Genomic DNA, 288,358 nt, shown 5'->3' on the forward strand with positions numbered 1-288,358 from the left:
AAAAAGAAAAATTCGATCAGGGTGAGAAAAATCAAGGTTGCTAGGCAGGGGATGGGAGTTAAAATTTTTAATAGGAAGATCAGGGTAGTTACAATGAAGCTGACAATTGAACAAAGGTATGGAAAGGTGATGAATTTGCCCAGAACTATTAGCAATAAGATCACTCCAGACAAAGGAATTGGCTATCTTGAAGGCCATAAGGTTGGATCATGCCTGGCATATCTGAGGAATAGCAAGGAGGCCACTGTGAGTGACTGAAGAGTAGCAGGGAAAGAGGTCACAGAGGTTAAATGAGTCGCTAGATCATGTAAAAGCTTAGAAGTCATTGTAAAACTCTGGCTTTTATATTTGGAAACTTACTGTGTGATAGCATTTCTGCTAATAACTGAGAGTTCAAATGTCCATAAAATTTCAAGGATTCTTATTCTAGTAAGACAGAATAAAGAAAAAGAGTTCATATTTTCACATGGTGTAACAAATGCTCGGAGATCCAAGTGTAGGAAGCTATGGGAGCACAGAAGAAGGCACTAAAATCACACCAATATATTTGATGACTGTGACTATATATAAATTTGTATTTTCTAGATTTTTTATAGTCATGGAATCACACAGTATATACTATTCTTTGCCTGGCTTTTCTTTGAGAAAAGCATCATTACTTTGAGAATCTCCAATTGTAAATAGTTCATTTTGATGTTGAATAGTAATCTCTTTAATGAATAGATCATAATTTGTCTTTGCTCAATTGATGGATATTGATGAACATTTCCACTGTTTTCAATTCTTAAAGCTGCTATGAAATTCATATACAAGTCCTTGTATGAACATAGGGTTTGTTTCTCTTGGTTAAATGCCTAGAAGTAAAATGGCTATTTGTGTAACTGCAACATATTTTGCATTTAAAAAATTTTTCAAACTATTTTCCAAAGTGGTGGTATCATGATATATGCCAACAACAGTTTAGATTTTTTGTTGCTTCTCAATCTAGCTCAGACGAAGTACAATTAGCCTTTATAATTTTAGCCATTCTAATAGATATGTAAGCATGTCTCATTATGATTTTAGTTTGTATTTCTTTAATGTCTAAATGTTGAGAAATTTGTCATGTGCTTATAAGACATCCATATCCTTTTGGTGACATGTCTCTTCAATAATTTTCTTCAAAATTGGATACTCTGTTTGGTTATTAGTAAGGTTTTTTATTTTTTTCATTTTTTAATAATCAGAGTAGATGTCCATTATCAGATAAATAATTTGCAAATCCCTTCTTCATCTTTACGGTTTCTCAATGGAGCTTTGATAGCTGTGTCTTTCAAGAAAGTGCTACTTCTTTCCTGGTACACCAATGTATGACTAGAACATTATCAATGTTGACCTTTGCAAAGGAAATCATGGCTTAAGATATATGTAGTATGCAGTTGTTTGGAGTGTTCTGTAATATCAAGCATATCTAGTTAGTTGATAATTTTGTTCAAGTCTTACATATCTTACCAATTTGATGACCATTTGTCTATATAATCTTAAAATAAGGGTGTTGAAATTTTTTTCCATTTCTCTTCTAAAGTAGAAGTTATGATTTTTTTCTTAGTTTTTCCCAATATATCCCCAAATCTGTTATTAAATATTCAAAGTCAAGAATTATTATACTCCCTGATGAATTCATCCTTTTACTCTTCTGTAATTTTGACTTGATCTTTATGTCTGATAATGAAATTTGCTTTAAAATCACTTTTCATTATCTTGATATAACCACCAAAGTTATAGTGTTATTAGTGTTAATATAGCATACTTTTTCTTTTACTTTTTAAAGCAATTTTATATTTATTCCTGACAAAGAAACAAAACAGATTTTTAACTCTGGAAGCATCTTTCTAAATTATCTTTTTTTTTTTAAATAAAGCAGTAGCAATTTTTGTTAAGGGACCTAAAGTGAAAGTAGGATTAGAAATTTATTTATTTATTTAGTAAAAGATTTTATTTTGTTTATTGACAGCAAGAGAAAGAGAGAGATAGAGAAGAAGAAGATCACAAGCATGGGGATTCACGTGCAAAGGGAGAGGAAGAAGCAAGCTCCTTGTGGTGCAAGGAGTCCCATGCAGGGCTAGATCCCTGTACACTGGAATCATGACCTCAGCCAAAGGCAAACATCTGCTTAAACAACTGAGTCATCCAGGCACCCCTAGAAAATTAAAAAAAAAAAGACCTTTTAAAAACATTTTGTTTCTTTCTTGTATTTTTTTAAATATTTTATTTCTTTGACAGACAGAGAGATAGGAAGAGGAACTATAAGCAGGGCAGAGGGAAAAGGAGAAGCAGGTTTCCCACTGAGCAGAGAGCCTGATGTGGGGCTCCATCCCAGGACCCTGGGATCATGACCTGAAAAGAAGGGACACTTATGGATGAAGCCACCCAGACACCTCTTTTCTTTGTTTTTAATATATGGCAACTGATGCTTCCCAGCCACGAGGAGCATATTACCTATTGATTAAATCTTTGATAACAACCTATTTAAAAAGGTGTGTAAATATATACTTACTCAGATTTATACACTTTGTGTTTTCTTCATAATTTGGGGCTGGACCCCATGGTGACAACACTGCTTTCAGCCTTTGCCTTCCCATCTTTTGATACCAGGTATTTGGTCAGCAAAGCAAATTAGTATCAAAATTAATAAGCCCTTGGCACCATATCTCTGGAGCAGGGGTTGCTCTTAGCCAAGGCCCAGAGCAGTTGACCTCCCCTCGCTAGTGCTATAGCCCCAAGGACTAGGTCCCTGCCACCAGAACTCAGTCTTACATGTTATGCTAAGCAGACAAAACCAAAACAGGAAAGCTCCGACACCTTTCACTGGCATGTCTCATCTCCAACTCCCTCGACGTCCAGGCAGTACCAGATGCCAGGGAGGGGTCTTGGTCCAACATATGGGCGGGAAGGAAGTAGCCACGAGCAAGTACCTGCCTCTCTGTGCCTTTCTTTCATGAGCAGGTTGTAAGGAGGAGGAAGAGGAAGGGGAAGAGAGGTGAACTTCAGGGGGTGAAGGCCTCAGGTAGGCAGCTGGCTCCTGCCAGTAGGAAAGGGACAAAGGAGAAGGCAGTGAGTCTTGCAGGGAGGGTGGGGGGTAAGGGTTACAGCTTATGACGGAATCTGGACAGGAGTAATAGGGATACTAGTCATTTGAGTCCACCATTGGCAAGCTGGGCTGGGTGTCAGGGCAGATAGGCCTCCCTGGGCAACGGCACATGAGAGAAGGTGCTCTTCTCTGAGGAGCAGGTGGAGCTTCGGGTGTTGGGAAAGCATAGACAGTATTGTTCCAGGGCCAAGGACAGGTCCAGGTACTCCTGGTTGGAGGTCAAGGCCACAGTATGATCCAGGTCTTCTACCAGCAGCATGGAGGTACCACATGCCAGCCACCCCTCATTATTGTGTACATCTCTCTGTTGCACTTATTGGCTTATCCATCAAATGACTCCTTCAGCGGCTTGAAAAACACCTCCACAGGCACTCCAGGATATGGGAGGCTTCCAGAGTGAAAATTTTGCACAGGATCACCCCAAAAGACCAGAAGTCACTCTGGTGGATGTAGATCTGGTCAAACATGGCCTTAGGGACCATCCACTTCACAGGAAGTCCACTGTTGGTTGTCTTTTTATAGTAACTGATGTGGTGATAGCTCTGGCAAGGCTGAAGTCTGAGATCTTCATCATGTTGTCCTTTGTCACCAGCACTTCCCTGGTGGCCAGGTCTTGGTGTATGCACTTCTTGGAGGTAAGGTACTCCATGCTTCAGGCTACCTGGTAGGCACAGGATACCAGGTCCTTGGAGGAGAGTTGCTCTGCTGCATTGTGGCTGATATTGTAACAGTACTCCAGGTCAGGAGGCCTCTGGGCCTGCAGGTACTCCTGTATGTTGTCTTTGGAGGCCTATTCCATGAGAGTGTACGAAGGACCATCCTGTGAGCAGGACCCAGCAGGTTGATGGTGTCCTTGTGCTGTCCAATCATCTTCATCATCTCCATTTCTGAGATTAGGTTAACAGGTCTTTCTCTGTTGCATCTGACTTCAACATCTTCACAGACACTTTAGTCAAATGGTTGGATTTGTCTTTGTCCAGCCCAATGGCCTCCTCCATCACCACCTGCCCAAAATAGGCCTGTCTTAGGGGTCTGCCTAAACTGCCTACAACCAGCCTGCCTCAAGGCAGTTATGAACTCTAGATTATCCTCAAAAACTTTAAACCACAAGCTAAAAATTCTCTTCACTAGGTCTCTGTCGCAGGTCTAATTTTCTTATCTTTCATTATTTATCTTTTTCCTAATTCTTATTTTCAGTATAGTTTATTTTGCTTCCAGGTGTTTCCCCTGGTTTCTGTATGCTGTTTCATAGGGAAGAATTATCCTGTCATAAAATTATTTCTTGAGCATTCATTACATCTCTCAGTTAAAATGGGTTCTTTTATGGTATTGATTCATTTGAGTTTTCTCAAAATGGGAAGAATTTTCAAAATGGTGTTTTCCTCAAAGGTTCAGTGTATGTGTTAGCCTCATCTTTACTCTTTTTGAAATTCACTTTTCAAATTCTTGTCCCTCTTTTTATCTTTTTAAATTAAAATGTTTTATTTTTACTATTTTTTTATTTGAGTATAGTTGATATTCAGTGTTACATTGGTTTCAGGTTTTCAATATCTCCATACATTATTCTATGATCACTACAATATAGCCACCATCTTTCACCATATAACACTATTATAATATCATTGACTATATTCTCTACACTGGCCCATATCTCTTTTTAAAATCTCTGATTTTTATGTTTTCTGTTATTCCAATTTTCGACCATCATTTTACTTGGTTACTTTAATAAAATATGCCTGATTACACACTCTTTGCTGAACACCATAGCATTTGATTTATAGTAGTCTTCTTCTTCTTCTTCTTTTTTTAAATTAACATATAATGTATTATTTGCCCCAGGGGTACAGGTCTGTGAATCGCCAGGTTTACACATTTCACAGCACTCACCACAGCACATACCCTCCCCAATGTTCATAACCCCACCACCCTCTCCGTACCCTCCCCACCCCCCCCCCCGGCAACTCTCAGTTTGTTTTGTGAGATGAAGAGTCTCTTATGGTTTGTCTCCCTCCTGATCCCATCTTGTTTCTTGTACTCTTTTCCTGTCCCCCAAACCCCCCACATTGCACCATCATTTCCTCATATCAGGGAGATCATATGATAGTGTCTTTCTCTGGTTGACTTATTTTGCTAAGCATAATACCCTCTAGTTCCATCCATGGCAACGCAAATGGCAAGATTTCATTTCTTTTGATGGCTGCAGAGTATTCCATCATATATATATATATATATATATATATATATATATATATATATATATATATGCCATTCATTTGTTGATGGACATCTAGGTTCTTTCCATAGTTTGGCTATTGTGGATATTACTGCAATAAACATTTGGTGCACGTACCCCTTTGGATCATATAGCAGTCTTCTTTACCTGTATCCGAACCCCAAGAAGCTTTATTTATTTATTTACTCACATAAACAGATGATCCAACACAACGTTTTTTAATGTTCAAATGTATTATAATGTCTTACCGCTTAACACTATGCTTACTGCTCTCTTTCACTGTCTGACTAAATCCTCATCATCACTATGCCATTTAATGACAAAGAACATTTGAACTCAGAGTTCTCTCCATATCAGGGAATGAAGACTCCACCCTTCTCTTTGTGCAGGTAAAATAAATGTTGATATTGTCTGTCCTGCACATACCCCATCCTGTTCACCAGAATATTCACCATCAAAATATATACAAAATGAAAACCATACCTCACCACTTCTATTACCAACCAGCATGCTAAAAACACCATCATATGTTCCTGAATTATTGACTTGATTGATAGCCCCACTTCCACACATACTGCACTCCTTTCTCCCTGCAAATTTATTTTGGTACAGCAACTTAACCTAAAAATCAAGTCAGATGATTTTATTCTGCTGTTGAAAGTCTTTTGGTATCTTCCCCTTTCATATTAAATAAAAACTGAAGGCGTTTCAATGTACTAGAAGGTCATACATCAATACGTTCTTCCTGTCTCCACCACTATGAACTCCTCATTGGCCTCCTTGCTTTTCCTCAAAAGTAACAGACAAGCTGTTCACACAAAGTCTATATACTTACTTGCTCTGCCTAGAGCAATCTTTTCCTTTAATATTTGTATAACACTCTCCTTCACTTCCTGTGTCTTTGTGCAAATAACATCTCCTAAATGAGATATAACTACCCAACACAAAATAAAATTAACTTTCATCCCAGCATTCTCCAATGGCTTTTACCTTTCTTGTATTTCTTTGTAACACTTATCGCCATCAACCATCAATCATTATTCTATTACTGGTTTATTTCCTTATTTGAGACAGAGAGAGAGAGAGAATTGGGAGGGTGCGCAGAGGAAGAAGAAAACACCCCACTGCCTAGAAAGCCTCCTGGGGAGTTACATCCCAGGACTCTGAGATCATGACCCAAGCCAAAGGCAGTCACTCAATGGACTGAGCCACCGAAGCGCCCCTCTATTATTGGTTTATTTCACTATTATATTTCAAAAGAATGTAAGCTCTTTCTGGTCAGCTATTTTATATGTTTTATTAATTGAAGTATTCTCAGAAAGGTAGCTGGCAGATTGTAAGGGCTCACTAAACTGTATTTTGTTGTTATTATTGGGCTCCTTTATGGGCTTTACCTCTTACGCTAGAAGTCTCTCCTTCAGATGTAAGCAATAAGAATAGAGCCCTGCTGCCTGTTCAAATGTGTAAAAAGCATGTATTAAGTCGATATTTTAAAAGCTAAATGAATGGCTTAATAATTGTATATAGGGGGGAAGGGAACATATTTTCCACAGTTTAGAAGTGGAGTTCTTTTATACAGTTCTTGTACAAGCCTACACTCTTGAACGATAATGGGCAGTTGTACATTACAATTATACAAACACTTTGGTAATTTATATCCTTTTTTTGTAATTCATGACTGGATCATTTAATTCCTTAGGAGCATTTTAGCATTTCAACTTGTCATGTTTAATAAACTTATTGGGGTTGCTACCTTTTTTATTCAAATGGAGAAATAGTAATGATTTAATCTAAATAAAGTGTTACTGATTGTGTTGTTTTCTAGGAATGAGTTGCACATGCTAGTTTAAAAGTTTTGTTAAATTCCCAAGTCTGTCACTGATAAAAGCCTTTTGTAGATTAGTAACTTGATCAAAACGGAAAAGTTATGTAACACCAATTGTTACACTATCTTTGTTTCCATCTTGCATTGTAATAACACCCATCTTAACTCTATTTAAGACAAAACATTGCCAGATGGATTTCTGGCATTGATGGCATGATATGAAATCTAGTATAACTAGATTTGATTTTAGTAGCATATAAATCAATTTAGAAAAATATATGTATTTGAATATAAGATAAAGTTTTAAATTATTTGGCAATAGTAAACTAAACTTTTTTTTTGTAAATTTTTATTTCCTAAAAGTTCATTGAGCTCTTTTGCAATAAGAAACAAGTTACAAAAAATTAAGGTTTATTTACCCCAATTCAAAATTATTAGGAATATAATCATAGAGGTTGAAGTATATAAAATATTGAACCCAAAATATTTTATTAGGTAAATTCATGAATGCTGAGCATTCACTGTTAAAATATACTAATACTATTGATAGATTGGTAGAAGCCTAAAATCAAATATTTATTAAATATTCATATCCATATCTTTTCATGGCTTGGTAATTCATTTCTCTAGCATTAAATAATATTCCATTGTTTGCATGTACTACACTTTATTTGACCTTTCACCTATGGAAGGATATCTTGGTTGCTTCCAAGCCTTTGTCAGTTATGAATAAAACTACTATAGACATCTTTGTGGGTATAGATTTCATCTTCTTTGGATGAATACCAAGAACTGCTACTGCTGAATCATTTGGCAAGAATATGTTTAGTTTTGTAAGAAATTGCCAAGTTGTTTTCCATACTTTATTCTCAATAGACATGGAAGAACATTCCTGTTGCTCCACATCCTCACCAACATTTCGCGTTCTGTTGTCAGTGCTCTGGATTCTGGGTATGTACTGGTGTCTCTTTTTTGTTTTAATTTGCATTTTCCTGATGACTTATGATGTGAAGCATCTTTTTATATGCTCATTTGCCATCTGTAATATTTTCTCCTGCTGCACAACTCTGCTTATATCCCAAATAACCATGTGAACTACTTTTAATATCTGCTTCTCTTATTAATTTTTGAATAAAAATTCTTGACACAAGTATTTTATAATTGTGTGATAATCATGCATTTAATTTCTTGGAGAACAAAACACACTTTAGCGTAACTAGGTTTGTTCACAGAACCAGCCTTGATAACACACTTCTATATGTTAGAAATGATGTAATAAATGTAGAATATTGGGCACTTGTTTGGTATTCTTTGCCATGTTTTGCACTATCTAAAAAGAGATCAGTGAATTTGGACTGGAGTTAGTAGACATGGAAGAAAATGAAATATTACAGAGAAGAATACTCTGTGGTCCACAACCTAAACGGGCTGGGATTCCCATCATTTGGATCCCTGTAGCTTTACAAAAGTCAATTAAATTTTTGTATCTCCAATTAAAGTTGATCCCCCAGTACTTTTCCAAACATCTCTTGTAAAGTATTTTTTCCCAGAAAAAAAGGGATTTTGCACATGTATCTGCCTTTGTCTCTGGTCATGATCTCAGTCAGGATCCTGGGATCGAGCCCCATATCGGGCTTCCTGCTCATTAGGGAGTATACTTCTCAGTCTCTCTCTGCCGCTACATCCCCCTGCCCCACTCATGCTCTCTCTCTCTCTCAAATAAATAAATACAATCTTTAATTTTTAATTAAAAATAAGATAAATAAAATAAAATAAAATAAAAAGTCTGGTCTTACTGCCCCATTTAGCTCCTTTTTTCTTTTTGAGTTTTATTTATAGCAGCATGAGAGAACATGAGGCTCTCAAACTTAAAAATAAGAGGAAAAAATTGAGTTTTGTTAGGATTTAAGATCTTGTCTGCTAGACAAAAATGTTGGCTTTGTTAACATGTAAAAATTAACAAAAGAGAATAAGATAGAATTTTAATAATTTTTGTAGAAATTAAAAATTTCCTCCAACCCAATTACATACAAACCCATTAAGTAAATTCATTCCAATGTCCCAAACCAACCTTTTCTAATAGTAATGCATCTGTGTAAACAGGGTCAACCCAAGGAATAAATAAATATTATTATTTTTTTCCTGTCTCTTCCACAGTCACATCTGGGTATATTGGTAGCAAGCCAATTATCTATCTTATAAGACATGATATCATAAGGAAGGGTATTCTGTCCATTTGGAACAACTGAAAATCATTGTAATTTTATCTTGGTGCAGTAACTTGAGATCGCACAGTGTGGGTTATGAATATATTTTATTTTTTTTTTTTACTGGGAAGAAGAGATTATAGAGATATTGGTTATCCAAGAGAGACTGACAGGTGTTGATAGTTGCCAGGTCAATATCCATTTACTTTTTCCTTGAATCTCAGAAAGCACTGAGGGATTGACAACAAGGAAACTTAAAACAACATCAAATATTTTATTGTCTCTTTTCTAGTTACATTGTAACCATATGACAACGTATCAGTCGTACAAGATATCATTCTCTTTTACCTCTATCTTTCTGCCAGAAATGTGGGCTCAAAAGTGAGAACTCCAACAGCAATTTTTGCAACTGTGAATAAAAAGCCATGAAAACCTCTAAGATACTTCACTTGACTTTCTTAAGACTCTGAACCAACACCAGAAAACACTCTCTGTAGTCTTCTTGTTAAATGAAAAAATATGGTTAAACCACTTTTGACAGTCTACTACCTACAGCAAAATGTAAATCTTAATTGAAATATGTCCTCTCAGCTGTGCTTAAGCAACTGAGTCCTGAGCTTTTCAGGTTTTCAGTCTGAAAGAGTACACCTCTGGTGCTCTGAAAGGGAAGAGAAAGGACACCCTGTTCTCCATATAAATTAAAGAAGAGAAATCTGTGCATTTAAGTGGGCCATATAAAATTTATCAAGCAATTATCTCCTAACTCCTTCCTATCCAAATTACCTGATATGCTCTCCCTACTCCTTTATTCCATGTTACTGCCTTTTCCAGGATTCTGTATCACTTCACAACATGTCTTCTGTTATTTCCTTCTTGCAAGCTAGTTTTGTTTTCTCCATCTAAAAAAATCAACAATCATTGTGTATTTCAATTCCCATTTTCCTCAAATGCATTGATTCTTCTTATCTATTACTCTTTTCTCATACTCAGTGTCTTTGTCTTTATGGGATTTGTACTTTGCTTTTCCCCATCCTTTACTGCCATTATATAATCAAATCTAATAACTTCTTAGAGAAAGTTAAAAATTCCTGCATAGCCACACATGAACACAAAGTCACTGATTTTTAGCAAACCTATAAGATAGACATCCATTCAATTTGTTTTTTTTTAAAGATTTTATTTATTTATTTATTTGACAGAGAGAGATGACAAGCAGGCATAGAGGCAGGCAGAGAGAGAGGAGGAAGCAGGCTCCCTGCTGAGCAGAGAGCCTGATTTGGGGCTCGGTCCCAGGACCCTGGGATCATGACCTGAGCCGAAGACAGTGGCTTAACCCACTGAGCCACCCAGGCGTCCCTCCATTCAATTTCTTAACTGAGTCTCAAATGCATCCTGAGTTCTAACCTAAACCTAAGTTCTACTTCTTACACGTTGTTCTATGACCAAATCCTTTCAATTCAGTATTTTGTAACATTTAAATATTAATCAATTGATGCTTTGTTTGTGTATTTCTATGAAAATAATTTGAATACTGTAGATTTATTGTTATATTTATAGATTTATAATCAAAGTTTCATCAGTTGAAGTTTTTGGAAATTTCAGATATAATGATTAACCTAAAATGATACTGCCTCAAATCTCTCTGATATCAAGGCCCAACACCTGATTATAGCCAAACCTGTGGTGGATAGTTCCATGGGAAATTGCAGTTACTTAACACTGATAGCATCTCATGTTCTCTCTCTCATTTTAGAATGTCTCCAACACAACCCAAAAGTGTAGGAGAGTTAATGTCCTCTGAGGACAGCACTCAGTGAAGTGGAAATAAGAACCATAGGTAAAATTGTCAGTTTTCAGGTCTTCATGAGGACAACTTAAAGAAGTTTCTCAGGACCTTTCAGTAAAAGCAAGCCTTCATTTTCTACCCACAACAATTATATCAACAATGTACCTCTTTGACAAAGTTGCTTCTTCACTGTATCACTTTCCCATTCTTTTCTACCTTGGGTAATCTCCCAGATAAACTAACAGTACTCAAATCCTTTGTCCTACTCTTTGCTCTCAGGATGAATGGAGCCTAAAGACTTAGATTAATATCAAGTTCTGAATGGGATCTTAGAGCTATTTCTGTCCAGACTTTCATAAACATAGGGACCTTTGAATTATCAGGCTATAAATAAGTTCTAAATGGAGGGGGCAAAAGCAAAAAGTAGAAATTTTTATGTTTGAGTTTTAATCATGATTAATTGACTTTATTGATTATTAAAAATACTAACATTATAAAAGTGTGGATCTTTGTAAAACAATGTCATAATGTAAGAAATAAGTTGCATAGTCCTTTGGAGAATATTAAACCAAGTGTTCAGGTGCCATCTAATTTCTTGTTTAATCCAGAACTTTGGTGTGCATTATCTTGAGGAATAGGATTTTGAAGTCCAGACAGACTAACAGAAAACTGATCCAAATGTGTGTGTTTATATTTCTGCTTTTGTTGTAAAAATCAAAGTGTGATTGCTGGTTTAAAATGGTAAAACTAATAATGTTCATGGACTCTATTATAAATTTTCTAATTGTATGGGAAGAATCCAATAAACATAGAATTAATTGATTTGCAAATCCTCAAAGAGCTACAGGATCAGGTAGTAGTATGTTCTGATTCAACAGCATCATAATGCAGCATTTTATGTGTGTGGCTAATGGATATTTTCATGAATGTTTGCTAGCTAGTCAGCCAATACAGAGAAATAATAGGTAGGGTAATTACTCACAGTTGTGTTTAATAAAATGAGAGAAAATTATCAAATGACACTAATAATAATAATCCTATAGCAGGCTAAATAATTCAATGATAATTACAAGTATAAATCCAGCTTTCTTCCCTGATTATGACTCTTCTCTCCTTTATCCTAATGGGAGTAGCAGATTGTCTGCAATGAATTGTGAAAACCCAGCAGTGACTTTGGTAGTGCAGGCCTCCCATCAATTTTGATAGGTTAAAATAATTCTGGTTGGTCTTGAGCAAATGTGTCAATTTTTTTTCTGTGTGTGTCATAAAAGAAAGAAGCAATAGTATATTCTTGCTGTTATTCCATGGAGCCGATAAAATCATACTGCCAAGAAGAGGCTGTTGACACCATAAGTGTAGCTAATTGTCTTGAAATACTAGGCCTGGAAATAAAATTCCAATATTTCACATAACCTCTTTTTTTTTTTTAAAGAAAAAAACAAAACAAAACAAAACATCTATACTGCTTACATATAGGGCCCTGCTGTTGTGTAACTCTATTTGAACATGTCTACTGTAAGTGTATATATATATTTTTTTTCTGTGCAATAAATTCATTTAGAGATAAATTTGGATTGAAAATTATTTTGGGGGAGGCATGGTATTTGTGGCTAGTCTTACAAGTAAAAAGGACTAAAGGAAAGAAGAAAAACATTGTTTATTACAGCATATTTACATCTGTCCAAAGACTTATTTACTATAATACTGACTAATGTATAATACTGTACACTAAGAAAGAAGTTAAATGAGTTATAATTCAGTCGAAGTATAGCTGGCCATTTTAAAACTTACCACTGAATCTTTCTGGTATGAAATGTGATATCTGGCAATCTGGTCCAGTTCATTACATCAGGTCATTTGTATGTTCTTATTACCATTTTGATAGCATAGCACATTTTATAACCCAGACATTTTACAATGGAACTATGATGCATGTATTTTCAAAAGTATAGACATACATGAAGCTATGAGGTCAAAAAAGATGAATGTCCATAGTACCATATAGACTCAACAAATAAAAGTGTCCAAGGCTCTGAGTGAGATTTATGAATATTGTATAAGATTAGGCCAACATGTGGTTTTGATATAAATCATCTGTTCTTAAATTAGAATTACAATCGTTGAATACAGTGTTGAAAATGGCAGATATATTTTAGCTATCTTTGCTCAGTAGGGAAAATGGAAAAATGTTTAGTTTGGTCAGATTTTCACTTAACTTCTGAAAAATCTTACATTTGAGAGAACCCTTCTGAAATAAGAATCCTTAAAGACATAACCCCTTTGGCACAAGTTTTCAAGAAACTTGTTGGATGTTTTAGACAATTATATGGCACACATACTGTTATAGATGTTTCATGCCAATAATATGTAAGCCATACCAAGGCTACATATACATATAGAGATGTTCCTCAGCTTACAGGGGGCTATGTACAGAGACACACATAAAAAAATTGAAAATGCATTTAATACCCCTAAACTATCAAATATCATAGCTTACCTTAAGCTTATTTCAACATACTCAGAGCACTTACATTTGCCTGCATTTGGGCAAAATCATCTTAAGCAAAGCCTATTTTATAACAAAGTATCAAATATCACATGCAATTTATTAAATATTACACTAAAAAAAGAAGAATGGTTATATATAGAATGCTTGTAAGAATATCAGGTGTTCACCCCTGTAATCTTCTAGCTTACTGGGAGCTGTGGCTCACTGCCGCTGCCCAGCATCACAAGATGGCACCATACCACATGTCACTGGCCCTTTTTATAAAGACCCAAATTCAAAATTCAAAGTACAGTTTCTACTGAATCACTTTCACTTTCACATCCTTGCCAAATATATCGTAAGTTGAATCATTGTAAATCAGGAGCCATCTTATTTGAAAGTTAAATCACAGTCACTCATATACACACAAAAAAAGGCCTTCATGTAGGGCCATCTATGGATCTCTAAACAACATAGCATGACCTATCAACAGCAAAAAATGGATGTGAAGGGGACAATTGCTTTGTGTCAGTACTCTGAGCAGTAACATACATGGCCTTACTCACCTAGCAGAACTCCAGAGCTAGCTGATGGCAAGGAATTTTACAAATGTTTGCTGAACAGATTAAGCACTATTCTTTTTAAATTAGTGTGCATATCTGTTTTCTAAAGATATGTTAATTTATTTTATTGACTTATTACAAAACCAAATAATTTCCTCTTATTTAAGTGGCAGGTAAATAGAATTCTTTTTAATTTAAATCAAATGGCTTTTTAGGGAAAATATACTAAAAATTCTTAAACTTGTATTGCTTATGAATCTTTTATTGGAATCCTTATCAAGTTGTATTTTTCAAGTTTTTCCTAAATAATCTTCAATGAATTGCAAAATATTTTTTGGATATTATTCAAGGCTATTAACACACAATTTTACTTTGTTAAATAGAGTGCTAACCTTTCAACCAAAACGTTGTGTCTTTTTTTTTTTCCACTACCACATCCTCCATCTACTGACTGGATTCTCTCCCCAACTAGCACATATATACCATTGTCTATCTTTAGGATAAGTAAGGGTCATCTTTTGTCTTTATTCTATTCCTCGAATGCTTCTGAACTTGTTGAATTTTAATATAGTCACACCATAAGCATCACATATTGGATTCCCCTTTCAATAGTAAACAGGGCACAACCAGAGCATACCTTCAAAGCTATCAATATACTTTCTCTGATATATTACTTTTGTATTTCTGTAAATTAAAATAATTAAATTATAGAACAAGAGTTTCAGGTGGTAGGTGTTGTAAGTTTTACCCAAACTGACTTTTGTCAAACTCGATTTTGTCATCATATATGTCAAGTAGTTTTCTCGGGTTTATTTTTAGAATATCCTTGTATAATGAATATTTACACTGATATCTAGTATAAAAGTCTTGCAATTTATTTTATAAACATTAAGATATTGAAAATCAATCTATTTCTTTAATTCATTGAAGGCATTTTTGGCTTGTTTCCAGTACTTTCTTACTGGTTAAAAAATGAATTTGAAGTAGTCTGAATTTCATTATTATATGGCACTTTCCCTTTTTTTTTTTTTAGATTTTATTTATTTATTTGACAGACAGAGATCGTAAGTAGACAGAGAGGCAGGCAGAGAGAGAGAGGAGGAAGCAGGCTCCCTGCTGAGCAGAGAGCCCGATGTGGGGCTCGATCCCAGGGTCCTGGGATCATGACCTGAGCCGAAGGCAGCGGCTTAACCACTGAGCCACACAGGCGCCCCAGCACTTTCCCTTTGATGAATACAAAGACGATATTCTATATTAGCTATCTGAGAAGAATTTATTTTTTTTAATTTTATTTATTTGTAAGAGAGAGAGTGAGAGAGAGCACAAGCAGGGTGAGCAGCAGGGTGAGGGAGAAGCAAACTCCTGGCTAAGCAGGGAATCTGTTGCAGAACTGAGTCCCAGGACCCTAAGATCATGACCTGAGCTAAAGGCTCAGGCGTTCAAATGACTGAGCCACCCAGGTGTCCCAATCTGAGAAGAGTTCTGTATGTTATTCCTATTAATATGCAGTTTAAAGTCTAGGTGATTAACTTAATATTTTAGTGGCTATTACATAGATAGCACTATGTTCCAGGCAGAGAGTAAGAAAGAAATATTAAATCAACCATATTCTATGCATTCTAAATGAAAATAATTAATCAATCATAAATAATCCTTCTATTTATGGAATATCAACTTATAAGCTTTCCTCCAAATGAACAATGCCAAATACCAGAATAAAGGGTCATCTAATACAAATAAAGGATAGAATTAAAGAATTCCGGTAAGCCATTTAATTTTGAAAAATGGTGTTCTATTGTTGCTGAGTTGGGGTTTTCAGTTACATAATATCTGATAAGTGTAGAAGTAACATGAGTGTTACGTGAGGTGAGAAATGGTTTATAATTAAGATATTTTTAAAAGTACAGGTAAATACAAATTTGTAAACATAGCATTATGGAGGAATAAAAATAAAATACACACTCTAAAGTGAATAAATCTTGGAAAGCTAATAGAGAAGTAAAACAAGGACAGTGCAAAAAGTGTGGTACATTTTTATGAAGTTCAAACAAATTCTGTGAATCCATAGATGGACTTAAAGATACTATTATGTATCAAATATTGTAAAAATTAATCAAGGAAATAGCAAACATAAAATAACCAAAGCATACAAACTTGGGTAGATACAATAGGTGTGATCATGTTCTACTTCATAAAGAGATGAGTTAATAGATAAATAGAAGTAACTAGACTTTTTAGAAGTTAATAAAACTTTGCCTGGTATTTCTTAGTAATATAAAATATGTGGTTTTCTAACAAAAACGTTTATCTTAAAAATATTTAAAAATAAATTTCAGGCTACTCATAAGGTTATATTTACTTTTCCACTGAAGGAAAAGCTGGTTGTTGTAGTTGTAGTTGTTTGTTTGTTTTAGTCTCCTCCTAGTTTTTATTATAATGATGTGGAATGAGGAATGTTTGATTGAAAAGTGAATTATTTTATAGACAAAAATCATTACTTGATTCACCTCCTGGTACAGCAGATGGAACTCCTGAAAATATGCCCTTTTGCCTTATGGAAGAGTAACAGTTATGCTTACTTCTGAAACATACTTGGTGGTGGCCCTAAATAGTGACACCATAGTAAACATTTTGAATATTTGCAATTAATTTTTATAGTCATAGGGCTCCAAAAGGCACTGCTGGTATCTTAGCAGGTATTTCAATAAAGCTAAAAGTTGCCTGACTGTTTAAAAATATTAACAAGGCACAAAACATGGCAGAAGTATTGTCCTCAGATATTATTTTTTTCCATATGCTCCTGATTCCAGACATGACAAGTTATTTTTAAAAAAATTTTTTATAAAAGATTTTATTTATTTATTTGACAGAGACCACAAGTAGGCAGAGTCAGGCAGAGAGAGAGAGGAGGAAGCAGGTTCCCTGCTGAGCTGAGAGCCCGATGTGGGACTCAATCCAAGGTTCCTGGGATCATGACCTGAGCTGAAGGCAGAGGCTTTAACCCACTGAGCCACCCAGGCGCCCCCATGACGAGTTATTTTTGGTAGATATATATATACAATGTATTTTCCAGTTATAAGAAAAATGGTTCTGCTATTTTTAACCTTTTTTTTAAATTACATATTTTTTTAATTAAAATTTTATTTTTTAATGTTTTACTTTTCTTTTTTAAAGATTTTATTTATTTATTTGACAGACAGAGATCACAAGTAGGCAGAGAGGCAGGCAGAGAGAGAGAGGGAAGCAGGCTCCCTGCAGAGCAGAGAGCCCAATGCGGGGCTCAATCCCAGGACCCTGAGATCATGACCCGAGCCGAAGGCAACAGCCCAACCCACTGAGCCACCCAGGTGCCCCAATGTTTTACTTTTCAATATACTACTTAGAATATAAAACCTATTCCATTTTGTAAGAAGTTTAACCATTTAAAAAATGGTAATTTTCTCATTGTGTCTTCCCCTCACATTGCTTTATTTGGAATAAAAATTTCACAATAAACATAACTGATGGTTTCCTTCTGATGGTCCCTTCGTTGGTCATATTGTATATGAGCCATGACAATTAGTTTCACAAAATTTATTGATGTTTGTTAATATGTTTTATCATATCTAATTTTCCCTCCCTTATCTAGATTCCCCAGCTTTCAGACAGGTGGACACTTCAATAAACCATACCCAAGGGATGTATCAAGTACTTCTTAGACATTCTCTTAGATCCTTGAGGTCTCATTTTGCCTAGGGATTTACAATAGGTTCTGCCAGAGGCACCACTGTGACAACTGATGTCCATGGTCTCTCTCCTGCTAAGCTCAAGAGGTCACTGGTTTCCAAGTTTATCTATACAATTAATGCATTCCAGCAAGTGTTTTTTTTTTAATATTAACAAACTTATTTTAAAGTTTATATGGAGAGGCAAAGACTCACCATAGTCAACATAGTGTTGAAGGAGAACAAAGACTGAGGACTGACTTCAAAGTTTACCATAATGATGGGGCGGCTGGGTGGCTCAGTGGGTTAAGCCTCTGCCTTCGGCTCAGGTCATGATCCCAGGGGCCTGGGATCGAGTCCTGCATTGGGCTCTCTGCTCAGCAGGGAGCCTGATTCTCCTCATCTCTCTCTCTGTCTGTGTCTCTGCCTATTTGTGATCTCTCTCTCTGTCAAATAAATAAATAAAATCTTTTAAAAAAGTTTACCGTAACGACAATTGTAAGCAAGATATTGTAATACCACAGAAAGACTAGATTATAGGAACAGAATATATATTATCAATTATATTTTATATTTAATATAAAAGCAAAAGCAATACAAGAGAGCAAAATACAATCTTTTAAACAAATGGTTCTGGAGTAATGGTGAAGCTAAATGTAAAAATATAAAATAAAAATAAAATAAAATAATAAAATAAAATAAATCCAGGCAGATATCATACACTCTTCACAAAAATTAACTCAGATTGGATTATAAACCTGAACATGAAACATGTAGAAGGTAATATAGAAGAAAATTTAAATGACCTTGGTTTTGGCGATAACTTTAGCTACAAAAGCACAAGCACTGAATTTTAAAATGTCTATTCTGTGAAACACAATGCCAAGAGAATGAAAAGGCAAAGCACAGGCTATGAGAAAAAATTTGCAAAATACACATCTGGCAAAGGACTGTTAATCAAAAATACACAGAGACCCCTTAAAACTCAACAATGGGGGAAAAACCTGATTAAAAATGAGCCAAAGACCTTAGCAGATACCTCACAAAAGAAAATATTACAGATGGCAAATGAGCATATAAAAAGATGCTTCACATCATAAGTCATCAGGAAAATGCAAATTAAAACAAAAAAGAGACACCAGTACATTCCCAGAATCCAGAGCACTGACAACAGAACGCGAAATGTTGGTGAGGATGTGGAGCAACAGGAATGTTCTTCCATGTCTATTGAGAATAAAGTATGGAAAACAACTTGGCAATTTCTTACAAAACTAAACATATTCTTGCCAAATTATTCAGCAGTAGCAGTTCTTGGTATTCATCCAAAGAAGATGAAATCTATACCCACAAAGATGTCTATAGTAGTTTTATTCATAACTGACAAAGGCTTGGAAGCAACCAAGATATCCTTCCATAGGTGAAAGGTCAAATAAAGTGTAGTACATGCAAACAACGGAATATTATTTAATGCTAGAGAAATGAATTACCAAGCCATGAAAAGATATGGATATGAATATTTAATAAATATTTGATTTTAGGCTTCTACCAATCTATCAATAGTATTAGTATATTTTAACAGTGAATGCTCAGCATTCATGAATTTACCTAATAAAATATTTTGGGTTCAATATTTTAAATACTGCAACCTCTATGATTATATTCCTAATAATTTTGAATTGGGGTAAATAAACCTTAATTTTGGGGCGCCTGGGTGGCTCAGTGGTTAAGCCGCTGCCTTAGGCTCAGGTCATGATCTCAGGGTCCTGGGATCGAGTCCCGCATCGGGCTCTCTGCTCGGCAGGGAGATTGCTTCCTCCTCTCTCTCTCTGCCTGCCTCTCTACCTACTTGTGATTTCTCTCTGTCAAATAAATAAATAAAATCTTTAAAAAAAAATAAATAAATAAACCTTAATTTTTTGTAACCTGTTTCTTATTGCAAAAGAGCTCAATGAACTTTTAGGAAATAAAAATTTACAAAAAAAAAGTTTAGTTTACTATTGCCAAATAATTTAAAACTTTATCTTATATTCAAATACATATATTTTTCTAAATTGATTTATATGCTACTAAAACCAAAAACTTTTAGTTATACTAGATTTCATATCATGCCATCAATGCCAGAAATCCATCTGGCAATGATTTGTCTAAATAGAGTTAAGATGGGTGTTATTACAATGCAAGATGGAAACAAAGATAGTATAACAATTGGTGTTACATAACTTTTCCGTTTTGATCAAGTTACTAATCTACAAAAGGCTTTTATCAGTGACAGACTTGGGAATTTAACAAAACTTTTAAACTAGCATGTGCAACTCATTCCTAGAAAACAACACAATCAGTAACACTTTATTTAGATTAAATCATGACTATTTCTCCATTTGAATAAAAAAGGTAGCAACCCCAATAAGTTTATTGAACATGACAAGTTGAAATGCTATAATGCTCCTAAGGAATTAAATGATCCAGTCATGAATTACAAAAAAAGGATATAAATTACCAAAGTGTTTGTATAATTGTAATGTACAACTGCCCATTATCGTTCAAGAGTGTAGGCTTGTACAAGAACTGTATAAAAGAACTCCACTTCTAAACTGTGGAAAATATGTTCCCTTCCCCCCTATATACAATTATTAAGCCATTCATTTAGCTTTTAAAATATTGACTTAATACATGCTTTTTACACATTTGAACAGGCAGCAGGGCTCTATTCTTATTGCTTACATCTGAAGGATAGACTTCTAGCGTAAGAGGTAAAGCCCATAAAGGAGCCCAATAATAACAACAAAATACAGTTTAGTGAGCCCTTACAATCTGCCAGCTACCTTTCTGAGAATACTTCAATTAATAAAACATATAAAATAGCTGACCAGAAAGAGCTTACATTCTTTTGAAATATAATAGTGAAATAAACCAATAATAGAGGGGCGCTTCAGTGGCTCAGTCCATTGAGTGACTGCCTTTGGCTTGGGTCATGATCTCAGAGTCCTGGGATGTAACTCCCCAGGAGGCTTTCTAGGCAGTGGGGTGTTTTCTTCTTCCTCTGCGCACCCTCCCAATTCTCTCTCTCTCTCTGTCTCAAATAAGGAAATAAACCAGTAATAGAATAATGATTGATGGTTGATGGCGATAAGTGTTACAAAGAAATACAAGAAAGGTAAAAGCCATTGGAGAATGCTGGGATGAAAGTTAATTTTATTTTGTGTTGGGTAGTTATATCTCATTTAGGAGATGTTATTTGCACAAAGACCCAGGAAGTGAAGGAGAGTGTTATACAAATATTAAAGGAAAAGATTGCTCTAGGCAGAGCAAGTAAGTATATAGACTTTGTGTGAACAGCTTGTCTGTTACTTTTGAGGAAAAGCAAGGAGGCCAATGAGGAGTTCATAGTGGTGGAGACAGGAAGAACGTATTGATGTATGACCTTCTAGTACATTGAAACGCCTTCAATTTTTATTTAATATGAAAGGGGAAGATACCAAAAGACTTTCAACAGCAGAATAAAATCATCTGACTTGATTTTTAGGTTAAGTTGCTGTACCAAAATAAATTGGCAGGGAGAAAGGAGTGCAGTATGTGTGGAAGTGGGGCTATCAATCAAGTCAATAATTCAGGAACATATGATGGTGTTTTTAGCATGCTGGGTGGTAATAGAAGTGGTGAGGTATGGTTTTCATTTTGTATATATTTTGATGGTGAATATTCTGGTGAACAGGATGGGATATGTGCAGGACAGACAATATCAACATTTATTTTACCTGCACAAAGAGAAGGGTGGAGTCTTCATTCCCTGATATGGAGAGAACTCTGAGTTCAAATGTTCTTTCTCATTAAATGGCATAGTGATGATGAGGATTTAGTCAGACAGTGAAAGAGAGCATCATATATATATGATGGAATACTCTGCAGCCATCAAAAGAAATGAAATCTTGCCATTTGCGTTGCCATGGATGGAACTAGAGGGTATTATGCTTAGCAAAATAAGTCAACCAGAGAAAGACACTATCATATGATCTCCCTGATATGAGGAAATGAAGGTGCAATGTGGGGGGTTTTGGGGACAGGAAAAGAGTACAAGAAACAAGATGGGATCAGGAGGGAGACAAACCATAAGAGACTCTTCATCTCACAAAACAAACTGAGAATTGCCGGGGGGGGGAGGTTAGGGAGAGGGTGGTGGGGAGGGTATGTGCTGTGGTGAGTGCTGTGAAATGTGTAAACCTGGCGATTCACAGACCTGTACCCCTGGGGCAAATAATACATTATATGTTAATTTAAAAAAAGAAGAAGAAGAAGAAGACTACTATAAATCAAATGCTATGGTGTTCAGCAAAGAGTGTGTAATCAGGCATATTTTATTAAAGTAACCAAGTAAAATGATGGTCGAAAATTGGAATAACAGAAAACATAAAAATCAGAGATTTTAAAAAGAGATATGGGCCAGTGTAGAGAATATAGTCAATGATATTATAATAGTGTTATATGGTGAAAGATGGTGGCTATATTGTAGTGATCATAGAATAATGTATGGAGATATTGAAAACCTGAAACCAATGTAACACTGAATATCAACTATACTCAAATAAAAAAATAGTAAAAATAAAACATTTTAATTTAAAAAGATATAAAGAGGGTCAAGAATTTGAAAAGTGAATTTCAAAAAGAGTAAAGATGAGGCTAACACATACACTGAACCTTTGAGGAAAACACCATTTTGAAAATTCTTCCCATTTTGAGAAAAATCAAATGAATCAATACGATAAAAGAACCCATTTTAACTGAGAGATGTAATGAATGCTCAAGAAATAATTTTATGACAGGATAATTCTTCCCTATGAAACAGCATACAGAAACCAGGGGAAACACCTGGAAGCAAAATAAACTATACTGAAAATAAGAATTAGGAAAAAGATAAATGATGAAGGATAAGAAAATTAGACCTGCGACAGAGACCTAGTGAAGAGAATTTTTAGCTTGTGGTTTAATGTTTTTGAGGATAATCTAGAGTTCATAACTGCCTTGAGGCAGGCTGGATGTAGGCAGTTTAGGCAGACCCCTAAGACAGGCCTATTTTGGGCAGGTGGTGATGGAGGAGGCCATTGGGCTGGACAAAGACAAATCCAACCATTTGACTAAAGTTTCTGTGAAGATGTTGAAGTCAGATGCAACAGAGAAAGACCTGTTAACCTAATCTCAGATATGGAGATGATGAAGATGATTGGACAGCACAAGGACACCATCAACCTGCTGGGTCCTGCTCACAGGATGGTCCTTCGTACACTCTCATGGAATAGGCCTCCAAAGACAACATACAGGAGTACCTGCAGGCCCAGAGGCCTCCTGACCTGGAGTACTGTTACAATATCAGCCACAATGCAGCAGAGCAACTCTCCTCCAAGGACCTGGTATCCTGTGCCTACCAGGTAGCCTGAAGCATGGAGTACCTTACCTCCAAGAAGTGCATACACCAAGACCTGGCCACCAGGGAAGTGCTGGTGACAAAGGACAACATGATGAAGATCTCAGACTTCAGACTTGCCAGAGATATCACCACATCAGTTACTATAAAAAGACAACCAACAGTGGACTGCCTGTGAAGTGGATGGTCCCTAAGGCCATGTTTGACCAGATCTACATCCACCAGAGTGACTTCTGGTCTTTTGGGGTGATCCTGTGCAAAATTTTCTCTCTGGAAGCCTCCCATATCCTGGAGTGCCTGTGGAGGTGTTTTTCAAGCCGCTGAAGGAGTCATTTGATGGATAAGCCAATAAGTGCAACAGAGATATGTACACAATAATGAGGGGTGGCTGGCATGTGGTTCCTTCAAGCTGCTGGTAGAAGACCTGGATCATACTGTGGCCTTGACCTCCAACCAGGAGTACCTGGACCTGTCCTTGGACCTGGAACAATTCTGTCTATGCTTTCCCAACACCCGAAGCTCCACCTGCTCCTCAGAGAAGAGCACCTTCTCTCATGTGCCATTGCCCAGGGAGGCCTATTTGCCCTGACACCCAGCCCAGCTTGCCAATGGTGGACTCAAATGACTAGTATCCCTATTACTCCTGTCCAGATTCCGTCATAAGCTGTAACCCTTACCCCCCACCTTCCCTGCAAGACTCACTGCCTTCTCCTTTGTCCCTTTCCTACTGGCAGGAGCCAGATGCCTACCTGAGGCCTTCACCCCCTGAAGTTCACCTCTCTTCCCCTTCCTCTTCCTCCTCCTTACAACCTGCTCATGAAAGAAAGGCACAGAGAGGCAGGTACTTGCTCGTGGCTACTTCCTTCCCGCCCATATGTTGGACCAAGACCCCTCCCTGGCATCTGGTACTGCCTGGACGTCGAGGGAGTTGGAGATGAGACATGCCAGTGAAAGGTGTCGGAGCTTTCCTGTTTTGGTTTTGTCTGCTTAGCATAACATGTAAGACTGAGTTCTGGTGGCAGGGACCTAGTCCTTGGGGCTATAGCACTAGCGAGGGGAGGTCAACTGCTCTGGGCCTTGGCTAAGAGCAACCCCTGCTCCAGAGATATGGTGCCAAGGGCTTATTAATTTTGATACTAATTTGCTTTGCTGACCAAATACCTGGTATCAAAAGATGGGAAGGCAAAGGCTGAAAGCAGTGTTGTCACCATGGGGTCCAGCCCCAAACTATGAAGAAAACACAAAGTGTATAAATCTGAGTAAGTATATATTTACACACCTTTTTAAATAGATTGTTATCAAAGATTTAATCAATGGGTAATATGCTCCTCGTGGCTGGGAAGCATCAGTTGCCATATATTAAAAACAAAGAAAAGAGGTGTCTGGGTGGCTTCCTCCATAAGTGTCCCTTCTTTTCAGGTCATGATCCCAGGGTCCTGGGATGGAGCCCCACATCAGGCTCTCTGCTCAGTGGGAAACCTGCTTCTCCTTTTCCCTCTGCCCTGCTTATAGTTCCTCTTCCTATCTCTCTGTCTGTCAAAGAAATAAAATATTTAAAAAAATACAAGAAAGAAACAAAATGTTTTTAAAAGGTCTTTTTTTTTTAATTTTCTAGGGGTGCCTGGATGACTCAGTTGTTTAAGCAGATGTTTGCCTTTGGCTGAGGTCATGATTCCAGTGTACAGGGATCTAGCCCTGCATGGGACTACTTGCACCACAAGGAGCTTGCTTCTTCCTCTCCCTTTGCACGTGATTCCCCATGCTTGGGAGCTTCTTCTTCTCTATCTCTCTCTCTCTCTCTTGCTGTCAATAAACAAAATAAAATCTTTTACGAAATAAATAAATAAATTTCTAATCCTACTTTCACTTTAGGTCCCTTAACAAAAATTGCTACTGCTTTATTTAAAAAAAAAAAAAGATAATTTAGAAAGATGCTTCCAGAGTTAAAAATCTGTTTTGTTTCTTTGTCAGGATTAAATATAGAAGTGCTTAAAAAGTAAAAGAAAAAGTATGCTATATTAACACTAATCACACTATAACTTTGGTGGTTATATCAAGATAATGAAAAGTGATTTTAAAGCAAATTTTATTATCAGACATAAAGATCAAGTCAAAATTACAGAAGAGTAAAAGGATGAATTCATCAGGGAGTATAATAATTCTTGACTTTGAATATTTAATAAAAGATTTGGGGATATATTGGGAAAAACTAAGAAAAAATCATAACTTCTACTTTAGAAGAGAAATGGAAAAAAATTTCAACACCCTTATTTTAAGATTATATAGACAAATGGTCATCAAATTGGTAAGATATGTAAGACTTGAACAAAATTATCAACTAACTAGATATGCTTGATATTACAGAACACTCCAAACAACCGCATACTACATATATCTTAAGCCATGATTTTCTTTGCAAAGGTCAACATTGATAATGTTCTAGTCATACATTGGTGTACCAGGAAAGAAGTAGCACTTTCTTGAAAGGCACAGCTATCAAAGCTCCATTCAGAAACCGTAAAGATGGAGAAGGGATTTGCAAATTATATATCTGATAATGGACATCTACTCTGATTATTAAAAAATGAAAAAAATAAAAAACCTTACTAATAACCAAACAGAGTATCCAATTTTGAAGAAAATTATTGAAGAGACATGTCACCAAAAGGATATGGATGTCTTATAAGCACATGACAAATTTCTCAACATTTAGACATTAAAGAAATACAAACTAAAATCATAATGAGACATGCTTACATATCTTTTAGAATGGCTAAAATTATAAAGGCTAATTGTACTTCGTCTGAGCTAGATTGAGAAGCAACAAAAAATCTAAACTGTTGTTGGCATATATCATGATACCACCACTTTGGAAAATAGTTTGAAAAATTTTTTAAATGCAAAATATGTTGCAGTTACACAAATAGCCATTTTACTTCTAGGCATTTAACCAAGAGAAACAAACCCTATGTTCATACAAGGACTTGTATATGAATTTCATAGCAGCTTTAAGAATTGAAAACAGTGGAAATGTTCATCAATATCCATCAATTGAGCAAAGACAAATTATGATCTATTCATTAAAGAGATTACTATTCAACATCAAAATGAACTATTTACAATTGGAGATTCTCAAAGTAATGATGCTTTTCTCAAAGAAAAGCCAGGCAAAGAATAGTATATACTGTGTGATTCCATGACTATAAAAAATCTAGAAAATACAAATTTATATATAGTCACAGTCATCAAATATATTGGTGTGATTTTAGTGCCTTCTTCTGTGCTCCCATAGCTTCCTACACTTGGATCTCCGAGCATTTGTTACACCATGTGAAAATATAAACTCTTTTTCTTTATTCTGTCTTACTAGAATAAGAATCCTTGAAATTTTATGGACATTTGAACTCTCAGTTATTAGCAGAAATGCTATCACACAGTAAGTTTCCAAATATAAAAGCCAGAGTTTTACAATGACTTCTAAGCTTTTACATGATCTAGCGACTCATTTAACCTCTGTGACCTCTTTCCCTGCTACTCTTCAGTCACTCACAGTGGCCTCCTTGCTATTCCTCAGATATGCCAGGCATGATCCAACCTTATGGCCTTCAAGATAGCCAATTCCTTTGTCTGGAGTGATCTTATTGCTAATAGTTCTGGGCAAATTCATCACCTTTCCATACCTTTGTTCAATAGTCAGCTTCATTGTAACTACCCTGATCTTCCTATTAAAAATTTTAACTCCCATCCCCTGCCTAGCAACCTTGATTTTTCTCACCCTGATCGAATATTTCTTTTTCCCCATTTTACTCATCATTTTTGAATGCACTATGCAATTTTTATTAAGGTTTATAGCTTTTAATTGTCTCACCCATGAAAATAAAAGTTCTACAAAGCCAAGTATTTCATTTACCAGTGTAGTCTGAAGTAATATCTGCCATATAATAGGTTCAGTAGACAACTGGTAAATTTCAAAATAAATTAATGTTGAGAGTATACTGAATTTCATAAGTCATTTCAATATTTTTTCCAAAAAATAAACTATGTAAATCATACTTTAAATTTACTTTCAAAATATTTTATAGCATATAATGGACAATATACATAAGCCTTAAAGAAACAATCATATAAATAACCATTTCATACCTGCTTAAAAATTGCATAATATCACACTCCTAGATCCTCTCTGAACGCTCTAAATTAACCCTTCAAAGGAAATACATTTTTAAAAATAACGGATTTTTTGGCAAATAATTTAATAAAATAAAAGTTTCATTCATCTATGTAGATCATAATAAATGTTTTTAATAAGCATGAAATTATAACTCTGAAGTGTGCTAAAATGAAACCACCTGCAAAGGGTGAGAGAACAAAAATAAACATCATTTTTCCAAATAAGAGGAATTTATTACCTTTGAATCCAAGCATGTGGATTTGTCCAAACTGGCAATAAAGGAATATGGAAACACAAACCATAGAAAGTCATATTTTAGATTTCTAAAAGACTTCGAAGTGAAGAGTATACATTTTTTAAATGCTACATAATGCTACATAATGACAAGATGACAGGTTGTGACAAATAGCATTTTAAAAGCTCTACTCATAATGGAACGGAAGGTGTCATTTCCCTATAATTTTATATATGTCATTAATTTACTATATCTGGATACAACATATTACCAAGCAGATGTTCATCAAAGACTAAATCATTTTTAATGGAACATAATAATTAGAACCTACATCTATTTATCATTTTTTTGATCTAACATTTATAGTCTCGCTAAACATTTTATCAATTGTCGACAAAATTCAAAAAAAATAGGATGAAAAGTCGTGTTTGGAAAAGTAGATTTTTTTTCAAATTTGCATTTAAATGAAAATATTTGATGATATTTTTAAAACTTTAAAAGTAATTTTATATATATCTGACCAATCAGATGATATAAAATTTTTGTATAAAATATGACATATTTTTTGATCTTGGTTGAAGGTATTAATAAAGAGCAACTGTTTGTATTATTTGTATTGTGATATCTTCGTTAATAAACATGAATAACTGGTATAAAATATGTTTTTTTAAAAATTTTATTTATTTACTTGACAGAGATCACAGGAAGGCAGAGAGGCAGCCAGAGAGAGAGAGGAATGGAAGCAGGCTCCCTGCTGAGAAGAGAGCCCACTGTGGGACTCAATCCCAGGAACCTGGAATCATGACCTGACCCGAAGGCAGAGATTTTAACCCACTGAGCCACCCAGGCGCCCTAAAATATGTTTTTTTTAATATATATAGAATTATAGTTCTTGCCAAAATATGGAACTAGCTGGAACTGAATGCATCCTTCAAAGTCAGCTCTGGAGAAATTATGCAAGTGTAATATGGAACTATTTCAGATATTAACCAAAAACAAAGAAATGATGATAAATTCCTTAAAAGACTCAAAGTTGCTCTTGACTGGTATGTTTCAAGCTCTATTCCTGGTTTGAAGACAGGTTTTAACAGGCCTGTCACTGTAGAAATCAGCTGGATGTTTAGAGGCTATCAGAACTGTACAAAAACCTTGAAGGGGTAAAGACTTGAAAATTCTTTAGAGAGATTAGCTCCCTAAGGCATTATTCCTCCACACATTTTCCTCCAATCAATTAAGACTGATGGATGAGGGGCACCTGAGTGGCTCTCTCATCACGTGGGTGGTGGGTTAAGCCTCTGCCTTCATCTCAAGTCATGGTCTCTGGGTCCTGGGAACCAGCCCCACATCGGGCTCTGCTCAAAAGGAAGCCTGCTTCTTTCCCTGCTTGCCTGCCTCTCTGCTTACTTGTGATCTCTCTCTCTCTCTCTCTTTCTCTCTCTCTGTGTCCAAGAAATAAATAAAATCTTAAAAAAAAGGCTGATGGATGATAAATTATGAAAACTGCTCCCTCCAAATGATGCTTCTTCATAAGGATTTAAGAATTTAAAATTGTAAGAATTTAAAATTGAAACTTGATCGTAGGATTTATCTTACATCAAGTGAAGGCAGTTATTATTAGTTCTGAATTATTTGTGATTCTGAATTCTTGGCCTCATTAGTAAATTTATTTTTAAATTCTCCCATGGAGTGGTGATTGGCCTTCAGTCTTTCATTGATATACATCATTGGGTCAAATGAGATGTGTGTGCCCAGAACTATACATAATCTTCTTTGTATTTCACTGGAGATGGCATTTCTGAGTTTTGTTCAATTGCATTTGGACAGATGTTTTAATAGTCACTTCTAGAGTTGGCCCTGGAGAATATCTTCCTTTTTTTATCTTCCCGATTCTCTGAAAAAACCCTGACTAATTCACATTATCACAGTGATATCACAATTCAAGTTTTTCCAAACACTATAGCTGCAAAATAGAAGGAAGCTACTCAGAATGTAATACTATTGTGAATGATTGAAAAAGAAAACATTATTATAATTAAGCTACCAGGTTTCAATGTATTTTATTGTTGCTTAGAAAATCCAAGCATACCCAGACTTTATAGAGATTTGATGATCCTAAGAGGAGCTGAACTCATGGACCAAAATAACTATGCACATAAAAAGTACAATTACTTACCTAAAAAAGATGATGTGGTTAACTTTATATGGCAATCCAAGTGTTATTGGAACAGGAATTAAAAAAATAGCTTAGGGGCGCCTAGGTGGCGCAGTGGATTAAGCCACTGCCTTCAGCTCAGGTCATGATCTCAGGTTCCTGGGTTCAAGTCCTGTATCAGGTTCTCTGCTCAGCAGGGAGTCAGCTTCCCTCTCTCTCTCTTTCTCTCTCTCTCTCTGCCTGCCCTCCGTCTACTTGTGATCTCTCTCTGTCAAATAAATAAAAAAAGAAAATCTTAAAAAAAAAAAAAAGAATGACAGTACTTTAAAAAAATAGCTTAAAAGGGGCGCCTGGGTGGCTCAGTGGGTTAAGCCGCTGCCTTCGGTTCAGGTTATGATCTCAGGGTCCTGGGATCAAGCCCCACATCGGGCTTTCTGCTCAGCAGGTAGCCTGCTTCCCTTCCTCTCTCACTGCCCGCCTCTCTGCCAATTTGTGATCTCTCACGGTCAAATAAATAAATAAAATATTTTTTAAAATAGCTGAGGCTTAAGTGGGTCGGAGAAGAATAAATGAAACAAGATGGGATTGGGAGGGAGACAAACCATAAGTGACTCTTAATCTCACAAAACAAACTGAGGGTTGCTGGGGGGAGGGGGTTTGGGAGAAGGGGGTGGGATTATGGACATTGGGGAGGGTATGTGCTTTGGTGAGTGCTGTGAAGTGTGTAAACCTGGTGATTCACAGACCTGTAACCCTGGGGATAAAAATATATGTTTATAAAAAATAAAAAATTTTAAAAATAGCTTAAAAGTGTATGATAAATAATGATATACATATACAAAGAAAAGATACTATACTGTGAATATAAATTAAGTGAAAATTGTTGAAATAAAGAATACAATAATTGGAGACTAAGATGAATATAGCTGTAAAATGAATAAATGAGTTGGGAAAAACAAACAAACAAACAAATTAATGACTTTTGCCCAAATGCAGCAGAAGAGAAAAAAAAATAAAGAAAATATTTAAATAAGTACTGAGATAAATTTTGGAGAATTAAAGAAAGATAAAAGATACTAGACTTAAAATGATGCCAAACATGAGAAATCAGAAACAAAACAAAACAAAAACCACACACACACAAAACCACTCATATACTTTATGGTGAGTTTTAAGAATATCAAAAACAGAGAAGAGCATAAATGATGCCCAAGAGAAGAACAGATCACCTAAAATGTACAAGAATAATACTGACAGCAGAATTCTCAATAGTAATAGCATATAAAGGAGACAGCTGGGTGTTTGTATAGATGGAAAAGATATTTGAAACTAGATATTATACATCAAGCCAAATTATTGATTAAATTTGAGAGCACAGTAAAAATACAATGAAGCATGTTAGGTCTTAGAACATTTATCACACAGAGATACACATTTTAGAAAACTTCCTTGGAGGACAGCTCAATTTAGATAGAGAAAACAGAATTATGTACTCAAAAGCACATTTTGAAGGAAGGATTGAATATAGTCTGCACTGCAAATATTCCTTAATCGTATGTTCTGAATTTCCTAAATTTAAGAAGTATTTGTTCAAATATTTATCTTTAAATAAACCCTAGGAGACTTTTTCTTGGATTCTGGAAAATCAGTCCATTTGGATACAAATCTTCTTGTCACTGATGGAAATTTTGATAGCCCTCAACAGTGGAATGCCTAATGTATTGTTACAGCAACTGTAATTTGCCAATACATGGGTGATGTGTGTGTGTTGTGTGTGTTTATTTTTATTTTTGATGGTTTTACTCTCTATGAGATTTTTAAGTAGACATAATTTTAATAAATTATGATTTGTTGAAATTTATCTGAGGTTATATATAATAAAATGAAATTTGTGTGAACTAAAGAAGTGCGTCTCCATTTTTTTGTTTTAAGAGTAGACTGGTCTTTAAAAATTGTCCAAAGAAGTACATTATATTCATTATTAAATTTGATAATATACAATAAAGGTATTTATGGGCATATGGAACCATATCAAATTCTACTATTAATTCATATTAATAATTACCATAAGAGGAAAAAGGGATATTTTTCAAAATGAAAATTAGCGTATTTTTCAGAATATGATATAGTGTTATTCACTGAACAGAGGGAACAAATGTCAAAGTTTAACACAGTTTACAGAATGTTTTAACATAAATTGAAATTTAAATCTGACCAAATTTCACAGTTTTAAGTAAAATGGTAGCACTTTATATCCTTGAAAAGTGGTAAGTGACCCAAAACATTGCTTAGAAAAACAAATTTAACACTTCACTAGTCTGAGATGGTTAAGTTATGGTACAACTTGCCATTGTGTATCATCAAATGGTATATTTTTTCTTTTGGTCTTGTCATTATATTTAGTTTTAGCCATTCTGGTAAGTGGGTAGTGATATCTCAGTGTCATTTTAATTGCATTTCCTTGATGTCTAATTATGTCAAAATATATTATTTTGATGTTTAATGTTCTGAGATTTCTCAGTTCAAGACCATGAAGCCACTTAGGAAAAATACAGTTGCAGATGCACTCATAGACCAACTCTTATTTAGAAATAAGAAGAAACATTACTACCCATTCCAATAAAAATAGACTTGTTATGCAGTAAGGGATTTTATAAATTACCTGACAAAACTTATATAGTAAGATGAAATGGGACAGGCGGCTTCTTGCAGCTATATACAACATCATTTTAATTTCAATTTTCAGTATAATTTTTCCAAGGTACACACAGAATATATATTTAATGTAAATTGTGAACATTTTAAACTCTGTATATGGAAATTAATCAGTTTTAAGTTTATAACAATCAAAATTAACGGAAGTTTATTTTAATTTAGTTAGCTTTCTCTGCATTGCAAGACAGAATAATCAAGAATTGGTAAGAAAAAAATAATCTCTGAAAAATTACCGGGGGTGCATTATAAAGTGTTCGGTAACCGATCAAACTCACAATTTGGATTGAATGGCAAGTGATTTTTAAAATCTGGAACTCATTGTCAATTTTTTTTTCTTCATTGTGTCTTAATAAATTACTGTGTTCATTTGCATGGAAGTGAAGAAAAATGCATGACATTTCATCTCAACACTAACACTTTTAACTGGCAACTCTGAATGTACTTTACAGCAGTGTCACAAAGTAAAGATCAATGATGTTTCATGAAATATTTGTTATAATTCTCAAGGAGATAGGGAGTTTGTGCAAAAATGCAAATCACTTTGCGACTAAACACATTGTTTATTTCAGCTAATTTTAAGAAAATATGCTAAGACTCTCTCAAAAAAGGAAGCAATGATTTAGGTTTTCCTTCAAACTCCTTATCTAATCCTGAACCAACAGCACATAGTTCAAAGAGCAACTAATTTGAGCAGCTCCAATTTACACGTTTCCTAACAATGCTTCATTTAGTGGAATTTCTGTCCAATTATGTTAATTTGATGTAGTGAAAGACAAACATTCAAAAAGATCATCCTTAATTTATATAGATTGCCAAACTCTGCATTTTCTGAATGACGCCCAGGAACGTATTTTCAAAAACAGACAAACAATGGCAGAACCACTATTAGGTCATCTCTAGGCAGAAAGTGACTCAGAGCCTACATTACTCTCTCCCTGAAAGTATACTGTAGGCACTGAAACTACTACCCTGAGTCTGTGCTATCAAATCCCTTAAGTTAGAAAGTTTTAAAACACGTCTGTGTGGGAGTATTTCATTTACAGATAGAGATTTGGTTGTTTATACATTTTCATACTTGATTTTTAGGGTGTAAAAACTATGTCTTAAAATTCATGGTGGTTTTGAATACTGTTGGATAATTGTGCTAAAATGGTATATCCATTCCTTCTAGGAAACAGAAGTTATAGAAAGGTAGTGCTTTTCAGATCTGACATCTTTGAGTCATTGCAGTTTCAGTATAAATGCAATAGGAAAAGTGACATTCATGTTTATGAAATTTTCTATAAATAAATTATAATGTACTGGAGGCCTGATATAAAGTGGGATGCCTAAACTTCAGTAAGATCTTGTTTTCAATTCAAAATAAATTTTATTTTTTATTTTTTTTATAATGTCCCTCAATTTCAGATAAGCACCCCCGTAAGGTCCACTCCATTTTTTTTAAGATTTTATTTATTTTAATTGACAGATAGAGATCACAAGTAGGCAGAGAGGCAGGCAGAGAGAGAGGGAAGAGGAAGCAGGCTCCCTGCTAGGCAGAGAGCCCGATGCGGGGCTCGATCCCAGGACCCTGGGATCATGACCTGAGCCAAAGGCAGAGGCTTTAACCCACTGAGCCACCCAGGCGCCCCCAAAATAAATTTTAAATTGAATTATGCACCTCTAAGTTCAGAGACAATAAACATCAACCAACACAATTAATAAGTTCTATTTCTTGAAATTTCGGGAACATTGATAGTCTCATCTCCTAGAAGAACAACAGCTAAAATTTTTGGTCATGGATTCTTGCTAAAATATCACTTTCCCAAAGAAAATTAATGTTATGAATTTTCATTGATTGTTATTGATCATGAAGAATATAACAACCACGATAAAAAGAGTAGGAAAAACATGATATCTCATCTGTAAGGGCATGTGGAAAGTAGGAAATGCTAATAAAAATAACTACCATTATTTCCTAAGTTAACATAATATAACAGAACACAAATATTTCATAACAATATTTTCTAGGCTCATTCTGATAACTCTTTTCTACATTCAAATTTAAAGGTTGAGGCATGTGATATATATTACACAAAAAACATCCCAAGCAATTTGTTAAAAAACAAAAAACTCTTAATAAAGGACAAATCCAAAGGAATTTTTTTCTAATTTAATTAACAAATTATGAATCGACTTACCTATTTCATCACAGTGTATCAGGCACCAATAATATTTTTTAATCGTCATACCTGATGCAATAGTTACCATCTTTCAGACATACTGATCACGAACAAGCAAATAAACAAGAGCACCGTAGCTTAAGATCTACCTGCATAAATATAGGACTACTTCAGACAATCTCTTCACCACAACATAGCAATGAATAGAAATCATACATGCTCTGTAATGGACATACAGATGAGATAGAAGGGGATGGGTGTTAATATATGCAAAATCTTTATTAATTACATTGTAAAACATAATATGGAAAAACAGAATACAATTTTAGAAATACCCAGGTCACCATCATTGTTTTATTTTTATATGTGTAGATAAGGAGTTTAATAAACAATCCATGACTATTCAACTTCTTATATTTTGAAAATTTTAGCAAAAGTAACAAACCTAGCAACTAGAAAATTGAATCTATCTGCAAAATACAGCTTTGCCAGCATCGTAGAGGAAAAGCAAAACAAAATAAGTAAGAAAAGTTTAACATTTCACAAGAGTTTTACTTTTATTTTTTTATTTATTATTTTTTATTTTTCATTTATTATTTACTTCTATTTTCTACTTTATTTTAATGAAAATGTCATGACCATAACATAAGAGCAGAATTAAACCAACATGAGAAATTATTTTTTCATAAGTTATAATAAACTAGCTTGGTGATTAATTCAAAAATTATATTACAAACTTCAGTGTTCTTGCAGTAAGTATCACTGCATAAACAAATGAGTCAGGAGTCATAAACTAATGATGATTCTAAATGTTATTTAGAGAGACATTCTGTTCTTAATATATTTCAAATATTCTACACAAGGCAAAGTGGATCCAAGTAATCTGTAGGCAAAATAAGATTTTAGAGAAGTATATATTTCCAACAGTATTTATAAAATATTACCTTTATATAAGGCATCATCCTGGACTTTGTGGAAAACACACAAAGGAGTAAGAAGTGGCCCTTCAAGAAACATATCCAATATCAAGGTTTAACATGAAGCAGCATGTCTTCTCTTAGTAAAAAAAACATTGTACCAACTGACTTTACTGAAACTTTATATTTATTGCTCTCGTTTTAGGTCATAGTGTTCTTCTGCATGCAGGCTGCTATAACGGACATGATATAGACTGAATAGCTTATAAAGAACAGGAATTTATTTCTCACAGTTCTAGAACTGAAAAGTTCAAGATTAAGGAATGGGCAGATCCAGGGAGAGCCCACTTCCTCATAGATGGCTATCTTCTCACTGTAAACGTACATGATGAATGAATCAAGAGAACGCTCTGGGGTCTCCTTTAAAAGGACTGTAATCCCACTTATGACATAATCACCTCCCAAAGGCCCCTATGTTTTAATACTATCACTTCCAGAGTTAGATTTCATAATATGATTTTGGGAGACATAAACATTCACACCATAGTATATATAAATAAAAAAAAAGACACAAAAACAACAAACAACAAAAATTATTTTAACTACCTATTATTTTCAACTACATAAAATTTTAATTTGTTTCTATATAATATTAAATAACTCATTTGAGTGATTCACTTATATCCAATGCATCTGAGTGCAATTAAATTTGCTTACCCAACATATCCAGCAGCACATTTCTTCAGACTATCCCATTTCCCACTTTACAAGATTTACCACAATTAGAAGACAGGGGATAGAGGATAGATAGATAGATGTATACATAAACACACTTGTACATACACATATGCATATTTTTTCCTGTTAATGACACTCATGCAAATAAAATTTAAGCTCAAGGAAACCTGTCTTGTGTGTTACTTAATATCCAGTTTTTAGTCAACATCCAAAAACAAATAATCCAATAAAAACATGGATAGAAGACATGAACAAGTGTTTCCCCAAAGAACACATTCAAATGTTCAGTAGATACATGAAAAGATGTCCATCATCATGTATCATCAGGAAATTGCAAAGCAAAACTAGAAAGAGATACCACCGCACACCTGTCAGAATGGCTAAAATCAACACTACAAGAAACAAAAGGTGTTGGAGAGGATGTGAAAAAGTAACACTTGTGGGGGCTGCCTGGGTGGCTCAGTGGGTTAAGCCTCTGCCTTCAGCTCAGGTCATGATCTCAGGGTCCTGGGATCAAGTCCCACATTGGGCTCTCTGCCAGGCATGGAGCCTGCTCCCTCCTCTCTCTCTCTACTTGTGATCTCTCTCTGTCAAATGAATAAAATCTTAAAAAAAAGAAAAAGTAACAATTGTGAACTGTTAGTGGTGATGCAAACTGATACAGCCATATTTGAAAACAGTATGGAATTTCCATAAAATTTAAAAATAGAAGTCCTTTGTGATCCAACAATCCTGTTGGTGTGTATTTACCCAATGAATATAAGAAAACTTATTCAAAGGGATGCTAGCACCCCTATGTTTATAGTAGCATTATTTGTAAAGCTAAGATATGGAAAGAGCCCAAGTATCCATCAATTGATGAATAAATAAAGAATAAGTGGTATGTATATACAATGGAATATTATTCTGCCATAAAAAAGACTGAAATCTTGCCATTTGCAATAACATGGCTGGAACTAGACAGTATAATGCTAAAAGTGAAATAAGTCAGTCAGAGAAAGACAAATACCTTTACTCATATATGGAATAAAAGAAACAAAACAAACAAGCAAAGGGGGAAATAATAAGACATAGAAAGAGAAAGAAAGCAAGAAACAGACATTTCATTACGGAGAATAAACCGATGGTTACTTGAGAGGATCTGAAAGGAGTGATGGATTAAATAAGTGATGGGGGTTAATTAGAGCACTTGTCATGATGAGCACCGAGTGCTAGATGTTATATTGTACACATGAAACTAATACAACCATATATGTTAACTAACTGGATTTCAAATGAAAACTTTTTTAAAATCCCAGTTTTTAGCTCACATTCTGGCTTACAAAAGGGATTTAGTCAGGAATTTGGAGATTAGTTAATGATCAAATAAGGGGTGAACAGGCAGTTGTTAGATAAAATTACTATCCTTTCTGGCATGATCTTATACCTTTTATCTAGAATTACATTTAGCACTTTAGACACTTCCTATTTTATTTTGAGTCATTAAACAAAAATTTCCTCAAAGGACCTTTACTCCATCCAATTTGAGCAACAGTGTGAGAAAGGAAATGGTGTCCAGGAGGAAAAAAAAAAAGATAAAACTACTTTTGTTTACTAGTGAATGCATAGTTCTTCCACAGAAGAAGCTCTAAATGGTCATGGCTCCAGCTTTATATGTGTTCAGTCATATGTTCAGTAGTAGGTAACACTATCAAAAAATATAAAGCATCTGAGATTATTTTCCCTTAATTGAAAGCTGGTGTATGAGTCTGCCGTGGTTTCTTGGGTGTTGATAGAAGACGCAGACTCATGGCTCAGAAATAATATAGTTTATTATTCACAGCAATAGAGGTAGCCAGAATATTAACAGTATTTGTGTGTGTGTTTGTGTGTTTGTGTGTGTGCGTGTGTGTGTGTGTGTGTAGGGGTTGGAGTTATATATCAGTTCTGAGCATCAGTTTCCACAAGAAGAATCAAAACAGAGGCAGATAATATTTGCAAACACAACAGGTTAAGTTAAAAAAAAAAGATACTATTTCTGTCTTCCAAGTCTATTCAATACAACCATCTTCAAAGGATGGTCTTGGGCGCCTGGGTGGCTCATTTGGTTAAGCAACTGCTTTTGGCTCAGGTCACGGTCCTGGAGTCCCAGGATCGGGTCCCGCATCGGGCTCCCAGCTCCATGGGGAGTCTGCTTCTCCCTCTGACCTTCTCGCCTCTCATGCTCTCTCTCACTGTCTCTCTCTCAAATAAATAAATAAAATCTTTAAAAAAAAAAGGATGGTCTAGAACAAATAATAAATGCAGAAATGTAAGCAACCAATTGAAAAGTGTCTCCCAAGAAACACACTTTGAGAGTCTTCATTTGACAAAAATACTATAGGATATTACATGGATCAGGTGCATTGAATACTGGAAGGTTAAAATTACAAGGGACCAAATATTTTTAAGCAGTTCTGGCATCCAGTAGAGTTCAAATAGGTTTTATAAGATTGAGGAAAGAAGCCATCTAAACCTGGGCCCAGGGACGCCTGGGTAGCTCAGTGGGTTAAGCCTCTGCCTTCGGCTCAGGCCATGATCTCAGGGTCCTGCGATCGAGCTCTGCATCAAGCTCTCTGTTCAGTAGGGAGCCTGCTTCCCCCTCTCTCTCTGCCTCTCTGCCTACTTGTGGTCTCTGTCTGTCAAATAAATAAATAAAATCTTAAAACAAAACAAAGCAAAACAAAAAACCTAGGCCCAATTTTCCCAAAAGCATGATTCTGATTCTAGTCTCTATGATGTTATCCCTTGAAGACAATGTCTCTAATTGAGTTGAATTAGTTTACTAAAGAGCATACCCCCATTTGTTGTAGGAGATGAACAATATGCAAGAGGCAAAATGCCACATGGAAGCCACCTGGTCTTCAGTGGAATATAGAATCTGTTCCTTTGGGATGAATTTGTTCCACATTTGAATTCCCACTTAAGGGAAAATAAGAGTGCCTTCTAATAGATTTTAAATAGGAAATGACAACGGAAGCTTATACAAGATTATAAAATGGGAAATTTCATTTAGATAAGCAATAATTTCAAAGTCATCTTCTTAATATTACAGACTCTTCACATAATCATAATTTTATTTTGGTATTATATGGTAATTTCAAGTATAGTAAATATAAAGAATTTACCTCTGTAATTATAGCGAGTCTGGTCGTAGTTTAATGGCAACAAAGCTTCAAGTTAGAAGTATGGTCTACCAATTATGAATACATTTGGAAATGGTGTGTCATCTTCACTCCACTTGTCTCACTATAACAGTGAGCCAAAAATGTAGGTCCAAGCTGTTTACTATGGTCAAAATGGGTTGCTTTTGCACTTGATAAAGAAGCAGTCATATTTTGGAAGAAGAAACTGAGGCTATTAATATTTTCAACTTATTTTCAGAAAAGGAAAGAAAGGATAATCTAAGCTAAAGCCAAAATCTTACACAAGGTGGCAGGAGAATAATCTTTTCCCAGATAAAGGGTTTTTCAACTTAGCCATGTTAGGAGGAAGAAGAGATGAGACATTGTGGACTTGACTAACGTTTGTACACTGTTCAAAATGTTTTCAAAATAATGTGTATTATTTTTCTTCTTTTAGTTGAGACAAAAAAACAAACAAACAAACAAAAAACCACTAATGAGCTTACTTTTAAAAGGAGGTAAACAAGAAACTAGCAAAGATTGAGTGTTAGGTATTGTTCCCCTCCTTTTTTTTTTTAAATTATGTTATGTTAGTTACTATACAATACATCATTAGTTTTTGAAGTAGTGTTCCATGATTCATTGTTTGTGTAAAACACCCAGTGCCCCATGCAATATGTGCCCTCCTTAATACCCATCACCAGGCTCACCCATCCCCACATCCTTCTCATCTTTAAAACCCTCAGTTTGTTTCTTGGAGTCCATAGTTTTTCATGTTTCATTTCCCCCTCCAATCCCCCCACTTCATTTTTCCTTTCCTTCTCCTAATGTCCTCCATGCTATTCCTTAGCTTCCACAAATAAGTGAAACCATATGATGATTGACTTTCTCTGCTTGACTTATTTCACTTAACATAATCTCCTCCAGTCCCATCCATGTTGATGCAAAAGTTGGGTATTCATCCTTTCTGATGGCTGAGTGATATTCCATTGTATCCATAGATCACATCTTCTTTATCCGTTTGTCTGTTGAAGGGGATCTTGGCTCTTTCAACAGAATGGCTATTGTGGACATTGCTGCTATGAACACTGGAGTGCATATGGCCCTTCTTTCCAGTAAAATAGAGCTAGCCTATGACCCAGCGATTGCACTACTGAGTATTGACCTCAAAGATACAGATGTAGTGAAAAGAATTAGGTATTGTTAAAGCACAAATGCAGGGGATAGAAGTTATGGTACAGAAGAGGGAAGGGCAACCATATGGCAGAGTAGAATAAAGTAGCTCAGGAAGAAATTAGTCATATCCAGATATTGTAAGGCATGTGGGGTTGGCAGGGAGAGCATGAGAAATCATGAGAGAAGAGAGAGAAAATGGACCAGGCAGGAGAGGTTTATAACATTTTAACATCTAAGGTAAGCATATGCAAAGCAGAATAGGGAAAGAAATAAAAGTTTTTATAAGACTCAATACGTAAGGAATAACGTGGAGGACACTGGGAGATGGAGAGAAGTGTGCTGGGGGAAATCGGAGGGAGAGACAAACCATGAGAGACTGTGGACTCTGAGAAACAAACTGAGGGTTTTGAAGAGGACGGTGGCAGGTGGTTGGGTGAGCCCAGTGGTGGGTATTAAGGAGGGAATTTATTACATGAAGCACTGGGTGTGGTGCATAAACAATGAATTTTAGATCACTGAAAATAAATTAAAAGAAAAAAAAAGACTGACTACAGACATGGACCTCAGTGTAACACAGATATGGCACTCACTGGAATACCAGCCACATCCCACCGACACACACAGACTATGATAATAATAAATAATAATAAATAATAATGCAATTAAGAAAATTGCCTGCCGGGCGCCTGGGTGGCTCAGTGGGATAAGCCGCTGCCTTTGGCTCAGGTCATGATCTCAGAGTTCTGGGATCGAGTCCCGCTGAGCAGAGAGCCTGCTTCCCTCCCTGTCTCTCTCTGGCTGCCTCTCCATCTACTTGTGATTTCTCTCTGTTAAATTAATAAATTAAATCTTTAAAAAAAAAGAATATTGCCTGCCAAATAATTTTTCCTCTTTTTTATTTTTATGATTATTATTTTTATTTTATTTTTAAAGTATTTATTTAAATTCCAGTTAGTTAAAATAAGGTTAATATTAGTTTCAGGTGTACAATATAGTGATCAACACTGCCATACAATGGCTTACATAAAAAAATGAAAAAAAATTTTAAAAGATTTTATTTTTAAAAACCTCTACACCCAAGGTGGTTTTCATACGTACAATTCCAAGATCAAGAGTTACATATTTTACTGACTGATCCAGCCAGGCACCCCAACAAATAAAAATTTTATAAAATTGTTGAGTTTGTGGGAGTCTCATTTGCTCAGTCAGTTAAGTGTCTGCCTTTGGCTCAGATCATGATCTCAAGAGTCCTGGGATCGAGCCCCATATTGCTCATGCTCTCGCTCTCTCTCTCTCCCTCTCTCTCTCTCTGGCTTTTCCTCTTAAATAAATAAATAAAATATTTTTAAAAAAATTGTCGAGTTTGTTTAACTAGTTTTAAACTAGTAGACAGAGATGAAGATAAAGTATGATGTCATGGCAGGGAAAAATACAACTTACACGTTTTAAAAATAAAATGCGCAATGCAAGTTACATCACTTCTTTGATCACCACACTGGGACTTCCCCTACTGAGTTGTTGTAATGTAAGGACCTATTTTATATTTTTATATTTTAGCAAGAGGCTTTCATTGAGGTTAACCCTGAAACTGTCCTTGCTCCCCTTCCCCCAGGGAATTCACTTAAAAACAAGACCTGGGAATCAGCTCCAGGTAACAAAGCCCATATACAAGGGTGGGTCAGGCCAGGTGGAGACATCAATCAGCGGGAGGGGGGGGTGGTGTTTGCATATTGTCTCCCTAGATACTAAGGAGTATGCCCCACTCCTCTGCCCTTTGGGAACCATTTTGGCACCAATCCTAATCAAGGTGTAATAGGCTGGGTCAAATGTCTATACTAGGGTAAATTGAACCTCAATTGGTCACCTAGCCTCACTGTGGAGTTTCCTGTGTGTGTTAAAATATCATTGGTCACCTGTGCGTGGCCAGGCCTGACTTCATGGCCTTTGCCCTTAAAAGCTAGACTGTGAAACAGTGAAGGGTTGCCTTCTCTCATAAGAGGTGTGGCTCTGAACGTTCGGTTAGATTCTTGATGCTTGGCATGAAATAAGGCTTTGCTTGACCTTCGCTTTACATCAGTCTCGCTCCTTTAATCATAGACCCATTATTGAGGCATAACAGTATTAATCTTATAGTTATAAGTCCACAATGCACCCATCATCCATTCTACCCCTTAACATTCCCCTTTGGACAGACCCATGATCTAGAACAAGCCTTATTTTATAGTGCCTTGTAGGAGATTTTTGCTGCTGCCTAAATTGCCTACTTTCCTCTCACCATTACCACGGAAATTGGGTCCACTGAAACAAAGGGGTAGTGTAAGAAATTAACAACTTCCATAAATCTCTTTAAATCATAAAGTATAAGATAGTGATACCTTTTTTTCTGCCACATAACCAATTTTTGCAAGAATAAGGTCATATAAGAGAATTTACAACACATGCTAGCATTATCCTACTGGACCCAGATCATTTGTATGTTTCGCTGTCTCTGAGAAATGTAGTTATTTACATGACTGAAACCTACAAACTGTTTGATATGACTACTAATATCACCTACATTATTTTAAAGCCTGTTTAAGGCTTCTGAAATACATAGGTTTTGTAAACACTTATTAAGCATCTTGTATATATCAAACACTTTAAAAATCTCTGCTTTAAAAACAGAACAAAAAAACTCTACCTCAATGGAACTTTGAGTCTGAAAAAGATACAGGCAATATACAAGGCAACAGATAGAATAATTACATATTTGATTATATACTCCGAGGATGTCACATTAAATTGATATGAAAATGATGAGAAGGGTCTGGATTTCTTGTCAAAATTTTTTGCCTTTAAAAGAAATTGATATTTAGGGAATTTGTTACTGAAAGAGGTCCCGTGTCAACCAAAAATGTTAAACCATGATCTGACTAAATTTTCCAGTTGTGATCATTGCTTTGTTTAGCTGTCTTATATTAAGACTGAATTTAGTAATTCAGTCTCAGATTTCAGTAAGTCTTTTTTTTAATGATTTTATTTATTTATTAGAAAGAGAGAGGGAGGGGCAGAGGGAGAGGAAGAACCAGACTCCTTGCTGAGCAGGCAGCTGATGCAGGACTGGATCCTAGTACCCTGGCATCATGGCCTAAGCTGAAGGAAGACACTTAACCAACTGAGCCACCCAGGCACTCTAGACTGTAAACTTCTTAAAGGTAAAAGAGTTTTTTCTTCTAGTAGTTCCACAGACATTTCTAACATCCATAAGAAAGCATGTACTGATATAAAATGCCAGCAAATGAAATTATTTAGAAAAGAAAGAAAGAAAGAAAAGATATATCTGGATAAAAACAGAAAATCTAATAATACATTGAATTATTAGAGCAAAGAGTGGAGGAAGAGAAAATAAATATGAAATAGAGATTTCCACTAAAAGAAAAAAATTGAATAAGGCAGGAGATTTAGAAAATTATTATGACAGACTTGAGAAAAAAATAAAATAGGAATTTTTAGAAAATAGCAATGAATGAAAAGGTAAATTGTTCCTACCTCTATAATATTAGCTGTTTGTTGTTGTTGTTGTTGCTAATTTACCTATTTAAGCTAATAAACAAAGAAAGGTTTCATTTAGGGATAAGGTTTATATATATATATATATATATATATATATATATATATATATATTTCCATTTAGGGATAAGGTATGTATATATATATATATACATATATATACCTTATATATAAATTTTCATTGTTAGAAAATGTGTCACAGAAAGTGTTTAAACTTTAAGATACAGATGCAACATGTAACGAACTACATTGTTTGAACGTCTAATTTGTAAATGCTGTTAGAGGAAACTTGGTGGAAATGTCCTTATGTGGTTGTGTTTCTGGAACTAAGTATATTTATTAATAAGGAATAGTTTAAAATTATGAAATGACCAGGAGTGGACAATTTTCCTAATCCTATCAGCTCTTTGCAGCTCTTTTATTAGCCCCCTTCAGGAATATCAGCTTTATTTATCTAATTAAATTTTATATTAATGTGCTTTTGACTTTTGGCCTTTCTCTTCCTTCTGTTCTTTTTTTTCCCCTAAATTACATGTTTCTGTTTAACAGCTACTATCAATTCTTTGATATGAATTCTCAGCATCAATTGACTAACTCCAGAGATGAAGCAGCATCAATGTTTAGAAGCGAAGAATACAAAGCCTTGGGCATCTGGATGGCTCAGTCAGTTAAGCATCTGCCTTCGACTCAGGTGGTGATCCCAAGGTCGTGGGATGGAACCCCAGTTTGAACTTTCTGCTCAGCTGGGAGCCTACTTCTCCCTCTCCCTCTGCCTGCAGCTCCCTTTGCTTGCGTTCTCCCTCTCTTTGTCAACTAAATAAAGTAAAATAAAATAATGTAAATAATACATTTATTTATTTATTAAAATGCAATTATTACACAATACATAATGTATTGCATAATTATAATAATGATTAAATAAATTATTAAATATTTATATTAAATATATCGATTTAATTAAATAACTATTTTTTAGAATTTAAAATATTTCAAATTTAGGTTTTTAAATATTAAATCATTAATTTAATAAATAAATATCTAAACATAATTAAATAAAATAATTTATTTATTAAAATGAATAAAATAATGTTGTCATTATCTGAGCATGTATTTTTAAATAGTCTAAAAGAACCATCTAATACAGTCTAAATACCTTGAGTTCAGATATTTATACTAGTTAACCCAGACACTCAACCCACAGACAGTTTCAGAACATTTGTTTTTATCTACTACTCAAAATACGATTGTAATGTATTTATTTATAACTTTGACGTAGCAAGGAAACTTGGAGGAAAAGGAGACATTTGCTTTTAATATTTGAAAATTATTTTGTTGATTTAAAAAAAAAATAAAAACCTTAACACATGAGCATTTCTTCTTAAATAACACTGTGAAGTTTCTGAGTCGCATTCTATTAAAAGTGCTGATAAAATGGCCTCAGTTACTCTTTTAAATTATCAGCTGAATGTGTAACAAATGAAGTAGAGAGCTTTTTAATTATTTATAAATGTATTGCTTGTGGATGGAGTGCCACATAGAGTTACCTCTCTTTTTGGCTTTGTTTTGTGAGCAGCAGTGGAATCTATGAATGAGATTAAACATAAGGACATTCACAGAAATTCTTAATGAACTTCTGGGGAAGGGAAATAAGTGCAAGGAAAACCTGCAGCAAGACGAATTACAAATTTCAAGTGGTCATCGCTTAATTATAGAAGCTTTTAAGTTCAAGTAATATATCTTTTTTATGAGCCTATCATGTTGTATTAATTACCACAAACTGCACTCTTGAACACTTATCTTTTCACATATTTCTTATTCTTAGTACTTAAAATTACCCTTATGATTGATAAGTAAATGGATTTTACTGACAATACATTTATTTACATAAATAAATAATGCTGTTTATATATATAAAAACAATTGAATATGTGTATGTGTTCAATGAAATTTTTTTTTCAAATTAACGTCTTAATTCTACCACATTGGTTACAAATAGATATAGACTTTATAGATTCATCAAATATTTTATTCTCAAATTTATATCTCCTTTGTGAAGTAAATGAAACTGTATATATTAAATATAATCCTATCACATGTAACAGTTACTAGTGCATCCCAGGACATATATAGGTCAGGTCCTACTCAAGGCATCACGGATAACTGGATTTAACTTTCTATCCTAGGAGTCTTCTGAATATTTCTGTGGCTTTTATACTACAATCAGGAGGAAGAATTCTTTTGCTAAAAGCTTCCAAATCACTATGTGAGGAGATTATTTGTAGACTAGTGATATAATATTATAGTTTAATATGTAAAGCATGATAAAATAAAATGCTATTGCCATATTTAATTTGTTCAGTAAAGCATTCATTTAGTTATCAAGCATTCATTTGCTTTTTTTTAAGATTTTATTTATTTATTTGACAGACAGAGAGCACAAGTAGACAGAGAGGCAGGCAGAGAGAAAGGAAAGGAAGCAGGGTCCCTGCTGAGCAGAGAGCCTGATGTGGGGCTCTATCCCAGGACTCTGGGATCATGACCTGAGCAGAAGGCAGAGGCTTTAACACACTGAGGCACCCAAGAGCCCCAAGCATTCATTTTCTTTATACAGAAGAGATAGAACAATATTATATAGTAGAAAATACAGTAAATAATCTAGAAACCTTGATCATTTTGTTTTGGCAATTTTAGAACATAAAATTAGCTAAAGCTCAAGTGCAAGTTATATTTGTATCCTAGGAGGAAAAGTTAATTAAAAGTTTGTTTATTACCATAGTTTAACACTTCAACAAAATGATAACGAGTCAAAAATTAATGAATATATGAAGTATACAATAAAAACAATAATCTTGAGTGTATGTGACTCACTGTAGGTATTGATAGGCTAGAAATCAAAGGGAAAGTATCTATAGGGTTTGTTCAGTTCCATGCTCATCAGATTAATAGGCTTTCTCATATTGCTTCCTTCACCACATTAATTTGTATAATAAAGTTTTCAAGAGTTAAAGACAGTGATAGGTTCATGGCTGGAGAGAAGGTACAGAATCTAAGATAGTTCAGCAGTGCTTATTATTTAAGAGAAAGACAGCATGGGAGGTGAGGGGTGGAAGGAAAGGGATAAGAAGAGAGAATCTTAAGCAACCTCCTTGCCCAGCACAGAGCCTATAGGGGCTTCATCTCATCGCCCTGAGATAACAACCTGAGCTGAAATCAGATGCTTATCTAATTGAGTCACCCAAGTGCCCCATTTTTTTCCCTGTATCTTTATTTTCATCTCTTTCTGTAACTGAGTTTCCCTTCAAAATCAGGACTTGCATACACAACCTAAATAATTATTTTGGGATTTGATCACATGGAAGAGGAGAGCATGAGAAGAGCTAAGTGGTCCAGGAGAAACATATATGAGTTCAGACTGAGTGGATTATGATTGTGGACAACTGAGCATCAATCCTAATGCACAGAATACATCTCAGAATTATTTTCCTGAAACAAGAAAGAATCTGTTTAACCCACTGGCTTCTGCATCCTATCCACAGTGGTTAAAATTCATCCCAGAAGTAATTAATGTCCCTGACTTTTCTATTACTGGGCATGAGAGAGGAGCTGAGTGGGCTTGGTCAGTGTCCCACCTAATGAAAGGCAGATCAGATTCAGGCAAAAAAAACTATTAGTTCTTTCCAAATTAGATTTAATGGAATTCTATTTTTCATTCATGAATTCATTTTACATTTTATATTTTATCGATTTTTCTAAGCTTTGGCCAATATTCACTGCATTTTTGAATAGCTTTTATCTATTATTGTAAATCATTTTTCTGCTACATTTGTTTAGTCATGGTTATCCATTTCTTCTTCCAAGTTTTTCAGATATGTGATATCAATTTCCAAATAAATTATTTAAAATGTTTATTTTTTATACTAAACTTCTCTGAAAAACATTGATATATGTATTATGGCATATTGTTCCCCTTTCAACTTATTTTTTAAAATGTGAATGTGCCTTGGCAAATATATATTGTTTCTTTTTATGTTTATGTAGATTCTTCATAATTTTCCCAAGTTCATTGGCTTATGGTTTATATATATATTTTTTTAAAGATTTTATTTATTTGACAGAGATCACAGGTAGGCAGAGAGGCAGGCAGAGAGAGAGGAGGAAGCAGGCTCCCCACTGAGCAGAGAGCCCGATGTGGGGCTCGATCCCAGGACCTGAGATCATGACACGAGCCGAAGGCAGAGGCTTAACCCACTGAGCCACCCAGGCGCCCCTGGTTTATATTTTTTTAATAATTTTCCTACTGCCAATTAATAGATTTTTTTCCATTACCTTGTCTAAGTTGCTATTGCCATTATAAGTAAAAAGCATCTGGAAATCTATATCCCTGTCCAGTTTCCTCAAATCACTCATTATTTTCAGGATCTAGTTGGATTTTCTTACAGGTTCCAGGTGGACAAGCTTTTGAACTGGTGCTAATTATTATTTGTTTGTTTCTGGCTTCCTGCATTTACCAGCTTAGGAATCATTTTTAACAACTATGATGAAATGAGGCATCATATTCTTATTCTCAACTTCATTAATAATGATCTTAGTGTAACATGTCCTACAAGATTATAATAGATACATGTAAAATAATTTCATTGACCAAAAAAGTGGTGGAAAATGTAAATAAAACACAGTGGCAACCAACTAGTCATTTCAAGTTGAGCTATTTTTTTCCCCCTTTATCTCCCTGTCTCTTTAATTTCCTGTAGCACATTCCAACAAAGTATATTAAGGTATTTTATATGCACATACATAGAGATCATCATGGAGTCTAAATCTAATAATTCCTTGTCAGTTTTAAATATTTTAAGTATTGTTCATTCCTATGTAAGTTGTCTATTAACTTTTCCTCCACACTGCACTTAATTGCAAGGAAATATTTAATTTTAATATAAATTAATTAATCACTTTAATAAATATTTTTACCTTATGGATTAATCTTTGATGCTTATTTCTTAATTTTTTTAACTTTTAAAATTTTATTTATTGAGAGAGAGAGTGAGAGAGCGAAAGAACAAGTGCAAGCAGGGGAAGCTGCAGAGGGAGAGGGAAAAGAAGAAGCAGGTTCCCCACCAAGCAGGGAGTCAAGCTCAGTCTCAGGGCCTTGGGATCATGATCTGAGGTGAAGGCAGAGGCTTAGCTGCCTGAGCCACTGAGTCTAATTGTTATCTTTGATATTTAAGGAAATACTTTATCATCTCTAATTGCTCCCCTATGTCACAAATACAGTTTTCTCTATGGTGCTATTAATTTTATTGTCTTCAAATGAGACTCTTTTTCTAGAAGCATTTTTAATTAGTCTCTTAGGTCTATAATTTAGTTTTTATACATTTCATTTAGTATTTTATTTTATCTTCATCATCTCTGAGTATTCCTGACCAGTACTCATTGGTCAAATCTTTCTTATTAATCTATTCCAAAAATTTGTTTGTTTCCATAATATTTTGTTATTACTGCTGTTGTTCTTAGGTTTTGCCTTTATATTCTTTTTGTTTTGTTTTGTTGTTTTATGCTTTGGTGTTTTGTTGTATTGTTTTGTTTTTCTTTTGAGTTAATACAATTAAACCTTTAGATTTCCTTCATACCTTTAATTATTGTCACTTATTTTCACAAATGATATTACCATAGTACAGTAATTCTAAATATTTCTGAATTAGCTGTATTATTTCTTTTTAGGTATAAAGTTAACTTCCAGTTACATGGACTTAATATTTTGGTAATTCTATTCTAGTTTTATTGCCTTATCATTGGAAAATATAGCCTGATACTTAACTCTAGGGAATGATGTGGGAGAGCTAGGTTCTTGTCTCTTGGAGTCAAAGAAGGAATCTTGTGGGCAATGGAGAGTGAAGAAGTGACAGAAGTTTATCAAGTGAATATATAGAAAAAGTTCTCACAACTAAGAGGGGTCCCCACTCAGTTAACAATGAGTGCCTTCAGGGTTTATTTTTTATAAAAAGGTAACCAGGCAACTTTAATCCTTTTAACATCTCTATCAATAACTGCTGCAATGGCTTACCTCCTTTTGAGGGTCTGATTATTCTTTTTTGGTTACAGGTGTTTATCATAGAGACACCCACCCCACATGACCCACCCCATACACCTAGGGCAGGGTGGTCCTCCATCCCACATGCCTAGATCAGGGTGCTCTTCCCGGGGTAGGGTGGTCCAATTTATCTCTTCACCACACCACATTTTGGGGATTTCTGAGAGCCTGTTCACAAAGTTCCCTATGGATCTCTTCCTCCCTAGCCCCACCAGTCCGTTACTCATTTTGAGAGTTGATATTACCAAAGTACTGTAATTCTAAAAATTTCTGAATTAGCTGTATTATTTCTTTTTAGGTATGAAGTTAACTTCCAATTATATGAATTTAATATTTTGGTCATTGTTTTCTAATTTTATTGCCTTATTCTTGGAAAATATAGCCTGATATTTAACTCTAGGAATTTATTGGCATATACTTCTGGCCTAAATAATGGCCTGTTTGTGTAAATGTTCAACTTATGCTTATATACTTACTGAAGACTATTGTTTTGGGGTCAGGATGGCTACATTTATTAATAGATCAGGACTATTAGATTCTCTAAATTTTGATGTCTCTTCATTTAATCTAATTAAATTATCAGTTAATGAAAGAAGTTAAATTTTTTATGTACTACTGCATCTACACTTATCAAAGTCTTTTGCTATAATTAGACAAGTATGTCATCCTGTTTTTATACCAAGTCTTACATTAAAAAAATCATACTATCTGTAATATTATTTATTATTATTATTATTATTATTTGTAAAGATTGTATTCATTGGGGGTACGTGAGTGGCTCAGGCAGTTAAGTGTCTACCTATAGCTCAGGTCATAATACCCGGGTCCTGAGATAGAGCCCCGCAGGGGGTTCCCTGCTCAGTGGGGTGCTTCTCCCTCTCCTTCTGTTATTCCCCCTGCTGTGTGCATGTTTTTCTTTTCTCACTCTCTCTCAAATAAATAAGTAAAATTTAAAGATTATCTCTCTCAAATAAATAAGTCAAATTTTTTTCTCAATGGGAGGGAGAAGCAGACTCTCCACTGAGCAGGGAGCCTGATGCAGGGCTCAATACCAGAACCCTGGGATCATCACCTGAGCTGAAGGCAGACACTTGAACCGACTAAGTCACCCAGGCACTCCAGTTGTTTATTTATTTATTTTTATTATGCATATGTTTTATCTCTCTTTTCTTCAAGTCTTTTTTTCGATCTTTTTACTTTTTTCATAAAACTGAATTATTTCAAGATGACTTGGTCATCCTCTTTTCCCCTACCCCATAGGTCATAGATACATTTTAACTGTTAAAATAATATTAGTATTTAAGTGCTGCCTACACAAATTAAGGCAAATTAACTGTGGTCTGTATTCCTGAAAATTTTTTTTATTATGCCTTCCTATTCCAATGACATTTTATAAGAATCTAAATGTTTACATTTGTGATTATTTTTTTCAAGATAATAAAGCTATTACTTCATTCTTTTTTATATCTGATGTTATTTAAAAAATTTCTGTCAGTCTGATACTTGTCTCTTTATTAATGAATTATTTTTTTTCTCTCTAACACTTATGATTTTTTTTTTGTCTTTGGTATGTATGCCCAAAGACAAAGTTTGGGATTCATAGAGTCAACTATAGTTATGAATATTTTCTTTCTTTTCTTGTATGTAAGTTTTAATCCAGTGTCTTGACTATTTTATGCTTGAGAAACAGATGTACATTAATATTCAAATATTTCTTTCCTTTTTCTTCTTTCATTTAAAAAAAAGTCATTTATTTTATTTTATTTAAAAATTATTTATTTATTTATTTGGAGTAGAGAGAGAGGGTCATGAAGAGTGGCTGATTATATACTTTCAATTTGGGAGGAGGTTAGGGATAGCACAGGCCTCCAAGGTATTTTATAAACAAGGTTTCCAGGACCTTGAGGGGGCTAGCTATTGTTAGGGAAAGGTCATTTATTACTATTTAGTAAAAACTAGGGAAGAGACTCTTCTGATGTGTATCAATGGGTATATGCTTGGGAGATGATTGCCAATGTATATCTTGAGGGTAGGGGTGGGGAGTAGAGATAAAGAAGTTTCCAAAGTAATTTTTACATGTGAAAGTAGATTTTCAGTATCCTGGGGGGGGGGGGTGGACTAAGAATGCTTTTTGCCCTGAGTGGATGTGTCCACATGGAAGCAGGTGAGTCCCCAGAGGAACTTCAAGGACTTGTCAACAGGCTATGAGTAGTAAGGAAATCTAATTTTTTCTCTAGCTTTTGTTCCACACACATCACCTACATCTTACACCTCTTTTATATTGATAATTTTAATGCTTTGCTGGTATCCAGATGACTATATCCTTAAGTGACTTCTTATCTCTATTGAATCCATTATGTATTCTATCCATTGTATTCTTAATTCAACTAGATTACATATATTTAATCTATTAGTACCACTAGGTTCTTATTCTTGTTTTCATTTCAAAATCTTTCCTTATTTCCTTACATTATTTATTGGGTATATTTTAAATCCCTGATATACTCACTTATTATATATAAGCTGTCAACCTTATTCTTATTTTGAGGTAGCTATATCTTTTTGGGTTTTAGGACATCATACCAACAATGCCAAATAATTTTCAGACAACAGCAGGATCTCCAAGAATTCAACTAAATTCTGACACTATCTACCTGAACATAGTGTAAGAATTCATCAGTTAAGGGATCAGTCCTCCAAGACTATCTCCAACCCCATCTCAGATGCCAGTCTCACTGTAGGCCCCAGGTTATTACCTGTGCTTGTGACTGAGCAACTACAGGTTGGAGGTCCCAGTGGCCTACTTCTTTCATTCTTTTAATTTGCTACAGGGACTCACAAAACTCAGAAAAATACTTACTTTGTGTTTGCCAGCTTATTAAAAGATATAATAGAAGATTTAAATCAATAGATAGATAAAGAAGTGCACAGGGCAAGGTATGGAGAATGGGCACAGAGCTTCTATTACCTTCTGTAAGACTGCCACTCTTCCTGCCTTTTCATACATTTAACAAACTAAAAGCTTTCTGAACCCAGTCCTTTCAGGTTTTCTGTGGAGGCTTCATGAGATAGTCATGACTGACTAAATCATTGTCATTTGCTGATCTAATCTCCAGCTCCTCTTCCCTCCCCAGATAATCCTGAATTGGGAGGAAGGGGAGGCATGTTGGGCAAAAAGTTATGAAGGCTTTCACCAAGTGGTTGGTCCTTCAGGCAAAGAGCCCTTGCCTTGAGTGAGGTCTGAATGTCACTTCATTAACATAACAAAACACACCTCTCTCACCCTTATCACAGGAAATTCCAAGAGTTTTAGGAGCTGTGAGTCAGTAGCCATGGTTGAAAACCAAATATTCAGATGACCAAAATATATTTCTTGTAAACCACTATATTACACTACATGCTTAAGTATTTAATTATGTGATCTTTTAAACTAATATTTTTCTAAGAGTCTAAACTGTTCTGTCAGTAATCTGGATTGGGGAGTGATGTATTGCCAAATTTCTGTCGTTTCAGTCCAGGAAGTCAAAGAGAAACAACAGGAGAGCCCCTTAGGGCAGGAAGTACAAAGTAACAATGTTGACTACTACTCCCTTTGCTTGATTTTTTTTAAACAAGCAAATCATCTCTTCAGAGTTGCAGTTTAAAGCCAAGAACATGCGGAATTGGGAGAAAAAAATAATTAAATTTGGAGACTTGCAGAGGTAGAATCAGAGTAGTGAAAGCCGTTACAGTAACGGAACTAACTGAGGTCAGTCTTTGGTGAATCACAGAAACAGGTGGAGTTGTCAAACAAAGGAATCTTTGTTTACAACATACAAGGAGATCACAGGGAATAAGTTCCAAAGCCTGTTTGAACAGGAGAGAGATTTTTATTTAGTATTTAAGATGAATACTCAGAAGGGAGAGTTTTATTATCCCGTGTATGGTTGGTCATAAGGTTGTGGATGCATGCACATCCACATATGTATTTGTGCAATATGTATTGCATGTTCACCTGAATGAAGCTTGTATTCCACCGAGGGCAGAAACTTCAACGTTAGAATAAAGCAGAGGTAACTGTTGGACAAGGGAAAGGGACTCTGCAGGCTTCAAGAGCAAATATAAACTAGATGGGGTCTTGGGCTCATTTTCTGGAACAAGGAATGCAAGGCCTTGATTACTTTTGAAATAGCACTAGGAGTTTTACCACTGATTTATTGTCTCAATAGCTTAGGCTATTTCCTGGTCTGGTAGTGACTGTTAGTTTTCCCATTGCCTTGTTCCCTCAAAATCCTTAACTAGTGAGGTTTTTGCATTTCTTTGTAAGAACCTCCCAGAAAGTTTTGGAAGAAGTGTGCTTGGGCAAGTACACAGGTGGGGTATAGATTATTGAAAATAGCTGGGGACAAAAAATGTCTTTTCTCATGTCAGGAAAACTATATCTCATCTTTAATTTTCTGGGAACCTCTAACTCTTTCTGCTGATGTTACCAAAAGGCATCTGAGATATTACTGATTGTTCTCTTGAACCTAAGGAAAAGGAAATGTAGAAAGCAAAAGACAAAACTTTAAAATCTATCCTGCAACTCATCAATTCACTGCAGCCACCTCTCTGTCATTCCCTTTCTCTTTTTCTCTCTTTCTCTTTCTCTCTCACTTTCTCTCTCACATATGCACAACACACGCAAATCAACTTAAAACAATTTTTAATTTTCCCTATTCCATTTTAATATACTTGAGGCATGATCATTTTCTTAGTAAATACAAGAAAAAAACATCTAGGATTCCATCATTCTGTGTGATTATAATATTGAGGAATTTACTTCCAATAGCACTTATAAAAACATATTTATTTAAGTAATATTATATAATCAGGTGCCTGCATTTTTCTTATTCTCCAACTAGTGTTATTTGGCAATTAATATTTTGTCAATCAATATTCCCCTATATCTGAATGTGTGGGCAGTGAGAGATGAGTGAGAGGCAAGGATGGTGAACACTCCCAACAACTGCAGACTACATATATCTTAAGCCATGATTTTCTTTGCAAATGTTCTAGTCATACCTCCGTGTACCAGGAAATAAGTAGCATATTTCTTGAAAGACACAGCTATCAAAGCTCCATTGAGAAACCGTAAAGATGGAGAAGGGATTTGCAAATTATATATCTGATAATGGACATCTACTCTGATTATTAAAAAATGAATAAAAATAAAAAACCTTACTAATAACCAGAGTATCCAATTTTACATGTGAAGGAAATAATGGAAGAGACATGTCACCAAAAGTATATGGATGGCTTATAAGCACATGACAAATTTCTCAACATTTAGACATTAAAGAAATACAAATTAAAATCATAATGAGACATGCTTACATATCTATTAGAATGGCTAAAATTATAAAGGCTAATTGTACTTCGTCTGAGCTAGATTGAGAAGCAACTAAAAATCAAAACTGTTGTTGGCATATATCATGATACCACCACTTTGGAAAATAGTTTGAAAATTTTTTTAAATGCAAAATATGTTGCAGTTACACAAATAGCCATTTTACTTCTAGGCATTTAACCAAGAGAAACAAACCCTATGTTCATACAAGGACTTGTATATGAATTTCATAGCAGCTTTATTTGTAAGAATTGAAACAGTGGAAATGTTCATCAATGTCCATCAATAGAGCAAAGACAAATTATGATCTATTCATTAAAGAGATTACTATTCAACATCAAAATGAACTATTTACAATTGGAGATTCTCAAAGTAATGATGCTTTTCTCAAAGAAAAGCCAGGCAATGAATAGTATATACTGTGTGATTCCATGACTATAAAAAATCTAGAAAATACAAATTTATATATAGTCACAGTCATCAAATATATTGGTGTGATTTTAGTGCCTTCTTCTGTGCTCCCATAGCTTCCTACACTTGGATCTCCGAGCATTTGTTACACCATGTGAAAATATGAACTCTTTTTCTTTATTCTGTCTTACTAGAATAAGAATCCTTGAAATTTTATGGACATTTGAACTCTCAGTTATTAGCAGAAATGCTATCACACAGTAAGTTTCCAAATATAAAAGCCAGAGTTTTACAATGACTTCTAAGCTTTTACATGATCTAGCAACTCATTTAACCTCTGTGACCTCTTTCCCTGCTACTCTTCAGTCACTCACAGTGGCCTCCTTGCTATTCCTCAGATATGCCAGGCATGATCCAACCTTATGGCCTTCAAGATAGCCAATTCCTTTGTCTGGAGTGATCTTATTGCTAATAGTTCTGGGCAAATTCATCACCTTTCCATACCTTTGTTCAATTGTCAGCTTCATTGTAACTACCCTGATCTTCCTATTAAAAATTTTAACTCCCATCCCCTGCCTAGCAACCTTGATTTTTCTCACCCTGACCGAATTTTTCATTTTCCCCATTTTACTCATCATTTTTGAATGCACTATGCAATTTTTATTAAGGTTTATAGCTTTTAATTGTCTCACCCATGAAAATAAAAGTTCTACAAAGCCAAGTATTTCATTTACCAGTGTAGTCTGAAGTAATATCTGCCATATAATAGGTTCAATAGACAATTGGTAAATTTCAGAATAAATTAATGTTGAGAGTATACTGAATTTCATAAGTCATTTCAATAATTTTTTCCAAAAAATAAACTATGTAAAACATACCTTAAATTTACTTTCAAAATATTTTATAGCATATAATGGACAATATGTATAAGCCTTAAAGAAACAATCATAGAAATAACCATTTCATACCTACTTAAAAATTGCATAATACCACACTCCTAGATCCTCTCTGAACGCTCTAAAATGACCCTTCAAAAGAATTACATTTTTAAAATAACAGATTTTTTTGTCAAATAATTTAATAAAACAAAAGTTTCTTTCATCTATGTAGATCATATTAAATGTTTTTAATAAGCATGAAATTATAACTCTGAAGTGTGCTAAAATGAAACCACCTGCGAAGGGTGAGAGAACAAAAATAAACATCATTTTTCCAAATAAGAGGAATTTATTACCTTTGAATCAAAGCATGTGGATTTGTTCAAACTGGCAATAAAGGAATATGGAGACACAAACCATAGAAAGTCATATTTTAGATTTCTAAAAGACTTCGAAGTGAAGAGTATACATTCACTTCTCACTTATTGCTCCTACATATTCATGAATTTGAGCGAAAAAATAGGCCCTGTGTATCTTAGCAACTAATGGGATATATTTTGATATTTACATGCTTACACATATTATGTGTTATAGTCTTCTCTTTTACATGCAGTAAAAAGGTTAACCCCTTTTTAATAATCATGAAATTATAACTCTGAAGTGTGCTAAAATGAAACCACCTGCGAAGGGCGAGAGAACAAAAATAAACATCATTTTTCCAAATAAGAGGAATTTATTACTTTTGAATCAAAGCATGTGGATTTGTTCAAACTGGCAATAAAGGAATATGGAGACACAAACCATAGAAAGTCATATTTTAGATTTCTAAAAGACTTCGAAGTGAAGAGTATACATTCACTTCTCACTTATTGCTCCTACATATTCATGAATTTGAGCGAAAAAATAGGCCCTGTGTGTCTTAGCAACTAATGGGATATATTTTGATATTTACATGCTTACACATATTATGTGTTATAGTCTTCTCTTTTACATGCAGTAAAAAGGTTAACCCCTTTTCTGCAGAGATCTGAAAATGTGAAACAGTGCCTGAGTAGCTGAATTCATCAAATTCGAATTTCTTGCAGGTCTAAGACCTATTGTTTTTCACTTGACTGCCTCCTTTTTCATCTGTCAATTGGTTACAAATTCTGGTACTGAAGAGAATACATTGGGGCTGGTGGCTCAGTGGGTTAAAGCCTCTGCCTTCAGTTCAGGTTATGATGTCAAGATCCTGGGATTGAGCTCCACATCGGGACATAATGTAACGACAGATAGTTTATATGGGAGCCCTTTGGGTACTCTGGTGGATGAATGTTTTTAAATTAGTTTTCATGGACATGAAACCAGAAGGGAGGTGGGGGAAATTGGAAGGGGAGCTGAACCATGAGAGACTATGGACTCTGAAAAACAATCTGAGGGTTTAGAAGGGGCGGGGGGTTGGGAGGTTGGGGTACCAGGTGTTGGGTATTATAGAGGGCACTGCTTGCATGGAGCACTGGGTGTGGAGCTGAAAATAAATAATATATAAATTTTAAAAATATTAGTTTTTCGTAAACTACAAAAAAAAGAAAAGCGCTCCCATTTATAGCATACACTTTATGGTTCACAAAGAACGTGCCAACAATAAAAATAATGATGGGAAGGGAAATTTTTTTACTGTTACAATTCATAGAAAAGGAGGTACAGGGAAATTGAATGAAAGGGAATAACAAAGTAGGTTCATAAGTCAATCTTCCTTATAAAAAAATTAACCTTAAAGTGCGTTTCTGCCACCTCTCTACTGTGTGATATGATAAATAATGACCACGATACATGAATTATTGTTCGGGGTTTTGAAAAGCATAATAGCTTTATACCAACACTTGAGCGTGCCGCCCATGCTCTCCCGTGTGAGGCCCTGCTGTCCCGCTCCTGCTGCCTGCTGCCCCTTCCCGCCCCAAGGCTACTCCTGACCACCCTGGAGATGAGGAGACTGCTCAGACAGATCCTGGGCAGGCATCTCAGCTCAGGCCTGTGCTGGAGCAGCTGGTTCCTGGCTTTGGGCGCAATCTGGAAGCCAGCAAACTGACCCAAGTGTGCAGCCGGCATTTAGGACTGATGACCTTTTCACAGCCAGGCCAAGCGCAGACACCTGCTCAGGGAGCCAGGCTAGAAGGCTGCCCAGCACTGGCGCTGGCAACACTTGCAACACTTGCAGCCCGCCAAGGCTTCGCCCCCCACCCCAGGCCGGCCCGGGCCTCAGGAGGGAGGGGGGCAGGGGCGGCGCAGAGAAGGGGCATTGCTAATTTCCAAAGCGGGAAGTGAGCTTGCTGAGGACTCAGGAGGGAGGGTCGGGGCCGGGCGGGAGCAGCCCTGAGAAGGGGCTTTGCTAATTGCCAAGGCAGGATGTGAGCTCTGGGAGGACGCAGTGGAGAGTCTGGGAGGAGGTGGAGGGGCTGGTGGAGGAGGGGCGCTCAGCGCCAGGGTGCTGTGCTGCAGCCCAGTCCGGACTGCAGGACCCACCATACCGCCGCCCTCGCCGCCCGTGCGCTCCCTGCTCCAGCCTAGCCCCCGAGGCCCCGCTGTCCCGTTCCGCCGCCTGCTGCCCCTCCAGGCCCCATGGCTTCTCCGGAAGACCCTCTGCTCACAGGTAAAGTGACACCGCGCCGCGCCCTCACCTGGAGCAGAAAACGGGGGCCACGAGCTGGGGGGGGGCGGGGCCCAGCCTCCAGCAAACCCCATGGCACTGGGACCACCTTGGACGCGGCGCCGCACCCCGACCCCCAGGGGTCGGGCCAGGCACAGCGCTGCACGAGGTATTCCCGCCCCGAAAAGGGGCGGGCTAGCCCCCATCATTTGGCACCCCCACGCGCGTGTCAGAGCCTCCTGCCATTCCAGGCCACCCAGAACCCAGAGAGTGAGGCCTTGGGTGCTTTCTTGTGACAGATTCAAGGCAATTCTTCGACTTTGGGACTTCAGAGTTAACATAGTTTTCATTTGTGATTATTATTTTTGTGTGGGGGCCATAGCTTTTCTTTTGACCTATGGTTGTTTTCACTCCCGGTTCTGAAGAAGCCCCTAAATCCTAACCCTGTTGAGGACTCTGAAAACTCTCAGAGCAGCAGTGCTGGGCGACAGTGTGGACACATGGTTTGGTTTCTCCTCTGGCCTGATTCTGTGGCAGCCCCGCTCTGTCCTCCTCAGACTTCAGAGCAATATCTGAACAAGTGGAGAAGGGACCAGGGGGTCAGGAAGGTGGCTACCGAAGAGTGACTTCTCTGGAGGGTGACTGAGCTAGCAAGTGAGCATGTTAGTCCAGCTCTGCCTGCAGTCGGGATGGAGCTGAACAGGGCCCAGGGAAGGGGAGGAGGAGCAGAGAGCTGGGACAAAGGGAACAAAGAGGAGATCCAGATGAAGGGAAGTAATGGGGAGGAAAGAGAAGAAACTCTAGAAGTCAGGCATGTAGAAAGGAAAAGGGATGAAGTGGGCATTGGGAAAGGGCACCACCAGGGAAGGAGAGAGGGGAAGGGAAGAGGGAGGAAGAGAGGAAAGGGGAAAGGGAGAAGGGAGGAGTCAGCATGCCAGGGTTCCCTCTGCATCTGAAGAAGAGGTGGCTGGTCCAGCTTGTCAAACAGGGTGCTCACTCTTTGGCCCCAGTTTCTGCTCCCAGTGCTACTGGGCTTTTCAAGGAAGGCAGGCTGTCCCCTGGGACCTACTGGAGCCCACTGGAGCCCACAGGAGGGTGAGAGAGGTAAGATGCCACTGGGTCCTGTCCTGAGCTGCTCCCAGCCACCAGCCTCACCACATGGTGCAAGAGGGACCCCAGAACAAAGGAAGGACACAGGCCCGCATGTCTGCCCCTAGCCCTGGGCACTTAGCTCATTGCAGTGAACCAAACCGCCTCCTCAACCCAGGCTTTCAAAGCCTCCTTCTTCGTTCCTGGCTTTCATGTCTGTAAGAACATGAGCCAGATCTAACTCATCTCCAACAGACAATTCTGACTCACCCCGTGTCAGATTTTTATGAGTGGCTGTGATAGAGTAAGATAGCAATGCTCCAACAAACGGACTGTTTTCTCCCACTTGACCTCAACAGTCTTATACATTTTCTTAGCGAAAACATCTTGTCTCCTTCCATTAAGCTCATAACGTGGTCTAATAGTATACATGTGCCTTCGTTAGATGCAAAGCGATACAGAGGTCCTTTTTTTTTTTTTTTAAATTTTACAAGGTAAAGTCAGTGAACACATCCAACTTGACGAATACGTCTCTAAAATGTCAATCCAGGCAAAGCTTTTTCTGCCTACAGTTTGGAGCCTACGTGGTGACCTTTTTAAAATGCTTTCAGTCCCTCAGTGAGGCTCTTAGAAGCTAGCCAGGGCTTACTACGTGCCAGGCACTGTGTCAGGTGTTGGAGCTAAAGGGAAGGAGAGCTTGGAGGCTGGCTGGGGAGGGACATCCATGACACAACCACAGCTAGAAACAGAGGCCAGTGCTAGAAAAGAGAGAGCAGGCTGCATGGAGAGTGTGTACCATGGGGCTAGTTAGCTCACGAATAAGTGGGAGTAACTGGAGTGGGGAGATGGGGGAGAGGAAGAGGGTCTTCCCATCAATGGGAATCACCTGTGCTTGGAGGCAGGCACCATGAGGGGTCTCCACAGGAAGAGGGAGGCAGTGTGGTTGAAGGGCAGAGAGATGGGGCAGAACAGGCATCAGTCAGTTGGAGGGGTATGAAGAGACTGATGGGAGGATTATGGGTGCCTTTGGAGGACTGGGAATTTGTTAGAAGATCAGTGCAGATTTCTATGGAGACAAATGCCAGGAACTGATAGGTCTTTGAAAGGTCACTCTGGCTGCCTTTTGGCAAAGGGGTTGGTAAAAGGCACTTGCAGGTGTGAACACACCAGGTGGGAGGTGAGTGCAGGAAATCAGGTGAGGGAGCATGGGAACTTTGTCAGGGGGTATATAATGGAGAATAGCCTTTAAGGAGTTCCACAAATTGGCACCAGCTGTGGCTTCATTACAGAGCTGGAAGGGGGAGGTGGGTGTGTCCTGGAGGTTACAGAAATTACATGAGAAAGGGACGTCATTTTAGATCTTTTTTTCAACTAGAGGAACTCTCACCTTATTGATAGAATTCCAGAGTGGGAACCGATGGATAAGAGGACATCTTTGAAATGTCTGAATATGTTCTTCGACATCTTTGCAAGTGACGAGGAGACCTTGACCTTAGGAGGCCTCGGCCCTCTTTGTAGCCAAAAAGATTTCACCTACAGATTTGGGTTCTCCCTTTTAAAGTCAAGGAGACAGTCCTTCCAAAGGACACCTCCTATCATTTTACCCTCTCATCATACCTCACGTGCTGGGATCTCCAAGACCCTCTGTTCCAGGTTGTGAGTATCCACTTTGGCTGGGCTGGTCTTGCCACCACAGGAAATCTAGAGCCTGTAGTGCTATTAATAACATCATCTAAGACTGTATTTGCTGCCCTCATGGCCTCTTCTCACCATGACTCACTGAAGCTTTTTACACATTGTATCCATTAAGCTATAGTTCCCAAAGCTCATCTTCTCTAGTGCCATTAATTTTTAGGGGACCAGGCAAACCTTAAACTTGTCCCCCTTAATTGGATCCCTGTGCCCCCACAATCTCTTTGAATGCCTTTCACCATGATCCTTGAATGAGATCTGAGACCACTGCTGGTACCTAACACTTCTTGGCACCTTGTCTGTTAGGTTCTTGGAAGAGGAGGTGGCTATGGAGGTGAGTGGGGATGGGAGTGGGAGGATTTCTCCCTTCACTTCCCTTTTTGTTTTTTCAAATCATGGGTTTTGAGGGGGAGGGAAAGGTTAACCAGACCATTTATTTTCAATCTCCCATCCATAAAATGTTTACCACTCCCCACTGGAAGAATTTAGATCTTTCGTTTGAATCTCCAGGAAAATCTCCCAAACCCAGACCACCACCATGTGGATTCAGCCATCTTCTGATTCACCTCCAGATTGTCTCCTCCTAACTGCTCAAGCCCCAGGTTAAGGGCGAAATGTTCAATGCCCAAGCAATTAAGTGGGGAACACGTTTAAGCAATTGCATGCAGCTCTGTATCTGCATACAGGGGGTCTCGCCCAAGCCTTTCCAACCTCAGCAAAACAAGACAAAGCCCCAGCGATCTGGGGTATATATCATTCATTCATTCCTGGGTTCAACACTCATGGCGGATCCCCACCAAGACAGTGGGAGAGCAAGGACTGGAGAAATCCTGGAAGCTGAAGTCTGAGGAGGATTTCAAATTCAAGTCAGAGATGAAAGAAACATCTGGACTCGGTCCTCAGATACATGCAGTATTCTGAACTGAGGCTAGAACCAGAGACCATTCTAATGAAAGGCCTCTACAGGTGGGCTCTCACAGGTGGGCTCCGACTCAGTTTCCTGGATATTCATTCATAAAATAGCTCTTCGGGTCAACATGCAGACGAAAACCATTTAATAAAACTGACAATGAGGAGAGGAAAGGGAAGCCGGAAGGCTTTTGAATGGGGAGAGAGGAAGAGCCAGGGCAGAAAACCAAGAATCCCTCCCTGCCCTCCTTGCTGCCAGGGAGGTCTGAGGGACTAGTTTCCACCTGGGATCCCAAGTCCAGAACAAAAGCAGCGGGGCCACGGCGGGGGAGGGAAGGGGGTCCTCAGCACACGCTGTGGGGGTTCCGAATAATGGGGGCTAGCGCGCCCGCTGGCGGGGGGCACCTCGCAAGGCGCTGTCCCCAGCCCGACCCCATGCGGACCCGGATTCTGCCCAGCGTCCGGGGTGGTCCCGGTGCCCTGGTGTTCCCGGGAGGCTGGGTTACAACAACCCCCCTCCCCGCCCCCAGGTCGCGTCCCCCGCTTTCTGCTCCAGGTGAGGGTGAGGCGCGGTGTCACTTTACCTGTGCACAGAGGGTGGTCAGGAGAAGCCTTGGGGCGGGAAGGGGCAGCAGGCAGCAGGAGCGGGACAGCAGGACCTCACACGGGAGCGCATGGGCGGCAAGTCCGGTGGGTCCTGCAGTCCCAACTGGGCCGCAGCACAGCACCGCGGCGCTGCGCGCCCCTCCTCCTCCAGCCGCTCCACCTCCTCCCAGACTCTCCGCCACATCCTCCTTGAGCTCACTTCCCACTTCAGCAATTAGCAAAGTCCCTTCTCCTGGCCGCCCTCGACCCGCCCCCGCCCCCATCCCTCCTGAGTCCTCAGCGAGCTCACTTCCCGTTTTGGCAATTAGCAAAGCCCCTTCTCTGCGCCGCCCCGCCCCCCTCCCTCCTGAGGCCAGGCCGGTGCTGGGGCGCGGGGCGAAGCCCCAGGGGGCTTGTAAGCATTGCCAGCTCAGGCGCTGGGCAGCCTCCTAGCCTGGCTCCCTGAGCGGGTGTCCGCGCATGGCCTGGCTGCTAAAAGATCATCAGTCCTGTTCACCGTGGCTGCACTCTCCGGTCAGTTTGCTGGCTTCCTGATTGCGCCCAAAGCCAGCTCCAGCTTCCCCAGCACAGGCCTGGGCTGAGATGCTTGCCCAGGATCTGTTGAGCAGTCTACTCATCTCCAGTCAGGGATGGCACTTCGACCTGGATGTTTGGGTTTTTTGTTTGTTTTTTGGTCATTGGTTATTACATGACCTCCAGGGTAGGTGCTCCACAAAGGGAGTGAAAACAGGACACCTGATATATAGGCATATGGCCATTCTTCCTTCTATTTATGGAATATCAATTTATAAGCTTTCCTCCATATGAAAAATGCCAAATACCAGAATAAAGGGTCATCTAATACAAATAAAGGATAGAATTAAAGAATTCTGGTAAGCCATTTAATTTTGAAAAATGGTGCTATATTGTTGCTGAGTTGTGGTTTTCAGTTACATAATATCTGATAAGTGTAGAAGTAACATGAGTGTTACGTGAGATGAGAAATGGTTTATAATTAAGATAATTTTAAAAGTACAGATAAATACAAATTTGTAAACATAGCATTATCGAGGAATAAAAATAAATGATAGCTACACACTCTAAAGTGAATAAATCTTGGAAAGTTAATAGAGAAGTAAAACAAGGGCAGTGCAAAAAGTATGGTACATTTTTATGAAGTTCAAACAAATTCTGTGAAACCATAGATGGACTTAAAGATACTATTATGTATCAAATATTGTAAAAATTAATCAAGGAAATAGCAAACATAAAATAACCAAAGCATACAAACTTGGGTAGATACAATAGGTGTGATCATGTTCTACTTCAAAAAGAGATGAGTTAATAGATAAACAGAAGTAACTAGACTCTATAGAAGTTAATAAAACTTTGCCTGTTATTTCTTAGTAATATAAAATATATGGTTTTCTAACAAAAACGTTTATCTTAAAAATATTTAAAAATAAATTTCAGGCTACTCATAAGGTTATATTTACTTTTCCACTGAAGGAAAAGCTGGTTGTTGTAGTTGTAGTTGTTTGTTTGTTTTAGTCTCCTCCTAGTTTTTATTATTATAATGTGGAATAAGGAATGTTAGATTGAAAAGTGAATTATTTTATAGACAAAATCATTACTTGATTCACCTCCTAGTACAGCAGATGGAACTCCTGAAAATATGCCCTTTTGCCTTACAGAATAGTAACAGTTATGCTTACTTCTGAAACATACTTGGTGGTGGCCCTAAATAGTGACACCATAGTAAACATTTTGAATATTTGCAATTAATTTTTATAGTCATAGGGCTCCAAAAGGCACTGCTGGTATCTTAGCAGGTATTTCAATAAAGCTAAAAGTTGCCTGACTGTTTAAAAATATTAACAAGGCACAAAACATGGCAGAAGTATTGTCCTCAGATATTATTTTTTTCCATATGCTCCTGATTCCAGACATGACAAGTTATTTTTTTAAAATTTTTTTATAAAAGATTTTATTAATTTATTTGACAGAGATCACAAGTAGGCAGAGTCAGGCAGAGAGAGAGGAAGAAGCAGTTACCCAGCTGAGCTGAGAGCTCAATGTGGGACTGGATCCAAGGATCCTGGGATCATGACCTGAGCTGAAGGCAGAGGCTTTAACCCACTGGGCCACCCAGGCGCCCCCATGACAAGTTATTTTTGATAGATATATACACAATGTATTTTCCAGTTATAAGAAAAATGGTTCTGCTATTTTTAGCCTTTTTTAAAAATTGCATAATTTTTAAAATTAAAAATTTATTTTTTAATGTTTTAATTTTCTTTTCTTTTTTTTTAAAAGATTTTATTTATTTATTTGAAAGACGGAGATCACAAGTAGGCAGAGAGGCAGGCAGAGAGAGAGAGAGAGGGAAGCAGGCTTCCTGCGGAGCAGGGAGCCCGATGCGGGGCTCGATCCCAGGACCCTGAGATCATGACCCGAGCCAAAGGCAGCAGCCCAAACCACTGAGCCACCCAGGCGCCCCAATGTTTTACTGTTAATATACTACTTAGAATATAAAACCAATTCCATTTGGTAAGATATTTACCATTTAAAAAATGGTAATTTTCTCATAGTGTGTTCCCCTCACATTGCTTTATTTTGAATTAAAAAATTTCACAATAAACATAACTGATGCTTTCCTTTTGATTGTCCCTCTGTTGGTCATACTGTATATGAGGCATGACAATTAGTTTTACAAAATTTATTCATGTTTGTTGATATGTTTTATCATCACTAATTTTCCCTCCCTTATCTAGATTTCCAAGCTTTCAGACAGGTGGACACTTCAATAAACCATACCCAAGGGATGTATCAAGTACTTCTTAGACATCTCTCAGATCCTTGAGGTCTCATTTTACCTAGGGATTTGTAAAAGGCTCTGCCAGAGGCACCACTGTGACAACTGATGACCATGGTCTATCTCCTGCTAAGCTCAAGAGGTCACTGGTTTCCAAGTTTATCTATACAATTAATGCATTCCAGCAAGTTCTTTGTTTTTTAATATTAACAAACTTACTTTAAAGTTTATATGAAGAGGCAAAGACTCACAATAGTCAACATAGTGTTGAAGGAGAACAAAGACTGAGGACTGACTTCAAAGTTTACCATAACGATGGGGCGCCTGGGTGGCTCAGTGTGTTAAGCCTCTACCTTCGGCTCAGGTCATGATCCCAGGGTCCTGCATTGGGCTCTCTGCTCAGCAGGGAGCCTGCTTCTCCTCATCTCTCTCTCTGTCTGTCTCTCTGCCTATTTGTGTTCCCTCTCTGTCAAAAAAATAAATAAAATCTTTTAAAAAAAGTTGACCATAACGATAATTGTAAGCAAGATATTGTAATACCACAGAAAGACTAGATTAAAGGAACAGAATATATATTATCAATTATATTTTATATTTAATATAAAAGCAAAAGCAATACAAGAGAGCAAAATACAATCTTTTAAACAAATGGTTCTGGAGTAATGGGGAAGCTAAATGTAAAAATATAAAATAAAAATAAAATAAAATAATAAAATAAAATAAATCCAGGCAGATATCATACACTCTTCACAAAAATTAACTCAGATTGGATTATAAACCTAAACATGAAACATGTAGAAGGTAATATAGAAGAAAATTTAAATGACCTTGGTTTTGGCAATAACTTTAGCTACAAAAGCACAAGCACTGAATTTAAAAATGTCTACTCTGTGAAACACAATGCCAAGAGAATTAAAAGGCAAAGCACAGACTATGAGAAAAAATTTGCAAAATACACATCTGGCAAAGGACTGTTAATCAAAAATACACAAAGACCCCTTAAAACTCAACAATGGGGAAAAAACCTGATTAAAAATGAGCCAAAGACCTTAGCAGATACCTCACAAAAGAAAATATTACAGATGGCAAATAAGCATATAAAAAGATGCTTCACATCATAGGTCATCAGGAAAATGCAAATTAAAACAAAAAAGAGACACCTGTACATACCCAGAATTCAGAACACTGACAACAGAACATGAAATGTTGGTGAGGATGTGGAGCAACAGGAATGTTCTTCCATGTCTATTGAGAATAAAGAATGGAAAACAACTTGGCAGTTTCTTACAAAACTAAACATATTCTTGCCAAATGATTCAGCAGTAGCAGTTCTTGGTATTTATCCAAAAAAGATGAAATCTATACTCACAAAGATGTCTATAGTAGTTTTATTCATAACTGACAAAAGCTTGGAAGCAACCAGGATATCATTCGAAGGGGAAAGGTCAAATAAAGTGTAGTACATGCAAACAATGGAATATTATTTAATGCTAGAGAAATGAATTACCAAGCCATGAAAAGATATGGACATAAATATTTAATAAATATTTGATTTTAGGCTTCTACCAGTCTATCAATAGTATTAGTATATTTTCACAGTGAATGCTCAGCATTCATGAATTTACCTAATAAAATATTTTGGGTTCAATATTTTAAATACTTCAACCTCTATGATTATATTCCTAATAATTTTGAATTGGGGTAAATAAACCTTAATTTTTTGTAACTTGTTTCTTATTGCAAAAGAGCTCAATGAAATTTTAGAAAATAAAAATTTACAAAAAAAAGTTTAGTTTACTATTGCCAAATAATTTAAAACTTTATCTTATATTCAAATACATATATTTTTCTAAATTGATTTATATGCTACTAAAACCAAAAACTTTTAGTTATACTAGATTTCATATTGATGTATGACCTTCTAGTACATTGAAACGCCTTCAGTTTTTATTTAATATGAAAGGGGAAGATACCAAAAGACTTTCAACAGCAGAATAAAATCATCTGACTTGATTTTTAGGTTAAGTTGCTGCACCAAAATAAATTGGCAGGGAGAAAGGAGTGCAGTATGTGTGGAAGTGGGGCTATCAATCAAGTCAATAATTCAGGAACATATGATGGTGTTTTTAGCATGCTGGGTGGTAATAGAAGTGGTGAGGTATGGTTTTTATTTTGTATATATTTTGATGGTGAATATTCCGGTGAACAGGATGGGGTATGTGCAGGACAGACAATATCAACATTTATTTTACCTGCACAAACAGAAGGGTGGAGTCTTCATTCCCTGATATGGAGAAAACTCTAAGTTCAATTGTTCTTTGTCATTAAGTGGCATAGTGATGATGAGGATTTAGTCAGACAGTGAAAGAGAACAGTAAGCATAGTGTTAAGCGGTAAGACATTATAATACATTTGAACAACAAAAAACGTTGTGTTGGATCATGTGTTTATGTGAGTAAATAAATAAATAAAGCTTCCTGGGGTTCTGATAGAGGTAAAGAAGACTAGTATATGATCCAAAGGGGCATGTGCACCAAATGTTTATAGCAGCAATATCCACAATAGCCAAACTATGGAAAGAACCTAGATGTCCATCAACAAATGAATGGTATATATATATATAAGATGGAATACTATGCAGCCATCAAAAGAAATGAAATCTTGCCATTTGTGATGACATGGATGGAACTAGAGGGTATTATGCTTAGCAAATTAAGTCAACCAGAGGAAGTCACTATCATATGATCTCTCTGATATGAGGAAATGGAGGTGCAATGTGGGTGCTTGGGGGACAGGAAAAGAGTAAATGAAACAAGATGGGATCAGGAGGGAGACAAACCATAGGAGACTCTTAATCTCACAAAACAAACTGAGAGTTGCCGGGGGGTGTGGAGGGTAGGGAGAGGGTTGTGGGGTTATGAACATTGGGGAGGGTATGTGCTGTGGTGAGTGCTGTGAAGTGTGTAAACCTGGCGATTCACAGACCTGTACCCCTGGGGCTAATAATGCATTATATGTTAATTTAAAAAAAAAAGAGGAAGAAGAAGACTACTATAAATCAAATGCTATAGTTTTCAGCAAAGTGTGTGTAATCAGGCATATTTTATTAAAGTAACCATGTAAAATGATGGTTGAATATTGGAATAACAGAAAACATAAAAAATAGAGATTTTAAAAAGAGATCTGGGACAGTGTAGAGAATATAATCAATGATATTATAATAGTGTTATATGGTGACAGATGGTGGCTATATTTATAGTGATCATAGAATAATGTATGGAGATATTGAAAACCTGAAACCAATGTAACACTGAATATCACTATACTCAAATAAAAAAATAGTAAAAATAAAACATTTTATTTTAAAAAGATAAAAAGAGGGACAAGAATTTGTAAAGTGGGGGCGCCTGGGTGGCTCAGTGGGTTAACCCACTGCCTTCGGCTCAGGTCATGATCTCAGGATCCTGGGATCGAGTCCCGCATCGGGCTCTCTGCTCAGCAGGGAGCCTGCTTCCTCCTCTCTCTCTCTCTCTGCCTGCCTCTCTGCCTACTTGTGATCTCTCTGTCAAATAAATAAATTTAAAAAAATATTAAAAAAAAAGAATTTGTAAAGTGAATTTCAAAAAGCTTAAAGATGAGGCGAAGAAATACTCTGAACCTTGAGGAAAACACCATTTTGAAAATTCTTCCCATTTTGAGAAAACTCAAATGAATCAATACCATAAAAGAACCCATTTTAACTGAGAGATATAGTGAATGCTCAAGAAATAATTTTATGACAGGATAATTCTTCCCTATGAAACAGCATACAGAAACCAGGGGAAACACCTGGAAGCAAAATAAACTATACTGAAAATAAGAATTAGGAAAAAGATAAATAATGAAAGATAAGAAAATTAGACCTGCGACAGAGACCTAGTGAAGAGAATTTTTAGCTTGTGGTAATGTTTTTGAGGATAATCTAGAGTTCATAACTGCCTTGAGGCAGGCTGGTTGTAGGCAGTTTAGGCAGACCCCTAAGACAGGCCTATTTTGGGCAGGTGGTGTTGGAGGAGGCCATTGGGCTGGACAAAGACAAATCCAACCATTTGACTAAAGTTTCTGTGAAGATGTTAAAGTCAGATGCAACAGAGAAAGACCTGTTAAACCTAATCTCAGAAATGGAGATGATGAAGATGATTGGACAGCACAAAGACACCATCAACCTGCTGGGTTCTGCACACAGGATGGTCCTTCGTACACTCTCATGGAATATGCCTCCAAAGACAACATACAGGAGTACCTGCAGGCCCAGAGGCCTCCTGACCTGGAGTACTGTTACAATATCAGCCACAATGCAGCAGAGCAACTCTCCTCCAAGGACCTGGTATCCTGTGCCTATCAGGTAGCCTGAGGCATGGAGTACCTTCCCTCCAAGAAGTGCATACACCAAGACCTGGCACCAGGGAAGTGCTGGTGACAAAGGACAACATGATGAAGATCTCAGACTTCAGCCTTGCCAGAGATGTCACCACATCAGTTACTATAAAAAGACAACCAACAGTGGACTGCCTGTGAAGTGGATGGTCCCTAAGGCCATGTTTGACCAGAGCTACATCCACCAGAGTGACTTCTGGTCTTTTGGGGTGATCCTGTGCAAAATCTTCAATCTGGAAGCCTCCCATATCCTGGAGTGCCTGTGGAGGTGGTTTTCAAGCTGCTGAAGGAGTCATTTGATGGATAAGCCAATAAGTGCACCAGAGAGTTATACACAATAATGAGGGGTGGCTGGCATGTGGTTCCTTCAAGCTGCTGGTAGAAGACCTGGATCATACTGTGGCCTTGACTTCTAACCAGGAGTACCTGGACCTGTCCTTGGACCTGGAACAATACTGTCTATGCTTTCCCAACACCTGAAGCTCAACCTGCTCCTCAGAGAAGAATTCCACCTTCTCTCATGTGCCATTGCCCAGGGAAGCCTATCTGCCCTGACACCCAGCCCAGCTTGCCAATGGTGGACTCAAATGACTAGTATCCCTATTACTCCTGTCCAGATTCCGTCATAAGCTGTAACCCTTACCCCCCACCCTCCCTGCAAGACTCACTGCCTTCTCCTTTGTCCCTTTCCTACTGGCAGGAGCCAGCTGCCTACCTGAGGCCTTCACCCCCTGAAGTTCACCTCTCTTCCCCTTCCTCTTCCTCCTCCTTACAACCTGCTCATGAAAGAAAGGCACAGAGAGGCAGGTACTTGCTCGTGGCTACTTTCTTCCCGCCCATATGTTGGACCAAGACCCCTCCCTGGCATCTGGTACTGCCTGGACGTCGTTGGGAGTGGGAGATGAGGCATGCCAGTGAAAGCTGTTGGAGCTTTCCTGTTTTGGTTTCGTCTGCTTAGCATAACATGTAAGACTGAGTTCTGGTGGCAGGGACCTAGTCCTTGGGGCTATAGCACTAGTGAGGGGAGGTCAACTGCTCTGGGCCTTGGCTAAGAGCAACCCCTGCTCCAGAGATATGGTGCCAAGGGCTTATTAATTTTGATACTAATTTGCTTTGCTGACCAAATACCTGGTATCAAAAGATGGGAAGGCAAAGGCTGAAAGCAGTGTTGTCACCATGGGGTCCAGCCGAAAACTATGAAGAAAACACAAAGTGTATAAATCTGAGTAAGTATATATTTACACACCTTTTTAAATAGGTTGTTATCAAAGATTTAATCAATGGGTAATATGCTCCTTGTGGCTGGGAAGCATCAGTTGCCATATATTAAAAACAAAGGAAAGAGGTGTCTGGGTGGCTTCCTCCATAAGTGTCCCTTCTTTTCAGGTCATGATCCCAGGGTCCTGGGATGGAGCCCCACATCAGGCTCTCTGCTCAGTGGGAAACCTGCTTCTCCTTTTCCCTCTGCCCTGCTTATAGTTCCTCTTCCTATCTCTCTGTCTGTCAAAGAAATAAAATATTAAAAAAAAAAGAAAGAAACAAAATGTTTTTAAAAGGTCTTTTTTTTTTTTTTAATTTTCTAGGGGTGCCTGGATGACTCAGTTGTTTAAGCAGATGTTTGCCTTTGGCTGAGGTCATGATTCCAGTGTACAGGGCTCCAGCCCTGCATGGGACTACTTGCACCCCAAGGAGCTTGCTTCTTCCTCTCCCTTTGCACGTGATTCCCCCCGCTTGTGCGCTTCCACTCTCTCTCTCTCTCTTTCTCTCTCTTGCTGTCAATAAACCAAATAAAATATTTTCCTAAATAAATAAATAAATAAATTTCTAAACCTACTTTCAGTTTAGGTCCCTTAACAAAAATTGCTACTGCTTCATTTAAAAAAAAAAAGATAATTTAGAAATGTGCTTCCAGAGCTAAAAAGCTTTTTTGTTTTTTTGTCAGGATTAAATATAGAAGTGCTTTAAAAATAAAAGAAAAAATATGCTATATTAACACTAATCACACTATAACTTTGGTGGTTATATCAAGATAATGAAAAGTGATTTTAAAGCAAATTTCATTATCAGACATAAAGATCAAGTCAAAAACACAGAAGAGTAAAAGGATGAATTACTCAGGGAGTATAATAATTCTTGACTTTTAATACTTAATAACAGATTTGGGGATATATAGGGAAAAACTAAGAACAAAAATCATAACTTCTACCTTAGAAGAGAAATGGAAAAAAATTTCAACACCTTTATTTTAAGATTATATAGACAAATGGTCATCAAATTGGTAAGATATGTAAGACTTGAATAAAATTATCAACTAACTAGATATGCTTGATATTACAGAACACTCCCAACAACCGCATACTACATATATCTTAAGCCATGATTTTCTTTGCAAAGATCAACATTGATAATGTTCTAGTCATTCCTCCGTGTACCAGGAAAGAAGTAGCACTTTCTTGAAAGACACAGCTATCAAAGCTCCATTCAGAAACCGTAAAGATGGAGAAAGGATTTGCAAATTATATATCTGATAATGGACATCTACTCTGATGATTAAAAAATGAATAAAAATAAAAAACCTTACTAATAACCAAACAGAATATCCAATTTTACATGTGAAGAAAATTATTGCAGAGACATGTCACCAAAAGAATATGGATGGCTTATAAGCACATGACAAATTTCTCAACATTTAGACATTAAAGAAATACAAATTAAAATCATAATGAGGCATGCTTACATATCTATTAGAATGGCTAAAATTATAAAGGCTAATTGTACTTCGTCTGAGCTAGATTGAGAAGCAACAAAAAATCTAAACTGTTGTTGGCATATATCATGATACCACCACTTTGAAAAATATCTGCCATATAATAGGTTCAGTAGACAATTTGTAAATTTCAGAAAAAAATAATGTTGAGAGTATACTGAATTTCATAAGTCATTTCAATATTTTTTTCCAAAAAATAAACTATGTAAAACATACCTTAAATTTACTTTCAAAATATTTTATAGCATATAATGGACAATATACATAAGCCTTAAAGAAACAATCATATAAATAACCATTTCATACCTACTTAAAAATTGCATAATACCACACTCCTAGATCCTCTCTGAAAGCTCTAAAATAACCCTTCGAAGGAAATACATTTTTAAAAATAACAGATTTTTTTGGCAAATAATTTAATAAATAAAAATTTCATCATCTACGTAGATCATAATAAATGTTTTTAATAAGCATGAAATTATAACTCTGAAGTGTGCTAAAATGAAACCACCTGCTAAGGGTGAGAGAACAAAAATAAACATCATTTTTCCAAATAAGAGGAATTTATTACCTTTGAATCCAAGCATGTGGATTTGTTCAAACTGGCAATAAAGGAATATGGAAACACAAACCATAGAAAGTCATATTTTAGATTTCTAAAAGACTTCAAAGTGAAGAGTATACATTTTTTAAATGTTACATAATGCTACATAATGACAAGATGACAGGTTGTGACAAATAGCATTTTAAAAGCTCTACTCATAATGGAACGGAATGTGTCATTTCCCTATAATTTTATATATGTCATTAATTTACTATATCTGGATACAACATATTACCAAGCAGATGTTCATCAAAGACTAAATCATTTTTAATGGAATATAATAATTTGAACCTACATCTATTAATCATTTTTTTCAATCAAACATTTAAAGTCTCGCTAAACATTTTATCAGTTGTCGACAAAATTAAAAAACAATAGGATAAAAAGTCGTGTTTGGAAAAGTAGATTTTCTTTGAAATTTGCATTTAAATGAAAATATTTGCTGATATTTTTTAAACTTTAAATGTAATTTTATATATATCTGACCTATCAAATGTATAAAATTTTGGGGGACAATATAGTTTGGGGCACATGGTAAGCAATAAAAAATTTTTTTGGTGATCCAAGTGTTCTTGTATTATTTTTCTTAATTATTCTAGTACCACAATTTATAGTTCTAAGATTTTTCCACCCCCCCCATTTTAATATCTCTTAAGGTGGCAATCACCTTGCACTTGATGACATATCCTAGTTTAACTGACAGCATTTCACTTTCTTACTCGAACATAAACTATAGTGCATCTTACACTTGATGAAAGCTAGGATGCAATTAAATACTCTATTATGGTTACGATTCTGATATGTGAAATCCTCCGGTAGTCCCTGTGCCCCCACAGTATAGTACCTAACCTCCTCGCCATAGTATACAAATCTTCTCACCCCCAGTGTTAACCCCGGGGCTCAGCCTCCATCCCCAGGTGATGCTGCCAGATCAGCTGTCGGTTGTCATGAACTTGCTGTAGTTTCCCGAATGCACTGTGCTGCCTCCTGACACTTTGAAACTTGACACACTCATCCTCATTCTTCGCTTTGCCCTTGTCTATCACCTCCCCTGAAAATCTGTTCCTAAGTGGCTTTTCCCAGCTCCAACCTACCCTTGGCAGTCTTTTATCTCCCTGTGGTAAAGCCTGTCACACTGCACCATGGACATGCCCGTTGTCCCCCTGAGAAGAGAAAAGGGACAGTGAGGGCCCCCAGCATTTGCAGCTCTAGTGCAGAGCCCCATGCCTGGCTTGCAGGAAATGCCAGATCAGGAAGACAAACGGAGATCATCCTCTGACTAAAACCAGCTCTTCTTTGCCTACCGCAGGATCTGGATCAATAAAGGGCAGCCAGTTATTATTGCTGTTTGTCTAGGGATTTTTTACCAATATATTTCCCAGGTCTTTACTCTTTTTATAGCACTTTAATTCAGGCTTCAACCACTTCCTAGTCAGATCAGGTGAAATCATTTTCCTTCCCATACCCTCGATGTATTTCATATCTAGTAATTCTTTTTTTAAAGATCTTATTTACCCATTTGACAGACAGATCACAAGTAGGTAGAGAGGCAGGCAGAGAGAGAGGGGGGAAGCAGGCTCCCCGCTGAGCAGAGAGCCCGATGTGGGGCTCCATCCCAGGACCCTGAAATCATGACCTGAGCCGAAGGCAGAGGCCTAAACCACTGAGCCATGCAGGAGACCCCATATCTGGTAATTTTTAATCAACGTGGACTTGCTGCATCAAATACTTCCTTCTTCAAATATAAATATATAAATATATTGGTCAAGTCACTCGCATATCTTAGGAGAATGTCATGCCTTTAGTAGCAAACTTGAAATCTTGGCCATTGGTTTTGATTTTTGTTTTGGTTAGATTTGGTTCGGTTTTTGTAATTTTAAAAATCCCTCCAGCCCTTGGCTATGTCTGACCTGATTACTTTCAGCTGTTTCTCCAACAAAATTATCCAGGCAGTGAAAACTCTCATTGTTTACAGTGGCGCCCTCTTCTGAACACTTTGTTAATAAAAAGATTTTTTTTTTTTTTTGGCTATTATAAATGTGCAACAACAATGAGGTATTTCATAGAGGTGAACCACAGATAAATTTCTCTAAGGGTGGGGTGAGGGTTGCTCAAAAAGGAACTTGACAAGGCTTTTAAAGATATCGACAATCATTATAACATAATGTGACTGATTGTTACCGTGCTCAAAATGGGCAAACACTTGTTGGCTTCCAAGAAAGACTAACATCGTTGAGATGGTTCTAGCGGCCTTCTAGCACAGGGTCTCATGAGGCAGGGATTCTAGCCACTGGCTGTGCAAGGCATGAGGCCTGTTAGTGATTCTATTTTGTCCTCTGCAGAATGGGTCTTTCTACATTCCAGGTCCTTTCGACCACAATAAATAATGCGGCGATTCTCTCAGTGAGTTGTACTTTTGGTTTAAACAGCCAACTGTCTCTTAAAAAGGACTTTTGTTTAAATTCCTTTAAAAAAAGTCTTTTTTAAAAAATCTTTTTTTTAATTTTTATTTTTTAATCCCATATGTTTACTCTGATCGTGTAACTTTGTCATTATGACCTTCTCGGCTGATTAAAATATTCATCATCAGCACCTACTGCTCTCCTCTCCTGGTGGTCTCTCCGGAAGGGGACTTCTCTAGCTCTTCTAGCAGGAGATGGGCACTTCCCCTCTACCCCTATTGCCAGACCAGCCTTACCAATCCTGCAGGGTCAGGTCGTTCTGGCCTTTTATCTGTTGTTCTCTTCTGAGTGGTTAGTTTTTCATAGATACCTTGCTTTCCTTTTGTCAGGATTTACCCTGGACTATCAAAACCCTTTTCTTGTGCCAGTGAAGCCTAAGAAACAGTCCTGATGAGAGAACCAGGAACTCGAACAGATCATATTTATCCTAAATGTTCTGTCCAAAATGAAAAATACATTTCTGAGGAGCCTCAAGATCTCTGAGAAGGGAAGTTTCACCAACTCTGTCATGTAGGGGCATCAATTCCGATTCTCTGTCAATTTTCCTACTTTCCCAGCTAATAATTCTCTACCTCATAAAGCCCAATCCCAACCGTTTCCTCTCTCAAAGGCAGTTGCTCTCAGAGTCCTCACATGGCACCTGGGGCCTGCTGGTCGTTGGCTACTGCGCTCTGTACTTTGGGTCTAACAGCTGCGCGGCATCAGATGAGAACTTCTCTTGTTCTAAGACTTAATATAGTTTGGGGCACATGGTAAGCAATAATCACTTTTTTAGTTGATCCAAGTGTTCGAACTTTTCTTAATTATTCTAATACCACAATTTACTTTTCTAAGATTTGCCCCCCCCCCCCGTTTTATTATCTCTTAAGGTGGCACTCACCTTGCACTTGATGACATATCCTAGTTTAACTGACAGCATTTCTCTTTCTTAGTCGAACATAAACTATAGTGCATCTTACCCTTGATGAAAGCTAGGATGCAATTAAATACTCTATTATGGTTACGATTCTGATATTTATGTTTAGGTTCTGTTTTATGAGTAGGTTCAGGATCAGGGTTAGCTTTAGGGTTACGATTCTGTTCAGGATCACGGTTTGCGTCAGAGTTAGGTTTACAGTCTGGGTTAGGGTCAGTGTTAAGGTCAAGGCCAGAGTCAGGTTTAAGTTTAAGAAATGACAAAGGCAAATTTCAGAATTAGGGTTATGATCATGGTCAGGGAGAGGTTCGGGATTATGGTTAAAGTTTGGTTAGGGTTAGGGTAGAGGTAGGTTGAGGGTTAGGGTTAGACCAGGTTAGGGTCAGTGTCAGGGATAATATTAGGGGTTAGTTTTAGGGTTAGGTTCAGTGTTAAGTTTCGGGTCAGGGCCCGTGTTAGTGTCAGGGAGGGTTAGGTTTAGGGTTAGAGTTAGGGTCAGGCTCATATTCAGTGTCAGGGTTAGTGTTAGGGTCAGGGTCAGGGTCACTTTTAGGTTCAGGGTTAGGTTTCTGGTGTTGCCTGAGTCAGGATCAGGGTGAAGTCTAGGGCCAGTGTCAGGTTTATGGTCAGGATCAGGTATTGGTTTAAAGTCCACATTAGTGTCAACGACAGGGTTATGTAGTAGTCAGTGTTAGAGTAATGGATTGGATTAGGATCGTAACCATAACAGAGTATTTAATTGCATCCTAGCTTTCATCAAGGGTATGATGCACTATAGTTTATGTTCGACTAAGAAAGAGAAATGCTGTCAGTTAAACTAGGATAAGTCATCAAACGTAAGGTGAGTGCCACCTTAAGAGATATTAAAATGGGGGGGGGGGGACAACTCTTAGAACAAGTCAATTGTGGTAGTAGAATAAATAAGAAAGGTCCCACACTTGGATCTACTAAAGAAGTAATTATTGCTTACCATGTGCCCCAAACTATATTAAGTCCTAGAACAAGAGACGTGCTCATCTTGATGCCCGGCAGCTGTTAGACCCAAGGTACAGAGGGCAGTAGCCAATGACCAGCAGGCCCCAATTGCCATGTGCAGACTCTAAGAGCAACTGCCTTTGAGAGAGGAAACGGTTGAGAGTGGGCATTCTGAGGTAGAGAATTACTAGCTGGGAAAGTAGGACAATTGACAAGAATTGGAATTGATGCCCCTACATGACAGAGTTGGTGAAACTTCCCTTCTCAGAGATCTTGAAGCTCCTCAGAAATGAATTTTTCATTTTGGACAGAACATTCAGGATAAATATGATCTGTACGAGTTCCTGGTTCTCTCATCCGTACTGTTTCTTAAGCTTCACTGGCACAAGAAAAGGGTTTTGATAGTCCAGGGAAAATCCTGACAAAAGGAAAGCAAGGTATCTATGAAAAACTAACAACTCAGTGGAGAACAACAGATAAAGGACCAGGCTGACCTGACCCTGTAGGATAGCTAAGGTTAGTCTGGCAACAGGGGTAGAGGGGAAGTGCCCATCTCCTGCTAGAAGAGCTAGAGAAGACCCGTTCAGGAGAGACCATCAGGAGAGGAGAGCAGTAGGTGCTAATGATGAAGAATATTTTAATCAGCAGAGATGGTCAAAATGACAAAGTTCCATGATCAGAGTAAACATATGGGATTTAAAAATAAATAATAAAAAAAAAGATTTTTTTGAAAGGACATTTTTTTAAAGGAATTTAAGCAAAAGTCCTTTTAAAGAGACAATTGGCTGTTTAAACCAATAGTACAACTCACTGAGAGAATCGCCGCATTATTTATTGTGGTCGAAAGGACCTGGAATGTAGAAAGACCCATTCTGCAGAGGACAAAATAGAATCACTAACAGGCCTCATGCCTTGCACAGCCAGTGGCTAGAATCCCTGCCTCATGAGACCCTGTGCTAGAAGGCCGCTAGAACCATCTCAACGATGTTAGTCTTTCTTGGAAGCCAACAAGTGTTTGCCCATTTAAGAGCACGTTAACAATTAGTCACGTTATGTTATAATGATTGTCGATATCTTTAAAAGCCTTGTCAAGTTTCTTTTTGAGTAACCCTCACCCCACCCGTAGAGAAATTTATCTGTGGTTCACCTCTTTGAAATACCTCATTGTTGTTTCACATTTACCATAGCCAAAAAACAAAAAGAAAAAGAAAAGCTTTTTATTAACAAAGTGTTCAGAAGGGGGCGCCACTGTAAACAATGAGAGTTTTCGCTGCCAGGACAATTCTGTTGCATAAACAGCTGAAAGCAATCAGGTCAGACAGAGAAAAGGGCTGGAGGGATTTTTAAAATTACAAAAACCGAACCAAATCTAACCAAAACAAAAATCAAAACCAATGGCCAAGATTTCAAGTTTGCTACTAAAGGTATGCCATTCTCCTAAGACTTGCGAGTGACTTGATCAATATATATATATTTATATTTGAAGAAGAAGGAACTATTTGATGCAGCAAATCCACGTTGGTTAAAAATTACCAGATATGGGGGCTCCTGGGTGGCTCAGTGGTTTAGGCCTCTGCCTTCGCCTCAGGTCATGATTTCAGGGTCCTGGGATGGAGCCCCACATCAGGCTCTCTGCTCAGCGGGGAGCCTGCTTTCCCCCTCTCTCTATGCCTCCCTCTCTACCTACTTGTGATCTGTCTGTCAAATGGGTAAATAAAATCTTTAAAAAAAGAATTACTAGATGTGAAATACATCGAGGGTATAGGAAGGAAAATGATTTCACCTGATCTGACTAGGAAGTGGTTGAAGCCTGAATTGATGTGCTATAAAAAGAGTAAAGACCTGGGAAATATATGGGGAAAAAATCCCTAGACAAACAGCAATAATAACTGGCTGCTCTTTATTGATCCAGATCCTGCGGTAGGCAAAGAAGAGCTGGTTTTAGCCAGAGGATGATCTCCGTTTGTCTTCATGATCTGGCATTTCCTGCAAGCCAGGAATGGGGCTCTACACTAGAGCTGCAAATGCTGGGGGCCCTCATTGTCCCTTTTCTCTTCTCAGGGGGACAACGGGCATGTCCATGGTGCAGTGTGACAGGCTTTACCACAGGGAGATAATACACTGCCAAGGGTAGGTGTGAGCTGGGAAAAGCCACTTAGGAACAGATTTTCAGGGGAGGTGATAGACAAGGGAAAAGCGAAGAATGAGGATGAGTGTGTCAAGTTTCAAAGTGCCAGGAGGCAGCACATGCATTCGGGAAACTACAGCAAGTTCATGACAACCGACAGCTGATCTGGCAGCATCACCTGGGGATGGAGGCTGAGCCCCGGGGTTAACACTGGGGGTGAGAAGATTTGTATACTATGGCAAGGAGGTTAGGTACTATACTGTGGGGGCACAGGGAGCTACCGGAGGATTTCAAATATCAGAATCGTAACCATAATAAAGTATTTAATTGCATCCTAGCTTTTATCAAGGGTAAGATGCAATATAGTTTATGTTCGACTAAGAAAGAGAAATGCTGTCAGTTAAACTAGGATATGTCATCAAGTGCAAGGTGAGTTCCACTTTAAGAGATATTAATATGGGGGTGGAGGACAAATCTTAGAACAAGTAAACTGTGGTACTAAAATAATTAAGAAAGTTTGAACACTTGGATCAACAAAAAAGTGATTATTGCTTCCCATGTGTCCCAAACTCTATTAAGTCTTAGAACAAGAGACGTGCTCATCTTGATGCCCCGCAGCTGTTAGACCCAAGGTAGAGAGGGCAGTAGCCAATGACCAGCAGGCCCCAAGTGCCATGTGCAGACTCTAAGAGCAACTGCCTTTGAGAGAGGAAACGGATGAGAGTGGGCTTTCAGAGGTAGAGAATTACTAGCCTGGAAGTAGGAAAATTGACACAGAATCGGCATTGATGTCCCTACATGACAGAGTTGGTGAAACTTCCCTTCTCAGAGATCTTGAGGCTCCTCAGAAATGTATTTTTCATTTTGGACAGAACATTCAGGATAAATATGATCTGTTCGAGTTCCTGGTTTTCTCATCAGGACTGTTTCTTAGGCTTCACTGGCACCAGAAAAGGGTTTTGATAGTCCAGGGTAAGTCCTGACAAATGCAAAGCACGGTATCTATGAAAAACTAACCACTCAGAAGAGAACAACAGACAAAAAGCCAGGCCGACCTGACCCTGCAGGATAGGTAAGGCTGGTCTGGAAACATGGGTAGAGAGGAAGTGCCCATCTCCTGCTAGAAGACCTAGAGAAGACTCCTTCTATAGAGACCACCAGGAGAGGAGAGCAGTAGGTGCTGATAATGAAGAATATTTATTCAGCAGAGGAGGTCAAAATGACAAAGTTCCACGATCAGAGTAAACATATGGGATTTAAAAATAAAAAATAGAAAAAAAATATTTTTTTGAAAGGACTTTTTTTTAAAGGAATTTAATCAAAAGTCCTTTTAAAGAGACAGTTGGCTGTTTAAACCAATAGTACAACTCACTGAGAGAATCGCTGCTTTATTTATTGGGGTAGAAAGGACCTGGAATGTAGAAAGACCCATTCTGAAGAGGTAAAAATAGAATCACTAACAGGCCTCATGCCTTGCACAGCCAGTGGCTAGAATCCCTGCCTCATGAGACCCTGTGCTAGAAGGCCGCTAGAACCATCTCAACTATATTAGTCTATCTTGGAAGCCAACAAGTGTTGGCCCAGTTAAGGGCACGGTAACAATCAGTCACGTTATGTTATAATGATTGTCGATATCTTTAAAAGCCTTGTCAAGTTCCTTTTTGAGTAACCCTCACCCCACCCTTAGAGAAATTTATCTGTGGTTCACCTCTTTGAAATACCTCATTGTTGTTCCACATTTACCATAGTTCATGACAACCGACAGCTGATCTGGCAGCATCACCTGGGGAGGATGGATGCTGAGCCCCGGGGTTAACACTGGGGGTGAGATGGTTTGTATACTATGGCGAGGAGGTGAGGTACTACACTGTGGGGGCAGAGGGAGTTACCGGAGGATTTCAAATATCAGAATCGTAAAAATGATAGAGTATTTAATTGCACCCTAGCTTTTATCAAGGGTAAGATGCAATATAGTTTATGTTCGACTAAGAAAGAGAAATGCTGTCAGTTAAACTAGGATATGTCATTAAGTGCAAGGTGAGTGCCACCTTAAGAGATATTAAAATGGGGGGGGGGGGACAAATCTTAGAACAAGTAAATTGTGGTAGTAGAATAAATAAGAACGGTCCAACACTTGGATCAACTAAAGAATTGATTATTGCTTACCATGTGCCCCAAACTACATTAAGTCCTAGAACAAGAGACGTGCTCATCTTGATGCCCCGCAGCTGTTAGACCCAAGGTAGAGAGGGCAGTAGCCAACGACCAGCAGGCCCCAAGTCCCATGTGCAGACTCTAAGAGCAACTGCCTTTGAGAGAATGAAAACACAATCCACAGAATGTAAGAAAATACTTACAAATCTTATATCTGAAAAGAGGTTAATAACCAACAGATACAAATAGAAAAAATATATATAATTAAAAAAATAGCAAAAGGATTTCAATAGACTTTTTTTTTCAAAAAAGTTATATAAATTACCAACAGGAGCATTAAAAAGTGCTCAACGTAAAAAACTCCGGGCAAAGTCATTATGTTCTTTTTGTTGTTGTTTACCTCTGAAAAACACAGCAAGATATTACTACCTATTAGAATATATACTACCAAAAAATTGAAACTAACAAATTTTGGTAAATATTGGGGAAAATGGGGAACTTATGCACTGTGATAGGGATATAATTTTGTATGGAAAACAGTATGGAGATTATTCATATTATTAAAAGTAAAATTACCATATGATTCAGTAATCCCACTTCTAGGGATATATCTAAAGGAAACGAAGTCACTGTTCAAAGACATATCTGCACTCTTATGTTTATTATCACATTATTAACTCTAAGCAAGAGATGGAAATAACTTCAGTATCCATTAATGGATGAATGAATAAACTAAGTATGGTAAATATATACTATGGAATACTACTTAACCATGAAAAATTAAGAAATACTGCCATTTACAACAGCATGGATGGATCTTGAAGGTGTTATACTAAGAGAAATATTTCAAAGATTTTATATATATTTTTTAATTTATGTATTATGATATCCCTTACATACAGAATCTGAGGAAAAGGCAAACTAATGGAAACTTAGAGTTGAGTTGACAAGGGGTGAACCTGGGGTGGAGTAAGGTGGTCAAAGGCTGCAAACTTGCAACTATAATATGAAAAAGTTCTGGGGATCTAATATACAGCATGATGATCATAGTTAATAAAATATACATACTTTTTTAATTGTGCTTCCCTTTATTAAACTTTGCATATATCACATTCTTACAAGTTGAAAGTTTATAGCAATCTTGTATAAAAGAGGTCTGCTGCCACCATTTTTCTAACAACATTTGTTCATTTTGTGTCTCTCTGTCACCTGTTGGTATTTCTTGCAATATTTCAAGTTTTTTCATTATTATTGTATTTGTTATGGTGATCTGTGATCAGTAATTATGACCCACTGAAAACTCAGAACTAGTTTACTTAAGGTATATACATTGTTTTTCTTTAAAAACATAATGCTTTTGAACAGTACGGTATAGTGTTTATTTTTTATATGCACTGGGAAACATAATTTTTTATATGCACTGGGAAACCAAAAAATAATAATAATTTGACTTAGTTTATTGAGATAATCACTTTATTGAGGCAGTCTGGAACAAAATCCACAAGACCTCTGAAGTTTATCTCTACTATACTATCTACATAAAAGTTGCTAAGAGAGTAGATCTTAAAATTCCTTACGATACATGCATAAAAAACAGTGGCAACTATACGAGGTAGTAGATGTATTAACATTTTTATGTAGATTGTATTGCAATAAAGATATATACCAATTTATCAAATTGTACAAAATTTACACAATGTTAAAAGTTTGCAATGTTATAAGAAATCATTTCTTAAATTTACAAATTATAATATGTCGATTTTTTTTCAATAAAGCTGGCAAAAACTTTTTGTAGAATTAATCTATTTTTCAAAAAAGGAAGTAAGGAAGTAGAAACTGCAACTAACTCTGAAATAATAGAATATAAAATCCATTTTCGTTATATACACTGTGACAAAAACTATTACTTAGTTTACAATGAAGGAGTACTTATGAAGCATGAAGGATGGTCTATAAATAAGGCTGAAAGAGCTCAGTTTTAAGGTTTAAATTTAAAATCTTCTTTTGAAATACTAAACTGACCACCCAGTTTTCCAAACATAAATGTCTTAACTGCATGAATTTATTTCATACAACTCTATAATCTAGTTTCGTAAGAAAGCAGCATGCAAATTTTGAATAAGACAGACTTGCTTAAGTTTCTTTATGTTCAACAGTAAAGGATACTTCCCTAAAAATAAATAGAAGAAAAATCAGCATATTTATTATGATAATTATTATTCATAATGAGATTCATATTGAATTAGGGAATATATATCCTCAGAGGGGGTAACGTAAAATGAAATTTATTTTGGTAAATGTGTCTATGAATTGTCAATACAATGCCTCAATATAAATGAATATTACCATTTTGAACAATTTAATTACTATTATTAGAATTATTATAAGTATATTATTTTTTTTAAGATTTTATTTATTTATTTGAAAGATGGAGATCACAAGTAGGCAGAGAGGCAGGCAGAGAGAGAGAGAGAGGGAAGCAGGCTTCCTGCGGAGCAGGGAGCCCGATGCGGGGCTCGATCCCAGGAACCTGAGATCATGACCCGAGCCAAAGACAGCAGCCCAAACCACTGAGCCACCCAGGCGCCCCTATTATAAGTATATTATAAGTATAAAAATAGCTATCGAGTCCCACATCGGACTCCTTGCTCAGCAGGGAGCCTGCTTCTCCCTCTGCCTCTGCCTGCCATTCTGTGTGCCTGTGCTCGCTCTCTCCCCCCTCTCTCTCTGATAAATAAATAAAATCTTTAAAAAAATAGCTATCATTTTAGCATGGAATATGAGACTCTCATGCTCCATGCTTCATCACATCCACACAACAACTCTGCATAATAAGTATTATCATCACCATTTCATGGGTGAAAAAACTGAGGCTAACACATTTAGATAACTGGTTTATGATTACATGGCTAGTAAAGATGCATCACACTAATTTAGGCTTTATGATTTCAGAATTGTACTCTTTCCACTGCACATTCTATTACTCTGTAAATACTTGGCCTGTTTTCATTTAGTTCTTTAATTTTATTCATGTGGGATGACTTAAAGCTTCATTTAAAGGAAGCTTAAAAAATTCATTTATCCAAAAGCTCCCAAGAATTAAAAATGTCATGGATCTAATGTAGACATGGATATCATTAGTTAATGGGTAACTATATATTTTCCACTCTAGTGAGATAACAATCAGAGTATTTTTCTAAGTTTTAGTCTCTCAGTGTTAAAAAGGACTTTGTTAAAATAGAAATATTTAGACAAAGGTGATCAAAAGTCTGGATCAGGTCACCTTAAGATAAATATTAGGAAACTGAGGAAACAAATGGAGATTTGAACACTGAGCTATGATATAATGAATGGTTTCAAGTATTTAGTAGAGTATAGAAAAGCCCTTTAAAGCCTGGTCTTAGCCTAGCATTGCAGCTTCTGGGATATCTGTCTATCTATCATCTATCTATCTAGATATAAATTTGAAAACTTTTTTAACTTAAAGATTTTGAGAAATAGAACATAATCAGCACCATAGAAGATCTGTTTATGATAACAACCTAGCCCCTCCTCCCAGTTTGTTAATATTCTCTCTTATTTAATGTAACATTGTGCAAATAGACCACTACTGATCTGCAGTTATGAATGAAATAGCTATAATCATCTGTTTGCATATCCTGGTGAAAATATTCATTTAGTTCCATGTTGTATTTCTAGGAATGGACCAAATCTTTATTTTTATTTTTAAGTTTCCTAAATATTGTCCAACTTACCTCAAATGCTTTTATTTTGGGCACTTTCATTCTTTCACATTCTTGCAAGACAATTTTACTGTTGCCCAATATGGTAAGTGTGTAATAGTATGTCATTTTAGGTTTTAATTTATTTTTAATTTAATTTAATTTAATTCCAGATTCATAATAAAGATAAACAGTTTTTATATATGAGTGGCCATTTGGATTACCCTTTCTGTAAAGTACATGCTCAAATCGTTTGATATCTTAACATTGTGTCATACTGACTTCTTTTTTTTTTTTTTAAAGATTTTATTTATTTATTTGACAGAGAGATCACAAGTAGGCAGAGAGGCAGGCAGAGAGAGAGAGAGGGAAGCAGGCTCCCTGCTGAGCAGAGAGCCGGATGCGGGACTCGATCCCAGGACCCTGAGATCATGACCTGTGCCGAAGGCAGCGGCTTAACCCACTGAGCCACCCAGGCGCCCCATACTGACTGATTTCTTTAATAGTAGATTTTCTGAATGAACTTTTAGCTGTGTAGTTCTTCTCTATTTTATTTTGAACTTGTTTTCATTTCAAAATCTTTATATTTATTTTCATAATCTGCTTTTATTTTGCTTTGTCTATTAACTATCTATCTATCTATCTATCTATCTATCTATCTATTTGCAAGCAAGAGAGAGAGAGCAAGTGAGAGCGCAGGGAGGGATAGAAAAAGAATGGAAAAGAATCTTAAGCAGGCTCCAGGCTCAGCACAGAGCCCAACTCTGGGCTCTATTTCACAACCCTGACATCATTACCTGAGCCAAAATGAAAGAAATAAAATAAAATTAAGGTGTTAAAAAAAAAAGGAAAAAGAATTGGAGGTTTAATTAAGTGAGCCACCCAGGCACCCCTGTGGTATCTTAAATTAGCTGTCATATCCTTAAATTCTAGAGTATCCATTTGGTTCATTTATAAAACCTTTCTCAATAACATTTTTAGTTTCAGTTTTTTGTTCAATTTGCTTCCCCTCTCATTTCTTTGAGCAGAGTAATCAAGCCATTTTAAAATCTTTATTGATCATTTTAACATCATACTTAATCCCATTTTGTCTATCAAATCTTGTTAATGGTTTTTATTTGTGTGCTTTGTTACATTTTGCTATGTTCAAGACATTATATTTGAAACTCTTATTGAGTAGGGATAATTAAGAGCTATAATAATGGTATGGTCCTCCTTGGCAGGATTTTCTCTTATATCTGAGACGCTACAAGACAATCATACTCCAAATTCAGTGATTGACTTTCTCAGTTTACACAGAAGGCAAGGTAGGCTATAGTCTTATTTCTGCTTCTCCTTGTGCTTTGGGGATCTCAACTTAAATTTGGGTTGTACCAAAGTCCTCAAATTTGATTGCTGCTGGATTTTGAATTTTGTTTCTCTAGTATCAAGTGTCTATTAACAACACAGCTCAGTGTGTTTTAGCAGTTTCAAATGCTCTCATAGCTAAAATGGCTTCAGGGCATATATCTCTAGGCTCTCATTGTATTTCGTATTTAGGCCCAGTAATCTCACACTTAATTTTTATAATCATACTGATATTTTTAATTTTAAAAGCTATTTTGTCTGGATTTTTAGTTGTCTTAAGTAGGAGTTTTTAGATCACCATTACTAGAAGCAACAACAAATATACATGAAAATGTCTGCAGTAGTTTATCACATTTTTATGGCTTTGAAATTCCATAAGCTGAGGCATCCTTCTCTAATCACTTAGGCAAACTCCAATTTACCCTTTAAAACAACACAAGAATTGCTTCATTTAAGAACATGTTCAGGGATGACTCTTCCCCACTGTTCTTACCAACATTCCTACACACTCTTTGCTACCCACACCTTTTTTTTGAACTTTCATAAGGTATATCAGCATTACCAGAATTTTGCTCTATTGTATTTTAGTCCTTTAGAGCTTTAATTAAATATGAATTCCATAGAAAGTCTGTCCCTTTTCTTTCAAACCAGGGTTAGTTATTTCTTCTCATTATTTGTCAGAAGTTACTTTATTAGAGAAACTTATAGCTCTATTGTGACTTTGGAGCCTTTATAGTTTTTTGACTGGAAAAATCACCCATCCCTGAGATTTTTACGCAGCTTCCTAGCTGATATTATTCAGAAATCTGTTCAAAACAGACTTTTTCAGGGAGGCCCTTTCGGACCACTCAGTTAAAAAGCCTCTTCTCAATCACTGCTCTTTTTAAAATGTGCTTATTTAGTTCAAATATGCATCACTATTAAAGAAAAACCAGTACGATTTTTTTTTTAAAGTTGGCTTACCAATTATCTATCTCTCCCATTAAAATGATTCCTCTGTGCTGGGGTTTTGTTGTGCTCAGCTTAGGCCAGGCACTCAATAAATTGTCTCTGAATGATTGAATTGTTTGACTCCCTTGCTAGATTCTCAAATTCATGAGGACAAGGATTGTTCTATTCAGTCCTTCTTTATCCTCAATGTCTGTTATATTGCAGTTACTTACGTGACTAATGGGAAAATCACAGAAAGAAAGAGTTAAAACTACACAAAAACCCTGTAGGTTCAATAACACAAAGCTTTCTAAAATTATTTAGCCCAGGAATTGAATACTGGCTGAACTTTTGATTTGTTTTTAAATTGTATTGAATTTAATTTAAATGGAAATACTTGAATGGTAGAATAATAAAAAAAAATTATAAAAGCAACTTGCTCCATATAGTACGAATTATACATGGCATCTCTTCTAGAAGCAAAATTTTCAAATGTCAAACACCTGAAAGCATAGAAGGAGAAGTAAGTGTGTGAATTGTACTTCAATGTTCTTTTCTTTATATTCAGCAAACAGCTTCATTCACACCTTTCCAATTTTTTCAACTCTTTTGACAAAGCCTTCAGAGGAGTTACTGCTGATGACAATCATCACAGCCGAACAGGAGAAATTTTTATAAAGAAAAATATTAGCATGTTTTCCCCAAGTTGTTAAGGATATGGTGAAGCTCTGTTGGATTCAAAGGAGGAATGTGCAATTCCATGCTATATATCATAATAACTTATTTTAATAGTGGTTTGCAATTTTTCAGATATATCCATTTACTGAATCCACTATCAAATAAACAAAAACAAACAAATTAACAGGGGTTCTAGACAGAAGTTATCTAATCTAAAATTAGCACATGTTCACAGAATACACAACACATATCCCAAGTACTACTATAGGTTTCAAGTAATAGTCAAAACAATAGTAAAAATGATTCAGACCCTACCAGTCAAATAATAAATGGGACCTTAACTGTAAATCCTTATCTTTAGATTAAAGCGGGTAATTGGGTGCTGAAGATACATTATAGAACTAATATGTTATAGAACTCCTCTGAAATGAGTCATTTATTCCATCACTTTTCCTGCACAGCTGCTGACCCATGTTTTGGTTCCTGGAAATAGCTGCTACCCTGTCATACTTCTTAAAAGCACATATATTGATAACTCTACTCATTCCTCCATTCCTCTGTGACTGTCACTGTGATAAAATGTGGAGTCAGCTGACTCACTTGTGGTGGTAATAAAGTAGATGAGTTTGCAAAGTATTTTGTTATTTCTAAAAATGCAAAAACCAAATTACATTGAAATCATAAGCGGTGTTTCAGGGAGAGCTGTAGGATGTGGTTTCTTGTGTAATCCACAGAGATTGGCTCCAACACATATTTAAACTCTCCTCTAGGAGCAACCTTAGTGGTAAAGCAAGAAGATAAACAGATGTATACACACCCTGGCACAAAAGTATCACTTATGTTTGGCTTCCTAGTCTCCTCGTGTTACTTATTTATCTTAACTTCTCTCTGAAATCAGGGAACACAGAATCTCAATCAGTTGACATTTTTCTACTGAATTACCCAATAGTCTGATCATACCCCTAAGACTTTTTTAAATTATTTCACTCATAATCCCAAATCTGCTTTGCTTCCTCATCTTAGTACACTGTAATTTGATTTCAAAATGAGGACAGTTGTCAGTAATGCCACATTCATTAATCTATTTTACAATTCCATGTACTTATAACTATGAAGATATGTTAATAACATCCATTCCAATAAGCCACCCTAAATTGATTATCATGAAACAAGACCTCAAGAAAGAGAATTCAAAATCATCCATGTATTTGCAACTTATTGCAATAAAGCCTTTATCAATAGACTTCCCTGTGCACATGGTGGTCAAATTGCTGGTGAAAACCAGCCAGATCTATTACAAGCTTTCTCATGGCTTCTAGGTAACCCAAGTGAGCCTTTATTGATACTGGGAAGGGATAAAGCAGGGAAGGGATAAACAGTGATGTAAGAATTGGCTAGACAAAAGTAATGACTCTCATTACAAAGTGAGTATTTTAAAGCAAAAGAGCCTGTTGGGAATATTGTTTTATAAAATAGTGGGTTTTTTTAATTAACTTTTTAAAATTCAATTAGTTAACATATAGTGTACCATTAGTTTCAAATGTAGATTTCAGGTATTCATCCATAGCATATAATAGCTAATGCTCAGTACTTACTGTTATAGCTTCTTGAAAGCAGAATTTTAACCCACTGAGCCACCCAGGCGCCCTTGAAAGCAGACTTTTAGATCACATTTTCTGATTACTTCCATGTAGTACAACACTTTCCTGCTAGCAACCTTCAAAACATACTGTTAGAGGAATTACTTTAATAATAAATAAATAGGAATTTATTTAAATTTATAAATATATATAAATATATATAAATTTATAAAAAATATATAAAATAAATAGGAATTTATTTAAATTTATTTAAATATTGCACACTGTTTCATTGTTCATAAATAAGGTGATGATATTATAGCCATTAGTTGGTAGCACTGATATATCACTTTCTTTTTACTTCTCAGTGCATTCTCTTTACACAAAATAGATATATATTTTAAAAGAATCTGAATCTGGGGCAAACTTTTAAAAAACCCTCTATAGTAAAGTTTATCATTTTAATTAATCTCAATTATCTTCCTCAATTGTGATAGTATATCCTTCTATCTAGGCCAGATATTGTATGAGGGATTTGAAGAGACATACTTTTCTAATTTCACTTTTCTCATCTGCAAAATGCTAATCAGGATCCTGCAATAAAATACACTTACTATTTTTTGATGAAAATTTATTTATTTATTTTAAGATTTTATTTCTTTATCAGAGAGAGTGGGCGAGAGAGCAAGCACAGGCAGACAGAATGGCAGGCAGAGGCAGAGGGAGAAGCAGGATCTCGGCGGAGCAAGGAGACCGATGCGGGACTCGATTCCTGGACGCAGGGATCATGACCTGAGCCAAAGGCAGCTGCTTCACCAACTGAGCCACCCAGGCATCCCTTTTGATGAAAATTTAATCTGTATAAACAATATATTTGCTGTAATGCGTGGTTCATGGAAAACATCTTATTTAATTATAAGCAACAACAGTATTAGAAATTAAGTAAATGGGTCTATAATATTTAAAGTTTTAACACATAATTCCAGTGCTTTGCCTCACTTTCTCAAATCCCTTTACCACTTTCACTGACAGAGTCAACTGTACTTTTTCTACTAATAGCCAGCTCTTTGTCTTTTGTCAGAAAGATGCCCTTGTGAATTATTTATAATAGAGATATTAGCAATAATAATAATAATAATAAATAGCAATGAAAATGTTAAAAAAATTTTTCTTAACTAATTAGGGTTCTTAGACATCAATTAGAGGAACCACCTCTGGCAAGCAAATTAACCTGCAAAACATTCCCAGAATTAACAAGTCAGTCAGATAGATACAGGGTTGTCCATAGACTGAAAGGTGAAGCAAAAGGACTAGGTTTGGAAAATAGGTAAGGGCAGTGAAAAAAAATGATCAAAGTTTTGGGCAAAATAAATTCTTAGGTGTCCTTTCAATGGAGTCCTGGGCATTATGTAGCAGAAACTCTGGAGATTATCTCAATCCATTGGAGTCACCCCGTTTATTAGCTTGCTATTGACAAAGTTATTTACAAACTGTTGAGCAAGAGGTTGTAATGTAGAAAACTGATGGTAATGCACAAGATTCTTGTTAACAATAATATAAGTTAGTGATTTTTCATTAGAGAACATAAATTCTATAACCCAAATTATGGGCCCAGAGCACTTCTGCTGCACAACTCTGCTTATATCCCAAATAACCATGTGAACTAGTTTTAATATCTGCTTCTCTTATTAATTTTTGAATAAAAATTCTTGACACAAGTATTTTATAATTGTGTGATAATCATGCATTTAATTTCTTGGAGAACAAAACACACTTTAGCATAACTAGGTTTGTTCACAGAACCAGCCTTGATAACACACTTCTATATGTTAGAAATGATGTAATAAATGTAGAATATTGGGCACTTGTTTGGTATTCTTTACCATGTTTTGCACTATCTAAAAAGAGATCAGTGAATTTGGACTGGAGTTAGTAGACATGGAAGAAAATAAAATATTACAGAGAAGAATACTCTGTGGTCCACAACCTAAACGGGCTGGGATTCCCATCATTTGGATCCCTGTAGCTTTACAAAAGTCAATTAAATTTTTGTATCTCCAATTAAAGTTGATCCCCCAGTACTTTTCCAAACATCTCTTGTAAAGTATTGTTTCCCAGAAAAAAAGGGATTTTGCACATGTATCTGCCTTTGTCTCTGGTCATGATCTCAGTCAGGATCCTGAAATCGAGCCCCATATTGGGCTTCCTGCTCATTAGGGAGTATACTTCTCAGTCTCTCTCTGCCGCTACATCCCCCTGCCCCACTCATGCTCTCTCTCTCTCTCAAATAAATAAATACAATCTTTAATTTTTTAATTAAAAATAAGATAAATAAAATAAAATAAAAAGTCTGGTCTTACTGCCCCATTTAGCTCCTTTTTTCTTTTTGAGTTGTATTTATAGCAGCATGAGAGAACATGAGGCTCTCAAACTTAAAAATAAGAGGAAAAAATTGAGTTTTGTTAGGATTTAAGATCTTGTCTGCTAGACAAAAATGTTGGCTTTGTTAACATGTAAAAATTAACAAAAGAGAATAAGATAGAATTCTAATAATTTTTGTAGAAATTAAAAATTTTCTCCAACCCAATTACATACAAACCCATTAAGTAAATTCATTCCAATGTCCCAAACCAACATTTTCTAATAGTAATGCATCTGTGTAAACAGGGTCAACCCAAGGAATAAATAAATATTATTATTTTTTTCCTGTCTCTTCCACAGTCACATCTGGGTATATTGGTAGCAAGCCAATTATCTATCTTATAAGACATGATATCATAAGGAAGGGTATTCTGTCCATTTGGAACAACTGAAAATCATTGTAATTTTATCTTGGTGCAGTAACTTGAGATCGCACAGTGTGGGTTATGAATATATTTTATTTTTTTTTTTTACTGGGAAGAAGAGATTATAGAGATATTGGTTATCCAAGAGAGACTGACAGGTGTTGATAGTTGCCAGGTCAATATCCATTTACTTTTTCCTTGAATCTCAGAAAGCACTGAGGGATTGACAACAAGGAAACTTAAAACAACATCAAATATTTTATTGTCTCTTTTCTAGTTACATTGTAACCATATGACAACGTATCATTCGTACAAGATATCATTCTCTTTTACCTCTATCTTTCTGCCAGAAATGTGGGCTCAAAAGTGAGAACTCCAACAGCAATTTTTGCAACTGTGAATAAAAAGCCATGAAAACCTCTAAGATACTTCACTTGACTTTCTTAAGACTCTGAACCAACACCAGAAAACACTCTCTGTAGTCTTCTTGTTAAATGAAAAAATATGGTTAAACCACTTTTGACAGTCTACTACCTACAGCAAAATGTAAATCTTAATTGAAATATGTCCTCTCAGCTGTGCTTAAGCAACTGAGTCCTGAGCTTTTCAGGTTTTCAGTCTGAAAGAGTACACCTCTGGTGCTCTGAAAGGGAAGAGAAAGGACACCCTGTTCTCCATATAAATTAAAGAAGAGAAATCTGTGCATTTAAGTGGGCCATATAAAATTTATCAAGCAATTATCTCCTAACTCCTTCCTATCCAAATTACCTGATATGCTCTCCCTACTCCTTTATTCCATGTTACTGCCTTTTCCAGGATTCTGTATCACATCACAACATGTCTTCTGTTATTTCCTTCTTGCAAGCTAGTTTTGTTTTCTCCATCTAAAAAAATCAACAATCATTGTGTATTTCAATTCCCATTTTCCTCAAATGCATTGATTCTTCTTATCTATTACTCTTTTCTCATACTCAGTGTCTTTGTCTTTATGGGGTTTGTACTTTGCTTTTCCCCATCCTTTACTGCCATTATATAATCAAATCTAATAACTTCTTAGAGAAAGTTAAAAATTCCTGCATAGCCACACATGAACACAAAGTCACTGATTTTTAGCAAACCTATAAGATAGTCAGACATCCATTCAATTTCTTTTTTTTAAGATTTTATTTATTTATTTATATGACAGAGAGAGATGACAAGCAGGCAGAGAGGCAGGCAGAGAGAGAGGAGGAAGCAGGCTCCCTGCTGAGCAGAGAGCCTGATTTGGGGCTCGGTCCCAGGACCCTGGGATCATGACCTGAGCCGAAGACAGTGGCTTAACCCACAGAGCCACCCAGGCGTCCCTCCATTCAATTTCTTAACTGAGTCTCAAATGCATCCTGAGTTCTAACCTAAACCTAAGTTCTACTTCTTACACGTTGTTCTATGACCAAATCCTTTCAGTTCAGTATTTTGTAACATTTAAATATCAATCAATTGATGCTTTGTTTGTGTATTTCTATGAAAATAATTTGAATACTGTAGATTTATTGTTATATTTATAGATTTATAATCAAAGTTTCATCAGTTGAAGTTTTTGGAAATTTCAGATATAATGATTAACCTAAAATGATACTGCCTCAAATCCCTCTGATATCAAGGCCCAACACCTGATTATAGCCAAACCTGTGGTGGATAGTTCCATGGGAAATTGCAGTTACTTAACACTGATAGCATCTCATGTTCTCTCTCTAATTTTAGAATGTCTCCAACACAACCCAAAAGTGTAGGAGAGTTAATGTCCTCTGAGGACAGCACTCAGTGAAGTGGAAATAAGAACCATAGGTAAAATTGTCAGTTTTCAGGTCTTCATGAGGACAACTTAAAGAAGTTTCTCAGGACCTTTCAGATAAAGCAAGCCTTCATTTTCTATCCACATCAATTATATCAACAATGTACATCTTTGACAAAGTTGCTTCTTCACTGTATCACTTTCCCATTCTTTTCTACCTTGGGTAATCTCCCAGATAAACTAACAGTACTCAAATCCTTTGTCCTACTCTTTGCTCTCAGGATGAATGGAGCCTAAAGACTTAGATTAATATCAAGTTCTGAATGGGATCTTAGAGCTATTTCTGTCCAGACTTTCATAAACATAGGGACCTTTGAATTATCAGGCTATAAATAAGTTCTAAATGGAGGGGGCAAAAGCAAAAAGTAGAAATTTTTATGTTTGATTTTTAATCATGATTAATTGACTTTACTGATTATTAAAAATACTAACATTATAAAAGTGTGGAGCTCTGTAAAACAATGACATAATGTAAGAAATAAGTTGCATAGTCCTTTGGAGAATATTAAACCAAGTGTTCAGGTGCCATCTAATTTCTTGTTTAATCCAGAACTTTGGTGTGCATTATCTTGAGGAATAGGATTTTGAAGTCCAGACAGACTAACAGAAAACTGATCCAAATGTGTGTGTTTATATTTCTGCTTTTGTTGTAAAAATCAAAGTGTGATTGCTGGTTTAAAAGGGTAAAACTAATAATGTTCATGGACTCTATTATAAATTTTCTAATTGTATGGGAAGAATCCAATAAACATAGAATTAATTGATTTGCAAATACTCAAAGAGCTACAGAATCAGGTAGTGGTATGTTCTGATTCAACAGCATCATAATGCAGCATTTTATATGTGTGTCTAGTGTATATTTTCATGAATGTTTGCCAACTAGTCAGCCAATACAGAGAAATATTAGGTAGGGTAATTACTCACAGTTGTGTTTAATAAAATGAGAGAAAATTATCAAATGACACTAATAATAATAATCCTATAGCAGGCTAAATAATTCAATGATAATTACAAGTATAAATCCAGCTTTCTTCCCTGATTATGACTCTTCTCTCCTTTATCCTAATGGGAGTAGCAGATTGTCTGCAATGAATTGTGAAAACCCAGCAGTGACTTTGGCAGTGAAGGCCTCCCATCAATTTTGATAGGTTAAAATAATTCTGGTTGATCTTGAGCAAATGTGTCAATTTTTTTTTCTGTGTGTGTCATAAAAGAAAGAAGCAATAGTATATTCTTGCTGTTATTCCATGGAGCCGATAAAATCATACTGCCAACAAGAGGCTGTTGACACCGTAAGCGTAGTTAACTGTCTTGAAATACTAGGCCTGGAAATAAAATTCCAATATTTCACATAAACTCTTTTTTTTTTAAAGAAAAAAACAAAACAAAACAAAACAACTATACCGCTTACATATAGGGCCCTGCTGTTGTGTAACTATATTTGAACATGTCTACTGTAAGTGTATATATATATATATATATATCTTTTTCTGTGCAATAAATTCATTTAGAGATAAATTTGGATTGAAAATTATTTTGGGGGAGGCATGGTATTTGTGGCTAGTCTTACAAGTAAAAAGGACTAAAGGAAAGAAGAAAAACATTGTTTATTACAGCATATTTACATCTGTCCAAAGTACTTATTTACTATAATACTGACTAATGTATAATACTGTACACAAAGAAAGAAGTTAAATGAGTTATAATTCAGTCGAAGTATAGCTGGCCATTTTAAAACTTACCACTGAATCTTTCTGGTATGAAATGTGATATCTGGCAATCTGGTCCAGTTCATTACATCAGGTCATTTGTATGTTCTTATTACCATTTTGATAGCATAGCACATTTTATAACCCAGACATTTTACAATGGAACTATGATGCATGTATTTTCAAAAGTATAGACATACATGAAGCTATGAGGTCAAAAAAGATGAATGTCCGTAGTACCATATAGACTCAACAAATAAAAGTGTCCAAGGCTCTGAGTGAGATTTATGAATATTGTATAAGATTAGGCCAACAAGTGGTTTTGATATAAATCATCTGTTCTTAAATTAGAATTACAGTCGTTGAGTACAGTGCTGAAGATGGCAGATAGATTTTAGCTATTTTTGCTCAGTAGGGAAAATGGAAAAATGTTTAGTTTGGTCAGATTTTCACTTAACTTCTGAAAAATCTTACATTTGAGAGAACCCTTCTGAAATAAGAATCCTTAAAGACATAACCCCTTTGGCACAAGTTTTCAAGAAACTTGTTGGATGTTTTAGACAATTATATGGCACACATACTGTTCTAGATGTTTCATGCCAATAATATGTAAGCCATACCAAGGCTACATATACATATAGAGATGTTCCTCAGCTTACAAGGGGGCTATGTACAGAGACACACATAAAAAAATTGAAAATGCATTTAATACCCCTAAACTATCAAATATCATAGCTTACCTTAAGCTTATTTAAACATATTCAGAGCACTTACATTTGCCTGCATTTGGGCAAAATCATCTTAAGCAAAGCCTATTTTATAACAAAGTATCAAATATCACGTGCAATTTATTAAATATTACACTAAAAAAAGAAGAATGGTTATATATAGAATGCTTGTAAGAATATCAGGTGTTCACCCCTGCAATCTTCTAGCTTACTGGGAGCTGTGGCTCACTGCCGCTGCCCAGCATCACAAGATGGCACCATACCACATGTCACTGGCCCTTTTTATAAAGACCCAAATTCAAAATTCAAAGTACAGTTTCTACTGAATCACTTTCACTTTCACATCCTTGCCAAATATATCGTAAGTTGAATCATTGTAAATCAGGAGCCATCTTATTTGAAAGTTAAATCACAGTCACCCATATACACACAAAAAAAGGCCTTCATGTAGGGCCATCTATGGATCTCTAAACAACATAGCATGACCTATCAACAGCAAAAAATGGATGTGAAGGGGACAATTGCTTTGTGTCAGTACTCTGAGCAGTAACATACATGGCCTTACTCACCTAGCAGAACTCCAGAGCTAGCTGATGGCAAGGAATTTTACAAATGTTTGCTGAACAGATTAAGCACTATTCTTTTTAAATTAGTGTGCATATCTGTTTTCTAAAGATATGTTAATTTATTTTATTGACTTATTACAAAACCAAATAATTTCCTATTATTTAAGTGGCAGGTAAATAGAATTCTTTTTAATTTAAATCAAATGGCTTTTTAGGGAAAATATACTAAAAATTCTTAAACTTGTATTGCTTATGAATCTTTTATTGGAATCCTTATCAAGTTGTATTTTTCAAGTTTTTCCTAAATAATCTTCAAGGAATTGAAAATATTTTTTGGATATTATTCAAGGCTATTAACACACAATTTTACTTTGTTAAATAGAGTGCTAACCTTTCAACCAAAACGTTGTGTCTTTTTTTTTTTTCCACTACCACATCCTCCATCTACTGACTGGATTCTCTCCCCAACTAGCACATATATACCATTGTCTATCTTTAGGATAAGTAAGGGTCATCTTTTGTCTTTATTCTATTCCTCAAATGCTTCTGAACTTGTTGAATTTTAATATAGTCACACCATAAGCATCACATATTGGATTCCCCTTTCAATAGTAAACAGGGCACAACCAGAGCATACCTTCAAAGCTATCAATATACTTTCTCTGATATATTACTTTTGTATTTCTGTAAATTAAAATAATTAAATTATAGAACAAGAGTTTCAGGTGGTAGGTGTTGTAAGTTTTACCCAAACTGACTTTTGTCAAACTCGATTTTGTCATCATATATGTCAAGTAGTTTTCTCGGGTTTATTTTTAGAATATCCTTGTATAATGAATATTTACACTGATATCTAGTATAAAAGTCTTGCAATTTATTTTATAAACATTAAGATATTGAAAATCAATCTATTTCTTTAATTCATTGAAGGCATTTTTGGCTTGTTTCCAGTACTTTCTTACTGGTTAAAAAATGAATTTGAAGTAGTCTGAATTTCATTATTATATGGCACTTTCCCTTTTTTTTTTTTTTTAGATTTTATTTATTTATTTGACAGACAGAGATCGTAAGTAGACAGAGAGGCAGGCAGAGAGAGAGAGGAGGAAGCAGGCTCCCTGCTGAGCAGAGAGCCCGATGCGGGGCTCGATCCCAGGGTCCTGGGATCATGACCTGAGCCGAAGGCAGCGGCTTAACCACTGAGCCACACAGGCGCCCCGGCACTTTCCCTTTGATGAATACAAAGACGATATTCTATATTAGCTATCTGAGAAGAATTCATTATTTTAATTTTATTTATTTGTAAGAGAGAGAGTGAGAGAGAGCACAAGCAGGGTGAGCAGCAGGGTGAGGGAGAAGCAAACTCCTGGCTAAGCAGGGAATCTGTTGCAGAACTGAGTCCCAGGACCCTAAGATCATGACCTGAGCTAAAGGCTCACGCGTTCAAATGACTGAGCCACCCAGGTGTCCCAATCTGAGAAGAGTTCTGTATGTTATTCCTATTAATATGCAGTTTAAAGTCTAGGTGATTAACTTAATATTTTAGTGGCTATTACATAGATAGCACTATGTTCCAGGCAGAGAGTAAGAAAGAAATATTAAATCAACCATATTCTATGCATTCTAAATGAAAATAATTAATCAATCATAAATAATCCTTCTATTTATGGAATATCAACTTATAAGCTTTCCTCCAAATGAACAATGCCAAATACCAGAATAAAGGGTCATCTAATACAAATAAAGGATAGAATTAAAGAATTCTGGTAAGCCATTTAATTTTGAAAAATGGTGTTCTATTGTTGCTGAGTTGGGGTTTTTAGTTACATAATATCTGATAAGTGTAGAAGTAGCATGAGTGTTACGTGAGATGAGAAATGGTATATAATTAAGATATTTTTAAAAGTACAGATAAATACAAATTTGTAAACATAGCATTATGGAGGAATAAAAATAAAATACACACTCTAAAGTGAATAAATCTTGGAAAGCTAATAGAGAAGTAAAACAAGGACAGTGCAAAAAGTGTGGTACATTTTTATGAAGTTCAAACAAATTCTGTGAAACCATAGATGGACTTAAAGATACTATTATGTATCAAATATTGTAAAAATTAATCAAGGAAATAGCAAACATAAAATAACCAAAGCATACAACCTTGGGTAGATACAATAGGTGTGATCATGTTCTACTTCATAAAGAGATGAGTTAATAGATAAATAGAAGTAACTAGACTTTTTAGAAGTTAATAAAACTTTGCCTGGTATTTCTTAGTAATATAAAATATGTGGTTTTCTAACAAAAACGTTTATCTTAAAAATATTTAAAAATAAATTTCAGGCTACTCATAAGGTTATATTTACTTTTCCACTGAAGGAAAAGCTGGTTGTTGTAGTTGTAGTTGTTTGTTTGTTTCAGTCTCCTCCTAGTTTTTATTATAATGATGTGGAATGAGGAATGTTAGATTGAAAAGTGAATTATTTTATAGACAAAAATCATTACTTGATTCACCTCCTGGTACAGCAGATGGAACTCCTGAAAATATGCCCTTTTGCCTTACAGAAGAGTAACAGTTATGCTTACTTCTGAAACATACTTGGTGGTGGCCCTAAATAGTGACACCATAGTAAACATTTTGAATATTTGCAATTAATTTTTATAGTCATAGGGCTCCAAAAGGCACTGCTGGTATCTTAGCAGGTATTTCAATAAAGCTAAAAGTTGCCTGACTGTTTAAAAATATTAACAAGGCACAAAACATGGCAGAAGTATTGTCCTCAGATATTATTTTTTTCCATATGCTCCTGATTCCAGACATGACAAGTTATTTTAAAAAAATTTTTTATAAAAAATTTTATTTATTTATTTGACAGAGACCACAAGTAGGCAGAGTCAGGCAGAGAGAGAGAGGAGGAAGCAGGTTCCCTGCTGAGCTGAGAGCCCGATGTGGGACTCAATCCAAGGTTCCTGGGATCATGACCTGAGCTGAAGGCAGAGGCTTTAACCCACTGAGCCACCCAGGCGCCCCCATGACGAGTTATTTTTGGTAGATATATATATACAATGTATTTTCCAGTTATAAGAAAAATGGTTCTGCTATTTTTAACCTTTTTTTTAAATTACATATTTTTTTAATTAAAATTTTATTTTTTAATGTTTTACTTTTCTTTTTTAAAGATTTTATTTATTTATTTGACAGACAGAGATCACAAGTAGGCAGAGAGGCAGGCAGAGAGAGAGAGGGAAGCAGGCTCCCTGCAGAGCAGAGAGCCCAATGCGGGGCTCAATCCCAGGACCCTGAGATCATGACCCGAGCCGAAGGCAACAGCCCAACCCACTGAGCCACCCAGGTGCCCCAATGTTTTACTTTTCAATATACTGCTTAGAATATAAAACCTATTCCATTTTGTAAGAAGTTTAACCATTTAAAAAATGGTAATTTTCTCATTGTGTCTTCCCCTCACATTGCTTTATTTGGAATAAAAATTTCACAATAAACATAACTGATGCTTTCCTTCTGATGGTCCCTTCGTTGGTCATATTGTATATGAGCCATGACAATTAGTTTCACAAAATTTATTGATGTTTGTTAATATGTTTTATCATAACTAATTTTCCCTCCCTTATCTAGATTCCCCAGCTTTCAGACAGGTGGACACTTCAATAAACCATACCCAAGGGATGTATCAAGTACTTCTTAGACATTCTCTTAGATCCTTGAGGTCTCATTTTGCCTAGGGATTTGCAATAGGTTCTGCCAGAGGCACCACTGTGACAACTGATGTCCATGGTCTCTCTCCTGCTAAGCTCAAGAGGTCACTGGTTTCCAAGTTTATCTATACAATTAATGCATTCCAGCAAGTGTTTTTTTTTTTTAATATTAACAAACTTATTTTAAAGTTTATATGGAGAGGCAAAGACTCACCATAGTCAACATAGTGTTGAAGGAGAACAAAGACTGAGGACTGGCTTCAAAGTTTACCATAATGATGGGGCGGCTGGGTGGCTCAGTGGGTTAAGCCTCTGCCTTCGGCTCAGGTCATGATCCCAGGGGCCTGGGATCGAGTCCTGCATTGGGCTCTCTGCTCAGCAGGGAGCCTGATTCTCCTCATCTCTCTCTCTGTCTGTGTCTCTGCCTATTTGTGATCTCTCTCTCTGTCAAATAAATAAATAAAATCTTTTAAAAAAGTTTACCGTAACGACAATTGTAAGCAAGATATTGTAATACCACAGAAAGACTAGATTAAAGCAACAGAATATATATTATCAATTATATTTTATATTTAATATAAAAGCAAAAGCAATACAAGAGAGCAAAATACAATCTTTTAAACAAATGGTTCTGGAGTAATGGGGAAGCTAAATGTAAAATATCAAATCAAATCAAATCAAATAATAAAATAAAATAAATCCAGGCAGATATCATACACTCTTCACAAAAATTAACTCAGATTGGATTATAAACCTGAACATGAAACATGTAGAAGGTAATATAGAAGAAAATTTAAATGACCTTGGTTTTGGCGATAACTTTAGCTACAAAAGCACAAGCACTGAATTTTAAAATGTCTATTCTGTGAAACACAATGCCAAGAGAATGAAAAGGCAAAGCACAGGCTATGAGAAAAAATTTGCAAAATACACATCTGGCAAAGGACTGTTAATCAAAAATACACAGAGACCCCTTAAAACTCAACAATGGGGGAAAAACCTGATTAAAAATGAGCCAAAGACCTTAGCAGATACCTCACAAAAGAAAATATTACAGATGGCAAATGAGCATATAAAAAGATGCTTCACATCATAAGTCATCAGGAAAATGCAAATTAAAACAAAAAAGAGACACCAGTACATTCCCAGAATCCAGAGCACTGACAACAGAACGCGAAATATAGGTGAGGATGTGGAGCAACAGGAATGTTCTTCCGTGTCTATTGAGAATAAAGTATGGAAAACAACTTGGCAATTTCTTACAAAACTAAACATATTCTTGCCAAATGATTCAGCAGTAGCAGTTCTTGGTATTCATCCAAAGAAGATGAAATCTATACCCACAAAGATGTCTATAGTAGTTTTATTCATAACTGACAAAGGCTTGGAAGCAACCAAGATATCCTTCCATAGGTGAAAGGTCAAATAAAGTGTAGTACATGCAAACAATGGAATATTATTTAATGCTAGAGAAATGAATTACCAAGCCATGAAAAGATATGGATATGAATATTTAATAAATATTTGATTTTAGGCTTCTACCAATCTATCAATAGTATTAGTATATTTTCACAGTGAATGCTCAGCATTCATGAATTTACCTAATAAAATATTTTGGGTTCAATATTTTAAATACTTCAACCTCTATGATTATATTCCTAATAATTTTGAATTGGGGTAAATAAACCTTAATTTTTTGTAACTTGTTTCTTATTGCAAAAGAGCTCAATGAACTTTTAGAAAATAAAAATTTACAAAAAAAAGTTTAGTTTACTATTGCCAAATAATTTAAAACTTTATCTTATATTAAAATACATATATTTTTCTAAATTGATTTATATGCTACTAAAACCAAAAACTTTTAGTTATACTAGATTTCATATCATGCTATCAATGCCAGAAATCCATCTGGCAATGATTTGTCTTAAATAGAGTTAAGATGGGTGTTATTACAATGCAAGATGGAAACAAAGATAGTATAACAATTGGTGTTACATAACTTTTCCGTTTTGATCAAGTTACTAATCTACAAAAGGCTTTTATCAGTGACAGACTTGGGAATTTAACAAAACTTTTAAACTAGCATGTGCGACTCATTCCTAGAAAACAACACAATCAGTAACACTTTATTTAGATTAAATCATGACTATTTCTCCATTTGAATAAAAAAGGTAGCAACCCCAATAAGTTTATTGAACATGACAAGTTGAAATGCTATAATGCTCCTAAGGAATTAAATGATCCAGTCATGAATTACACCCCAATAAGTTTATTTAACATGAGAAGTTGAAATGCTATAATGCTCCTAAGGAATTAAATGATCCAGTCAGGAATTACAAAAAAAGGATATAAATTACCAAAGTGTTTGTATAATTGTAATGTACAACTGCCCATTATTGTTCAAGAGTGTAGGCTTGTACAAGAACTGTATAAAAGAACTCCACTTTTAAACTGTGGAAAATATGTTCCCTTCCCCCCTATATACAACTATTAAGCCATTCATTTAGCTTTTAAAATATCCACTTAATACAGGCTTTTTACACATTTGAACAGGCAGCAGGGCTCTATTCTTATTGCTTACATCTGAAGGATAGACTTCTAGCGTAAGAGGTAAAGCCCATAAAGGAGCCCAATAATAACAACAAAATACAGTTTAGTGAGCCCTTACAATCTGCCAGCTACCTTTCTGAGAATAATTTGATTAATAAAACATATAAAATACCAGACCACAAAGAGCTTACATTCTTTTGAAATATAATAGTGAAATAAACCAATAATAGAGGGGCACCTCGGTGGCTCAGTCCATTGATTGACTGCCTTTGGCTTGGGTCATGATCTAAGAGTCCTGGGATGTAACTCCCCAGCAGGCTTTCTAGGCAGTGGGGTGTTTTCTTCTTCCTCTGCGCACCCTCCCAATTCTCTCTCTCTCTCTCTCTGTCTCAAATAAGAAAATAAAGCAGTAATAGAATAATGATAGATGGTTGATGGCGATAAGTGTTACAAAGAAATACAAGAAAGGTAAAAGCCATTGGAGAATGCTGGGATGAAAGTTAATTTTATTTTGTGTTGGGTAGTTATATCTCATTTAGGAGATGTTATTTGCACAAAGACCCAGGAAGTGAAGGAGAGTGTTATACAAATATTAAAGGAAAAGATTGCTCTAGGCAGAGCAAGTAAGTATATAGACTTTGGGTGAACAGCTTGTCTGTTACTTTTGAGGAAAAGCAAGGAGGCCAATGAGGAGTTCATAGTGGTGGAGAGAGGAAGAATGTATTGATGTATGACCTTCTAGTACATTGAAACGCCTTCAGTTTTTATTTAATATGAAAGGGGAAGATACCAAAAGACTTTCAACAGCAGAATAAAATCATCTGACTTGATTTTTAGGTTAAGATGCTGTACCAAAATAAATTTGCAGGGAGAAAGGAGTGCAGTATGTGTGGAAGTGGGGCTATCAATCAAGTCAATAATTCAGGAACATATGATGGTGTTTTTAGCATGCTGGGTGGTAATAGAAGTGGTGAGGTATGGTTTTCATTTTGTATATATTTTGATGGTGAATATTCTGGTGAACAGGATGGGATATGTGCAGGACAGACAATATCAACATTTATTTTACCTGCACAAAGAGAAGGGTGGAGTCTTCATTCCCTGATATGGAGAGAACTCTGAGTTCAAATGTTCTTTCTCATTAAATGGCATAGTGATGATGAGGATTTAGTCAGACAGTGAAAGAGAGCAGTAAGCATAGTGTTAAGCGGTAAGACATTATAATACATTTGAACATTAAAAAACGTTGTGTTGGATCATCTGTTTATGTGAGTAAATAAATAAATAAAGCTTCTTGGGGTTCTGATACAGGTAAAGAAGACTGCTATATGATCCAAAGGGGCACGTGCACCAAATGTTTATTGCAGTAATATCCACAATAGCCAAATATGGAAAGAACCTAGATGTCCATCAACAAATGAATGGCATATATATATATATATATATATATATATATATATATATATGAATACTATGCAGCCATCAAAAGAAATTAAATCTTGCCATTTGCGTTGCCATGGATGGAACTAGAGGGTATTATGCTTAGCAAAATAAGTCAACCAGAGAAAGACACTATCATATGATCTCCCTGATATGAGGAAATGAAGGTGCAATATGGGGGGTTTGGGGGACAGGAAAAGAGTACAAGAAACAAGATGGGATCAGGAGGGAGACAAACCATAAGAGACTCTTCATCTCACAAAACAAACTGAGAGTTGCCGGGGGGGTGTGGAGGGTAGGGAAAGGGTGGTGGGGTTATGAACATTGGGGAGGGTATGTGCTGTGGTGAGTGCTGTGAAATGTGTAAACCTGGCGATTCACAGACCTGTACCCCTGGGGCAAATAATACATTATATGTTAATTTAAAAGAAGAAGAAGAAGAAGAAGACTACTATAAATCAAATGCTATGGTGTTCAGCAAAGAGTGTGTAATCAGGCATATTTTATTAAAGTAACCAAGTAAAATGATGGTCGAAAATTGGAATAACAGAAAACATAAAAATCAGAGATTTTAAAAAGAGATATGGGACAGTGTAGAGAATATAGTCAATGATATTATAATAGTGTTATGTGGTGATAGATGGTGGCTATATTGTAGTGATCATAGAATAATGTATAAAGATATTGAAAACCTGAAACCAATGTAACACTGAATATCAACTATACTCAAATAAAAAAATAGTAAAAATAAAACATTTTAATTTAAAAAGATATAAAGAGGGTCAAGAATTTGAAAAGTGAATTTCAAAAAGAGTAAAGATGAGGCTAACACATACTCTGAACCTTGAGGAAAACACCATTTTGAAAATTCTTCCCATTTTGAGAAAACTCAAATGAATCAATACGATAAAAGAACCCATTTTAACTGAGAGATGTAATGAATGCTCAAGAAATAATTTTATGACAGGATAATTCTTCCCTATGAAACAGCATACAGAAACCAGGGGAAACACCTGGAAGCAAAATAAACTATACTGAAAATAAGAATTAGGAAAAAGATAAATGATGAAAGATAAGAAAATTAGACCTGCGACAGAGACCTAGTGAAGAGAATTTTTAGCTTGTGGTTTAATGTTTTTGAGGATAATCTAGAGTTCATAACTGCCTTGAGGCAGGCTGGTTGTAGGCAGTTTAGGCAGACCCCTAAGACAGGCCTATTTTGGGCAGGTGGTGATGGAGGAGGCCATTGGGCTGGACAAAGACAAATCCAACCATTTGACTAAAGTGTCTGTGAAGATGTTGAAGTCAGATGCAACAGAGAAAGACCTGTTAACCTAATCTCAGAAATGGAGATGATGAAGATGATTGGACAGCACAAGGACACCATCAACCTGCTGGGTCCTGCTCACAGGATGGTCCTTCGTACACTCTAATGGAATAGGCCTCCAAAGACAACATACAGGAGTACCTGCAGGCCCAGAGGCCTCCTGACCTGGAGTACTGTTACAATATCAGCCACAATGCAGCAGAGCAACTCTCCTCCAAGGACCTGGTATCCTGTGCCTACCAGGTAGCCTGAAGCATGGAGTAACTTACCTCCAAGAAGTGCATACACCAAGACCTGGCCACCAGGGAAGTGCTGGTGACAAAGGACAACATGATGAAGATCTCAGACTTCAGCCTTGCCAGAGCTATCACCACATCAGTTACTATAAAAAGACAACCAACAGTGGACTGCCTGTGAAGTGGATGGTCCCTAAGGCCATGTTTGACCAGAGCTACATCCACCAGAGTGACTTCTGGTCTTTTGGGGTGATCCTGTGCAAAATTTTCACTCTGGAAGCCTCCCATATCCTGGAGTGCCTGTGGAGGTGGTTTTCAAGCTGCTGAAGGAGTCATTTGATGGATAAGCCAGTAAGTGCAACAGAGAGATATACACAATAATGAGGGGTGGCTGGCCTGTGGTACCTTCAAGCTGCTGGTAGAAGACCTGGATCATACTGTGGCCTTGACCTCCAACCAGGAGTACCTGGACCTGTCCTTGGACCTGGAACAATACTGTCTATGCTTTCCCAACACCCGAAGCTCCACCTGCTCCTCAGAGAAGAGCACCTTCTCTCATGTGCCGTTGCCCAGGGAGGCCTATCTGCCCTGACACCCAGCCCAGCTTGCCAATGGTGGACTCAAATGACTAGTATCCCTATTACTCCTGTCCAGATTCCGTCATAAGCTGTAACCCTTACCCCCCACCCTCCCTGCAAGACTCACTGCCTTCTCCTTTGTCCCTTTCCTACTGGCAGGAGCCAGCTGCCTACCTGAGGCCTTCACCCCCTGAAGTTCACCTCTCTTCCCCTTCCTCTTCCTCCTCCTTACAACCTGCTCATGAAAGAAAGGCACAGAGGGGCAGGTACTTGCTTGTGGCTACTTCCTTCCCGCCCATATGTTGGACCAAGACCCCTCCCTGGCATCTGGTACTGCCTGGAAGTCGAGGGAGTTGGAGATGAGGCATGCCAGTGAAAGGTGTCGGAGCTTTCCTGTTTTGGTTTTGTCTGCTTAGCATAACATGTAAGACTGAGTTCTGGTGGCAGGGACCTAGTCCTTGGGGCTATAACACTAGCGAGGGGAGGTCAACTGCTCTGGGCCTTGGCTAAGAGCAACCCCTGCTCCAGAGATATGGTGCCAAGGGCTTATTAATTTTGATACTAATTTGCTTTGCTGACCAAATACCTGGTATCAAAAGATGGGAAGGCAAAGGCTGAAAGCAGTGTTGTCACCATGGGGTCCAGCCGAAAACTATGAAGAAAACACAAAGTGTATAAATCTGAGTAAGTATATATTTACACACCTTTTTAAATAGGTTGTTATCAAAGATTTAATCAATGGGTAATATGCTCCTTGTGGCTGGGAAGCATCAGTTGCCATATATTAAAAACAAAGAAAAGAGGTGTCTGGGTGGCTTCCTCCATAAGTGTCCCTTCTTTTCAGGTCATGATCCCAGGGTCCTGGGATGGAGCCCCACATCAGGCTCTCTGCTCAGTGGGAAACCTGCTTCTCCTTTTCCCTCTGCCCTGCTTATAGTTCCTCTTCCTATCTCTCTGTCTGTCAAATAAATAAAATATTTTTAAAAAAAGAAAGAAACAAAATGTTTTTAAAAGGTCTTTTTTTTTTTTTTAATTTTCTAGGGGTGCCTGGATGACTCAATTGTTTAAGCAGATATTTGGCTTTGGCTGAGGTCATGATTCCAGTGTACAGGGATCTAGCCCTGCATGGGACTACTTGCACCCCAAGAAGCTAGCTTCTTCCTCTCCCTTTGCACGTGATTCCCCCCACTTGTGCGCTTCCACTCTCTCTTTCTCTCTTTCTCTGTCTTGCTGTCAATAAACCAAATAAAATCTTTTCCTAAATAAATAAATAAATAAATTTCTAAACCTACTTTCACTTTAGGACCCTTAACAAAAATTGCTACTGCTTCATTTAGAAAAAAAAAAAAAAAGATAATTTAGAAATGTGCTTCCAGGGCGCCTGGGTGGCTCAGTGGGTTAAGCCGCTGCCTTCGGCTCAGGTCATGATCTCAGAGTCCTGGGATCGAGTCCTGCATCAGGCTCTCGAGAGCCTGCTTCCCTCTTCTCTCTCTGCCTGCCTCTCCATCTACTTGTGATTTCTCTCTGTCAAATAAATACATAAAATCTTTAAAAAAAAAAAAAAAAAAAGAAATGTGCTTCCAGACCTAAAAAGCTGTTTTGTTTTTTTTTGTCAGGATTAAATATAGAAGTGCTTTAAAAAGTAAAAGAAAAAATATGCTATATAAACACTAATCAAACTATAACTTTGGTGGTTATATCAAGATAATGAAAAGTGATTTTAAAGCAAATTTCATTATCAGACATAAAGATCAAGTCAAAATTACAGAAGAGTAAAAGGATGAATTCCTCAGGGAGTATAATAATTCTTGACTTTTAATATTTAATAACAGATTTGGGGATATATAGGGAAAAACTAAAGACAAAAATCATAACTTCTACCTTAGAAGAGAAATGGAAAAAAATTTCAACACCTTTATTTTAAGATTATATAGACAAATGGTCATCAAATTGGTAAGATATGTAAGACTTGAACAAAATTATCAACTAACTAGATATGCTTGATATTACAGAACACTCCCAACAACCACATACTACATATATCTTAAGCCATGATTTCCTTTGCAAAGGTCAACATTGATAATGTTCTAGTCATTCCTCCGTGTACCAGGAAAAAAGTAGCACTTTCTTGAAAGGCACAGCTATCAAAGCTCCATTCAGAAACCGTAAAGATGGAGAAGGGATTTGCAAATTATATATCTGATAATGGACATCTACTCTGATGATTAAAAAATGAATAAAAATAAAAAACCTTACTAATAACCAAACAGAGTATCCAATTTTACATGTGAAGAAAATTATTGCAGAGACATGTCACCAAAAGGATATGGATGGCTTATAAGCACATGACAAATTTCTCAACATTTAGACATTAAAGAAATACAAATTAAAATCATAATGAGACATGCTTACATATCTATTAGAATGGCTAAAATTATAAAGGCTAATTGTACTTCGTCTGAGCTAGATGGAGAAGCAACAAAAAATCTAAACTGTTGTTGGCATATATCATGATACCACCACTTTGGAAAATATCTGCCATATAATAGGTTCAGTAGACAATTTGTAAATTTCAGAAAAAAATAATGTTGAGAGTATACTGAATTTCATAAGTCATTTCAATATTTTTTTCCAAAAAATAAACTATGTAAAACATACCTTAAATTTACTTTCAAAATATTTTATAGCATATAATGGACAATATACATAAGCCTTAAAGAAACAATCATAAAAATAACCATTTCATACCTACTTAAAAATTGCATAATACCACGCTCCTAGATCCTCTCTGAATGCTCTAAAATAACCCTTCAAAGGAAATACATTTTTAAAAATAACAGATTTTTTGGCAAATAATTTAATAAATAAAAGTTTCATTCATCTACGTAGATCATAATAAATGTTTTTAATAAGCATGAAATTATAACTCTGAAGTGTGCTAAAATGAAACCACCTGCGAAGGGTGAGAGAACAAAAATAAACATCATTTTTCCAAATAAGAGGAATTTATTACCTTTGAATCTAAGCATGTGGATTTGTTCAAACTGGCAATAAAGGAATATGGAAACACAAACCATAGAAAGTCATATTTTAGATTTCTAAAAGACTTCAAAGTGAAGAGTATACATTTTTTAAATGCTACATAATGCTACATAATGACAAGATGACAGGTTGTGACAAATAGCATTTTAAAAGCTCTACTCATAATGGAACGGAAGGTTCATTTCCCTATAATTTTATATATGTCATTAATTTACTATATCTGGATACAACATATTACCAAGCAGATGTTCATCAAAGACTAAATCATTTTTAATGGAACATAATAATTTGAACCTACATCTATTAATCATTTTTTTCGATCAAACATTTATAGTCCCGCTAAACATTTTATCAGTTGTCGACAAAATTAAAAAACAATAGGATAAAAAGTCGTGTTTGGAAAAGTAGATTTTCTATGAAATTTGCATTTATATGAAAATATTTGCTGATATTTTTAAAACTTTAAATGTAATTTTATATATATCTAACCTATCAAATGATATAAAATTTTTGGAGACTTAATATAGTTTGGGGCACATGGTAAGCAATAATCAATTTTTTTGTTGATCCAAGTGTTCTTGTATTATTTTTCTTAATTATTCTAGTACCACAATGTATAGTTCTAAGATTTTTCCACCCCCCCATTTTAATATCTCTTAAGGTGGCACTCACCTTGCACTTGATGACATATACTAGTTTAACTGACAGCATTTCTCTCTCTTAGTCGAACATAAACTATAGTGCATCTTCCATTTGATGAGAGCTAGGATGCAATTAAATACTCTATTATGATTACGATTCTGATATTTGAAATCCTCCGGTAGCTCCCTGTGCCCTCACAGTGTAGTACCTCACCTCCTCGCCATAGTATACAAACCATCTCACCCCCAGTGTTAACCCCGGGGCTCAGCCTCCATCCCCAGGTGATGCTGCCAGATCAGCTGTCGGTTGTCATGAACTTGCTGTAGTTTCCCGAATGCACTGTGCTGGCTCCTGACACTTTAAAACTTGACACACTCATCCTCATTCTTCGCTTTGCCCTTGTCTATCACCTCCCCTGAAAATCTGTTCCTAAGTGGCTTTTCCCAGCTCCAACCTACCCTTGGCAGTCTTTTATCTCCCTGTGGTAAAGCCTGTCACACTGCACCATGGACATGCCCATCGTCCCCCTGAGAAGAGAAAAGGGACAGTGAGGGCCCCCCAGCATTTGCAGCTATAGTGCAGAGCCCCATGCCTGGCTTGCAGGAAATGCCAGATCATGAAGACAAACGGAGATCATCCTCTGACTAAAACCAGCTCTTCTTTGCCTACCGCAGGATCTGGATCAATAAAGAGCAGCCAGTTATTATTGCTGTTTGTCTAGGGATTTTTTCCCTATATATTTCCCAGGTCTTTACTCTTTTTATAGCACTTTAATTTAGGCTTCAACCACTTCCTAGTCAGATCAGGTGAAATTATTTTCCTTCCCATACCCTAGATGTATTTCACCCCTAGTAATTTTTTTTTTTAAGATCTTATTTACCCATTTGACAGACAGATCACAAGTAGGTAGAGAGGCAGTCAGAGAGAGAGGGGGGAGGCAGGCTCCCCGCTGAGCAGAGCGCCAGATGTGGGGCTCCATCCCAGGACCCTGAAATCATGACCTGAGCCGAAGGCAGAGGCCTAAACCACTGAGCCACGCAGGAGAACCCATATCTGGTAATTTTTTTTTTTAAAGATTTTATGTATTTATTTGACAGAGAGAGAGAGAGAGAGAGAGATCAAGTAGGCAGTTAGGCAAGAGAGAGGAAGCAGGCTCCCCGCTGAGCAGACAGCCTGATGCGGGGCTCGATCCCATGACCCTGAGATCATGACCTGAACCAAAGTCAGAGGCTTAACCCACTGAGCCATCCAGGTTCCCCCATATCTGGTAATATTTAATCAACGTGGATTTGCTGCATCAAATAGTTCCTTCTTCAAATATAAATATATAAATATATTAATCAAGTCACTCGCATGTCTTTGGAGAATGTCATGCCTTTAGTAGCAAACTTGAAATCTTGGCCATTGGTTTTGATTTTTGATTTTTGTTTTGGTTTGATTTGGTTCGGTTTTTGTAATTTTAAAAATGCCTCCAGCCCTTGCTCGGTCTGACCTGATTGCTTTCAGCTGTTTTTGCAACAAAATTGTCCCGGCAGCGAAAACTCTCATTGTTTACAGTGGCGCCCCCTTCTGAACACTTTGTTAATAAAAAGATTTTTTTTTTTTTTTTTTGGCTATGATAAATGTGGAACAACAATGAGGTATTTCAAAGAGGTGAACCACAGATAAATTTCTCTAAGGGTGGGGTGAGGGTTACTCAAAAAGGAACTTGACAAGGCTTTTAAAGATATCGACAATCATTATAACATAATGTGACTGATTGTTACCGTGCTCTTAACTGGGCAAACACTTGTTGGCTTCCAAGAAAGACTAACATCGTTGAGATGGTTCTAGCGGCCTTCTGGCACAGGGTCTCATGAGGCAGGGATTCTAGCCACTGGCTGTGCAAGGCATGAGGCCTGTTAGTGATTTTATTTTGTCCTCTGAAGAATGGGTCTTTCTACATTCCAGGTCCTTTCTACCCCAATAAATAATGCGGCAATTCTCTCAGTGAGGTGTACATTTGGTTTAAACAGCCAACTGTTTCGTAAAAAGGACTTTTGTTTAAATTCCTTAAAAAAAAAAGTCTTTTTTAAAAAAAATCTTTTTTTTTTTATTTTTTGTTTTTTAATCCCATATGTTTACTCTGATCGTGGAACTTTGTCATTATGACCTTCTCGGCTGATTAAAATATTCATCATCAGCACCTACTGCTCTCCTCTCCTGGTGGTCTCTCCGGAAGGGGACTTCTCTAGCTTTTCTAGCAGGAGATGGGCCCTTCCCCTCTACCCCTATTGCCGGACCAGCCTTACCTATCCTGCAGGGTCAGGTCGTTCTGGCCTTTTATCTGTTGTTCTCTTCTGAGTGGTTAGTTTTTCATAGATACCGTGCTTTCCTTTTGTCAGGATTTACCCTGGACTATCAAAACCCTTTTCTTGTGCCAGTGAAGCCTAAGAAACAGTCCTGATGAGAGAACCAGGAACTCGAGCAGATCATATTTATCTTGAATGTTCTGTCCAAAATGAAAAATACATTTCTGAGGAGCCTCAAGATCTCTGAGAAGGGAAGTTTCACCAACTCTGTCATGTAGGGGCATCAATTCCGATTCTGTGTCAATTTTCCGACTTTCCCAGCTAATAATTCTCTACTTCATAAAGCCCAATCTCAACCGTTTCCTCTCTGAAAGGCAGTTGCTCTTAAAGTCTTCACATGGCACCTGGGGCCTGCTGGTCGTTGGCTACTGCGCTCTTACTTTGGGTCTAACAGCTGCGCGGCATCAAGATGAGACCGTCTCTTGTTCTAAGACTTAATATAGTTTGGGGCACATGGTAAGCAATAATCACTTTTTTAGTTGATCCAAGTGTTCGAACTTTTCTTAATTATTCTAGTACCACAATTTACTTTTCTAAGATTTGCCCCCCCCATTTTAATATCTCTTAAGGTGGCCCTCACCTTGCACTTGATGACATATCCTAGTTTAACTGACAGCATTTCTCTTTCTTAGTCGAACATAAACTATAGTGCATCTTACACTTGATGAAAGCTAGGATGCATTTAAATACACTATTATGGTTACGATTCTGAGATTTGAAATCCTCCAGTAGCTTTCTGTGCCCCCACATTGTAGTACCTCACCTCCTCGGCATAGTATACAAACCATCTCACCCCCAGTGTTAACCCCGGGGCTCAGCCTCCATCCCCAGGTGATGCTGCCAGATCAACTGTCGGTTGTCATGAACTTGCTGTAGTTTCCCGAATGCACTGTGCTGCCTCCTGGCACTTTGAAACTTGACACACTCATCCTCATTCTTCGCTTTGCCCTTGTCTATCACCTCCCCTGAAAATCTGTTCCTAAGTGGCTTTTCCCAGCTCCAACCTACCCTTGGCAGTCTTTTATCTCCCTGTGGTAAAGCCTGTCACACTGCACCATGGACATGCTCGTTGTCCCCCTGAGAAGGGAAAAGGGACAGTGAGGGCCCCCCAGCATTTGCAGCTATAGTGCAGAGCCCCATGCCTGGCTTGCAGGAAATGCCAGATCATGAAGACAAACGGAGATCATCCTCTGACTAAAACCAGCTCTTCTTTGCCTACCGCAGGATCTGGATCAATAAAGAGTAGCCAGTTATTATTGCTGTTTGTCTAGGGATTTTTTCCCTATATCAGAACTGCCTCATCGAGGATGATTCCAGCGCCTGTCAGCCAGGGCCCCAGGCAGTGGTGACAGGCAAGGGCTAGCAGCTCTGCCGTGCTAGGGCGGTGATTGATGGGGAGCAGTCCAAGCGAACCCCAGGAGTGAGGTCGCACCCCCGGGACGCGGAAGCGGCAGGCGGAAGCCCCGCAACAGCGCTGCCAGCTCGCAGTCCGGCGTGGGCTCAGTGCCCTAGGCGCGGGTTGAATATATGATAAATTGGTCTAAAATGGCTGAGCTTTCATCTGACTAGACGTAGAAGCCATCCCAGAAGTTCTGATCCAGCTAACCAGGCAATTAATCAAAAATGTACATGTTGGGGGGGCGGAGTCAAGATGGCGGAGAAGTAGAAGGCCGAGACTACTTCAGCTAGCCGGAGATCAGCTAGATAGCTATCTAAAGATTGCAAACACCTGCAAATCCATCAGCAGATCGAAGAGAAGAAGAACAGCAATTCTGGAAACAGAAAAACAACCACTTTCTGAAAGGTAGGACCGGCGGAGAAGTGAATCCAAAGCGATGGGAAGATAGACCCTGGGGGGAGGGGCCGGCACCCGGCAAGCGGCGGAGCAACCGCGCACAAAATCAGGACTTTTAAAAGTCTGTTCCGCTGAGGGACATCACTCCAGAGGCTACCCGGGGCAAAGCCCACACGGGGTCAGCGTGGCCTCAGGTCCCGCAGGGTCACAGAAGGATCGGGAGTGTCTGAGTGTCGCAGAGCTTGCGGGTATTGGAACGGGAAAGCCGGCTACAGAGACAGAGCCGACAGTAAGCTCGCAGCTCGGGGTGACCTTGAACCGGTCGCAGGCTCGGTGACTCGGAGCGCGGCCGGAGGTCAGGCAGACGGGAGTAACTGAGCGCGGTTCTCTGGGCGCGCACTGAGGAGTGGGGCCCTGGGCTCTCGGCTCCTCCGGGCCGGAGACCAGGAGGCCGCCATTTGTGTTCCTGTCCTCCGGAACTCTACGGAAAGCGCTCAGGGAACAAAAGCTCCTGAAAGCAAACCCGAGCGGATTACTCACCCCGGCCCCGGGTAAAAGCGGTGCAATTCCGCCTGGGGCAAAGACACTTGAGAATCACTACAACAGGCCCCTCCCCCAGAAGATCAACAAGAAATCCAGCCGAGACCAAGTTCACCTACCAAGGAGTGCGGTTTCAATACCAAGGAGAGCAGCAGAATTCTAGAGGAGGAGAAAGCAAAGCACGGAACTCATGGCTTTTTCCCTGTGATTTTTTTTAGTCTTGCGGTTAATTTAATTTTTTTTTTTTTTTTTTTTGCCTTCGGGTAAAATTTTTTTTTTAACTGTTACCTTTTTCTTTTTTAACGATTTTTTACTAGTTTATCTAATACATATATTTTTTTTCTTTTTTATATTTTTCTTAGGTGTTTTCTTTTTTTAAAAAAAAAATTCTTTTTTTTTCTCTTTTTTCTTTTTTTTTTTATTGTTTCCTTTTTGAACCACTTTTTATCCCCTTTCTCCCCCCTCACGATTTTGGATCTCTTCTAATTTGGTTAAAGCATATTTTCCTGGAGTTGTTGCCACCCTTTTAGTATTTTACTTGCCCCTTCATATACTCTTATCTGGACAAAATGACAAGACGGAAAAATTCAATGCAAAAAAAAGAACAAGAGGCAGTACCGAAGGCTAGGGACCTAATCAATACAGACATTGGTAATATGTCAGACCTAGAGTTCAGAATGACAATTCTTAAGGTTCTAGCCGGGCTCGAAAAAGGCATGGAAGATATTAGAGAAACCCTCTCGAGAGATATAAAAGCCCTTTCTGGAGAAATAAAAGAACTAAAATCTAACCAAGTTGAAATAAAAAAAGCTATTAATGAGGTGCAATCAAAAATGGAGGCTCTCACTGCTAGGATAAAGGAGGCAGAAGAAAGAATTAGTGATATAGAAGACCAAATGACAGAGAATAAAGAAGCTGAGCAAAAGAGGGACAAACAGCTACTGGACCATGAGGGGAGAATTCGAGAGATAAGTGACACCATAAGACGAAACAACATTAGAATAATTGGGATTCCAGAAGAAGAAGAAAGAGAGAGGGGAGCAGAAGGTATACTAGAGAGAATTATTGGGGAGAATTTCCCCAATATGGCAAAGGGAACAAGCATCAAAATTCAGGAGGTTCAGAGAATGCCCCTCAAAATCAATAAGAATAGGCCCACACCCCGTCACCTAATAGTAAAATTTACAAGTCTCAGTGACAAAGAGAAAATCCTGAAAGCAGCCCGGGAAAAGAAGTCTGTAACATACAATGGTAAAAATATTAGATTGGCAGCTGACTTATCCACAGAGACCTGGCAGGCCAGAAAGAGCTGGCATGATATTTTCAGAGCACTAAATGAGAAAAACATGCAGCCCAGAATACTATATCCAGCTAGGCTATCATTGAAAATAGAAGGAGAGATTAAAAGCTTCCAGGACAAACAACAACTGAAAGAATTTGCAAACACCAAACCAGCTCTACAGGAAATATTGAAAGGGGTCCTCTAAACAAAGAGAGATCCTACAAGTGGTAGATCAGAAAGGAACAGAGACCATATACAGTAACAGCCACCTTACAGGCAATACAATGGACCTAAATTCATATCTCTCAATAGTTACCCTGAATGTTAATGGGCTAAATGCCCCTGTCAAAAGACACAGGGTATCAGAATGGATAAAAAAACAAAACCCATCTATATGTTGCCTCCAAGAAACACATTTTAAGCCAGAAGACACCTCCAGATTTAAAGTGAGGGGGTGGAAAAGAATTTACCATGCTAATGGACATCAGAAGAAAGCAGGAGTGGCAATCCTTATATCAGATCAATTAGATTTTAAGCCAAAAACTATAATAAGAGATGAGGAAGGACACTATATCATACTCAAAGGGTCTGTCCAACAAGAAGATTTAACAATTTTAAATATCTATGCCCCCAACGTGGGAGCAGCCAACTATATAAACCAATTAATAACAAAATCAAAGAAACACATCAACAATAATACAATAATAGTAGGGGACTTTAACACTCCCCTCACTGAAATGGACAGGTCATCCAAGCAAAAGATCAGCAAGGAAATAAAGGCCTTAAACGACACACTGGACCAGATGGACATCACAGATATATTCAGAACATTTCATCCCAAAGCAACAGAATACACATTCTTCTCTAGTGCACATGGAACATTCTCCAGAATAGATCACATCCTCGGTCCTAAATCAGGACTCAACCGGTATCAAAAGATTGGGATCATTCCCTGCATATTTTCAGACCACAATGCTCTAAAGCTAGAACTCAACCACAAAAGGAAGTTTGAAAAGAACCAAAATACATGGAGACTAAACAGCATCCTTCTAAAGAATGAATGGGTCAACCGGGAAATTAAAGAAGAATTGAAAAAAATCATGGAAACAAATGATAATGAAAATACAACGGTTCAAAATCTGTGGGACACAACAAAGGCAGTCCTGAGAGGAAAATATATAGCGGTACAAGCCTTTCTTAAGAAACAAGAAAGGTCTCAGGTACACAATCTAACCCTACACCTAAAGGAGCTGGAAAAAGAACAAGAAAGAAACCCTAAGCCTAGCAGGAGAAGAGAAATCATAAAGATCAGAGCAGAAATCAATGAAATAGAAACCAAAAAAACAATAGAACAAATCAACGAAACTAGGAGCTGGTTCTTTGAAAGAATTAATAAAATTGATAAACCCCTGGCCCGACTTATCAAAAAGAAAAGAGAAAGGACCCAAATAAATAAAATCATGAATGAAAGAGGAGAGATCACAACTAACACCAAAGAAATACAAACAATTATCAGAACATACTATGAGCAACTCTACGGCAATAAATTTGACAATCTGGAAGAAATGGATGCATTCCTAGAAACATATAAACTACCACAACTGAACCAGGAAGAAACAGAAAGCCTGAACAGACCCATAACCAGTAAGGAGATTGAAACAGTCATTAAAAATCTCCAAACAAACAAAAGCCCAGGGCCAGACGGCTTCCCGGGGGAATTCTACCAAACATTTAAAGAAGAACTAATTCCTATTCTCCTGAAACTGTTCCAAAAAATAGAAATGGAAGGAAAACTTCCAAACTCATTTTATGAGGCCAGCATCACCTTGATCCCAAAACCAGGCAAGGATCCCACCAAAAAAGAGAGCTATAGACCGATATCCTTGATGAACACAGATGCGAAAATACTCAACAAAATACTAGCCAATAGGATTCAACAGTACATTAAAAAGATTATTCACCACGACCAAGTGGGATTTATTCCAGGGCTGCAAGGTTGGTTCAACATCCGCAAATCAGTCAATGTGATACAACACATCAATAAAAGTAAGAACAAGAACCATATGATACTCTCAATAGATGCTGAAAAAGCATTTGACAAAGTACAGCATCCCTTCCTGATCAAAACTCTTCAAAGTGTAGGAATAGAGGGCACATACCTCAATATCATCAAAGCCATCTATGAAAAACCCACCGCAAATATCATTCTCAATGGAGAAAAACTGAAAGCTTTTCCGCTAAGGTCAGGAACACGGCAGGGATGTCCATTATCACCACTGCTATTCAACATAGTACTAGAGGTCCTAGCTTCAGCAATCAGACAACAAAAGGAAATTAAAGGCATCCAAATCGGCAAAGAAGAAGTCAAATTGTCACTCTTCGCAGATGATATGATACTATATGTGGAAAACCCAAAAGACTCCACTCCAAAACTGCTAGAACTTATACAGGAATTCAGTAAAGTGTCAGGATATAAAATCAATGCACAGAAATCAGTTGCATTTCTCTACACCAACAGCAAGACAGAAGAAAGGGAAATTAAGGAGTCAATCCCATTTACAATTGCACCCAAAACCATAAGATACCTAGGAATAAACCTAACCAAAGAGACACAGAATCTATACTCAGAAAACTATAAAGTACTCATGAAAGAAATTGAGGAAGACACAAAGAAATGGAAAAATGTTCCATGCTCCTGGATTGGAAGAATAAATATTGTGAAAATGTCTATGTTACCTAAAGCAATCTACACATTTAATGCAATTCCTATCAAAGTACCATCCATCTTTTTCAAAGAAATGGAACAAATAATTCTAAAATTTATATGGAACCAGAAAAGACCTCGAATAGCTAAAGGGATATTGAAAAAGAAAGCCAACGTTGGTGGCATCACAATCCCGGACTTCAAGCTCTATTACAAAGCTGTCATCATCAAGACAGCATGGTACTGGCACAAAAACAGACCCATAGATCAATGGAACAGAATAGAGAGCCCAGAAATAGACCCTCAACTCTATGGTCAACTAATCTTCGACAAAGCAGGAAAGAATGTCCAATGGAAAAAAGACAGCCTCTTCAATAAATGGTGCTGGGAAAATTGGACAGCCACATGCAGAAAAATGAAATTGGACCATTTCCTTACACCACACACGAAAATAGACTCAAAATGGATGAAGGACCTCAATGTGCGAAAGGAATCCATCAAAATCCTTGAGGAGAACACAGGCAGCAACCTCTTCGACCTCAGCCGCAGCAACATCTTCCTAGGAACAACGCAAAAGGCAAGGGAAGCAAGGGAAAAAATGAACTATTGGGATTTCATCAAGATCAAAAGCTTTTGCACAGCAAAGGAAACAGTTAACAAAATCAAAAGACAACTGACAGAATGGGAGAAGATATTTGCAAACGACATATCAGATAAAGGACTAGTGTCCAGAATCTATAAAGAACTTAGCAAACTCAACACCCAAAGAACAAATAATCCAATCAAGAAATGGGCAGAGGATATGAACAGACATTTCTGCAAAGAAGACATCCAGATGGCCAACAGACACATGAAAAAGTGCTCCATATCACTCGGCATCAGGGAAATACAAATCAAAACCACAATGAGATATCACCTCACACCAGTCAGAATGGCTAAAATCAACAAGTCAGGAAATGACAGATGCTGGCGAGGATGCGGAGAAAGGGGAACCCTCCTACACTGTTGGTGGGAATGCAAGCTGGTGCAACCTCTCTGGAAAACAGCATGGAGGTTCCTCAAAATGTTGAAAATAGAACTGCCCTATGACCCAGCAATTGCACTATTGGGTATTTACCCTAAAGATACAAACGTAGTGATCCAAAGGGGCACGTGTACTCGAATGTTTATAGCAGCAATGTCCACAATAGCCAAACTATGGAAAGAACCTAGATGTCCATCAAGAGATGAATGGATCAAGAAGATGTGGTATATATACACAATGGAATACTATGCAGCCATCAAAAGAAATGAAATCTTGCCATTTGCGACAACATGGATGGAACTAGAGCGTATCATGCTTAGCGAAATAAGTCAAGCGGAGAAAGACAACTATCATATGATCTCCCTGATATGAGGAAGTGGTGATGCAACATGGGGGCTTAAGTGGGTACAAGAAGAATAAATGAAAGAAGATGGGATTGGGAGGGAGACAAACCATAAGTGACTCTTAATCTCACAAAACAAACTGAGGGTTGCTGGGGGGAGGGGGTTTGGGAGAAGGGGGTGGGATTATGGACATTGGGGAGGGTATGTGTTTTGGTGAGTGCTGTGAAGTGTGTAAACCTGGTGATTCACAGACCTGTACCCCTGGGGATAAAAATATATGTTTGTAAAAAATAAAAAATTATATTAAAAAAAAAAAAAAAAAAAAAAGATATCGACAATCATTATAACATAACGTGACTGATTGTTACTGTGCTCTTAACTGGGCAAACACTTGTTGGCTTCCAAGAAAGACTAACATCGTTGAGATGGTTCTAGCGGCCTTCTAGCACAGGGTCTCATGAGGCAGGGATTCTAGCCACTGGCTGTGCAAGGCATGAGGCCTGTTAGTGATTCTATTTTGTCCTCTGCAGAATGGGTCTTTCTACATTCCAGGTCCTTTCGACCACAATAAATAATGCGGCGATTCTCTCAGTGAGTTGTACTATTGGTTTAAACAGCCAATTGTCTCTTTAAAAGGACTTTTGCTTAAATTCCTTTAAAAAAATGTCCTTTCAAAAAAATCTTTTTTTTATTATTTATTTTTAAATCCCATATGTTTACTCTGATCATGGAACTTTGTCATTTTGACCATCTCTGCTTATTAAAATATTCTTCATCATTAGCACCTACTGCTCTCCTCTCCTGATGGTCTCTCCGGAACGGGTCTTCTCTAGCTCTTCTAGCAGGAGATGGGCACTTCCCCTCTACCCCTGTTGCCAAACTAACCTTAGCTATCCTACAGGGTCAGGTCAGCCTGGTCCTTTATCTGTTGTTCTCCACTGAGTGGTTAGTTTTTCATAGATACCGTGCTTTCCTTTTGTCAGGATTTTCCCTGGACTATCAAAACCCTTTTCTTGTGCCAGTGAAGCTTAAGAAACAGTACGGATGAGAGAACCAGGAACTCGAACAGATCATATTTATCCTGAATGTTCTGTCCAAAATGAAAAATTCATTTCTGAGGAGCTTCAAGATCTCTGAGAAGGGAAGTTTCACCAACTCTGTCATGTAGGGGCATCAATTCCAATTCTTGTCAATTGTCCTACTTTCCCAGCTAGTAATTCTCTACCTCAGAATGCCCACTCTCAACCGTTTCCTCTCTCAAAGGCAGTTGCTCTTAGAGTCTGCACATGGCAATTGGGGCCTGCTGGTTTTGGCTACTGCCCTCTGTACCTTGGGTCTAACAGCTGCGGGGCATCAAGATGAGCACGTCTCTTGTTCTAGGACTTAATATAGTTTGGGGCACATGGTAAGCAATAATTACTTCTTTAGTAGATCCAAGTGTGGGACCTTTCTTATTTATTCTACTACCACAATTGACTTGTTCTAAGAGTTGTCCCCCCCCCATTTTAATATCTCTTAAGGTGGCACTCACCTTACGTTTGATGACTTATCCTAGTTTAACTGACAGCATTTCTCTTTCTTAGTCGAACATAAACTATAGTGCATCATACCCTTGATGAAAGCTAGGATGCAATTAAATACTCTATTATGGTTACGATCCTAATCCAATCCATTACTCTAACACTGACTACTACATAACCCTGTCATTGACACTAATGTGGACTTTAAACCAATACCTGATCCTGACCATAAACCTGACACTGGCCCTAGACTTCACCCTGACCCTGACTCAGGCAAACACCAGAAACCTAACCCTGAACCTAAAAGTGACCCTGACCCTGACCCTAACACTAACCCTGACACTGAATATGAGCCTGACCCTAACTCTAACCCTAAACCTAACCCTCCCTGACACTAACACGGGCCCTGACCCGAAACCTAACACTGTACCTAACCCTAAAACTAACCCCTAATATTATCCCTGACACTGACCCTAACCTGGTCTAACCCTAACCCTCAACCTACCTCTACCCTAACCCTAACCAAACTTTAACCATATTCCCGAACCTCTCCCTGAACATGATCATAACCCTAACTCTGAAATTTGCCTTTGTCATTTCTTAAACTTAAACCTGACTCTGGCCTTGACCTTAACACTGACCCTAACCCAGACTGTAAACCTAACTCTGACGCAAACCGTGATCCTGAACAGAATCGTAACCCTAAAGCTAACCCTGATCCTGAACCTACTCATAAAACAGAACCTAAACATAAATATCAGAATCGTAACCATAATAGAGTATTTAATTGCATCCTAGCTTTCATCAAGGGTAAGATGCACTATAGTTTATGTTCGACTAAGAAAGAGAAATGCTGTCAGTTAAACTAGGATATGTCATCAAGTGCAAGGTGAGTGCCACCTTAAGAGATATTAAAACGGGGGGGGGGGGGACAAATCTTAGAAAAGTAAATTGTGGTATTAGAATAATTAAGAAAAGTTCGAACACTTGGATCAACTAAAAAAGTGATTATTTCTTACCATATGCCCCAAACTATATTAAGTCTTAGAACAAGAGAAGTTCTCATCTGATGCCGCGCAGCTGTTAGACCCAAAGTACAGAGCGCAGTAGCCAACGACCAGCAGGCCCCAGGTGCCATGTGAAGACTCTAAGAGCAACTGCCTTTGAGAGAGGAAACGGTTGAGATTGGGCTTTATGAGGTAGAGAATTATTAGCTGGGAAAGTAGGAAAATTGACACAGAATCGGAATTGATGCCCCTACATGACAGAGTTGGTGAAACTTCCCTTCTCAGAGATCTTGAGGCTCCTCAGAAATATATTTTTCATTTTGGACAGAACATTCAGGATAAATATGATCTGTTCGAGTTCCTGGTTCTCTCATCAGGACTGTTTCTTAGGCTTCACTGGCACAAGAAAAGGGTTTTGATAGTCCAGGGTAAATCCTGACAAAAGGAAAGCACGGTATCTATGAAAAACTAACCACTCAGAAGAGAACAACAGATAAAAGGCCAGAACGACCTGACCCTGCAGGATTGGTAAGGCTGGTCTGGCAATAGGGGTAGAGGGGAAGTGCCCATCTCCTGCTAGAAGAGCTAGAGAAGTCCCCTTCCAGAGAGACCACCAGGAGAGGAGAGCAGTAGGTGCTGATGATGAATATTTTAATCAGCCGAGAAGGTCATAATGACAAAGTTACACGATCAGAGTAAACATATGGGATTAAAAAATAAAAATTAAAAAAAAGATTTTTTAAAAAAGACTTTTTTTAAAGAAATTTAAACAAAAGTCCTTTTTAAGAGACAGTTGGCTGTTTAAACCAAAAGTACAACTCACTGAGAGAATCGCCGCATTATTTATTGGGGTCGAAAGGACCTGGAATGTAGAAAGACCCATTCTGCAGAGGACAAAATAGAATCACTAACAGGCCTCATGCCTTGCACAGCCAGTGGCTAGAATCCCTGCCTCATGAGACCCTGTGCTAGAAGGCCGCTAGAACCATCTCAACGATGTTAGTCTTTCTTGGAAGCCAACAAGTGTTTGCCCAGTTAAGAGCACGGTAACAATCAGTCACATTATGTTATAATGATTGTCGATATCTTTAAAAGCCTTGTCAAGTTCCTTTTTGAGTAACCCTCACCCCACCCTTAGAGAAATTTATCTGTGGTTCACCTCTTTGAAATACCTCATTGTTGTTGCACATTTATCATAGCCAAAAAAAAAAAAAAAATCTTTTTATTAACAAAGTGTTCAGAAGGGGGCGCCACTGTAAACAATGAGAGTTTTCACTGCCTGGACAATTTTGTTGCAGAAACAGCTGAAAGTAATCAGGTCAGACAGAGCCAAGGGCTGGAGGGATTTTTAAAATTACAAAAACCGAACCAAATCTAACCAAAACAAAAATCTAAAATCAAAACCAATGGCCAAGATTTCAAGTTTGCTACTAAAGGCATGACATTCTCCTAAGATATGCGAGTGACTTGACCAATATATTTATATATTTATATTTGAAGAAGGAAGTATTTGATGCAGCAAGTCCACGTTGATTAAAAATTACCAGATATGGGGTCTCCTGCGTGGCTCAGTGGTTTAGGCCTCTGCCTTCGGCTCAGGTCATGATTTCAAGGTCCTGGGATGGAGCCCCACGTGGGGTTCTCTGCTGAGCGGGGAGCCTGCTTCCCCCCTCTCTCTCTGCCTGCCTCTCTACCTACTTGTGATCTGTCTGTCAAATGGGTAAATAAGATCTTTAAAAAAAGAATTACTAGATATGAAATACATCGAGGGTATGGGAAAGAAAATAATTTCACCTGATCTGACTAGGAAGTGGTTGAAGCCTGAATTAAAGTGCTATAAAAAGAGTAAAGACCTGGGAAATATATTGGGAAAAAATCCCTAGACAAACAGCAATAATAACTGGCTGCCCTTTATTGATCCAGATCCTGCGGTAGGCAAAGAAGAGCTGGTTTTAGTCAGAGGATGATCTCCGTTTGTCTTCATGATCTGGCATTTCCTGCAAGCCAGGCATGGGGCTCTGCACTAGAGCTGCAAATGCTGGGGGCCCTCACTGTCCCTTTTCTCTTCTCAGGGGGACAACGGGCATGTCCATGGTGCAGTGTGACAGGCTTTAACACAGGGAGATAAAAGACTGCCAAGGGTAGGTGTGAGCTGGGAAAAGCCACTTAGGAACAGATTTTCAGGGGAGGTGATAGACAAGGGCAAAGCGAAGAATGAGGATGAGTGTGTCAAGTTTCAAAGTGCCAGGAGGCAGCACAGTGCATTCGGGAAACTACAGCAAGTTCATGACAACCGACAGCTGATCTGGCAGCATCACCTGGGGATGGAGGCTGAGCCCCGGGGTTAACACTGGGGGTGAGATGGTTTGTATACTTGGCGAGGAGGTGAGGTACTACACTGTGGGGGCACAGGGAGCTACCGGAGGATTTCACATATCAGAATCGTAACCATAATAGAGTATTTAATTGCATCCTAGCTTTCATCAAGGGTAAGATGCACTATAGTTTATGTTCGACTAAGAAAGTGAAATGCTGTCAGTTAAACTAGGATATGTCATCAAGTGCAAGGTGATTGCCACCTTAAGAGATATTAAAATGGGGGGGGTGGAAAAATCTTAGAACTATAAATTGTGGTACTAGAATAATTAAGGAAAATAATACAAGAACACTTGGATCACCAAAAAAATAGATTATTGCTTACCATGTGCCCCAAACTATATTGTCCCCCCAAATTTTATACATTTGATAGGTCAGATATATATAAAATTACATTTAAAATTTTAAAAATATCAGCAAATATTTTCATTTAAATGCAAATTTCAAAGAAAATCTACTTTTCCAAACACGACTTTTTATCCTATTGTTTTTTAATTTTGTCGACAACTGATAAAATGTTTAGAGAGACTATAAATGTTTGATTGAAAAAAATGATAAATAGATGTAGGTTCAAATTATTATGTTCCATTAAAAATGATTTAGTCTTTGATGAACATCTGCTTGGTAATATGTTGTATCCAGATATAGTAAATTAATGACATATATAAAATTATAGGGATATGACACCTTCCGTTCCATTATGAGTAGAGCTTTTAAAATGCTATTTGTCACAACCTGTCATCTTGTCATTATGTAGCATTATGTAACATTTAAAAAATATATACTCTTCACTTTGAAGTCTTTTAGAAATCTAAAATATGACTTTCTATGGTTTGTGTTTCCATATTCCTTTATTGCCAGTTTGAACAAATCCACATGCTTGGATTCAAAGGTAATAAATTCCTCTTATTTGGAAAAATGATGTTTATTTTTGTTCTCTCACCCTTAGCAGGTGGTTTCATTTTAGCACACTTCAGAGTTATAATTTCATGCTTATTAAAAACATTTATTATGATCTACGTAGATGAATGAAATTTTTATTTATTAAATTATTTGCCAAAAAAATCTGTTATTTTTAAAAATGTATTTCCTTCGAAGGGTTATTTTAGAGCTTTCAGAGAGGATCTAGGAGTGTGGTATTATGCAATTTTTAAGTAGGTATGAAATGGTTATTTATATGATTGTTTCTTTAAGGCTTATGTATATTGTCCATTATATGCTATAAAATATTTTGAAAGTAAATTTAAGGTATGTTTTACATAGTTTATTTTTTGGAAAAAAATATTGAAATGACTTATGAAATTCAGTATACTCTCAACATTATTTTTTTCTGAAATTTACAAATTGTCTACTGAACCTATTATATGGCAGATATTTTCCAAAGTGGTGGTATCATGATATATGCCAACAACAGTTTAGATTTTTTGTTGCTTCTCAATCTAGCTCAGACGAAGTACAATTAGCCTTTATAATTTTAGCCATTCTAATAGATATGTAAGCATGCCTCATTATGATTTTAATTTGTATTTCTTTAATGTCTAAATGTTGAGAAATTTGTCATGTGCTTATAAGCCATCCATATTCTTTTGGTGACATGTCTCTGCAATAATTTTCTTCACATGTAAAATTGGATACTCTGTTTGGTTATTAGTAAGTTTTTTTATTTTTATTCATTTTTTAATCATCAGAGTAGATGTCCATTATCAGATATATAATTTGCAAATCCTTTCTCCATCTTTACGGTTTCTGAATGGAGCTTTGATAGCTGTGTCTTTCAAGAAAGTGCTACTTCTTTCCTGGTACACGGAGGAATGACTAGAACATTATCAATGTTGATCTTTGCAAAGAAAATCATGGCTTAAGATATATGTAGTCTGCGGTTGTTGGGAGTGTTCTGTAATATCAATCATATCTAGTTAGTTGATAATTTTGTTCAAGTCTTACATATCTTACCAATTTGATGACCATTTGTCTATATAATCTTAAAATAAAGGTGTTGAAATTTTTTTCCATTTCTCTTCTAAGGTAGAAGTTATGATTTTTGTTCTTAGTTTTTCCCTATATATCCCCAAATCTGTTATTAAGTATTAAAAGTCAAGAATTATTATACTCCCTGAGGAATTCATCCTTTTACTCTTCTGTGTTTTTGAATTGATCTTTATGTCTGATAATGAAATTTGCTTTAAAATCACTTTTCATTATCTTGATATAACCACCAAAGTTATAGTGTGATTAGTGTTAATATAGCATATTTTTTTCTTTTATTTTTAAAACACTTCTATATTTAATCCTGACAAAAAAACAAAACAGCTTTTTAGCTCTGGAAGCACATTTCTAAATTATCTTTTTTTTTTTAAATGAAGCAGTAGCAATTTTTGTTAAGGGACCTAAACTGAAAGTAGGTTTAGAAATTTATTTATTTATTTATTTAGGAAAAGATTTTATTTTGTTTATTGACAGCAAGAGAGAGAAAGAGAGAGAGAGAGAGTGGAAGCGCACAAGCGGGGGGAATCACGTGCAAAGGGAGAGGAAGAAGCAAGCTCCTTGGGGTGCAAGTAGTCCCATGCAGGGCTGGAGCCCTGTACACTGGAATCATGACCTCAGTCAAAGGCAAACATCTGCTTAAACAACTGAGTCATCCAGGCACCCCTAGAAAATTAAAAAAAAAAAAGACCTTTTAAAAACATTTTGTTTCTTTCTTTTTTTTTTAATATTTTATTTCTTTGACAGACAGAGAGATAGGAAGAGGAACTATAAGCAGGGCAGAGGGAAAAGGAGAAGCAGGTTTCCCACTGAGCAGAGAGCCTGATGTGGGGCTCCATCCCAGGACCCTGGGATCATGACCTGAAAAGAAGGGACACTTATGGAGGAAGCCACCCAGACACCTCTTTTCTTTGTTTTTAATATATGGCAACTGATGCTTCCCAGCCACGAGGAGCATATTACCCATTGATTAAATCTTTGATAACAACCTATTTAAAAAGGTGTGTAAATATATACTTACTCAGATTTATACACTTTGTGTTTTCTTCATAGTTTTCGGCTAGACCCCATGGTGACAACACTGCTTTCAGCCTTTGCCTTCCCATCTTTTGATACCAGGTATTTGGTCAGCAAAGCAAATTAGTATCAAAATTAATAAGCCCTTGGCACCATATCTCTGGAGCAGGGGTTGCTCTTAGCCAAGGCCCAGAGCAGTTGACCTCCCCTCGCTAGTGCTATAGCCCCAAGGACTAGGTCCCTGCCACCAGAACTCAGTCTTACATGTTATGCTAAGCAGACAAAACCAAAACAGGAAAGCTCCAACAGCTTTCACTGGCATGCCTCATCTCCCACTCCCAACGACGTCCAGGCAGTACCAGATGCCAGGGAGGGGTCTTGGTCCAACATATGGGCGGGAAGGAAGTAGCCACGAGCAAGTACCTGCCTCTCTGTGCCTTTCTTTCATGAGCAGGTTGTAAGGAGGAGGATGAGGAAGGGGAAGAGAGGTGAACTTCAGGGGGTGAAGGCCTCAGGTAGGCAGCTGGCTCCTGCCAGTAGGAAAGGGACAAAGGAGAAGGCAGTGAGTCTTGCAGGGAGAGTGGGGGGTAAGGGTTACAGCTTATGACGGAATCTGGACAGGAGTAATAGGGATACTAGTCATTTGAGTCCACCATTGGCAAGCTGGGCTGGGTGTCAGGGCAGATAGGCCTCCCTGGGCAATGGCACATGAGAGAAGGTGGAATTCTTCTCTGAGGAGCAGGTTGAGCTTCAGGTGTTGGGAAAGCATAGACAGTATTGTTCCAGGTCCAAGGACAGGTCCAGGTACTCCTGGTTAGAAGTCAAGGCCACAGTATGATACAGGTCTTCTACCAGCAGCTTGACGGAACCACATGCAAGCCACCCCTCATTATTGTGTATAACTCTCTGGTGCACTTATTGGCTTATCCATCAAATGACTCCTTCAGCAGCTTGAAAACCACCTCCACAGGCACTCCAGGATATGGGAGGCTTCCAGAGTGAAAATTTTGCACAGGATCACCCCAAAAGACCAGAAGTCACTCTGGTGGATGTAGCTCTGGTCAAACATGGCCTTAGGGACCATCCACTTCACAGGCAGTCCACTGTTGGTTGTCTTTTTATAATAACTGATGTGGTGATATCTCTGGCAAGGCTGAAGTCTGAGATCTTCATCATGTTGTTTTTTGTCACCAGCACTTCCCTGGTGCCAGGTCTTGGTGTATGCACTTCTTGGATGTAAGGTACTCAATGCCTCAGGCTACCTGATAGGCACAGGATACCAGATCCTTGGAGGAGAGTTGCTCTGCTGCATTGTGGCTGATATTGTAACAGTACTCCAGGTCAGGAGGCCTCTGGGCCTGCAGGTACTCCTGTATGTTCTCTTTGGAGGCATATTCCATGAGAGTGTACGAAGGACCATCCTGTGTGCAGAACCCAGCAGGTTGATGGTGTCCTTGTGCTGTCCAATCATCTTCATCATCTCCATTTCTGAGATTAGGTTTAACAGGTCTTTCTCTGTTGCATCTGACTTTAACATCTTCACAGAAACTTTAGTCAAATGGTTGGATTTGTCTTTGTCCAGCCCAATGGCCTCCTCCAACACCACCTGCCCAAAATAGGCCTGTCTTAGGGGTCTGCCTAAACTGCCTACAACCAGCCTGCCTCAAGGCAGTTATGAACTCTAGATTATCCTCAAAAACATTAAACCACAAGCTAAAAATTCTCTTCACTAGGTCTCTGTCGCAGGTCTAATTTTCTTATCTTTCATTATTTATCTTTTTCCTAATTCTTATTTTCAGTATAGTTTATTTTGCTTCCAGGTTTTTCCCCTGGTTTCTGTATGCTGTTTCATAGGGAAGAATTATCCTGTCATAAAATTATTTCTTGAGCATTCATTACATCTCTCAGTTAAAATGGGTTCTTTTATGGTATTGATTCATTTGAGTTTTCTCAAAATGGGAAGAATTTTCAAAATGGTGTTTTCCTCAAGGTTCAGAGTATTTCTTCGCCTCATCTTTAAGCTTTTTGAAATTCACTTTACAAATTCTTTTTTTTTTAATATTTTTTTAAATTTATTTATTTGACAGAGAGATCACAAGTAGGCAGAGAGGCAGGCAGAGAGAGAGAGAGAGGAGGAAGCAGGCTCCCTGCTGAGCAGGGAGCCCGATGCGAGACTCGATCCCAGGATCCTGAGATCATGACCTGAGCCGAAGGCAGTGGCTTAACCCACTGAGCCACCCAGGTGCCCCCACTTTACAAATTCTTGTCCCTCTTTTTATCTTTTTAAAATAAAATGTTTTATTTTTACTATTTTTTTATTTGAGTATAGTGATATTCAGTGTTACATTGGTTTCAGGTTTTCAATATCTCCATACTTTATTCTATGATCACTATAAATATAGCCACCATCTGTCACCATATAACACTATTATAATATCATTGATTATATTCTCTACACTGTCCCAGATCTCTTTTTAAAATCTCTAATTTTTATGTTTTCTGTTATTCCAATTTTCAACCATCATTTTACATGGTTACTTTAATAAAATATGCCTGATTACACACACTTTGCTGAAAACTATAGCATTTGATTTATAGTAGTCTTCTTCTTCCTCTTTTTTTTAAATTAACATATAATGCATTATTAGCCCCAGGGGTACAGGTCTGTGAATCGCCAGGTTTACACACTTCACAACACTCACCACAGCACATACCCTCCCCAATGTTCATAACCCCACAACCCTCTCCCTACCCTCCCCACCCCCCGGCAACTCTCAGTTTGTTTTGTGAGATTAAGAGTCTCCTATGGTTTGTCTCCCTCCTGATCCCATCTTGTTTCATTTACTCTTTTCCTGTCCCCCAAGCACCCACATTGCACCTCCATTTCCTCATATCAGAGAGATCATATGATAGTGACTTTCTCTGGTTGACTTATTTTGCTAAGCATAATACCCTCTAGTTCCATCCATGTCATCACAAATGGCAAGATTTCATTTCTTTTGATGGCTGCATAGTATTCCATCGTGTATATATATATATATATATATATATATATATATATATATATAATTCATTTGTTGATGGATATCTAGGTTCTTTCCATAGTTTGGCTATTGTGGATATTGCTGCTAGAAACATTTGGTGCACATGCCCCTTTGGATCATATACTAGTCTTCTTTACCTCTATCAGAAACCCAGGAAGCTTTATTTATTTATTTACTCACATAAACACATGATCCAACACAACGTTTTTTGTTGTTCAAATGTATTATAATGTCTTACCGCTTAACACTATGCTTACTGTTCTCTTTCACTGTCTGACTAAATCCTCATCATCACTATGCCACTTAATGACAAAGAACAATTGAACTCAGAGTTTTCTCCATATCAGGGAATGAAGACTCCACCCTTCTGTTTGTGCAGGTAAAATAAATGTTGATATTGTCTGTCCTGCACATACCCCATCCTGTTCACCGGAATATTCACCATCAAAATATATACAAAATAAAAACCATACCTCACCACTTCTATTACCACCCAGCATGCTAAAAACACCATCATATGTTCCTGAATTATTGACTTGATTGATAGCCCCATTTCCACACATACTGCACTCCTTTCTCCCTGCAAATTTATTTTGGTACAGCAACTTAACCTAAAAATCAAGTCAGATGATTTTATTCTGCTGTTGAAAGTCTTTTGGTATCTTCCCCTTTCATATTAAATAAAAACTGAAGGCGTTTCAATGTACTAGAAGGTCATACATCAATACGTTCTTCCTGTCTCCACCACTATGAACTCCTCATTGGCCTCCTTGCTTTTCCTCAAAAGTAACTGACAAGCTGTTCACACAAAGTCTATATACTTACTTGCTCTGCCTAGAGCAATCTTTTCCTTTAATATTTGTATAACACCCTCCTTCACTTCCTGGGTCTTTGTGCAAATAACATCTCCTAAATGAGATATAACCACCCAACACAAAATAAAATTAACTTTCATCCCAGCATTCTCCAATGGCTTTTAACTTTCTTGTATTTCTTTGTAACACTTATCACCATCAACCATCAATGATTATTCTATTACTGGTTTATTTCCTTATTTGAGACAGAGAGAGAGAATTGGGAGGGTGCGCAGAGGAAGAAGAAAACACCACACTGCCTAGAAAGCCTGCTGCAGAGTTACATCCCAGGACCCTGAGATCATGACCCAAGCGAGAGGCAGTTCACTCAATGGACTGAGCCACCGAAGCGCCCCTCTATTATTGGTTTATTTCACTATTATATTTCAAAAGAATGTAAGCTCTTTCTGGTCAGCTATTTTATATGTTTTATTAATTGAAGTATTCTCAGAAAGGTAGCTGGAAGATTGTAAGGGCTCACTAAACTGTATTTTGTTGTTATTATTGGCATCCTATATGGGCTTTACCTCTTACGCTAGAAGTCTATCCTTCAGATGTAAGCAATAAGAATAGAACCCTGCTGCCGGGTTCAAATGAGTAAAAAGCCTGTATTAAGTGGATATTTTAAAAGCTAAATGAATGGCTTAATAGTTGTATATAGGGAGAAAGGGAACATATTTTCCACAGTTTAGAAGTGGAGTTCTTTTATAGAGTTCTTGTACAAGCCTACACTCTTGAACGATAATGGGCAGTTGTACATTACAATTATACAAACACTTTGGTATTAATATCATTTTTTTTGTAATTCATGACTGGATCATTTGATTCCTTAGGAGCATTACAGCATTTCAACTTTTCACGTTCAATAAACTTATTGGGGTTGCTACCTTTTTTATTCAAATGGAGAAATAGTCATGATTTAATCTAAATAAAGTGTTATTGGTTGTGTTGTTTTCTAGGAATGAGTCGCACATGCTAGTTTAAAAGTTTTGTTAAATTCCCAAGTCTGTCACTGATAAAAGCCTTTTGTAGATTAGTAACTTGATCAAAACAGAAAAGTTATGTAACACTCAATTGTTATACTATCTTTGTTTCCATCTTGCATTGTTATAACGCCCATCTTAACTCTATTTAAGACAAGTCATCGACAGATGGCTTTCTAGCATTGGTTGCATGATATGAAATCTAGTATAACTAAAAGTTTTTGGTTTTAGTAGCATATAAATCAATTTAGAAAAATATATGTATTTGAATATAAGATAAAGTTTTAAATTATTTGGCAATAGTAAACTAAACTTTTTTTTGTAAATTTTTATTTTCTAAAATTTCATTGAGCTCTTTGCAATAAGAAACAAGTTACAAAAAATTAAGGTTTATTTACCCCAATTCAAAATTATTAGGAATATAATCATAGAGGTTGAAGTATTTAAAATATTGAACCCAAAATATTTTATTAGGTAAATTCATGAATGCTGAGCATTCACTGTGAAAATATACTAATACTATTGATAGACTGGTAGAAGCCTAAAATCAAATATTTATTAAATATTTATATCCATATCTTTTCATGGCTTGGTAATTCATTTCTCTAGCATTAAATAATATTCCATTGTTTGCATGTACTACACTTTATTTGACCTTTCCCCTTCGAATGATATCCTGGTTGCTTCCAAGCTTTTGTCAGTTATGAATAAAACTACTATAGACATCTTTGTGAGTATAGATTTCATCTTCTTTGGATAAATACCAAGAACTGCTACTGCTGAATAATCTGGCAAGAATATGTTTAGTTTTGTAAGAAACTGCCAAGTTGTTTTCCATTCTTTATTCTCAATAGACATGGAAGAACATTCCTGTTGCTCCACATCCTCACCAACATTTCATGTTCTGTTGTCAGTGTTCTGAATTCTGGGTATGTACAGGTGTCTCTTTTTTGTTTTAATTTGCATTTTCCTGATGACCTATGATGTGAAGCATCTTTTTATATGCTTATTTGCCATCTGTAATATTTTCTTTTGTGAGGTATCTGCTAAGGTCTTTGGCTCATTTTTAATCAGGTTTTTTCCCCATTGTTGAGTTTTAAGGGGTCTTTGTGTATTTTTGATTAACAGTCCTTTGCCAGATGTGTATTTTGCAAATTTTCTCTCATAGTCTGTGCTTTGCCTTTTCATTCTCTTGGCATTGTGTTTCACAGAGTAGACATTTTTAAATTCAGTGCTTGTGCTTTTGTAGCTAACGTTATTGCCAAAACCAAGGTCATTTAAATTTTCTTCTATATTACCTTCTACATGTTTCATGTTTAGGTTTATAATCCAATCTGAGTTAATTTTTGTGAAGAGTGTATGATATCTGCCTGGATTTATTTTATTTTATTATTTTATTTTATTTTTATTTTATATTTTTACATTTAGCTTCCCCATTACTCCAGAACCATTTGTTTAAAAGATTGTATTTTGCTCTCTTGTATTGCTTTTGCTTTTATATTAAATATAAAATATAATTGATAATATATATTCTGTTCCTTTAATCTAGTCTTTCTGTGGTATTACAATATCTTGCTTACAATTATCGTTATGGTCAACTTTTTTTAAAAGATTTTATTTATTTTTTTGACAGAGAGGGAACACAAATAGGCAGAGAGACAGACAGAGAGAGAGATGAGGAGAAGCAGGCTCCCTGCTGAGCAGAGAGCCCAATGCAGGACTCGATCCCAGGCCCCTGGGATCATGACCTGAGCAGAAGGTAGAGGCTTAACCCACTGAGCCACCCAGGCGCCCCATCGTTATGGTAAACTTTGAAGTCAGTCCTCAGTCTTTGTTCTCCTTCAACACTATGTTGACTATGGTGAGTCTTTGCCTCTTCATATAAACTTTAAAGTAAGTTTGTTAATATTAAAAAACAAAGAACTTGCTGGAATGCATTAATTGTATAGATAAACTTGGAAACCAGTGACCTCTTGAGCTTAGCAGGAGATAGACCATGGTCATCAGTTGTCACAGTGGTGCCTCTGGCAGAGCCTTTTGCAAATCCCTAGGTAAAATGAGACCTCAAGGATCTGAGAGATGTCTAAGAAGTACTTGATACATCCCTTGGGTATGGTTTATTGAAGTGTCCACCTGTCTGAAAGCTCGGGAATCTAGATAAGGGAGGGAAAATTAGTGATGATAAAACATATCAACAAACATGAATAAATTTTGTAAAACTAATTGTCATGCCTCATATACAGTATGACCAACAGAGAGACAATCAAAAGGAAAGCATCAGTTATGTTTAGTGTGAAATTTTTTTATTCAAAATAAAGCAATGTGAGGGGAACACACTATGAGAAAATTACCATTTTTTAAATGGTAAATATCTTACCAAATGGAATTGGTTTTATATTCTAAGTAGTATATTAACAGTAAAACATTGGGGCGCCTGGGTGGCTCAGTGGTTTGGGCTGCTGCCTTTGGCTCTGGTCATGATCTCAGGGTCCTGGGATCGAGCCCCGCATCGGGCTCCCTGCTCCGCAGGAAGCCTGCTTCCCTCTCTCTCTCTCTCTGCCTGCCTCTCTGCCTACTTGTGATCTCCGTCTTTCAAATAAATAAATAAAATCTTTTTAAAAAAAAGAAAAGAAAATTAAAACATTAAAAAATAAATTTTTAATTTTAAAAATTATGCAATTTTTTAAAAAGGCTAAAAATAGCAGAACCATTTTTCTTATAACTGGAAAATACATTGTGTATATATCTATCAAAAATAACTTGTCATGGGGGCGCCTGGGTGGCCCAGTGGGTTAAATCCTCTGCCTTCAGCTCAGGTCATGATCCCAGGATCCTTGGATCCAGTCCCACATTGAGCTCTCAGCTCAGCAGGGTTCCTGCTTCTTCCTCTCTCTCTGCCTGACTCTGCCTACTTGTGATCTCTGTCAAATAAATTAATAAAATCTTTTATAAAAAAATTTTAAAAAAATAACTTGTCATGTCTGGAATCAGGAGCATATGGAAAAAAAATAATATCTGAGGACAATACTTCTGCCGTTTTGTGCCTTGTTAATATTTTTAAACAGTCAGGCAACTTTTAGCTTTATTGAAATACCTGCTAAGATACCAGCAGTGCCTTTTGGAGCCCTATGACTATAAAAATTAATTGCAAATATTCAAAATGTTTACTATGGTGTCACTATTTAGGGCCACCACCAAGTATGTTTCAGAAGTAAGCATAACTGTTACTCTTCTGTAAGGCAAAAGGGCATATTTTCAGGAGTTTCATCTGCTGTACTAGGAGGTGAATCAAGTAATGATTTTGTCTATAAAATAATTCACTTTTCAGTCTAACATTCCTTATTCCACATTATAATAATAAAAACTAGGAGGAGACTAAAACAAACAAACAACTACAACTACAACAACCAGCTTTTCCTTCAGTGGAAAAGTAAATATAACCTTATGAGTAGCCTGAAATTTATTTTTAAATATTTTTAAGATAAACGTTTTTGTTAGAAAACCACATATTTTATATTACTAAGAAATACCAGGCAAAGTTTTATTAACTTCTAAAAAGTCTAGTTACTTCTGTTTATCTATTAACTCATCTCTTTTTGAAGTAGAACATGATCACACCTATTGTATCTACCCAAGTTTGTATGCTTTGGTTATTTTATGTTTGCTATTTCCTTGATTAATTTTTACAATATTTGATACATAATAGTATCTTTATGTCCATCTATGGTTTCACAGAATTTGTTTGAACTTCATAAAAATGTACCATACTTTTTGCACTGCCCTTGTTTTACTTCTCTATTAACTTTCCAAGATTTATTCACTTTAGAGTGTGTAGCTATCATTTATTTTTATTCCTCGATAATGCTATGTTTACAAATTTGTATTTATCTGTACTTTTAAAATTATCTTAATTATAAACCATTTCTCATCTCACGTAACACTCATGTTACTTCTACACTTATCAGATATTATGTAACTGAAAACCACAACTCAGCAACAATATAGCACCATTTTTCAAAATTAAATGGCTTACCAGAATTCTTTAATTCTATCCTTTATTTGTATTAGATGACCCTTTATTCTGGTATTTGGCATTTTTCATATGGAGGAAAGCTTATAAATTGATATTCCATAAATAGAAGGAAGAATGGCCATATGCCTATATATCAGGTGTCCTGTTTTCACTCCCTTTGTGGAGCACCTACCCTGGAGGTCATGTAATAACCAATGACCAAAAAACAAACAAAAAACCCAAACATCCAGGTCGAAGTGCCATCCCTGACTGGAGATGAGTAGACTGCTCAACAGATCCTGGGCAAGCATCTCAGCCCAGGCCTGTGCTGGGGAAGCTGGAGCTGGCTTTGGGCACAATCAGGAAGCCAGCAAACTGACCGGAGAGTGCAGCCACGGTGAACAGGACTGATGATCTTTTAGCAGCCAGGCCATGCGCGGACACCCGCTCAGGGAGCCAGGCTAGGAGGCTGCCCAGCGCCTGAGCTGGCAATGCTTACAAGCCCCCTGGGCCTTCGCCCCGCGCCCCAGCACCGGCCTGGCCTCAGGAGGGAGGGGGGCGGGGCGGCGCAGAGAAGGGGCTTTGCTAATTGCCAAAACGGGAAGTGAGCTCGCTGAGGACTCAGGAGGGATGGGGGCGGGGGCGGGTCGAGGGCGGCCAGGAGAAGGGACTTTGCTAATTGCTGAAGTGGGAAGTGAGCTCAAGGAGGATGTGGCGGAGAGTCTGGGAGGAGGTGGAGCGGCTGGAGGAGGAGGGGCGCGCAGCGCCGCGGTGCTGTGCTGCGGCCCAGTTGGGACTGCAGGACCCACCGGACTTGCCGCCCATGCGCTCCCGCGTGAGGTCCTGCTGTCCCGCTCCTGCTGCCTGCTGCCCCTTCCCGCCCCAAGGCTTCTCCTGACCACCCTCTGTGCACAGGTAAAGTGACACCGCGCCTCACCCTCACCTGGAGCAGAAAGCGGGGGACGCGACCTGGGGGTGGGGAGGGGGGTTGTTGTAACCCAGCCTCCCGGGAACACCAGGGCACCGGGACCACCCCGGACGCTGGGCAGAATCCGGGTCCGCATGGGGTCGGGCTGGGGACAGCGCCTTGCGAGGTGCCCCCCGCCAGCGGGCGCGCTAGCCCCCATTATTCGGAACCCCCACAGCGTGTGCTGAGGACCCCCTTCCCTCCCCCGCCGTGGCCCCGCTGCTTTTGTTCTGGACTTGGGATCCCAGGTGGAAACTAGTCCCTCAGACCTCCCTGGCAGCAAGGAGGGCAGGGAGGGATTCTTGGTTTTTTGCCCTGGCTCTTCCTCTCTTCCCATTCAAAAGCCTTCCGGCTTCCCTTTCCTCTCCTCATTGTCAGTTTTATTAAATGGTTTTCGTCTGCATGTTGACCCGAAGAACTATTTTATGAATGAATATCCAGGAAACTGAGTCGGAGCCCACCTGTGAGAGCCCACCTGTAGAGGCCTTTCATTAGAATGGTCTCTGGTTCTAGCCTCAGTTCAGAATACTGCATGTATCTGAGGACCGAGTCCAGATGTTTCTTTCATCTCTGACTTGAATTTGAAATCCTCCTCAGACTTCAGCTTCCAGGATTTCTCCAGTCCTTGCTCTCCCACTGTCTTGGTGGGGATCCGCCATGAGTGTTGAACCCAGGAATGAATGAATGATATATACCCCAGATCGCTGGGGCTTTGTCTTGTTTTGCTGAGGTTGGAAAGGCTTGGGCGAGACCCCCTGTATGCAGATACAGAGCTGCATGCAATTGCTTAAACGTGTTCCCCACTTAATTGCTTGGGCATTGAACATTTCGCCCTTAACCTGTGGCTTGAGCAGTTAGGAGGAGACAATCTGGAGGTGAATCAGAAGATGGCTGAATTCACATGGTGGTGGTCTGGGTTTGGGAGATTTTCCTGGAGATTCAAACGAAAGATCTAAATTCTTCCAGTGGGGAGTGGTAAACATTTTATGGATGGGAGATTGAAAATAAATGGTCTGGTTAACCTTTCCCTCCCCCTCAAAACCCATTATTTGAAAAAACAAAAAGGGAAGTGAAGGGAGAAATCCTCCCACTCCCATCCCCACTCACCTCCATAGCCACCTCCTCTTCCAAGAACCTAACAGACAAGGTGCCAAAAAGTGTTAGGGTACCAGCAGTGGTCTCAGATCTCATTCAAGGATCATGGTGAAAGGCATTCAAAGAGATTGTGGGGGCACAGGGATCCAATTAAGGGGGACAAGTTTAAGGTTTGCCTGGTCCCCTAAAAATTAATGGCACTAGAGAAGATGAGCTTTGGGAACTATAGCTTAATGGATACAATGTGTAAAAAGCTTCAGTGAGTCATGGTGGGAAGAGGCCATGAGGGCAGCAAATACAGTCTTAGATGATGTTATTAGTAGCACTACAGGCTCTAGATTTTCTGTGGTGGCAAGACCAGCCCGGCCAAAGTGGATACTCACAACCTGGAACAGAGGGTCTTGGAGATCCCAGCACGTGAGGTATGATGAGAGGGTAAAATGATAGGAGGTGTCCTTTGGAAGGACTGTCTCCTTGACTTTAAAAGGGAGAACCCAAATCTGTAGGTGAAATCTTTTTGGCTACAAAGAGGGCCGAGGCCTCCTAAGGTCAAGGTCTCCTCGTCACTTGCAAAGATGTCAAAGAACATATTCAGACATTTCAAAGATGTCCTCATGTCCATCGGTTCCCACTCTGGAATTCTATCAATAAGGTGAGAGTTCCTCTAGTTGAAAAAAAGATCTAAAATGACATCCCTTTCTCATGTAATTTCTGTAACCTCCAGGACACACCCACCTCCCCCTTCCAGCTCTGTAATGAAGCCACAGCTGGTGCCAATTTGTGGAACTCCTTAAAGGCTATTCTCCATTATATACCCCCTGACAAAGTTCCCATGCTCCCTCACCTGATTTCCTGCACTCACCTCCCACCTGGTGTGTTCACACCTGCAAGTGCCTTTTACCAACCCCTTTGCCAAAAGGCAGCCAGAGTGACCTTTCAAAGACCTATCAGTTCCTGGCATTTGTCTCCATAGAAATCTGCACTGATCTTCTAACAAATTCCCAGTCCTCCAAAGGCACCCATAATCCTCCCATCAGTCTCTTCATACCCCTCCAACTGACTGATGCCTGTTCTGCCCCATCTCTCTGCCCTTCAACCACACTGCCTCCCTCTTCCTGTGGAGACCCCTCATGGTGCCTGCCTCCAAGCACAGGTGATTCCCATTGATGGGAAGACCCTCTTCCTCTCCCCCATCTCCCCACTCCAGTTACTCCCACTTATTCGTGAGCTAACTAGCCCCATGGTACACACTCTCCATGCAGCCTGCTCTCTCTTTTCTAGCACTGGCCTCTGTTTCTAGCTGTGGTTGTGTCATGGATGTCCCTCCCCAGCCAGCCTCCAAGCTCTCCTTCCCTTTAGCTCCAACACCTGACACAGTGCCTGGCACGTAGTAAGCCCTGGCTAGCTTCTAAGAGCCTCGCTGAGGGACTGAAAGCATTTTAAAAAGGTCACCACGTAGGCTCCAAACTGTAGGCAGAAAAAGCTTTGCCTGGATTGACATTTTAGAGACGTATTCGTCAAGTTGGATGTGTTCACTGACTTTACCTTGTAAAATTAAAAAAAAAAAAAAAAAAGGACCTCTGTATCGCTTCGCATCTAACGAAGGCACATGTATACTATTAGACCACGTTATGAGCTTAATGGAAGGAGACAAGATGTTTTCGCTAAGAAAATGTATAAGACTGTTGAGGTCAAGTGGGAGAAAACAGTCCGTTTGTTGGAGCATTGCTATCTTACTCTATCACAGACACTCATAAAAATCTGACACGGGGTGAGTCAGAATTGTCTGTTGGAGATGAGTTAGATCTGGCTCATGTTCTTACAGACATGAAAGCCAGGAACGAAGAAGGAGGCTTTGAAAGCCTGGGTTGAGGAGGCGGTTTGGTTCACTGCGATGAGCTAAGTGCCCAGGGCTAGGGGCAGACATGTGGGCCTGTGTCCTTCCTTTGTTCTGGGGTCCCTCTTGCACCATGTGGTGAGGCTGGTGGCTGGGAGCAGCTCAGGACAGGACCCGGTGGCATCTTACCTCTCTCACCCTCCTGTGGGCTCCAGTGGGCTCCAGTAGGTCCCAGGGGACAGCCTGCCTTCCTTGAAAAGCCCAGTAGCACTGGGAGCAGAAACTGGGACCAAAGAGTGAGCACCCTGTTTGACAAGCTGGACCAGCCTCCTCTTCTTCAGATGCAGAGGGAACCCTGGCATGCTGACTCCTCCCTTCTTCCTTTCCCCTTTCCTCTCTTCCTCCCTCTTCCCTTCCCCTCTCTCCTTCCCTGGTGCCCACTTCATCCCTTTTCCTTTCTACATGCCTGACTTCTAGAGTTTCTTCTCTTTCCTCCCCATTGCTTCCCTTCATCTGGATCTCCTCTTTGTTCCCTTTGTCCCCGCTCTCTGCTCCTCCTCCCCTTCCCTGGGCCCTGTTCAGCTCCATCCCGACTGCAGGCAGAGCTGGACTAACATGCTCACTTGCTAGCTCAGTCACCCTCCAGAGAAGTCACTCTTCGGTAGCCACCTTCCTGACCCCCTGGTCCCTTCTCCACTTGTTCAGATATTGCTCTGAAGTCTGAGGAGGACAGAGCGGGGCTGCCACAGAATCAGGCCAGAGGAGAAACCAAACCATGTGTCCACACTGTCGCCCAGCACTGCTGCTCTGAGAGTTTTCAGAGTCCGCAACAGGGTTAGGATTTAGGGGCTTCTTCAGAACCGGGAGTGAAAACAACCATAGGTCAAAAGAAAAGCTATGGCCCCCACACAAAAATAATAATCACAAATGAAAACTATGTTAACTCTGAAGTCCCAAAGTCGAAGAATTGCCTTGAATCTGTCACAAGAAAGCACCCAAGGCCTCACTCTCTGGGTTCTGGGTGGCCTGGAATGGCAGGAGGCTCTGACCCGCGCGAGGGGGTGCCAAATGATGGGGGCTAGCCCGCCCCTTTTCGGGGCGGGAATACCTCGTGCAGCGCTGTGCCTGGCCCAACCCCTGGGGGTCGGGGTGCGGCGCCGCGTCCAAGGTGGTCCCGGTGCCATGGGGTTTGCTGGAGGCTGGGCCCCGCCCCCCCCCCAGCTCGTGGCCCCCGTTTTCTGCTCCAGGTGAGGGCGCGGCGCGGTGTCATTTTACCTGTGAGCAGAGGGTCTTCCGGAGAAGCCATGGGGCCTGGAGGGGCAGCAGGCGGCGGAATGGGACAGCGGGGCCTCGGGGGCTAGGCTGGAGCAGGGAGCGCACGGGCGGCGAGGGCGGCGGTATGGTGGGTCCTGCAGTCCGGACTGGGCGGCAGCACAGCACCCTGGCGCTGAGCGCCCCTCCTCCACCAGCCCCTCCACCTCCTCCCAGACTCTCCACTGCGTCCTCCCAGAGCTCACATCCTGCCTTGGCAATTAGCAAAGCCCCTTCTCCGGGCTGCTCCCGCCCGGCCCCCGACCCTCCCTCCTGAGTCCTCAGCAAGCTCACTTCCCGCTTTGGAAATTAGCAATGCCCCTTCTCTGCGCCGCCCCTGCCCCCCTCCCTCCTGAGGCCCAGGCCGGCCTGGGGTGGGGGGCGAAGCCTTGGCGGGCTGCAAGTGTTGCAAGTGTTGCCAGCGCCAGTGCTGGGCAGCCTCCTAGCCTGGCTCCCTGAGCAGGTGTCTGCGCCTGGCCTGGCTGTGAATAGGTCATCAGTCCTAAATGCCGGCTGCACACTTGGGTCAGTTTGCTGGCTTCCAGATTGCGCCCAAAGCCAGGAACCAGCTGCCCCAGCACAGGCCTGAGCTGAGATGCCTGCCCAGGATCTGTCTGAGCAGTCTCCTCATCTCCAGGGTGGTCAGGAGAAGCCTTGGGGCGGGAAGGGGCAGCAGGCAGCAGGAGCGGGACAGCAGGGCCTCACACGGGAGAGCATGGGCGGCACGCTCAAGTGTTGGTATAAAGCTATTATGCTTTTCAAAACCCCGAACAATAATTCATGTATCGTGGTCATTATTTATCATATCACACAGTAGAGAGGTGGCAGAAACGCACTTTAAGGTTAATTTTTTTACAAGGAAGATTGACTTATGGACCTACTTTGTTATTCCCTTTCATTCAATTTCCCTGTACCTCCTTTTCTATGAATTGTAACAGTAAAAAAATTTCCCTTCCCATCATTATTTTTATTGTTGGCACGTTCTTTGTGAACCATAAAGTGTATGCTATAAATGGGAGCGCTTTTCTTTTTTTTTTGTAGTTTACGAAAAACTAATATTTTTAAAATTTATATTTTATTTATTTTCAGCTCCACACCCAGTGCTCCATGCAAGCAGTGCCCTCTATAATACCCAACACCTGGTACCCCAACCTCCCAACCCCCCGCCCCTTCTAAACCCTCAGATTGTTTTTCAGAGTCCATAGTCTCTCATGGTTCAGCTCCCCTTCCAATTTCCCCCACCTCCCTTCTCGTTTCTAACTCCCCATGTCCATGAAAAACTAATTTAAAAACATTCATCCACCAGAGTACCCAAAGGGCTCCCATATAAACTATCTGTCGTTACATTATGTCCCGATGTGGAGCTCAATCCCAGGATCCTGACATCATGACCTGAACTGAAGGCAGAGGCTTTAACCCACTGAGCCACCAGCCCCAATGGATTCTCTTCAGTACCAGAATTTGTAACCAATTGACAGATGAAAAAGGAGGCAGTCAAGTGAAAAACAATAGGTCTTAGACCTGCAAGAAATTCGAATTTGATGAATTCAGCTACTCTGGCACTGTTTCACATTTTCAGATCTCTGCAGAAAAGGGGTTAACCTTTTTACTGCATGTAAAAGAGAAGACTATAACACATAATATGTGTAAGCATGTAAATATCAAAATATATCCCATTAGTTGCTAAGACACACAGGGCCTATTTTTTCGCTCAAATTCATGAATATGTAGGAGCAATAAGTGAGAAGTGAATGTATACTCTTCACTTCGAAGTCTTTTAGAAATCTAAAATATGACTTTCTATGGTTTGTGTCTCCATATTCCTTTATTGCCAGTTTGAACAAATCCACATGCTTTGATTCAAAGGTAATAAATTCCTCTTATTTGGAAAAATGATGTTTATTTTTGTTCTCTCACCCTTCGCAGGTGGTTTCATTTTAGCACACTTCAGAGTTATAATTTCATGCTTATTAAAAACATTTAATATGATCTACATAGATGAAAGAAACTTTTGTTTTATTAAATTATTTGACAAAAAAATCTGTTATTTTAAAAATGTAATTCTTTTGAAGGGTCATTTTAGAGCGTTCAGAGAGGATCTAGGAGTGTGGTATTATGCAGTTTTTAAGTAGGTATGAAATGGTTATTTCTATGATTGTTTCTTTAAGGCTTATGTATATTGTCCATTATATGCTATAAAATATTTTGAAAGAAAATTTAAGGTATGTTTTACATAGTTTATTTTTTGGAAAAAATATTGAAATGACTTATGAAATTCAGTATACTCTCAACATTAATTTATTCTGAAATTTACCAATTGTCTATTGAACCTATTATATGGCAGATATTACTTCAGACTACACTGGTAAATGAAATACTTGGCTTTGTAGAACTTTTATTTTCATGGGTGAGACAATTAAAAGCTATAAACCTTAATAAAAATTGCATAGTGCATTCAAAAATGATGAGTAAAATGGGGAAAATGAAAAATTCGGTCAGGGTGAGAAAAATCAAGGTTGCTAGGCAGGGGATGGGGAGTTAAAATTTTTAATAGGAAGATCAGGGTAGTTACAATGAAGCTGACAATTGAACAAAGGTATGGAAAGGTGATGAATTTGCCCAGAACTATTAGCAATAAGATCACTCCAGACAAAGGAATTGGCTATCTTGAAGGCCATAAGGTTGGAACATGCCTGGCATATCTGAGGAATAGCAAGGAGGCCACTGTGAGTGACTGAAGAGTAGCAGGGAAAGAGGTCACAGAGGTTAAATGAGTGGCTAGATCATGTAAAAGCTTAGAAGTCATTGTAAAACTCTGGCTTTTATATTTGGAAACTTACTGTGTGATAGAATTTCTGCTAATAACTGAGAGTTCAAATGTCCATAAAATTTCAAGGATTCTTATTCTAGTAAGATAGAATAAAGAAAAAGAGTTCATATTTTCACATGGTGTAACAAATGCTCGGAGATCCAAGTGTAGGAAGCTATGGGAGCACAGAAGAAGGCACTAAAATCACACCAATATATTTGATGACTGTGACTATATATAAATTTGTATTTTCTAGATTTTTTATAGTCATGGAATCACACAGTATATACTATTCATTGCCTGGCTTTTCTTTGAGAAAAGCATCATTACTTTGAGAATCTCCAATTGTAAATAGTTCATTTTGATGTTGAATAGTAATCTCTTTAATGAATAGATCATAATTTGTCTTTGCTCTATTGATGGACATTGATGAACATTTCCACTGTTTTCAATTCTTACAAATAAAGCTGCTATGAAATTCATATACAAGTCCTTGTATGAACATAGGGTTTGTTTCTCTTGGTTAAATGCCTAGAAGTAAAATGGCTATTTGTGTAACTGCAACATATTTTGCATTTAAAAAAATTTTCAAACTATTTTCCAAAGTGGTGGTATCATGATATATGCCAACAACAGTTTTGATTTTTAGTTGCTTCTCAATCTAGCTCAGACGAAGTACAATTAGCCTTTATAATTTTAGCCATTCTAATAGATATGTAAGCATGTCTCATTATGATTTTAATTTGTATTTCTTTAATGTCTAAATGTTGAGAAATTTGTCATGTGCTTATAAGCCATCCATATCCTTTTGGTGACATGTCTCTTCCATTATTTCCTTCACATGTAAAATTGGATACTCTGGTTATTAGTAAGGTTTTTTTATTTTTATTCATTTTTTAATAATCAGAGTAGATGTCCATTATCAGATATATAATTTGCAAATCCCTTCTCCATCTTTACGGTTTCTCAATGGAGCTTTGATAGCTGTGTCTTTCAAGAAATATGCTACTTCTTTCCTGGTACACGAGGGATGACTAGAATATTTGCAAAGAAAATCATGGCTTAAGATATATGTAGTCTGCAGTTGTTGGGAGTGTTCACCATCCTTGCCTCTCACTCATCTCTCACTGCCCACACATTCAGATATAGGGGAATATTGATTGACAAAATATTAATTGCCAAATAACACTAGTTGGAGAATAAGAAAAATGCAGGCACCTGATTATATAATGTTACTTAAATAAAATATGTTTTTATAAGTGCTATTGGAAGTAAATTCCTCAATATTTTAATCACACAGAATGATGGAATCCTAGATGTTTTTTTCTTGTATTTACTAAGAAAATGATCATGCCTCAAGTATATTAAAATGGAATAGGGAAAATTAAAAATTGTTTTAAGTTGATTTGCGTGTGTTGTGCATATGTGAGAGAGAAAGTGAGAGAGAAAGAGAAAGAGAGAAAAAGAGAAAGGGAATGACAGAGAGGTGGCTGTAGTGAATTGATGAGTTGCAGGATAGATTTTAAAGTTTTGTCTTTTGCTTTCTACATTTCCTTTTCCTTAGGTTCAAGAGAACAATCAGTAATATCTCAGATGCCTTTTGGTAACATCAGCAGAAAGAGTTAGAGGTTCCCAGAAAATTAAAGATGAGATATAGTTTTCCTGACATGAGAAAAGTAATTTTTTGTCCCCAGCTATTTTCAATGATCTATACCCCACCTGTGTACTTGCCCAAGCACACTTCTTCCAAAACTTCCTGGGAGGTTCTTACAAAGAAATGCAAAAACCTCACTAGTTAAGGATTTTGAGGGAACAAGGCAATGGGAAAACTAACAGTCACTACCAGACCAGGAAATAGCCTAAGCTATTGAGACAATAAATCAGTGGTAAAACTCCTAGTGCTATTTCAAAAGTAATCAAGGCCTTGCATTCCTTGTTCCAGAAAATGAGCCCAAGACCCCATCTAGTTTATATTTGCTCTTGAAGCCTGCAGAGTCCCTTTCCCTTGTCCAACAGTTACCTCTGCTTTATTCTAACGTTGAAGTTTCTGCCCTCGGTGGAATACAAGCTTCATTCAGGTGAACATGCAATACATATTGCACAAATACATATGTGGATGTGCATGCATCCACAACCTTATGACCAACCATACACGGGATAATAAAACTCTCCCTTCTGAGTATTCATCTTAAATACTAAATAAAAATCTCTCTCCTGTTCAAACAGGCTTTGGAACTTATTCCCTGTGATCTCCTTGTATGTTGTAAACAAAGATTCCTTTGTTTGACAACTCCACCTGTTTCTGTGATTCACCAAAGACTGACCTCAGTTAGTTCCGTTACTGTAACGGCTTTCACTACTCTGATTCTACCTCTGCAAGTCTCCAAATTTAATTATTTTTTTCTCCCAATTCCGCATGTTCTTGGCTTTAAACTGCAACTCTGAAGAGATGATTTGCTTGTTTAAAAAAAATCAAGCAAAGGGAGTAGTAGTCAACATTGTTACTTTGTACTTCCTGCCCTAAGGGGCTCTCCTGTTGTTTCTCTTTGACTTCCTGGACTGAAACGACAGAAATTTGGCAATACATCACTCCCCAATCCAGATTACTGACAGAACAGTTTAGACTCTTAGAAAAATATTAGTTTAAAAGATCACATAATTAAATACTTAAGCATGTAGTGTAATATAGTGGTTTACAAGAAATATATTTTGGTCATCTGAATATTTGGTTTTCAACCATGGCTACTGACTCACAGCTCCTAAAACTCTTGGAATTTCCTGTGATAAGGGTGAGAGAGGTGTGTTTTGTTATGTTAATGAAGTGACCTTCAGACCTCACTCAAGGCAAGGGCTCTTTGCCTGAAGGACCAACCACTTGGTGAAAGCCTTCATAACTTTTTGCCCAACATGCCTCCCCTTCCTCCCAATTCAGGATTATCTGGGGAGGGAAGAGGAGCTGGAGATTAGATCAGCAAATGACAATGATTTAGTCAGTCATGACTATCTCATGAAGCCTCCACAGAAAACCTGAAAGGACTGGGTTCAGAAAGCTTTTAGTTTGTTAAATGTATGAAAAGGCAGGAAGAGTGGCAGTCTTACAGAAGGTAATAGAAGCTCTGTGCCCATTCTCCATACCTTGCCCTGTGCACTTCTTTATCTATCTATTGATTTAAATCTTCTATTATATCTTTTAATAAGCTGGCAAACACAAAGTAAGTATTTTTCTGAGTTTTGTGAGTCCCTGTAGCAAATTAAAAGAATGAAAGAAGTAGGCCACTGGGACCTCCAACCTGTAGTTGCTCAGTCACAAGCACAGGTAATAACCTGGGGCCTACAGTGAGACTGGCATCTGAGATGGGGTTGGAGATAGTCTTGGAGGACTGATCCCTTAACTGATGAATTCTTACACTATGTTCAGGTAGATAGTGTCAGAATTTAGTTGAATTCTTGGAGATCCTGCTGTTGTCTGAAAATTATTTGGCATTGTTGGTATGATGTCCTAAAACCCAAAAAGATATAGCTACCTCAAAATAAGAATAAGGTTGACAGCTTATATATAATAAGTGAGTATATCAGGGATTTAAAATATACCCAATAAATAATGTAAGGAAATAAGGAAAGATTTTGAAATGAAAACAAGAATAAGAACCTAGTGGTACTAATAGATTAAATATATGTAATCTAGTTGAATTAAGAATACAATGGATAGAATACATAATGGATTCAATAGAGATAAGAAGTCACTTAAGGATATAGTCATCTGGATACCAGCAAAGCATTAAAATTATCAATATAAAAGAGGTGTAAGATGTAGGTGATGTGTGTGGAACAAAAGCTAGAGAAAAAATTAGATTTCCTTACTACTCATAGCCTGTTGACAAGTCCTTGAAGTTCCTCTGGGGACTCACCTGCTTCCATGTGGACACATCCACTCAGGGCAAAAAGCATTCTTAGTCCACCCCCCCCCCCAGGATACTGAAAATCTACTTTCACATGTAAAAATTACTTTGGAAACTTCTTTATCTCTACTCCCCACCCCTACCCTCAAGATATACATTGGCAATCATCTCCCAAGCATATACCCATTGATACACATCAGAAGAGTCTCTTCCCTAGTTTTTACTAAATAGTAATAAATGACCTTTCCCTAACAATAGCTAGCCCCCTCAAGGTCCTGGAAACCTTGTTTATAAAATACCTTGGAGGCCTGTGCTATCCCTAACCTCCTCCCAAATTGAAAGTATATAATCAGCCACTCTTCATGACCCTCTCTCTCTACTCCAAATAAATAAATAAATAATTTTTAAATAAAATAAAATAAATGACTTTTTTTTAAATGAAAGAAGAAAAAGGAAAGAAATATTTGAATATTAATGTACATCTGTTTCTCAAGCATAAAATAGTCAAGACACTGGATTAAAACTTACATACAAGAAAAGAAAGAAAATATTCATAACTATAGTTGACTCTATGAATCCCAAACTTTGTCTTTGGGCATACATACCAAAGACAAAAAAAAAATCATAAGTGTTAGAGAGAAAAAAAATAATTCATTAATAAAGAGACAAGTATCAGACTGACAGAAATTTTTTAAATAACATCAGATATAAAAAAGAATGAAGTAATAGCTTTATTATCTTGAAAAAAATAATCACAAATGTAAACATTTAGATTCTTATAAAATGTCATTGGAATAGGAAGGCATAATAAAAAAAATTTTCAGGAATACAGACCACAGTTAATTTGCCTTAATTTGTGTAGGCAGCACTTAAATACTAATATTATTTTAACAGTTAAAATGTATCTATGACCTATGGGGTAGGGGAAAAGAGGATGACCAAGTCATCTTGAAATAATTCAGTTTTATGAAAAAAGTAAAAAGATCGAAAAAAAGACTTGAAGAAAAGAGAGATAAAACATATGCATAATAAAAATAAATAAATAAACAACTGGAGTGCCTGGGTGACTTAGTCGGTTCAAGTGTCTGCCTTCAGCTCAGGTGATGATCCCAGGGTTCTGGTATTGAGCCCTGCATCAGGCTCCCTGCTCAGTGGAGAGTCTGCTTCTCCCTCCCATTGAGAAAAAAAATTTGACTTATTTATTTGAGAGAGATAATCTTTAAATTTTACTTATTTATTTGAGAGAGAGTGAGAAAAGAAAAACATGCACACAGCAGGGGGAATAACAGAAGGAGAGGGAGAAGCACCCCACTGAGCAGGGAACCCCCTGCGGGGCTCTATCTCAGGACCCGGGTATTATGACCTGAGCTATAGGTAGACACTTAACTGCCTGAGCCACTCACGTACCCCCAATGAATACAATCTTTACAAATAATAATAATAATAATAATAATAATAAATAATATTACAGATAGTATGATTTTTTTAATGTAAGACTTGGTATAAAAACAGGATGACATACTTGTCTAATTATAGCAAAAGACTTTGATAAGTGTAGATGCAGTAGTACATAAAAAATTTAACTTCTTTCATTAACTGATAATTTAATTAGATTAAATGAAGAGACATCAAAATTTAGAGAATCTAATAGTCCTGATCTATTAATAAATGTAGCCATCCTGACCCCAAAACAATAGTCTTCAGTAAGTATATAAGCATAAGTTGAACATTTACACAAACAGGCCATTATTTAGGCCAGAAGTATATGCCAATAAATTCCTAGAGTTAAATATCAGGCTATATTTTCCAAGAATAAGGCAATAAAATTAGAAAACAATGACCAAAATATTAAATTCATATAATTGGAAGTTAACTTCATACCTAAAAAGAAATAATACAGCTAATTCAGAAATTTTAAGAATTACAGTACTTTGGTAATATCAACTCTCAAAATGAGTAACGGACTGGTGGGGCTAGGGAGGAAGAGATCCATAGGGAACTTTGTGAACAGGCTCTCAGAAATCCCCAAAATGTGGTGTGGTAAAGAGATAAATTGGACCACCCTACCCCGGGAAGAGCACCCTGATCTAGGCATGTGGGATGGAGGACCACCCTGCCCTAGGTGTATGGGGTGGGTCATGTGGGGTGGGTGTCTCTATGATAAACACCTGTAACCAAAAAAGAATAATCAGACCCTCAAAAGGAGGTAAGCCATTGCAGCAGTTATTGATAGAGATGTTAAAAGGATTAAAGTTGCCTGGTTACCTTTTTATAAAAAATAAACCCTGAAGGCACTCATTGTTAACTGAGTGGGGACCCCTCTTAGTTGTGAGAACTTTTTCTATATATTCACTTGATAAACTTCTGTCACTTCCTCACTCTCCATTGCCCACGAGATTCCTTCTTTGACTCCAAGAGACAAGAACCTAGCTCTCCCACATCATTCCCTAGAGTTAAGTATCAGGCTATATTTTCCAATGATAAGGCAATAAAACTAGAATAGAATGACCAAAATATTAAGTCCATGTAACTGGAAGTTAACTTTATACCTAAAAAGAAATAATACAGCTAATTCAGAAATATTTAGAATTACTGTACTATGGTAATATCATTTGTGAAAATAAGTGACAATAATTAAAGGTATGAAGGAAATCTAAAGGTTTAATTGTATTAATTCAAAAGAAAAACAAAACAATACAACAAAACACCAAAGCATAAAACATCAAAAAAAAAAACAAAAAGAATATAAAGGCAAAACCTAAGAACAACAGCAGTAATAACAAAATATTATGGAAACAAACAAATTTTTGGAATAGATTAATAAGAAAGATTTGACCAATGAGTACTGGTCAGGAATACTCAGAGATGATGAAGATAAAATAAAATACTAAATGAAATGTATAAAAACTAAATTATAGACCTAAGAGACTAATTAAAAATGCTTCTAGAAAAAGAGTCTCATTTGAAGACAATAAAATTAATAGCACCATAGAGAAAACTGTATTTGTGACATAGGGGAGCAATTAGAGATGATAAAGTATTTCCTTAAATATCAAATATAACAATTAGACTCAGTGGCTCAGGCAGCTAAGCCTCTGCCTTCACCTCAGATCATGATCCCAAGGCCCTGAGACTGAGCTTGACTCCCTGCTTGGTGGGGAACCTGCTTCTTCTTTTCCCTCTCCCTCTGCAGCTTCCCCTGCTTGCACTTGTTCTTTCGCTCTCTCACTCTCTCTCTCAATAAATAAAATTTTAAAAGTTAAAAAAATTAAGAAATAAGCATCAAAGATTAATCCATAAGGTAAAAATATTTATTAAAGTGATTAATTAATTTATATTAAAATTAAATATTTCCTTGCAATTAAGTGCAGTGTGGAGGAAAAGTTAATAGACAACTTACATAGGAATGAACAATACTTAAAATATTTAAAACTGACAAGGAATTATTAGATTTAGACTCCATGATGATCTCTATGTATGTGCATATAAAATACCTTAATATACTTTGTTGGAATGTGCTACAGGAAATTAAAGAGACAGGGAGATAAAGGGGGAAAAAAATAGCTCAACTTGAAATGACTAGTTGGTTGCCACTGTGTTTTATTTACATTTTCCACCACTTTTTTGGTCAATGAAATTATTTTACATGTATCTATTATAATCTTGTAGGACATGTTACACTAAGATTATTATTAATGAAGTTGAGAATAAGAATATGATGCCTCATTTCATCATAGTTGTTAAAAATGATTCCTAAGCTGGTAAATGCAGGAAGCCAGAAACAAACAAATAATAATTAGCACCAGTTCAAAAGCTTGTCCACCTGAAACCTGTAAGAAAATCCAACTAGATCCTGAAAATAATGAGTGATTTGAGGAAACTGGACAGGGATATAGATTTCCAGATGCTTTTTACTTATAATGGCAAAAGCAACTTAGACAAGGTAATGGAAAAAAATCTATTAATTGGCAGTAGGAAAATTATTAAAAAAATATAAACCAGGGGCGCCTGGGTGGCTCAGTGGGTTAAGCCTCTGCCTTCGGCTCGTGTCATGATCTCAGGTCCTGGGATCGAGCCCCACATCGGGCTCTCTGCTCAGTGGGGAGCCTGCTTCCTCCTCTCTCTCTGCCTGCCTCTCTGCCTACCTGTGATCTCTGTCAAATAAATAAAATCTTTAAAAAAATATATATATAAACCATAAGCCAATGAACTTGGGAAAATTATGAAGAATCTACATAAACATAAAAAGAAACAATATATATTTGCCAAGGCACATTCACATTTTAAAAAATAAGTTGAAAGGGGAACAATATGCCATAATACATATATCAATGTTTTTCAGAGAAGTTTAGTATAAAAAATAAACATTTTAAATAATTTATTTGGAAATTGATATCACATATCTGAAAAACTTGGAAGAAGAAATGGATAACCATGACTAAACAAATGTAGCAGAAAAATGATTTACAATAATAGATAAAAGCTATTCAAAAATGCAGTGAATATTGGCCAAAGCTTAGAAAAATCGATAAAATATAAAATGTAAAATGAATTCATGAATGAAAAATAGAATTCCATTAAATCTAATTTGGAAAGAACTAATAGTTTTTTTTGCCTGAATCTGATCTGCCTTTCATTAGGTGGGACACTGACCAAGCCCACTCAGCTCCTCTCTCATGCCCAGTAATAGAAAAGTCAGGGACATTAATTACTTCTGGGATGAATTTTAACCACTGTGGATAGGATGCAGAAGCCAGTGGGTTAAACAGATTCTTTCTTGTTTCAGGAAAATAATTCTGAGATGTATTCTGTGCATTAGGATTGATGCTCAGTTGTCCACAATCATAATCCACTCAGTCTGAACTCATATATGTTTCTCCTGGACCACTTAGCTCTTCTCATGCTCTCCTCTTCCATGTGATCAAATCCCAAAATAATTATTTAGGTTGTGTATGCAAGTCCTGATTTTGAAGGGAAACTCAGTTACAGAAAGAGATGAAAATAAAGATACAGGGAAAAAAATGGGGCACTTGGGTGACTCAATTAGATAAGCATCTGATTTCAGCTCAGGTTGTTATCTCAGGGCGATGAGATGAAGCCCCTATAGGCTCTGTGCTGGGCAAGGAGGTTGCTTAAGATTCTCTCTTCTTATCCCTTTCCTTCCACCCCTCACCTCCCATGCTGTCTTTCTCTTAAATAATAAGCACTGCTGAACTATCTTAGATTCTGTACCTTCTCTCCAGCCATGAACCTATCACTGTCTTTAACTCTTGAAAACTTTATTATACAAATTAATGTGGTGAAGGAAGCAATATGAGAAAGCCTATTAATCTGATGAGCATGGAACTGAACAAACCCTATAGATACTTTCCCTTTGATTTCTAGCCTATCAATACCTACAGTGAGTCACATACACTCAAGATTATTGTTTTTATTGTATACTTCATATATTCATTAATTTTTGACTCGTTATCATTTTGTTGAAGTGTTAAACTATGGTAATAAACAAACTTTTAATTAACTTTTCCTCCTAGGATACAAATATAACTTGCACTTGAGCTTTAGCTAATTTTATGTTCTAAAATTGCCAAAACAAAATGATCAAGGTTTCTAGATTATTTACTGTATTTTCTACTATATAATATTGTTCTATCTCTTCTGTATAAAGAAAATGAATGCTTGGGGCTCTTGGGTGCCTCAGTGTGTTAAAGCCTCTGCCTTCTGCTCAGGTCATGATCCCAGAGTCCTGGGATAGAGCCCCACATCAGGCTCTCTGCTCAGCAGGGACCCTGCTTCCTTTCCTTTCTCTCTGCCTGCCTCTCTGTCTACTTGTGCTCTCTGTCTGTCAAATAAATAAATAAAATCTTAAAAAAAAGCAAATGAATGCTTGATAACTAAATGAATGCTTTACTGAACAAATTAAATATGGCAATAGCATTTTATTTTATCATGCTTTACATATTAAAGTATAATATTATATCACTAGTCTACAAATAATCTACTCACATAGTGATTTGGAAGCTTTTAGCAAAAGAATTCTTCCTCCTGATTGTAGTATAAAAGCCACAGAAATATTCAGAAGACTCCTAGGATAGAAAGTTAAATCCAGTTATCCGTGATGCCTTGAGTAGGACGTGACCTATGTATGTCCTGGGATGCACTAGTAACTGTTACATGTGATAGGATTTTATTGAATATATACAGTTTCATTTACTTCACAAAGGAGATATAAATTTGAGAATAAAATATTTGATGAATCTATAAAGTCTATATCTATTTGTAACCAATGTGGTAGAATTAAGACGTTAATTTGAAAAAAAAATTTCATTGAACACATACACATATTCAATTGTTTTTATATATATAAACAGCATTATTTATTTATGTAAATAAATGCATTGTCAGTAAAATCCATTTACTTATCAATCATAAGGGTAATTTTAAGTACTGAGAATAAGAAATATGTGAAAAGATAAGTGTTCAAGAGTGCAGTTTGTGGTAATTAATACAACATGATAGGCTCATAAAAAAGATATATTACTTGAACTTAAAAGCTTCTATAATTAAGCGATGACCACTTGAAATTTGTAATTCGTCTTGCTGCAGGTTTTCCTTGCACTTATTTCCCTTCCCCAGAAGTTCATTAAGAATTTCTGTGAATGTCCTTATGTTTAATCTCATTCATAGATTCCACTGCTGCTCACAAAACAAAGCCAAAAAGAGAGGTAACTCTATGTGGCACTCCATCCACAAGCAATACATTTATAAATAATTAAAAAGCTCTCTACTTCATTTGTTACACATTCAGCTGATAATTTAAAAGAGTAACTGAGGCCATTTTATCAGCACTTTTAATAGAATGCGACTCAGAAACTTCACAGTGTTATTTAAGAAGAAATGCTCATGTGTTAAGGTTTTTATTTTTTTTTAAATCAACAAAATAATTTTCAAATATTAAAAGCAAATGTCTCCTTTTCCTCCAAGTTTCCTTGCTACGTCAAAGTTATAAATAAATACATTACAATCGTATTTTGAGTAGTAGATAAAAACAAATGTTCTGAAACTGTCTGTGGGTTGAGTGTCTGGGTTAACTAGTATAAATATCTGAACTCAAGGTATTTAGACTGTATTAGATGGTTCTTTTAGACTATTTAAAAATACATGCTCAGATAATGACAACATTATTTTATTCATTTTAATAAATAAATTATTTTATTTAATTATGTTTAGATATTTATTTATTAAATTAATGATTTAATATTTAAAAACCTAAATTTGAAATATTTTAAATTCTAAAAAATAGTTATTTAATTAAATCGATATATTTAATATAAATATTTAATAATTTATTTAATCATTATTATAATTATGCAATACATTATGTATTGTGTAATAATTGCATTTTAATAAATAAATAAATGTATTATTTACATTATTTTATTTTACTTTATTTAGTTGACAAAGAGAGGGAGAACGCAAGCAAAGGGAGCTGCAGGCAGAGGGAGAGGGAGAAGTAGGCTCCCAGCTGAGCAGAAAGTTCAAACTGGGGTTCCATCCCACGACCCTGGGATCACCACCTGAGTCGAAGGCAGATGCTTAACTGATTGAGCCATCCAGATGCCCAAGGCTTTGTATTCTTCGCTTCTAAACATTGATGCTGCTTCATCTCTGGAGTTAGTCAATTGATGCTGAGAATTCATATCAAAGAATTGATAGTAGCTGTTAAACAGAAACATGTAATTTAGGGGAAAAAAAAGAACAGAAGGAAGAGAAAGGCCAAAAGTCAAAAGCACATTAATATAAAATTTAATTAGATAAATAAAGCTGATATTCCTGAAGGGGGCTAATAAAAGAGCTGCAAAGAGCTGATAGGATTAGGAAAATTGTCCACTCCTGGTCATTTCATAATTTTAAACTATTCCTTATTAATAAATATACTTAGTTCCAGAAACACAACCACATAAGGACATTTCCACCAAGTTTCCTCTAACAGCATTTACAAATTAGACGTTCAAACAATGTAGTTCGTTACATGTTGCATCTGTATCTTAAAGTTTAAACACTTTCTGTGACACATTTTCTAACAATGAAAATTTATATATAAGGTATATATATGTATATATATATATACATACCTTATCCCTAAATGGAAATATATATATATATATATATATATATATATATAGAAACCTTATCCCTAAATGAAACCTTTCTTTGTTTATTAGCTTAAATAGGTAAATTAGCAACAACAACAACAACAAACAGCTAATATTATAGAGGTAGGAACAATTTACCTTTTCATTCATTGCTATTTTCTAAAAATTCCTATTTTATTTTTTTCTCAAGTCTGTCATAATAATTTTCTAAATCTCCTGCCTTATTCAATTTTTTTCTTTTAGTGGAAATCTCTATTTCATATTTATTTTCTCTTCCTCCACTCTTTGCTCTAATAATTCAATGTATTATTAGATTTTCTGTTTTTATCCAGATATATCTTTTCTTTCTTTCTTTCTTTTCTAAATAATTTCATTTGCTGGCATTTTACATCAGTACATGCTTTCTTATGGATGTTAGAAATGTCTGTGGAACTACTAGAAGAAAAAACTCTTTTACCTTTAAGAAGTTTACAGTCTAGAGTGCCTGGGTGGCTCAGTTGGTTAAGTGTCTTCCTTCAGCTTAGGCCATGATGCCAGGGTACTAGGATCCAGTCCTGCATCAGCTGCCTGCTCAGCAAGGAGTCTGGTTCTTCCTCTCCCTCTGCCCCTCCCTCTCTCTTTCTAATAAATAAATAAAATCATTAAAAAAAAGACTTACTGAAATCTGAGACTGAATTACTAAATTCAGTCTTAATATAAGACAGCTAAACAAAGCAATGATCACAACTGGAAAATTTAGTCAGATCATGGTTTAACATTTTTGGTTGACACGGGACCTCTTTCAGTAACAAATTCCCTAAATATCAATTTCTTTTTAAGGCAAAAAATTTTGACAATAAATCCAGATCCTTCTCATCATTTTCATATCAATTTAATGTGACATCCTCGGAGTATATAATCAAATATGTAATTATTCTATCTGTTGCCTTGTATATTGCCTGTATCTTTTTCAGACTCAAAGTTCCATTGAGGTAGAGTTTTTTTGTTCTGTTTTTAAAGCAGAGATTTTTAAAGTGTTTGATATATACAAGATGCTTAATAAGTGTTTACAAAACCTATGTATTTCAGAAGCCTTAAACAGGCTTTAAAATAATGTAGGTGATATTAGTAGTCATATCAAACAGTTTGTAGGTTTCAGTCATGTAAATAACTACATTTCTCAGAGACAGCGAAACATACAAATGATCTGGGTCCAGTAGGATAATGCTAGCATGTGTTGTAAATTCTCTTATATGACCTTATTCTTGCAAAAATTGGTTATGTGGCAGAAAAAAAGGTATCACTATCTTATACTTTATGATTTAAAGAGATTTATGGAAGTTGTTAATTTCTTACACTACCCCTTTGTTTCAGTGGACCCAATTTCCGTGGTAATGGTGAGAGGAAAGTAGGCAATTTAGGCAGCAGCAAAAATCTCCTACAAGGCACTATAAAATAAGGCTTGTTCTAGATCATGGGTCTGTCCAAAGGGGAATGTTAAGGGGTAGAATGGATGATGGGTGCATTGTGGACTTATAACTATAAGATTAATACTGTTATGCCCCAATAATGGGTCTATGATTAAAGGAGCGAGACTGATGTAAAGCGAAGGTCAAGCAAAGCCTTATTTCATGCCAAGCATCAAGAATCTAACCGAACGTTCAGAGCCACACCTCTTATGAGAGAAGGCAACCCTTCACTGTTTCACAGTCTAGCTTTTAAGGGCAAAGGCCATGAAGTCAGGCCTGGCCACGCACAGGTGACCAATGATATTTTAACACACACAGGAAACTCCACAGTGAGGCTAGGTGACCAATTGAGGTTCAATTTACCCTAGTATAGACATTTGACCCAGCCTATTACACCTTGATTAGGATTGGTGCCAAAATGGTTCCCAAAGGGCAGAGGAGTGGGGCATACTCCTTAGTATCTAGGGAGACAATATGCAAACACCACCCCCCCCTCCCGCTGATTGATGTCTCCACCTGGCCTGACCCACCCTTGTATATGGGCTTTGTTACCTGGAGCTGATTCCCAGGTCTTGTTTTTAAGTGAGTTCCCTGGGGGAAGGGGAGCAAGGACAGTTTCAGGGTTAACCTCAATGAAAGCCTCTTGCTAAAATATAAAAATATAAAATAGGTCCTTACATTACAACAACTCAGTAGGGAAAGTCCCAGTGTGGTGATCAAAGAAGTGATGTAAATTGCATTGCGCATTTTATTTTTAAAACGTGTAAGTTGTATTTTTCCCTGCCATGACATCATACTTTATCTTCATCTCTGTCTACTAGTTTAAAACTAGTTAAACAAACTCGACAATTTTTTTAAAAATATTTTATTTATTTATTTAAGAGGAAAAGCCAGAGAGAGAGAGAGGGAGGGAGAGAGAGCGAGAGCATGAGCAATATGGGGCTCGATCCCAGGACTCTTGAGATCATGATCTGAGCCAAAGGCAGACACTTAACTGACTGAGCAAATGAGACTCCCACAAACTCAACAATTTTATAAAATTTTTATTTGTTGGGGTGCCTGGCTGGATCAGTCAGTAAAATATGTAACTCTTGATCTTGGGGTTGTACGTATGAAAACCACCTTGGGTGTAGAGGTTTTTAAAAATAAAATCTTTTAAAATTTTTTTTCATTTTTTTATGTAAGCCATTGTATGGCAGTGTTGATCACTATATTGTACACCTGAAACTAATATTAACCTTATTTTAACTAACTGGAATTTAAATAAAAACTTTAAAAATAAAATAAAAATAATAATCATAAAAATAAAAAAGAGGAAAAATTATTTGGCAGGCAATATTCTTTTTTTTTTAAAGATTTAATTTATTAATTTAACAGAGAGAAATCACAAGTAGATGGAGAGGCAGCCAGAGAGAGACAGAGAGGGAAGCAGGCTCTCTGCTCAGTGGGACTCGATCCCAGAACTCTGAGATCATGACCTGAGCCGAAGGCAGCGGCTTATCCCACTGAGCCACCCAGGCGCCCGGCAGGCAATTTTCTTAATTGCATTATTATTTATTATTATTTATTATTATCATAGTCTGTGTGTGTCGGTGGGATGTGGCTGGTATTCCAGTGAGTGCCATATCTGTGTTACACTGAGGTCCATGTCTGTAGTCAGTCTTTTTTTTTCTTTTAATTTATTTTCAGTGATCTAAAATTAATTGTTTATGCACCACACCCAGTGCTTCATGTAATAAATTCCCTCCTTAATACCCACCACTGGGCTCACCCAACCACCTGCCACCGTCCTCTTCAAAACCCTCAGTTTGTTTCTCAGAGTCCACAGTCTCTCATGGTTTGTCTCTCCCTCCGATTTCCCCCAGCACACTTCTCTCCATCTCCCAGTGTCCTCCACGTTATTCCTTACGTATTGAGTCTTATAAAAACTTTTATTTCTTTCCCTATTCTGCTTTGCATATGCTTACCTTAGATGTTAAAATGTTATAAACCTCTCCTGCCTGGTCCATTTTCTCTCTCTTATCTCATGATTTCTCATGCTCTCCCTGCCAACCCCACATGCCTTACAATATCTGGATATGACTAATTTCTTCCTGAGCTACTTTATTCTACTCTGCCATATGGTTGCCCTTCCCTCTTCTGTACCATAACTTCTATCCCCTGCATTTGTGCTTTAACAATACCTAATTCTTTTCACTACATCTGTATCTTTGAGGTCAATACTCAGTAGTGCAATCGCTGGGTCATAGGCTAGCTCTATTTTACTGGAAAGAAGGGCCATATGCACCCCAGTGTTCATAGCAGCAATGTCCACAATAGCCATTCTGTTGAAAGAGCCAAGATCCCCTTCAACAGACAAACAGATAAAGAAGATGTGATCTATGGATACAATGGAATATCACTCAGCCATCAGAAAGGATGAATACCCAACGTTTGCATCAACATGGATGGGACTGGAGGAGATTATGTTAAGTGAAATAAGTCAAGCAGAGAAAGTCAATCATCATATGGTTTCACTTATTTGTGGAAGCTAAGGAATAGCATGGAGGACATTAGGAGAAGGAAAGGAAAAATGAAGTGGGGGGATTGGAGGGGGAAATGAAACATGAAAAACTATGGACTCCAAGAAACAAACTGAGGGTTTTAAAGATGAGAAGGATGTGGGGATGGGTGAGCCTGGTGATGGGTATCAAGGAGGGCACATATTGCATGGGGCACTGGGTGTTTTACACAAACAATGAATCATGGAACACTACTTCAAAAACTAATGATGTATAGTAACTAACATAACATAATTAAAAAAAAAAAAGGAGGGGAACAATACCTAACACTCAATCTTTGCTAGTTTCTTGTTTACCTCCTTTTAAAAGTAAGCTCATTAGTGGTTTTTTGTTTGTTTGTTTGTTTTTTTGTCTCAACTAAAAGAAGAAAAATAATACACATTATTTTGAAAACATTTTGAACAGTGTACAAACGTTAGTCAAGTCCACAATGTCTCATCTCTTCTTCCTCCTAACATGGCTAAGTTGAAAAACCCTTTATCTGGGAAAAGATCATTCTCCTGCCACCTTGTGTAAGATTTTGGCTTTAGCTTAGATTATCCTTTCTTTCCTTTTCTGAAAATAAGTTGAAAATATTAATAGCCTCAGTTTCTTCTTCCAAAATATGACTGCTTCTTTATCAAGTGCAAAAGCAACCCATTTTGACCATAGTAAACAGCTTGGACCTACATTTTTGGCTCACTGTTTTAGTGAGACAAGTGGAGTGAAGATGACACACCATTTCCAAATGTATTCATAATTGGTAGACCATACTTCTAACTTGAAGCTTTGTTGCCATTAAACTACGACCAGACTCGCTATAATTACAGAGGTAAATTCTTTATATTTACTATACTTGAAATTACCATATAATACCAAAATAAAATTATGATTATGTGAAGAGTCTGTAATATTAAGAAGATGACTTTGAAATTATTGCTTATCTAAAGGAAATTTCCCATTTTATAATCTTGTATAAGCTTCCGTTGTCATTTCCTATTTAAAATCTATTAGAAGGCACTCTTATTTTCCCTTAAGTGGGAATTCAAATGTGGAACAAATTCATCCCAAAGGAACAGATTCTATATTCCACTGAAGACCAGGTGGCTTCCATGTGGCATTTTGCCTCTTGCATATTGTTCATCTCCTACAACAAATGGGGGTATGCTCTTTAGTAAACTAATTCAACTCAATTAGAGACATTGTCTTCAAGGGATAACATCATAGAGACTAGAATCAGAATCATGCTTTTGGGAAAATTGGGCCTAGGTTTTTTGTTTTGCTTTGTTTTGTTTTAAGATTTTATTTATTTATTTGACAGACAGAGACCACAAGTAGGCAGAGAGGCAGAGAGAGAGGGGGAAGCAGGCTCCCTACTGAACAGAGAGCTTGATGCAGAGCTCGATCGCAGGACCCTGAGATCATGGCCTGAGCCGAAGGCAGAGGCTTAACCCACTGAGCTACCCAGGCGTCCCTGGGCCCAGGTTTAGATGGCTTCTTTCCTCAATCTTATAAAACCTATTTGAACTCTACTGGATGCCAGAACTGCTTAAAAATATTTGGTCCCTTGTAATTTTAACCTTCCAGTATTCAATGCACCTGATCCATGTAATATCCTATAGTATTTTTGTCAAATGAAGACTCTCAAAGTGTGTTTCTTGGGAGACACTTTTCAATTGGTTGCTTACATTTCTGCATTTATTATTTGTTCTAGACCATCCTTTTTTTTTAAAGATTTTATTTATTTATTTGAGAGAGAGACAGTGAGAGAGAGCATGAGAGGCGAGAAGGTCAGAGGGAGAAGCAGACTCCCCATGGAGCTGGGAGCCCGATGCGGGACCCGATCCTGGGACTCCAGGACCGTGACCTGAGCCGAAAGCAGTTGCTTAACCAAATGAGCCACCCAGGCACCCAAGACCATCCTTTGAAGATGGTTGTATTGAATAGACTTGGAAGACAGAAATAGTATCTTTTTTTTTTTAACTTAACCTGTTGTGTTTGCAAATATTATCTGCCTCTGTTTTGATTCTTCTTGTGGAAACTGATGCTCAGAACTGATATATAACTCCCACCCCTACACACACACACACACACGCACACACACAAACACACAAACACACACACAAATACTGTTAATATTCTGGCTACCTCTATTGCTGTGAATAATAAACTATATTATTTCTGAGCCATGAGTCTGCGTCTTCTATCAACACCCAAGAAACCACGGCAGACTCATACACCAGCTTTCAAATAAGGGAAAATAATCTCAGATGCTTTATATTTTTTGATAGTGTTACCTACTACTGAACATATGACTGAACACATATAAAGCTGGAGCCATGACCATTTAGAGCTTCTTCTGTGGAAGAACTATGCATTCACTAGTAAACAAAAGTAGTTTTATCTTTTTTTTTTTCCTTCCTGGACACCATTTCCTCTCTCACACTGTTGCTCAAATTGGATGGAGTCTAAGGTCCTTTGAGGAAATTTTTGTTTAATGACTCAAAATAAAATAGGAAGTGTCTAAAGTGCTAAATGTAATTCTAGATAAAAGGTATAAGATCATGCCAGAAAGGATAGTAATTTTATCTAACAACTGCCTGTTCACCCCTTATTTGATCATTAACTAATCTCCAAATTCCTGACTAAATCCCTTTTGTAAGCCAGAATGTGAGCTAAAAACTGGGATTTTAAAAAAGTTTTCATTTGAAATCCAGTTAGTTAACATATATGGTTGTATTAGTTTCATGTGTACAATATAACATCTAGCACTCGGTGCTCATCATGACAAGTGCTCTAATTAACCCCCATCACTTATTTAATCCATCACTCCTTTCAGATCCTCTCAAGTAACCATCGGTTTATTCTCCGTAATGAAATGTCTGTTTCTTGCTTTCTTTCTCTTTCTATGTCTTATTATTTCCCCCTTTGCTTGTTTGTTTTGTTTCTTTTATTCCATATATGAGTAAAGGTATTTGTCTTTCTCTGACTGACTTATTTCACTTTTAGCATTATACTGTCTAGTTCCAGCCATGTTATTGCAAATGGCAAGATTTCAGTCTTTTTTATGGCAGAATAATATTCCATTGTATATACATACCACTTATTCTTTATTTATTCATCAATTGATGGATACTTGGGCTCTTTCCATATCTTAGCTTTACAAATAATGCTACTATAAACATAGGGGTGCTAGCATCCCTTTGAATAAGTTTTCTTATATTCACTGGGTAAATACACACCAACAGGATTGTTGGATCACAAAGGACTTCTATTTTTAAATTTTATGGAAATTCCATACTGTTTTCAAATATGGCTGTATCAGTTTGCATCACCACTAACAGTTCACAATTGTTACTTTTTCTTTTTTTTAAGATTTTATTCATTTGACAGAGAGAGATCACAAGTAGAGAGAGAGAGGAGGGAGCAGGCTCCATGCCTGGCAGAGAGCCCAATGTGGGACTTGATCCCAGGACCCTGAGATCATGACCTGAGCTGAAGGCAGAGGCTTAACCCACTGAGCCACCCAGGCAGCCCCCACAAGTGTTACTTTTTCACATCCTCTCCAACACCTTTTGTTTCTTGTAGTGTTGATTTTAGCCATTCTGACAGGTGTGCGGTGGTATCTCTTTCTAGTTTTGCTTTGCAATTTCCTGATGATACATGATGATGGACATCTTTTCATGTATCTACTGAACATTTGAATGTGTTCTTTGGGGAAACACTTGTTCATGTCTTCTATCCATGTTTTTATTGGATTATTTGTTTTTGGATGTTGACTAAAAACTGGATATTAAGTAACACACAAGACAGGTTTCCTTGAGCTTAAATTTTATTTGCATGAGTGTCATTAACAGGAAAAAATATGCATATGTGTATGTACAAGTGTGTTTATGTATACATCTATCTATCTATCCTCTATCCCCTGTCTTCTAATTGTGGTAAATCTTGTAAAGTGGGAAATGGGATAGTCTGAAGAAATGTGCTGCTGGATATGTTGGGTAAGCAAATTTAATTGCACTCAGATGCATTGGATATAAGTGAATCACTCAAATGAGTTATTTAATATTATATAGAAACAAATTAAAATTTTATGTAGTTGAAAATAATAGGTAGTTAAAATAATTTTTGTTGTTTGTTGTTTTTGTGTCTTTTTTTTATTTATATATACTATGGTGTGAATGTTTATGTCTCCCAAAATCATATTATGAAATCTAACTCTGGAAGTGATAGTATTAAAACATAGGGGCCTTTGGGAGGTGATTATGTCATAAGTGGGATTACAGTCCTTTTAAAGGAGACCCCAGAGCGTTCTCTTGATTCATTCATCATGTACGTTTACAGTGAGAAGATAGCCATCTATGAGGAAGTGGGCTCTCCCTGGATCTGCCCATTCCTTAATCTTGAACTTCTCAGTTCTAGAACTGTGAGAAATAAATTCCTGTTCTTTATAAGCTATTCAGTCTATATCATGTCCGTTATAGCAGCCTGCATGCAGAAGAACACTATGACCTAAAACGAGAGCAATAAATATAAAGTTTCAGTAAAGTCAGTTGGTACAATGTTTTTTTACTTAGAGAAGACATGCTGCTTCATGTTAAACCTTGATATTGGATATGTTTCTTGAAGGGCCACTTCTTACTCCTTTGTGTGTTTTCCACAAAGTCCAGGATGATGCCTTACATAAAGGTAATATTTTATAAATACTGTTGGAAATATATACTTCTCTAAAATCTTATTTTGCCTACAGATTACTTGGATCCACTTTGCCTTGTGTAGAATATTTGAAATATATTAAGAACAGAATGTCTCTCTAAATAACATTTAGAATCATCATTAGTTTATGACTCCTGACTCATTTGTTTATGCAGTGATACTTACTGCAAGAACACTGAAGTTTGTAATATAATTTTTGAATTAATCACCAAGCTAGTTTATTATAACTTATGAAAAAATAATTTCTCATGTTGGTTTAATTCTGCTCTTATGTTATGGTCATGACATTTTCATTAAAATAAAGTAGAAAATAGAAGTAAATAATAAATGAAAAATAAAAAATAATAAATAAAAAAATAAAAGTAAAACTCTTGTGAAATGTTAAACTTTTCTTACTTATTTTGTTTTGCTTTTCCTCTACGATGCTGGCAAAGCTGTATTTTGCAGATAGATTCAATTTTCTAGTTGCTAGGTTTGTTACTTTTGCTAAAATTTTCAAAATATAAGAAGTTGAATAGTCATGGATTGTTTATTAAACTCCTTATCTACACATATAAAAATAAAACAATGATGGTGACCTGGGTATTTCTAAAATTGTATTCTGTTTTTCCATATTATGTTTTACAATGTAATTAATAAAGATTTTGCATATATTAACACCCATCCCCTTCTATCTCATCTGTATGTCCATTACAGAGCATGTATGATTTCTATTCATTGCTATGTTGTGGTGAAGAGATTGTCTGAAGTAGTCCTATATTTATGCAGGTAGATCTTAAGCTACGGTGCTCTTGTTTATTTGCTTGTTCGTGATCAGTATGTCTGAAAGATGGTAACTATTGCATCAGGTATGACGATTAAAAAATATTATTGGTGCCTGATACACTGTGATGAAATAGGTAAGTCGATTCATAATTTGTTAATTAAATTAGAAAAAAATTCCTTTGGATTTGTCCTTTATTAAGAGTTTTTTGTTTTTTAACAAATTGCTTGGGATGTTTTTTGTGTAATATATATCACATGCCTCAACCTTTAAATTTGAATGTAGAAAAGAGTTATCAGAATGAGCCTAGAAAATATTGTTATGAAATATTTGTGTTCTGTTATATTATGTTAACTTAGGAAATAATGGTAGTTATTTTTATTAGCATTTCCTACTTTCCACATGCCCTTACAGATGAGATATCATGTTTTTCCTACTCTTTTTATCGTGGTTGTTATATTCTTCATGATCAATAACAATCAATGAAAATTCATAACATTAATTTTCTTTGGGAAAGTGATATTTTAGCAAGAATCCATGACCAAAAATTTTAGCTGTTGTTCTTCTAGGAGATGAGACTATCAATGTTCCCGAAATTTCAAGAAATAGAACTTATTAATTGTGTTGGTTGATGTTTATTGTCTCTGAACTTAGAGATGCATAATTCAATTTAAAATTTATTTTGGGGGCGCCTGGGTGGCTCAGTGGGTTAAAGCCTCTGCCTTTGGCTCAGGTCATGATCCCAGGGTCCTGGGATCGAGCCCCGCATCGGGCTCTCTGCCTAGCAGGGAGCCTGCTTCCTCTTCCCTCTCTCTCTGCCTGCCTCTCTGCCTACTTGTGATCTCTATCTGTCAATTAAAATAAATAAAATCTTTAAAAAAATGGAGTGGACCTTACGGGGGTGCTTATCTGAAATTGAGGGACATTATAAAAAAAATAAAAAATAAAATTTATTTTGAATTGAAAACAAGATCTTACTGAAGTTTAGGCATCCCACTTTATATCAGGCCTCCAGTACATTATAATTTATTTATAGAAAATTTCATAAACATGAATGTCACTTTTCCTATTGCATTTATACTGAAACTGCAATGACTCAAAGATGTCAGATCTGAAAAGCACTACCTTTCTATAACTTCTGTTTCCTAGAAGGAATGGATATACCATTTTAGCACAATTATCCAACAGTATTCAAAACCACCATGAATTTTAAGACATAGTTTTTACACCCTAAAAATCAAGTATGAAAATGTATAAACAACCAAATCTCTACCTGTAAATGAAATACTCCCACACAGACGTGTTTTAAAACTTTCTAACTTAAGGGATTTGATAGCACAGACTCAGGGTAGTAGTTTCAGTGCCTACAGTATACTTTCAGGGAGAGAGTAATGTAGGCTCTGAGTCACTTTCTGCCTAGAGATGACCTAATAGTGGTTCTGCCATTGTTTGTCTGTTTTTGAAAATACGTTCCTGGGCGTCATTCAGAAAATGCAGAGTTTGGCAATCTATATAAATTAAGGATGATCTTTTTGAATGTTTGTCTTTCACTACATCAAATTAACATAATTGGACAGAAATTCCACTAAATGAAGCATTGTTAGGAAACGTGTAAATTGGAGCTGCTCAAATTAGTTGCTCTTTGAACTATGTGCTGTTGGTTCAGGATTAGATAAGGAGTTTGAAGGAAAACCTAAATCATTGCTTCCTTTTTTGAGAGAGTCTTAGCATATTTTCTTAAAATTAGCTGAAATAAACAATGTGTTTAGTCGCAAAGTGATTTGCATTTTTGCACAAACTCCCTATCTCCTTGAGAATTATAACAAATATTTCATGAAACATCATTGATCTTTACTTTGTGACACTGCTGTAAAGTACATTCAGAGTTGCCAGTTAAAAGTGTTAGTGTTGAGATGAAATGTCATGCATTTTTCTTCACTTCCATGCAAATGAACACAGTAATTTATTAAGACACAATGAAGAAAAAAAAATTGACAATGAGTTCCAGATTTTAAAAATCACTTGCCATTCAATCCAAATTGTGAGTTTGATCGGTTACCGAACACTTTATAATGCACCCCCGGTAATTTTACAGAGATTATTTTTTTCTTACCAATTCTTGATTATTCTGTCTTGCAATGCAGAGAAAGCTAACTAAATTAAAATAAACTTCCGTTAATTTTGATTGTTATAAACTTAAAACTGATTAATTTCCATATACAGAGTTTAAAATGTTCACAATTTACATTAAATATATATTCTGTGTGTACCTTGGAAAAATTATACTGAAAATTGAAATTAAAATGATGTTGTATATAGCTGCAAGAAGCCGCCTGTCCCATTTCATCTTACTATATAAGTTTTGTCAGGTAATTTATAAAATCCCTTACTGCATAACAAGTCTATTTTTATTGGAATGGGTAGTAATGTTTCTTCTTATTTCTAAATAAGAGTTGGTCTATGTATTTTTCCTAAGTGGCTTCATGGTCTTGAACTGAGAAATCTCAGAACATTAAACATCAAAATAATATATTTTGACATAATTAGACATCAAGGAAATGCAATTAAAATGACACTGAGATATCACTACCCACTTACCAGAATGGCTAAAACTAAATATAATGACAAGACCAAAAGAAAAAATATACCATTTGATGATACACAATGGCAAGTTGTACCATAACTTAACCATCTAAGACTAGTGAAGTGTTAAATTTGTTTTTCTAAGCAATGTTTTGGGTCACTTACCACTTTTCAAGGATATAAAGTGCTACCATTTTACTTAAAACTGTGAAATTTGGTCAGATTTAAATTTCAATTTATGTTAAAACATTCTGTAAACTGTGTTAAACTTTGACATTTGTTCCCTCTGTTCAGTGAATAACACTATATCATATTCTGAAAAATACGCTAATTTTCATTTTGAAAAATATCCCTTTTTCCTCTTATGGTAATTATTAATATGAATTAATAGTAGAATTTGATATGGTTCCATATGCCCATAAATACCTTTATTGTATATTATCAAATTTAATAATGAATATAATGTACTTCTTTGGACAATTTTTAAAGACCAGTCTACTCTTAAAACAAAAAAATGGAGACGCACTTCTTTAGTTCACACAAATTTCATTTTATTATATATAACCTCAGATAAATTTCAACAAATCATAATTTATTAAAATTATGTCTACTTAAAAATCTCATAGAGAGTAAAACCATCAAAAATAAAAATAAACACACACAACACACACACATCACCCATGTATTGGCAAATTACAGTTGCTGTAACAATACATTAGGCATTCCACTGTTGAGGGCTATCAAAATTTCCATCAGTGACAAGAAGATTTGTATCCAAATGGACTGATTTTCCAGAATCCAAGAAAAAGTCTCCTAGGGTTTATTTAAAGATAAATATTTGAACAAATACTTCTTAAATTTAGGAAATTCAGAACATACGATTAAGGAATATTTGCAGTGCAGACTATATTCAATCCTTCCTTCAAAATGTGCCTTTGAGTACATAATTCTGTTTTCTCTATCTAAATTGAGCTGTCCTCCAAGGAAGTTTTCTAAAATGTGTATCTCTGTGTGATAAATGTTCTAAGACCTAACATGCTTCATTGTATTTTTATTGTGCTCTCAAATTTAATCAATAATTTGGCTTGATGTATAATATCTAGTTTCAAATATCTTTTCCATCTATACAAACACCCAGCTGTCTCCTTTATATGCTATTACTATTGAGAATTCTGCTGTCAGTATTATTCTTGTACATTTTAGGTGATCTGTTCTTCTCTTGGGCATCATTTATGCTCTTCTCTGTTTTTGATATTCTTAAAACTCACCATAAAGTATATGAGTGGTTTTGTGTGTGTGTGGTTTTTGTTTTGTTTTGTTTCTGATTTCTCATGTTTGGCATCATTTTAAGTCTAGTATCTTTTATCTTTCTTTAATTCTCCAAAATTTATCTCAGTACTTATTTAAATATTTTCTTTATTTTTTTTTCTCTTCTGCTGCATTTGGGCAAAAGTCATTAATTTGTTTGTTTGTTTTTCCCAACTCATTTATTCATTTTACAGCTATATTCATCTTAGTCTCCATTTATTGTATTCTTTATTTCAACAATTTTCACTTAATTTATATTCACAGTATAGTATCTTTTCTTTGTATATGTATATCATTATTTATCATACACTTTTAAGCTATTTTTTAAATTTTTTATTTTTTATAAACATATATTTTTATCCCCAGGGTTACAGGTCTGTGAATCACCAGGTTTACACACTTCACAGCACTCACCAAAGCACATACCCTCCCCAATGTCCATAATCCCACCCCCTTCTCCCAAACCCCCTCCCCCCAGCAACCCTCAGTTTGTTTTGTGAGATTAAGAGTCACTTATGGTTTGTCTCCCTCCCAATCCCATCTTGTTTCATTTATTCTTCTCCTACCCACTTAAGCCTCAGCTATTTTTAAAAATATTTTATTTATTTATTTGACCGTGAGAGATCACAAATAGGCAGAGAGGTGGGCAGTGAGAGAGGAAGGGAAGCAGGCTACCTGCTGAGCAGAAAGCCCGATGTGGGGCTTGATCCCAGGACCCTGAGATCATAACCTGAACCGAAGGCAGCGGCTTAACCCACTGAGCCACCCAGGCGCCCCTTTTAAGCTATTTTTTTAAAGTACTGTCATTCTTTTTTTTTTTTTTAAGATTTTCTTTTTTTATTTATTTGACAGAGAGAGATCACAAGTAGACGGAGGGCAGGCAGAGAGAGAGAGAGAAAGAGAGAGAGAGGGAAGCTGACTCCCTGCTGAGCAGAGAACCTGATACAGGACTTGAACCCAGGAACCTGAGATCATGACCTGAGCTGAAGGCAGTGGCTTAATCCACTGCGCCACCTAGGCGCCCCTAAGCTATTTTTTTAATTCCTGTTCCAATAACACTTGGATTGCCATATAAAGTTAACCACATCATCTTTTTTAGGTAAGTAATTGTACTTTTTATGTGCATAGTTATTTTGGTCCATGAGTTCAGCTCCTCTTAGGATCATCAAATCTCTGTAAAGTCTGGGTATGCTAGGATTTTCTAAGCAACAATAAAATACATTGAAACCTGGTAGCTTAATTATAATAATGTTTTCTTTTTCAATCATTCACAATAGTATTACATTCTGAGTAGCTTCCTTCTATTTTGCAGCTATAGTGTTTGGAAAAACTTGAATTGTGATATCACTGTGATAATGTGAATTAGTCAGGGTTTTTCAGAGAATCGGGAAGATAAAAAAAGGAAGATATTCTCCAGGGCCAACTCTAGAAGTGACTATTAAAACATCTGTCCAAATTCAATTGAACAAAACTCAGAAATGCCATCTCCAGTGAAATACAAAGAAGATTATGTATAGTTCTGGGCACACACATCTCATTTAACCCAATGATGTATATCAATGAAAGACTGAAGGCCAATCACCACTCCATGGGAGAATTTAAAAATAAATTTACTAATGAGGCCAAGAATTCAGAATCACAAATAATTCAGAACTAATAATAACTGCCTTCACTTGATGTAAGATAAATCCTACGATCAAGTTTCAATTTTAAATTCTTACAATTTTAAATTCTTAAATCCTTATGAAGAAGCATCATTTGGAGGGAGCAGTTTTCATAATTTATCATCCATCAGCCTTTTTTTTGAGATTTTATTTATTTCTTGGACACAGAGAGAGAGAAAGAGAGAGAGAGAGAGAGATCACAAGTAAGCAGAGAGGCAGGCAAGCAGGGAAAGAAGCAGGCTTCCTTTTGAGCAGAGCCCGATGTGGGGCTGGTTCCCAGGACCCAGAGACCATGACTTGAGATGAAGGCAGAGGCTTAACCCACCACCCACGTGATGAGAGAGCCACTCAGGTGCCCCTCATCCATCAGTCTTAATTGATTGGAGGAAAATGTGTGGAGGAATAATGCCTTAGGGAGCTAATCTCTCTAAAGAAGGTTTTTGTACAGTTCTGATAGCCTCTAAACATCCAGCTGATTTCTACAGTGACAGGCCTGTTAAAACCTGTCTTCAAACCAGGAATAGAGCTTGAAACATACCAGTCAAGAGCAACTTTGAGTCTTTTAAGGAATTTATCATCATTTCTTTGTTTTTGGTTAATATCTGAAATAGTTCCATATTACACTTGCATAATTCCTCCAGAGCTGACTTTGAAGGAGGCATTCAGTTCCAGCTAGTTCCATATTTTGGCAAGAACTATAATTCTATATATAAACAAAAAAACATATTTTAGGGCGCCTGGGTGGCTCAGTGGGTTAAAATCTCTGCCTTCGGGTCAGGTCATGATTCCAGGTTCCTGGGATTGAGTCCCACAGTGGGCTCTCTTCTCAGCAGGGAGCCTGCTTCCATTCCTCTCTCTCTGGCTGCCTCTCTGCCTTCCTGTGATCTCTGTCAAGTAAATAAATAAAATTTAAAAAAAACATATTTTATACCAGTTATTCATGTTTATTAACGAAGATATCACAATACAAATAATACAAACAGTTGCTCTTTATTAATACCTTCAACCAAGATCAAAAAATATGTCATATTTTATACAAAAATTTTATATCATCTGATTGGTCAGATATATATAAAATTACTTTTAAAGTTTTAAAAATATCATCAAATATTTTCATTTAAATGCAAATTTGAAAAAAAATCTACTTTTCCAAACACGACTTTTCATCCTATTTTTTTTGAATTTTGTCGACAATTGATAAAATGTTTAGCGAGACTATAAATGTTAGATCAAAAAAATGATAAATAGATGTAGGTTCAAATTATTATGTTCCATTAAAAATGATTTAGTCTTTGATGAACATCTGCTTGGTAATATGTTGTATCCAGATATAGTAAATTAATGACATATATAAAATTATAGGGAAATGACACCTTCCGTTCCATTATGAGTAGAGCTTTTAAAATGCTATTTGTCACAACCTGTCATCTTGTCATTATGTAGCATTATGTAGCATTTAAAAAATGTATACTCTTCACTTCGAAGTCTTTTAGAAATCTAAAATATGACTTTCTATGGTTTGTGTTTCCATATTCCTTTATTGCCAGTTTGAACAAATCCACATGCTTGGATTCAAAGGTAATAAATTCCTCTTATTTGGAAAAATGATGTTTATTTTTGTTCTCTCACCCTTCGCAGGTGGTTTCATTTTAGCACACTTCAGAGTTATAATTTCATGCTTATTAAAAACATTTATTATGATCTACATAGATGAATGAAACTTTTATTTTATTAAATTATTTGCCAAAAAATCTGTTATTTTTAAAAATGTATTTCCTTTGAAGGGTTAATTTAGAGCGTTCAGAGAGGATCTAGAAGTGTGATATTATGCAATTTTTAAGTAGGTATGAAATGGTTATTTATATGATTGTTTCTTTAAGGCTTATGTATATTGTCCATTACATGCTATAAAATATTTTGAAAGTAAATTTAAAGTATGTTTTACATAGTTTATTTTTTGGAAAAAATATTGAAATGACTTATGAAATTCAGTATACTCTCAACATTAATTTATTTTGAAATTTACCAGTTGTCTACTGAACCTATTATATGGCAGATATTACTTCAGACTACACTGGTAAATGAAATACTTGGCTTTGTAGAACTTTTATTTTCATGGGTGAGACAATTAAAAGCTATAACCCTTAATAAAAATTGCATAGTGCATTCAAAAATGATGAGTAAAATGGGGAAAAAGAAAAATTCGATCAGGGTGAGAAAAATCAAGGTTGCTAGGCAGGGGATGGGAGTTAAAATTTTTAATAGGAAGATCAGGGTAGTTACAATGAAGCTGACAATTGAACAAAGGTATGGAAAGGTGATGAATTTGCCCAGAACTATTAGCAATAAGATCACTCCAGACAAAGGAATTGGCTATCTTGAAGGCCATAAGGTTGGATCATGCCTGGCATATCTGAGGAATAGCAAGGAGGCCACTGTGAGTGACTGAAGAGTAGCAGGGAAAGAGGTCACAGAGGTTAAATGAGTCGCTAGATCATGTAAAAGCTTAGAAGTCATTGTAAAACTCTGGCTTTTATATTTGGAAACTTACTGTGTGATAGAATTTCTGCTAATAACTGAGAGTTCAAATGTCCATAAAATTTCAAGGATTCTTATTCTAGTAAGACAGAATAAAGAAAAAGAGTTCATATTTTCACATGGTGTAACAAATGCTCGGAGATCCAAGTGTAGGAAGCTATGGGAGCACAGAAGAAGGCACTAAAATCACACCAATATATTTGATGACTGTGACTATATATAAATTTGTATTTTCTAGATTTTTTATAGTCATGGAATCACACAGTATATACTATTCTTTGCCTGGCTTTTCTTTTCTCAGCATCATTACTTTGAGAATCTCCAATTGTAAATAGTTCATTTTGATGTTGAATAGTAATCTCTTTAATGAATAGATCATAATTTGTCTTTGCTCAATTGATGGATATTGATGAACATTTCCACTGTTTTCAATTCTTAAAGCTGCTATGAAATTCATATACAAGTCCTTGTATGAACATAGGGTTTGTTTCTCTTGGTTAAATGCCTAGAAGTAAAATGGCTATTTGTGTAACTGCAACATATTTTGCATTTAAAAAATTTTTCAAACTATTTTCCAAAGTGGTGGTATCATGATATATGCCAACAACAGTTTAGATTATTTGTTGCTTCTCAATCTAGCTCGGACGAAGTACAATTAGCCTTTATAATTTTAGCCATTCTAATAGATATGTAAGCATGTCTCATTATGATTTTAGTTTGTATTTCTTTAATGTCTAAATGTTGAGAAATTTGTCATGTGCTTATAAGACATCCATATCCTTTTGGTGACATGTCTCTTCAATAATTTTCTTCAAAATTGGATACTCTCTTTGGTTATTAGTAAGGTTTTTTATTTTTTTCATTTTTTAATAATCAGAGTAGATGTCCATTATCAGATAAATAATTTGCAAATCCCTTCTTCATCTTTACGGTTTCTCAATGGAGCTTTGATAGCTGTGTCTTTCAAGAAAGTGCTACTTCTTTCCTGGTACACCAATGTATGACTAGAACATTATCAATGTTGACCTTTGCAAAGAAAATCATGGCTTAAGATAGATGTAGTATGCGGTTGTTTGGAGTGTTCTGTAATATCAAGCATATCTAGTTAGTTGATAATTTTGTTCAAGTCTTACATATCTTACCAATTTGATGACCATTTGTCTATATAATCTTAAAATAAGGGTGTTGAAATTTTTTTCCATTTCTCTTCTAAAGTAGAAGTTATGATTTTTTTCTTAGTTTTTCCCAATATATCCCCAAATCTGTTATTAAATATTCAAAGTCAAGAATTATTATACTCCCTGATGAATTCATCCTTTTACTCTTCTGTAATTTTGACTTGATCTTTATGTCTGATAATGAAATTTGCTTTAAAATCACTTTTCATTATCTTGATATAACCACCAAAGTTATAGTGTTATTAGTGTTAATATAGCATACTTTTTCTTTTACTTTTTAAAGCAATTCTATATTTATTCCTGACAAAGAAACAAAACAGATTTTTAACTCTGGAAGCATCTTTCTAAATTATCTTTTTTTTTTTTAAATAAAGCAGTAGCAATTATTGGTAAGGGACCTAAAGTGAAAGTAGGATTAGAAATTTATTTATTTATTTAGTAAAAGATTTTATTTTGTTTATTGACAGCAAGAGAAAGAGAGAGATAGAGAAGAAGAAGATCACAAGCATGGGGAATCACGTGCAAAGGGAGAGGAAGAAGCAAGCTCCTTGTGGTGCAAGGAGTCCCATGCAGGGCTAGATCCCTGTACACTGGAATCATGACCTCAGCCAAAGGCAAACATCTGCTTAAACAACTGAGTCATCCAGGCACCCCTAGAAAATTAAAAAAAAAAAGACCTTTTAAAAACATTTTGTTTCTTTCTTGTATTTTTTTAAATATTTTATTTCTTTGACAGACAGAGAGATAGGAAGAGGAACTATAAGCAGGGCAGAGGGAAAAGGAGAAGCAGGTTTCCCACTGAGCAGAGAGCCTGATGTGGGGCTCCATCCCAGGACCCTGGGATCATGACCTGAAAAGAAGGGACACTTATGGATGAAGCCACCCAGACACCTCTTTTCTTTGTTTTTAATATATGGCAACTGATGCTTCCCAGCCACGAGGAGCATATTACCTATTGATTAAATCTTTGATAACAACCTATTTAAAAAGGTGTGTAAATATATACTTACTCAGATTTATACACTTTGTGTTTTCTTCATAATTTGGGGCTGGACCCCATGGTGACAACACTGCTTTCAGCCTTTGCCTTCCCATCTTTTGATACCAGGTATTTGGTCAGCAAAGCAAATTAGTATCAAAATTAATAAGCCCTTGGCACCATATTTCTGGAGCAGGGGTTGCTCTTAGCCAAGGCCCAGAGCAGTTGACCTCCCCTCGCTAGTGCTATAGCCCCAAGGACTAGGTCCCTGCCACCAGAACTCAGTCTTACATGTTATGCTAAGCAGACAAAACCAAAACAGGAAAGCTCCGACACCTTTCACTGGCATGCCTCATCTCCAACTCCCTCGACGTCCAGGCAGTGCCAGATGCCAGGGAGGGGTCTTGGTCCAACATATGGGCGGGAAGGAAGTAGCCACGAGCAAGTACCTGCCTCTCTGTGCCTTTCTTTCATGAGCAGGTTGTAAGGAGGAGGAAGAGAAAGGGGAAGAGAGGTGAACTTCAGGGGGTGAAGGCCTCAGGTAGGCAGCTGGCTCCTGCCAGTAGGAAAGGGACAAAGGAGAAGGCAGTGAGTCTTGCAGGGAGGGTGGGGGGTAAGGGTTACAGCTTATGACGGAATCTGGACAGGAGTAATAGGGATACTAGTCATTTGAGTCCACCATTGGCAAGCTGGGCTGGGTGTCAGGGCAGATAGGCCTCCCTGGGCAACGGCACATGAGAGAAGGTGCTCTTCTCTGAGGAGCAGGTGGAGCTTCAGGTGTTGGGAAAGCATAGACAGTATTGTTCCAGGGCCAAGGACAGGTCCAGGTACTCCTGGTTGGAGGTCAAGGCCACAGTATGATCCAGGTCTTCTACCAGCAGCATGGAGGTACCACATGCCAGCCACCCCTCATTATTGTGTACATCTCTCTGTTGCACTTATTGGCTTATCCATCAAATGACTCCTTCAGCGGCTTGAAAAACACCTCCACAGGCACTCCAGGATATGGGAGGCTTCCAGAGTGAAAATTTTGCACAGGATCACCCCAAAAGACCAGAAGTCACTCTGGTGGATGTAGATCTGGTCAAACATGGCCTTAGGGACCATCCACTTCACAGGCAGTCCACTGTTGGTTGTCTTTTTATAGTAACTGATGTGGTGATAGCTCTGGCAAGGCTGAAGTCTGAGATCTTCATCATGTTGTCCTTTGTCACCAGCACTTCCCTGGTGGCCAGGTCTTGGTGTATGCACTTCTTGGAGGTAAGGTACTCCATGCTTCAGGCTACCTGGTAGGCACAGGATACCAGGTCCTTGGAGGAGAGTTGCTCTGCTGCATTGTGGCTGATATTGTAACAGTACTCCAGGTCAGGAGTCCTCTGGGCCTGCAGGTACTCCTGTATGTTGTCTTTGGAGGCCTATTCCATGAGAGTGTACGAAGGACCATCCTGTGAGCAGGACCCAGCAGGTTGATGGTGTCCTTGTGCTGTCCAATCATCTTCATCATCTCCATTTCTGAGATTAGGTTAACAGGTCTTTCTCTTTTGCATCTGACTTCAACATCTTCACAGACACTTTAGTCAAATGGTTGGATTTGTCTTTGTCCAGCCCAATGGCCTCCTCCATCACCACCTGCCCAAAATAGGCCTGTCTTAGGGGTCTGCCTAAACTGCCTACAACCAGCCTGCCTCAAGGCAGTTATGAACTCTAGATTATCCTCAAAAACTTTAAACCACAAGCTAAAAATTCTCTTCACTAGGTCTCTGTCGCAGGTCTAATTTTCTTATCTTTCATCATTTATCTTTTTCCTAATTCTTATTTTCAGTATAGTTTATTTTGCTTCCAGGTGTTTCCCCTGGTTTCTGTATGCTGTTTCATAGGGAAGAATTATCCTGTCATAAAATTATTTCTTGAGCATTCATTACATCTCTCAGTTAAAATGGGTTCTTTTATCGTATTGATTCATTTGAGTTTTCTCAAAATGGGAAGAATTTTCAAAATGGTGTTTTCCTCAAAGGTTCAGTGTATGTGTTAGCCTCATCTTTACTCTTTTTGAAATTCACTTTTCAAATTCTTGTCCCTCTTTTTATCTTTTTAAATTAAAATGTTTTATTTTTACTATTTTTTTATTTGAGTATAGTTGATATTCAGTGTTACATTGGTTTCAGGTTTTCAATATCTCCATACATTATTCTATGATCACTACAATATAGCCACCATCTTTCACCATATAACACTATTATAATATCATTGACTATATTCTCTACACTGGCCCATATCTCTTTTTAAAATCTCTGATTTTTATGTTTTCTGTTATTCCAATTTTTGACCATCATTTTACTTGGTTACTTTAATAAAATATGCCTGATTACACACTCTTTGCTGAACACCATAGCATTTGATTTATAGTAGTCTTCTTCTTCTTCTTCTTTTTTTAAATTAACATATAATGTATTATTAGTCCCAGGGGTACAGGTCTGTGAATCGCCAGGTTTACACATTTCACAGCACTCACCACAGCACATACCCTCCCCAATGTTCATAACCCCACCACCCTCTCCGTACCCTCCCCACCAACCCCCCGGCAACTCTCAGTTTGTTTTGTGAGATGAAGAGTCTCTTATGGTTTGTCTCCCTCCTGATCCCATCTTGTTTCTTGTACTCTTTTCCTGTCCCCCAAACCCCCCACATTGCACCTTCATTTCCTCATATCAGGGAGATCATATGATAGTGTCTTTCTCTGGTCGACTTATTTTGCTAAGCATAATACCCTCTAGTTCCATCCATGGCAACGCAAATGGCAAGATTTCATTTCTTTTGATGGCTGCAGAGTATTCCATCATATATATATATATATATATATATATATATATATATATATATATGCCATTCATTTGTTGATGGACATCTAGGTTCTTTCCATAGTTTGGCTATTGTGGATATTACTGCAATAAACATTTGGTGCACGTACCCCTTTGGATCATATAGCAGTCTTCTTTACCTGTATCCGAACCCCAAGAAGCTTTATTTATTTATTTACTCACATAAACAGATGATCCAACACAACGTTTTTTAATGTTCAAATGTATTATAATGTCTTACCGCTTAACACTATGCTTACTGCTCTCTTTCACTGTCTGACTAAATCCTCATCATCACTATGCCATTTAATGACAAAGAACATTTGAACTCAGAGTTCTCTCCATATCAGGGAATGAAGACTCCACCCTTCTCTTTGTGCAGGTAAAATAAATGTTGATATTGTCTGTCCTGCACATACCCCATCCTGTTCACCAGAATATTCACCATCAAAATATATACAAAATGAAAACCATACCTCACCACTTCTATTACCACCCAGCATGCTAAAAACACCATCATATGTTCCTGAATTATTGACTTGATTGATAGCCCCACTTCCACACATACTGCACTCCTTTCTCCCTGCAAATTTATTTTGGTACAGCAACTTAACCTAAAAATCAAGTCAGATGATTTTATTCTGCTGTTGAAAGTCTTTTGGTATCTTCCCCTTTCATATTAAATAAAAACTGAAGGCGTTTCAATGTACTAGAAGGTCATACATCAATACGTTCTTCCTGTCTCCACCACTATGAACTCCTCATTGGCCTCCTTGCTTTTCCTCAAAAGTAACAGACAAGCTGTTCACACAAAGTCTATATACTTACTTGCTCTGCCTAGAGCAATCTTTTCCTTTAATATTTGTATAACACTCTCCTTCACTTCCTGTGTCTTTGTGCAAATAACATCTCCTAAATGAGATATAACTACCCAACACAAAATAAAATTAACTTTCATCCCAGCATTCTCCAATGGCTTTTACCTTTCTTGTATTTCTTTGTAACACTTATCGCCATCAACCATCAATCATTATTCTATTACTGGTTTATTTCCTTATTTGAGACAGAGAGAGAGAGAGAATTGGGAGGGTGCGCAGAGGAAGAAGAAAACACCCCACTGCCTAGAAAGCCTCCTGGGGAGTTACATCCCAGGACTCTGAGATCATGACCCAAGCCAAAGGCAGTCACTCAATGGACTGAGCCACCGAAGCGCCCCTCTATTATTGGTTTATTTCACTATTATATTTCAAAAGAATGTAAGCTCTTTCTGGTCAGCTATTTTATATGTTTTATTAATTGAAGTATTCTCAGAAAGGTAGCTGGCAGATTGTAAGGGCTCACTAAACTGTATTTTGTTGTTATTATTGGGCTCCTTTATGGGCTTTACCTCTTACGCTAGAAGTCTCTCCTTCAGATGTAAGCAATAAGAATAGAGCCCTGCTGCCTGTTCAAATGTGTAAAAAGCATGTATTAAGTCGATATTTTAAAAGCTAAATGAATGGCTTAATAATTGTATATAGGGGGGAAGGGAACATATTTTCCACAGTTTAGAAGTGGAGTTCTTTTATACAGTTCTTGTACAAGCCTACACTCTTGAACAATAATGGGCAGTTGTACATTACAATTATACAAACACTTTGGTAATTTATATCCTTTTTTTGTAATTCATGACTGGATCATTTAATTCCTTAGGAGCATTTTAGCATTTCAACTTGTCATGTTTAATAAACTTATTGGGGTTGCTACCTTTTTTATTCAAATGGAGAAATAGTAATGATTTAATCTAAATAAAGTGTTACTGATTGTGTTGTTTTCTAGGAATGAGTTGCACATGCTAGTTTAAAAGTTTTGTTAAATTCCCAAGTCTGTCACTGATAAAAGCCTTTTGTAGATTAGTAACTTGATCAAAACGGAAAAGTTATGTAACACCAATTGTTACACTATCTTTGTTTCCATCTTGCATTGTAATAACACCCATCTTAACTCTATTTAAGACAAAACATTGCCAGATGGATTTCTGGCATTGATGGCATGATATGAAATCTAGTATAACTAGATTTGGTTTTAGTAGCATATAAATCAATTTAGAAAAATATATGTATTTGAATATAAGATAAAGTTTTAAATTATTTGGCAATAGTAAACTAAACTTTTTTTTTGTAAATTTTTATTTCCTAAAAGTTCATTGAGCTCTTTTGCAATAAGAAACAAGTTACAAAAAATTAAGGTTTATTTACCCCAATTCAAAATTATTAGGAATATAATCATAGAGGTTGAAGTATTTAAAATATTGAACCCAAAATATTTTATTAGGTAAATTCATGAATGCTGAGCATTCACTGTTAAAATATACTAATACTATTGATAGATTGGTAGAAGCCTAAAATCAAATATTTATTAAATATTCATATCCATATCTTTTCATGGCTTGGTAATTCATTTCTCTAGCATTAAATAATATTCCATTGTTTGCATGTACTACACTTTATTTGACCTTTCACCTATGGAAGGATATCTTGGTTGCTTCCAAGCCTTTGTCAGTTATGAATAAAACTACTATAGACATCTTTGTGGGTATAGATTTCATCTTCTTTGGATGAATACCAAGAACTGCTACTGCTGAATCATTTGGCAAGAATATGTTTAGTTTTGTAAGAAATTGCCAAGTTGTTTTCCATACTTTATTCTCAATAGACATGGAAGAACATTCCTGTTGCTCCACATCCTCACCAACATTTCGCGTTCTGTTGTCAGTGCTCTGGATTCTGGGAATGTACTGGTGTCTCTTTTTTGTTTTAATTTGCATTTTCCTGATGACTTATGATGTGAAGCATCTTTTTATATGCTCATTTGCCATCTGTAATATTTTCTTTTGTGAGGTATCTGCTAAGGTCTTTGGCTCATTTTTAATCAGGTTTTTCCCCCATTGTTGAGTTTTAAGGGGTCTCTGTGTATTTTTGATTAACAGTCCTTTGCCAGATGTGTATTTTGCAAATTTTTTCTCATAGCCTGTGCTTTGCCTTTTCATTCTCTTGGCATTGTGTTTCACAGAATAGACATTTTAAAATTCAGTGCTTGTGCTTTTGTAGCTAAAGTTATCGCCAAAACCAAGGTCATTTAAATTTTCTTCTATATTACCTTCTACATGTTTCATGTTCAGGTTTATAATCCAATCTGAGTTAATTTTTGTGAAGAGTGTATGATATCTGCCTGAATTTATTTTATTTTATTATTTTATTTGATTTGATTTTATATTTTACATTTAGCTTCATTATTACTCCAGAACCATTTGTTTAAAAGATTGTATTTTGCTCTCTTGTATTGCTTTTGCTTTTATATTAAATATAAAATATAATTGATAATATATATTCTGTTGCTTTAATCTAGTCTTTCTGTGGTATTACAATATCTTGCTTACAATTGTCGTTATGGTAAACTTTTTTAAAAGATTTTATTTATTTATTTGACAGAGAGAGAGATCACAAATAGGCAGAGACACAGACAGAGAGAGAGATGAGGAGAATCAGGCTCCCTGCTGAGCAGAGAGCCCAATGCAGGACTCGATCCCAGGCCCCTGGGATCATGACCTGAGCCGAAGGTAGAGGCTTAACACACTGAGCCACCCAGCCGCCCCATCATTATGGTAAACTTTGAAGTCAGTCCTCAGTCTTTGTTCTCCTTCAACACTATGTTGACTATGGTGAGTCTTTGCCTCTCCATATAAACTTTAAAATAAGTTTGTTAATATTAAAAAAAAAACACTTGCTGGAATGCATTAATTGTATAGATAAACTTGGAAACCAGTGACCTCTTGAGCTTAGCAGGAGATAGACCATGGACATCAGTTGTCACAGTGGTGCCTCTGGCAGAACCTATTGCAAATCCGTAGGCAAAATGAGACCTCAAGGATCTAAGAGAATGTCTAAGAAGTACTTGATACATCCCTTGGGTATGGTTTATTGAAGTGTCCACCTGTCTGAAAGCTGAGGAATCTAGATAAAGGAAGGAAAAATTAGTTATGATAAAACATATTAACAAACATCAATAAATTTTGTGAAACTAATTGTCATGGCTCATATACAATATGACCAACGAAGGGACCATCAGAAGGAAAGCATCAGTTATGTTTATTGTGAAATTTTTATTCCAAATAAAGCAATGTGAGGGGAAGACACAATGAGAAAATTACCATTTTTTAAATGGTTAAACTTCTTACAAAATGGAATAGGTTTTATATTCTAAGTAGTATATTGAAAAGTAAAGCATTGGGGCACCTGGGTGGCTCAGTGGTTTGGGCTGTTGTCTTTGGCTCGGGTCATGATCTCAGGGTCCTGGGATTGAGCCCCGCATTGGGCTCTCTGCTCTGCAGGGAGCCTGCTTCCCTCTCTCTCTCTGCCTGCCTCTCTGCCTACTTGTGATCTCTGTCTGTCAAATAAATAAATAAAATCTTTAAAAAAGAAAAGTAAAACATTAAAAAATAAAATTTTAATTAAAAAAATATGTAATTTTAAAAAAAGGTTAAAAATAGCAGAACCATTTTTCTTATAACTGGAAAATACATTGTATATATATATCTACCAAAAATAACTCGTCATGGGGGCGCCTGGGTGGCTCAGTGGGTTAAAGCCTCTGCCTTCAGCTCAGGTCATGATCCCAGGAACCTTGGATTGAGTCCCACATCGGGCTCTCAGCTCAGCAGGGAACCTGCTTCCTCCTCTCTCTCTCTGCCTGACTCTGCCTACTTGTGGTCTCTGTCAAATAAATAAATAAAATTTTTTATAAAAAATTTTTTTAAAATAACTTGTCATGTCTGGAATCAGGAGCATATGGAAAAAAATAATATCTGAGGACAATACTTCTGCCATGTTTTGTGCCTTGTTAATATTTTTAAACAGTCAGGCAACTTTTAGCTTTATTGAAATACCTGCTAAGATACCAGCAGTGCCTTTTGGAGCCCTATGACTATAAAAATTAATTGCAAATATTCAAAATGTTTACTATGGTGTCACTATTTAGGGCCACCACCAAGTATGTTTCAGAAGTAAGCATAACTGTTACTCTTCCATAAGGCAAAAGGGCATATTTTCAGGAGTTCCATCTGCTGTACCAGGAGGTGAATCAAGTAATGATTTTTGTCTATAAAATAGTTCACTTTTCAATCTAACATTCCTCATTCCACATTATAATAATAAAAACTAGGAGGAGACTAAAACAAACAAACAACTACAACTACAACAACCAGCTTTTCCTTCAGTGGAAAAGTAAATATAACCTTATGAGTAGCCTGAAATTTATTTTTAAATATTTTTAAGATAAACGTTTTTGTTAGAAAACCACATATTTTATATTACTAAGAAATACCAGGCAAAGTTTTATTAACTTCTAAGAAGTCTAGTTACTTCTATTTATCTATTAACTCATCTCTTTATGAAGTAGAACATGATCACACCTATTGTATCTACCCAAGGTTGTATGCTTTGGTTATTTTATGTTTGCTATTTCCTTGCTTAATTTTTACAATATTTGATACATAATAGTATCTTTAAGTCCATCTATGGATTCACAGAATTTGTTTGAACTTCATAAAAATGTACCACACTTTTTGCACTGTCCTTGTTTTACTTCTCTATTAGCTTTCCAAGATTTATTCACTTTAGAGTGTGTATTTTATTTTTATTCCTCCATAATGCTATGTTTACAAATTTGTATTTATCTGTACTTTTAAAATTATCTTAATTATAAACCATTTCTCATCTCACGTAACACTCATGTTACTTCTACACTTATCAGATATTATGTAACTGAAAACCACAACTCAGCAACAATATAGCACCATTTTTCAAAATTAAATGGCTTACAAGAATTCTTTAATTCTATCCTTTATTTGTATTAGATGACCCTTTATTCTGGTATTTGGCATTGTTCATTTGGAGGAAAGCTTATAAGTTGATATTCCATAAATAGAAGGATTATTTATGATTGATTAATTATTTTCATTTAGAATGCATAGAATATGGTTGATTTAATATTTCTTTCTTACTCTCTGCCTGGAACATAGTGCTATCTATGTAATAGCGACTAAAATATTAAGTTAATCACCTAGACTTTAAACTGCATATTAATAGGAATAACATACAGAACTCTTCTCAGATTGGGACACCTGGGTGGCTCAGTCAGTTAAACGCCTGAGCCTTTAGCTCAGGTCATGATCTTAGGGTCCTGGGACTCAGTTCTGCAACAGATTCCCTGCTTAGCCAGGAGTTTGCTTCTCCCTCACCCTGCTGCTTCCCCTGCTTGTGCTCTCTCTCACTCTCTCTCTTACAAATAAATAAAATTAAAAAAATAAATTCTTCTCAGATAGCTAATATAGAATATCGTCTTTGTATTCATCAAAGGGAAAGTGCCGGGGCGCCTGTGTGGCTCAGTGGTTAAGCCGCTGCCTTCGGCTCAGGTCATGATCCCAGGACCCTGGGATCGAGCCCCGCATCGCGGGCTCTCTGCTCAGCAGGGAGCCTGCTTCCTCCTCTCTCTCTCTGCCTGCCTCTCTGTCTACTTACAATCTCTGTCTGTCAAATAAATAAATAAAATCTAAAAAAAAAAAAAAAAAAGGGAAAGTGCCATATAATAATGAAATTCAGACTACTTCAAATTTATTTTTTAACCAGTAAGAAAGTACTGGAAACAAGCCAAAAATGTCTTCAATGAATTAAAGAAATAGATTGATTTTCAATATCTTAATGTTTATAAAATAAATTGCAAAACTTTTATACTAGATATCAGTGTAAATATTCATTATACAAGGATATTCTAAAAATAAACCCGAGAAAACTACTTGACATATATGATGACAAAATCGAGTTTGACAAAAGTCAGTTTGGGTAAAACTTACAACACCTACCACCTGAAACTCTTGTTCTATAATTTAATTATTTTAATTTACAGAAATACAAAAGTAATATATCAGAGAAAGTATATTGATAGCTTTGAAGGTATGCTCTGGTTGTGCCCTGTTTACTATTGAAAGGGGAATCCAATATGTGATGCTTATGGTGTGACTATATTAAAATTCAACAAGTTCAGAAGCATTTGAGGAATAGAATAAAGACAAAAGATGGCCCTTACTTATCCTAAAGATAGACAATGGTATATATGTGCTAGTTGGGGAGAGAATCCAGTCAGTAGATGGAGGATGTGGTATTGGAAAAAAAAAAGACACAACGTTTTGGTTGAAAGGTTAGCACTCTATTTAACAAAGTAAAATTGTGTGTTAATAGCCCTGAATAATATCCAAAAAATATTTTCAATTCATTGAAGATTATTTAGGAAAAACTTGAAAAATACAACTTGATAAGGATTCCAATAAAAGATTCATAAGCAATACAAGTTTAAGAATTTTTAGTATATTTTCCCTAAAAAGCCACTTGATTTAAATTAAAAAGAATTCTATTTACCTGCCACTTAAATAAGAGGAAATTATTTGGTTTTGTAATAAGTCAATAAAATAAATTAACATATCTTTAAAAAACAGATATGCACACTAAAAAGAGTAGTGCTTAATCTGTTCAGCAAACATTTGTAAAATTCCTTGCCATCAGCTAGCTCTGGAGTTCTGCTAGGTGAGTAAGGCCATGTATGTTACTGCTCAGAGTACTGACACAAAGCAATTGTCCCCTTCACATCCATTTTTTGCTGTTGATAGGTCATGCTATGTTGTTTAGAGATCCATAGATGGCCCTACATGAAGGCCTTTTTTTGTGTGTATATGGGTGACTGTGATTTAACTTTCAAATAAGATGGCTCCTGATTTACAATGATTCAACTTACGATATATTTGGCAAGGATGTGAAAGTGAAAGTGATTCAGTAGAAACTGTACTTTGAATTTTGAATTTGGGTCTTTATAAAAAGGGCCAGTGACATGTGGTATGGTGCCATCTTGTGATGCTGGGCAGCGGCAGTGAGCCACAGCTCCCAGTAAGCTAGAAGATTGCAGGGGTGAACACCTGATATTCTTACAAGCATTCTATATATAACCATTCTTCCTTTTTTAGTGTAATATTTAATAAATTGCATGTGATATTTGATACTTTGTTATAAAATAGGCTTTGCTTAAGATGATTTTGCCCAAATGCAGGCAAATGTAAGTGCTCTGAGTATGTTTAAATAAGCTTAAGGTAAGCTATGATATTTGATAGTTTAGGGGTATTAAATGCATTTTCAATTTTTTTATGTGTGTCTCTGTACATAGCCCCCTTGTAAGCTGAGGAACATCTCTATATGTATATGTAGCCTTGGTATGGCTTACATATTATTGGCATGAAACATCTAGAACAGTATGTGTGCCATATAATTGTCTAAAACATCCAACAAGTTTCTTGAAAACTTGTGCCAAAGGTGTTATGTCTTTAAGGATTCTTATTTCAGAAGGGTTCTCTCAAATGTAAGATTTTTCAGAAGTTAAGTGAAAATCTGACCAAACTAAACATTTTTCCATTTTCCCTACTGAGCAAAGATAGCTAAAATCTATCTGCCATCTTCAGCACTGTACTCAACGATTGTAATTCTAATTTAAGAACTGATGATTTATATCAAAACCACATGTTGGCCTAATCTTATACAATATTCATAAATCTCACTCAGAGCCTTGGACACTTTTATTTGTTGAGTCTATATGGTACTACGGACATTCATCTTTTTTGACCTCATAGCTTCATGTATGTCTATACTTTTGAAAATACATGCATTATAGTTCCATTGTAAAATGTCTGGGTTATAAAATGTGCTATGCTATCAAAATGGTAATAAGAACATACAAATGACCTGATGTAATGAACTGGACCAGATTGCCAGATATCACATTTCATACCAGAAAGATTCAGTGGTAAGTTTTAAAATGACCAGCTATACTTCGACTGAATTATAACTCATTTAACTTCTTTCTTTGTGTACAGTATTATACATTAGTCAGTATGATAGTAAATAAGTACTTTGGACAGATGTAAATATGGTGTAATAAAAAATGTTTTTCTTCTTTCCTTTAGTCCTTTTTACTTGTAAGACTAGCCACAAATACCATGCCTCCCCCAAAATAATTTTCAATCCAAATTTATCTCTAAATGAATTTATTGCACAGAAAAAGATATATATATATATATATATATATATATATATATATACACTTACAGTAGACATGTTCAAATAGAGTTACACAACAGCAGGGCCCTATATGTAAGCAGTATAGTTGTTTTGTTTTGTTTTGTTTTTTTCTTTAAAAAAAAAAAAGAGGTTATGTGAAATATTGGAATTTTATTTCCAGGCCTAGTATTTCAAGACAGTTAGCTACACTTACGGTGTCAACAGCCTCTTGTTGGCAGTATGATTTTATCGGCTCCATGGAATAACAGCAAGAATATACTATTGCTTCTTTCTTTTATGACACACACAGAAAAAAAAAATTGACACATTTGCTCAAGACCAACCAGAATTATTTTAACCTATCAAAATTGATGGGAGGCCTTCACTACCAAAGTCATTGCTGGGTTTTCACAATTCATTGCAGACAATCTGCTACTCCCATTAGGATAAAGGAGAGAAGAGTCATAATCAGGGAAGAAAGCTGGATTTATACTTGTAATTATCATTGAATTATTTAGCCTGCTATAGGATTATTATTATTAGTGTCATTTGATAATTTTCTCTCATTTTATTAAACACAACTGTGAGTAATTACCCTACCTATTATTTCTCTGTATTGGCTGACTAGCTAGCAAACATTCATGAAAATATCCATTAGCCACACACATAAAATGCTGCATTATGATGCTGTTGAATCAGAACATACCACTACCTGATTCTGTAGCTCTTTGAGTATTTGCAAATCAATTAATTCTATGTTTATTGGATTCTTCCCATACAATTAGAAAATTTATAATAGAGTCCATGAACATTATTAGTTTTACCATTTTAAACCAGCAATCACACTTTGATTTTTACAACAAAAGCAGAAATATAAACACACACATTTGGATCAGTTTTCTGTTAGTCTGTCTGGACTTCAAAATCCTATTCCTCAAGATAATGCACACCAAAGTTCTGGATTAAACAAGAAATTAGATGGCACCTGAACACTTGGTTTAATATTCTCCAAAGGACTATGCAACTTATTTCTTACATTATGACATTGTTTTACAGAGCTCCACACTTTTATAATGTTAGTATTTTTAATAATCAATAAAGTCAATTAATCATGATTAAAAATCAAACATAAAAATTTCTACTTTTTCTTTTGCCCCCTCCATTTAGAACTTATTTATAGCCTGATAATTCAAAGGTCCCTATGTTTATGAAAGTCTGGACAGAAATAGCTCTAAGATCCCATTCAGAACTTGATATTAATCTAAGTCTTTAGGCTCCATTCATCCTGAGAGCAAAGAGTAGGACAAAGGATTTGAGTACTGTTAGTTTATCTGGGAGATTACCCAAGGTAGAAAAGAATGGGAAAGTGATACAGTGAAGAAGCAACTTTGTCAAAGAGGTACATTGTTGATATAATTGTTGTGGATAGAAAATGAAGGCTTGCTTTATCTGAAAGGTCCTGAGAAACTTCTTTAAGTTGTCCTCATGAAGACCTGAAAACTGACAATTTTACCTATGGTTCTTATTTCCACTTCACTGAGTGCTGTCCTCAGAGGACATTAACTCTCCTACACTTTTGGGTTGTGTTGGAGACATTCTAAAATGAGAGAGAGAACATGAGATGCTATCAGTGTTAAGTAACTGCAATTTCCCATGGAACTATCCACCACAGGTTTGGCTATAATCAGGTGTTGGGCCTTGATATCAGAGGGATTTGAGGCAGTATCATTTTAGGTTAATCATTATATCTGAAATTTCCAAAAACTTCAACTGATGAAACTTTGATTATAAATCTATAAATATAAAAATAAATCTACAGTATTCAAATTATTTTCATAGAAATACACAAACAAAGCATCAATTGATTAATATTTAAATGTTACAAAATACTGAACTGAAAGGATTTGGTCATAGAACAACGTGTAAGAAGTAGAACTTAGGTTTAGGTTAGAACTCAGGATGCATTTGAGACTCAGTTAAGAAATTGAATGGAGGGACGCCTGGGTGGCTCAGTGGGTTAAGCCACTGTCTTCGGCTCAGGTCATGATCCCAGGGTCCTGGGACCGAGCCCCAAATCAGGCTCTCTGCTCAGCAGGGAGCCTGCTTCCTCCTCTCTCTCTGCCTGCCTCTCTGCCTGCTTGTCATCTCTCTCTGTCAAATAAATAAATAAATAAAATCTTTAAAAAAAAAACAAATTGAATGGATGTCTGACTATCTTATAGGTTTGCTAAAAATCAGTGACTTTGTGTTCATGTGTGGCTATGCAGGAATTTTTAACTTTCTCTAAGAAGTTATTAGATTTGATTATATAATGGCAGTAAAGGATTGGGAAAAGCAAAGTACAAACCCCATAAAGACAAAGACACTGAGTATGAGAAAAGAGTAATAGATAAGAAGAATAAATGCATTTGAGGAAAATGGGAATTGAAATACACAATGATTGTTGATTTTTTTAGATGGAGAAAACAAAACTAGCTTGCAAGAAGGAAATAACAGAAGACATGTTGTGATGTGATACAGAATCCTGGAAAAGGCAGTAACATGGAATAAAGGAGTAGGGAGAGCATATCAGGTAATTTGGATAGGAAGGAGTTAGGAGATAATTGCTTGATAAATTTTATATGGCCCACTTAAATGCACAGATTTCTCTTCTTTAATTTATATGGAGAACAGGGTGTCCTTTCTCTTCCCTTTCAGAGCACCAGAGGTGTACTCTTTCAGACTGAAAACCTGAAAAGCTCAGGACTCAGTTGCTTAAGCACAGCTGAGAGGACATATTTCAATTAAGATTTACATTTTGCTGTAGGTAGTAGACTGTCAAAAGTGGTTTAACCATATTTTTTCATTTAACAAGAAGACTACAGAGAGTGTTTTCTGGTGTTGGTTCAGAGTCTTAAGAAAGTCAAGTGAAGTATCTTAGAGGTTTTCATGGCTTTTTATTCACAGTTGCAAAAATTGCTGTTGGAGTTCTCACTTTTGAGCCCACATTTCTGGCAGAAAGATAGAGGTAAAAGAGAATGATATCTTGTACGAATGATACTTTGTCATATGGTTACAATGTAACTAGAAAAGAGACAATAAAATATTTGATGTTGTTTTAAGTTTCCTTGTTGTCAATCCCTCAGTGCTTTCTGAGATTCAAGGAAAAAGTAAATGGATATTGACCTGGCAACTATCAACACCTGTCAGTCTCTCTTGGATAACCAATATCTCTATAATCTCTTCTTCCCAGTAAAAAAATAAAATAAAATATATTCATAACCCACACTGTGCGATCTCAAGTTACTGCACCAAGATAAAATTACAATGATTTTCAGTTGTTCCAAATGGACAGAATACCCTTCCTTATGATATCATGTCTTATAAGATAGATAACTGGCTTGCTACCAATATACCCAGATGTGACTGTGGAAGAGACAGGAAAAAAATAATAATATTTATTTATTCCTTGGGTTGACCCTGTTTACACAGATGCATTACTATTAGAAAAGGTTGGTTTGGGACATTGGAATGAATTTACTTAATGGGTTTGTATGTAATTGGGTTGGAGGAAATTTTTAATTTCTACAAAAATTATTAGAATTCTATCTTATTCTCTTTTGTTAATTTTTACATGTTAACAAAGCCAACATTTTTGTCTAGCAGACAAGATCTTAAATCCTAACAAAACTCAATTTTTTCCTCTTATTTTTAAGTTTGAGAGCCTCATGTTCTCTCATGCTGCTATAAATACAACTCAAAAAGAAAAAAGGAGCTAAATGGGGCAGTAAGACCAGACTTTTTATTTTATTTTATTTATCTTATTTTTAATTAAAAATTAAAGATTGTATTTATTTATTTGAGAGAGAGAGAGAGCATGAGTGGGGCAGGGGGATGTAGCGGCAGAGAGAGACTGAGAAGTATACTCCCTAATGAGCAGGAAGCCCGATATGGGGCTCGATCCCAGGATCCTGACTGAGATCATGACCAGAGACAAAGGCAGATACATGTGCAAAATCCCTTTTTTTCTGGGAAACAATACTTTACAAGAGATGTTTGGAAAAGTACTGGGGGATCAACTTTAATTGGAGATACAAAAATTTAATTGACTTTTGTAAAGCTACAGGGATCCAAATGATGGGAATCCCAGCCCGTTTAGGTTGTGGACCACAGAGTATTCTTCTCTGTAATATTTCATTTTCTTCCATGTCTACTAACTCCAGTCCAAATTCACTGATCTCTTTTTAGATAGTGCAAAACATGGTAAAGAATACCAAACAAGTGCCCAATATTCTACATTTATTACATCATTTCTAACATATAGAAGTGTGTTATCAAGGCTGGTTCTGAGAACAAACCTAGTTACGCTAAAGTGTGTTTTGTTCTCCAAGAAATTAAATGCATGATTATCACACAATTATAAAATACTTGTGTCAAGAATTTTTATTCAAAAATTAATAAGAGAAGTAGATATTAAAACTAGTTCACATGGTTATTTGGGATATAAGCAGAGTTGTGCAGCAGAATGCTCTGGGCCCATAATTTGGGTTATAAAATTTATGTTCTCTAATGAAAAATCACTAACTTACATTATTGTTAACAAGAATCTTGTGCATTACCATCAGTTTTCTACATTACAACCTCTTGCTCTACAGTTTGTAAATAACTTTGTCAATAGCAAGCTAATAAACGGGGTGACTCCAATGGATTGAGATAATCTCCAGAGTTTCTGCTACATAATGCCCAGGACTCCATTGAAAGGACACCTAAGAATTTATTTTTCCCAAAACTTTGATCATTTTTTTCACTGCCCCTACCTATTTTCCAAACCTAGTCCTTTTGCTTCACCTTTCAGTCTATGGACAACCCTGTATCTATCTGACTGACTTGTTAATTCTGGGAATGTTTTGCAGGTTAATTTGCTTGCCAGAGGTGGTTCCTCTAATTGATGTCTAAGAACCCTAATTAGTTAAGAAAACTTTTTTTTTATATTTTCATTGCTACTTATTATTATTATTATTATTGCTAATATCTCTATTATAAATAATTCACAAGGGCATCTTTCTGACAAAAGCCAAAGAGCTGGCTATTAGTAGAAAAAGTACAGTTGACTCTGTCAGTGAAAGTGGTAAAGGGATTTGAGAAAATGAGGCAAAGCACTGGAATTATGTGTTAAAACTTTAAATATTATAGACCCATTTACTTAATTTCTAATACTGTTGTTGCTTATAATTAAATAAGATGTTTTCCATGAACCACGCATTACAGCAAATATATTGTTTATACAGATTAAATTTTCATCAAAAGGGATGCCTGGGTGGCTCAGTTGGTGAAGCAGCTGCCTTTGGCTCAGGTCATGATCCCAGCGTCCAGGAATCGAGTCCCGCATCGGGCTCCTTGCTCCACCGGGAGCCTGCTTCTCCCTCTGCCTCTGCCTGCCATTCTGTCTGCCTGTGCTTGCTCTCTCACCCACTCTCTCTGATAAAGAAATAAAATCTTAAAATAAATAAATAAATTTTCATAAAAAAATAGTAAGTGTATTTTATTGCAGGATCCTGATAAGCATTTTGCAGATGAGAAAAGTGAAATTAGAAAAGTATGTCTCTTCAAATCCCTCATACAATATCTGGCCTAGATAGAAGGATATACTATCACAATTGAGGAAGATAATTGAGATTAATTAAAATGATAAACTTTACTATAGAGGGTTTTTTAAAAGTTTGCCACAGATTCAGATTCTTTTAAAATATATATCTATTTTGTGTAAAGAGAATGCACTGAGAAGTAAAAAGAAAGTGATATATCAGTGCTACCAACTAATGGCTATAATATCATCACCTTATTTATGAACAATGAAACAGTGTGCAATATTTAAATAAATTTAAATAAATTCCTATTTATTTTATATATTTTTTATAAATTTATATATATTTATATATATTTATAAATTTAAATAAATTCCTATTTATTTATTATTAAAGTAATTCCTCTAACAGTATGTTTTGAAGGTTGCTAGCAGGAAAGTGTTGTACTACATGGAAGTAATCAGAAAATGTGATCTAAAAGTCTGCTTTCAAGGGCGCCTGGGTGGCTCAGTGGGTTAAAATTCTGCTTTCAAGAAGCTATAACAGTAAGTACTGAGCATTAGCCATTATATGCTATGGATGAATACCTGAAATCTACATTTGAAACTAATGGTACACTATATGTTAACTAATTGAATTTTAAAAAGTTAATTAAAAAAACCCACTATTTTATAAAACAATATTCCCAACAGGCTCTTTTGCTTTAAAATACTCACTTTGTAATGAGAGTCATTACTTTTGTCTAGCCAATTCTTACATCACTGTTTATCCCTTCCCTGCTTTATCCCTTCCCAGTATCAATAAAGGCTCACGTGGGTTACCTAGAAGCCATGAGAAAGCTTGTAATAGATCTGGCTGGTTTTCACCAGCAATTTGACCACCATGTGGACAGGGAAGTCTATTGATAAAGGCTTTATTGCAATAAGTTGCAAATACATGGATGATTTTGAATTCTCTTTCTTGAGGTCTTGTTTCATGATAATCAATTTAGGGTGGCTTATTGGAATGGATGTTATTAACATATCTTCATAGTTATAAGTACATGGAATTGTAAAATAGATTAATGAATGTGGCATTACTGACAACTGTCCTCATTTTGAAATCAAATTACAGTGTACTAAGATGAGGAAGCAAAGCAGATTTGGGATTATGAGTGAAATAATTTTAAAAAGTCTTAGGGGTATGATCAGACTATTGGGTAATTCAGTAGAAAAATGTCAACTGATTGAGATTCTGTGTTCCCTGATTTCAGAGAAAAGTTAAGATAAATAAGTAACACGAGGAGACTAGGAAGCCAAACATAAGTGATACTTTTGTGCCAGGGTGTGTATACATCTGTTTATCTTCTTGCTTTACCACTAAGGTTGCTCCTAGAGGAGAGTTTAAATATGTGTTGGAGCTAATCTCTGTGGATTACACAAGAAACCACATCCTACAGCTCTCCCTGAAACACCGCTTATGATTTCAATGTAATTTGGTTTTTGCATTTTTAGAAATAACAAAATACTTTGCAAACTCATCTACTTTATTACCACCACAAGTGAGTCAGCTGACTCCACATTTTATCACAGTGACAGTCACAGAGGAATGGAGGAATGAGTAGAGTTATCAATATATGTGCTTTTAAGAAGTATGACAGGGTAGCAGCTATTTCCAGGAACCAAAACATGGGTCAGCAGCTGTGCAGGAAAAGTGATGGAATAAATGACTCATTTCAGAGGAGTTCTATAACATATTAGTTCTATAATGTATCTTCAGCACCCAATTACCCGCTTTGATCTAAAGATAAGGATTTACAGTTAAGGTCCCATTTATGATTTGACTGGTAGGGCCTGAATCATTTTTACTATTGTTTTGACTATTACTTGAAACCTATAGTAGTACTTGGGATATGTGTTGTGTATTCTGTGAACATGTGCTAATTTTAGATTAGATAACTTCTGTCTAGAACCCCTGTTAATTTGTTTGTTTTTGTTTATTTGATAGTGGTTTCAGTAAATGGATATATCTGAAAAATTGCAAAGCCACTATTAAAATGAGTTATTATGATATATAGCATGGAATTGCACATTCCTCCTTTGAATCCAACAGAGCTTCACCATATCCTTAACAACTTGGGGAAAACATGCTAATATTTTTCTTTATAAAAATTTCTCCTGTTTGGCTGTGATGATTGTCATCAGCAGTAACTCCTCTGAAGGCTTTGTCAAAAGAGTTGAAAAAATTGGAAAGGTGTGAATGAAGCTGTTTGCTGAATATAAAGAAAAGAACATTGAAGTACAATTCACACTCTTACTTCTCCTTCTATGCTTTCAGGTGTTTGACATTTGAAAATTTTGCTTCTAGAAGAGATGCCATTTATAATTCGTACTTTATGGAGCAAGTTGCTTTTATAATTTTTTTTTATTATTCTACCATTCAAGTATTTCCATTTAAATTAAATTCAATACAATTTAAAAACAAATCAAAAGTTCAGCCAGTATTCAATTCCTGGGCTAAATAATTTTAGAAAGCTTTGTGTTATTGAACCTACAGGGTTTTTCTGTAGTTTTAACTCTTTCTTTCTGTGATTTTCCCATTAGTCACGTAAGTAACTGCAATATAACAGACATTGAGGATAAAGAAGGACTGAATAGAACAATCCTTGTCCTCATGAATTTGAGAATCTAGCAAGGGAGTCAAACAATTCAATCATTCAGAGACAATTTATTGAGTGCCTGGCCTAAGCTGAGCACAACAAAACCCCAGCACAGAGGAATCATTTTAATGGGAGAGATAGATAATAGGTAAGCCAACTTTAAAAAAAAAAAACGTACTGGTTTTTCTTTAATAGTGATGCATATTTGAACTAAATAAGCACATTTTAAAAAGAGCAGTGATTGAGAAGAGGCTTTTTAACTGAGTGGTCCGAAAGGGCCTCCCTGAAAAAGTCTGTTTTGAACAGATTTCTGAATAATATCAGCTAGGAAGCTGCGTAAAAATCTCAGGGATGGGTGATTTTTCTAGTCAAAAAACTATAAAGGCTCCAAAGTCACAATAGAGCTATAAGTTTCTCTAATAAAGTAACTTCTGACAAAGAATGAGAAGAAATAACTAACCCAGGTTTGAAAGAAAAGGGACAGACTTTCTATGGAATTCATATTTAATTAAAGCTCTAAAGGACTAAAATACAATAGAGCAAAATTCTGGTCACGCTGATATACCTAATGAAAGTTCAAAAAAAAGGTGTGGGTAGCAAAGAGTGTGTGGGAATGTTGGTAAGAACAGTGCGGAAGAGTCATCCCTGAACATGTTCTTAAATGAAGCAATTCTTGTGTTGTTTTAAAGGGTAAATTGGAGTTTGCCTAAGTGATTAGAGAAGGATGCCTCAGCTTATGGAATTTCAAAGCCATAAAAATGTGATAAACTACTGCAGACATTTTCATGTATATTTGTTGTTGCTTCTAGTAATGGTGATCTAAAAACTCCTACTTAAGACAACTAAAAATCCAGACAAAATAGCTTTTAAAATTAAAAATATCAGTATGATTATAAAAATTAAGTGTGAGATTACTGGGCCTAAATACGAAATACAATGAGAGCCTAGAGATATATGCCCTGAAGCCATTTTAGCTATGAGAGCATTTGAAACTGCTAAAACACACTGAGCTGTGTTGTTAATAGACACTTGATACTAGAGAAACAAAATTCAAAATCCAGCAGCAATCAAATTTGAGGACTTTGGTACAACCCAAATTTAAGTTGAGATCCCCAAAGCACAAGGAGAAGCAGAAATAAGACTATAGCCTACCTTGCCTTCTGTGTAAACTGAGAAAGTCAATCACTGAATTTGGAGTATGATTGTCTTGTAGCGTCTCAGATATAAGAGAAAATACTGCCAAGGAGGACCATACCATTATTATAGCTCTTAATTATCCCTACTCAATAAGAGTTTCAAATATAATGTCTTGAACATAGCAAAATGTAACAAAGCACACAAATAAAAACCATTAACAAGATTTGATAGACAAAATGGGATTAAGTATGATGTTAAAATGATCAATAAAGATTGTAAAATGGCTTGATTACTCTGCTCAAAGAAATGAGAGGGGAAGAAAATTGAACAAAAAACTGAAACTAAAAATGATATTGAGAAAGGTTTTATAAATGAACCAAATGGATACTCTAGAATTTAAGGATATGACAGCTAATTTAAGATACCACAGGGGTGCCTGGGTGGCTCACTTAATTAAACCTCCAATTCTTTTTCCCTTTTTTTTTAACACCTTAATTTTATTTTATTTCTTTCATTTTGGCTCAGGTAATGATGTCAGGGTTGTGAAATAGAGCCCAGAGTTGGGCTCTGTGCTGAGCCTGGAGCCTGCTTAAGATTCTTTTCCGTTCTTTTTCTATCCCTCCCTGCGCTCTCACTTGCTCGCTCTCTCTTGCTTGCAGATAGATAGATAGATAGATAGATAGATAGATAGATAGATAATAGACAAAGCAAAATAAAAGCAGATTATGAAAATAAATATAAAGATTTTGAAATGAAAACAAGTTCAAAATAAAATAGAGAAGACCTACACAGCTAAAAGTTCATTCAGAAAATCTACTATTAAAGAAGTCAGTATGACACAATGTTAAGATATCAAACGATTTGAGCATGTACTTTACAGAAAGGGTAATCCAAATGGCCAATCATATATAAAAACTGTGTATCTTTATTATGAATCTGGAATTAAAGTAAATTAAATTAAAAATAAATTAAAACCTAAAATGACATACTATTACACACTTACCATATTGGGCAACAGTAAAATTGTCTTGCAAGAATGTGAAAGAATGAAAGTGCCCATAATAAAAGCATTTGAGGTAAGTTGGACAATATTTAGAAAACTTAAAAATAAAAATAAAGATTTGGTCCATTCCTAGAAATACAACATGGAACTAAATGAATATTTTCACCAGGATATGCAAACAGATGATTATAGCTATTTCATTCATAACTGCAGATCAGTAGTGGTCTATTTGCACAATGTTACATTAAATAAGAGAGAATATTAACAAACTAGGAGGAGGGGCTAGGTTGTTATCATAAACAGATCTTCTATGGTGCTGATTATGTTCTATTTCTCAAAATCTTTAAGTTAAAAAATTTTCAAATTTATATCTAGATAGATAGATGATAGATAGACAGATATCCCAGAAGCTGCAATGCTAGGCTAAGACCAGGCTTTAAAGGGCTTTTCTATACTCTACTAAATACTTGAAACCATTCATTATATCATAGCTCAGTGTTCAAATCTCCATTTGTTTCCTCAGTTTCCTAATATTTATCTTAAGGTGACCTGATCCAGACTTTTGATCACCTTTGTCTAAATATTTCTATTTTAACAAAGTCCTTTTTAAAACTGAGAGACTAAAACTTAGAAAAATACTCTGATTGTTATCTCACTAGAGTGGAAAATATATGGTTACCCATTAACTAATGATATCCATGTCTACATTAGATCCATGACATTTTTAATTCTTGGGAGCTTTTGGTTAAATGAATTTTTTAAGCTTCCTTTAAATGAAGTTTTAAGCCATCACCACATGAATAAAATTAAAGAACTAAATGAAAACAGGCCAAGTATTTACAGAGTAATAGAATGTGCAGTGGAAAGAGTACAATTCTGAAATCATAAAGCCTAAATTAGTGTGATGCATCTTTACTAGCCATGTAATCATAAACCAGTTATCTAAATGTGTTAGCCTCAGTTTTTTCACCCATGAAATGGTGATGATAATACTTATTATGCAGAGTTGTTGTGTGGATGTGATGAAGCATGGAGCATGAGAGTCTCATATTCCATGCTAAAATGATAGCTATTTTTATACTTATAATAATTCTAATAATAGTAATTAAATTGTTCAAAATGGTAATATTCATTTATATTGAGGCATTGTATTGATAATTCATAGACACATTTACCAAAATAAATTTCATTTTACGTTACCCCCTCTGAGGATATGTATTCCCTAATTCAATATGAATCTCATTATGAATAATAATTATCATAATAAATATGCTGATTTTTCTTCTATTTATTTTTAGGGAAGTATCCTTTACTGTTGAACATAAAGAAACTTAAGCAAGTCTGTCTTATTCAAAATTTACATGCTGCTTTCTTATGAAACTAGATTATAGAGTTGTATGAAATAAATTCATGCAGTTAAGACATTTATGTTTGGAAAACTGGGTGGTCAGTTTAGTATTTCAAAAGAAGATTTTAAATTTAAACCTTAAAACTGAGCTCTTTCAACCTTATTTATAGACCATCCTTCATGCTTCATAAGTACTCCTTCATTGTAAACAAAGTAATAGTTTTTGTCACAGTGTATATAATGAAAATGGATTTTATATTCTATTATTTCAGAGTTAGTTGCAGTTTCTACTTCCTTACTTCCTTTTTTGAAAAATAGATTAATTCTACAAAAAGTTTTTGCCAGCTTTATTGGAAAAAAATCGACATATTATAATTTGTAAATTTAAGAAATGATTTCTTATAACATTGCAAACTTTTAACATTGTGTAAATTTTGTACAATTTGATAAATTGGTATACATCTTTATTGCAATACAATCTACATAAAAATGTTAATACATCTACTACCTCGTATAGTTGCCACTGTTTTTTATGCATGTATCGTAAGGAATTTTAAGATCTACTCTCTTAGCAACTTTTATGTAGATAGTATAGTAGAGATAAACTTCAGAGGTCTTGTGGATTTTGTTCCAGACTGCCTCAGTAAAGTGATTATCTCAATAAACTAAGTCAAATTATTTTTTTTTGTTTCCCAGTGCATATAAAAAATTATGTTTCCTAGTGCATATAAAAAATAAACACTATACCGTACTGTTCAAAAGCATTATGTTTTTAAAGAAAAACAATGTATATACCTTAAGTAAACTAGTTCTGAGTTTTCAGTGGGTCATAATTACTGATCACAGATCACCATAACAAATACAATAATAATGAAAAAACTTGAAATATTGCAAGAAATACCAACAGGTGACAGAGAGACACAAAATGAACAAATGTTGTTAGAAAAATGGTGGCAGCAGACCTCTTTTATACAAGATTGCTATAAACTTTCAACTTGTAAGAATGTGATATATGCAAAGTTTAATAAAGGGAAGCACAATTAAAAAAGTATGTATATTTTATTAACTATGATCATCATGCTGTATATTAGATCCCCAGAACTTTTTCATATTATAGTTTCAAGTTTGCAGCCTTTGACCACCTTACTCCACCCCAGGTTCACCCCTTGTCAACTCAACTCTAAGTTTCCATTAGTTTGCCTTTTCCTCAGATTCTGTATGTAAGGGATATCATAATACATAAATTAAAAAAAATATATAAAATCTTTTAAATATTTCACTTAGTATAACACCTTCAAGATCCATCCATGCTGTTGTAAATGGCAGTATTTCTTAATTTTTCATGGTTATGTAGTATTCCATAGTATATATTTACCATACTTAGTTTATTCATTCATCCATTAATGGATACTGAAGTTATTTCCATCTCTTGCTTAGAGTTAATAATGTGATAATAAACATAAGAGTGCAGATATGTCTTTGAACAGTGACTTCGTTTCCTTTAGATATATCCCTAGAAGTGGGATTACTGAATCATATGGTAATTTTACTTTTAATAATATGAATAATCTCCATACTGTTTTCCATACAAAATTATATCCCTATCACAGTGCATAAGTTCCCCATTTTCCCCAATATTTACCAAAATTTGTTAGTTTCAATTTTTTGGTAGTATATACTCTAATAGGTAGTAATATCTTGCTGTGTTTTTCAGAGGTAAACAACAACAACAAGAACATAATGACTTTGCCCGGAGTTTTTTACGTTGAGCACTTTTTAATGCTCCTGTTGGTAATTTATATAACTTTTTTGAAAAAAAAAGTCTATTGAAATCCTTTTGCTATTTTTTTAATTATATATATTTTTTCTATTTGTATCTGTTGGTTATTAACCTCTTTACAGATATAAGATTTGTAAGTATTTTCTTACATTCTGTGGATTGTGTTTTCATTCTCTCAAAGGCAGTTGCACTCAGAGTCTGCACATGGCACTTGGGGCCTGCTGGTCGTTGGCTACTGCTCTCTCTACCTTGGGTCTAACAGCTGCGGGGCATCAAGATGAGCACGTCTATTGTTCTAGGACTTAATGTAGTTTGGGGCACATGGTAAGCAATAATCAATTCTTTAGTTGATCCAAGTGTTGGACCGTTCTTATTTATTCTACTACCACAATTTACTTGTTCTAAGATTTGTCCCCCCCCCCCATTTTAATATCTCTTAAGGTGGCACTCACCTTGCACTTGATGACATATCCTAGTTTAACTGTCAGCATTTCTCTTTCTTAGTCGAACATAAACTATATTGCATCTTACCCTTGATAAAAGCTAGGGTGCAATTAAATACTCTATTATTTTTATGATTCTGATATTTGAAATCCTCCAGTAACTCCCTCTGCCCCCACAGTGTAGTACCTCACCTCCTCGCCATAGTATACAAACCATCTCACCCCCAGTGTTAACCGCGGGGCTCAGCCTCCATCCCCAGGTGATGCTGCCAGATCAGTTGTCGGTTGTCATGATCTATGGTAAATGTGGAACAACAATGAGGTATTTCAAAGAGGTGAACCACAGATAAATTTCTCTAAGGGTGGGGTGAGGGTTACTCAAAAAGGAACTTGACAAGGCTTTTAAAGATATCGACAATCATTATAACATAACGTGACTGATTGTTACCGTGCGCTTAACTGGGCAAACACTTGTTGGCTTCCAAGATACACTAACATAGTTGAGATGGTTCTAGGGGCTTTCTAGCACAGGGTCTCATGAGGCAGGGATTCTATCCACTGGCTGTGCAAGGCATGAGGCCTGTTAGTGATTCTATTTTTACCTCTGCAGAATGGGTCTTTCTACATTCCAGGTCCTTTCTACCCCAATAAATAAAGCAGCGATTCTCTCAGTGAGTTGTACTATTGGTTTAAACAGCCAACTGTCTCTTTAAAAGGACTTTTGATTAAATTCCTTTAAAAAAAAAGTCCTTTCAAAAAAATCTTTTTTTTTCTATTTTTTTATTTTTAAATCCCATATGTTTACTCTGATCGTGGAACTTTGTAATTTTGACCATCTCTGCTGATTAAAATATTCTTCATCATCAGCACCTACTGCTCTCCTCTCCTGGTGGTCTCTCCAGAAGGGGTCTTCTCTAGGTCTTCTAGCAGGAGATGGGCACTTCCCCTCTACCCATGTTTCCAGACCAGCCTTACCTATCCTGCAGGGTCAGGTCGGCCTGGCTTTTTGTCTGTTGTTCTCTTCTGAGTGGTTAGTTTTTCATAGATAACGTGCTTTGCATTTGTCAGGACTTACTTTAGACTATCAAAGCCCTTTTCTGGTGCCAGTGAATCCTAAGAAACAGTCGTGATGAGAGAACCAGGAACTCGAACAGATCATATTTGTCCTGAATGTTCTGTCCAAAATGAAAAATACATTTCTGAGGAGCCTCAAGACCTCTGAGAAGGGAAGTTTCACCAACTCTGTCATGTAGGGGCATCAATGCCGATTCTGTGTCAATTGTCCTACTTCCAGGCTAGTAATTCTCTACCTCTGAAAGCCCACTCTCAACCGTTTCCTCTCTCAAAGGCAGTTGCTCTTAGAGTCTGCACATGGCACTTGGGGCCTGCTGGTCATTGGCGACTGCCCTCTGTACCTTGGGTCTAACAGCTGCGGGGCATCAAGATGAGAACGTCTCTTGTTCTAGGACTTAATATAGTTTGGGGCACATGGTAAGCAATAATCACTTCTTTAGTTGATCCAAGTGTTGGACCTTTCTTATTTATTCTATAACCACAAGTTACTTGTTCTAAGATTTGTCCCCCCCCCCATTTTAATATCTCTTAAGGTGGCACTCACCTTACACTTGATGACTTATCCTAGTTTAATTGACAGCATTTCTGTTTCTTAGTCGAACATAAACTATAGTGCGTCTTACCCTTGATGAAAGCTAGGATGCAATTAAATACTCTATTATGGTTACAATTCTGATATTTGAAATCCTCCGGTAGCTCCCTGTGCCCCCACAGTGTAGTACCTCACCTCCTCGCCATAGTATACAAACCTTCTCACCCCCAGTGTAAACCCCAGGGCTCAGCCTCCATCCCCACGTGATGCTGCCAGATCAGCTGTCAGTTGTCATAAACTTGCTGTAGTTTCCCGAATGCACTGTGCTGCCTCCTGGCACTTGGAAACTTGACACACTCATCCTCATTCTTCCCTTTGCCCTTGTCTATCACCTCCCCTGAAAATCTGGTCCTAAGTGGCTTTTCCCAGCTCCAACCTACACTTGGCAGTCTATTATCTCCCTGTGGTAAAGCCTGTCACACTGCACCATGGACATGCCCGTTGTCCCCCTGAGAAGAGAAAAGGGACAATGAGGGCCCCCAGCATTTGCAGCTCTAGTGCAGAGCCCCATGCCTGGCTTGCAGGAAATGCCAGATCATGAAGACAAACGGAGATCATCCTCTGGCTAAAACCAGCTCTTCTTTGCCTACCGCAGGATCTGGATCAATAAAGAGCAGCCAGTTATTATTGCTGTTTTTCTAGGGATTTTTTCCCCATATATTTCCCAGGTCTTTACCTTTTTATTTTTAATAGCACTTTAATTCATGCTTCAACCACTTCCTAATCAGATCAGGTGAAATCATTTCCTTCCCATACCCTCGATGTATTTCACACCTAGTAATTCTTTTTTTAAAGATCTTATTTACCCATTTGACAGACAGATCACTAGTAGGTAGAGAGGGAGGCAGAGAGAGAGGGGGAAAGCAGGCTCCCCGCTGAGCAGAGCGCCAGATGTGGGGCTCCATCCCAGGACCCTGAAATCATGACCTGAGGCGAAGGCAGAGGCCTAAACCACTGAGCCACCCAGGAGCCCCCATATCTGGTAATTTTTAACCAACGTGGATTTGCTTCATCAAATAGTTCCTTCTTCTTCAAATATAAATATATAAATATATTGATCAAGTCACTCGCATGTCTTAGGAGAATGTCATACCATTAGTAGCAAACTTGAAATCTTGGCCATTGGTTTTGATTATTGTTTTGGTTAGATTTGGTTCGGTTTTTGTAATTTTAAAAATTCCTCCAGCCCTTGGCTCTGCCTGACCTGATTGCTTTCAACTGTTTCTGCAACAATATTGTCCCGGCAGCGAAAACTCTCATTGTTTACAGTGGCGCCCCCTTCTGAACACTTTGTTAATAAAAAGCTTTTTTTTTTTTTTTCGGGCTATGGTAAATGTGGAACAACAATGAGGTATTTCAAAGAGGTGAACCACAGATAAATTTCTCTAAGGGTGGGGTGAGGGTTACTCAAAAAGGAACTTGACAAGGCTTTTTTAGATATCGACAATCATTATAACATAACGTGACTGATTGTTACCGTGCGCTTAACTGGGCCAACACTTGTTGGCTTCCAAGATACATTAACATAGTTGAGATGGTTCTAGGGGCTTTCTAGCACAGGGTCTCATGAGGCAGGGATTCTAGCCACTGGCTGTGCAAGGCATGAGGCCTGTTAGTGATTCTATTTTTACCTCTGCAGAATGGGTCTTTTTACATTCCAGGTCCTTTCTACCCCAATAAATAAAGCAGCGATTCTCTCAGTGAGTTATACTATTAGTTTAAACAGCCAACTGTCTCTTTAAAAGGACTTTTGATTAAATTCCTTTAAAAAAAAGTCTTTTCAAAAAAATCTTTTTTTTTTTCTATTTTTTATTTTTAAATCCCATATGTTTACTCTGATCGTGGAACTTTGTCATTTTGACCATCTCTGCTGATTAAAATATTCTTCATCATCAGCACCTACTGCTCTCCTCTCCTGGTGGTCTCTCCAGAAGGGGTCTTCTCTAGGTCTTCTAGCAGGAGATGGGCACTTCCCCTCTACCCATGTTTCCAGACCAGCCTTACCTATCCTGCAGGGTCAGGTCGGCCTGGCTTTTTATCTGTTGTTCTCTTCTGAGTGGTTAGTTTTTCATAGATACCGTGCTTTGCATTTGTCAGGACTTACCCTGGACTATTTTCTGGTGCGAGTGAATCCTTAGAAACAGTCGTGATGAGAGAACCAGGAACTCGAACAGATCATATTTGTCCTGAATGTTCTGTCCAAAATGAAAAATACATTTCTGAGGAGCCTCAAGACCTCTGAAAAGGGAAGTTTCACCAACTCTGTCATGTAGGGGCATCAATTCCGATTCTGTGTCAATTTTCCTACATTCCCAGCTAGTAATTCTCTACCTCTGAAAGCCCACTCTCAACTGTTTCCTCTCTCAAAGGCAGTTGCTCTTAGAGTCTGCACATGGCACTTGGGGCCTGCTGTTTGTTGGCTACTGCCCTCTGTACCTTGGGTCTAACAGCTGCGGGGCATCAAGATGAGAACGTCTCTTGTTCTAAGACTTAATAGAGTTTGGGACACATGGGAAGCAATAATCACTTTTGTTGTTGATCCAAGTGTCGAACTTTCTTAATTATTTTAGTACCACAGTTTACTTGTTCTAAGATTTGTCCTCCACCCCCATGTTAATATCTCTTAAAGTGTACTCACCTTGCACTTGATGACATATCCTAGTTTAACTGACAGCATTTCTCTTTCTTAGTCGTACATAAACTATATTGCATCTTACCCTTGATAAAAGCTAGGATGCAATTAAATACTCTTATGGTTACGATTCTGATATTTGAAATCCTCCGGTAGCTCCCTGTGCCCCCACAGTGTAGTACCTAACCTCCTCGCCATAGTATACCAACCTTCTCACCCCCAGTGTTAAACCCTGGGCTCAGCCTCCATCCCCAGGTGATGCTGCCAGATCAGCTGTCGGTTGTCATGAACTTGCTGTAGTTTCCCGAATGCATGTGCTGCCTCCTAGCACTTTGAAACCTGACACACTCATCCTCATTCTTCGCTTTGCCCTTGTCTATCACCTCCCCTGAAAATCTGTTCCTAAGTGGCTTTTCCCAGCTCCAACCTACCCTTGGCAGTCTATTATCTCCCTGTGGTAAAGCCTGTCACACTGCACCATGGACATGCCCGTTGTCCCCCTGAGAAGAGAAAAGGGACAATGAGGGCCCCCAGCATTTGCAGCTCTAGTGTAGAGCCCCATTCCTGGCTTGTAGGAAATGCCAGATCATGAAGACGAACGGAGATCATCCTCTGGCTAAAACCAGCTCTTCTTTGCCTACCGCAGGATCTGGATCAATAAAGAGCAGCCAGTTATTATTGCTCTTTTTCTAGGGATTTTTTCCCCATATATTTCCAGGTCTTTACTCTTTTTGTAGCACTTTAATTCAGGCTTCAACCACTTCCTAGTCAGATCAGGTGAAATCATTTTCCTTCCTATACCCTCGATGTATTTCACATCTAGTAATTCTTTTTTTAAAGATCTTATTTACCCATTTGACAGACAGATTACAAGTAGGTAGAAAGGGAGGCATAGAGAGAGGGGGAAAGCAGGCTCCCCGCTGAGCAGAGAGCCCAATGTGGGGCTCCATCTCAGGACCTTAAATCATGACCTGAGCCGAAGGCAGAGGCCTAAACAACTGAGCCACCCAGGAGCCCCCATATCTGGTAATTTTTAACCAACGTGGATTTGCTGCATCAAATAGTTCCTTCTTCTTCAAATATAAATATATAAATATATTGATCAAGTCACTCACATGTCTTAGGAGAATGGCATACCTTTAGTAGCAAACTTGAAATCTTGGCCATTGGTTTTGATTTTTGTTTTGGTTAGATTTGGTTCGGTTTTTGTAATTTTAAAAATCCCTCCAGCCCTTGGCTCTGTCTGACCAGATTGCTTTCAACTGTTTCTGCAACAGAATTGTCCCGGCAGCGAAAACTCTCATTGTTTACAGTGGCGCCCCCTTCTGAACACTTTGTTAATAAAAAGTTTTTTTTTTTTTCTTTTTGTTTTTTGGCTATGGTAAATGTGGAACAACAATGCGGTATTTCAAAGAGGTGAACCACAGATAAATTTCTCTACGGGTGGGGTGAGGGTTACTCAAAAAGGAACTTGACAAGGCTTTTAAAGATATCGACAATCATTATAACATAATGTGACTGATTGTTACTGTGCTCTTAACTGGGCAAACACTTGTTGGCTTCCAAGAAAGACTAACATCGTTGAGATGGTTCTAGCGGCCTTCTAGCACAGGGTCTCATGAGGCAGGGATTCTAGCCACTGGCTGTGCAAGGCATGAGGCCTGTTAGTGATTCTATTTTGTCCTCTGCAGAATGGGTCTTTCTACATTCCAGGTCCTTTCTACCCCAATAAATGATGTGGCGATTCTCTCAGTGAGTTGTACTATTGGTTTAAACAGCCAATTGTCTCTTTAAAAGGACTTTTGCTTAAATTCCTTTAAAAAAATGTCCTTTCAAAAAAATCTTTTTTTTATTATTTATTTTTAAATCCCATATGTTTACTCTGATCATGGAACTTTGTCATTTTGACCATCTCTGCTGATTAAAATATTCTTCATCATTAGCACCTACTGCTCTCCTCTCCTGGTGGTCTCTCCGGAACGGGTCTTCTCTAGCTCTTCTAGCAGGAGATGGGCACTTCCCCTCTATCCCTGTTGCCAGACAAACCTTACCTATCCTGCAGGGTCAGGTCAGCATGGTCTTTTATCTGTTGTTCTCCACTGAGTGGTTTGTTTTTCATAGATACCTTGCTTTGCTTTTGTCAGGATTTTCCCTGGACTATCAAAACCCTTTTCTTGTGCCAGTGAAGCTTAAGAAACAGTACGGATGAGAGAACCAGGAACTCGAACAGATCATATTTATCCTGAATGTTCTGTCCAAAATGAAAAATTCATTTCTGAGGAGCTTCAAGATCTCTGAGAAGGGAAGTTTCACCAACTCTGTCATGTAGGGGCATCAATTCCAATTCTTGTCAATTGTCCTACTTTCCCAGCTAGTAATTCTAAACTCAGAAAGCCCACTCTCAACCGTTTCCTCTCTCAAAGGCAGTTGCTCTTAGAGTCTGCACATGGCAATTGGGGCCTGCTGGTCATTGGCTACTGCCCTCTGTACCTTGGGTCTAACAGCTGCGAGGCATCAAGATGAGCCCGTCTCTTGTTCTAGGACTTAATATTGTTTGGGGCACATGGTAAGCAATAATTACTTCTTTAGTAGATCCAAGTGTGGGACCTTTCTTATTTATTCTACTACCACAATTGACTTGTTCTAAGAGTTGTCCCCCCCCCCATTTTAATATCTCTTAATGTGGCACTCTCCTTGCACTTGATGACATATCCTAGTTTAACTGACAGCATTTCTCTTTCTTAGTCAAACATAAACTATAGTGCATCTTACCCTAGATGAAAGCTAGGATGCAATTAAATACTCTATTATGGTTACGATCCTAATCCAATCCATTACTCTAACACTGACTACTACATAACCCTGTCGTTGACACTAATGTGGATTTTAAACCAATACCTGATCCTGACCGTAAACCTGACACTGGCCCTAGACTTCACCCTGACCCTGACTCAGGCAAACACCAGAAACCTAACCCTGAACCTAAACGTGACCCTGACCCTGACCCTAACACTAACCCTGACACTGAATGTGAGCCTGACCCAACTCTAACCCTAAACCTAACCCTCCCTGACACTAACACGGGCCCTGACCTGAAACCTAACACTGAACCTAACCCTAAAACTAACCCCTAACATTATCCCTGACACTGACCCTAACCTGGTCTAACCCTAACCCTCAACTTACCTCTACCCTAACCCTAACCACACTTTAACCATAATCCCGAACCTCTCTCTGACCATGATCATAACCCTAACTCTGAAATTTGCCTTTGTCATTTCTTAAACTTAAACCTGACTCTGGCCTTGACCTTAACACTGACCCTAAACCAGACTGTAAACCTAACTCTGACGCAAACCGTGATCCTGAACAGAATTGTAACCCTAAAGCTAACCCTGATCCTGAACCTACTCATAAAACAGAACCTAAACATAAATATCAGAATCGTAACCATAATAAAGTATTTAATTGCATCCTAGCTTTCATCAAGGGTAAGATGCACTATAGTTTATGTTCGACTAAGAAAGAGAAATGCTGTCAGTTAAACTAGGATATGTCATCAAGTGCAAGGTGAGTGCCACCTTAAGAGATATTAAAACGGGGGGGGGGGGCAAATCTTAGAAAAGTAAATTGTGGTATTAGAATAATTAAGAAAAGTTCGAACACTTGGATCATCTAAAAAAGTAATTATTGCTTACCATGTGCCCCAAACTATATTAAGTCTTAGAACAAGAGAAGTTCTCATCTGATGCCCCGCAGCTGTTAGACCCAAAGTACAGAGCGCAGTAGCCAACGACCAGCAGGCCCCAGGTGCCATGTGAAGACTCTAAGGCAACTCCCTTTGAGAGAGGACACGGTTGGGATTGGGCTTTATGAGGTAGAGAATTATTAGCTGGGAAAGTAGGAAAATTGACACAGAATCGGAATTGATGCCCCTACATGACAGACTTGGTGAAACTTCTCTTCTCAGAGATCTTGAGGCTTCTCAGAAATGTATTTTTCATTTTGGACAGAACATTCAGGATAAATATGATCTGTATGAGTTCCTGGTTCTCTCATCAGGACTGTTTCTTAGGCTTCACTGGCACAAGAAAAGGGTTTTGATAGTCCAGGGTAAATCCTGACAAAAGGAAAGCACGGTATCTATGAAAAACTAACCACTCAGAAGAGAACAACAGATAAATGGCCAGAACGACCTGACCCTGCAGGATTGGTAAGGCTGGTCCGGCAATAGGGGTAGAGGGGAAGTGCCCATCTCCTTCTAGAAGAGCTAGAGAAGTCCCCTTCCGGAGAGACCACCAGGAGAGGAGAGCAGTAGGTGCTGATGATGAAGAATATTTTAATCAGCCGAGAAGGTCATAATGACAAAGTTCCACGATCAGAGTAAACATATGGGATTAAAAAAAAAAGTAATAAAAAGATTTTTTTAAAAAGACTTTTTTTAAAGGAATTTAAACAAAAGTCCTTTTTAAGAGACAGTTGGCTGTTTAAACCAAAAGTACAACTCACTGAGAGAATCGCCGCATTATTTATTGGGGTCGAAAGGACCTGGAATGTAGAAAGACCCATTATGCAGAGGACAAAATAGAATCACTAACAGGCCTCATGCCTTGCACAGCCAGTGGCTAGAATTCCTGCCTCATGAGACCCTGTGCTAGAAGGCCGCTAGAACCATCTCAACGATGTTAGTCTTTCTTGGAAGCCAACAAGTGTTTGCCCAGTTAAGAGCACAGTAACAATCAGTCACATTATGTTATAATGATTGTCGATATCTTTAAAAGCCTTGTCAAGTTCCTTTTTGAGTAACCCTCACCCCACCCGTAGAGAAATTTATCTGTGGTTCACCTCTTTGAAATACCTCATTGTTGTTGCACATTTATCATAGCCAAAAAAAAAAAAAAAATCTTTTTATTAACAAAGTGTTCAGAAGGGGGCGCCACTGTAAACAATGAGAGTTTTCACTGCCTGGACAATTTTGTTGCAGAAACAGCTGAAAGTAATCAGGTCAGACAGAGCCAAGGGCTGGAGGGATTTTTAAATATACAAAAACCGAATTAAATCTAACCAAAACAAAAATCAAAAATCAAAACCAATGGCCAAGATTTCAAGATTGCTACTAAAGGCATGACATTCTCCTAAGACATGAGAGTGACTTGACCAATATATTTATATATTTATATTTGAAGAAGGAAGTATTTGATGCAGCAAGTCCACGTTGATTAAAAATTACCAGATATGGGGTCTCCTGCGTGGCTCAGTGGTTTAGGCCTCTGCCTTCGGCTCAGGTCATGATTTCAGGGTCCTGGGATGGAGCCCCACATGGGGTTCTCTGCTGAGCGGGGAGCCTGCTTCCCCCTTCTCTCTCTGCCTGCCTCTCTACCTACTTGTGATCTGTCTGTCAAATGGGTAAATAAGATCTTTAAAAAAAGAATTACTAGATGTGAAATACATCGAGGGTATGGGAAGGAAAATGATTTCACCTGATCTGACTAGAAAGTGGTTGAAGCCTGAATTAAAGTGCTATAAAAAGAGTAAAGACCTGGGAAATATATGGGGAAAAAATCCCTAGACAATCAGCAATAATATCTGGCTGCCCTTTATTGATCCAGATCCTGCGGTAGGCAAAGAAGAGCTGGTTTTAGTCAGAGGATGATCTCTGTTTGTCTTCATGATCTGGCATTTCCTGCAAGCCAGGCATGGGGCTCTGCACTAGAGCTGCAAATGCTGGGGGCCCTCACTGTCCCTTTTCTCTTCTCAGGGGGACAACGGGCATGTCCATGGTGCAGTGTGACAGGCTTACCACAGGGAGATAAAAGACTGCCAAGGGTAGGTGGGAGCTGGGAAAAGCCACTTAGGAACAGATTTTCGGGGGAAGTGATAGACAAGGGCAAAGCGAAGAATGAGGATGAGTGTGTCAAGTTTCAATGTGTCAGGAGGCAGCACAGTGCATTCCGGAAACTACAGCAAGTTCATGACAACCGACAGCTGATCTGGCAGCATCACCTGGGGATGGAGGCTGAGCCCCGGGGTTAACACTGGGGGTGAGAAGGTTTGTATACTTGGCGAGGAGGTGAGGTACTACACTGTGGGGGCACAGGGAGCTACCGGAGGATTTCACATATCAGAATCGTAACCATAATAGAGTATTTAATTGCATCCTAGCTTTCATCAAGGGTAAGATGCACTATAGTTTATGTTCGACTAAGAAAGTGAAATGCTGTCAGTTAAACTAGGATATGTCATCAAGTGCAAGGTGATTGCCACCTTAAGAGATATTAAAATGGGGGGGGCGTGGAAAAATCTTAGAACTATAAATTGTGGTACTAGAATAATTAAGAAAATTAATACGAGAACACTTGGATCACCAAAAATATAGATTATTGCTTACCATGTGTCCCAAACTATATTGTCTCCAAATATTTTATATCATTTGATAGGTCAGATATATATAAAATTACATTTAAAGTTTAAAAAATATCAGCAAATATTTTCATTTAAATGCAAATTTCAAAGAAAATCTACTTTTCCAAACACGACTTTTTATCCTATTGTTTTTTAATTTTGTCGACAACTGATAAAATGTTTAGCGAGACTTTAAATGTTTGATTGAAAAAAATGATTAATAGATGTAGGTTCAAATTATTATGTTCCATTAAAAATGATTTAGTCTTTGATGAACATCTGCTTGGTAATATGTTGTGTCCAGATATAGTAAATTAATGACATATATAAAATTATAGGGAAATGACACCTTCCGTTCCATTATGAGTAGAACTTTTAAAATGCTATTTGTCACAACCTGTCATCTTGTCATTATGTAGCATTATGTAACATTTAAAAAATGTATACTCTTCACTTTGAAGTCTTTTAGAAATCTAAAATATGACTTTCTATGGTTTGTGTTTCCATATTCCTTTATTGCCAGTTTGAACAAATCCACATGCTTGGATTCAAAGGTAATAAATTCCTCTTATTTGGAAAAATGATGTTTATTTTTGTTCCATCACCCTTCGCAGGTGGTTTCATTTTAGCACACTTCAGAGTTATAATTTCATGCTTATTAAAAACATTTATTATGATCTACGTAGATGAATGAAATTTTTATTTATTAAATTATTTGCCAAAAAAATCTGTTATTTTTAAAAATGTATTTCCTTCGAAGGGTTATTTTAGAGCTTTCAGAGAGGATCTAGGAGTGTGGTATTATGCAATTTTTAAGTAGGTATGAAATGGTTATTTATATGATTGTTTCTTTAAGGCTTATGTATATTGTCCATTATATGCTATAAAATATTTTGAAAGTAAATTTAAGGTATGTTTTACATAGTTTATTTTTTGGAAAAAAATATTGAAATGACTTATGAAATTCAGTATACACTCAACATTATTTTTTTCTGAAATTTACAAATTGTCTACTGAACCTATTATATGGCAGATATTTTCCAAAGTGGTGGTATCATGATATATGCCAACAACAGTTTAGATTTTTTGTTGCTTCTCAATCTAGCTCAGACGAAGTACAATTAGCCTTTATAATTTTAGCCATTCTAATAGATATGTAAGCATGCCTCATTATGATTTTAATTTGTATTTCTTTAATGTCTAAATGTTGAGAAATTTGTCATGTGCTTATAAGCCATCCATATCATTTTGGTGACATGTCTCTGCAATAATTTTCTTCACATGTAAAATTGGATACTCTGTTTGGTTATTAGTAAGGTTTTTTATTTTTATTCATTTTTTAATCATCACAGTAGATGTCCATTATCAGATATATAATTTGCAAATCCCTTCTCCATCTTTACGGTTTCTGAATGGAGCTTTGATAGCTGTGTCTTTCAAGAAAGTGCTACTTCTTTCCTGGTACACGGAGGAATGACTAGAACATTATCAATGTTGACCTTTGCAAAGAAAATCATGGCTTAAGATATATGTAGTCTGCGGTTGTTGGGAGTGTTCTGTAATATCAAGCATATCTAGTTAGTTGATAATTTTGTTCAAGTCTTACATATCTTACCAATTTGATGACCATTTGTCTATATAATCTTAAAATAAAGGTGTTGAAATTTTTTTCCATTTCTCTTCTAAGGTAGAAGTTATGATTTTTGTTCTTAGTTTTTCCCTATATATCCCCAAATCTGTTATTAAGTATTAAAAGTCAAGAATTATTATACTCCCTGAGGAATTCATCCTTTTACTCTTCTGTGTTTTTGACTTGATCTTTATGTCTGATAATGAAATTTGCTTTAAAATCACTTTTCATTATCTTGATATAACCACCAAAGTTATAGTGTGATTAGTGTTAATATAGCATATTTTTTCTTTTATTTTTAAAGCACTTCTATATTTAATCCTGACAAAAAAACAAAAAAGCTTTTTAGCTCTGGAAGCACATTTCTAAATTATCTTTTTTTTTTTTTTAAATGAAGCAGTATCAATTTTTGTTAAGGGACCTAAAGTGAGAGTAGGTTTAGAAATTTATTTATTTATTTATTTAGAAAAAGATTTTATTTTGTTTATTGACAGCAAGAGAGAGAAAGAGAGAGAGAGAGAGTGGAAGTGCACAAGTGGGAGAATCACGTGCAAAGGGAGAGGAAGAAGCAAGCTCCTTGGGGTGCAAGTAGTCCCATGCAGGGCTAGATCCCTGTACACTGGAATCATGACCTCAGCCAAAGGCAAACATCTGCTTAAACAACTGAGTCATCCAGGCACCCCTAGAAAATTTAAAAAAAAAAAGACCTTTTAAAAACATTTTCTTTCTTTCTTTTTTTTTTTTTAAAGATTTTATTTATTTATTTGACAGAGATCACAAGTAGGCAGAGAGGCGGGCAGAGAGAGAGAGGAGGAAGCAGGCTTTCTGCTGAGCAGAGAGCCTGATGTGGGGCTCCATCCCAGGACCCTGGGATCATGACCTGAAAAGAAGGGACACTTATGGAGGAAGCCACCCAGACACCTCTTTTCTTTGTTTTTAATATATGGCAACTGATGCTTCCCAGCCACGAGGAGCATATTACCCATTGATTAAATCTTTGATAACAACCTATTTAAAAAGGTGTGTAAATATATACTTACTCAGATTTATACACTTTGTGTTTTCTTCATAGTTTGGGGCTGGACCCCATGGTGACAACACTGCTTTCAGCCATTGCCTTCCCATCTTTTGATACCAGGTATTTGGTCAGCAAAGCAAATTAGTATCAAAATTAATAAGCCCTTGGCACCATATCTCTGGAGCAGGGGTTGCTCTTAGCCAAGGCCCAGAGCAGTTGACCTCCCCTCGCTAGTGCTATAGCCCCAAGGACTAGGTCCCTGCCACCAGAACTCAGTCTTACATGTTATGCTAAGCAGACAAAACCAAAACAGGAAAGCTCCAACAGCTTTCACTGGCATGCCTCATCTCCCACTCCCAACGACGTCCAGGCAGTACCAGATGCCAGGGAGGGGTTGGTCCAACATTTGGGCGGGAAGGAAGTAGCCATGAGCAAGTACCTGCCTCTCTGTGCCTTTCTTTCATGAGCAGGTTGTAAGGAGGAGGAAGAGGAAGGGGAAGAGAGGTGAACTTCAGGGGGTGAAGGCCTCAGGTAGGCAGCTGGCTCCTGCCAGTAGGAAAGGGACAAAGGAGAAGGCAGTGAGTTTTGCAGGGAAGGTGGGGGGTAAGGGTTACAGCTTATGACGGAATCTGGACAGGAGTAATAGGGATACTAGTCATTGGCAAGCTGGGCTGGGTGTCAGGGCAGATAGGCTTCCCTGGGCAATGGCACATGAGAGAAGGTGGAATTCTTCTCTGAGGAGCAGGTTGAGCTTCAGGTGTTGGGAAAGCATAGACAGTATTGTTCCAGGTCCAAGGACAGGTCCAGGTACTCCTGGTTAGAGGTCAAGGCCACAGTATGATCCAGGTCTTCTACCAGCAGCTTGAAGGAACCACATGCCAGCCACCCCTCATTATTGTGTATAACTCTCTGGTGCACTTATTGGCTTATCCATCAAATGACTCCTTCAGCAGCTTGAAAACCACCTCCACAGGCACTCCAGGATATGGGAGGCTTCCAGATTGAAGATTTTGCACAGGATCACCCCAAAAGACCAGAAGTCACTCTGGTGGATGTAGCTCTGGTCAAACATGGCCTTAGGGACCATCCACTTCACAGGCAGTCCACTGTTGGTTGTCTTTTTATAGTAACTGATGTGGTGATATCTCTGGCAAGGCTGAAGTCTGAGATCTTCATCATGTTGTCCTTTGTCACCAGCACTTCCCTGGTGCCAGGTCTTGGTGTATGCACTTCTTGGAGGCAAGGTACTCAATGCCTCAGACTACCTGATAGGCACAGGATACCAGGTCCTTGGAGGAGAGTTGCTCTGCTGCATTGTGGCTGATATTGTAACAGTACTCCAGGTCAGGAGGCCTCTGGGCCTGCAGGTACTCCTGTATGTTGTCTTTGGAGGCATATTCCATGAGAGTGTACAAAGGACCATCCTGTGTGCAGAACCCAGCAGGTTGATGGTGTCCTTGTGCTGTCCAATCATCTTCATCATCTCCATTTCTGAGATTAGGTTTAACAGGTCTTTCTCTGTTGCATCTGACTTCAACATCTTCACAGAAACTTTAGTCAAATGGTTGGATTTGTCTTTGTCCAGCCCAATGGCCTCCTCCAACACCACCTGCCCAAAGTAGGCCTGTCTTAGGAGTCTGCCTAAACTGCCTACAACCAGCCTGCCTCAAGGCAGTTATGAACTCTAGATTATCCTCAAAAACTTTAAACCACAAGCTAAAAATTCTCTTCACTAGGTCTCTGTCGCAGGTCTAATTTTCTTATCTTTCATTATTTATCTTTTTCCTAATTCTTATTTTCAGTATAGTTTATTTTGCTTCCAGGTGTTTCCCCTGGTTTCTGTATGCTGTTTCATAGGGAAGAATTATCCTGTCATAAAATTATTTCTTGAGCATTCATTATATCTCTCACTTAAAATGGGTTCTTTTATGGTATTGATTCATTTGAGTTTTCTCAAAATGGGAAGAATTTTCAAAATGGTGTTTTCCTCAAGGTTCAGAGTATGTCTTTGCCTCATCTTTAAGCTTTTTGAAATTCACTTTACAAATTCTTGTCCCTCTTTTTATCTTTTTAAAATAAAATGTTTTATTTTTACTATTTTTTTATTTGAGTATAGTGATATTCAGTGTTACATTGGTTTCAGGTTTTCAATATCTCCATACATTATTCTATGATCACTATAAATATAGCCACCATCTGTCACCATATAACACTATTATAATATCATTGATTATATTCTCTACACTGTCCCAGATCTCTTTTTAAAATCTCTAATTTTTATGTTTTCTGTTATTCCAATTTTCAACCATCATTTTACATGGTTACTTTAATAAAATATGCCTGATTACACACTCTTTGATGAAAACCATATCATTTGATTTATAGTAGTCTTCTTCTTCCTCTTTTTTTTTAAATTAACATATAATGCATTATTAGCCCCAGGGGTACAGGTCTGTGAATCGCCAGGTTTACACACTTCACAGCACTCACCACAGCACATACCCTCCCCAATGTTCATAACCCCACCACCCTCTCCCTAACCTCCCCACCCCCCGGCAACTCTCAGTTTGTTTTGTGAGATTAAGAGTCTCCTATGGTTTGTCTCCCTCCTGATCCCATCTTGTTTCATTTACTCTTTTCCTATCCCCCAAGCACCCACATTGCACCTCCATTTCCTCATATCAGAGAGATCATATGATAGGGACTTTCTCTGGTTGACTTATTTTGCTAAGCATAATACCCTCTAGTTCCATCCATGTCATTGCAAATGGCAAGATTTCATTTCTTTTGATGGCTGCATAGTATTCCATCATATATATATATATATATATATATATATATATATATATATATATATACCATTCATTTGTTGATGGACATCTAGGTTCTTTCCATAGTTTGGCTATTGTGGATATTGCTGCTATAAACATTTGGTGCACATGCCCCTTTGGATCATATACTAGTCTTCTTTACCTCTATCAGAACCCCAGGAAGCTTTATTTATTTATTTACTCACATAAACACATGATCCAACACAACGTTTTTTGTTGTTCAAATGTATTATAATGTCTTACCGCTTAACACTATGCTTACTGTTCTCTTTCACTGTCTGACTAAATCCTCATCATCACTATGCCACTTAATGACAAAGAACAATTGAACTCAGAGTTTTCTCCATATCAGGGAATGAAGACTCCACCCTTCTGTTTGTGCAGGTAAAATAAATATTGATATTGTTTGTCCTGCACATACCCCATCCTGTTCACCGGAATATTCACCATCAAAATATATACAAAATGAAAACCACTTCTATTACCACCCAGCATGCTAAAAACACCATCATATGTTCCTGAATTATTGACTTGATTGATAGCCCCACTTCCACACATACTGCACTCCTTTCTCCCTGCCAATTTATTTTGGTACAGCATCTTAACCTAAAAATCAAGTCAGATGATTTTATTCTGCTGTTGAAAGTCTTTTGGTATCTTCCCCTTTCATATTAAATAAAAACTGAAGGCGTTTCAATGTACTAGAAGGTCATACATCAATACGTTCTTCCTCTCTCCACCACTATGAACTCCTCATTGGCCTCCTTGCTTTTCCTCAAAAGTAACAGACAAGCTGTTCACCCAAAGTCTATATACTTACTTGCTCTGCCTAGAGCAATCTTTTCCTTTAATATTTGTATAACACTCTCCTTCACTTCCTGGGTCTTTGTGCAAATAACATCTCCTAAATGAGATATAACTACCCAACACAAAATAAAATTAACTTTCATCCCAGCATTCTCCAATGGCTTTTACCTTTCTTGTATTTCTTTGTAACACTTATCGCCATCAACCATCAATCATTATACTATTACTGGTTTATTTCCTTATTTGAGACAGAGAGAGAGAGAATTGGGAGGGTGTGCAGAGGAAGAAGAAAACACCCCACTGCCTAGAAAGCCTGCTGCTGAGTTAAATCCCAGGACCCTGAGATTATGACCCAAGCCAGAGGCAGTCACTCAATGGACTGAGCCACCGAAGCGCCCCTCTATTATTGGTTTATTTCACTATTATATTTCAAAAGAATGTGAGCTCTTTCTGGTCAGCTATTTTATATGTTTTATTAATTGAAGTATTCTCAGAAAGGTAGCTGGCAGATTGTAAGGGCTCACTAAACTGTATTTTGTTGTTATTATTGGGCTCCTTTATGGGCTTTACCTCTTACGTTAGAAGTCTATCCTTCAGATGTAAGCAATAAGAATAGAACCCTGCTGCCGGGTTCAAATGAGTAAAAAGCCTGTATTAAGTGGATATTTTAAAAGCTAAATGAATGGCTTAATAGTTGTATATAGGGAGAAAGGGAACATATTTTCCACAGTTTAGAAGTGGAGTTCTTTTATAGAGTTCTTGTACAAGCGTACACTCTTGAACGATAATGGGCAGTTGTACATTACAATTATACAAACACTTTGGTATTTATATCATTTTTTTTGTAATTCATGACTGGATCATTTGATTCCTTAGGAGCATTACAGCATTTCAACTTTTCACGTTCAATAAACTTATTGGGGTTGCTACCTTTTTTATTCAAATGGAGAAATAGTCACGATTTAATCTAAATAAAGTGTTATTGGTTGTGTTGTTTTCTAGGAATGAGTCGCACATGCTAGTTTAAAAGTTTTGTTAAATTCCCAAGTCTGTCACTGATAAAAGCCTTTTGTAGATTAGTAACTTGATCAAAACAGAAAAGTTATGTAACACTCAATTGTTATACTATCTTTGTTTCCATCTTGCATTGTTATAACGCCCATCTTAACTCTATTTAACAAGTCATCGACAGATGGCTTTCTGGCATTGATTGCATGATATGAAATCTAGTATAACTAAAAGTTTTTGGTTTTAGTAGCATATAAATCAATTTAGAAAAATATATGTATTTGAATATAAGATAAAGTTTTAAATTATTTGGCAATAGTAAACTAAACTTTTTTTTGTAAATTTTTATTTTTTAAAATTTCATTGAGCTCTTTTGCAATAAGAAACAAGTTACAAAAAGTTAAGGTTTATTTACCCCAATTCAAAATTATTAGGAATATAATCATAGAGGTTGAAGTATTTAAAATATTGAACCCAAAATATTTTATTAGGTAAATTCATGAATGCTGAGCATTCACTGTGAAAATATACTAATACTATTGATAGACTGGTAGAAGTCTAAAATCAAATATTTATTAAATATTTATATCCATATCTTTTCATGGCTTGATAATTCATTTCTCTAGCATTAAATAATATTCCATTGTTTGCATGTACTATACTTTATTTGACCTTTCACCTGTGAAATGTTATCCTGGTTGCTTCCAAGCTTTTGTCAGTTATGAATAAAACTACTACAGAAATCTTTGTGGGTATAGATTTCATCTTCTTTGGATAAATACCAAGAAATGCTACTGCTGAATCATCTGGCAAGAATATGTTTAGTTTTGTAAGAAACTGCCAAGTTGTTTTCCATTCTTTATTCTCAATAGACATGGAAGAACATTCCTGTTGCTCCACATCCTCACCAACATTTCATGTTCTGTTTTCAGTGTTCTGAATTCTGGGTATGTACGGGAGTCTCTTTTTTGTTTTAATTTGCATTTTCCTGACGACCTATGATGTAAAGCTTCTTTTTATATGCTTATTTGCCATCTGTAATATTTTCTTTTGTGAGGTATCTGCTAAGGTCTTTGGCTCATTTTTAATCAGGTTTTTCCCCCATTGTTGAGTTTTAAGGGGTCTTTGTGTATTTTTGATTAACAGTCCTTTGCCAGATGTGTATTTTGCAAATTTTTTCTCATAGTCTGTGCTTTGCCTTTTCATTCTCTGGGCATTGTGTATCACAGAGTAGACATTTTAAAATTCAGTGCTTGTGCTTTTGTAGCTAAAGTTATCGCCAAAACCAAGGTCATTTAAATTTTCATCTATATTACCTTCTACATGTTTCATGTTTAGGTTTATAATCCAATCTGAGTTAATTTTTGTAAAGAGTGTATGATATCTGCCTGGATTTATTTTATTTTATTATTTTATTTTATTTTTATTTTATATTTTTACATTTAGCTTCCCCATTACTCCAGAACCATTTGTTTAAAAGATTGTATTTTGCTCTCTTGTATTGCTTTTGCTTTTATATTAAATATAAAATATAATTGATAATATATATTCTGTTCCTTTAATCTAGTCTTTCTGTGGTATTACAATATCTTGCTTACAATTATCGTTATGGTCAACTTTTTTAAAAAGATTTTATTTATTTTTTTGACAGAGAGGGAACACAAATAGGCAGAGAGACAGACAGAGAGAGAGATGAGGAGAAGCAGGTTCCCTGCTGAGCAGAGAGCCCAATGCAGGACTCGATCCCAGGCCCCTGGGATCATGACCTGAGCTGAAGGTAGAGGCTTAGCCCACTGAGCCACCCAGGCGCCCCATCGTTATGGTAAACTTTGAAGTCAGTCCTCAGTCTTTGTTCTCCTTCAACACTATGTTGACTATTGTGAGTCTTTGCCTCTTCATATAAACTTTAAAGTAAGTTTGTTAATATTAAAAAACAAAGAACTTGCTGGAATGCATTAATTGTATAGATAAACTTGGAAACCAGTGACCTCTTGAGCTTAGCAGGAGATAGACCATGGTCATCAGTTGTCACAGTGGTGCCTCTGGCAGAGCCTTTTGCAAATCCCTAGGTAAAATGAGACCTCAAGGATCTGAGAGATGTCTAAGAAGTACTTGATACATCCCTTGGGTATGGTTTATTGAAGTGTCCACCTGTCTGAAAGCTCGGAAATCTAGATAAGGGAGGGAAAATTAGTGATGATAAAACATATCAACAAACATGAATAAATTTTGTAAAACTAATTGTCATGCCTCATATACAGTATGACCAACAGAGGGACAATCAAAAGGAAAGCATCAGTTATGTTTATTGTGAAATTTTTTAATTCAAAATAAAGCAATGTGAGGGGAACACACTATGAGAAAATTACCATTTTTTAAATGGTAAATATATTACCAAATGGAATTGGTTTTATATTCTAAGTAGTATATTGAACAGTAAAACATTGGGGCACCTGGGTGGCTCAGTGGTTTTGGCTGCTGCCTTTGGCTCGGGTCATGATCTCAGGGTCCTGGGATCGAGCCCCGCATCGGGCTCCCTGCTCCGCAGGAAGCCTGCTTCCCTCTCTCTCTCTCTCTGCCTGCCTCTCTGCCTACTTGTGATCTCCGTCTTTCAAATAAATAAATAAAATTTAAAAAAAAGAAAAGAAAATGAAAACATTAAAAAATAAAATTTTAATTTTGAAAATTATGTAATTTTTAAAAAAGGTTAAAAATAGCAGAACCATTTTTCTTATAACTGGAAAATACATTGTGTATATATCTATCAAAAATAACTTGTCATGGGGGCGCCTGGGTGGCCCAGTGGGTTAAAGCCTCTGCCTTCGGCTCAGGTCATGATCCCAGGATCCTTGGATCGAGTCCCACATTGAGCTCTCAGCTCAGCAGGGTTCCTGCTTCTTCCTCTCTCTCTGCCTGACTCTGCCTACTTGTGATCTCTGTCAAATAAATTAATAAAATCTTTTATAAAAAAATTAAAAAAAATAACTTGTCATGTCTGGAATCAGGAGCATATGGAAAAAAATAATATCTGAGGACAATACTTCTGCCATGTTTTGTGCCTTGTTAATATTTTTAAACAGTCAGGCAACTTTTAGCTTTATCGAAATACCTGCTAAGATACCAGCAGTGCCTTTTGGAGCCCTATGACTATAAAAAGTAATTGCAAATATTCAAAATGTTTACTATGGTGTCACTATTTAGGGCCACCACCAAGTATGTTTCAGAAGTAAGCATAACTGTTACTCTTCTGTAAGTCAAAAGGGCATATTTTCAGGAGTTCCATCTGCTGTACCAGGAGGTGAATCAAGTAATGATTTTGTCTATAAAATAATTCACTTTTCAATCTAACATTCCTTATTCCACATTATAAAATAAAAACTAGGAGGAGACTAAAACAAACAAACAACTACAACTACAACAACCAGCTTTTCCTTCAGTGGAAAAGTAAATATAACCTTATGAGTAGCCTGAAATTTATTTTTAAATATTTTTAAGATAAACGTTTTTGTTAGAAAACCACATATTTTATATTACTAAGAAATACCAGGCAAAGTTTTATTAACTTCTAAAAAGTCTAGTTACTTCTGTTTATCTATTAACTCATCTCTTTTTGAAGTAGAACATGATCACACCTATTGTATCTACCCAAGTTTGTATGCTTTGATTATTTTATGTTTGCTATTTCCTTGATTAATTTTTACAATATTTGATACATAATAGTATCTTTAAGTCCATCTATGGTTTCACAGAATTTGTTTGAACTTCATAAAAATGTACCATACTTTTTGCACTGTCCTTGTTTTACTTCTCTATTAACTTTCCAAGATTTATTCACTTTAGAGTGTGTAGCTATCATTTATTTTTATTCCTCCATAATGCTATGTTTACAAATTTGTATTTATCTGTACTTTTAAAATTATCTTAATTATAAACCATTTCTCATCTCACGTAACACTCATGTTACTTCTACACTTATCAGATATTATGTAACTGAAAACCACAACTCAGCAACAATATAGCACCATTTTTCAAAATTAAATGGCTTACCAGAATTCTTTAATTCTATCCTTTATTTGTATTAGATGACCCTTTATTCTGGTATTTGGCATTTTTCATATGGAGGAAAGCTTATAAGTTGGTATTCCATAAATAGAAGGATTTATTATGATTGATTAATTATTTTCATTTAGAATGCATAGAATATGGTTGATTTAATATTTCTTTCTTACTCTCTGCCTGGAACATAGTGCTATCTATGTAATAGCCACTAAAATATTAAGTTAATCACCTAGACTTTAAACTGCATATTAATAGGAATAACATACAGAACTCTTCTCAGATTGGGACACCTGGGTGGCTCAGTCAGTTAAACGCGTGAGCCTTTAGCTCAGGTCATGATCTTAGGGTCCTGGGACTCAGTTCTGCAACAGAATCCCTGCTTAGCCGGGACTTTGCTTCTCCCTCACCCTGCTGCTCCCCCTGCTTGTGCTCTCTCTCACTCACAAATAAATAAAATTAAAAAAACAAATTCTTCTCAGATAGCTAATATAGAATATTGTCTTTGTATTCATCAAAGGGAAAGTGCCATATAATAATGAAATTCAGACTACTTCAAATTCATTTTTTAACCAGTAAGAAAGTACTGGAAACAAGCCAAAAATGTATTTAATGAATCAAAGAAATAGATTGATTTTCAATATCTTAATGTTTCTAAAATAAATTGCAAGATTTTTATACTAGATATCAGTGTAAATATTCATTATGCAAGGATATTCTAAAAATAAACGTGAGAAAACTACTTGTCATATATGATGACAAAAACGAGTTTGACAAAAGTCAGTTTGGGTAAAACTTACAACACCTACCACCTGAAACTCTTGTTCTATAATTTAATTATTTTAATTTACAAAAATACAAAAATAATATATCAGAGTAAGTCTATTGATAGCTTTGAAGGTATGCTCTGGTTGTGCACTGTTTACTATTGAAAGGGGAATCAAATATGTGATGCTTATGGTGTGACTATATTAAAATTCAACAAGTTCAGAAGCATGCGAGGAATAGAATAAAGACAAAAGATGACCTTTACTTATTCTAAAGATAGACAATGGTATATATGTACTAGTTGGGGAGAGAATCCAGTCAGTACATGGAGGATGTGGTAGTGGAAAAAAAAAGACACAACGTTTTGGTTGAACGTTTAGCACTATATTTAACAAAGTGAAATTGTGAGTTAATAGCCTTAAATAAAATCCAAAAAATATTTTCAATTCATTGAAGATTATTTAGGAAAAACTTGAAAAATACAACTTGATAAGGATTCCAATAAAATATTCATAAGCAATACAAGTTTCAGAATTTTTAGTATATTTTCCCTAAAAAGCCATTTGATTTAAATTAAAAAGAATTCTATTTACCTGCCACTTAAATAAGAGGAAATTATTTGGTTTTGTAATAAGTCAATAAAATAAATTAACATATCTTTAGAAAACAGATATGCACACTAATTTAAAAAGAATAGTGCTTAAGCTGTTCAGCAAACATTTGTAAAATTCCTTGCCATCAGCTAGCTCTGGAGTTCTGCTAGGTGAGTAAGGCCATGTATGTTACTGCTCAGAGTACTGACGCGAAGCAATTGTCCCCTTCACATCCATTTTTTGCTGTTGATAGGTCATGCTATGTTGTTTAGAGATCCATAGATGGCCCTACATGAAGGCCTTTTTTTGGTGTGTATACGGGTGACTGTGATTTAACTTTCAAATAAGATGGCTCCTGATTTACAATGATTCAACTTACAATATATTTGGCAAAGATTGAAAGTGAAAGTGATTCAGTAGAAACTGTACTTTGAATTTTGAATTTGGGTCTTTATAAAAAGGGCCAGTGACATGTGGTATGGTGCCGTCTTGTGATGCTGGGCAGGGGTAGTGAGCCACAGCTCCCAGTCAGCTGGAAGATTACAGGGGTGAACACCTGATATTCTTACAAGCATTCTATATATAACCATTCTTCTTTTTTTTAGTGTAATATTTAATAAATTGCATGTGATATTTGATACTTTGTTATAAAATAGGCTTTGCTTAAGATGATTTTGCCCAAATGCAGGCAAATGTAAGTGTTCTGAGTATGTTGAAATAAGCATAAGGTAAGCTATGATATTTGATAGTTTAGGGGTATTAAATGCATTTTCAGTTTTTTATGTGTTTCTCTGTACATAGCCCCCTTGTAAGCTGAGGAACATCTCTATATGTATATGTAGCCTTGGTATGGCTTACATATTATTGGCATGAAACATCTAGAACAGAACTTGTGCCAAAGGGGTTATGTCTTTAAGGATTCTTATTTCAGAAGGGTTCTCTCAAACGTAAGATTTTTCAGAAGTTAAGTGAAAATCTGACCAAACTAAACATTTTTCCATTTTCCCTACTGAGCAAAGATAGCTAAAATCTATCTGCCATTTTCAACACTGTACTCAACGATTGTAATTCTAATTTAAGAACAGATGATTTATATCAAAACCACATGTTGGCCTAATCTTATACAATATTCATAAATCTCACTCAGAGCCTTGGACATTTTTATTTGTTGAGTCTATATGGTACTACGGACATTCATCTTTTTTGACCTCATAGCTTCATGTATGTCTATACTTTTGAAAATACATGCATCATAGTTCCATTGTAAAATGTCTGGGTTATAAAATGTGCTATGCTATCAAAATGGTAATAAGAACATACAAATGACCTGATGTAATGAACTGGACCAGATTGCCAGATATCACATTTCATACCAGAAAGATTCAGTGGTAAGTTTTAAAATGGCCAGCTATACTTCGACTGAATTCTAACTCATTTAACTTCTTTCTTTGTGTACAGTATTATACATTAGTCAGTATGATAGTAAATAAGTACTTTGGACAGATGTAAATATGCTGTAATAAAAAATGTTTTTCTTCTTTCTTTTAGTCCTTTTTACTTATAAGACTAGCCACAAATACCATGCCTCCCCCCAAATAATTTGCAATCCAAATTTATCTCTAAATGAATTTATTGCAAGGAAAAATATATATATATATATATATACACTTACAGTAGACATGTTCAAATAGAGTTACACAACAGCAGGGCCCTAAATGTAAGCAGTATAGTTGTTTTGTTTTGTTTTGTTTTGTGCTTTAAAAATAAAAGGAGGTTATGTGAAATATTGGAATTTTATTTCGAGGCCTAGTATTTAAAGACAGTTAACCACACTTACGGTGTCAACAGCCTCTTGTTGGCAGTATGATTTTATTGGCTCCATGGAATAACAGCAAGAATTTACTATTGCTTCTTTCTTTTATTACACACACAGAAAAAAAAATGGACACATTTGCTCAAGACCATCCAGAATCATCTTAACCTATCAAAATTGATGGGAGGCCTTCACTGCCAAAGTCACTGCTGGGTTTTCAGAATTCATAGCAGACAATCTGCTACTCCCATTAGGATAAAGGAGAGAAGAGTCATAATCAGGGAAGAAAGCTAGATTAATACTTGTAATTATCATTGAATTATTTAGCCTGCTATAGGATTATTATTATTAGTGTCATTTGATAATTTTCTCTCATTTTATTAAACACAACTGTGAGTAATTACCCTACCTAATATTTCTCTGTATTGGCTGACTAGCTAGCAAACATTCATGAAAATATCCATTAGCCACACACATAAAATGCTGCATTATGATGCTGTTGAATCAGAACATACCACTACCTGATTCTGTAGCTCTTTGAGTATTTGCAAATCAATTAATTCTATGTTTATTGGATTCTTCCCATACAATTAGAAAATTTATAATAGAGTCCATGAACATTATTAGTTTTACCATTTTAAACCAGCAGTCACACTTTGATTTTTACAACAAAAGCAGAAATATAAACACACACATTTGGATCAGTTTTCTGTTAGTCTGTCTGGACTTCAAAATCCTATTCCTCAAGATAATGCACACCAAAATTCTGGATTAAACAAGAAATTAGATGGCACCTGAACACTTGGTTTAATATTCTCCAAAGGACTATGCAACTTATTTCTTACATTATGACATTGTTTTACAAAGATCCACACTTTTATAATGTTAGTATTTTTAATAATCAATAAAGTCAATTAATCATGATTAAAAATCAAACATAAAAATTTCTACTTTTTGCCTTTGCCCCCTCAATTTAGAACTTATTTATAGCCTGATAATTCAAAGGTCCCTATGTTTATGAAAATCTGGACAGAAATAGCTCTGAGATCCCATTCAGAACTTGATATTAATCTAAGTCTTTTGGCTCCATTTATCCTGAGAGCAAAGAGTAGGACAAAGGATTTGAGTACTGTTAGTTTATCTGGGAGATTATCCAAGGTAGAAAAGAATGGGAAAGTGATACAGTGAAGAAGCAACTTTGTCAAAGAGGTACATTGTTGATATAATTGTTGTGGATAGAAAATGAAGGCTTGCTTTATCTGAAAGGTCCTGAGAAACTTCTTTAAGTTGTCCTCATGAAGACCTGAAAACTGACAATTTTATCTATGGCTCTCATTTCCACTTCACTGAGAGCTGTCCTCAGAGGACATTAACTCTCCTACACTTTTGGGTTGTGTTGGAGACATTCTAAAATGAGAGAGAGAACATGAGATGCTATCAGTGTTAAGTAACTGCAATTTCCCATGGAACTATCCACCACAGGTTTGGCTATAATCAAGTGTTGGGCCTTGATATCAGAGGGATTTGAGGCAGTATCATTTTAGGTTAATCATTATATCTGAAATTTCCAAAAACTTCAACTGATGAAACTTTGATTATAAATTTATAAATATAACAATAAATCTACAGTATTCAAATTATTATCATAGAAATACACAGACAAAGCATCAATTGATTAATATTTAAATGTTACAAAATACTGAACTGAAAGGATTTGGTCATAGAACAACGTGTAAGAAGTAGAACTTAGGTTTAGGTTAGAACTCAGGATGCATTTGAGACTCAGTTAAGAAATTGAATGGAGGGACGCCTGGGTGGCTCAGTGGGTTAAGCCACTGTCTTCGGCTCAGGTCATGATCCCAGGGTCCTGGGACAGAGCCCCAAGTCAGGCTCTCTACTCAGCAGGGAGCCTGCTTCCTCCTCTCTCTCTGACTGCTTGTCATCTCTCTCTGTCAAATAAATAAATAAAATCTTAAAAAAAAGAAATTGAATGGATGTCTGACTATTTTATAGGTTTGCTAAAAATCAGTGACTTTGTGTTCACGTGTGGCTATGCAGGAATTTTTAACTTTCTCTAAAAGTTATTAGATTTGATTATATAATGGCAGTAAAGGATGGGGAAAAGCAAAGTACAAACCCCATAAAGACAAAGACACTGAGTATGAGAAAAGAGTAATAGATAAGAAGAATCAATGCATTTGAGGAAAATGGGAATTGAGATACACAATGATTGTTGATTTTTTTAGATGGAGAAAACAAAACTAGCTTGCAAGAAGGAAATAACAGAAGACATGTTGTGATGTGATACAGAATCCTGGAAAAGGCAGTAACGTGGAATAAAGGAGTAGGGAGAGCATATCAGGTAATTTGGATAGGAAGGAGTTAGGAGATAATTGCTTGATAAATTTTATATGGCCCACTTAAATGCACAGATTTCTCTTCTTTAATTTATATGGAGAACAGGGTGTCCTTTCTCTTCCCTTTCAGAGCACCAGAGGTGTACTCTTTCAGATTGAAAACCTGAAAAGCTCAGGACTCAGTTGCTTAAGCACAGCTGAGAGGACATATTTCAATTAAGATTTACATTTTGCTGTAGGTAGTAGACTTTCAAAAGTGGTTTAACCATATTTTTTCATTTAACAAGAAGACTACAGAGAGTGTTTTCTGGTGTTGGTTCAGCGTCTTAAGAAAGTGAAGTGAACTATCTTAGAGGTTTTCATGGCTTTTTATTCACAGTTGCGAAAATTGCTGTTGGAGTTCTCACTTTTGAGCCCACATTTCTGGCAGAAAGATAGAGGTAAAGAGAATGATATATGGTACGACTGATATTTTGTCATGTGTTTACAATATAAATAGAAAAGAGACAATAAAATATTTGATGTTGTTTTAAGTTTCCTTGTTGTCAATCCCTCAGTGCTTTCTGAGATTCAAGGAAAAAGTAAATGGATATTGACCTGGCAACTATCAACACCTGTCAGTCTCTCTTGGATAACCAATATCTCTATAATCTCTTCCTCCCAGTAAAAAAAAAAATAAAATATATTCATAACCCACACTGTGCCATATCAAGTTACTGCACCAAGATAAAATTACAATGATTTTCAGTTGTTCCAAATGGACAGAATACCCTTCCTTATGATATCATGTCTTATAAGATAGGTAATTGGCTTGCTACCAATATACCCAGATGTGACTGTGGAAGAGACAGGAAAAAAATAATAATATTTATTTATTCCTTGGGTTGACTCTGTTTACACAGATGCATTACTATTAGAAAAGGTTGGTTTGGGACATTGGAATGAATTTACTTAATGGGTCTGTATGTCATTGTGTTGGAGGAAATTTTAAATTTCTACAAAAATTATTAGAATTATATCTTATTCTCTTTTGTTAATTTTCACATGTTAACAAAGCCAACGTTTTTTCTAGCAGACAAGATCTTAAATCCTAACAAAACTCAATTTTTTCCTTTTTTTTTTAAGTTTGAGAGCCTCATGTTCTCTCATGCTGCTTTAAATACAACACAAAAAGAAAAAAGGAGCTAAATGGGGAAGTAAGACCAGACTTTTTATTTTATTTTATTTATCTTATTTTTAATTAAAAAATTAAAGATTGTATTTATTTATTTGAGAGAGAGAGAGAGCATGAGTGGGGCAGGGGGAGGTAGCTGCAGAGAGAGACTGAGAAGTATACTCCCTAATGAGCAAAAAGCCCGATATGGAGCTCGATCCCAGGATCCTGACTGAGATCATGACCAGAGACAAAGGCAGATACATGTGCAAAAGCCCTTTTTTTTCTGGGAAACAATACTTTACAGGAAATGTTTGAAAAATTACTGGGGAATCAACTTTAATAGGAGATACAAAAATTTAATTGACTTTTGTAAAGCTACAGGGATCCAAATGATGGGAATCCCAGCTCGTTTAGGTTGTGGACCACAGAGTATTCCTCTCTGTAATATTTTATTTTCTTCCATGTCTACTAACTCCAGTCCAAGTTCACTGATCTCTTTTTAGATAGTGCAAAACATGGCAAAGAATACCAAACGAGTGCCCAATATTCTACATTTATTGTATCATTTCTAACATATAGAAGTGTGTTATCAAGGCTGGTTCTGTGAACGAACCTAGTTACGCTAAAGTGTGTTTTGTTCTCCAAGAAATTAAATGCATGATTATCACACAATTATAAAATACTTGTGTCAAGAATTTTTATTCAAAAATAATAAGAAGCAGATATTAAAACTAGTTCACATGGTTATTTGGGATATAAGCAGAGTTGTGCAGCAGAAGTGCTGTGGGCCCATAATTTGGGTTATAGAATTTATGTTCTCTAATGAAATATCACTAACTTGCATTATTGTTAACAAGAATCTTGTGCATTATCATCAGTTTTCTACATTATAACCTCTTGCTCAACAGTTTGTAAATAACTTTGTCAATAGCAAGCTAGTAAACAGGGTGACTCCAATGGATTGAGATAATCTCCAGAGTTTCTGCTACATAATGCCCAGGACTCCATTGAAAGGACACCTAAGAATTTATTTTGCCCAAAAATTTGATCATTTTTTTCACTGTCCTTACCTATTTTCCAAACCTAGTCCTTTTGCTTCACCTTTCAGTCTATGGACAACCCTGTATCTGACTGACTTGTAAATTCTGGGAATGTCTTGCAGATTAATTTGCTTGCCAGAGGTGGTTCCTCTATTTGATGTCTAAGAACCCTAATTAGTTAAGAAAACTTTTTTTAACATTTTCATTGCTATTTATTATTATTATTATTATTGCTAATATCTCTATTATAAATAATTCACAAGGGCATCTTTCTGACAAAAGACAAAGAGCTGGCTACTAGTAGAAAAAGTACATTTGACTCTGTCAGTGAAAGTGGTAAAGGGATTTGAGAAAATAAGGCAAAGCACTGGAATTATGTGTTAAAACTTTAAATATTATAGACACATTTACTTAATTTCTAATACTGTTGTTGCTTATAATTAAATAAGATGTTTTCCATGAACCACTCATTACAGCAAATATATTGTTTATACAGATTAAATTTTCATCAAAAGGGATGCCAGGGCGGCTCAGTTGGTTAAGCAGCTGCCTTTGGCTCAGGTCATGATCCCAGCATCCTGGGATCGAGTCCCACATTGGGCTCCTTGCTCGGCCGGGAGCCTGCTTCTCCCTCTGCCTCTGCCTGCCATTCTGTCTGCCTGTGCTTGCTCTCTCGCCCACAATCTCTGATAAATAAATAAAATCTTATAAACATTCGGGTGCACGTGCCCCTTTGGATCACTACGTTTGTATCTTTAGGGTAAATACCCAATAGTGCAATTGCTGGGTCATAGGGCAGTTCTATTTTCAACAATAAATAAATAAATTTTCATCAAAAAATATTAAGTGTATTTTATTGTAGGATCATGATCAGCATTTTGCAGATGAGAAAAGTGAAATTTAGAAAAGTATGTCTCTTCAAATCCCTCATACAATATCTGGCCTAGATAGAAGGATATACTATCACAATTGAGGAAGATAATTGAGATTAATTAAAATAATAAACTTTATTGTATAGGGTTTTTAAAAGTTTGCCACAGATTTAGATTCTTTTAAAATATATATCTATTTTGTGTAAAGAGAATGCACTGAGAAGTAAAAAGAAAGTGTTATATCAGTGCTACCAACTAATGGCTATAATATCATCACCTTATTTATGAACAATGAAACTGTGCAATCTTTAAATAAATTTAAATAAATTCCTATTTATTTTATATATTTATAAATTTAAATAAATTCCTATTTATTTATTATTAAAGAAATTCCTCTAACAAACAGTATGTTTTGAAGGTTGCTAGCAGGAAATTGTTGTACTACATGGAAGTAATCAGAAAATGTGATCTAAAAGTCTGCTTTCAAGGGCGCCTGGGTGGCTCAGTGGGTTAAAATTCTGCTTTCAAGAAGCTATAACAGTAAGTACTGAGCATTAGCCATTATATGCTATGGATGAATACCTGAAATCTACATTTGAAACTAATGGTACACTATATGTTAACTAATTGAATTTTAAAAAGTTAATTAAAAAAACCCACTATTTTATAAAACAATATTCCCAACAGGCTCTTTTGCTTTAAAATACTCACTTTGTAATGAGAGTCATTACTTTTGTCTAGCCAATTCTTACATCACTGTTTATCCCTTCCGTGCTTTATCCCTTCCCAGTATCAATAAAGGCTCACGTGGGTTACCTAGAAGCCATGAGAAAGCTTGTAATAGATCTGGCTGGTTTTCACCAGCAATTTGACCACCATGTGGACAGGGAAGTCTATTGATAAAGGCTTTATTGCAATAAGTTGCAAATACATGGATGATTTTGAATTCTCTTTCATGAGGTCTTGTTTCATGATAATCAATTTAGGGTGGCTTATTGGAATGGATGTTATTAACATATCTTCATAGTTATAAGTACATGGAATTGTAAAATAGATTAATGAATGTGGCATTACTGACAACTGTCCTCATTTTGAAATCAAATTACAGTGTACTAAGATGAGGAAGCAAAGCAGATTTGGGATTATGAGTGAAATAATTTAAAAAAGTCTTAGGGGTATGATCAGACTATTGGGTAATTCAGTAGAAAAATGTCAACTGATTGAGATTCTGTGTTCCCTGATTTCAGAGAAAAGTTAAGATAAATAAGTAACACGAGGAGACTAGGAAGCCAAACATAAGTGATACTTTTGTGCCAGGGTGTGTATACATCTGTTTATCTTCTTGCTTTACCACTAAGGTTGCTCCTAGAGGAGAGTTTAAATATATGTTGGAGCTAATCTCTGTGGATTACACAAGAAACCACATCCTACAGCTCTCCCTGAAACACCCTTTATGATTTCAATGTAATTTGGTTTTTGCATTTTTAGAAATAACAAAATACTTTGCAAACTCATCTACTTTATTACCACCACAAGTGAGTCAGCTGACTCCACATTTTATCACAGTGACAGTCACAGAGGAATGGAGGAATGAGTAGAGTTATCAATATATGTGCTTTTAAGAAGTATGACAGGGTAGCAGCTATTTCCAGGAACCAAAACATGGGTCAGCAGCTGTGCAGGAAAAGTGATGGAATAAATGACTCATTTCAGAGGAGTTCTATAACATATTAGTTCTATAATGTATCTTCAGCACCCAATTACCCGCTTTGATCTAAAGATAAGGATTTACAGTTAAGGTCCCATTTATGATTTGACTGGTAGGGTCTGAATCATTTTTACTATTGTTTTGACTATTACTTGAAACCTATAGTAGTACTTGGGATATGTGTTGTGTATTCTGGGCTATTTTTAGATTAGATAACTTCTGTCTCGAACTCCTGTTAATTTGTTTGTTTTGTTTATTTGATAGTGGTTTCAGTAAATGGATATATCTGAAAAATTGCAAAGCCACTATTAAAATAAGTTATTATGATATATAGCATGGTATTGCACATTCCTCCTTTGAATCCGACAGAGCTTCACCATATCCTTAACAACTTGGGAAAAACATGCTATTATTTTTCTTTATAAAATTTCTCCTGTTAGGCTGTGATGGTTGTCATGAGCAGTAACTCCTCTGAAGGCTTTGTCAAAAGAGTTGAAAAAATTGGAAAGGTGTGAATGAAGCTGTTTGCTGAATATAAAGAAAAGAGCATTGAAGTACAATTCACACTCTTACTCCTCCTTCTATGCTTTCAGATGTTTGACATTTGAAAATTTTGCTTCTAGAAGAGATGCCCTATATAATTCTTACTTTAAGGAGCAAGTTGCTTTTATAATTTTTTTATTATTCTACCATTCAAGTATTTCCATTTAAATTAAATTCAATACCATTTAAAAAAAATCAAAAGTGCAGCCAGTATTCAATTCCTGGGCTAAATAATTTTAGAAAGCTTTGTGTTATTGAACCTACAGGGTTTTTCTGTAGTTTTAACTCTTTCTTTCTGTGATTTTTCCCATTAGTCAGGTAAGTGACTGCAATATAACAGACATTGAGGGTAAAGAAGGACTTAATAGAACAATCCTTGGCCTCATGAAGTTGAGAATCTAGCAAGGGAGTCAAACAATTCAATCATTCAGAGACAATTTATTGAGTGTCTGGCCTAAGATGAGCACAAAAAAAACCCCAGCACAGAGGAATCATTTTAATGGGAGAGATAGATAATAGGTAAGCCAACTTTAAAAAAAAAATCGTACTGGTTTTTCTTTAATAGTGATGCATATTTGAACTAAATAAGCACATTTTAAAAAGAGCAGTGATTGAGAAGAGGCTTTTTAACTGAGTGGTCCGAAAGGGCCTCCCTGAAAAAGTCTGTTTTGAACAGATTTCTGAATAATATCAGCCAGGAAGCTGCGTAAAAATCTCAGGGATGGGTGATTTTTCCAGTCAAAAAACTGTAAAGGCTCCAAAGTCACAATAGAGTCATAAGTTTCTCTAATAAAGTAACTTCTGACAAAGAATGAGAAGAAATAACTAACCCAGGTTTGAAAGAAAAGGGACAGACTTTCTATGGAATTCATATTTAATTAAAGCTCTAAAGGACAAAAATACAATAGAGCAAAATTCTGGTCACGCTGATATACCTAATGAAAGTTCATAAACAAGGTGTGGGTAGCAAAGAGTGTGTGGGAATGTTGGTAAGAACAGTGGGGAAGAGTCATCCCTGAACATGTTCTTAAATAAAGCAATTCTTGTGTTGTTTTAAAGGGTAAATTGGAGTTTGCCTAAGTGATTAGAGAAGGATGCCTCAGCTTATGGAAGTTCAAAGCCATAAAAATGTGATAAACTACTGCAGATATTTTCATGTATATTTGTTGTTGCTTCTAGTAATGGTGATCTAAAAACTCCTACTTAAGACAACTAAAAATCCAGACAAAATAGCTTTTAAAATTAAAAATATCAGAATGATTATAAAAATTAAGTGTGGGATTACTGGGCCAAAATACGAAATACAATGAGAGCCTAGAGATATATGCCCTGAAGCCATTTTAGCTATGAGAGCATTTGAAACTGCTAAAACACACTGAGCTGTGTTGTTAATAGACTCTTGATACTAGAGAAACAAAATTCATAATCCAGCAGCAATCAAATTTGAGGACTTTGGTACAACCCAAATTTAAGTTGAGATCCCCAAAGCACAAGGAGAAGCAGAAATAAGACTGTAGCCTACCTTGCCTTCTGTGTAAACTGAGAAAGTCAATCACTGAATTTGGAGTATGATTGTCTTGTAGCGTCTCAGATATAAGAGAAAATCCTGCCAAGGAGGACCATACCATTATTATAGCTCTTAATTATCCCTACTCAATAAGAGTTTCAATTATAATGTCTTGAACATAGCAAAATGTAACAAAGCGCACAAAGAAAAACCATTAACAAGATTTGATAGACAAAATGGGATTAAGTATGATGTTAAAATGATCAATAAAGATTGTAAAATGGCTTGAGTACTCTGCTCAAAGAAATGAGAGGGGAAGCAAATTGAACAAAAAACTGAAACTAAAAATGATATTGAGAAAGGTTTTATAAATGAACCAAATGGATACTCTAGAACTTTAAAGATATGACAGATAATTTAAGATACCACAGGGGTGCCTGGGTGGCTCACTTAATTAAACCTCCAATTCTTGTTCTTTTTTTTTTTAACACCTTAATTTTATTTTATTTCTTTCATTTTGGCTCAGGTCACGATGTCAGGGTTGTGAAATAGAGCCCAGAGTTGGGCTCTGTGCTGAGCCTGGAGCCTGCTTAAGATTCTTTTCCGTTCTTTTTCTATCCCTCCCTGCGCTCTCACTTGCTCGCTCTCTCTTACTTGCAAATAAATAGATAGATAGATAATAGACAAAGCAAAATAAAAGCAGATTATGAAAATAAATATAAAGATTTTGAAATGAAAACAAGTTCAAAATAAAATAGAGAAGACCTACACAGCTAAACGTTCATTCAGAAAATCTACTATTAAAGAAGTCAGTATGACACAATGTTAAGATATCAAACGATTTGAGCATGTACTTTACAGAAAGAGTAATCCAAATGGCCACTCATATATAAAAACTGTTTATCTTTATTATGAATCTGGAATTAAATTAAATTAAAAATGAATTAAAACCTAAAATGACATACTATTACACACTTACCATATTGGGCAACAGTAAAATTGTCTTGCAAGAATGTGAAAGAATGAAAGTGCTCATAATAAAAGCATTTGAGGTAAGTTGGACAATATCTAGGAAACTTAAAAATAAAAATAAAGATTTGGTCCATTCCTAGAAATACAACATGGAACTAAATGAATATTTTCACCAGGATATGCAAACAGATGATTATAGCTATTTTATTCATAACGGCAGATCAGTAGTGGTCTATTTGCACAATGTTACATTAAATAAGAGAGAATATTAACAAACTAGGAGGAGGGGCTAGGTTGTTATCATAAACAGATCTTCTATGGTGCAGATTATGTTCTATTTCTCAAAATCTTTAAGTTAAAAAAGTTTTCAAATTTATATCTAGATAGATAGATGATAGATGGACAGATATCCCAGAAGCTGCAATGCTAGGCTAAGACCAGGCTTTAAAGGGCTTTTCTATACTCTACTAAATACTTGAAACCATTCATTATATCATAGCTCAGTGTTCAAATCTCCATTTGTTTCCTCAGTTTCCTAATATTTATCTTAAGGTGACCTGATCCAGACTTTTGATCACCTTTGTCTAAATATTTCTATTTTAACAAAGTCCTTTTTAACACTGAGAGACTAAAACTTAGAAAAATACTCTGATTGTTATCTCACTAGAGTGGAAAATATATAGTTACCCATTAACTAATGATATCCATGTCTACATTAGATCCATGACATTTTTAATTCTTGGGAGCTTTTGGATAAATGAACTTTTTAAGCTTCCTTTAAATGAAGCTTTAAGTCATCCCACATGAATAAAATTAAAGAACTAAATGAAAACAGGCCAAGTATTTACAGAGTAATAGAATGTGCAGTGGAAAGAGTACAATTCTGAAATCATAAAGCCTAAATTAGTGTGATGCATCTTTACTAGCCATGTAATCCATGTAATCATAAACCAGTTATCTAAATGTGTTAGCTTCAGTTTTTTCACCCATAAAATGGTGATGATAATACTTATTATGCAGAGTTGTTGTGTGGATGTGATGAAGCATGGAGCATGAGAGTCTCATATTCCATGCTAAAATGATAGCTATTTTTATACTTATAATAATTCTAATAATAGTAATTAAATTGTTCAAAATGGTAATATTCATTTATATTGAGGCATTGTATTGACTATTCATAGACACATTTACCAAAATAAATTTCATTTTACGTTACCCCCTCTGAGGATATGTATTCCCTAATTCAATATGAATCTCATTATGAATAATAATTATCATAATAAATATGCTGATTTTTCTTCTATTTATTTTTAGGGAAGTATCCTTTACTGTTGAACATAAAGAAACTTAAGCAAGTCTGTCTTATTCAAAATTTGCATGCTGCTTTCTTACGAAACTAGATTATAGAGTTGTATGAAATAAATTCATGCAGTTAAGACATTTATGTTTGGCAAACTGGGTGGTCAGTTAGTATTTCAAAAGAAGATTTTAAATTTAAACCTTAAAACTGAGCTCTTTCAGCCTTATTTATAGACCATCCTTCATGCTTCATAAGTACTCCTTCATTGTAAACTAAGTAATAGTTTTTGTCACAGTGTATATAACGAAAATGGATTTTATATTCTATTATTTCAGAGTTAGTTGCAGTTTCTACTTCCTTACTTCCTTTTTTGAAAAATAGATTAATTCTACAAAAAGTTTTTGCCAGCTTTATTGAAAAAAAATCGACATATTATAATTTGTAAATTTAAGAAATGATTTCTTATAACATTGCAAACTTTTAACATTGTGTAAATTTTGTACAATTTGATAAATCGGTATACATCTTTATTGCAATATAATCTACATAAAAATGTTAATACATCTACTATCTCGTATAGTTGCCACTGTTTTTTATGCATGTATCATAAGGAATTTATGATCTACTCTCTTAGCAACTTCTATGTATATAGTATAGTAGAGATAAACTTCAGAGGTCTTGTGGGTTTTGTTCCAGACTGCCTCAATAAAGTGATTATCTCAATAAACTAAGTCAAATTATTATTATTATTTTTTTGGTTTCCCTGTGCATATAAAAAATTATGTTTCCCAGTGCATATAAAAAATAAACACTATACTGTACTGTTCAAAAGCATTATGTTTTTAAAGAAAAACAATGTATATACCTTAAGTAAACTAGTTCTGAGTTTTCAGTGGGTCATAATTACTGATCACAGATCACCATAACAAATACAATAATAATGAAAAAACTTGAAATATTGCAAGAATTACCAACATGTGACAGAGAGACACAAAATGAACAAATGTTGTTAGAAAAATGGTGGCAGCAGACCTCTTTTATACAAGATTGCTATAAACTTTCAACTTGTAAGAATGCGATATATGCAAAGTTTAATAAAGGGAAGCACAATTAAAAAAAAGTATGTATATTTTATTAACTATGATCATCATGCTGTACATTAGATCCCCAGAACTTTTTCGTATTATAGTTGCAAGTTTGCACCCTTTGACCACCTTACTCCACCCCAGGTTCACCCCTTGTCAACTCAACTCTAAGTTTCCATTAGTTTGCCTTTTCCTCAGATTCTGTATGTAAGGGATATCATAATACATAAATTTAAAAAATATATAAAATCTTTGAAATATTTCACTTAGTATAACACCTTCAAGATCCATCCATGCTGTTGTATGGCAGTATTTCTTAATTTTTCATGGGTAAGTAGTATTCCATAGTATATATTTACCATACTTATTTTATTCATTCATCCATTAATGGATACTGAAGTTATTTCCATCTCTTGCTTAGAGTTAATAATTTTATAATAAACATAAGAGTGCAGATATGTCTTTGAACAGTGACTTCGTTTCCTTTAGATATATCCCTAGAAGTGGGATTACTGAATCATATGGTAATTTTACTTTTAATAATATGAATAATCTCCATACTGTTTTCCATACAAATTTATATCCCTATCACAGTGCATTTTCCCCAATATTTACCAAAATTTGTTAGTTTCAATTTCTGGTAGTATATATTCTAATAGGTAGTAATATCTTGCTGTGTTTTTCAGAGGTAAACAACAACAACAACATCATAATGACTTTGCCCTGAGTTTTTTACGTTGAGCACTTTTTAATGCTCCTGTTGGTCATTTATATAACTTTTTTGAAAAAAAAAAAAAGTCTATTGAGATCCTTTTGCTATTTTTTTAATTATATATTTTTTCTATTTGTATCTGTTGGTTATTAACCTCTTTTCAGATATAAGATTTGTAAGTATTTTCGTACATTCTGTGGATTGTGTTTTCATTCTCTCTCTCTCTCTTTTTTTTTTGGCAATGCAGAAACTTTAGTTTGATGTAATACGATTTATTTATTTTTGCTTTTTTTCCTGTGTTTTTGGTCTGGTATCCAAAAAACTATTGGCAAGACCAATGTCAAGGAGAATTTTTCCTATGTTTTCCTTTAGGAAATGTAGTTTCATGCATCACCTTTATGTCTTTAATCTATTTCAAGTTAAGACTTATGAGTGATATAAGGTTCCAGTTTCATACTGTTTATGTGACTATTCAGTTTTAAATATCATTTATTGAACAGACTATCTTTACCCATTACATATGTTGGCCCCTGTCAAATATTAGGTGACTGTATGAAAGGATTTATTTCTGTTCTACTTGTTTATTGGTCTGTTTTTATGCCAGTATAATTTATTGTTTTGAGCATGAGGGCTTTGTAGTATAGTTTCAAATCAAGAAGTGTAAATTCTCTTCTTCATTCTTTCTCAGAACTGCTTTGATTATTTGTTGTCTTTTATGGTCTCATATAAATTGTAGGATTCTTTACTTACTTCTGTAAAAAAATAATATTGGATGTTTTTAAGATTTTTAATTTATTTATTTGACAGAGAGAGATGACAAGCAGGCAGAGAGGCAGGCAGACAGAGAAGAGGAAGCAGGCTTCCTGCTGAGCAGAGAGCCTGATGCGGGGCTCGATCCCAGGACCCTGGAATCATGACCTGAGCCGAAGGCAGCGGCTTAACCCACTGAGCCACCCAGACGCCCCTAACATTGGATTTTTGATAGGAATTGGATTTACAGATGGTTTTTGGTAGTATGGACATTTTAACAATGTTAATTCTTACCATTCATAAATATGAGCTATCTTTCCATTTGTGTCTCCTTCAATTTCTTTATCAATGTCATAGTTTATGGAGTACAGATCTTTCATCTTCTTAGTTAAATCTATTCCTAAGTATTTTATTATTTTTGATGCTATTGTGAATTAGATTGTTTTCTTTATTTTTTCAGGTAGTTCATCATTAGAGTGTTAAAATGCTCCTGTCTTTTGCTTACTTTGGATGATATGAAAAACAGGGAAGAATTCCATATTAAAAAAAATGAAACAAAACAAAATTCTTGTCTTTTATATATTGATCTTGTATTTGGCGGCTTTACTAAATTTGTTTATTCAAATTTTTTTTTGAAGTTTTTAGGATTTTTTAACATGTAAGTTCATGTTTTCCAAAAAAAGAAAATTTTACTTCTTCCTTTTTTTTTTTTTTTTGGAGTCTCTTATTTCTTTGTGTTCCTTGATTCTCTGGCTAGGACATCCAGTACTATGTTAAATGAGAGTAGTGAAAGTGGACACACTTGTCTTTTTTCTGATCTTTAAGGGGAAAACTTTCAAACTTTTTTGATTGAATATGAGATTAGCTCTGGGCTTGCAATATGTGGTTTTTCTTTAATGGATTTTTTAAATTATTTTTAAAAAAATTTTTTATAAACATATAATGTGTTTTTATCCCTAGGGGTACAGGTCTGTGAATCACCAGGTTTACACATTTCACAGCACTCACCATCACTCACCATAGCACCTGCCCTCCCCAATGTCCATACCCCCACCATCCTCTCCCAACACACCTCCCCCCAGCAACCCTCAGTCTGTTTTGTGAGATTCAGTCTTTTATGGTTTGTCTCCCTCCCAATCCCATCTTCTTTTATTTTTCTTTTCGTACGCCCGAAACTGCCTATGTTGCATCTCCACTTCATCATATCAGGGAGATCATAGGATAGTTGTCTTTCTCAGATTGATTTATTTCGCCAAGCATAATACCCTCTAGTTCCATCCACGTCATCACAAATAGCAGGATTTCATTTCTTTTGATGGCTGCATAGTATCCCATTGTACATATATACCACATCTTATTTATTGATTCATCTGTTGAAGGACATTTAGGTTCTTTCCATAGTTTAACTATTGTGGACATTGCTGCTATAAACATTTGGGTGTATGTGCCCCTTCAGAATGCCACGTTTGTATCTGTAAGGTATATACCCAGTACTGCAATCACTGGGTCATAGGCTAGTTCTATTTTCAGCTTTTTGAGGCACCTCCACTCTGCTTTCCAGAGTGGTCGCTCCAGCTTGCATTCCCATGTACAGTGTAAAAGGGTTGCCCTTTCTCCACATCCTTGCCAGCATCTGTCATTGACTGACTTGTTCATTTTAGCCATTCTGAAAGGTGTGAGGTGGTATCTCATTCTGGTTTTGATTTGTATTTCCCTGATGCCGTGTGATGTGGAGCATTTTTTCATGTGTCTGTTGGCCATTTGGATGTATTTTTTGCAGAAATGTCTGTTCATGTCCTCTGCCCATTTCTTCATTCGATTATTTGTTCTTAGGGTGTTGAGTTTGATAAGCTCTTTATAGATTCTGGATACTGGTTCTTTACCTGGTATGTCATTTGCAAATATCTTCTCCCAGATAACTTCTGACAGTCATCTTTTGGCTTTGTTAACTGTTTCCTTCGCTGGGCAAAAGCTTTTTGATCTGATGAAATCCTAAGAGTTCATTCTTGCCCTTGCTTCCCTTGCCTTTGGCGATGTCCTAGGAAGAAGTTGCTGCTGCTGAGGTCAAAGAGGTTGCTACCTGTTCTCTCCTCAAAGATTTTGATGGATTCCCTCTCACATTATGCTTCTTCATCCATTTCCAGTCTATTTTCATGTATGGTGTAAGGAAATGGCCCAATTTCATTTTTCTGCATATGGCTGTTCAATATTCCCGACCCTAAGGCCAGAGGCTCCTTCTCTACTCTGGGGGCGGCGTGCTGTGCCTTCCCCCATGTGCTCCTGGGGAGCGCGGTGACAGACGTGTGCGACCATGCTTCTCTCTCATACAGAGGGGATACTAGGGAAAAAGTATATCGATCCATGCGGGTATCTTCCACCGTGCTGCGGAGACTAGCTCAGGCAAGCAGCAGCAGCATCCACAAACCCAACTCTAATTTACCAACAAATGCTGTGCTTTCCCAGGGGAAATGCCCAGGCAAAGAGGCTTTCGCTGTATGTGGGTTTCTCCCACCGCGAGACTGGGCTCAGGGAAGCAGCAGCAGCCCGCAGATCATTTCTCAGCGAATGCTGTGCTTTCGCAGAGGCTTTGGCTTGGAGCGAACAGCACTTCGCCGCTGCTTCCTCAGCAAGGCTTCAGTCCCGTTAGGGAAGAAGAGCTGCAGGAGAGCTGGTGCCTCTTGGGCTTTGCTTTCCCGGGTTCCATGTTTCCGTCCTGGGTTCACCCTGCCAGGCCAAACTAAGCAGACACAGCCACAACCGTGAAGTTGCGTGCATAGCCTAGGGTGGCACTCTATGCACACTACCATCTCCCGGTTTAGGCATCGCTAGGCCTTTTACTCTAGCGCTCTGGCGGACTCGGGGACTAGGCCAGTGCTTTCCCCACCGGAAAGGAGAGGTGACAGGATCCCTGCACACCGCTCTGTGCACTGAATAGGGAGCTTTGGGGGATGTCCCCACTCCTTCCCCTTAAACCTCATGCCTCCTCCAAGCTTCCACATCCTGGAGGAAGAAGGCATCTGATGGCCAGTTCTTTCTGGGAGTTGTTTCTCGAGTTCAGGGTAGGCGCCAGGTAGCAAGCCCATGTCTCCACCACGGACAGGTGGCCAAGGAGCGGCTGTCTCCTTGAGCCCAAAGGTCAGGACCGGCATGCTTTCTGCCCAGACTCCTTCCTCAGAGTGAAGCCCTTTCCCCTGCCCAAATCTACCCCTCGTGTCTCCTTAGCAGCCAGGCTTCCGTCGCTCTGCAGTGACAGACGTGTCCCTTTCCTTAAGGCTCTTTCCACAGGTGCCACCGCGCTTCACTCTCAGGCAGAGGGGATGCCCAGGCAAAGAGGATTTCGCTCCATGCGGGTTTAGTCCACCGTGCTGTGGAGACTAGCTGAGGCAAGCAGCAGGCAGCATCCCACAGACCCGACTCTGATTTCCCAACGAATGCTGTGCTTTCCCAGAGGAGATGCCCTGGCAAAGAGCCTTCGCTGTATGCGGTTTTCCCCCACTGTGAGAATGGCTCAGGCAACCAGCAGCAGCAGCCCACAGTACCGACTCTGATTTTCAGCGAATGTTGTGCTTTCACAGAGGCTTTGGGCTTGGAACGAACCGCACTTTACTGCCATTTCCTCAGCAAGGCTTCGTTTGCTTCAGGGAAGAAGAGCTGCGGGAGAGCTGGTGCCTCTTGGGCCTTGCTTTCCCGAGCTCCAAGATCGCACCGGGGTTCACCTTGCTAAGCCGAACTAAGCAGACACAGTCACAGCCCTGCAGCAGCTTGCGTGGCCTAGCATGGCACTCTATGCCTATTACCATCTCCTGGGGTAAGTAAGGCTTTGCCTTTTGCTCTGGCGCTCAGGGAGAATCGGGGTCTAGGCCAGTGCCTTCAGCACAAAGAGAGGTGGCGACAGGATCCCTGCAAAGGGGCCGTGCACGTGGATGAGGAACTGTGGGGGACAGTCTCCACTCCTTCCCGGGCACACCCCCTGCCACCCACATCGCTGCCACATCTTGGTGGAAGACGGCATCTGACTGCCCGTTTCTCCATGGGGTTGTTTCTGCGAGTTGCGGGTATGGCACCTGGTGGCAAGCCCAAGTCTGCCCTTGGGACAGGTGGCCAAGGATATGCTGTCCCCTTGGGACCAGAGGCACAAGACAGGCCTGCCTTCTGCCCAGACTCCTTCCTCAGAGGATAGCACGTGCCCCTGCCCTAGTCGTCCCCTCATGTCATCTTAGCAGCCAGGCTTCCATCTCTCGCACAGGGAGCGGGTGACACTTGTCTTGCTACCGGCCTGCTGTTCGTGCCATGGCAGCCTATCCTGCTTCCAGAGCATTTCCCAACCCCAAGGCCAAGGGCTCCTCTTCTCCGGAGGTGGCCTGCTGCGCCTTCCCCACACTTCGCTACATGCGGGTATATTCCACCGTGCTGCGGAGACTAGCTCAGGCAAGCAGCAGCAGCATCCACAAACACAACTCAGATTTCCGAACGAATGCTGTGATTTCCCAGTGTAGATCACAAGGCAAAGTGGCTTTCGCTGTATGCGGGTTTCTCCAGCCGCGAGACTGGGCTCAGGCAAGCAGCAGTAGCCCGCAGAACATTTCTCAGCGAATGCTGTGCTTTCTCAGAGGTTTTGGCTTGGAGGGAACAGCATTTCGCCGCGGCTTCCTCAGCAAGGCTTCAGTCGCGTCAGAGAAGCAGAGCTGCGGGAGAGCTGGTGTCTTTTGGGCCTTGCTTTCCCGGGCTCAATGTTCGCGTCCTTGGTTCACCCTGCCAGGCCAAATTAAGCAGACACGGCCCCAACCCTGCAGTAGCGTGCGGAGCCTAGGATGGCACCCTATGCACACTACCATCTCCCGGTGTAGGCATCGCTTGGCCTTTTACTCTGGCGCTCAGGCGTTCCTGCGGACTAGCCCAGTGCTTTCCCCACAGGAAAGGCGACGTGACAGGATCCCTGCACACCGCCCATGCACTGAATAGGGAGCTTTTGGGGACTGTCCTCACCCCATCACTCTAAAATCCATGACACCTCCAAGATTCCACATCTTGAAGGAAGACGGCATCTGACTCCCTGTTATTTCTGGGAGCTGTTTCTGCGAGTTCGGCGTAGGCTCCTGGTGGCTAACGCATGTCTGCCCCAGGGACAGGTGGCCAAGGAGCTGCTGTCTCCTTGGGCCCAGAGGCTCAGGACAGGCATGCTTTCTGCCCGGACTCCTTCCTAAGAGTGGAGCACACGCCCTGCCCTACTCATCCCCTCCTCTCTCTGTAGCAGACAGGCTTCCGTCTCTCTGCACAGGGAGCGGGTAACACTTGTATTGACACCGGCCGCTGTGCCTGCCAGGGCCGGCTCTCCTGTTTCGCAACCATTTCCAGACCAGAAAGCCAACCGCTCCTGCTCTTCTCCCTGGGCAGCGTGCTGCACATTCCACAGACATGCTCCTGGGGAGCGCAGTGATAGACGTGTCCCTTTCCTTAAGGCTCTTTCCACAGGCACAATCGCGCTTCTCTGTCAGGCAGAGGGGTGCTAGGGCAAAGATGATTTCGCTCCATGCGGGTATCTTCCACCATGCTGCAGAGACTAGCTCAGGCATTAAGCTGCAGCATCACACACATCCGATTCTGATTTCCCAATGAATGCTGTGCTTTCCCAGAGGGGATGCCCGGGCAAAGGGGTTTTGCTGTATGCGGGTTTCTCCCACCGCGAGACTGGGCTCAGGCAAGCAGCAGAAGAGACCGCAGAACCGACTCTGATTTCCCAGCGACTGCTATGCTTTCCTAGAGGTTTTCAACTTGGCGTGAACCGCACTACGCTACTGCTTCCTCAGCAAGGCTTTGGTCGTTCGCTCTGTCGCGGCAGAGAAGAAGAAGCGCGGGAGAGCTGGTGCCTCTTGGGCCTTGCTTTCCCGGGCTCCAAGTTCACACCCGGGTTTCAACATGCTAAGCCGAACTAAGCAGACACAGTCACAGCCCTGCAGCAGCTTGCGTGGCCTAGCATGGCACTCTATGCCTATTACCATCTCCTGGGGTAGGTAAGGCTTTGCCTTTTACACCGGTGCTCAGGCACACTCGGCGTCTACGCCAGTGCCTTCAGCACAGGAGAGAGGAGGCGACAGGATCCCTGCACACGGCCCGTGCACTTGGATGGGGATCTGTGGGGGACAGTCTCCACTCCTTCCCCGGCACACCCCCTGCCGCCCACATCGCTGCCACATCATGGTGGAAGATGGCATCTGACTGGCCGTTTCTCCATGGAGTTGTTTCTGCGAGTTGCGGGTATGGCACTTGGTGGCAAGACCAAGTCTGCCCTTGGGACAGGTGGCCAAGGAGATGCTGTCCCCTTGGGACTAGAGGCACAGGACAGGCCTGCCTTCTGCCCAGTCTCCTACCTTAGAGTGGAGCTGACGCCCCTGCCCTAGTCGTCCCCTCATGTCTCCTTAGCATTCAGACTCCATCTCTCCGCACAGGGAACGGGTGACACTTGTCTTGCCACAGGCCTGCTGTTCGTGCCAGGGCAGCCGATCCTGCTTCCCGAGCGTTTCCCGACCCCAAGGCCAAGGGCTCCTTCTCTTTTCCGGGGGCGGCGTTTTGCGCGTTCCCCGCAATTGCTTTTGGGGAGCGTGCTGACAGACGTGTGCAACCACGCTTCTCTCTCAGGCAGAAGGGTGCTAGGGCAAAGAGGATTTCGCTCCATGCGGGTTTAGTCCACCGTGCTGTGGAGACTAGCTCAGGCAAGCAGCAGCAGCTTCCCCAAACCCAACTCAGATTTCCGAACGAATGCTGTGATTTCCCAGTGTGGAACACAAGGCAAAGAGGCTTTCGCTGTATGCGGGTTTCTCCAGCCGCGAGTCTGGGCTCAGGCAAGCAGCAGTAGCCCGCAGAACATTTCTCAGCGAATGCTGTGCTTTCTCAGAGGCTTTGGCTTGGAACGAACAGCACTTCGCCGCTGCTTCCTCAGCAAGGCTTCAGTCGCGTCAGGGAAGCAGAGCTGCGGGAGAGCTGGTGCCTTTTGGGCCTTGCTTTCCCGGGCTCCATGTTCGCTTCCCGGGTTCACCCTGCCAGGCTGAATTAAGCAGACACAACCACAACACTGCAGTAGCGTGCGGAGCCTAGGATGGCACCCAATGCACACTACCATCTCCCGGTGTAGGCATCGCTTGGCCTTTTACTCTGGCGCTCAGGCGTTCCTGCGGACTAGCCCAGTGCTTTCCCCACAGGAAAGGTGACGTGACAGGATCTCTGCACACCGCCCGTGCACTGAATAGGGAACTTTCGGGGACTGTCCTCACCCCATCCCCTTAAACCCCATGCCACCTCCAAGCTTCCACATCCTGAAGGAAGACGGCATCTGACTCCCTGTTATTTCAGGGAGCTGTTTCTGCGAGTTCGGCGTAGGCTCCTGGTGGCTAACGCATGTCTGCCCCAGGGACAGGTGGCCAAGGAGCTGCTGTCTCCTTGGGCCCAGAGGCTCAGGACAGGCATACTTTCTGCCCAGACTCCTTCCTAAGAGTGGAGCACACGCCCTGCCCTACTCATCCCCTCCTCTCTCAGTAGCAGACAGGCTACTGTCTCTCTGCACAGGGAGCGGGTGACACTTGTATTGCCACTGGCCGCTGTGCCTGCCAGGGCCGGCTCTTCTGCTTCGCAACCATTTCCAGACCAGAAAGTCAACGGCTCCTGCTCTTCTCCCTGGGCAGCGTGCTGCACCTTCCACAGACATACTCCTGGGCAGCGCAGTGATAGACGTGTCCCTTTCCTTAAGGCTCTATCCACAGGTGCAACCGCGCTTCTCTCAGGCAGAGGGGTGCTAGGGCAAAGAGGATTTCGCTCCATGCGGGTATCTTCCACCATGCTGCAGAGACTAGCTCAGGCATTAAGCTGCAGCATCACACACATCCGATTCTGATTTCCCAACAAATGCTGTGCTTTCCCAGAGGGGATGCCCGGGCAAAGGGGTTTTGCTGTATGCGGGTTTCTCCCACCGCGAGACTGGGCTCAGGCAAGCAGCAGAAGAGACCGCAGAACCGACTCTGATTTCCCAGCGACTGCTATGCTTTCCCAGAGGTTTTCAACTTGGCCCGAACCGCACTACACTGCTGTCCTCAGCAAGGCTTTGGTCGTTCGCTCTGTCGCGGCAGGGAAGAAGAACCGCGGGAGAGCTGGTGCCTCTTGGGCCTTGCTTTCCCGGGCTCCAAGTTCGCGCCCCGGGTTCACCTTGTTAAGCCGAACTATGCAGACACAGTCACAGCCCTGCAGCAGCTTGCGTGGCCTAGCATGGCACTCTATGCCTATTACCATCTCCTGGGGTAGGTAAGGCTTTGCCTTTTGCTCCGGCCCTCAGGCAGACTCGGGGTTTGGGCCAGTGCCTTCAGCACAGGAGAGAAGAGGCGACAGGATCCCTGCACACGGCCCGTGCACTTGGATGGGGAACTGTGGGGGACAGTCTCCACTCCTTCCCGGGCACACCCCCTGCCACCCACATCGCTGCCACATCTTGGTGGAAGACGGCATCTGACTGCCTGTTTCTCCATGGGGTTGTTTCTGCGAGTGCGGGTATGGGGTATGGCACCTGGTGGCAAGCCCAAGACTGCCCTTGGGACAGGTGGCCAAGGATATGCTGTCCCCTTGGGACCAGAGGCACAAGACAGGCCTGCCTTCTGCCCAGACTCCTTCCTCAGATGGGAGCACGTGCCCCTGTCCTAGTCGTCCCCTCATGTCATCTTAGCAGCCAGGCTTCCATCTCTCCGCACAGGGAGCGGGTGACACTTGTCTTGCTACCGGCCTGCTGTTCGTGCCATGGCAGCCTATCCTGCTTCCAGAGCGTTTCCCGACCCCAAGGCCAAGGGCTCCTTCTCTTCTCCGGAGGCGGCCTGCTGCGCCTTCCCCACACTTGCTCCTGGGGAGCGCAGTGACACACGTGTGCAACCACGCTTCTCTCTCAGGCAGAAGGGATGCTAGGGCAAAGAATATTTCGCTCCATGCAGGTATCTTCCACCGTGCTGCGGAGACTAGCTCAGGCATTCAGCTGCTGCATCCCGCACATCCGATTCTGATTTCCCAACGAATGCTGTGCTTTCCCAGAGGAGATGCCCGGGCAAAGACGCTTTCGCTGTATGCAGGTTTCTCCCACCGAGAGACTGGGCACAGGCAAGCAGCAGAAGAGCCCGCACAACCGACTTCTGATTTCTCAGCAAATGCTGTGCTTTCGCAGAGGCTTTGGCTTGAAGCGAACTGCACTTCGCCGCTGCTTCCTCAGCAAGACTTCAGTCGCGTCAGGGAAGAAGTGCTGCCGGAGAGCTGGTGCCTCTTGGGGCCTTCCTATCCTGGGCTCCAAGTTCACATCCTGGGTTCATTCTGCCAAGGTGAAATAAGCAGACACAGCCTCGACCCTGCAGCAGCGTGCGTGGCCTAGGATGGCACTCTGCTCACAATGCCATCTCTCAGCATAGGCACGGCCGGCCCTTTTGCTCTGGCGTTCAGGTGGACAGGGGACTAGGCCAGTGCCTTCTCCATCCTTGAGGAGACGTGAGAGGATCACTGCACACCGCCCGTGCCCTGGAATGGGGAGTAATAGGTAACTGTCCCTGTTTCCCCGGGACAACCCCTGCCTCCGCCAATGCTGCCACATCCTGGAGGAAGATGGCATCTGATTGCCCGTTCCTCCAGGAGGTGTTTCTGCGAGTTCAGGGCTGGAAGCTTGGTGGCAAGCCCACGTCTGCCCTCTGGACAGGTGGCCAAGGAGATGCTTTCCACTTGGGACCAGAGGCACAGGAAAGGCCTTCCTTCTGCCCAGACTCCTTCCTCAGATTGGAGCACGTTCCCCGGCCCAATCGCCCCCTCATGTCTCCTTAGCAGCCAGGCTTCATCTCTCTGCACAGGGAGTGGGTGACACTTGTCTTGCCACCGGCCCGCTGTTCCTGCCAGCTTCGCGACCATTTCCCGACCACAAGGCCAATGGCTCCTTCTCTTCTCCTGGGCAGCTTGCTGCACTTTCCCCAGACAGGCTTCTGGGGAGCCCAGTGACAGACATGTCCCCTTCCTTAAGGCTCTTTCCACAGGCGCAACCACGGTTCTCTCTCAGGCAGTGGGGATGCCCAGGCAAAGAGGATTTCGCCCCATGCGGGTTTATTACACCGTGCTGTTGGGTCTTGCTCAGGCAAGCAGCAGCAGGACCCCACAGACCCTACTCTGATTTCCCAAAGAATGCTGTGCTTTTGCAGAGGAGATGCCCAGGCAAAGACCCTTTCGCTGTATGAGGGTTTCTCCCGCCGTGCTGTGAATACTAGGCTAAGGCAAGCAGCAACAGCAGCCCACAAAAACGACTCTGATTTCCCAGCGACTGCTATGCTTTCACAGAGGTTTTCAGCTTGGCGCGAACGGCACTTCGCTGCTGCTTCCTCAGCAAGGCTTTGCGTGTTCGCTCTGTCACATCAGGGAAGAAGCGCTGCGGGAGAGCTGGTCCCTCTTGGGCCTTGCTTTCCCGGGCTCTATCTTGGCACCCTGGGTTCACCCTGCCGGTCCGAACTAAGCAGACACAGCCACAACGCTGCAGCAGCGTGCGTGGCCTAGGATGGCACTCAATGCACACTACATTCTCCCAGTGTAGACAACGATTGGCCTTTTGCACAGGCCCTCAGGCCGACTCGCGGACAAGGCCAGTGCCTTCCCCACAGGAGAGGAGAGGCGACAGGATCCCTGAACACCGCCCGTTCACTGGAATGGGGAGCTTTGGGAGATTGTCCCCACTCCTTCCCCGGCAAACCCCCTGCCACCGAAAACGCTGTCACATCTTGGAGGAAGATGGCATCTGACTGCCCGTTTCTCGAGGGAGCTATTTCTGCGAGTTCCGGGTATGGCGCCTGGTACCTAGCCCAAGTCGGCCCTACAGACAGGTGGTCAAGGAGATGCTGTCCCCTTGGGACCAGAGGCACAGGACAGGCCTGCCTTCTGCCCAGACTCCTTCCTCAGAGTGGAGCATGCATCCCTATCCTAGTCATCTTCTCATGTCTCCTTAGGAACCAGGCTTTGTCTCTCTGCACAGGGAGCGGGTGACACTTGTCTTGCCACCGGCCTGCTGTTCCTGCCACGGCAGGCTATTCTGCTTCCCGACCTTTCCCGACCACAAGGCCAACGTATCCTTCTCTTCTCCTGGGGTGGCGTGCTGCACCTTCCCCAGACATGCTCTTGGGGAGTGCAGTGACACACGTGTGCAACCACGCTTCTCTCTCAGATCTCAAATACCCAACATAACCCTACACCTAAAGGAGATGGAGAAAGAACAACAAAGAAAGCCTAAACCCAGCAGAAGAGGAATAATAAAGATCAGAGCAGAAATCAATGAAATAGAAACAAATAAACAAACAAATAAAAACCACAAAAAACCACCACCAACAACAAAAAACAATAGAACAAATCAACGAAACTAGGAGCTGCTTCTTTGAAAGAATTAATAAGATTGATAAAACCCTTCCCAGACTTATCAAAAAGAAAAGAGAAAGAACCCAAATAAATAAATTAATGAATGAAAGAGGAGAGATCACAACCAACACCAAAGAAATACAAACAATTATAAGAACATACTATGAGCAACTCTACGCCAACAAATTCAACAATCTGGAAGAAATGGATACATTCCTAGAGACATATAAACTACCACAACTGAACCAGGAAGAAATAGGAAATCTGAACAGACCCATAACCAGTACGGAGATTGAAACAGTCATCAAAATTCTCCAAACAAACAAAAGCCCCGGGCCAAATGGCTTCCCAGGGAAATTCTACCAAACATTTAAAGAAGAATTAATTCCTATTCTCATGATACTGTTCCAAAAAAATAGAAATGGAAGGAAAACTTCCAAACTCATTTTATGAGGCCAGCATCACCTTGATCCCAAAACCAGACAAGGATCCCATCAAAAAAGAGAACAGCAAACCAATATCCTTGATGAACACAGATACGAAAATTCTCACCAAAATACTAGCCAATAGGATTCAACAGTACATTAAAAGGATTATTCACCACGACCAAGTGGGATTTATTCCAGGGCTACAAGGTTGGTTCAACATATGCAAATCAATCAATGTGATACAACACATTAAGAAAAGAAAGAACAAGAACCACATGAAACTCTCCATAGATGCTGAAAAAGCATTTGGCAAAGTGCAGTGTCCCTTCCTGATTAAAACTCTTCAAAGTGTAGGGATAGAGGGCACATATTATCAATATTATCAAAGCCATCTATGAAAAACCCACTGCAAATATCATTCTCAATGGAGAAAAATGGAATACTTTTCCGCTGAGGTCAGGAACACGGCAGGGATGTCCGTTATCACCACTGCTATTCAACATCGTACTAGAAGTCCTAGCCTCAGCAATCAGACAACAAAAAGAAATTAAGGGCATCCAAATTTTGCCAAATTGGCAAAAGAGAAGTCAAACTATCCTTGCTTGCAGACGATATGACACTGTATGTGGAAAACTTAAAGGACTCCACTCCAAATCTGCTATAACTTGTATAGGAATTCTGTAAAGTGTCAGAATATAAAATCAATGCACAGAAATTGGTTGCATTTTTTTTAAACCAACAAGACTGAAGAAATAGAAATTAAGGAGTGAATCCCATTTACAATTGCACTCAAAACCCTAAGATACCTAGGAATAAACCTAACCAAAGAGACAAAGAATCTATACTCAGAACTCTAAAGTGAGTACTCATGAAAGAAATTGAAGAAGACACAAAGAAATGGAAAAATGTTCCATTCTCCTGTATTGGAAAAAATGTATTGTGAAAATGTCTATGCTACCTAAAGCAATCTACACATTTAATGCAATCCCTATCAAAATCTCATCCATTTTTTTCAAAGAAATGGGACAAATCATCCTAAAATATATATGGAACCAGAAAATACCTCGAATAGCCAGAGGAATATTGAAAGAGAAAGCCAAAGTTGTTGGCATCACAATTCCAGACTTCAAGCTCTATTACAAAGTTGTCATCATCAAGATGGTAGGGAACTGTCCCCAAAACAGACATAGATCAATGGAACAGAATAGAGAGCGCAGAAATACACCCTCAACTCTATGGTCAACTAATTGTCAACAAAGCATTAAGGAATGTCCTATGGAAAAGAGACAGCCTCTTCAACAAACAAATGGTGTTGGGAAAATTGAACAGCCACATGCAGAAAAATGAAGTTGGACCATTTCCTTACACCATAACTGGAAATGGATGAAGAAGCATAATGTGAGAAAGGAATCCATCAAAATCCTTGAGGAGAGTACAGGCAGCAACCTCTTTGACCTCAGCAGCAGCAACTTCTTCCTAGGAACATCGCCAAAGGCAAGGGAAGCAAGGGCAAGAATGAACTCTTGGGATTTCATCAGATCAAAAAAAAAGGAAACAGTTAACAAAGCCAAAAGATGACTGTCAGAAGTTATCTGGGAGAAGATATTTGCAAATGACATACCAGGTAAAGAACCAGTATCCATCCAAAATCTATAAAGAGCTTATCAAACTCAACACCCTAAGAACAAATAATCGAATGAAGAAATGGGCAGAGGACATGAACAGACATTTCTGCAAAAAATACATCCAAATGGCCAACAGACACATGAAAAAATGCTCCACATCACTCGGCATCAGGGAAATACAAATGAAAACCAGAATGAGATACCACCTCACACCTTTCAGAATGGCTAAAATGAACAAGTCAGTCAATGACAGATGCTGGCAAGGATGTGGAGAAAGGGCAACCCTCCTACACTGTACGTGGGAATGCAAGCTGGAGCGACCACTCTGGAAAGCAGCGTGGAGGTGCCTCAAAAAGCTGAAAATAGAACTAGCCTATGACCCAGTGATTTCAGTATTGGGTATATACCCTACAGATACAAACGTGGCATTCTGAAGGGGCACATGCACCCAAATGTTTATAGCAGCAATGTCCACAATAGTTAAACTATGGAAAGAACCTAAATGTCCTTCAACAGATGAATCAATAAATAAGATGTGGTATATATGTACAATGGGATACTATGCAGCCATCAAAAGAAATGAAATCCTGCTATTTGTGATGACGTGGATGGAACTAGAGGAATGTATTATGCTTGGCGAAATAAATCAATCTGAGAAAGACAACTATCCTATGATCTCCCTGATATGATGAAGTGGAGATGCAACATAGGCGGTTTCGGGCGTACGAAAAGAAAAATAAAAGAAGATGGGATTGGGAGGGAGACAAACCATAAAAGACTGAATCTCACAAAACAGACTGAGGGTTGCTGGGGGGAGGTGTGTTGGGAGAGGATGGTGGGGGTATGGACATTGGGGAGGGCAGGTGCTATGGTGAGTGATGGTGAGTGCTGTGAAATGTGTAAACCTGGTGATTCACAGACCTGTACCCCTAGGGATAAAAACACATTATATGTTTATAAAAAACTTTTTAAAAATAATTTAAAAAATCCATTAAAGAAAAACCACATATTGCAAGCCCAGAGCTAATCTCATATTCAATCAAAAAAGTTTGAAAGTTTTCCCCTTAAAGATCAGAAAAAAGATAAGTGTGTCCACTTTCACTACTCTCATTTAACATAGTACTGGATGTCCTAGCCAGAGAAACAAGGAACACAAAGAAATAAGAGACTCCAAAAAAAAAAAAAAAAGGAAGAAGTAAAATTTTCTTTTTTTGGATAACATGAACTTACATGTTAAAAATCCTAAAAACTTCACAAAAAAATTTGAATAAACAAATTTAGTAAAGCCGCCAAATACAAGATCAATATATAAAAGACAAGAATTTTGTTTTGTTTCATTTTTTTTAATATGGAATTCTTCCCTATTTTTCATATCATCCAAAGTAAGCAAAAGACAGGAGCATTTTAACACTCTAATGATGAACTACCTGAAAAAATAAAGAAAACAATCTAATTCACAATAGCATCAAAAATAATAAAATACTTAGGAATAGATTTAACTAAGAAGATGAAAGATCTGTACTCCATAAACTATGACATTGATAAAGAAATTGAAGGAGACACAAATGGAAAGATAGCTCATATTTATGAATGGTAAGAATTAACATTGTTAAAATGTCCATACTACCAAAAACCATCTGTAAATCCAATTCCTATCAAAAATCCAATGTTAGGGGCGCCTGGGTGGCTCAGTGGGTTAAGCCGCTGCCTTCGGCTCAGGTCATGATTCCAGGGTCCTGGGATCGAGCCCCGCATCAGGCTCTCTGCTCAGCAGGAAGCCTGCTTCCTCTTCTCTGTCTGCCTGCCTCTCTGCCTGCTTGTCATCTCTCTCTGTCAAATAAATAAATTAAAAATCTTAAAAACATCCAATATTATTTTTTTACAGAAGTAAGTAAAGAATCCTACAATTTATATGAGACCATAAAAGACAACAAATAATCAAAGCAGTTCTGAGAAAGAATGAAGAAGAGAATTTACACTTCTTGATTTGAAACTATACTACAAAGCCCTCATGCTCAAAACAATAAATTATACTGGCATAAAAACAGACCAATAAACAAGTAGAACAGAAATAAATCCTTTCATACAGTCACCTAATATTTGACAGGGGCCAACATATGTAATGGGTAAAGATAGTCTGTTCAATAAATGATATTTAAAACTGAATAGTCACATAAACAGTATGAAACTGGAACCTTATATCACTCATAAGTCTTAACTTGAAATAGATTAAAGACATAAAGGTGATGCATGAAACTACATTTCCTAAAGGAAAACATAGGAAAAATTCTCCTTGACATTGGTCTTGCCAATAGTTTTTTGGATACCAGACCAAAAACACAGGAAAAAAAGCAAAAATAAATAAATCGTATTACATCAAACTAAAGTTTCTGCATTGCCAAAAAAAAAAAAAGAGAGAGAGAGAGAATGAAAACACAATCCACAGAATGTACGAAAATACTTACAAATCTTATATCTGAAAAGAGGTTAATAACCAACAGATACAAATAGAAAAAATATATAATTAAAAAAATAGCAAAAGGATCTCAATAGACTTTTTTTTTTTCAAAAAAGTTATATAAATGACCAACAGGAGCATTAAAAAGTGCTCAACGTAAAAAACTCAGGGCAAAGTCATTATGATGTTGTTGTTGTTGTTTACCTCTGAAAAACACAGCAAGATATTACTACCTATTAGAATATATACTACCAGAAATTGAAACTAACAAATTTTGGTAAATATTGGGGAAAATGCACTGTGATAGGGATATAAATTTGTATGGAAAACAGTATGGAGATTATTCATATTATTAAAAGTAAAATTACCATATGATTCAGTAATCCCACTTCTAGGGATATATCTAAAGGAAACGAAGTCACTGTTCAAAGACATATCTGCACTCTTATGTTTATTATAAAATTATTAACTCTAAGCAAGAGATGGAAATAACTTCAGTATCCATTAATGGATGAATGAATAAAATAAGTATGGTAAATATATACTATGGAATACTACTTACCCATGAAAAATTAAGAAATACTGCCATACAACAGCATGGATGGATCTTGAAGGTGTTATACTAAGTGAAATATTTCAAAGATTTTATATATTTTTTAAATTTATGTATTATGATATCCCTTACATACAGAATCTGAGGAAAAGGCAAACTAATGGAAACTTAGAGTTGAGTTGACAAGGGGTGAACCTGGGGTGGAGTAAGGTGGTCAAAGGGTGCAAACTTGCAACTATAATACGAAAAAGTTCTGGGGATCTAATGTACAGCATGATGATCATAGTTAATAAAATATACATACTTTTTTTTAATTGTGCTTCCCTTTATTAAACTTTGCATATATCGCATTCTTACAAGTTGAAAGTTTATAGCAATCTTGTATAAAAGAGGTCTGCTGCCACCATTTTTCTAACAACATTTGTTCATTTTGTGTCTCTCTGTCACATGTTGGTAATTCTTGCAATATTTCAAGTTTTTTCATTATTATTGTATTTGTTATGGTGATCTGTGATCAGTAATTATGACCCACTGAAAACTCAGAACTAGTTTACTTAAGGTATATACATTGTTTTTCTTTAAAAACATAATGCTTTTGAACAGTACAGTATAGTGTTTATTTTTTATATGCACTGGGAAACATAATTTTTTATATGCACAGGGAAACCAAAAAAAAATAATAATAATTTGACTTAGTTTATTGAGATAATCACTTTATTGAGGCAGTCTGGAACAAAACCCACAAGACCTCTGAAGTTTATCTCTACTATACTATATACATAGAAGTTGCTAAGAGAGTAGATCATAAATTCCTTATGATACATGCATAAAAAACAGTGGCAACTATACGAGATAGTAGATGTATTAACATTTTTATGTAGATTATATTGCAATAAAGATGTATACCGATTTATCAAATTGTACAAAATTTACACAATGTTAAAAGTTTGCAATATTATAAGAAATCATTTCTTAAATTTACAAATTATAATATGTCGATTTTTTTTCAATAAAGCTGGCAAAAACTTTTTGTAGAATTAATCTATTTTTCAAAAAAGGAAGTAAGGAAGTAGAAACTGCAACTAACTCTGAAATAATAGAATATAAAATCCATTTTCGTTATATACACTGTGACAAAAACCATTACTTAGTTTACAATGAAGGAGTACTTATGAAGCATGAAGGATGGTCTATAAATAAGGCTGAAAGAGCTCAGTTTTAAGGTTTAAATTTAAAATCTTCTTTTGAAATACTAACTGACCACCCAGTTTGCCAAACATAAATGTCTTAACTGCATGAATTTATTTCATACAACTCTATAATCTAGTTTCGTAAGAAAGCAGCATGCAAATTTTGAATAAGACAGACTTGCTTAAGTTTCTTTATGTTCAACAGTAAAGGATACTTCCCTAAAAATAAATAGAAGAAAAATCAGCATATTTATTATGATAATTATTATTCATAATGAGATTCATATTGAATTAGGGAATACATATCCTCAGAGGGGGTAACGTAAAATGAAATTTATTTTGGTAAATGTGTCTATGAATAGTCAATACAATGCCTCAATATAAATGAATATTACCATTTTGAACAATTTAATTACTATTATTAGAATTATTATAAGTATAAAAATAGCTATCATTTTAGCATGGAATATGAGACTCTCATGCTCCATGCTTCATCACATCCACACAACAACTCTGCATAATAAGTATTATCATCACCATTTTATGGGTGAAAAAACTGAAGCTAACACATTTAGATAACTGGTTTATGATTACATGGATTACATGGCTAGTAAAGATGCATCACACTAATTTAGGCTTTATGATTTCAGAATTGTACTCTTTCCACTGCACATTCTATTACTCTGTAAATACTTGGCCTGTTTTCATTTAGTTCTTTAATTTTATTCATGTGGGATGACTTAAAGCTTCATTTAAAGGAAGCTTAAAAAATTCATTTATCCAAAAGCTCCCAAGAATTAAAAATGTCATGGATATAATGTAGACATGGATATCATTAGTTAATGGGTAACTATATATTTTCCACTCTAGTGAGATAACAATCAGAGTATTTTTCTAAGTTTTAGTCTCTCAGTGTTAAAAAGGACTTTGTTAAAATAGAAATATTTAGACAAAGGTGATCAAAAGTCTGGATCAGGTCACCTTAAGATAAATATTAGGAAACTGAGGAAACAAATGGAGATTTGAACACTGAGCTATGATATAATGAATGGTTTCAAGTATTTAGTAGAGTATAGAAAAGCCCTTTAAAGCCTGGTCTTAGACTAGCATTGCAGCTTCTGGGATATCTGTCCATCTATCATCTATCTATCTAGATATAAATTTGAAAACTTTTTTAACTTAAAGATTTTGAGAAATAGAACATAATCTGCACCATAGAAGATCTGTTTATGATAACAACCTAGCCCCTCCTCCTAGTTTGTTAATATTCTCTCTTATTTAATGTAACATTGTGCAAATAGACCACTACTGATCTGCCGTTATGAATAAAATAGCTATAATCATCTGTTTGCATATCCTGGTGAAAATATTCATTTAGTTCCATGTTGTATTTCTAGGAATGGACCAAATCTTTATTTTTATTTTTAAGTTTCCTAAATATTGTCCAACTTACCTCAAATGCTTTTATTATGAGCACTTTCATTCTTTCACATTCTTGCAAGACAATTTTACTGTTGCCCAATATGGTAAGTGTGTAATAGTATGTCATTTTAGGTTTTAATTCATTTTTAATTTAATTTAATTTAATTCCAGATTCATAATAAAGATAAACAGTTTTTATATATGAGTGGCCATTTGGATTACTCTTTCTGTAAAGTACATGCTCAAATCGTTTGATATCTTAACATTGTGTCATACTGACTTCTTTAATAGTAGATTTTCTGAATGAACGTTTAGCTGTGTAGGTCTTCTCTATTTTATTTTGAACTTGTTTTCATTTCAAAATCTTTATATTTATTTTCATAATCTGCTTTTATTTTGCTTTGTCTATTATCTATCTATCTATTTATTTGCAAGTAAGAGAGAGCGAGCAAGTGAGAGCGCAGGGAGGGATAGAAAAAGAACGGAAAAGAATCTTAAGCAGGCTCCAGGCTCAGCACAGAGCCCAACTCTGGGCTCTATTTCACAACCCTGACATCGTGACCTGAGCCAAAATGAAAGAAATAAAATAAAATTAAGGTGTTAAAAAAAAAAAGAACAAGAATTGGAGGTTTAATTAAGTGAGCCACCCAGGCACCCCTGTGGTATCTTAAATTATCTGTCATATCTTTAAAGTTCTAGAGTATCCATTTGGTTCATTTATAAAACCTTTCTCAATATCATTTTTAGTTTCAGTTTTTTGTTCAATTTGCTTCCCCTCTCATTTCTTTGAGCAGAGTACTCAAGCCATTTTACAATCTTTATTGATCATTTTAACATCATACTTAATCCCATTTTGTCTATCAAATCTTGTTAATGGTTTTTCTTTGTGCGCTTTGTTACATTTTGCTATGTTCAAGACATTATAATTGAAACTCTTATTGAGTAGGGATAATTAAGAGCTATAATAATGGTATGGTCCTCCTTGGCAGGATTTTCTCTTATATCTGAGACGCTACAAGACAATCATACTCCAAATTCAGTGATTGACTTTCTCAGTTTACACAGAAGGCAAGGTAGGCTACAGTCTTATTTCTGCTTCTCCTTGTGCTTTGGGGATCTCAACTTAAATTTGGGTTGTACCAAAGTCCTCAAATTTGATTGCTGCTGGATTATGAATTTTGTTTCTCTAGTATCAAGAGTCTATTAACAACACAGCTCAGTGTGTTTTAGCAGTTTCAAATGCTCTCATAGCTAAAATGGCTTCAGGGCATATATCTCTAGGCTCTCATTGTATTTCGTATTTTGGCCCAGTAATCCCACACTTAATTTTTATAATCATTCTGATATTTTTAATTTTAAAAGCTATTTTGTCTGGATTTTTAGTTGTCTTAAGTAGGAGTTTTTAGATCACCATTACTAGAAGCAACAACAAATATACATGAAAATATCTGCAGTAGTTTATCACATTTTTATGGCTTTGAACTTCCATAAGCTGAGGCATCCTTCTCTAATCACTTAGGCAAACTCCAATTTACCCTTTAAAACAACACAAGAATTGCTTTATTTAAGAACATGTTCAGGGATGACTCTTCCCCACTGTTCTTACCAACATTCCCACACACTCTTTGCTACCCACACCTTGTTTATGAACTTTCATTAGGTATATCAGCGTGACCAGAATTTTGCTCTATTGTATTTTTGTCCTTTAGAGCTTTAATTAAATATGAATTCCATAGAAAGTCTGTCCCTTTTCTTTCAAACCTGGGTTAGTTATTTCTTCTCATTCTTTGTCAGAAGTTACTTTATTAGAGAAACTTATGACTCTATTGTGACTTTGGAGCCTTTACAGTTTTTTGACTGGAAAAATCACCCATCCCTGAGATTTTTACGCAGCTTCCTGGCTGATATTATTCAGAAATCTGTTCAAAACAGACTTTTTCAGGGAGGCCCTTTCGGACCACTCAGTTAAAAAGCCTCTTCTCAATCACTGCTCTTTTTAAAATGTGCTTATTTAGTTCAAATATGCATCACTATTAAAGAAAAACCAGTACGATTTTTTTTTTAAAGTTGGCTTACCTATTATCTATCTCTCCCATTAAAATGATTCCTCTGTGCTGGGGTTTTTTTTGTGCTCATCTTAGGCCAGACACTCAATAAATTGTCTCTGAATGATTGAATTGTTTGACTCCCTTGCTAGATTCTCAACTTCATGAGGCCAAGGATTGTTCTATTAAGTCCTTCTTTACCCTCAATGTCTGTTATATTGCAGTCACTTACCTGACTAATGGGAAAAATCACAGAAAGAAAGAGTTAAAACTACAGAAAAACCCTGTAGGTTCAATAACACAAAGCTTTCTAAAATTATTTAGCCCAGGAATTGAATACTGGCTGCACTTTTGATTTTTTTTAAATGGTATTGAATTTAATTTAAATGGAAATACTTGAATGGTAGAATAATAAAAAAATTATAAAAGCAACTTGCTCCTTAAAGTAAGAATTATATAGGGCATCTCTTCTAGAAGCAAAATTTTCAAATGTCAAACATCTGAAAGCATAGAAGGAGGAGTAAGAGTGTGAATTGTACTTCAATGCTCTTTTCTTTATATTCAGCAAACAGCTTCATTCACACCTTTCCAATTTTTTCAACTCTTTTGACAAAGCCTTCAGAGGAGTTACTGCTCATGACAACCATCACAGCCTAACAGGAGAAATTTTATAAAGAAAAATAATAGCATGTTTTTCCCAAGTTGTTAAGGATATGGTGAAGCTCTGTCGGATTCAAAGGAGGAATGTGCAATACCATGCTATATATCATAATAACTTATTTTAATAGTGGCTTTGCAATTTTTCAGATATATCCATTTACTGAAACCACTATCAAATAAACAAAACAAACAAATTAACAGGAGTTCGAGACAGAAGTTATCTAATCTAAAAATAGCCCAGAATACACAACACATATCCCAAGTACTACTATAGGTTTCAAGTAATAGTCAAAACAATAGTAAAAATGATTCAGACCCTACCAGTCAAATCATAAATGGGACCTTAACTGTAAATCCTTATCTTTAGATCAAAGCGGGTAATTGGGTGCTGAAGATACATTATAGAACTAATATGTTATAGAACTCCTCTGAAATGAGTCATTTATTCCATCACTTTTCCTGCACAGCTGCTGACCCATGTTTTGGTTCCTGGAAATAGCTGCTACCCTGTCATACTTCTTAAAAGCACATATATTGATAACTCTACTCATTCCTCCATTCCTCTGTGACTGTCACTGTGATAAAATGTGGAGTCAGCTGACTCACTTGTGGTGGTAATAAAGTAGATGAGTTTGCAAAGTATTTTGTTATTTCTAAAAATGCAAAAACCAAATTACATTGAAATCATAAAGGGTGTTTCAGGGAGAGCTGTAGGATGTGGTTTCTTGTGTAATCCACAGAGATTAGCTCCAACACATATTTAAACTCTCCTCTAGGAGCAACCTCAGTGGTAAAGCAAGAAGATAAACAGATGTATACACACCCTGGCACAAAAGTATCACTTATGTTTGGCTTCCTAGTCTCCTCGTGTTACTTATTTATCTTAACTTCTCTCTGAAATCAGGGAACACAGAATCTCAATCAGTTGACATTTTTCTACTGAATTACCCAATAGTCTGATCATACCCCTAAGACTTTTTTAAATTATTTCACTCATAATCCCAAATCTGCTTTGCTTCCTCATCTTAGTACACTGTAATTTGATTTCAAAATGAGGACAGTTGTCAGTAATGCCACATTCATTCATCTATTTTACAATTCCATGTACTTATAACTATGAAGATATGTTAATAACATCCATTCCAATAAGCCACCCTAAATTGATTATCATGAAACAAGACCTCAAGAAAGAGAATTCAAAATCATCCATGTATTTGCAACTTATTGCAATAAAGCCTTTATCAATAGACTTCCCTGTGCACATGGTCGTCAAATTGCTGGTGAAAACCAGCCAGATCTATTACAAGCTTTCTCATGGCTTCTAGGTAACCCAAGTGAGCCTTTATTGATACTGGAAAGGGATAAAGCAGGGAAGGGATAAACAGTGGTGTAAGAATTGGCTAGACAAAAGTAATGACTCTCATTACAAAGTGAGTATTTTAAAGCAAAAGAGCCTGTTGGGAATATTGTTTTATAAAATAGTGGGTTTTTTTTAATTAACTTTTTAAAATTCAATTAGTTAACATATAGTGTACCATTAGTTTCAAATGTAGATTTCAGGTATTCATCCATAGCATATAATAGCTAAAGCTCAGTACTTACTGTTATAGCTTCTTGAAAGCAGAATTTTAACCCACTGAGCCACCCAGGCGCCCTTGAAAGCAGACTTTTAGATCACATTTTCTGATTACTTCCATGTAGTACAACACTTTCCTGCTAGCAACCTTCAAAACATACTGTTAGAGGAATTACTTTAATAATAAATAAATACGGGGCGCCTGGGTGGCTCAGTGGGTTAAGCCGCTGCCTTCGGCTCAGGTCATGATCTCAGGGTCCTGGGATCGAGTCCCGCATCGGGCTCTCTGCTCAGCAGGGAGCCTGCTTCCTCCTCTCTCTCTCTCTGCCTGCCTCTCTGCCTACTTGTGATCTCTCTCTGTCAAATGAATAAATAAAAAATCTTAAAAAATAAAATTAAAAAAAAATAATAAATAAATAGGAATTTATTTAAATTTATAAATATATATAAATATATATAAATTTATAAAAAATATATAAAATAAATAGGAATTTATTTAAATTTATTTAAATATTGCACACTGTTTCATTGTTCATAAATAAGGTGATGATATTATAGCCATTAGTTGGTAGCACTGATATATCACTTTCTTTTTACTTCTCAGTGCATTCTCTTTACACAAAATAGATATATATTTTAAAAGAATCTGAATCTGGGGCAAACTTTTAAAAAACCCTCTATAGTAAAGTTTATCATTTTAATTAATCTCAATTATCTTCCTCAATTGTGATAGTATATCCTTCTATCTAGGCCAGATTTTGTATGAGGGATTTGAAGAGACATACTTTTCTAATTTCACTTTTCTCATCTGCAAAATGCTTATCAGGATCCTGCAATAAAATACACTTACTATTTTTTGATGAAAATTTATTTATTTATTTTAAGATTTTATTTCTTTATCAGAGAGAGTGGGCGAGAGAGCAAGCACAGGCAGACAGAATGGCAGGCAGAGGCAGAGGGAGAAGCAGGCTCCCGGCGGAGCAAGGAGCCCGATGCGGGACTCGATTCCTGGACGTTGGGATCATGACCTGAGCCAAAGGCAGCTGCTTCACCAACTGAGCCACCCAGGCATCCCTTTTGATGAAAATTTAATCTGTATAAACAATATATTTGCTGTAATGCGTGGTTCATGGAAAACATCTTATTTAATTATAAGCAACAACAGTATTAGAAATTAAGTAAATGGGTCTATAATATTTAAAATTTTAACACATAATTCCAGTGCTTTGCCTCATTTTCTCAAATCCCTTTACCACTTTCACTGACAGAGTCAACTGTACTTTTTCTACTAATAGCCAGCTCTTTGGCTTTTGTCAGAAAGATGCCCTTGTGAATTATTTATAATAGAGATATTAGCAATAATAATAATAATAATAAGTAGCAATGAAAATATAAAAAAAAAGTTTTCTTAACTAATTAGGGTTCTTAGACATCAATTAGAGGAACCACCTCTGGCAAGCAAATTAACCTGCAAAACATTCCCAGAATTAACAAGTCAGTCAGATAGATACAGGGTTGTCCATAGACTGAAAGGTGAAGCAAAAGGACTAGGTTTGGAAAATAGGTAGGGGCAGTGAAAAAAATGATCAAAGTTTTGGGAAAAATAAATTCTTAGGTGTCCTTTCAATGGAGTCCTGGGCATTATGTAGCAGAAACTCTGGAGATTATCTCAATCCATTGGAGTCACCCCGTTTATTAGCTTGCTATTGACAAAGTTATTTACAAACTGTAGAGCAAGAGGTTGTAATGTAGAAAACTGATGGTAATGCACAAGATTCTTGTTAACAATAATGTAAGTTAGTGATTTTTCATTAGAGAACATAAATTCTATAACCCAAATTATGGGCCCAGAGCATTCTGCTGCACAACTCTGCTTATATCCCAAATAACCATGTGAACTAGTTTTAATATCTGCTTCTCTTATTAATTTTTGAATAAAAATTCTTGACACAAGTATTTTATAATTGTGTGATAATCATGCATTTAATTTCTTGGAGAACAAAACACACTTTAGCGTAACCAGGTTTGTTCACAGAACCAGCCTTGATAACACACTTCTATATGTTAGAAATGATGTAATAAATGTAGAATATTGGGCACTTGTTTGGTATTCTTTGCCATGTTTTGCACTATCTAAAAAGAGATCAGTGAATTTGGACTGGAGTTAGTAGACATGGAAGAAAATAAAATATTACAGAGAAGAATACTCTGTGGTCCACAACCTAAACGGGCTGGGATTCCCATCATTTGGATCCCTGTAGCTTTACAAAAGTCAATTAAATTTTTGTATCTGCAAATGACATATCAGATAAAGGACTAGTGTCCAGAATCTATAAAGAACTTAGCAAACTCAACACCCAAAGAACAAATAATCCAATCAAGAAATGGGCAGAGGACATGAACAGACATTTCTGCAAAGAAGACATCCAGATGGCCAACAGACACATGAAAAAGTGCTCCATATCACTCGGCATCAGGGAAATACAAATCAAAACCACAATGAGATATCACCTCACACCAGTCAGAATGGCTAAAATCAACAAGTCAGGAAATGACAGATGCTGGCGAGGATGTGGAGAAAGGGGAACCCTCCTACACTGTTGGTGGGAATGCAAGCTGGTGCAGCCACTCTGGAAAACAGCATGGAGGTTCCTCAGAATGTTGAAAATAGAACTGCCCTATGACCCAGCAATTGCACTATTGGGTATTTACCCTAAAGATACAAATGTAGTGATCCAAAGGGGCACATGCACCCGAATGTTTATAGCAGCAATGTCCACAATAGCCAAACTATGGAAGGAACCTAGATGTCCATCCACAGATGAATGGATCAAGAAGATGTGGTATATATACACAATGGAATACTATGCAGCCATCAAAAGAAATGAAATCTTGCCATTTGCGACAACATGGATGGAACTAGAGCGTATCATGCTTAGCGAAATAAGTCAAGCAGAGAAAGACAACTATCATATGATCTCCCTGATATGAGGAAGTGGTGATGCCACATGGAGGCTTAAGTGGGTAGGAGAAGAATAAATGAAACAAGATGGGATTGGGAGGGAGACAAACCATAAGTGACTCTTAATCTCACAAAACAAACTGAGGGTTGCTGGGGGGAGGGGGTTTGGGAGAAGGGGGTGGGATTATGGACATTGGGGAGGGTATGTGCTTTGGTGAGTGCTGTGAAGTGTGTAAACCTGGTGATTCACAGACCTGTACCCCTGGGGATAAAAATATATGTTTATAAAAAATAAAAAGTTAAAAAAAAAAAAAAAAAAAAATTTTTGTATCTCCAATTAAAGTTGATCCCCCAGTACTTTTCCAAACATCTCTTGTAAAGTATTGTTTCCCAGAAAAAAAGGGATTTTGCACATGTATCTGCCTTTGTCTCTGGTCATGATCTCAGTCAGGATCCTGGGATCGAGCTCCATATCGGGCTTATTGCTCATTAGGGAGTATACTTCTCAGTATCTCTCTGCAGCTACCTCCCCCTGCCCCACTCATGCTCTCTCTCTCTCTCAAATAAATAAATACAATCTTTAATTTTTTAATTAAAAATAAGATAAATAAAATAAAATAAAAAGTCTGGTCTTACTGCCCCATTTAGCTCCTTTTTTCTTTTTGAGTTGTATTTATAGCAGCATGAGAGAACATGAGGCTCTCAAACATAAAAATAAGAGGAAAAAATTGAGTTTTGTTAAGATTTAAGATCTTGTCTGCTAGACAAAAATGTTGGCTTTGTTAACATGTAAAAATTAACAAAAGAGAATAAGATAGAATTCTAATAATTTTTGTAGAAATTAAAAATTTCCTCCAACCCAATTACATACAAACCCATTAAGTAAATTCATCCCAATGTCCCAAACCAACCTTTTCTAATAGTAATGCATCTGTGTAAACAAAGTCAACCCAAGGAATAAATAAATATTATTAATTTTTTCCTGTCTCTTCCACAGTCACATCTGGGTATATTGGTAGCAAGCCAATTATCTATCTTATAAGACATGATATCATAAGGAAGAGTATTCTGTCTATTTGGAACAACTGAAAATCATTGTAATTTTATCTTGGTGCAGTAACTTGAGATGGCACAGTGTGGGTTATGGATATATATATATATATATTTTTTTACTGGGAAGAAGAGATTATAGAGATATTGGTTATCCAAGAGAGACTGACAGGTGTTGATAGTTGCCAGGTCAATATCCATCTACTTTTTTCTTTAATATCAGAAAGCACTGAGGGATTGACAACAAGGAAACTTAAAACAACATCAAATATTTTATTGTCTCTTTTCTAGTTACATTGTAACCATATGACAAAGTATCAGTCGTACAAGATATCATTCTCTTTTACCTCTATCTTTCTGCCAGAAATGTGGGCTCAAAAGTGAGAACTCCAACATCAATTTTTGCAACTGTGAATAAAAAGCCATGAAAACCTCTAAGATACTTCACTTGACTTTCTTAAGACTCTGAACCAACACCAGAAAACACTCTCTGTAGTCTTCTTGTTAAAAGAAAAAATATGGTTAAACCACTTTTGACAGTCTACTACCTACAGCAAAATGTAAATCTTAATTGAAATATGTCCTCTCAGCTGTGCTTAAGCAACTGAGTCCTGAGCTTTTCGGGTTTTCAGTCTGAAAGAATACACCTCTGGTGGGGCGCCTGGGTGGCTCAGTGGTTGAGCCGCTGCCTTCGGCTCAGGTCATGATCTCAGGGTCCTGGGATCGAGTCCCACATCGGGCTCTCTGCTCAGCAGGGAGCCTGCTTCCTCCTCTCTCTCTCTCTCTGCCTGCCTCTCTGCCTGCTTGTGATTTCTCTCTGTCAAATAAATAAATAAAATCTTTAAAAAAAAAAAAAAAAGAATACACCTCTGGTGCTCTGAAAGGGAAGAGAAAGGACACCCTGTTCTCCATATAAATTAAAGAAGAGAAATCTGTGCATTTAAGTGGGCCATATAAAATTTATCAAGCAATTATCTCCTAACTCCTTCCTATCCAAATTACCTGATATGCTCTCCCTACTCCTTTATTCCATGTTACTGCCTTTTCCAGGATTCTGTATCACATCACAACATGTCTTTTGTAATTTCCTTCTTGCAAGCTAGTTTTGTTTTCTCCATCTAAAAAAATCAACAATCATTTTGTATTTCAATTCCCATTTTCCTCAAATGCATTGATTCTTCTTATCTATTACTCTTTTCTCATACTCAGTGTCTTTGTCTTTATGGGGTTTGTACTTTGCTTTTCCCCATCCTTTACTGCCATTATATAATCAAATCTAATAACTTCTTAGAGAAAGTTAAAAATTCCTACATAGCCACACATGAACACAAAGTCACTGATTTTTAGCAAACCTATAAGATAGTCAGACATCCATTCAATTTGTTTTTTTTTAAGATATTATTTATTTATTTATTTGACAGAGAGATGACAAGCAGGCAGAGAGGCAGGCAGAGAGAGAGGAGGAAGCAGGCTCCCTGCTGAGCAGAGAGCCTGATTTGGGTCTCGGTCCCAGGACCCTGGGATCATGACCTGAGCCGAAGACAGTGGCTTAACCCACTGAGCCACCCAGGCGTCCCTCCATTCAATTTCTTAACTGAGTCTCAAATGCATCCTGAGTTCTAACCTAAACCTAAGTTCTACTTCTTACACGTTGTTCTATGACCAAATCCTTTCAGTTCAGTGTTTTGTAACATTTAAATATTAATCAATTGATGCTTTGTTTGTGTATTTCTATGATAATAATTTGAATACTGTAGATTTATTGTTATATTTATAGATTTATAATCAAAGTTTCATCAGTTGAAGTTTTTGGAAATTTCAGATATAATGATTAACCTAAAATGATACTGCCTCAAATCCCTCTGATATCAAGGCCCAACACTTGATTATAGCCAAACCTGTGGTGGATAGTTCCATGGGAAATTGCAGTTTCTTAACACTGATAGCATCTCATGTTCTCTCTCTCATTTTAGAATGTCTCCAACACAACCCAAAAGTGTAGGAGAGTTAATGTCCTCTGAGGACAGCTCTCAGTGAAGTGGAAATAAGAACCATAGGTAAAATTGTCAGGTCTTCATGAGGACAACTTAAAGAAGTTTCTCAGGACCTTTCAGTAAAAGCAAGCCTTCATTTTCTATCCACAACAATTATATCAACAATGTACCTCTTTGACAAAGTTGCTTCTTCACTGTATCACTTTCCCATTCTTTTCTACCTTGGATAATCTCCCAGATAAACTAACAGTACTCAAATCCTTTGTCCTACTCTTTGCTCTCAGGATGAATGGAGCCTAAAGACATAGATTAATATCAAGTTCTGAATGGGATCTGAGAGCTATTTCTGTCCAGATTTTCATAACATAGGGACCTTTGAATTATCAGGCTATAAATAAGTTCTAAATGGAGGGGGCAAAAGCAAAAAGTAGAAATTTTTATGTTTGATTTTTAATCATGATTAATTGACTTTATTGATTATTAAAAATACTAACATTATAAAAGTGTGGATCTTTGTAAAACAATGTCATAATGTAAGAAATAAGTTGCATAGTCCTTTGGAGAATATTAAACCAAGTGTTCAGGTGCCATCTAATTTCTTGTTTAATCCAGAATTTTGGTGTGCATTATCTTGAGGAATAGGATTTTGAAGTCCAGACAGACTAACAGAAAACTGATCCAAATGTGTGTGTTTATATTTCTGCTTTTGTTGTAAAAATCAAAGTGTGACTGCTGGTTTAAAATGGTAAAACTAATAATGTTCATGGACTCTATTATAAATTTTCTAATTGTATGGGAAGAATCCAATAAACATAGAATTAATTAATTTGCAAATACTCAAAGAGCTACAGAATCAGGTAGTGGTATGTTCTGATTCAACAGCATCATAATGCAGCATTTTATGTGTGTGGCTAATGGATATTTTCATGAATGTTTGCTAGCTAGTCAGCCAATACAGAGAAATATTAGGTAGGGTAATTACTCACAGTTGTGTTTAATAAAATGAGAGAAAATTATCAAATGACACTAATAATAATAATCCTATAGCAGGCTAAATAATTCAATGATAATTACAAGTATAAATCCAGCTTTCTTCCCTGATTATGACTCTTCTCTCCTTTATCCCAATGGGAGTAGCAGATTGTCTGCAATGAATTGTGAAAACCCAGCAGTGACTTTGGCAGTGAAGGCCTCCCATCAATTTTGATAGGTTAAAATAATTCTGGTTGGTCTTGAGCAAATGTGTCAATTTTTTTTTCTGTGTGTGTCATAAAAGAAAGAAGCAATAGTATATTCTTACTGTTATTCCATGGAGCCGATAAAATCATACTGCCAACAAGAGGCTGTTGACACCGTAAGTGTAGTTAACTGTCTTGAAATACTAGGCCTGGAAATAAAATTCCAATATTTCACATAAACTCTTTTTTTTTTTAAAGCACAAAACAAAACAAAACAAACCAACTATACTGCTTACATTTAGGGCCCTGCTGTTGTGTAACTATTTTTGAACATGTGTATATATATATATATTTTTTTTTCTGTGCAATAAATTTATTTAGAGATAAATTTGGATTGAAAATTATTTTGGGGGAGGCATGGTATTTGTGGCTAGTCTTACAAGTAAAAAGGAATAAAGGAAAGAAGAAAAACATTGTTTATTACAGCATATTTACATCTGTCCAAAGTACTTATTTACTATCATACTGACTAATGTATAATACTGTACACAAAGAAAGAAGTTAAATGAGTTATAATTCAGTCGAAGTATAGCTGGCCATTTTAAAACTTACCACTGAAACTTTCTGGTATGGAATGTGATATCTGGCAATCTGGTCCAGTTCATTACATCAGGTCATTTGTACGTTCTTATTACCATTTTGATAGCATAGAACATTTTATAACCCAGACATTTTACAATGGAACTATGATGCATGTATTTTCAAAAGCATAGACATACATGAAGCTATGAGGTCAAAAAAGATGAATGTCCGTAGTACCATATAGACTCAACAAATAAAAGTGTCCAAGGCTCTGAGTGAGATTTATGAATATTGTATAAGATTAGGCCAACATGTGGTTTTGATATAAATAATCTGTTCTTAAATTAGAATTACAATCGTTGAGTACAGTGCTGAAAATGGCAGATAGATTTTAGCTATCTTTGCTCAGTAGGGAAAATGGAAAAATGTTTAGTTTGGTCAGATTTTCACTTAACTTCTGAAAAATCTTACGTTTGAGAGAACCCTTCTGAAATAAGAATCCTTAAAGACATAACCCCTTTGGCACAAGTTTTCAAGAAACTTGTTGGATGTTTTAGACAATTATATGGCACACATACTGTTCTAGATGTTTCATGCCAATAATATGTAAGCCATACCAAGGCTACATATACATATAGAGATGTTCCTCAGCTTACAAGGGGGCTATGTACAGAGGCACACATAAAAAAATTGAAAATGCATTTAATACCCCTAAACTATCAAATATCATAGATTACCTTAAGCTTATTTAAACATACACAGAGCACTTACATTTGCCTGCATTTGGGCAAAATCATCTTAAGCAAAGCCTATTTTATAACAAAGTATCAAATATCACATGCAATTTATTAAATATTACACTAAAAAAAGAAGAATGGTTATATATAGAATGCTTGTAAGAATATCAGGTGTTCACCCCTGCAATCTTCTAGCTTACTGGGAGCTGTGGCTCACTGCCGCTGCCCAGCATCACAAGATGGCACCATACCACATGTCACTGGCCCTTTTTATAAAGACCCAAATTCAAAATTCAAAGTACAGTTTCTACTGAATCACTTTCACTTTCACATCATTGCCAAATATATCGTAAGTTGAATCATTGTAAATCAGGAGCCATCTTATTTGAAAGTTAAATCACAGTCACCCATATACACACAAAAAAAGGCTTTCATGTAGGGCCATCTATGGATCTCTAAACAACATAGCATGACCTATCAACAGCAAAAAATGGATGTGAAGGGGACAATTGCTTCGCGTCAGTACTCTGAGCAGTAACATACATGGCCTTACTCACCTAGCAGAACTCCAGAGCTAGCTGATGGCAAGGAATTTTACAAATGTTTGCTGAACAGCTTAAGCACTATTCTTTTTAAATTAGTGTGCATATCTGTTTTCTAAAGATATGTTAATTTATTTTATTGACTTATTACAAAACCAAATAATTTCCTCTTATTTAAATGGCAGGTAAATAGAATTCTTTTTAATTTAAATCAAATGGCTTTTAGGGAAAATATACTAAAAATTCTGAAACTTGTATTGCTTATGAATCTTTTATTGGAATCCTTATCAAGTTGTATTTTTCAAGTTTTTCCTAAATAATCTTCAATGAATTGAAAATATTTTCTGGATATTATTCAAGGCTATTAACACACAATTTTACTTTGTTAAATAGAGTGCTAACCTTTCAACCAAAACGTTGTGTCTTTTTTTTTTCCAATACCACATCCTCCATCTACTGACTGGATTCTCTCCCCAACTAGCACATATATAACATTGTCTATCTTTAGGATAAGTAAGGGTCATCTTTTGTCTTTATTCTATTCCTCGAATGCTTCTGAACTTGTTGAATTTTAATATAGTCACACCATAAGCATCACATATTGGATTCCCCTTTCAATAGTAAACAGGGCACAACCAGAGCATACCTTCAAAGCTATCAATATATTTTCTCTGATATATTACTTTTGTATTTCTGTAAATTAAAATAATTAAATTATAGAACAAGAGTTTCAGGTGGTAGGTGTTGTAAGTTTTACCCAAACTGACTTTTGTCAAACTCGATTTTGTCATCATATATGTCAAGTAGTTTTCTCGGGTTTATTTTTAGAATATCCTTGTATAATGAATATTTACACTGATATCTAGTATAAAAGTCTTGCAATTTATTTTATAAACATTAAGATATTGAAAATCAATTTATTTCTTTAATTCATTGAAGACATTTTTGGCTTGTTTCCAGTACTTTCTTACTGGTTAAAAAATGAATTTGAAGTAGTCTGAAATTCATTATTATATGGCACTTTCCCTTTTTTTTTTTTTTTTTAGATTTTATTTATGTATTTGACAGACAGAGATCGTAAGTAGACAGAGAGGCAGGCAGAGAGAGAGAGGAGGAAGCAGGCTCCCTGCTGAGCAGAGAGCCCGATGCGGGGCTGGATCCCAGGGTCCTGGGATCATGACCTGAGCCAAAGGCAGCGGCTTAACCACTGAGCCACACAGGCGCCCCAGCACTTTCCCTTTGATGAATACAAAGATGATATTCTATATTAGCTATCTGAGAAGAATTTATTTTTTTAATTTTATTTATTTGTAAGAGAGAGAGTGAGAGAGAGCACAAGCAGGGGGAGCAGCAGGGTGAGGGAGAACCAAACTCCTGGCTAAGCAGGGAATCTGTTGCAGAACTGAGTCCCAGGACCCTAAGATCATGACCTGAGCTAAAGGCTCAGGCGTTCAAATGACTGAGCCACCCAGGTGTCCCAATCTGAGAAGAGTTCTGTATGTTATTCCTATTAATATGCAGTTTAAAGTCTAGGTGATTAACTTAATATTTTAGTGGCTATTACATAGATAGAACTATGTTCCAAGCAGAGAGTAAGAAAGAAATATTAAATCAACCATATTCTATGCATTCTAAATGAAAATAATTAATCAATCATAAATAATTCTTCTATTTATGGAATATCAACTTATAAGCTTTCCTCCAAATGAACAATGCCAAATACCAGAATAAAGGGTCATCTAATACAAATAAAGGATAGAATTAAAGAATTCCGGTAAGCCATTTAATTTTGAAAAATGGTGTTCTATTGTTGCTGAGTTGCGGTTTTCAGTTACATAATATCTGATAAATGTAGAAGTAACATGAGTGTTACGTGAGATGAGAAATGGTATATAATTAAGATATTTTTAAAAGTACAGATAAATACAAATTTGTAAACATAGCATTATGGAGGAATAAAAATAAAATACACACTCTAAAGTGAATAAATCTTGGAAAGCTAATAGAGAAGTAAAACAAGGACAGTGCAAAAAGTGTGGTATATTTTTATGAAGTTCAAACAAATTCTGTGAATCCATAGATGGACTTAAAGATACTATTATGTATCAAATATTGTAAAAATTAATCAAGGAAATAGCAAACATAAAATAACCAAAGCATACAAACTTGGGTAGATACAATAGGTGTGATCATGTTCTACTTCATAAAGAGATGAGTTAATAGATAAATAGAAGTAACTAGACTTTTTAGAAGTTAATAAAACTTTGCCTGGTATTTCTTAGTAATATAAAATATGTGGTTTTCTAACAAAAACGTTTATCTTAAAAATATTTAAAAATAAATTTCAGGCTACTCATAAGGTTATATTTACTTTTCCACTGAAGGAAAAGCTGGTTGTTGTAGTTGTAGTTGTTTGTTTGTTTCAGTCTCCTCCTAGTTTTTATTATAATGATGTGGAATGAGGAATGTTAGATTGAAAAGTGAATTATTTTATAGACAAAAATCATTACTTGATTCACCTCCTGGTACAGCAGATGGAACTCCTGAAAATATGCCCTTTTGCCTTATGGAAGAGTAACAGTTATGCTTACTTCTGAAACATACTTGGTGGTGGCCCTAAATAGTGACACCATAGTAAACATTTTGAATATTTGCAATTAATTTTTATAGTCATAGGGCTCCAAAAGGCACTGCTGGTATCTTAGCAGGTATTTCAATAAAGCTAAAAGTTGCCTGACTGTTTAAAAATATTAACAAGGCACAAAACATGGCAGAAGTATTGTCCTCAGATATTATTTTTTTCCATATGCTCCTGATTCCAGACATGACAAGTTATTTTTAAAAAAATTTTTATAAAAGATTTTATTTATTTATTTGACAGAGACCACAAGTAGGCAGAGTCAGGCAGAGAGAGAGAGGAGGAAGCAGGTTCCCTGCTGAGCTGAGAGCCCGATGTGGGACTCAATCCAAGGTTCCTGGGATCATGACCTGAGCTGAAGGCAGAGGCTTTAACCCACTGAGCCACCCAGGCGCCCCCATGACGAGTTATTTTTGATAGATATATATATATAATGTATTTTAAAGTTATAAAAAAATGGTTTTGCTATTTTTAACCTTTTTTTAAAATTACATAATTTTTTAATTAAAATTTTATTTTTTAATGTTTTACTTTTCTTTTTTAAAGATTTTATTTATTTATTTGACAGACAGAGATCACAAGTAGGCAGAGAGGCAGGCAGAGAGAGAGAGGGAAGCAGGCTCCCTGCAGAGCAGAGAGCCCAATGCGGGGCTCAATCCCAGGACCCTGAGATCATGACCCGAGCCGAAGGCAACAGCCCAACCCACTGAGCCACCCAGGTGCCCCAATGTTTTACTTTTCAATATACTACTTAGAATATAAAACCTATTCCATTTTGTAAGAAGTTTAACCATTTAAAAAATGGTAATTTTCTCATTGTGTCTTCCCCTCACATTGCTTTATTTGGAATAAAAATTTCACAATAAATATAACTGATGCTTTCCTTCTGATGGTCCCTTCGTTGGTCATATTGTATATGAGCCATGACAATTAGTTTCACAAAATTTATTGATGTTTGTTAATATGTTTTATCATAACTAATTTTCCCTCCCTTATCTAGATTCCCCAGCTTTCAGACAGGTGGACACTTCAATAAACCATACCCAAGGGATGTATCAAGTACTTCTTAGACATTCTCTTAGATCCTTGAGGTCTCATTTTGCCTAGGGATTTGCAATAGGTTCTGCCAGAGGCACCACTGTGACAACTGATGTCCATGGTCTATCTCCTGCTAAGCTCAAGAGGTCACTGGTTTCCAAGTTTATCTATACAATTAATGCATTCCAGCAAGTTCTTTTTTTTTAATATTAACAAACTTATTTTAAAGTTTATATGGAGAGGCAAAGACTCACAATAGTCAACATAGTGTTGAAGGAGAACAAAGACTGAGGACTGACTTCAAAGTTTACCATAACGATGGGGCGGCTGGGTGGCTCAGTGGATTAAGCCTCTGCCTTTGGCTCAGGTCATGATCCCAGGGGCCTGGGATCGAGTCCTGCATTGGGCTCTCTGCTCAGCAGGGAGCCTGATACTCCTCATCTCTCTCTCTGTCTGTGTCTCTGCCTATTTGTGATCTCTCTCTCTGTCAAATAAATAAATAAAATCTTTTAAAAAAGTTTACCATAACGACAATTGTAAGCAAGATATTGTAATACCACAGAAAGACTAGATTAAAGCAACAGAATATATATTATAAATTATATTTTATATTTAATATAAAAGCAAAAGCAATACAAGAGAGCAAAATACAATCTTTTAAACAAATGGTTCTGGAGTAATGGTGAAGCTAAATGTAAAAATATAAAATCAAATCAAATAAAATAATAAAATAAAATAAATTCAGGCAGATATCATACACTCTTCACAAAAATTAACTCAGATTGGATTATAAACCTGAACATGAAACATGTAGAAGGTAATATAGAAGAAAATTTAAATGACCTTGGTTTTGGCGATAACTTTAGCTACAAAAGCACAAGCACTGAATTTTAAAATGTCTATTCTGTGAAACACAATGCCAAGAGAATGAAAAGGCAAAGCACAGGCTATGAGAAAAAATTTGCAAAATACACATCTGGCAAAGGACTGTTAATCAAAAATACACAGAGACCCCTTAAAACTCAACAATGGGGGAAAAACCTGATTAAAAATGAGCCAAAGACCTTAGCAGATACCTCACAAAAGAAAATATTACAGATGGCAAATGAGCATATAAAAAGATGCTTCACATCATAAGTCATCAGGAAAATGCAAATTAAAACAAAAAAGAGACACCAGTACATTCCCAGAATCCAGAGCACTGACAACAGAACACGAAATGTTGGTGAGGATGTGGAGCAACAGGAATGTTCTTCCATGTCTATTGAGAATAAAGTATGGAAAACAACTTGGCAATTTCTTACAAAACTAAACATATTCTTGCCAAATGATTCAGCAGTAGCAGTTCTTGGTATTCATCCAAAGAAGATGAAATCTATACCCACAAAGATGTCTATAGTGGTTTTATTCATAACTGACAAAGGCTTGGAAGCAACCAAGATATCCTTCCATAGGTGAAAGGTCAAATAAAGTGTAGTACATGCAAACAATGGAATATTATTTAATGCTAGAGAAATGAATTACCAAGCCATGAAAAGATATGGATATGAATATTTAATAAATATTTGATTTTAGGCTTCTACCAATCTATCAATAGTATTAGTATATTTTAACAGTGAATGCTCAGCATTCATGAATTTACCTAATAAAATATTTTGGGTTCAATATTCTAAATACTTCAACCTCTATGATTATATTCCTAATAATTTTGAATTGGGGTAAATAAACCTTAATTTTTTGTAACTTGTTTCTTATTGCAAAAGAGCTCAATGAACTTTTAGAAAATAAAAATTTACAAAAAAAAGTTTAGTTTACTATTGCCAAATAATTTAAAACTTTATCTTATATTCAAATACATATATTTTTCTAAATTGATTTATATGCTACTAAAACCAAAAACTTTTAGTTATACTAGATTTCATATCATGCTATCAATGCCAGAAATCCATCTGGCAATGATTTGTCTTAAATAGAGTTAAGATGGGTGTTATTACAATGCAAGATGGAAACAAAGATAGTATAACAATTGGTGTTACATAACTTTTCCGTTTTGATCAAGTTACTAATCTACAAAAGGCTTTTATCAGTGACAGACTTGGGAATTTAACAAAACTTTTAAACTAGCATGTGCGACTCATTCCTAGAAAACAACACAATCAGTAAAACTTTATTTAGATTAAATCATGACTATTTCTCCATTTGAATAAAAAAGGTAGCAACCCCAATAAGTTTATTGAACATGACAAGTTGAAATGCTATAATGCTCCTAAGGAATTAAATGATCCAGTCATGAATTACAAAAAAAGGATATAAATTACCAAAGTGTTTGTATAATTGTAATGTACAACTGCCCATTATCATTCAAGAGTGTAGGCTTGTACAAGAACTGTATAAAAGAACTCCACTTCTAAACTGTGGAAAATATGTTCCCTTCCCCCCTATATACAACTATTAAGCCATTCATTTAGCTTTTAAAATATCGACTTAATACATGCTTTTTACACATTTGAACAAACAGCAGGGCTCTATTCTTATTGCTTACATCTGAAGGATAGACTTCTAGCGTAAGAGGTAAAGCCCATAAAGGAGCCCAATAATAACAACAAAATACAGTTTAGTGATCCCTTACAATCTGCCAGCTACCTTTCTGAGAATAATTTGATTAATAAAACATATAAAATACCTAACCACAAAGAGCTTACATTCTTTTGAAATATAATAGTGAAATAAACCAATAATAGAGGGGCACCTCGGTGGCTCAGTGTCCTGGGATGTAACTCCCCAGCAGGCTTTGTAGGCAGTGGGGTGTTTTCTTCTTCCTCTGCGCACCCTCCCAATTCTCTCTCTCTCTCTGTCTCAAATAAGAAAATAAACCAGTAATAGAATAATGATTGATGGTTGATGGCGATAAGTGTTACAAAGAAATACAAGAAAGGTAAAAGCCATTGGAGAATGCTGGGATGAAAGTTAATTTTATATTGTTTTGGGTAGTTATATCTCATTTAGGAGATGTTATTTGCACAAAGACACAGGAAGTGAAGGAGAGTGTTATACAAATATTAAAGGAAAAGATTGCTCTAGGCAGAGCAAGTAAGTATATAGACTTTGTGTGAACAGCTTGTCTTTTACTTTTGAGGAAAAGCAAGGAGGCCAATGAGGAGTTCATAGTGGTGGAGACAGGAAGAACGTATTGATGTATGACCTTCTAGTACATTGAAACGCCTTCAGTTTTTATTTAATATGAAAGGGGAAGATACCAAAAGACTTTCAACAGCAGAATAAAATCATCTGACTTGATTTTTAGGTTAAGTTGCTGTACCAAAATAAATTTGCAGGGAGAAAGGAGTGCAGTATGTGTGGAAGTGGGGCTATCAATCAAGTCAATAATTCAGGAACATATGATGGTGTTTTTAGCATGCTGGGTGGTAATAGAAGTGGTGAGGTATGGTTTTCATTTTGTATATATTTTGATGGTGAATATTCTGGTGAACAGGATGGGGTATGTGCAGGACAGACAATATCAACATTTATTTTACCTGCACAAAGAGAAGGGTGGAGTCTTCATTCCCTGATATGGAGAGAACTCTGAGTTCAAATGTTCTTTCTCATTAAATGGCATAGTGATGATGAGGATTTAGTCAGACAGTGAAAGAGAGAAATAAGCATAGTGTTAAGCGGTAAGACATTATAATACATTTGAACAACAAAAAACGTTGTGTTGGATCATCTGTTTATGTGAGTAAATACATAAATAAAGCTTCTTGGGGTTCTGATACAGGCAAAGAAGACTGCTATATGATCCAAAGGGGCACGTGCACCAAATGTTTATTGCAGTAATATCCACAATAGCCAAACTATGGAAAGAACCTAGATGTCCATCAACAAATGAATGGCATATATATACACACACATGATGGAATACTATGCAGCCATCAAAAGAAATAAAATCTTGCCATTTGCGTTGCCATGGATGGAACTAGAGGGTATTATGCTTAGCAAAATATGTCAACCAGAGAAAGACACTATCATATGATCTCCCTGATATGAGGAAATGTAGGTGCAATGTGGGGGGTTTGGGGGACAGGAAAAGAGTAAAAGAAACAAGATGGGATCAGGAGGGAGACAAACCATAAGAGACTCTTCATCTCACAAAACAAACTGAGAGTTGCCGGGGGGGGGTGGGGAGGGTAGGGAGAGGGTGGTGGGGTTATGAACATTGGGGAGGGTATGTGCTGTGGTGAGTGCTGTGAAATGTGTAAACCTGGCGATTCACAGACCTGTACCCCTGGGGCAAATAATACATTATATGTTAATTAAAAAAAAGAAGAAGAAGAAGAAGAAGAAGACTACTATAAATCAAATGCTATGGTTTTCAGCAAAGTGTGTGTAATCAGGCATATTTTATTAAAGTAACCAAGTAAAATGATGGTCGAAAATTGGAATAACAGAAAACATAAAAATCAGAGATTTTAAAAAGAGATATGGGACAGTGTAGAGAATATAGTCAATGATATTATAATAGTGTTATATGGTGAAAGATGGTGGCTATATTTATAGTGATCATAGAATAATGTATGGAGATATTGAAAACCTGAAACCAATGTAACACTGAATATCAACTATACTCAAATAAAAAAATAGTAAAAATAAAATTAATTTAAAAAGATAAAAAGAGGGACAAGAATTTGAAAAGTGAATTTCAAAAAGAGTAAAGATGAGGCTAAGATATACTCTGAACCTTGAGGAAAACACCATTTTGAAAATTCTTCCCATTTTGAGAAAACTCAAATGAATCAATACCATAAAAGAACCCATTTTAACTGAGAGATGTAATGAATGCTCAAGAAATAATTTTATGACAGGATAATTCTTCCCTATGAAACAGCATACAGAAACCAGAGAAACACCTGGAAGCAAAATAAACTATACTGAAAATAAGAATTAGGAAAAAGATAAATGATGAAAGATAAGAAAATTAGAGCTGCGACAGAGACCTAGTGAAGAGAATTTTTAGCTTGTGGTTTAATGTTTTTGAGGATAATCTAGAGTTCATAACTGCCTTGAGGCAGGCTGGTTGTAGGCAGTTTAGGCAGACCCCTAAGACAGGCCTATTTTGGGCAGGTGGTGATGGAGGAGGCCATTGGGCTGGACAAAGACAAATCCAACCATTTGACTAAAGTTTCTGTGAAGATGTTGAAGTCAGATGCAACAGAGAAAGACCTGTTAACCTAATCTCAGATATGGAGATGATGAAGATGATTGGACAGCACAAGGACACCATCAACCTGCTGGGTCCTGCTCACAGGATGGTCCTTCGTACACTCTCATGGAATAGGCCTCCAAAGACAACATACAGGAGTACCTGCAGGCCCAGAGGCCTCCTGACCTGGAGTACTGTTACAATATCAGCCACAATGCAGCAGAGCAACTCTCCTCCAAGGACCTGGTATCCTGTGCCTACCAGGTAGCCTGAAGCATGGAGTACCTTACCTCCAAGAAGTGCATACACCAAGACCTGGCCACCAGGGAAGTGCTGGTGACAAAGGACAACATGATGAAGATCTCAGACTTCAGACTTGCCAGAGATATCACCACATCAGTTACTATAAAAAGACAACCAACAGTGGACTGCCTGTGAAGTGGATGGTCCCTAAGGCCATGTTTGACCAGATCTACATCCACCAGAGTGACTTCTGGTCTTTTGGGGTGATCCTGTGCAAAATTTTCACTCTGGAAGCCTCCCATATCCTGGAGTGCCTGTGGAGGTGGTTTTCAAGCTGCTGAAGGCGTCATTTGATGGATAAGCCAATAACTGCAACAGAGAGATATACACAGTAATGAGGGGTGGCTGGCATGTGGTACCTTCAAGCTGCTGGTAGAAGACCTGGATCATACTGTGGCCTTGACCTCCAACCAGGAGTACCTGGACCTGTCCTTGGCCCTGGAACAATACTGTCTATGCTTTCCCAACACCTGAAGCTCAACCTGCTCCTCAGAGAATAGCACCTTCTCTCATGTGCCGTTGCCCAGGGAGGCCTATCTGCCCTGACACCCAGCCCAGCTTGCCAATGGTGGACTCAAATGACTAGTATCCCTATTACTCCTGTCCAGATTCCGTCATAAGCTGTAACCCTTACCCCCCACCCTCCCTGCAAGACTCACTGCCTTCTCCTTTGTCCCTTTCCTACTGGCAGGAGCCAGATGCTTACCTGAGGCCTTCATCCCCTGAAGTTCACCTCTCTTCACCTTCCTCTTCCTCCTCCTTACAACCTGCTCATGAAAGAAAGGCACAGAGAGGCAGGTACTTGCTCGTGGCTACTTCCTTCCCGCCCATATGTTGGACCAAGACCCCTCCCTGGCATCTGGCACTGCCTGGACGTCGAGGGAGTTGGAGATGAGGCATGCCAGTGAAAGGTGTCGGAGCTTTCCTGTTTTGGTTTTGTCTGCTTAGCATAACATGTAAGACTGAGTTCTGGTGGCAGGGACCTAGTCCTTGGGGCTATAGCACTAGCGAGGGGAGGTCAACTGCTCTGGGCCTTGGCTAAGAGCAACCCCTGCTCCAGAAATATGGTGCCAAGGGCTTATTAATTTTGATACTAATTTGCTTTGCTGACCAAATACCTGGTATCAAAAGATGGGAAGGCAGAGGCTGAAAGCAGTGTTGTCACCATGGGGTCCAGCCCCAAACTATGAAGAAAACACAAAGTGTATAAATCTGAGTAAGTATATATTTACACACCTTTTTAAATAGGTTGTTATCAAAGATTTAATCAATGGGTAATATGCTCCTCGTGGCTGGGAAGCATCAGTTGCCATATATTAAAAACAAAGGAAAGAGGTGTCTGGGTGGCTTCCTCCATAAGTGTCCCTTCTTTTCAGGTCATGATCCCAGGGTCCTGGGATGGAGCCCCACATCAGGCTCTCTGCTCAGTGGGAAACCTGCTTCTCCTTTTCCCTCTGCCCTGCTTATAGTTCCTCTTCCTATCTCTCTGTCTGTCAAAGAAATAAAATATTTAAAAAAATACAAGAAAGAAACAAAATGTTTTTAAAAGGTCTTTTTTTTTTTAATTTTCTAGGGGTGCCTGGATGACTCAGTTGTTTAAGCAGATGTTTGCCTTTGGCTGATCATGATTCCAGTGTACAGGGATATAGCCCTGCATGGGACTACTTGCACCACAAGGAGCTTGCTTCTTCCTCTCCCTTTGCACGTGATTCCCCATGCTTGTGAGCTTCTTCTTCTCTATCTCTCTCTCTCTCTTGCTGTCAATAAACGAAATAAAATCTTTTACTAAATAAATAAATAAATTTCTAATCCTACTTTCACTTTATTTCCCTTAACAAAAATTGCTACTGCTTTATTTAAAAAAAAAAAGATAATTTAGAAAGGTGCTTCCAGAGTTAAAAATCTGTTTTGTTTCTTTGTCAGGATTAAATATAGAAGTGCTTTAAAAAGTAAAAGAAAAAGTATGCTATATTAACACTAATCACACTATAACTTTGGTGGTTATATCAAGATAATGAAAAGTGATTTTAAAGCAAATTTTATTACCACACATAAAGATCAAGTCAAAATTACAGAAGAGTAAAAGGATGAATTCCTCAGGGAGTATAATAATTCTTGACTTTTAATATTTAATAACAGATTTGGGGATATATAGGGAAAAACTAAGAAAAAATCATAACTTCTACCTTAGAAGAGAAATGGAAAAAAATTTCAACACCCTTATTTTAAGATTATATAGACAAATGGTCATCAAATTGGTAAGATATGTAAGACTTGAACAAAATTATCAACTAACTAGATATGCTTGATATTACAGAACACTCCCAACAACCGCAGACTACATATATCTTAAGCCATGATTTTCTTTGCAAAGGTCAACATTGATAATGTTCTAGTCATTCCTCCGTGTACCAGGAAAGAAGTAGCAC

General features: G+C 37.0%; 1 long non-coding RNA gene across 1 annotated transcript; it reads left to right on the forward strand.

Annotated features, from left to right (window-relative positions):
• The first annotated feature begins 62,766 nt into the window (after positions 1 to 62,766).
• On the forward strand, positions 62,767 to 178,752 carry LOC309865616. Its single transcript, XR_014312199.1, has 3 exons — positions 62,767 to 62,796; positions 168,121 to 168,180; positions 178,709 to 178,752. It is a non-coding gene; the product is annotated as an uncharacterized lncRNA (long non-coding RNA).
• Positions 178,753 to 288,358: the final 109,606 nt, after the last annotated feature.

This window comes from Mustela nivalis (genome assembly GCF_964662115.1).
Source record: "Mustela nivalis genome assembly, chromosome: 5".
Lineage (NCBI taxonomy): Eukaryota > Metazoa > Chordata > Mammalia > Carnivora > Mustelidae > Mustela > Mustela nivalis.